The sequence below is a fragment of the Podarcis bocagei genome (assembly GCF_964188305.1).
Source record: "Podarcis bocagei genome assembly, chromosome: 12".
NCBI lineage: Eukaryota > Metazoa > Chordata > Lepidosauria > Squamata > Lacertidae > Podarcis > Podarcis bocagei.
Genome location: NC_138137.1, coordinates 40925259 through 41148142, shown reverse-complemented (window position 1 = coordinate 41148142; position 222884 = coordinate 40925259). Strand labels below are relative to the sequence as shown.

At 42.4% G+C, this 222884-nt stretch overlaps 2 protein-coding genes and 1 long non-coding RNA gene across 9 annotated transcripts; all 3 read left to right on the top strand.

Moving 5' to 3' along the window:
- Nucleotides 1-3893: 3893 nt before the first annotated feature.
- On the top strand, nt 3894-177738 carry LOC308569894. Its single transcript, XR_014000913.1, has 2 exons — nt 3894-3989; nt 176887-177738. It is a non-coding gene; the product is annotated as an uncharacterized lncRNA (long non-coding RNA).
- ODAD2 (outer dynein arm docking complex subunit 2) lies at nt 4859-99655 on the top strand. 6 transcript variants are annotated; one of them, XM_081164098.1, is made up of 20 exons: nt 4859-4964; nt 21220-21471; nt 22578-22735; nt 23052-23247; nt 24070-24176; nt 24486-24622; nt 25937-26053; nt 39317-39531; nt 40769-40870; nt 42510-42654; nt 55610-55756; nt 56454-56663; nt 57495-57731; nt 59585-59695; nt 60995-61149; nt 62997-63239; nt 71693-71807; nt 80611-80799; nt 82471-82692; nt 99366-99655. In XM_081164098.1, the coding sequence occupies exons 2-20, from the start codon at nt 21248-21250 to the stop codon at nt 99477-99479; spliced, it is 3144 nt and encodes a 1047-aa protein (XP_081020224.1). In that variant the 5' UTR covers nt 4859-4964; nt 21220-21247; the 3' UTR covers nt 99480-99655. The 6 variants fall into 6 exon arrangements, with proteins under 6 accessions (XP_081020224.1, XP_081020225.1, XP_081020221.1 ...); XM_081164099.1 differs by lacking the exon at nt 4859-4964 and adding an exon at nt 19444-19605; XM_081164095.1 differs by lacking the exon at nt 4859-4964 and adding an exon at nt 19444-19806.
- On the top strand, nt 122019-175365 carry MKX (mohawk homeobox). Of its 2 annotated transcripts, none has more exons than XM_081164131.1 (6): nt 122019-122252; nt 127538-127697; nt 136517-136670; nt 137691-138026; nt 172964-172997; nt 174253-174421. In XM_081164131.1, the coding sequence occupies exons 1-6, from the start codon at nt 122068-122070 to the stop codon at nt 174254-174256; spliced, it is 873 nt and encodes a 290-aa protein (XP_081020257.1). In that variant the 5' UTR covers nt 122019-122067; the 3' UTR covers nt 174257-174421. The 2 variants fall into 2 exon arrangements, with proteins under 2 accessions (XP_081020257.1, XP_081020256.1); XM_081164130.1 differs by having other exon boundaries at nt 122025-122252; nt 174248-175365.
- Nucleotides 177739-222884: the final 45146 nt, after the last annotated feature.

Below are 222884 nucleotides of genomic sequence, written 5' to 3'. Positions count from 1 at the left end.
CAAGTGGAACATTCACACATCTCAGGAAGCTTAGAACTGTGTATTTCCAAACACTGCCTTTCCTTATGTTGCTGGAGCTGGGAGTCTGACGGAACCCAGGTTGCAAAACATCTTTACAAACTCAGGTTAAGATTTTACCCCCCACCCCCACCCCAAGAGATTAATGCAATTGTTCAACTAAAAAGGTTTCTTTGCCCACTTGGTAATACTTTATGTAGGCCAGATACAAAGGAATGTGAACCTGCCAAGAATTGAAATTCTTTTGCCTGTGTGACAGCCAAACTACCAGCATGCTCATTTTTACTCACACAAAAGGGATAAAGGACTCCAAGAGGCACCAAATTATCTTTTATTTTCCTGCCCAGGTTGAGCTGGTCTGACGTGACTAAGAAATAGATGATAGTGTTAACACCATATTCATGAGAACTAGTATCTTCAGAGATGCCCTGGAATCTTCGGATGAATATATAAATTTAATAAATAATAACAACAATAATGTTATTAGTATGAGACTACTCATATCATGAAACTCACTGGGTGACCTTTAGCCATTATTAGGTAAGGTTAAAAAAAAAAAAAGGTAAAGGACCCCTGTACGGTTAAGTCCAGTCAAAGGAGACTGGACCCCAGAGTCGTCCATGACTAGACCTAACGGTCAGAGGTTCCTTTACTTTTAAGGGGAGTGAAAGGTGGGATATCAAGTTCAAACTCCTCCTCTTTTTCTTCTACAATATGAGGAAGAGCCTTATATACTGCCACGAGGGACTTGGAGAAGGGCCAAGGCATAAATCTTATAAGCAAATGACTTTCAGATCCACTTCTGACATCTAACTCAGAGAGATGGTTGGTCCTGGATGCTTTGGAAGACCTTGAAAGTGCAGATAAACCATTCTGCCAGCCAAATCAAATTCTGTGTGTGTTGATATTTAACTGCTTTATAGGTATCTCTAACACCCACATGGCTTAGTGTGGTGTGTGTGGTACACACATATGGGGGGGGGGGAGCAAGGGAAGACAAAGCAGGCCAGGCTGATTTTACAGGCTTTCCCACCCATGCTTTCAAATAAAACATATAATTTTTCTTCCTATTTTTTTTAAAATATTACTTCTCCTACTATATCTCTCAATTTGTTTGCTTAGTACTTACACTTCTCTAAACCCAGCCCTTTATTGTATTCTAGTTTAAAAACCACCTGGATATTCTTTTTCTTTGTTTAATTCCCCCCTAAGCCTCTTTTATATGCTTGTCTGATGTATAAGACAGGCTCCTGCGACATGAAAGCTTCAGAACTCTTGTGCAGCTGGCAAGTTTCTCATTCTTTTTTTTTTTAAAGTGCAGTTCTTCTATATAAGTGTAGATATTAACTCTGAGTAAAATGGCCGTTGTCCTAAATGTTAGCAATCTGCTTTTTTCAAATGTGGCATTAACAGTTTCAGTGGCATGCTTACACCTGTAAGCTTGTTATATCACACCTTGTTATATTGAAGAACAGCAGAGTGTAGCAGACACATGTAGGCATAAGACAGGAGAAGGAACATGAAGGTGGCCTTGTAAATCTTTGGTATTGGAGTGTGGTGTGATAGCTTCAAAGAACAGCAGATGAAAAGATCATCAGGTGTTCTTTAGATATTTATGTCAAAATTTTATACTGGATTCTTTAAAATGTGAAACCCTTAAAACACACAGTTATGGCTAGCAAATGTTAAGAAAGGAAAACTCTTCTTTAAGATATCAAACTTCAGCTGAGACCAATATTTTTTCCTTCTTGAACACTGGTGGCTTTTCCCACTCTTGGCGTTGCAAATGACGAGAAGGCTTTAATCTGGGAAACCGGTAACTGCTGAAAACTGACATCTCCTTCAGGCTGGTGCTTTTATTGCAGTGGTTTATTCTGCAACATGTTCTTAACACAATAATCTGCTTCAGTTTGGGCTCACCCACACTTCCACTTGCCCTGTGATTTCTAGGCGCAGGTCTGAAACGTTTTTCTTTTGTCCCATTACTTTCCTTGAGAAAACCCACTGTTTACTGCTGAATTGGAGCAAATGTCAATCTGCAGAAAACCCAATTGACATTTGTTCCAACTCAGCAGTATACAAGACAGAGAAAGCAGCAAGACAAAAGAGAAGGGGGAAAGCACTCTTGAACCCGTGCCTAGAAATCGCAGGACAAGTGTGGATGAGCCCTTTGTTTTGTGATGTTTCCCCAATGCTACCGCATTATTGCTCTCTTGAAGGGCTATAGTTCAAAGAAAGCAGGGCAAAACTAAATGAGAGCATTTGTGGTGTTAAAAAGCGATGGGCTTTCAGCAGGAAGTTCTGGGATATGCACTGGTTGGAAGGGAAGCAATGTACCTGCCCCAAAACTTGCAGACATAAACAGAATTGAAAGCAGGGTCTACCTGTGACCATCCCAATAGCCTCAAATCATCATGAATCTGCAATAAACAAGATGGCCAACAGTCTCCTTTAAATGCAGGATTTCTTACCAATGGTCCCTTCCTATAGTATTCCCCCTAAGAGGGAGAGAGGGAGGGGGTGCATCCCCCCTTATATTTTCTTCCTTCTCCTGAGGTAGCTTTCCGCTTTAAAAAGGAACACTGGCTTGATGTTACCTGTAGAAGAAGTTTGTGGCATCTAGTTTAGTCTTAAGGCTTTGTACCATACAAGTGTCTGCCAAAGTCCAAAGAGAATAAACCAACTGTCCTTCCTAGGGAGCAGTTGCCTCTGACGGAGTTAAAGGACAGTGAGAAGAACCATTTCCTATCCCACATCTTGGTCCTAATGCAAGATGGCATCTCTGGCCCAGCAGTTTTGTAATGTTCCCGTAAAAAGTGAGAGGGGGGGAGCATTTTCACAAATCTAAGAGACCACAACAAGACCATCTGACAATACTCCCAAAATAACATAGCACATGCTTTCTGAATATCCACAGCAAGGCTGACATAATTCTGGCCCAAGGCAGGCTTCTCCTCGCTGTATCGGTGTCACTGTTTAAAAATAGGTCTCTTTTGTCATCTGTGGCACTGGTGGCCAGGTTGAGTCATGATTGATGTCACCAGAAAGAACACTCTGAGCCTGCAAAACTGACAGCAGGCTCCTCTGAACGCGGTAAGATTTACACAGCTCTTAGAAGTTGTGTCTGGATCTGCGTCTTGTTGTAAATCCTAAAAGCTACTTTGTGGACGAGGGACAATATGCTGTCAGAACAGGAAGGCACGCTTCATCCAGAGTAGAATTGCAAATGTCCAGGCTCCTTTTGAACAAAGCATTAAAATAGATATTTCCTCCGTATTCGCAGACATTTTCTCTTTTGAAGGTAAGGCTGGCTACTTATGTGTGACCAAAAAAGTAGAAGGAAAACATCTCTGCATAAAAATGCCCATGGATGTGTGTAATTGCAGATTTAGAAAGAATTGGTAGAATTTACACACCATTTTCTATACCATACATCTCGCCATAGTGAGGAAGACGGGGGCCAGTTGGCCTTGTGTGCCTACTCAGTCTGGCACCTCAAGGCCCCGCTCTCTCTTCTTAAGAGTTATTTATCTTCAAAGTGGTCATAGACTGGGAATCCCTGCAAACGGTGGGTTCCTTCAAACAGCAGAATGTCCTCTGATAGCCCTTCAAACAGAGGAATGCCCTTTGTAAAATAGGAGGCATGGTCATCCTATTCAAAGGTAGAATTACATACAGTGGTACCTCGCAAGACGAATGCCTCACAAGACGAAAAACGCACAAGACGAAAGAGTTTTCCGTTTTTTGAGTCGTTCCGCAAGACGAATTTCCCTACGGGCTGGCTTCGCAAGACGAAACGTCTTGCGAGTTCTTGCGAGTTTGTTTCCTTTTTCTTAAAGCCACTAAGCTGTTAATAGCCGCTAAGCTGTTAATAGCCGCTAAGCCGCTAATAGCTGTGCTTCGCAAGACGAAAAAACCTCAAGACAAAGAGACTCGCGGAACGGATTAATTTCGTCTTGCGAGGCACCACTGTATTAGCTGACTAAAAGGGTATCCCTTGAGCTTTTTGATGCTGCTCATTCCCTCAATTCCTATCCTCCTTACCCTTGACATAAAGTAAATCAAATGACTGTATTCTCAGGCAAATGATTATGCACAAGATCATTTAACTGCTGGATGAATATTTCTCATAATGCAACCTTTTCTCCATAGCTCCTTAATGGAAGCATCAACATCATCGTTGGGAAATTTGACCGGCACTGAATCCATGTATTATTACTTTTTAAAACGATTGAGAGCATTTTTAAAAAAACATTTCACATGAGCATACAACACAGAATAAAGTGTAGAATGTGTAGAATAGACTTGCCCCACTTCAGCCAAAAGTTAGGAAATATATACAGTGGTACATCGGTTTTCGAACGTAATCCATTCCGGAAGACCGTTTGACTTCCGAAACATTCGAAAACTCAGGCACAATGGGCAGTTGGCAGATTCAATTAGAAAAGAGAGAAATGCGCCTTGGAAATTGAACGGTTTCCAAGGCGCATTCAAAAACGGAAGCATTTACTTTCAGGTTTTCAGCGTTCGGAAACTGAGACGTTCGGCAATGGAGACATCCGAAAACATATATATATACAGTATATACACATATATACAGTATTATCTAACACTGTATATAATATATTTAATTTCAAATATTTCCCAGGTGGCAGGCTGAGCTATAATCTTTCTCCCTGAAGGGTGAGCTGTTTCACTTGCAGGAACATTTTGTGGAGAAATATTCAAAATGCCTCCCCTCTCCTGCCCTGCCCACCACAAAATGCTGCCAGTAGTGTCACAGTCCACTCAGACTCCCTCATTCTGCTGCAGGCCTAAGCCAGCACCTCATTTTCAGAACCACCTCAGTAAGAGCGGCAGGGGGAGGAGAGACCAGGTGCTGTGGAAAAGATGGCTTTATGTAGTAGGAGCAAGAGAAGTGAGACTGAGAGAATGGAAAATCCCAGGTGAGGAGTGGGTAAGGGTGGGATTACGCGATGGCTGCCTAAAGTCCTAGACTTCCCAGTTCCTGAAGATGTGTCTGACTGTTCTGCCATATGTTGTTATTAGTGCTACAGTCAGATGACAAAGGGCAGGTTGTGACTGAAAGTGTATTCAGAGGCACACACAGAAAGAAGAAGCCAAAAAACAGCTAATCATAAAAATGGTAAATATGTGGAACAGTTTGCCATGCACAGCTGTAATACCGCAAGCTCTCTGAGTGATGCCAAGCTTTTGAAATTAGCAAGATCCCCAACCTTCATTTGATTTGAAGATGGAAAATATTAACAAATTTATTACATTTGTTTAGCATTCATGTTGCCTTTATTGCATGCTGAAGGTATTGCCAAGCCATTATTTATTTGATGCAGAAATAGCTTCCCATAAAGCACAAATAAACAATAAAAACCGAATAAAAAAGCAACAACAAGTACAGCGCAAATACAGACTGGGATAAAAATCTACACTTACTTAACTAAGCAGTTAACTTCCTCCTGTACCACCTTCACAAACAGATCTCTCTGTCTTTATCTGATGCAATAGGCATCAGATGTCAGGCATCAGGTGTCACGGTTTTAGGTTGTGTTACTGTCCTCAAAACAAGAATACATTTATGATCATGTATGAACAGGATGAACAGTTCCTTCAGATACTTGAAAAATCAGCAGGGGATGCAGGGAAATAAGAAGTAACAGCAAGAATGTTTGTGTATATCCAAAGTGTGTGTGTGTGTGTGTGTGTGTGTGTGTGTGAGAGAGAGAGAGAGAGAGAGAGAGAGAGAGAGAGAGAGAGAGAGAGAGAGAGTTCTGTTGAGCACACAAGGAGGTGGAATTAAGCCCATAACCACTTAGACTGAAGATATTGAGGGGAAACCATGGCTTGTTATCATACACTGTATTTCATTCTTTAAAATGTACTGCAAAGGCACCTGGGAATGCACTGCCAAAGCTTGTGGGATTGCTAGCCACTGTTTTTGCACATTTATTTTTGCCAATTCTGCACTCTTTTCGCCCCTTTTTGGGTTTGTGGCAATGCGCACATGCACATGCCTTGAACTCACATAAATGGGGAGTTGCCTGCAATGTATTTGGTTAACTATGCAATAAATAAAATAATCCAAATAATGCATTTGGAAGCTGAACTTTCATCCATGGTACAAACCCAGCAAAAGCACACTCATAATTCTTTTTAGTAGCCAACGCCAGCGGTGGGAGCTGGTGGGGCACCAATTGCCAAGCCTGTTGGGCTTGTACAGACAGGAAAGAAGGTGAGAAAAGGCCTGTTTCCTTTCATTTGGCCTTAAAAAGAGATATTTTGTTTCCCATTGGTCCCAGTATGCCAGGAAGATCAGTCTGTCAGCCTCTGTGTACTGTTTCCTCTTGTCTGAGGCATGTCAGGGAGACGGAAGATCTTTGCTATTGGATCTGTGATGGCTCATTCAACTCCAGTAACTGCCTGATGTGGTAACATTCAGTAAACTCCGTCACAATGCGCACCATAATGGGAAATTAGCCTGGAGCAACTATATATTTATTTTACTACACATTGCATAAGGTCCTTGTACTTTTTCAGTACCAACAATGGGAATCAAACCTGATGTTACGCATATAAAAAGAATACTGTTACTATCTGGCAAAAACATATGTAATCCAGTTTTACTATTAAGCTTCTAATGCCACCATTTCAAACAAATCAGAGTAAATAACTTTCTGGAACTGATCACGTGACTTTTTGGAAAAGCAGCATGCAGAAATAAAGAACTTTAAAATAAATGCATCTCCAATTCTTCAATACATTACTGGGCGTCCAATGAAAGAGTCTGGGAGTAAATCTCTAGTGCTACATAAAGTCCTAATTGAAGAAAAAGGAAACCATTCGATATGTTTCTTCCAACAATAAAATATGTAATTACCAAACCTGGAAGGCATTGGTTCCTTCAGCATGGCTAGAATGGCTCCAGTTTTTTCAACGAAAAAGCTTGATTTAGAATAGTTATTACCAGAAAAGGAAATGGGAAAAAAATGAAGAGTAAATGTACCCATATGGACGATTGGAATATCCATGGCAGAGACTTTGAGAAAAATACCAGAAAATTGGCTGAATGAAGAGTATCAGAATGTACACTATGCAGGAAGACACGTATTGTAACACATACTTCTGCTCTGGTTAAACAATATAAACCGCGTTGATAAAAGGGCATCTTTTGTTCTGCAATTTGGCCACCTAATTGAGATGGATGTAGAATGAAACCTGTAACCCCATTTTAACTTCCTTCATCAACAGCATCCATATGTCATCCAAGAGAGAGGGTTAGTATTGGGGGAAGTATTCCTTGGCTTTAACATAATATTTCTTTATATTTCACTTGACTGCTGACATAATATGATCAGTATGGTGACGGAAACCAGATACAACTGCAAAGGATCCCCCACCCCTTAGCAGCTCTTATTTAACCAAGCTGCAACCAGTCCAGTTTATTTTAGAACCTGCTTTCTTAGTGGAAATAAAGATTGATTTTTGTCACCACCAAAATCTTGCAGTCTGCTTTGCTATTGTACATTTGCCTCTAGCTCCTTGAAGGAAAACTGGGAAGACAACATTGCAGCTACACATTTTTATTGTGCCTGAGAAGATTAGTGCATATTTATTTCTGCTTAACGGGTCAGCCTTCCCTAACCTGGTGCCTTCCAGATGGTTTAAACTACAACTCCCATCAGCCTGAGGTTTTGTACACACTACACATTTCAAAGCATGTTTGAAGCACATTCTTTCCGTCAAAGGAATTATGGGAATTGTAGTTTACTCGGCACAGAGCTACAATTCCCAGCCACCCTTAGCAAATGACAGTGCCCAGAATTTTTTAAGGGGAATAATATGCTTTGAATGTGCTTTGAACATGTAATGAGCATGCAGCCCAGTCAGCATGGCTGTGCTGATATAGGGTGATAGATATCTGTTGAGAGTCAACATTTTGCAGAGCAAGCTGCTGTCCCAGGGCCTCCTCAGAAACTCAGAGCATAACTGCAGCTTCCCAGTGGTAAGGGAGACATGCTCTGCAGTTGTTGAGAGGCACTTCCATGCTATCATTTTCTCTTCTTTCAGGCTGAGCCCCAGTCCAAAATAAATCTGTTTGATGCACCTATCTCTACCTCTGCCGTGTTGTGGGGATGGGAAGACGCTGGACCAGAGCCTGCAATTTGACTATATTTTGAATAATTGACATTGCATGTTAACAAGATACCCCAAGAGATCATATGAAAAACAGGTTTTGCATGTCAATTATGTTGGTTTTAGCTCATATGCTTAACCAAAGGTCTCTGGGAGCTCCTGATTTTCTCCTTGTTTAATCCCTTGTTTCATTCCACTCCAAGAGAAGCAATGTAACTCTTAAGAACAGCCACAAACCAGAATACTGAAAGGGGAGATTCACAGATTGTTTATATTGAGATGATCACATAGGTTCCAATAAGACCATAAAAGGGTATGTTTCTGCTAATCACTCCATTAAGAATGAAAACTAATCCCATTTTGGTCATTTTTTCCCCACCTGATCTCTCTAGCCACTCTCCTTTTTTGAAATATGTACCGAAGCAGTAGATTGCATAATGCCAAAGCAAATAAAGCCACAGAACGAGGAAGGTAGAAAACAAGAGCACAATATTATTCTGATTTTGAAACGTGCATCATCCCTCCTTTTTTTATTGGTTAAGCTCTCCCTAAATCACATTAAGTCTTGGATAGTGTGCCCTGCATTCCCATCTGGAAGCCATTTCAAGAAATGTCCTGCAAAATCTCATTCCCTGTCATTGTGAAGAAAAGCAACTGCCTGAATATTATTAATCCTCAATTTATTATTCCAAATATCTTGTCTCACTTTAGGCAGCCTTTATTCTTCTTGAAGATTGCTGAAAGCATCATCTCTTGGCCAGACAGCCTCTTCTGAAAATCACATACTTTCCCCCCATCATGTTGAATCCCATCGGAAAAGACTTCATTCCCCCCCCCCTCCCTTGAATTCACAACTGATACCTTGAGCTGTCTGTTGTTCAGCCCTTAAACCATGTTCCAGTCCAGGTCATCTGACCTGTAGCATGTGTTCACCTAATCAAAAAGTAAACAGGGATTTACTTATTTCTTCCAAATGCCATAATGGTCAAGGATGCAGTTGCTAAAGACTGCTTGGATAGTTCTGAAAGATGCTGGTTTTGGAAGTAATCTTGACTGTTCCTAATAAATAACTTACAATGTCAAAAACTGGAAATAAGTCAATTTTCAAGGAACAGAAAATACTGTCTCTATCTGGAAAATATCAGCTGAAGCTTGTAAATACATGCTTTCCCAGTCTCATAGTCAATCTCATGACATGTGCTCAGTTGACACTTTTTTCTTGTTATGAGGAATGTCCCATGCCTGATTACATTTTTAAATAGCTGTTCCACCTTTCTTCATCAGCTTTGCAAAATGACAGCACTACCTTGGTATCTTCATACAGAAAAAAGGCAAATCAGAGTTTGTCTAATGACTGTGGTGAAACTTACCGAAAGAATCAGAAATCAAGAGAACAAACTTTTTAGAAAGGAATAGAAATGTTTTCTTGAGTGTTTACAAACAAATTGTAAACAGATCAAGACATTGGCAGGATTATTGTAAAAATCTGCAGTTTCAGAAAAAATGTATATGAGATGTACATGAGAATAGATGAAGAAAAGAATAAGTTAAGATAATTTGGAGTATGCAGGAAATGATGAAAGTAAATGTAAAGAACTGCAGAAAGAGGAGGGAGTCAAAATTTGAAATGTTAGAATGTTTGTTGAATAATTGTTGTAAATGAAAATTATAAATATAATTATATTTTTAAAAATGTCTGTGGCTACTAAGGTGGTATCCCATTGATTATTTCTGTTGCCTAGATGAGTGGCCATTATAGTAACACCCAAAACTTCAGAGTGTTGCAGCACTTCAGAGACTTTCTAGTCTATTGTGGCATGAGTTTTCAGAGACATTTGCTTTCGCAAAGTAGACATTATGAATGCATGCATAAATTGCCAATTAAGCGTGTGTGTAAATAGAAGTCAAGTGAGACCTACAACAAAGTCTTGCACTGTGGGGCGAGTGATCCTGTTCAGCATTCCTGACAGCCATTTCAGCCCCCCCACGTTTCCCCCTCCCCACCCAGCACTCAGCATTCTATGACCACTTAGCATGCTGAGTTTTCTGTGGGCATTTCCCCCCTAAATATTTTTATGTAGCTCTGCAAACCTTGAGCTTCCCCTAAGCCTGCTGGTAACCTGCTTCTTCTTATGTGTGGATGTTGCTGCTTTGGCTACACAAGGACCCATACATGGAGAATGAGTTTGCTATTAGTATACAGGAAAGCTTTCCATGCCAGTCTCTGTCTGCCTCGCATTTAATGAAAAAGACAGTTGATTGACCAATTTATTGTGGTGTGAACTTCCAATAGTCTCTGAGGTGCATCCAGATGTTGAAACTTGTTTTCAGGTTCTGGAAATACTATATCTAAATACATAATGTCAGGGACTCAGGAACAGAGGCACAGGGGAGAGAGGAGATGGAGAGCGAAGGGGAAGAATCGGAGGGGAGCGTAGGGGAGTATGGAAGTGACCCGAGAGATGCCATGAGCTTCTCCAGCGAATCAGAAGATTCCCAGAAGGAGGCGCCCAGGGTCAGGGCAAGGGGGGTCCCGGGGGGGACACACCAGAATCAAGGGGCCAGCGGGGACTCCCAAAGCGGCAGCTGGAAATCAGGACCAGCTTCCCCACCAGAGCGTAGTGGGGGGGAGGAGTCCCATGTGGCAGGGCCAGCGTCTCCTCCAGCAGGGAGAGAAGATGAGTCAGGGCTGACCACGCCTCCATCGGAGAGTGAGGGAACGGAAGGGAGGTCGGGTCCAGCTAGCCCCCCCGAAGGGGGAAGCAGTGACAGGAGCAGTGTAACGGTCAGGAGGAGAGTTGCCGGCTGGGCGCGCGCGCCAAGGTCAAATGTACAGGCGCGCAGGACAGCAGAAAACCCGGATTGGGAACCAGGTCCTAAAGCCCGCCGGAAGCAAGGAGAGGAATCAGGGGATTCAGCGTCAGAAGAGTCTAGGAAGGGCGAGACCCCAGCTGACAGGCGGGGCCAGAGGAGGAAAGAGCAAAGGAAGAGGTGGAGCAAGGCTAGAGTCTTAAACTGGTGTACGGGGGGAGGAGATTCAGACGGAGCTTCGGCGGTCTAGAGTTTCAGACGTAGAGTTGCACGCTGCTGATGTGAAAGACAAACTGAACTTCAATAAAGACTTTTGGATATAACGAAGTGGCGTTGGTCCTTTGTGAGCTGGGACCTAGGGCAGCTCTGACACATAAGAAATACTTTTATACTTTCCCTCTCTTATACTATTGAAGCAGGATCTTGGATTCTTCTTTTTTTGTAGCGTTTTAATGTTTACCTGCTAAATTTGGCACAACTGGCAAAGAAGACTTTGTTTTTCATAATACTCGATATTGTGGTGTAAGATCCTGGTGGTTCTTGGAACACAAGACCTAATGGCTAAAGTGTTTGTGGCTTTTAAGAAAAGGATGACTAAGGGGGAAAACATGAATAAGGTTTATGAAAGTATGTACGGTGTAGAGAAAGTGGAGAGAGAGAGAATTTTAATTTCTTTCTTGCAATATTAAAATCCGAGGTTCACCGAATGAAGCTGATTGCTGTAGATTCAGGACAGATAAGAGACAATCCAACTGATGTATAGAATTCACTGCCACAGGATATGGTGCTGACTCATTTGAAGGAGTTTAAAGGAGATTTAAGCAAGCCCGTGGATAACAAGTCTATTTGTTATTTAGTAATGAAAACAAAATGGAGCCTTCATATTCAGAGACAGTGCAAAGCTTGCTAGAAAGCCACATCAAAGGAGAGCATCCAACCTTATGCCCTGCTTGGTGGGTTTCCAGAACCATACAACTACCTACTTTGGAAAACAAAATACCTGGACCTTTGGTCTGATCCAGCATTACTCTATTTCTGTTCTTATGTTATAGCTGGGATGTTTAGAGCCTCCTCAGCAGCCCCATCTCCCAGTCTTGCTTCCTTCCCCATTCTTCTCTCAAGCAATGTTTTTAAAGCACTACAGTTATTTGCATATTGGCAAGGAAAGCGGTGGAAGTTGTGTAATTAACTACATCACCTAGTCTCTCCCTAAAATCTATGTGCACAGTTGCTCTGATTTGTGCATAACACTGCTACCTATATGCCATGTTAATGATGAAAAATGAGCTCAAAAATCCCTGTTCAATCCAATCTGGCTTCCATGATGATTTATTGGTGTAGCTCACTTTATTAAAGAAACAATCTATTTATACACACACACCAACACACACATGCACCAGTGGCTATGCTTCATCACTGACTGATAAAGGTGACTGAGAAAAAATGAATGAGTAGTGTTGCCAGTGTGAAAAGAATGTGTATGTGTGTGTTTTAAAAAGACTGATTCTAATAATGTCGGTAGAAACATCTCAGGTGCTTAAAATCAACAGACCGTATTTATATGACAGTTACATCAAGGATAGATATTACCTGTTTTATTGCAGTGAACAAGGAATTTATAGGCATAATGTTCCAGATTTGAGGCTCTCTCTATTTCATAGTGGTAAGTTGTTGACACTGGCTGAACGTTTGATTTGAAATAGTGTTTTAACATCTACTCCCCATTCACTGATATGTGCAAACTCAACCAGCTTTTCCATTCAGCCACCCTATTTATGTGTCCCTCCCTCTCCCCATTCATGTACTAATCTCTTCCAAGCAACGTAACCCATTTATAGTTAGTCACATAACCCAGTCATACACTGTACAGTCATGCATCTATTCACCTTAGCCAATCTAACACTGCCCTGTCTACTGTCCTGGGGGAAAGATCCTGTGTTATATATTTGTATTGTTGGCCCATGGATTTTAAAATGCTGTGGGGTTTTTTGTAATTTGTAAGCTGCCTTGAAAGAACTGGTACCCTGAAAGGTGGGATATATCAGGGTTGCTTTTTTTAAATCAGTGGTTGTTGTTTTTAGGTGGGCTGTAGTGTAATTGCCATAAATAAGTAAGAAGTACCTACCAATTTGCTGCCATCCTTTGGTGGTGATGAAATTATCGTATTTTTCCTATGTATAACACCCCCCCCCCCATGTATAAGATGCCCCCTTTGGGGGTGGGACTCCAAATTAAGAAAATGCCTGACCTACACTGTCACTAGCGTTGCAAAAGCCATCTATTGACTGTCCCCTCACCAGCAGAAGTTGCCGATCGCCTGCCCAATTGCTGCAGCAATGGCCAATCAAGCCCAGCCCTTGCCACAACCACCAATAACACACCCAGTAGACACTGACAATCTCCGGCTCCCGGCAGCAACCAATAACACGTCCCCACTATGCACTATCCGTGTATAAGACGACCCACATATTTTAGCATGAAATTCTAATATAAAAAACTTGTCTTATACATGAAAAAATACGGTACTTGAAAATTACTTTAAAATGTGACTGGATAAATTCCTTGAGGACAGAATGACTAGCAGTCAGGATGTGTATAAGGAACATTCAAGTTCAAATGTAGCATGCCAATGGATTCCTGTTAGTGGATGAGGGCTACTGTCTTCCTGCCCAGCTTGTTGGCTTTCTAGGGGTAGGTGGTTCAGAGAACAAAAATGCTGGGCTAGATGGAGATTTGATCCAGCTAGGCTCTTTCGTATGTTAATTCTCACCACCAACAGCCCCATCTGGCTCAAGGTCTTCAACAAGGGCGATTATTTTTTAAACTCAGCATCCAGAATGGCCACAAACCATTCCACAGCATGTAAGCAGTTAGGGCAAAAGGGACGAGTTCAGTGTTCAACAATCTAAAAGTTTCAAACAATGTAGTTTGCATCTACTCCATTTTTTTGTCATATTTATCTGATTGGGGCAAATTGGCAAGCCACTATCTTCTGTCTGTGCTCTTTAATTTGATATGGTTTCCGTACAACCATAGCCTCGACCTAGCCAATTATACAAAGTTGGCTTTGATTTCAAAAACAGATAACTATTTTCACTGCTGGCTTCTTGAAGGTCAACAATATAGAATATTTCTTGGCATTATAGTGCTTTCAGTACATGCAATATACAGACTGGGGGCGGGGGAAGTATGTCTAGCAAAAAGACATATTGCTGGTTCTCTGACAGACAGTAATTTACCACTGATTAACTCGGTGTAACAGTTTGGCTTCAAGATGAGCTCTTGAGAATCGGTGAGAGTGTGGGGCCCTCCATGAGGTCAGTAATCAACTTTTCTAATTGACCACAGCTGGAGCAAAACATAGGGGGAGATGAGACACAAGGCCCACGCTGTTATATGGGGGGAAACCCACGAGGATTTTAGGGATAAAGAAGGGGAATCTCTTCCTGGAGAATATGCTCCTTGCCAACTCAAAGGCCAAAATTAGGGCCGGAGGTGAATGATGCTGTAAGGAATGAACATTTGGAAGCCTGAAATATCCCATGAGGATTTTATTTCCATGCAATACGCTGGAGTTTTAAGTTGCTTTGAGAGGCAATGCTTAATCACTTATTTCCTGCATTTGTGTAATGATGAATGTTGAGATGTTAATATTTCTTAGAAATATTACCCAACTATTTCCTAGTCAAGAGGCCGTGTTTCCGTAGAGGAAAATATGGGTGTTCTTGTTTCTCTATAAATGGCAGTGGGTACCAAAAATGGGCACCTTGAATGGTCAGCTCCTGCAACCAATGGTCTTTATTCCTCTGGGAAAAAGCAGAGGTATGATAGGCTCAGGTGGTGGGGTCATGTGGCTGCTGCTATTGGTGTTATGTACTGAAGTTCTCACCCTGGGCCAGCAGGGGTATACTGTAGATAGTCATGCAAATAAGGGATCGAAAGTGACATTCAGTGATTGGATAGTTTTAGAAAATTGTTACGGTTATGTTGTACTGGAGCTCTATATAAGCAGGCTGGCTGAACCCTTTAGTTCAGTTCTGTTCTGGCCTGTGAATAAACAAGAGCTGTTTGAAGAATCGCTGTGTCGTCTGATATGTTCACCCACAACTTAACACTTTGTGTGATCATGTCAGGTGCCAGTTCACACAATCAGTGCTTCCGCATGACCCCAAAATCCACAAAACCCATTCCTCTGGTGGAATATCCTCAAAACATTGTGGCTGTCTCTGAAAATAATTGACCTCAACTAAGCATAAGCTTGAATAAAATATGTCATATTACATCCATGCAGCATTTGAATTGTTAATGTGTTCTAAGAATGTTTCCTTTTTGGTTTAGGAAACCCTTTTAAAAGTTTTCATTTGCATTTGCCAGGTGTGGGGAATTTTGACTGAAAGAGCATGACTTGTGCAGTGACTGTAGGGCTGTGAAGATCTGCACAGACTGAAGTCAGTGGACCACACCAGTTGACCTACAACATCTGAGGTTTATGGCTCCATGCTAGCTGTTTTAAAAACAGGTTATAACTTGTGGTGTTCCACTGCTTGGATGCCTCAAAGAAAAATATACAAACTTGCCTCTGGTTCTAAGTTAAGAGCCTCCAAGCACAACTTGACTCATAAACAGATTATGAGCCAGCAAGAAGTTGTTTACTTAAGCCCCATGATGCTAATTGATATTTTTTAACCTAGTAGGGAAAAGAGCTGCCTTCTCTTCACTTTTTAATAATGTTAAGTCTAACATTCCTGTGAATTCAGCCATGCCCTATATACTGGTAAATTAAATGCCAATAACCGTGTCATCTTCAGAGCATAGTGAGTAGTATAACAGATTTCATTAGAAAAAGCACTGTGGCACTTTAGAGGCTGACTGATTTATTGTCGTATTAAGGCATATTTGGTTAAAAAGCACATAAACTACTCCCGGAAAACCAAAGAATTCTAATTTTACCTTCTGAAAATGTCAGATAATACTAAATAATACTAATAATAATCAATAATATAGAATGTTTCAACTTTAAAAAATGAAGGGTGCTAAAAAGTTGTAACATGACTTAGGAATTCAAAAGATATTTGGGTTAAATTAATATAATTTTGTTTTGCTTGGTAAGTAAATGCGTGTAAAATTGCTTGGAAACCATCAAAAATGATTGCCAAGTACTTGAAATTTTGTTGTTGTTGTTTAGTGTTATTTAGTATTACCTGATATGTTCAGAAGCTAAAATTAAAATTCTTTGGTTTTCCGAGAGTAGTTAATGTGCTTTTTAACCAAACGTAGATTTACCAAGCTAAATGTTGTCCAATCACAAAAATAATAGCAGTTGGGAATTCCTCACACCCAAAACATATTTTTAAGACTCCTCCCTGAAGAAATTTGCAAAAATTAAATTTCACCTCCTGAAATGATATACCCTATTTTGCCAATGGTCTTTCATAGCATATTTCTCCATGGATAATGAAAGGTGACCAGCTGAGGCAGTGAACAGAAAAGAACTGACAACTTGGCTACAGAACAAAATGAATGTGCTGCAGTGATTATTGTATACTTATCTCCGGCTATTTTTAAATCTGGACAACAGACATAAATCAGGGGACAGGGTTACCACACCCGATGGAAATGGCGGAACTGGCAAGCCAATTATTCATCCGACTATATCAAGGCAAATTTTGTCTGGGTGAACACTCATACTGACAAGCACTGAAGGGATTTTGAGGGAAATAAAGAACAACTCTCGCTATGTTTGCTCGTATAGAGAAAAGATACAAGCTTATATCATCAGCTTGTGGATATAAGCAAAATATGCATAGGGGGCAAATCTATGTAGGTGTCCAGAATTTCTCAAGAAAGAATTTTTGTAACAGATGTGGGTTAGATACATTTTGATATATTATCAATCAATTTAGAATATATGAGAAATAATCATGTATGGTAAAACATATCAAGCTTCATTTTCCCAGTGCCTGCCAGTGAAGAAGCACTTTGTAAAAATGAAGTCAAGTAGATATTTGACTAGGTCTGAGCACTTGTTGGGGGCTGCTAAGTAGATTTGAAGGGTTTGGTTTCAGAATTGAACAAGTGTTTTTTTGCAAAGCACTTTAAAAAAGAAAAGAAAACAACATATGTTAAGCTTGGAGAAGGATTTGGAGATGGAAATAACTGAGGAGGATTGGGCAGATATATGGTACAAAAACAAACCCATTTAAGTGCTTCTCTGAGGGAAGTTAATTTATAAGATTTTGAGCAGGTGGTATGTAACATCTGTGCGCATTCAATACATATGTAAAAAGAGTAATAGGGTCTGTTGGAAATAATGTGGGAAGGGAGGCTCCTTTAAGCATATATGGTGGTCTTTTAAATAAATTCAAGGATTTTGGCAAAAAAAAAGTATAGGAGTGGATTAAAAATATCAAAGGCCATGATATTCACCTAGGCCCCACATCTTTTAGAAAAATACTGAATGTTTTACTTTTAAAGAACTTTTACTTTTGTTAATAGCAACAAAGTATCATATAGTCCAAATTGGAAAATTACTCAGGCATCTACATTTATACACCTGGTATACAACTATTGGGATATTTCAGTCATTCATTAGGTAATGGATCTTATGCAGACAGTACAAGCTCTTCAGATGGAAAGTGCATTTCTTGAAAATTGGAAACCCTTTTCCTGAGGCTTGCAGATATTGACAAATTGCTTAGCCATTAGAACATAGCCTCCATGACGCTACAAAGAATGTAGTAAAAGGTAAGATAAGAAATCGTTTCATGCCTGGCGGGAGTATCCAGTGGCATAAGGTAATATAAATTTAATTTCATATAAATGTAGTGAAAAGGTCCTGCACTGGTCTTATTACACTAAATTGGTCAAAACAATCCCTTGGTCTCCTACAATGTCTGTATCTTCCATTTGCATCTCACAGCAAACATTACATGGGCAAAAATTATGCAAACAGCTCAGAGACTGGATGGGTATGATTCTGCAGCAGCTTTCCTGCCAAGTCTGAGCAACTCAAAGTGAAGAGAAGCAATTTTCTATTATTACCACTTGGTTTCCATTCCTTCTCTATGCTGTATAGAGAGATCATGCACAATACAATATAAATTAGTCTTTTTTATTAAGTTTTGTGTTTTATTAATGGCTACTTTTTGTTTTTGTGTGCTCACACAGGTAATTAGTCTAACAATATGTAAACAGATTTCTTCTCTTACACTATCATGTGTTTGTTTCGTTGTGTCTTTCCCTCCTTGTTACACACTCTTGAGCAGTGTGAAGTTTCAGTGATCCCAGCACATACCGGTACCTTGGGGTTGGTTCTCTTGGAATGAAGATAAATGAGACTGGTAGTATTTTTATGACATAATGTTTATTTACACACATACACAGGCTGAGCACATTAGCTTACTAGGAGAACCACCCCTCCCATGCGCTAGCATTGGATTTTTATGCAGAGCAAGTCAGGTCTCTGTGCCGTTTCAAGACAGCCTGGCTGACACATTGATCACATCACATCCAGACAAGGGAAGGAAAAAGAAACCTCATCCAGAAAGGTCTCTGTCCATTTGCTTCTGCATCAACAAATCATTTGCACACTATCAACTCTTTACTTATGCAAAGGCCCATTTTCCCAACAAAACAGAGTATATCAGGCTAAGCTTCTTCACTTAGCTTGACTTGTTTAAACATCCCTCCTTCTGCGAAACTGAACCTCACACCTCTATAACAGTATTGGAGAGGATCCCCAAAATCCATTTTGTCTAATCCCAATTTCACTGTCGCTTTTGTATACCTGAAAAATATATATGCACTGATGTTTTCCCCATCCAAATATGAATAGCCCGAATTCGAATAGTAAAAAAGCATTTAAATGTTATAAAGGGGAAATATTCTTATTGGGACAATGCATGGTGAAATATATCCCTGCTGTTGTACTTCAATCTTTGAAACACTGGGACTTGGGAGTTAATTCTATGGTTGCTGTTGCTGTAACTTTTATAGTTCCATTTCGGTTTGTAATTATGTTCACCTTTTTTGGCACGGGGTGCGGGAGAGAATAAAATTATGAATTCAAAAACGCACCACGAAGTGATGATTGACTTTTTAAGCAAGCATTTTAGGTGTTACCCAAGTGTTCATCCTTACACAGTTATTTAGGCAAAAGAAAGATCAAGCATGCCCTGGCAGATATTGGAGGACCTGCGGCAAGGGCTTCTGAATGATCCCCAGTCATTTAACAACAGCAGCAAGAAAAAAGGCCGCCACCCTCTCAAAACAAAAATAAAACACGGCCTTGAGATTCCCTGCAGTACAGCGGGTGAGCGCGCGCGGCCGCGTGGTTGGCGGGGAGGGTGCTGGGCGAGACGATTGACGTCTCGGGCAGCCAGTCGAGGAAAGGGACCCCCACGTTGCCACAGATGCGTCCCTCCCCTTCGGAAGGGCGGTGCTTTTAGGAGCAACCCCCCGCCGAGGAATGGCAGTGAAGCAGGCGCCTGCCTTTGTTGACGGGAGTCTCCTAGCAACAGGAGGCCTCTGGTTCCTCCGGTCTCCATGGCAACCACGCCGCGCTTGTTCTCCGGAGGCGGCGGCACCTGCGAGGGTCGCCGAGGAAGAATCCGGAAACGGCTCGGTCCGGTCAGTCGGTCGGGGAACGAGGGGCAGCGAGGGAACCTCGGGCTTGGTGCCCCCGCCTTGTTTCTGGTCCAGGTCGCCGGGCTGCTGTCTCCGAAGGGCCTCCGCGGATCCAGCTCAGCCCGGGATAAGGAGAACCGGGATTGTGTGGCCATAGATACTTGTGTGTGTGCATTTATATAGCTGTTCCTCATCTTCCTGAAGGTATCCAAGCGGGGGCCTCCTCAGCACCCCCTTTTCCTCTGCCAGTGACGGGTGGGTGTTTGGGTGGGGGGGATGCTTAGGGGGCGCCCGTCTGGCAACTGGGCTCTTGCACCCACCATCACCCCCTGTCCTTTTAGCTAAACCAGAAAACCATAGCCATAAAATTGCCAGCAACTTCATCGTGCTATGACGCAACAGGTGTAGAGAATGAAATTCTAGGTTACTGCTAGTGATTTTATTGTTACTAGTCCTCTCGTCTTGCTCATTATGGTTTTATATATATCATTACAAAGTTTCTTTTCTGAATGCTGATCCTTGGCTGTCCTAAAGAGATTGGCTGGTATTTAGAGCAGTGGTCGTCTTCAGCCTTTTCAGACCCAGGAGAGAGCTTTTGCCCCAAGGCAACATGTGTTTGGGGATCCAGTTCTTAATTACACTTGAGTTGCTATTTATTCTGGAGGGGTGGTGTTCTTGTTATAAGCCAGCCTTCGGCCAGTTGTGACCCAGCAGTTGGTCCTGACTCACCAGTTGAAGATTAAGTTTTTGGATAAATTGGAGAAGGAATCCCCTACAAATGGTTTTCTTGCATGGTGGTGACTTACGTTTTGCCCACTTTCATTATCAGTTCCCAAGTCCATGGCTGAATTTAATGCTTGATTGTACTTTGCTATAACAAGTGCTGGGTTTTCTTACCTTTTTAAAAAAAGCTTTAGAATGGGAAAACTCACGTTCAGTTCCCAGCTCAACCTGAAGTTCAGTAACTTGGGTTGCCATATTTCAAAAAGTAAAATTCCCAACACCCGCAAAGTTGCTCCCCCCAAAATAGGGGAGGTTTTGGAGCTGTTTCCACTGCTTTTTCCATTGCATTGACATACATCCAGGGCTTCCCCTGACGTTTTGCTGATTTGGCAATATTCCCGCCTGATGCCATTTTTACCCCCGAAAGCTGGGACACGTCAGGAATTTTCCTCACATATGGCAAGCCTATCAGTAACCAACCTCACTGCTTTTGTGTGGTAATGGCATCCTGTGCATTGGGTGCAAAAGAGAGTAGACCTGTGTGTTTAAAAACTGCGGAGAAGAGGAAATTGAGCCAGGTAAAATGTGTACAAGTGCAGCTGAGAAAAGCTGTACGGGCTAAAATTCTCTCGTACAGCTATCAATACCCTTTACAGAGTGTGCTGGGATTTTGCAGGACTAGGGATTACTGCATTTATAAAATCTAGTAGTAAGCAGTTTTGAGAGGATTGCATGACAGGAGATGTGCATGGCTTTGTCCCCCCTGCCTTTAGACGTGCCACCTCACCTTGCATTTTTGCTGCAACACCAAAATCTGTCTTCATTGGACCCTGGTGCAGTTCTATATACAAAATATATTGCTAAGTTTTTGTTTTCTATATTCCTTTCGTGAAGGGAAAGGACACTGGGATGAGCCTACGCCATGGGAGTAGCATTGACAAGAGCAGCTCAGTGGACTGCTGCCGGTTCTGGAAAAGGAACATTGGAAATCACACCACTGAATGAATCACTTTTGAATGAAATCATTAAGTTTACGGAAAGCTTTAGCAACAAACATCCTCAAGAAGCTGCCTTTGTCTTTAAGGAACCACTTGAATGGCAGACAAAATTAGAGCCTTCAATGTTTGAGTCAGGCTATGAAGTCAGGTAAGACCAAGGTCAATGACCATTTCTGAAATAATGTAAGTGTAAAAAGTGAAGCCCGCCTATTATTGTTCTTTATCACTCCTTTATCACATATCAACATTTCTTGCTTTCTATGTATAGATGCTGTAGGCAGAATGGAAAGCATTATGTTGTGATTTGTAACTTCCCATTCCACCCCTTTGGGGCCTCCTTCTATTACTTTGCACTTACATTTTCACACCATATGGAATTCAATAGATTTCACAAGCCTGTGCATAGATTCATGGTGACGAAAGCTCATCAATTCTTGTAGTGATAGTAAAGGGGATATTCCAACCCAAGTTAAGCACTTTGTCATTGATGCAATGGAACATAAATCTTATCTTTGGCTCTGTTGTACCCATAGGTATCTGTGTTTACTGATGCTCTGACCAGGCATGCATATTAAAGAGGTCCTGAAGAAGAATGACTGTTGAAGGGTAGAAAGCCTTGTGAGATAGGTTAGTTAGGCCAAGAGGCAGTGACTGGCCCCAGGTCACCCAGTGGCCAAGTGGGGATTTGAAACCTGGTCTCACTCCCATGGGAAAAGTGAAGTGTTGTGCATTTGAGACACTGCTGAGATGAGGACAGAGCATGTCCCTGGGAGGCCTCCATATAACCCTCTTCAGATAATATGCCAGACACGGATACATTGTGCTTCCAAGTGTCAATACATGAGTCCTCTCTTATGTTCCCCCTTCCCCGCAATTATAATGGTGAGTATTTTACTAGCAATTGCTGTATTACAACTGCTAAGTGATAACCTAACATCTCAGCGATTTACAAACATATGATTAAAGCTGACGTTGTCTCTGGAAATATTCTCATAGACTGGAAGGAGAAGAGCATGTGCTATCATATAGGAAGCCCACCTTCAACCTACATGAACTGGGGTGGACATAAGTTTAAATTTTTTCAATGTCACTTTTCCCTGTTGTTCATATTACAACTTTAGGTCTCTCTTGCAATTTTTCCCAATGCTATGTATGCTTTATTATAAAATTGTTTTCATAGGTGTGGTCTGTTAAAAAAAATAAATCCAGTTGTTGTGAATTCTTGCATATTAAGTTGTTGTTTTATTCTACCAGTGAAAAAACAGCTAAGTCTCAAGAATTAGACAAAGATGGGCAGCCACTGCTCCTGCTCAAAGGATCAACTATCAGCGTTCGCAGTTTTGCGCAACTGTCTCGTTTGCTACATGTCGCTGGAGAAAAACGCCTAAAAGAAACTCGTGCATGCCTTGAAGGTATTCAAAACTTATTTGCCCACACAATTGGAAGCTTCTCAACCATACAGGGATGCAGCTTTTTTGACCCCATCCATGTTTTGCCTTTTTCCTGCCTTAAAAAGAATATAAAGTATGACAAGGACTAACTGTGAGGGGAATCCCATAGTTATCTTTGTGTAAAGTCAGAAACTATGTTAAAATTGAGTAACCTTTAGGCCTATTTAAAACATTACCCTGTGCTATTCATGCAAAGTTATTTCATGTGAACTTTGCCTGTTAACTTCCTGGTGTGATGTTTATCTGAATTTCTTACACTACTATGAATTCTTTACAGCCAATAGAGATCCCATTGTGAAAATTCTTGGCCCCGGTTATGGGACAATTGAAGGAGAGGATATGTCCATGCTTCGTTTACTAGACAAAATGAAAAAAGAAGAGGCTTCTGATAATGAAATGAAAATGAAGATTTCCTTACTTCTCCAGCAACTGGACATGCAACTACTTAATAGCTCTTTAAAACAGATTTCACAGTGAGTGTATTTCAGATAGTATTTGTTACCATATATATATATATATTCCACTTTATCATGCCTAAACCTCTCATGCAGACCTCCTTTATGTAAGATGTTATAGTAAGTGTCACACTTTTAACATGGGGGGAGGTGCCAGTACTGCGTTCCCTTGCGTACCCTCAGAAAAAAACACTAATTTTAGGAAAGAAGGTTTTACACTTAACTTTATTAATTTGAAACACAAGTAATTTGAAAGGGATTTTTTCAGGTTTGCAAAAATAAAAGGTATGAAAATATCTTTAATGTTTTCTATAATCTTGCAGTATAAATATGTGCAATATGATATTAAGATAAGTTCAGGACAGACAAAATGAATTATTTCTAAACAACTGAATCCACTCCCACATGATATAGTAGTGGCTTTGTACAGCTTTAGAAAGGGATCTGACAAATTCATGTATGATTAGGTTATCAATGGCTACTAATGCTGGTTATATATTACCTATAGTTTGAAGAACAATATGACTCTGAATGCCAGCTGTAGAGATCCACAGAACTGAGAGAACAGTATATAGTGCCCAAGGCCGCACAGAACCTATACGATTTTAAACTTTCTATTAAATCCAGATTTTCCCTTTCCGAGAAAAATGTGATTAAATTTAAGAACAACAACACTGTCGCTAGTGACCTGGTTGCAACAGCTGAATGGCCTTGTTTGGTATATTAAGGGTCCATTTGGAAGCCTTGGTTTAAGAAAAAACCAACATTTCCTTTCTTCCCCATTAATACTATAAATATTTGCTTGACTATTAGAATATAACTCATTTATTCTAATTACAGAGAAGTGAGGTTAACTCCAGCTGTTGTGAAAAATGAAATAGAACTCCTTAAACATTTCTCGGGAGCGAAAGAAGATGCAGTCCTTGAATCACTGGAATATACTTCAGGTCCAAACTCTACTTTTTATCCATATCATCTTTTTGTAATTGCCTAGTCATTGAAAATATAGGCTAGTATATTAGCGCCTACATTGTCAGATGGCTTATCAGCATCCATGCAGCAGGAATTTCACTCTGCCTTTGCCCTCATGTCCTTCTTTAAGAGCTCCAAAGTGACTGATGAAATATTTCAGGATTTCACTCTTCATGTGTATTAATGCTAACAATATTTACTATTTTAATAAAATGATTTCATGCCTCTATGCTAGTCATATACATCACAGATATGGGCCAAAGATTGCTGTTGTTTGATTACAGACTATGAATTTTCAAATGGATGCCGTGCCCCACCTTGGAGACAAGTCCATGGTGAAATTTGCTATTTGGCCATTAAACCAGTTGACACAGATCTGATGTACGTTACTTGCAGCACGGCAGGAGTATTTTTAAATGGAGTAAGTAATACTTATATTCAAGACTAAACCTTGATGACATTTAAAGTTAAGAACATGCCAAAACTTCAGATAAGTTGCATTTGTCTATGAGCAGCCGGTTCTGAACCAAACATGGGAACAGGTCAATTAACCTAGATCAGTGTTTCTCAACCAGGGGACATTTGACAAACTTGGGAGAGGTGGAATATTTCCAAAGAATATGTATATGAATATAAGTTTTTTAAAAAGTCACAAAATTTCAATAAAATAATTAGGGACCCATGTTTGAAGGCGTGAGGCTTGGGATTTTTACATTAGCTAAAGTGGGGGACATAGATTTTAAAAAGATTGAGAAACCCTGATTTAGATGCTATTCTTCTGCTTAGCGGGTGGCGCTGTGGGTTAAACCACAGAGCCTAGGACTTGCCGATCACAAGGTCAGCGGTTCGAATCCGCGCGACGGGGTGAGCTCCCGTTGCTCGGTCCCTGCTCCTGCCAACCTAGCACTTTGAAAGCATGTCAAAGTGCAAGCAGAAAAATAGGTACCGCTCTGGGGGGAAGGTAAACGGCATTTCCGTGCGCTGCTCTGGTTCGCCAGAAGCGGCTTAGTCATGCTGGCCACATGACCCGGAAGATGTACGCCAGCTCCCTGGGCCAATAAAGCGAGATGAGGGCCGCAAATCCAGAGTCGGTCACGACTGGACCTAATGGTCAGGGGTCCCTTTACCTTTACCTTTACTTCTGCTTAACCCTTTACACCGGTTGAAAAGGGACTGTACCAAAGAAAGTGCTCAGTGACTCATCTATTTAGCCTTATATTTCCAAACAGTTGAGAATGTGTATGTCAAACTAATGCTTCCCTGTGTTTAAAGGTCCACGTCATGCTATCCAACATGAGTAATTTCCACCTTTTTTAAAATTAGGGAGGCTTTCAAATACCAAATTAACTCAGCACACAGATGTTTTAATGCTTATACAAATCGTTGTATAAATAAATAAATAAATTCAATAAATGATACTGCTGAGAGAAGCTGTGACAAAAGGAGAGAAAAGAGTGGACTAATGTTGCACTGAGTGTTGTGTTGAGCAACTTGCACTCACCTTCAGCCTCATGAGCAATTTCAAGGCAGAGTGGACTGAACCACACTGAATTATTTCAAGACAAGGACTAGAATCCTGAACACCTATATTAGGGAGTCCTGTTGAACTCAACAGAGCTTACGTCTCAGATATACATAGGATTTCACTGTAAGTCTATGATTCTGATGACTGAAACATTTTGGCTGTGAGATTATGCAAGACTGGGAAGTAAGTAAACTACTCCTTTTTTTATAGGGAAGGGAAAAAGAGAAGAATGAAATCAATTACGAGAGAATGAGTGACATATACAAAGATCTTGTCACGTTTTTAAGGGAAAGATCAGCAACATTTGTAGAAAACATGGCTAAACAGGTATGCATTTCAGACTTACTCCCCAATAACCTGTCATAACAGTTTGCAGAGATACACAGCTGAATTGTTTTTATGTTTAGGATGGTATTTGTTATGTAGTGTAGTTTCACCCTGGGCCAACAGGGGGATACTGTATATAGTTTTCACTCAGGTCTGTAGATAGTTTTCACTCAGGTCCGCGGCAGTTAGTTTAGGCGGGAACTCTGAGCTGTTGTGGTTACAATGTTGATAGCCGGCTGCCTATAAATACAGGCCGGCTGAGCTGTTCGCAGTCAGTTCTATTCCAGCTTGTCTTAATAAAGAGCTACTTGAAGAAATCGCTGTGCCGGCTGCTATGTCAACCCACTACTTAATACTGGCGACGAGGATGGGATTGGATGGACATCAGAGCACAGCCAGATGCAGCCAGCCTCTGAACTGAGCTAAATCACTGAGCGAAATCACTGAGCGAAATCACTGGGCAGAACCAATTAAGAGCTGACTGTTCTGGCTAGAGCACTGTGTTCCATCCATCGCCCTTCACACCGGCATCGGAATCATGGCTTCATTTGTGCCTCTACCGCCGTTTGCGCCAGCCTCTGAGTCCTGGGACTCCTACCTCGCTCGGTTCGACTGCTACCTCCAAGCCAACGAGCTGACAGCAGTATCAGTGGAGCGGAAGCAGGGCCTATTCCTCAGCCTCTGTGGGCCTGAGGTGTTTGAGACGGCCCGAGCATTGGTTGCGCCTGAAGCAGTCCAGGCAACACCATGGGACACGATCCAAGAGAAGCTCCGCAACCACTACGCACCAAAGCCGTCCAAGATTGCTGCCCGCCATGCGTTCTACCACCGGAACCAGGCAGAGGGGGAGTCAATCAACAACTACGCCACCGCCCTGCGACAGGCTGCAATGCACTGTGAGTTCCGAGACTTAGACGATGCCCTGATGGAGCGAATCGTCTGCGGGGTCCGGGACATCCATCTGCAACGGCGTCTCCTAGCCAAGCCAGACCTCACGCTACAGAAAGCCATTGAGGAGGCTGTGGCCTCAGAAGCTGCTGAACGCTCCGCCCAGGAGATCCGCAAGTCCAGCAGCCCGCGTCTTGCTAGGGGGCCAGTTCCGGTGCATCATGAAGAGGCCAGCAGTGATGAGGCATCCTCCAGTGAAGACGATGACGTGCACCAGACAAAGCGGGAGCGCAGGAAGCTCCAACAGAAGTCCAAGGGCCAACCGGAATGTGCTGGCTGCGGAGGCGACCATTCCCGTGCCAAGTGTCGATTCAGAGACGCCATCTGTAGGAGGTGTTCCAGAAAGGGCCACATCGCTAAGGTCTGCCGATCGGCTCCGTCTGACACCCCCCCTTCATCGACTCGCAAGTTCAAGTCTTCACTCCAGTCTGCCAAGGAAAGTTGTTTCGCTCTCACCAACTGCCGCTGCCCGTCTGGAACCACGATTGGCCAAACCGACTCGTCTACGCGACGCAAGCTGAACGTCACGGTGCTCATTGAAGGAGCTCCATGTGACATGGAGATCGACACCGGGTCTGCCCTGTCCGTCGTGTCATGGAGCACCATCAAAAGACTGGTACCCAGAGTATCCAAAAGGCAACTCGACTCTCACCGCGTACACCTGAGAGACTATCAGGGAAACGACATTCCCGTGGTAGGCGTTGGCCGGTTCCGGATCGCCTTCAAGGATTTTTCGGGCCTGCTCCGGTTGGTGGTGGTCGAAGGTCAGCGGCCAAGCCTCCTAGGGCTAGACTGGTTTGATGCCCTCGGCCTGGAAGTCACCGGCATCAACTGCATCTCTAACGCAGAGACTGAGGGTCTGGTCAAAGACTTTGCCGAGGTTTTTGACGGCACCTTGGGACAATATACTGGTACGCCCATCTCCTTTAGCCTTGATCCACAAGTCGCCCCCATCAAGCTTAAGCCACACCGGGTTCCCTTTGCTCTCAAGGCTAAGGTGGACGAACAACTGGACAAACTGATCGCCCAAGGAGTTTTGGAGCCCGTTGACCACGCAAAGTGGGAAACCCCCATCGTCACGCCTGTCAAGCCAGATGGGTCGGTGAGAATCTGCGCTGACTACAAGTGCACAATCAACAAGGCACTTCAGCAGCACGCTTATCCGGTTCCTGTTGTCCAACACCTGCTGCATTCCCTGGGTGAGGGTAAGGTCTTCGCTAAGCTGGACCTTGCCCAAGCCTATCAACAACTGCCAGTTGATGATGCCACTGCTGAAGCCCAGACGATCGTCACCCACCGGGGGGCATTCCGCTGCCGCCGGTTGCAGTTCGGGGTGAGTGTGGCTCCTGGCATCTTCCAAAGCCTTATGGAGCGTCTCCTGCAAGGGCTTCCGGGCGTGGTACCATATTTTGATGACATCTTGGTGTCTGCAGAATCACACCAGCAGCTGTTCGAGCGCCTCCGTGCCGTGCTGACCAGGTTCCAGGAGGCCGGGCTCAAGGTAAAGAGGGAGAAGTGCCTGATTGCCGTTCCACAGGTAGAGTTCCTGGGCTATCTTATCGATGCCTCCGGCCTTCATCCAACCACATCCAAGATCCGCGCTATCCAGCAGGCCCCCACCCCAAAGGACAAAACGGAGTTGCAGGCATTCCTGGGGCTGCTGAACTTTTATAACATGTTCCTGCCCCACAAAGCCATTGTGGCTGAGCCTCTTCACCGACTCCTTAGCACTAAGATGCCTTGGGCCTGGGGTCATCGAGAGACGGCGGCCTTCAACGCGGTCAAGGCTCTCCTTTCTTCAGACAGTGTGCTGGTACAGTACAGTGAATCCAGGCCGCTGGTCCTTGCCTGCGACGCCTCACCTTTTGGCATCGGTGCTGTCCTTAGTCACCATTTCCCAGATGGAAGAGAAGCACCGCTCGCCTACTTTTCCAGGACACTATCTCCGACGGAACGGAATTACAGCCAGCTCGACAAGGAGGCATTGGCACTTGTGGCTGGAGTGAAGAGGTTCCATGAATACCTCTATGGCAGGACTTTTGACCTCATCACTGACCACAAGCCACTCCTGGGCCTCCTCGCCGGTGATCGTCCAACTCCACCGGTCCTCTCACCACGCATGCTGCGATGGACTGTTTTCCTGGCTGCCTACCACTACCGGCTCATCCATCGCCCGGGAAAATCGATGGGCCATGCCGACGCCCTCAGCCGTTGCCCTCTTCCAGCATTTGTGGAAGACCCGGCTCCAGCTTCATCGCTCCTTCTGATTGAGGATTTTCCGGCAACGCCTGTATCAGCTGCCACTGTGGCCTCCGCGTCTGCCCAGGATTGCACCATCAGCCGGGTGCTCAACTGGGTGTGGAGGGGGTGGCCACAAGGGCCTTTTGCATCGGAGTTCCAGCCCTTCGCAACCAGACAACATGAACTCTCAGCTCATCGCGGCTGTCTGCTGTGGGGAGACCGCGTCGTGATTCCCCAGGGACTCCGTCAGCGCGTCCTGGAGGCTCTGCACGTTGGCCACCCGGGAATTGTCAAAATGAAGGCGTTGGCTCGGTGTTACGTCTGGTGGCCTAATATGGACGATGCCATCACTGCCTGGGTATCCGCCTGTCAAGCGTGCCAAGAGTCGAGGCCTGCACCACCGGCAGCTAAGGGACACACCTGGGAGACGCCAAAGACACCCTGGTCGAGGGTGCACATCGATCTGGCTGGCCCCTTTCACGGCCGGACCTTTATGGTAGTGGTGGACGCCTATTCCAAATGGCTGGAGGTCGCCCTGATGCCCTCCACCACTACCGAAGCTGTCATCCGGGTGCTGCGAGGCCTGTTTGCAACGCATGGGTGTCCTGATGTCCTTGTCTCTGACAACGGACCGCAGTTCACGTCAGGCACGTTTGAGCGGTATCTTTTGGGACTGGGCATCCGCCATGCCCTAACGGCACATTTTCATCCATCCAGCAACGGGCAAGCGGAAAGAATGGTGCGCTCGACAAAAGAGGCACTGGCGCACCTGGACCGGGGAGACTGGCATGAGCGGGTCGCCGAATACTTGTTCGTGCAGCACATCACTCCTCATGCGGCCACAGGGAGGAGTCCTGCTGAACTGCTTATGGGCCGCCGCCTCAGGTCACCGCTCGACCGGCTACACCCAGACTTTGCCGTGGCTGAACCCCCAGGCTGTGCCAACGCACCACGGTCATTTGTTCCAGGAAACCAGGTCTTTGCCCGGAACTATGTGGGGGACATTCCTTGGGTGCCAGCCACAGTAGTGGGAGTCACTGGACCTCGTTCGTACCAGGTGGCACTCGAAGACGGACGTTTGTGGCGGCGGCACATAGACCAGCTTAGGCGCAGGGTTGGCGACTTAGACACTACCGAGGTGCCTCCAACTGCGCTTGCGGCTCCAGAAGAGACAAGTACAGATGGCGAGGCCCCACCTACACCTCCCTCGCAAACTGCCAGCGTGGAGCCGAACCAAGCCGTCTCAGAATAGACTCAGACCACTCCACTTGCGGAGGCTCCACCCACAGCAGCGGATCCAGGGGAGTTGGTTCCAACGTCACCTAGGGTCGCACCACAGCCTCAGCGAGAACTGTGTGGCCCTCCGGACTTGGCTACCAGTCCCCGGCGGTCTGGCAGAGTTTCCAAGCGCCCAACTCATTTAAAGGACTACGTTGTTGGACAGGTATCACTGTTGGTCTAAGTATGGGAAATGTAACCGATATGCTTTTGTGCCTAATTGAACCATTACGCGTAGTGCTGTATATAAGGAAACCATTACGATTGTAACTAACGCCTTATCTCGGTGGGGAGGGGTGTTATGTAGTGTAGTTTCACCCTGGGCCAACAGGGGGATACTGTATATAGTTTTCACTCAGGTCTGTAGATAGTTTTCACTCAGGTCCGCGGCAGTTAGTTTAGGCGGGAACTCTGAGCTGTTGTGGTTACAATGTTGACAGCCGGCTGCCTATAAATACAGGCCGGCTGAGCTGTTCGCAGTCAGTTCTATTCCAGCTTGTCTTAATAAAGAGCTACTTGAAGAAATCGCTGTGCCGGCTGCTATGTCAACCCACTACTTAATAGTATTTATTTATTTTCCCCCCAAAATTATGCACTGATTGTAAAACAACAGGAGCAGCAACAACAACCCGAGGTGGTAGCAGCACATACACAGAAACACAAAGTATTAGAAATGACTGACTTACAGGGATATGGAAATAAGTTTTACCATACAATCATATATTTCATAGTTGTTCATTGGGGTTTGCTTCATGGGTATAGGATCGAAGTCTTAGTGACTTATCTGTTTCTATATACCTTTTTGCAGAATTGAGCTGGTTTTATTTTGCATTATGAATGAAATCTGAGTTTCCAAAAGCGTAGGATAAAAGCACAGTGTTCAAAATAGTAGAACTGCAAGTTATGCAAACAATTCTAAAAAGTAATTGTTACCTAAGTGTGTAATATAGTCCCTTGACGTCCAACTAAAGAAGGTGGGAGCAGGAAAAGAGCTCTTTAGATTGAATATACTTAGCCTTAGTCAAAGGCATGGGTAGGCAAATTAACGCCTGGACGCTGGATCTGGCCCAATCACCTTCTAAATCCGGCCTGCGGACGGTCCAGGAATCAGCGTGTTTTTACATGAGTAGAATGTGTGCTTTTATTTAAAATGCATCTCTGGGTTATTTGTGGGGCATAGGAATTCATTCATCCCCCCCAAAAAAAATATAGTTTGGCCCCCCACAAGGTCTGAGGGACAGTGAACCCAGCCCACTGCTGAAAAGGTTTGCTGATCCCTGGTCAAAGGCTTATTGTGGCTTATTGGAAAAAATTGCTGGGATTTTGTGCACTGAAAAATGTTTGATTATCCTTATTACAATTATTTACATCCCATATTTCAGAAGACAAGTCTTTCTGAGGCAGCCTACAAGTAACATTTAATTCCTTTTTTAAAAAAACAAATAAAGCAAAATAAAGACTATCGAGAAAAAGACTCTTCTCACAAGGCAGTTTTTGGCAGAAACTTTGCCTGCCTCTCACTGTAAGTCTTCCTAAAGATGTTGCCAGGTCTACAGTTTTTGCCTTTGAGTCTGCACTGCCACTCCCCTCTCCCTGACTTCCACACCTTGGGGGGGGGGGTCTCTCACCTTTGGGGGCCACTCCAGCCCAGGAAGCAAGAAGTGGCAAATGAGGTTTCTGGCTCCAAGCATTAGGGGCCTTTGCTGCTCATGGAAGGAAGGGGGCCGGGGTGAGTGGGGAGCGGTTGCTCCAGGAGAGGCCAAGCAGCTTTTCACCAGCTTGGTTTGTGCCAGATGGGACACGTAACTCACAGGCACACACAAGGCTGGCTGGGGAGAGGCTCCACCAGAGCTCCAGATAGAGCGAGACAGGGACAGGTGTCAGCAGGGTCACCCGGCCGGCATGTCTCAGTCTCCAGTGACGGTGGTGTCTCTTCCATCAGTTTCCCCTAAATCGTCACAGACAGTTTGTGCATGTGTAGGTCAGATAAACAAGTTGTTGAAGGGGATCTCTCTTTTGTAAGGCTGGACTTCTGCCAAGATACATTGCATTGATTCTGGACTTTTCACCCAGATCCTAAGCACATTTCTTTGGAAGCTATATCAACTTATTTCCATGGATTGCCTAGGATTGCAGCAATTGGCAAATAGCTGCTGCTCTTCCTTTAGAGTCCTACACCTGGTTTCTCTTTGAGCAGACATCCAGTTCTTAAAGCAGGAAAATATCGTATTTTAATGAAAAAGGTCAACTGTCGTTGACAGTGCATTCAATGATCAAAACCATTCCTCTTTTTAGCTTTGCCCCTTATGATTTGAATAAAAGGAATATTTCTCTTTTTACAAGAATTGTCTTTGGTTTAAACGTCAGACACAGTTGGGGTGTTTCCAGCTCACACAGCATGTGTTGCCACCGTGCTAAGTAGTTCTAAAATCTAAGTATTGCTGGCTACTCTGGATAAGAAACACATTTTATTCCTTAGAGTAAAATTCACACAGTGGTTATAATTAACAGTGTCACATAATTCTTATAGCAGACTACTGTCTTCAGGTTTTCAGTGATTGCGGTTTGGCGGGGGGTGGGGAGAACCATTGTAAGGTTTTTGTTTTTTTTTAATGGCCAGGTTAAACAGGGTGTTATGCTCATGAACACCAGGCTGCTAGCTGTCATTCCCTCCATAGTTCCACCCCCTAAAAGCTGCTGTTGTATTTGGGGACATCATTCAGTGCAGCGCAAGGCTGCAGTAAACAGATACATATTAAAGAATCCTGAAACATTGTACTCAGTGGTTTATGGCAGGATATGAAAACCGCAAATTTGCTTTAAAGATAGAGCCTATTTAAATTGACACTTCGTTCCTGAAAACTGTATTTTTCGATATTCAGTCAGAGGAGAAATTTAAGATTTGGACTCTCCGTTTTACCAGAGACAATATTGTTTCCTTATTAAACTGGGAGCTCCCAAATATAATCCAGGGGCATTTTTAAGTAAATAAAATGCAAGCTACAAGTTGTTGCCTAGATAATTCATTCAGAATTGCCTTGGCTTTCCAGTAGCACTTGACAGTTTTTGTAAGATAAGGAATATTCTGCTAAATACTATGCCAAATCTAGCGTACGCTGAATGTTTGGTAAGCAGCTGGCAATTCTGTTTGCTTTCATTAGAGCTATATATTTTAAAAACTCAAAACTAGAGTCCCATCGTCTCTTTTTCCTGAACAGAGACCCAGGTTCACAGTATATCCACAGTGCCAACTTAAAAGTAATTCAATAGTTATGCTTTCTCTTCAGGAAGCTGTAGGTGTTTGAGGAGATGCTGGGGATTCTCATCAGTATCGCAAAATTAGAATTCAGTCTCGGGATTCTTTGCAGACAGTTAACCTGGTATAAATGGAATATATGTGTGTGCTATAGATATATCCAGAAACACTAGCCTTTATACTTTCAGGCACTGGGAGGCTGGTGCTTGGATTACTGGTGAGAAAAGACAGAGAAGCTAATGCTTCTGCTAGGTCTGCTTTAAATTCCTATCAAACATTAAAAAAAAAAAAAGATTAAGAAGAAGATAGTATTACAGTGGGAAAGAGCTGTTTATTGTTGAAGCCCAACACATTTAAGAGTTATATATGGTGTCGACCAGAAATACAGAGAGTCACTCCACCATGTGAGGTCTGGAATAATTTTGCTTTACAGCATATGGTAAGAAAACTGCCTCCTGTTTGCACATTTCATGCAATTTAAGAGGAACAGGAAGAAGAGAGACCTTTTGGAGTCTTAAAAATCTCATCTTCTGTGCTGTAGATTCTCTTAGTCTGAAATTTTCCATGCTCTGGATAATATCTATTACCTTTCTAAGTGTTGGGAGGACTCCGTTTCAAGATTTATTGATCCTGATGTTAAAAACTGCAGCTGTTTGCCCAGTTACATATGCATCAGACTAATCCGAGTTGATCCAGTGAGTGTGATTTGTTCATGCATTCAGATTGCCTCTCCTATGTTGTGCCTTATGTGTACAAGAGTACTGTAAGGAACAAACTGGTATACTGCACTGTGCAGTCTTGGGAGGACGGGGAAAACTAAATTTTGGTGCCTCCTTTGCCCTCTACAAGAAATAGGAACTGTAATAAGGGGGCATGACTGAAAAGGATGACTGCAGAACCTTAGAGTACTGAGGTTCTCTCTCTGTCGCTGCCCCCAGCCGCATCATTCAGTTTTGAAATGCATGAAACCGAAGGGCTCCCATACTTAACCAAAGATTTGATTGGAATAAATCTTGCAAGACATGTATTTGGCCCTGCTTGCAGAGGAACAACCAGGTGCCCACTAGAATGCTTCTGATAGCTCCTTTGCAGCCCTGATATCATTTGTGAGGCAGGTGGGTGTGGCTTAGAGAAAACAGTCTTGTGGGCCAAACTGGGACCCCTAAAGGTAAGGTACCCCTGACCATTAGGTCTAGTCGCAGACGACTCTGGGGTTGCCGCGCCCATCTCGCTTTATTGGCCAAGGGAGCCGGCGTTTGTCCACAGACAGCTTCTGGATCACGTGGCCAGCATGACTAAGCCGCTTCTGGCGAACCAGAGCAGCACACGAAAACGCCATTTACCTTCCTGGTAAATGCACTTTGCACTTTGATGTGCTTTCGAACTGCTAGGTTGGCAGGAGCAGGGACCGAACAATGGGAGCTCACCCCGTCGCGGGGATTTGAATCGCTGACCTTCTGATCGGCAAGCCCTGGGCTCTGTGGTTTAGACCACAGCACCACCTGTGTCCCATTGGGACCCCTAGGAAAAGGTTAAAATAGGTCTTCCATGAGCACAGTATGCCTGTCACTTACGGGTGTAAGGACACCTTTGACTTCAACCCTTCACAAACTTGAAAAAAGAAAGTGCAGGGTTATCATCAGGCTACACCTCCCCTGGCTGACCAAATAAAACTTGAAGAAACTAGAGCAAAAATATAATGTAACCATTCAGTAGTTCTCTTGCTTTATTTCCTATGGGAAAAGATGAAAAGGGATCTGACTGGAAATGAAATTAATTACTGTAATTGAACACATTAATTGCAAACAAGAGCAGCTCAAAAATGGCTGGATATTTCCAAAATAATCCTACTTGCTGATAAGGATGTACGAGCATGCCTCAGTCCACTCTGACATAAATTTTCTCATTCATCCGGTATTTTCCATTTTGCTGCAGTTGCTTTATTTTGCACAAGTATTTATTCTGTTTTGTCATCCACCGATGTAGAAATATGTGTAGCGTATCTCGGACATCAACAGTTATTTACAAATTAAACACTTGCCCTGTGTGTTCCTTTTCAAAGTTAATGAATTTCCAGAGGCGCAGTAGCCCTGTTAGTATTTTGCAGCAAAGCCGACAAAGACTCTTGCGGCAACTTTGAGACAAAGTTAATGAAGTAGCTAACGGTCAATTGCAAAGCCATCTGTGCCTGGGATCCCAAATATGTATACTAAATAATATGCCCCATTGAATTCAGTTGGGCTTTATCCTGGATAAGTGAGATTAGGATTGCAGCCTCACTATCTTGATTTTACAGTACATGATAAACTTAATTCTGTCTCATTTTTGTACACTCCAGTCTTAGGAAAGGATAGTTTGCCACCCTGCTATGCTGCCACTTATGTCCTGGGTTGTATGGTTTCCTATGGGCATATTAAACATTTCACAGGAACTCTTAATACCTTTTATACAAGTACTTTTTGTAGTGCAACATTTTATTTCTTAAATCTGTATTTTGTACAGCAAGTAGCCATGTGTGTGCATCTGCTGAAAAAGTGCTTTAAATGTTTTCAGTAAACATGTTTTACTGTTGGACACCTTGATATCCTCAGGCTTTAATGAAAGAGCACAGATAAAGTCAATGGATAACAAGAGATCACTTCTTTCTATGTGAGAAGAACAATAATGAATAATGTGAACAGTCTAAATTCTCTTGATGGTGTGTTGTCTATGGCTTCTTCCAACTTGCCTGCTTATTGAGTTCCTTTTGAAACAGTATGTTTCAGTCCTCACAGGTTAAATGGAATATAGTACTAATATATAAAACAAAGTGAAAAAGATGAGATGTTATTAACAAAATAAAAGTGTTGTGCGTTAAACATAAATGAAATTGCAGTGAGAAAACTTTAGATTACCTCCATGTAAAAAAGGGGAAATTAGACCTAACTGAAATTAACAAATCCCCAGAAAGCATAAGGCTACCATAAGCAAGGCACAAGAGCCATCCATCGTTTCCCACTAGTCCTCCTTTGAGGAAGCATCCAGAAGACATAATTATCAGCTGATGTATTTCTGTGTTTTGTATTTTGTCATCCCACATTTATTCATATCTGATTTATGGCTTTTGGGAACAATGAAAGATGTGGATGGGTGGATGTGCTTTTGTGGTTTATAAATGTGCCTTTACCTAAGAACTTCCTGTGTTAAGGTTCCACCTATATTGTATTCTGATGAATGTGGATGGAATATCAGGAATTAATAGCATGTTTATTGACCCTAGAATAGGTTCTCTTAATTGTCTCAGTGTTGGTTTCTATACTGGCAGAGGTGGGAGGTGCTTTAATTTTTTTCCTGAAAAGAACCCCCTCACACACAAACTTTTATTGTAAAATAGCACTTCTGCACACAAAAAGAGAAGAAAAATATAATGACAGGAAGCCAGTAATTAAAGCCTGTTCCCTCCTTTACTTTATTGACAGATCTTTTCTTGTTTTTTTTCTCTAGCTGTCACTGCAAGAGATGGATAATATACATGGTTTATTTTCCTCCATTTTTTTCTTTGTATTCTCTTTTTTCTTTTATGTCGCATGTTATAATCTAAATTTCTCTATGTCTACATATTTTCTTTTTCGGTTTTAATTTTTAAAAATAGAGACTACAGTAGTGCCTGTCTGCTCAGTAGTCAAAATCCATGCAAAAGATTGTTATTGTAAATTCATGTTTTTTACTTAGACTCTGAGGGAAAGATTGTGGATTCAATTCCCAGACAAGGTCATTTTCCAGGAAGGCAGGTCCATGCAGCCCAGTAACTCAACATTGGGAAATATTTAAGCATCTCCTTACAGATGTATAATGGCATATTAGATGGGATAGGAAATCCAATAAAACACAATAAATAGTATAATGTAGTATGGGTGGGGAAGGTTTGAAAGCTAAATACAGGCAGAGTATTTTATAGATTTTCAGAATTATTATTATTATTTAATTAGTTTTCCAGTGCCAGGAAATATGGTTCCTTTTGCCAATATCGGAAGACTCCCCAGAAGTAGTCAACATGGAGAGGAAACAATTTGGCTGCTGGTAGATATGGTAGCACATGTGTCTCACATCACATTTTACTTAGTCCTCAGTCACTGCATTTTACAGAGTTCCCACGACCTCGTTTGTGAAGATGCTGCATCTTTCTTGCTGTGCCGAAGTTAAACCAGGAAGCCTTCAGTTACACTTAGTTTCCCATTACATCCAAGCTGGGAGAATATCATCACCAAGTTTGGAACAAGCCAAGTCCCTAAACCAACTTCAAAATATGGTTTAAAATCCTGGCTTTCTCCCCTGAACTTGGTTTCTGATGTGATGGGAGATTATGACTAATTGAAGACATCCTAGCATAAGTGAAGCATGCTGAGAAGTGAGGAGGGAAAGGGCTGTGAGCACAAGCATAACACTTGTTTATATACATTAAATATATTATTAATGCTTATTGTGGGTATTTTTTTTTAAAGTAGTTTAATGCTACTTGCAAATGGTCTTGGGAAGATTTGTATCCTGAAAGGCGTGCTGTGAAAAGGCTGCTGTTGCTGCTATTGTTGTGGTTTATTGTGATTTTTTGACTTATTAAGCCAATGTATGATCATCCAAGTGCAACTATTGTGTAGGCCAGGCACAGGCAAACCCGGCCCTCCAGATGCTTTGGGACTACAACTCCCATCACCCCTGACCACTGGTCCTGTTAGCTAGGGATGATGGGAGTTGTAGCCCCAAAACATCTGGGGGGCTGAGTTTGCCTATGCCTGGTGATCTTCCAGATGTTGAACTACAGCTACCATCAAACCTGACCATTGGCCATGCTGCCTGAGGCTGATGGGGGCTGACCAACATCTGGAAGGCCAAACACTTACCAAATCTAGTATAGGCTAGAGAGGGGGGTGTTGTAATCAAATAATGTTTCAGTAATGTTTCTTCCGAGTTGCATTGGGTAAATTTCCCATGACTCCTAGGCTTGTTCACTAGGAAGAAAAATTGTCAGTGTTCTCAAGGCCCCTGCAAGGCAGTTCTCTGACACCAGCTGCATGAGGCTTCTACTTCTGCTCCAGCTGAATCCTCTGCTGTTTTTGTTTCCTCTGTTTCAAGTGTATTGTTTTGAATGTATTCCTTATATTTTCCTCACGTGAGCCACTTTGCATTGTAAAACTGGATATTAATCTATGTAAATTAATTCTTAATAACTTCTGATATTTGTATCACAAGCTTATTTAGTAAGTCAATATTATATCCATTTTGGGATGTTGCCATTTTGAGATTTTGCCAGTCATAATCTTTTCTTTTTAAAAATGTTAAATTTTTAATTTTTAATTTTGCGTTGATTAGTAGGGAGGTTGTATTTTTCCCCCCTTTTGTAAACCAGGAGGAATGCTGGAATTTTTCATATGCCAGCAGAAAAAAACCCCTATAAAACCAATCTTCCTAGATTTCCTTTAGCTTGCAAATTTTTCAGCATGTTTTATTCATGTGGAAATGTGATGTTCTCCCCCCTCCCCTCAAATATTTTCATCTCTTATTAGAAATATACTTTTTTTGATGAACCAAAGTATGAAAAACATTATCAACATATGGAAGTGGTTGAGGCAGATGATTATGGCCAAGCCCAAAAGTTTTACGACTATGCAGAAAAGAATGTATATGAGAAGCCTAAGAGTCCTCATGTAAAAACCAAGCCTACTGAGAGCAAGAAATTAGAACCATCTCTTAAGTGGAAGAGCATGCCTGGCTCCCGAGAGTATGTAACTCTTTTGACAGATATTGCCAATTAAAATTAATGGTTTAAAAGAAATAATTAGCACTATGTGATTTTAACCCCCTCCCCCCCAAAAAAAGTTCAAGTACTGTATTATTTTTTAAAGATCTGGGCAACACCCATATATATATATAAGGATCTAAATATATAGTAGTATTTTAAGGAAATACTACCGGTACTCCCTAGTAATGCAGTATCTATGGTCCTTTTCTCAGAATTTTATTGTTCTCTTTCCAAATGGTTCAGTACAGCCAGCTTGCATCTGTGGTCAGTAGTACTGGCACAGGGAGACTTCTCTCACTTGCCCAGCTAGAAGGAAAATGCTGTACGTAGTATTAAATAGTCCTACATTTTTTGTTTGTTTTATTCCAGGAGGTTTACTGTGATTGCCCATGTGTGTGATTTTCAACCCTGCTGTGATAGTGTGTGTGTACACACACACACACACACACACACACACACAAATGGCCCAGCTACCAAGGCCAAACCAAGTCATGGTCAGAACAGAACGTCTTAGGCTCATTGCTAGATGCTGTTATTATCCGTATCTGCAGTTTGTGGACTGCACTCTCTCCTTGATGCCCAAATCTTTATTTAAGTTCTTGCCCCACCCTCACACTGCATTTGTATTATGAGGGGGCTTTAAAGAATTTTGATGTTTTAAGAACTAATTAGTTTTTCTAATTGGGCAATGTTTTGTATTTTTCTTAACAAGTATAATACAAGAGCAGATCATTGGTTAAAAAAAATCCAAGAGAAGACAATATATATATATATATATATATATATATATATATATATATATATATATATATATATATATATATATAATATTGTTGTGAAAACTGCTGGGGAAAAAGAAGAAAAAGTGCAACTGAGTGTTTTCATACTAAATATCATGACCATGGGCCAATAAAGAATTAAGTGTGATCAGGTCCATTGAAATCATTAGGCTCAGTGCACATTTAAATGTGCATTAAATTGTGGGCAACATTTTAAAATTCAGCAGCCCTTCTTGCTAATTTGTAAAGACATCCTGAGGCAGGGAGCGTTATATCCTTAAAAACAGGTTATCTTTTGGCCTTTTTGGTGGCATTAAGCAAATTAAATCTATCGGATTGATCAAGTAACTTTTCCAGATATAAATGTACACACACATTTATGGTGTATTCACAATAATGTTGAATGTCATATTAACAAACAAAAACTAAATATTTAGGGACAAAGCAAGGAAAGAAAGCAAGGATGAAAAGGAAATGAAACTGACCCCTCCAGAAGGCAAGAAAAGAACGGGAGCAACATCCGCCGGTTCTGGTAAAGGGTATGTAATCTCTATGTATAATAATAATAATAATAATAATAATAATAATAATAATAATAATAATAATTTATTATTTTTACCCCGCTCATCTGGCTGTGTTTCCCCAGCCACTCTGGGAGGCTCCCAATCAAATGTTATAAGCCTCTTCCTTGAATGGAAAAAACCCCCAGGAAGCTAACTATGTGATATCAGCACCTCAAATTAGCAAAAAATCTAATCAAATAGTCTAAACCAGACTGTGCTATCATCAACTGAGACTCTTCAGTTGTTTCTGAAATGGAAAGTTCTTTGGTTATTCCCACTCCTGTGCATGACCGAAGAGGGAACTCCCAAGCTGAAAATATAAACCTGTTGGTTCTGGCAGGATTGTCTCATACTTGCATCTGCTACCATTTTTCCAATCATGGTCAGAGAGGAGATGATTGCTTGGCTTACTGTACCAGTAACTTGGCTCTTAACAGACAGTTTCTTAGCTCACATTTTTTAACCAGGGTACAGGGACAGATTGATTTTTTTAAAAAGCCTTTGCTCTTGGAATTGAAGTATCCCTTCCAGGCGAGTTTTTATTTTTATTTTTTTGTAATCTGTTCCCCGTGTCTCTATTTAACGTTGTGGGACTGATCTGGTATCAAAATCTGAAAAGCAAATGAATGCCTCTCTTCCAAGAGTTGTCATGGTCAGTCACATTCTTTCTCTGATTTCAGAGAGTTCATCAACATGAAATAATAATATGGGTCAAAACAAATAATTTTGATGTTAAATAAATAGATATCCCCTACCCTGTGTGGGACACAACAGTGGATTGTGTAAACGTAACATAACAAAGTTAGTTATTGAAACTAGCCAGCTTGATTATAAAACAGCTATAACATAATATTAGTGGAGCAGATGGGTTGGGGGGTGGGGAAGAGTGTACTCAACATTTTCGCTTGCAGACTGTTTTCCCAGGAAAGATTCTGCCCACCTCAGTGTGCTGTTCTAAATGCACACAAATAAACGATACTGTGTCCATGTATTTCCCTCCCCCCCCCCCATGTAAGAGAAAAACTGCTTGGGTAGGGAAAGTTGACTAGAAAAAAACAAAAATTGTGAGGAGACACTCCATGTGTCCCCAACCTACGTCTAGTTTCTCCTTCAGTGCATGAGCTCAGATGCTAAGCCAGTCTGTCTTGGCTTCAGCTTGGTATATGGAGTATACCTTACTGTTAAGTGTTGCAGAGATGATGCATGTTTAAGTGTTTTGGTTATGTGGTACTTATGTCCTCAGAATGAAATGTGTGTGGCGGTGTGTGATACTGGTGTGATACTAGGTATTTTGTGTTTTATTAGCTTGCATTTTTTATGTCGTGAACCGCTCTGAGATTTATGGATGGAGGCGGTATACAAATTTAATAAATCATAATAATAACAAGTGTTCCAACAGCTACACTAGTTTTACGATGATAATAAACAGTGCCTGTATGACTACATGAAAGGTTGCTAATATGCATTATATGCAGATTACCATTTCAGTGTGGCATGCATAAGGGCTCTCTGTAAACCACATTAGAATGAAGTTGCACACCAGAACTGTCTGATAGATTTCATCTTTCTGTCCATAATATCTAATGTAAGTGGTTTTATTTATTTTTTTGTTTAGTAAGCTTCCAGCAAAGAGTGAAGATGTTAGTGAAAGTTCCTCAGAGAGTGAAGAGGAAGATGAACAACCTGAACGCCACCAGGAGATTAACACTGATTTGCCATCGGAATATTGGCAAATTCAAAAATTAGTGAAATATATAAAGGTAAACAAACTTTAACTTTTATTTAAAAGGCTGCAAATAATAAAATTATGTTTGTGTTCTAACTGAATACAAAACTTCATTCCAGTTTGTTTCTTTTCTCCCATGTTGCTATTCAAATTGCACCATTTTTCTCTTTTGGAAGCTTTAACGTATTTATTTTTTAGGAGTACCTGCAATTCCATTTTTACTCCAAACAAATGCCTATGATCGCAGCATCAGTCATGCTCCGCTGGTATGCATGTTGAATCTGAGTGGAATAGCAAGGCTGTCTCAGTCCAGCAGACTGAGGATTGTGCCCACAGTTTGCTAATCCAGAGAGAGAGAAAATGCATTGACTTTGACATCAAAATATATCAGTGGGATCAGCAACAAATTTCTAGTCAGAATGCCAGCCAGCCAGCCATGCCGTCTCCCAGGATACTCAATTACCCTCTCACCTCCCAGTTTTCTTACTTCTGCCCAGCTGTCTGTTAGCATTCCATGGCCACTGAGCATGCTCAGTGTTTATTGGGCTGTTTGGGGTTTCCCCCACTAAGTATTTTTTCCCAGGTCTGCTGGTAACATCTCTGTTGTGCACGGATGGTGCTGTTTTGTCTACATAAGTAACTACATTTGGAGAAGGAGTGATAAATAGGACTGTATGCAGCTTTGTATAAGATTCACTCAGATTGAAGCTCTTTATCCTCATGGGTTTGCTTTCTTACATGACAGTTATACAAACTTGAGATTCAGGTTTCTGATTGGCTGCAACGGGCAAAAAAAAGACTGTCATGTGGAGCTGTATTTATTTTTGCCTCTGAAAATGAAAGAAAATGCAGAGATACAGGAGCAGACATGCAATCTTTGTACAAGCAAGGATCTAAACAAGAGCAAAACAACAACAGCATGAATCTCTTTTCTGTAAAAGCAAATCAGTGACCCACAGTATCAGTTTTGTTGCTATAATGAAAAACAAAACTATTTCTTGGGCTTTGTTTTAAAATGGAAGACCCTCAATTTATTTTCACTTTCCTATGTTATCTATGACATACATATGAAAACGCCATGTAAGAATTTCTATTAAATTTAAAGAGCACGGCCTTTTATCTCCCATTTCTTGTCTCGAAGACTAGGAAGAACAGCAGACTTGGTCTATACAGATAAAGCATATATAATTAATTCCAGAACACTTCTCCTTGACTATGACAGAAGTATGAAGAAACATAAACTAGCATTAGATGAATATTGCAAATTTGTGTTCTTAAACTATCAAGTAACACACAGGAGTACTATTATTGTGCCACACACACACTTGCTAGTTGCAGGAAACATGATACAAGCATGCCATGAGGCGTTCATAGGCTCATGATGGGAGGATGATGGGAGACCAAGGGTTCTCCGGAGGCCTCGGACACCAGCTATGGGGATATCATTATGCTTCCACTTGCTTGAAAGGTAGAAAAGTGCCATCACTCTCCGAGGCTTCTGAGTTGCCTCTTGTCTTCAGTGACAGTTCATTTTTCCCGCCCTTTCTTGAAGAAGAGCTTTTAATCACTTGGTTATTTCTGGCCTTATTTTACTGTTTTTTTATGTGACGTTCCAGGGTTGTTGTTGTTGTGGTGGTGGTGTGTCTTTTACTCAATAGTTTTCATTGCCATTTGTAGTTCAGAATATGTTGTTGTGTTAATTCCACTCCTTCCACCTCAGACTCCTTGTCTGCTTTCTTCCCTTACTTTCCCTGCGGCGTTTAAACACCTGCTCCCTCTGGAATTAATTCTTCTTTGCTAATTGATTTCATAATTGATTAGTTATTTCTTCCAGCGATGCTTACTCTAATTAACTGCTGTGATGGATTACTCTACACTTCTGTTTGATTTCCCCTCTCGCTATTGCGTGTGTGTTAAAAAACAACAACCATGCATACACCTGTTGGCAGGCAGATGTATTAATTTTTAGCTGATCTTTCCTCTAATTTCTATTTCATTTGGTGAACATACCTTGAGCATGGCCATTCATAGGGCTCATGGCATGAGGATGGTGAGAGACAATGGGATCTCCAAAACCCTGGCACACCAGATGAATCTCTGCCTGCCTAAAATGACATATTGGGCTCCACTACCCGCTTCCCTGTTTCCTGGCCACTGCCATTGCTGACAAATGAGACACCTGAGCCAGGGCCTTGAACTGAGTGTTGAGAAATCTCATAGAATCAATGAATTATCAAATTGTAGAGTTGGAAGGGACCTTGAAGATCATCTTGTCCAAACCTCTGTATGCAGATGTCCCATATGGGAATTGAACCCTCAACCTTGGTGTTATCAGTGCCACGCTCTAACCAACTGAGCTACCCAGGCTGGTCCAATCTGTTCTTTTAGGCAAGAGGTAAAAAATTAGCTAGTCATTCCAATTAGACCTATCTCTTTGTTCCTCCAGCTCCCCCGCCAGATCTGCTAACGTACGTTTCATGTACAAATGTATTTTTTGCTCCATAAGATGCACCTGACCATAAGACGCACCTAGTTTTTAGAGGAGGAAAGGGGGAAAGCCCTGGTTTTTTGGGGGGATCAGCTCAAAGTTCTGCAGCTTCTTTTGCAAAGGGGAAAAGCCCCTTTTTTTGAGGATCAGCTCAAAGTTGTTGAGCTTACTTTGCAAAGGGAAAAAATCCTGTTTTTATGGGGTTCAACTCACAGTTCTGCAGCTTCTTTAGGAAAGGAAAGGGAGCCATTTCTACAGTTTCCAGACAGATAATCTAATCAGCCAGTCACATGTTGCTGGGGAAACAAACAGCCTCCATCTGCAGAACATTCAACAATGGAGGGCTGGGCAAGGGGGCGAGGCTGGAAAGGGAGCCAGTGATCGACCACACATTCGCTCCAAAAGACGCACAGACATTTCCCCTTACTTTTTAGGGGGGAAAAAGTGTGTCTTATGGAGCAAAAAATACAGTACTTTTCATGTATAGTTTTGCACAGGCCATGTTTCATAGGCAACACTATCAATTCCATAAATAATAGAACATTTCTATTTAATGTCTTCATTACTAAAGGCTGGGGGAAGACAACTAAAGGCTGGGGGAAGTCAACAGTCGAGCCAATTCACGATATACATATAAATAAAGACTATCAACAGTTCCAAATCAATTTTCAGTTACAAAAAAAGGCTTCAAACCTTGTGACAAATTAATGTTCTGCAGATGACAGAGGGGGAAATAGCTGCTAAAAGACCATTGTAGATTGCAAAAGAGAAGGGTGAGTGATAAACAGTGACTCGCAGGCTCTCCCTACATGAAAGGGAAGTGTGGTGACAGTCCTGTTGCATTGTCCTTTGCTGTGCTTCTAATTAGGCCATATATCCATCATAGTAGCTTTCCAAAATAAATGTTTATTTGCCTCTTGTTATCTACTTGGATTTAGATGCTCATAATCATAGAGTGGAAAGTTGAATTGCTTAAGATTGGCTTAGGAAAAAAATCGAGAGACTGCTTTTCTCTAGACCCTTCCATAAATGTCAAAAGTTATACAAGCCTTTTAATTTGTTTCATTCTTTTTTGCTGGATGGATTGTTTTAAGCACTGTATGATGTTGCTGGATCAAATTAGCTGCACAGATAGCAGCTGGAAAATGAGTTATGAACGAGTTATACTAGATTTTTTTTATTCACGATCCATTAAGTATAGATGGTAATGTAATTGCTCATGCAAATAGCACTCGAAAGGAAAGAAGGGAACTCTCCAAGAAGAAGAAAAGGCCGAAAGGGGAGGAAGGAAAGAAAAGAAAAGATAATGCTGGCTCTTCAAAACTCTGTTGGTTGATAAAGGAAAATTTATGACTGTAGTAGTCACAAAAGTTAAAGATTCAAGCATGTGGAGTCAACCTTTTTTCAGGAAAAACCCCAGATAAATAATGTAATCAATAATTGGCCAGTAAAATTGAATGCCTAAAGAAGGGCATTCATAAATGTAGAGGTTCAAAATTACTTTACTTTTAAGTACTGTGTTGTATACTTTCTTAGTTCTACTCTTACACATTACTATATTCTAGCAGATTTTGGAAACAAGCATTCACTGCAGTTTAAGTGGTCAAGGACCACCACTGGATTCCTGTAGGACACAGTGTAATTCATGTTATGTACATAAGGCAACAGTGTGTCACCACTCCTGCCGATGCCTGTTTCTGCTATGATAAAGAAAAAGAGCCATGGTGCCTAGTGACATAACAGCTTGTTGCTGAGGGACACCTGCAGTTGTTTTACCTGATCTAATGTCTCATGTGATACACCACTTGTGTTTGACTTGGAAACCCAAAATATTCTGCCACCTGGATTGTATCACAAATTATATTGGCCTGAAATGATGGACAATGAAAGCATTGTTCCCCTTGTAGTTAAATACTCTGTACATATGGTTTGTGCCACAGTTGTGCCACAATTGGCATCCATTCCTTGCACCACCTCTTAAAACCACAAGGGCTTTTAAGCAGAGCAGCTAAATAGAAATCTCATTTCGAGAGGCTATATGGATATGCTACTGAATTCATGGTTCGGGGGGGGGGGAGGAAATGGGGAGGACTTATTAGGGGCTTCCAGGAATTACCTGGTCAGCCATTATGTGAAGCATGATGCTGGATTAGACTGATTTTTGGACCAATCCAACAAGGCTCAAGGTACGCAGATGTTCTACGTTCAGAGGCTGAAATGGGTGTCCACCTGGCAACTGAAAATTCAGGGTTTTTTTTGCAGGGTGGGATGTTGCGGGTGGAATTGTCCTTAAATTGTTTTCTTTTCTTATTCTTTATATTGCTTTTTAAAAAACAAAACAAAATTCTTTAAACTGATCAAAACTAGGTAATATTCCAGATGCTATCATATGGCATGCAGGCCCATGTATGTTTGAATCAGATGCCACAATCTGAGAGATGTAATTTTTCAGACTTGCCCCGAGATCTCAGTAGTCTTCTTCAGTGAGTTTAAGACGTATGCTTGCTGAGCCAGTGAATTGTTTATTCCCTGAAAGCATTGTTCCCCTTGTAGTTAAATACTCTGTTCATATGGTTTAGTTTTCCCTTGGAAAATCCATTGGCTCCATTGCAACTAAATTGCCCAACTTTTTATTCAGGCTCAGCTGCTTGTTGTTTCCTTGACAGCCTGAAGAAGCAATGGTTCTTCCCAGATTAGTCTTGTTAAATTTCTTTCGCAGACACTGTTGCAGGCCCAGCCATGACCCCACACCCACTTGTGGCAGCTGCAACTCTTGCCAGATGCTGAGAGCAGCTCGTCCCCAGCTCTCTCCCCTATTATCAGCCCCACTTTGAGAAGTGTGCAGTGCTTTCTCTGGCATTTGACATCAGACAGAAGCACCAGTTTCCGAAGTGATGTCCTTGCCATGTGCCCTCTGATTGGTCTATGGGAGCATCGTAGAAGCTTGGTGATGAAACAGGAGTGAAAGTTGATCAGCATCTGTTGCTTTATCTCTGAGTAATTTGCATTAGGCCAGCAGAATTTTCACCTCCCATTGATTTAATGATAGTGACAACAACAACCACCACAATTTCTCTCTCTCCTAAATTAGGCTGCAGATATCAAGAAAGTTTGGGTTCCCAAGCTTAGTGTGTGCTCAGAGTTCCTTGTTGCACCTTTCTGAGCCACTATTTTGTACCTGGCTCCACTTGGTGGACCTCAGGGTTGAAGTGAAAAACGGAGTATACTTGCACAAACCTTAGGAGTCCCTACCTTTCGTTTAAAAGGCTTTTGTGCACTGCAGCACCAGCAGTGACACCCAATGCCCATGTGAGCTGGCAAAAAAAAGCATACAAAAAAAGTACACTCTCATAACCTGCAAGTGTCCCAGAAAAACTGGGACATCTCATTTCCCCCCCCCCCCACGAGAGCATGGTTGCCATTTTGGTCACTGTGATCTTGTGCAATTTTACACCAAGATCTTGCCCTAAAAAGCAATGCCCCAAAGCATACGTGTTTGTGTGCCATTAGACCATGGCCCGGGGACGCAGGTGGCACTGTGGGTTAAACCACAGAGCCTAGGACTTGCCGATCAGAAGGTTGGTGGTTCGAATCCCCGCAACGGGGTGAGCTCCTGTTGCTCAGTCCCTGCTCCTGCCAACCTAGCAGTTCAAAAGCACGTCAAGTGCAAGTAGATAAATAGGTACCGCTCCAGCAGGAAGGTAAACGGCGTTTCCGTGCGCTGCTCTGGTTCGCCAGAAGAGGCTTAGTCATGCTGGCCACATGACCCGGAAGCTGTACGCCGGCTCCCTCGGCCAATAAAGCGAGATGAGCGCTGCAACCCCAGAGTCAGTCACGACTGGACCTATTGGTCTGGGGTCCCTTTACCTTAGACCATGGCCCTGAAAAAAGTGGCTCTGTGATCTCGTGCGGGTCACATGACTCACGCAGGAGCACGGACAGGAGATGTGCATCCTGGTTTTGGGACTCAACGTGTTGGATGGTATGCACTCTTCTATAGACTTTCAAAAAGTGCACTTAACAATATTGCTGTAAAACACTGAGCCAGTCTAGGCACCCACCCCTTTTCCCAATGCCCTGATTCTCATTGCTGAAACAAAAGGGAAAGCATATCGTTTAATTTTTCTCCAAATTTGTTTCCTATGCATGTTGACTGCATAAACCAGCTTATGGAGAGGTTTTAGATGCGCGTGTGCAAGCCCCGGTGGTGGTGGTTCATCTCCTGCTGTGTGTCTGCGAGTTGAGGTTGGAGAAGGGGTTCAGTGATGCCTTGTACCTCCTGCTCCTTCTCTAGTCCCAGTTTCCACCCACAGAAGGGACTTTTTAATCACTTAGGTGCCATCAGGCTGCAGTTAAAATATGCAGTGTGCAATTTAGGCCTCAGAAAGATGAACTTAAAATATCAGTGTTGCTATTTCTTACAGGTGCGAAATCCAGTATGTGTTTGCTAGCCGCTGGTGCTTACCGTATTTTTCGCTCTATAAGACACACTTTTTCCCCTCCAAAAATTAAGGGGAAATGTGTGTGCATCTTATGGAGCGAATGCAGGCTCCATGGCTTCAGCAATAGCAATGTGAAGCCTCCGAAGCGCAGTGGGAGCGCTCCGGTAGGCTTTAGGGATAGCTACGCTGCGCTCCAGAGGCTTCGCTTTGCTTTCGCTGAAGCATGGAGAGTGAGAGGGGTCGGTGTGCACCGATCCCTCTTGCTCTCCTGGCTTTGCTTCGCTGGAGAGGCGCTACGCAGCTTTCCCTCTCTGCGCAGCGCCCCTTCAGTGAAGCGGGAGGAGAAATGGAAGGGGCTCTGTTTCTCCTGCCGCTTTGCTGAAGGGGCGCTGCGCAGAGAGGGAGAGAATATTTTTTTTCTTGCTCTCCCCCTCTAAAACAAGGTGCGTCCTATGGTCAGGTGCGTCCTATAGAGCGAAAAATACGGTACATCACATAATGGTCAAGTTCCTCACCATATCAGAACAAAATGAACGATGAAGTGTCCCAATTTACTGCTGTTTGCGGAGCGTTTAGGAGGAACTCGCCACACTCTAGAGCAGCCTTCCAGACCTTTTGGACTACGCATCGCACGTTGATTGGGAGTGATGAGAGTTGTAGTGCAAAATGTCTGGAAGGCCGCAGTTTGGGCGAGACTGCTCTACAGTCTTCACTGGGAACCAGTGATATGAATGACAGGCCCAGTGCCTCTGCCAGTCTGCTTCATCTTTCTGCCCTTCTCCTTTTGCCAAGTGCAAATCTTGGCTACCAGCAGTGAGAGACAAGTCACAGTCCAGATTATGTTTAGTCTCCCTCAGTGTACGTTTTGTACGCTTTGCAAGATGAAGAGGTCAGGGAGTCATGTAGCTGAGAGGTATAAGCAATGGCCCAGTACCACCCTTTGATTCCAATATGGAAAGAATGGTTCTTTCTGTGTCTTGTGATTATTATTTTTTATTCTGTTTTGTTAGCAGAAAACCTGGTAATAGTTTTAATCTGAATTTCACTGCATGCACTCCCTTGTTATTGAGACATACCAGGCCCGACGGTGTCAGTCCTTAATTAGCTCTTAAACAATAGTCATTTTCCACGCGCTACAGACATGTAATGTGAACATTATGGAATCTGTGATTTTTATCATGGTTATGATTTTCCACTGGCCCTGGTTATTTTAATCTGTATGTTTTATTCACTGCCAGGCTATAGCCCAAGAACTCCAGAGGATTCAGGAAATGGGGCAAGGAATTATTCCATAACTCAGTTATACTTGTCCATAACTCATCTCTAACAAGTTGCAGCTTGACCTGTGTTCTGTAAAATAGAATGAAAAGTTGGAGCAGAAAAATGAACATTTAGAAACACGCTTGTGTTTTTCTTTGAAACGAAAAACAAAAACCCTGTGCTAAGACGGTACTGGGATACTTACACCTTCATTCCAACAAGCAGTGCAACCACATAATACCTTAGGTTTTCATTTTGTATTGTTTCTCTCTCTCTCATATATATATATATATATATATATATAAGCTTTTTTAGTTCTTTTTATGGTATGTTTGTAAATCACCTTCAGCCCATAATAGGATATTTCTAAATAAATAGTAGCATTAGTAATACACCTGCTTAAGTAAAAGTTGTGCATAAACTAAATAACTTTTCAAATTAAAAAGCTGAACTTTGCATCACAGTTTCATTTAATTAGCAATATACTTTGCTGTGATGCAGTAAGCTTAGCCCTCATGGAACCTGAGATGTAATCAGAGCATAGCCTTTTAAGAGTCAAACTTCCCAGCTCCTTCGTTAGTTAATTAAGATAATGGCTAAATCTATACTGCTCAATTCACCTCTCCCCCCCCCAAAGAATCCGACAATACTGCTCTAGTTCACTCACATTTAAAGTCTTGTAAGCCTAGCTTTTAAAATTGTGCTTACAAACTTTTAACACGTTTTAAAGCATGTTCAATAACAATGGTGCTTTGGAGGATATAATATTAATGGGTGCATATAGAGGAACAGGTATAGTTAAGCAGATACGACAGCAGTTTGTAATACAGTGGTGCCCCGCAAGACGAATGCCTCGCAAGACGGAAAACCCGCTAGACGAAAGGGTTTTCCGTTTTGGAGGTGCTTCGCAAAACGAATTTCCTATGGGCTTGCTTTGCAAGACGAAAATGTCTTGCGAGTTCCTGCAGGGTTTTTTCCTCCCCCCCCCCTTTCCCCAAGCCGCTAAGCCGCTTATCAGCTGATCCTAAGCTGCCAAACCGCTTAACAGCTGATCCGCTAAGCCGCTTATCAGCTGATCCTAAGCCGCTAAGCCACTTATCAGCTGATCCTAAGCCGCTAAGCCACTTATCAGCTGATCCGCTAAGCCCGCTAAGCCGCTAATAGCGCTAATCCGCTAATGGGCTTGCTTCGCAAGACGAAAAAACCGCAAGACGAAGAGACTCGCGGAACAGATTCTTTTCGTCTTGCGAGGCACCACTGTATATTCCCGTATCCATCCATGTGTGCCGGAGTCCTTTTTATAATCTATCTGTCAAAAGGTCTCCTTTGGTTGACAACAGAGCTCCTTTTGTCCCACAGAGGAGTCAGAATAGGAATATATGCAGGGAAATGAGACATTTGCTTCTCTTTTGGATGTGATCTGTGTAGAAGAGAATGCTCAGAATCGAATTCTACAAGAGCCATATGGACTCCAAGGAGCCTGTGGAGTTTGTGAACCAGACCCATTGTGCTAACCAAGTGAGAAATTTCTATAAGGAGTAACAGAGACATCTTTTCCATTATTTCCCCTTACTTTGGCTTACTCACAAGAAAAGTCATTAGGCAGACAAAGTTTCATATTTGTAATTGTTTTGTATTAACTAATGTATGCGGTTTGGTATTCACCTCTCTACATTTTTTTGCATTGTGTAATACTGTAATTGTTATTGTTCCTTTAAACCCACTGAGTTAAATGGGCTATATCTTATATTTTCAGAAAGATGGCTTTCTTTATTTACAGCTGTCATTTGCCTTGATGCTGAAATTCAGCTGCCGCCCAGAGATTGGTTAGAAAACGTTTTCTCTGTGAGCATGGTACACATTCTTTTTAGAATTCATATTATATTTTCATTTAAATTTGTGGATATTTATGCTGAACCATCCTATAAGAAGGGCTAGACTTTCTGAAATGAAACCTGCCTTTAATTTAAAGCTTTAAAAGTGATTGTTGCAATGCCAGTAGAATTTATTTTGCATCCAACATACTGTATCCGATTTCAATGGCTGTAACAACATGATGCAGCTTTTGTGTACACTTAATAGAAAACTAACCATTTCCATGTTTGTTAAGACTTGCCCTTGAAAGCGTTCTGTAAGAACTACTAGACAGAAAAAAATAATTGTTGTGGCAACCAGTAGTAATGGTTATGCTATAGAACTAATGTGTCAGAGCATATGAAAATTATTTTATTGTGGTTTTGCTTTAAAAAATCTATATTAAACTGTGTAAGCAATCCTGAAAAGCAGAGAAAAAAAGATATTTTTTACTTGAGATTTATTGTGAGTGAATAAATACTTGCTTGAGCATTTTTGCAAAGAATGGAGTGACAGATCTGCCACCCAATCGAATGCCAGGGCAAAAAAGAGGGGGGAGGTTTTTTGCTGCAACAGCTCCAGGCTACTTCTTCCTGAGAGCTCCTAGAGTCAAAACTTTCTTGGGATTGTTGGGGCTCTAAAGTGCCCAATGTCACACTGAAACACCTCATTTCTAGGCTTTCTGCTGATGGTACTCTCCACTAGCAGAGGCCAGCTTAGAGATGTCTGCATGTTATTTTACCTGCCACTCCACCGTCAAGATGGGGTGGGATTAGAATTGCATCCTTATTGAATCATCGCCACTCATCATCACTTTTAATTTGTATACAGTGGTAGCTTGGGTTAAGTACTTAATTCGTTCCAGAGGTCCGTACTTAACCTGAAACGGTTCTTAACCTGAAGCACCACTTTAGCTAATGGGGCCTCCTGCTGCTGCTGTGCCGCCGGAGCAGGATTTCTGTTCTCATCCTGAAGCAAAGTTCTTAACCTAAAGCACTATTTCTGGGTCAGTGGAGTCCGTAACCTGAAGCATCTGTAACCCAAGGTACCACTATACTGTCTTTATCTTATAATACCCAAGGCGGTTTACAAGCTGAAGAAACAAAGAATGTACATCTTATAACAATCTAATGCAATGCAAAAATGTGATAATAAAACATAACTTTAAAATAAGCAACATACATGAAATAAAGTATCATTCAACAATCATTAGAATAGTACAGAATAATATTAAGTATCAGCATATAAAAAATTAAACAGAAATCCACTTTTAACGATTGCAATAAATAATTTCTAAACTACAATCAGTAAAACAACGGCAAGCCACAGTGCATAAAATAATACAATACAAATTGAGAAGCAGAGACTGGAGGGTGGAGCAAGGCAGGTGGAAGAAGGCTATTGAATGTCATTGTTGTATGTCAGCCACGATATAATAGATAAATATATACGGTACCCAGTGCTAGGAAGAGTTTAGTTCAGATTTAGATATACCTTTGATTGAACAGACTTGGAAATATTTATAGTTCACTGGTGCTGTCCAAATAAAGGAATAAAGAAATAAAATGACGATCTTTTTGGTGCCAGTCTCACAGAACTTTTAATTTCAAATGTTTTAATGCTTTTAGGTTGGACAAATTGGTTTCTTCTTGCTGGTTTTAGGCTGGTCTTCATTTAATTTTATGCTGATTTGTTTTTATGGTAGTTTTTGGTAAAATGTTTTGATCTTTACGTTGCTTTCATGGGGATTGTTATAAGGTTTTGTAGGATAGTGTATGTATGATATTGACTTTTGTAAACCACCCAGAGGGCTTTCTTCAGTGGGTGCTGTAGTAATAAAATAAATAATAAAAAGTAATCAGAAATGAATAAACAAATAGACTCTAACAAAAAGGATACAATATGGCTATTGTCCTGTTTCATTTTGTTTGTGTTTATTACTCTGTCCTCTTTCTAGTTATGCATTTTCTGTGTCAGAATATTTCTTAGAATCATAGAGTTGGAAGGGACCCCGTGGGTCATCTAGTCCAGGCATAGGCAAATTTGGCCCTCCAGATGTTTTGGGACTACAACTCCCATCACCCCTGACCACTTGTCCTGTTAGCTAGGGATTATGGGAATTGTAGTCCCAAAATAACTGGAGGGCCGAGTTTGCCCTGATCTAGTCCAACCAGTGTTATAAACTGAGATATGAAAACTAGGAGCTAAATGGCACCTTAAACCTAGCTTGTTGGCGCAACAACGGAATGTCTAGGTGTGCTTTTTTATAACAAGAATACAAAGCTGAAAATGAATGAACTTCAGCTAAAATATTATGTTCATTTTTCACATGGTCTAGTAGTCCTTCCCCTGCCCACCCCCCTAATATTCTTAAGAGGGTCTCTTAACCAGTCTTAAGAGAGTAGCTGGAAGTGGGGAGGCAGAAAAAGGTCCTCCTTTCCTTCCATTCTGCAGTTTTAATCTGAAATCTTAGGTGCACTACTGCACCCAGAGCTCAGAAACAGCTCGCACTAATGAAATTCCCTGTTGCAAAATGCACCTAGAACAATGGGAGTTTTGAACAGTGAGTCCAACCCCCTGCAGTCAGGAATCTCAACTATAGCATCCGTTACAGATGGCCATTGAACCTCTGCTTAAAAACCTCCAAGGAAGGAGAGTCCACCACCTTCCGAAGGAGTTCATTCCACCGTCAAACAGCTCTAGCCATCAAAAAGTTCTTTCTCATGTTTAGTCAAAATCTCCTTTCTTGTAACTTGAATCCATTGGTTTGAGTCCTACTCTACAAGCTTGCACCATCTTCCATGTGACAGCCCTTGAGATAGATGAAGATGGCTGTCATATTGTCTCTCAATCTCCTCTTTTCCAGGCTAAACATATCCAACTCCCTCAACTGTATAGTACAAAGTTGTATTTTATTGTACATTTCAAATTTCTCTGTTTTGTAGGCTGGCAACCAGACAGCTACTGTAATTGCATTGTGTTCAATGAGAGATTTCAACTTGTCTCAAGAAACTTGTCAGTTGGCAATCAGAGATGTTGGTGGCCTTGAAGTGCTGATTAATTTGCTTTATACCGAAGAAATCAAATGTAAGGTGAGTTCAATTGTCAGACTGAATTGTGCTTTATATGGATTCTAGAAGCTGTTGTCCAGCAATTGTATATTTACTTCCAGGACAGATACTTCCCAATTAGCACTGGGTCTCTTACTCCTTAATGCAACTACAGCTTAGTATTGTCCGTAATATAACACGAAAATAAAACGACTCTGAACTTCAGAGCCATTCTCAGTCTCCCTCAAAATTCTTTCTAGCGTTTATGAAGTTGCTCTCCTTTCAGAATGAAAAGTAAGAAACTGGGATGTTAACCACAGTTAACCGTAGCTTAGCTCAGCTGAAACTCAAAAAAAGATGGTGGAATGGTAGATTTCTGTTGTGTAGACATCTTCCTTTCAGCAACACAAGGCTGCTAAGGCACTTGTTTTAGTGAGTGTTCATTCTGGTTTTGTTTGCAGGAAGGTTAGATGACATTGTGTCAAAGGAAGTGTTATCCCACACTTTCTAGTGCCTTTTTCCTGCTACTTATCACGAGTCAGAAGGCAGTTGCTGCTTAGCCCTGCTTTCCCCATCCATTCTGGGGACAATCTCATAAGAAAGCAGTCTCACTATCCCACATGATTTTACCTTCTTTGCATTCAGCTGTCTACCCGTACAATATTTTAGCGTATGTTACTTGAATAATCAAACTCTATATCCACATTAAACAATCTTGTGTAATTTCTTCTCTGATTAGATTGGCTCATTAAAAATCCTGAAGGAAATTAGCCAAAATCCACAAATCAGACGTACAATTGCTGATCTTGGAGGATTACAGATCATGGTTAACATACTTGATTCTCTAGACCAAGATCTGAAATGTTTGGCAGCTGAAACCATAGCTAATGTGGCCAGATTCAAGAGGGCCCGAAGAACAGTCCGGCAGCATGGTGGAATCAAGAGACTAGTAAGTAGACCTGATTAACAACAATCAATCTTGGCATCACAGTTTTCATCTTCACTTTATCTTCTTTTGTTATTTTGCTAAAAGGTAGGCATTTCTGCAACACCATCTTTGCTTCAGTTGCTTCAATCCAGAAATCAATGTTGTGGTAGCTTCTATTCCTTTGCACATGCCTATCCTTTCATTGGAAAGTTTATAGTATAACTTATAATCTGCCTTATTTAAATAAATAAATAAAAATACTCAAGGCAGTGTCTTCAGTAAACACTCTGAAACAACACACTAAAATTATAATCACAGCGTGATTTTAAAATTCTAAAATAAAAAAACCAATTTAAACTAACAGGAAAGGGTGGTCAGAATTTATATACGTAAGCCAAATGTACCAATGAATGTCAAATGTCTTACAAGCTAAAGTTATCATTATTTGCGCCACAAAGCTAAGATATGGGCGAAGTTTCTTAGGGAAGGAATTCCAGAGGCTTGGACTAAACATTGTAAAGGCCATGCTGCCCACAGGCAGTCATGAAACACACCTCTCAGAAGATGCATGGAAAAAAAGCCTTTGCCACAAAATCTCAGTAGGCATTCATGGTAGTGGAAGTATGGCAGCCTTCAGATGCTTTGATGTTTTAGACAATTTCTTGAATTGGGCCCAGAAACTAACATCAGTGTGAGAACAGGTGTGATCTCTTTCCTTCACTCACCTTCAGTACATCAGTTACAGGCAGATGCGTCTTAGGCACAGTGCTGCTCTCTGGTATGGGCATACTACATTTGCCTTTATTGCTGACATTCACTAAAGACAATAAGTGATCTGTCTTTTTCTATCAGGTTGGGCTATTGGACTGCTCATCCATGGGATCGTCAAGTCTCACTCCACTCCAGGGAAAAGAGATTGAAGTGGCACGATGTGGAGCTTTGGCACTCTGGAGCTGTAGCAAAAGTTCCAGGAATAAAGAAGCAATACGTAAAGCCGGAGGCATCCCCCTGCTGGCTCAGTTACTGAAGTCCCCCCATTCAAATATGTTAATACCCGTAGTAGGAACTTTGCAAGAGTGTGCATCTGAGGTAAGCATCTGAGCTTTTCTGCAGGTGGAAATAAGAGCAGAATCTGAGATCCAGCAAAAAGTGTACAAATGCTTTCAACTGTGGTTTTTAAAAAGCACTACAAATGATATTTAACAAATATCCCGCAAAATATTGAATGAATTCAGTTAATAAAATAGCTCTTATCTCAGGTTCATTCAGTAATATTTTTTAACATCTTAATGAATAGAAATGTGACTCCATCGATGGCTACAATTAAACATTACACAATACAAAATGAAAATAGCATCTTCTGTCAATAGCCAAAGGGACACCTTATCTTATATCCTATACTGAGTTGGACATTTGGTCCACCTAGCTCAGTAGTATCTACATTAATGACAGCACGTCTCTGGGATTTCAGACAAGACTCTTCTAGCTTTACCTAGAGACTGAGCATAGGACCTTTGGCATGTAAAACATGTGCTCCAACACTGTTTATTTATTTATTTATTTTAAATATTTTATTCAATTTTCAAACATAAAATAGAAAATCACATAACAAACATACCAACAAACAATATAGAAAAGAGAAGAAAAGAAAGGGAAAAAAAGAAAAACACAACTGTTCATAACATTTTTGTATAACTAACTGGACTTCCTCGCATCTCCCTACCCTGCATTCTCTATAATAAAAATACCAGCAAATTATTACCTTGTTTCAATTCTTATTTTATACCTCTCAAATGTTATACTTCTAGTCTTAAAATAATTTTTATCAATTAGTTGTAACTTAAATTAAACATAATATTATTTTAAGTTTCGACCTTTTCTTACATATCACTTAATTTTCAAATCTTTCAGTCGAGTTACTGGAACCATATTTTTCTAGATCGTGCAATTTCTTAACATTCATACAATTTATACTGTTTTTGTAGGTAGTCTTTAAACTTTTTCCAATCCTCTTCCATTGTTTCTTCTCCCAAATCTCGGATTCTGCCAGTCATTTCGGCCAGTTCCATATAGTCCATCAGTTGCGTCTGCCACTCTTCCAGTGTGGGCAAATCTTGTGTCTTCCAGTGCTTTGCGATGAGTATTCTTGCTGCTGTAGTTGCATACATAAAAAAAGTTCTGTCCTTCTTTAACACTTTCTGGCCGACAATGCCCAAGAGGAAGGCCTCTGGTTTCTTAGTAAAGGTATATTTAAATACCTTTTTTAGCTCATTGTAGATCATTTCCCAGAAGGCCTTCACTCTTGGACAGGTCCACCAGAGGTGAAAGAATGTCCCTTCAGCCACCTTACATTTCCAACATTTGTTATCAGCTAGGTGATACATTTTTGCAAGTTTGACTGGGGTCATGTACCACCTATATATCATTTTCATAATATTTTCCTTCAAGGCATTACATGCCGTGAATTTCATACCGGTGGTCCATAACCTTTCCCAGTCTTCAAACATAATGTTGTACCCAATATCCTGAGCCCATTTTATCATGGCTGATTTAACACGTCTCTGGGATTTCAGACAAGATTCTTCTAGCTTTACCTAGAGACTGAGCATAGGACCTTTGGCATGTAAAACATGTGCTCCAACACTGTTTAAACACATCTGTTTATGAAGCTTAGGGTCTTTGCTATAGAACTATGTGGTGGATTGTTCTAATCGGAGTCTCAGGACCACTTAGTATCTTGATATATTTATGCCCATGGTGTGTGCTGCCATTGTTGAAACAACCATTTTATTGTAAACAAGCTAGAGAGCATTCCCTGTAAAGGTTCTGCATAAATATGGTTTGGATCATCAAGGTTCTACTATCGTGTTTTGCGTTTTGAATAATAGCAATTTATCTGTTAATACATCTCTTAACTTAATACATAAAACTTGCCTTTGTAGCCAAGCTACAGACTCGCAATTAAAAATGAGAAGATGATAGAGAATCTTGTGAAAAATCTGAACAGTGACAATGAAGAGCTTCAAATGCATTGTGCCAGTGCTATTTTTAAGGTAAGGGATGCTTCCAGGCCAGCTGAGGTTTCCTGCATATTATTTCATCTAGTAATATTGCACAGGTTGGGCAATATTGGAAAGCGAGTTGTATCCTCCTACCCTACCAAGAGGACTGAAAAACTCCATAGTTAACATGAGTTTATAAGCATGATAGTGGTGAAGTAGGCAGACGAGTACTTCAACTAGAGCAAAAAGTTCCATAAGGAATAGTAAGCAACCCAGTTCGCGACATGCCCATGCCTTGCTTTGTAAGATGCTGCCAACTGTATTGGATGCCCTAGTCAAAATGGCTACAAAGCATATAAAATAAGTACAGCCTTGCAATTTCAACGGTACAGCTAGGAAGGTTACAAAGTCATCCAAACCCCCTTTGTGCCGGGCTGGGGCAGGGTTGGCTGGTGTGGAGCTTCCCTTTCTGTCTACCTGACCTGCAGGCTGGCGGAGGTACCCAAACATGTCAAACATGTCAGCAGAAGTGCTGAAATGGGACTTTTGGGGAAGGAAAGAGGGGCAGGACTGAGCTGTTGGTTGCTGTGGTAGCCCTGCTGCTGTCACATGATGCCATCGGGTTCTATTCAGCCCCAGCTGCTGCACAAGTTCCAGATGGGCACAACAACCAGCCAGCCTTCCATCCTGTCCTCTGCGTGCAGCAGGACTGGGACTGCTGTAGTGGTTCCACTGCTATGTAAAAACCCTCTGGGGCAGCCTTTCTCAACCTGTGGGAAATGTTGTTGAACTACAACTCCCATCACCCCTAGCTAGCAAGGCCAGAGCTCAGGGATGATGGGAGTTGTAGTCCAACAACATCTGGGGACCCACAGGTGGAGAACTGTTGCTCTCGAGGGTGGGTGGGTGGGTGGGTGTTGTTCCCTAATCTGGGACCCTGACATTTAATGTGTTCAAAATGATTGAAGATCCTGAAATCCTGCTCCATAAAGTGTCTGCTTCGAAGGGGATTCCTCATTGACTTTGTTATCGGAGACAGATCCATCATGGATGCAGGAGCAACCTTTAATAATGAAGTTAGTGGAGAAGTCTTCTGGCATAGGAGCAGCATATTCACACTGGATTGCAAATGAAGCTTTTGACTGGAAAAGGCTTTTTGCGGTGCTTGTGAAGCTGTTGATTACATACTAGAGACAAGGCTAAATGGGCCCAAGTTCCATTTAACTTATTATGACTTGAGCACGCAGCATTGCTCTGGATTGTTCTCATTACTTTCATTGTGGAAGCCTGTTTTATAGGCCTCAGCTATGTATGCTCGTACTTTTTCTGGCTTTCCCCCCTTTTACATAGTGTGCTGAAGACCAGGAAACACGTGAGCTCGTTAGGCAGCATGGAGGCCTCAAACCTCTTGCTACATTGCTTGGTAATTCTGGAAACAAAGAACTTCTGGCAGCAGTGACCGGAGCAATCTGGAAATGTGCAATCAGCAAAGAAAACGTGACAAAGTATGGATAACATTTTCACATTGTCAGCTATATATATTTAGCATCTTTTCATGTAGAGACAAAGCAAACATCCAAGGAAGAGAGATTTAACAGCTCTGTGCATGATTAAAAGTCACCTTTTAGATGTTGGAAATGTGCATTTGTGTTCAGAGGTGGACCCTACTGTCTTGCGCCCTTGGCAAGAGGCTGTATTGGCACCCCCCCCCAAAAAAAAAAAAACCTTGCACCCTTGGCAAGGTGTAGCAGCACCTCCAAAGCTGGGAGAGACCATAGACAAGAAACTCAAAAATATTGCTTTTAGTTGCCTTTCATGCTCTGCCAGTGACTTCCTCTGCTCTGCTCCACCTGCTCCACCTTTGGTCTTTCATTGGTCTGCCTGCCTGCCTTTCTGCTTGCTTCTTTTCCTTCTGTCTCCTTCCTCCATCCCTTCCTTCATTCTCCCCCTGCCAGCCAGTGTGGTGTAGTGGTTAACAGCAGTAGATTTGTAATCTGGGGAACTGGGTTGCTGCTGGGTGACCTTGGGCTACTCACACTTCTCTGAAGTCTCTCAGCCCCACTCACCTCACAGAGTGTTTGTTGTGGGGGAGGAAGGGAAAGGAGAATGTTAGCTGCTTTGAGACTCCTTCGGGTAGTGGGACTCCTTCGGGTAGTGATAAAGCGGGATATCAAATCCAAACTCTTCTTCTCTGCCTTTCTTCCCTCCGAACCCCTCTGCGTGCTCCACTCACCACCAGCCAACTAGGGAGGGTTATTTCAGTGACCAAATGCCTCCACCAAGGTGCCCAGGGGAGCCTGCATGCCTTGCCTGGCTGCCCAGAGCAGCAGAGGAGCTGTCCTATTATGTTAAGAGGTGCTGCTAGCTCTCATGAATATAGACATGTATTTTAAAGAATTGTGACAGTGATCTTTGTATTTTATTTAAGGATATTTTTAGCATCCTCTTTTGGTCCCATGGCAGGGTACAAGAGCAAGTAAAAAAAAAAAAAGCCAACCCATCCTGAAAATTGCCATCCTAGAGAGGCCACCCATGGAGCCACACAGCCACTCATTACTATTTTTTAAATTTGTATATTGCCCTGTACCCACAGGTCCTTAATTGCAGCAGCGCACTAATAATGCTCACTAAAATGACAGTTGCCAGTTCTAGAGAAAGAGAGGTTTCCATATTTGTCGTGCCACCATACAGCATACCCTATCCCATGTACCTCCCCTGGAGATGGGAAAACCTTCTACTATATCTGTATTATATATAATTCAACTTCAAATTTCTTTAAGAACTAATTAAAGGATTGTGAGAACTGTAGAAAAGGCTAAGGAATTTCTACTGGAGTTTTCAACACCTTCCTCAAACTCAATAGTTCCCTGTGGTTTTAAAGTTAACAATTACAGCTAAACTGATTTCGAATTACCGTACTGACCTGAATATAAGCCTCACTTTCCTCCCCAAATTCCAACTGTGAAAAGTTAAAGTGCGGCTTAAATTCGTGACCTTACAAAAATAGGCTTTTACGATCCTGCTGCTGAAACAGACATACGGTAAAACAGAACAGGTGTGAGTTCCTGCGGAATTTTAAGGAAGCAGCTTATATTTGGGTATTGTCTTTTTTTTCCCTTGCCCCCCCCTGAATTTTAAAGGTGTGGCTTATATTCAGACCAATACGGTACTTTAAACGTGTAGTGCAGATATGCCCTTAAAGCCTAATACATGCACAATGTAACACCAATGCTTTTTAAAGAGTTCCTGAAATATTGTGCCCAGTTTGTGATTTTGGAAGGATTAGCTCCATAAATGTTTTCAGGATATATCGTTCTGGTGAAGTTAACGCTGATTCTTTATTTTGTTTTAGATTCCGGGAGTACAAAGCTATAGAAACTTTGGTTGGCCTACTAACAGATCAGCCAGAAGAAGTCCTTGTGAATGTTGTTGGAGCACTGGGTGAATGTTGCCAAGAACAAGCAAATCGGAGCATTATCCGCAGATGTGGTGGAATCCCATCCCTTGTCGCTTTACTCACTGGAACCAACCAGGCTCTCCTCGTAAATGTCAACAAAGCAGTGGGATCCTGTGCAACAGAACCTGAAAATATGATGTAAGTAATAGTAGTGGTGGTAGTTGTAGTGGTAGTAGTAGTAGTTGTTGTTCATTAAATTTATATACCACCATTCATCTGAAGATCTCAGGGCAGTTCCCAAGATAAGAACACAAAAGCACAAAATAAAAGCACAAAAATAAATGGTTAAAACAAAATGAAGCAATAACTCCCCTCATCCACAAACACATCTAAAAGACAGTAGAATATTAATCATCCAAAAGCCTGGTTGAAGAGGATTGTTTTTGCCTGGAGCCTAAAGATGTACAGTGGTACCTTGGGTACTTAATTCGTTCCGGAGGTCCATACTTAACCTGAAACTGTTCTTCACCTGAAGCACCACTTTAGCTAATGGGGCCTCCTGCTGCTGCCGCGCCGCCGGAGCACAATGTCTGTTCTCATCCTGAAGCAAAGTTCTTAACCTGAAGCACTATATCTGGGTTAGCGGAGTCTGTAACCTGAAGCGTATGTAACCAGAAGCGTATGTAACCCGAGGTACCACTGTATAATGAAGGCACCAAACAAGGAAAGGTTCCTCGGTTTTTTTATAAACAAAATGTTGCTCATACTTTGGAACAGAGGCACCGAGTTGTGCCCAACATTGGGCGGGGGGCGTGTGTGTGTGTGTGTGTGTGTGAGAGAGAGATATGCCACATGCATCACAACATCATGTGACTGTCACAGATGCTATGCAGCATCTCCCAAGGCGGCTGAGCACAGCGGACAAAAAGGGAGGAGAGAGATGGGCGGGCAAGGAAGGACTCAGCCTCTTCTGCCCCCTCTAGATTGGAGGGCCTCAGCCCCAGCCCAGCAGACTTAGGGGGACTGAAGATGCCTCAGCCCTATAGAGCTGTCATCTATGCAATGGAATATCCTGGTTTATCATATTTATTACAGAATTAAAATATTTGGCTGTGAATGAGGCTCCAGTGGTTCAACAATATAGATTCTTTTTTTGTGAAGTCAGTGATGGACATGAAATATACTTACAAATATTACAAGCATAGAAGATGTAATGTAGTATTTGTAATATTTGGCCCAAATCCAAACAACTTCTTTAGCTTAACCCAGTGGAATAAAAAAAAGTTGTTGTTTAAATGGAACTCCTAGGTGTCATATTACAAACTGCTTTGTAAACTCCCAGTGGAAGAAAGGAGACAGCAGCTGTTCAGAGCTGTGAGCCACATTTGATGAATCTTTGGGTCTTTGGCCCCTGTGTCCAAACATACAGTAATGTAACATGGAAGCCAGATTATGTAGAGAGAGGTTCTTTTATTGGGAAAGTAATTTTGCTGAGCTTCGATAGTCCACTTTGTAAATCAGAAGAATTCACTTGCATTCTAATAATATTTTATATATACACCTACATACACCCACATTGTACAAAGATATGCAGGAGAACTAAATAATAATAGTATCTAATATTAAGATAAATATCAGTACCTTCCAAGGTTTGGAAAATTCAAGCCCGATAAGCCTACAAAGCTACCTTATAGTGACTTAGACCACTGGTCCATTTAGTGTAGTACAGTCTTCTTCAGAAAGCAGCAGCTTTCCAAAGTCCATTTCACCTGAAGATGCCAGAATTTACTGCCTCCAGGCCATATGCTCTACCACCAAGCTGTGGCCTCTGCCCAGGTAATATCTGAATCCTAGCCACCTAAAACTGGACTATAAATTTCTGTTTTGAGGTGCTTTTGGGTGAAGTATGTTTGCCAACTTTTCTGCACATCTAGGCTTGAAAAAATAATTTGCATACTTGGAGCTCTAAGAGTGCTTTCCTGAAGTGCTATTTAAACTGAATATTTCAGTAGCTGTACATGGAAACTAAACAAATACCAAACTAATTTTTCTTCCCCCACCCCCCTGCATTGCACACTGTGATCGTGAACTGAAGAGGGCTGGTATTTTATAAAGAGAACTGTTGATATTTGCCTTGCATAATGTAAAGCTTGTACAGTTTGAGGCTCCAGCATTAAAATTTCATGAGAAATGTTCCAGTAAAATGTTCAGGTCGGCCTTTGCTTTGACTCTATATGAGGAAAGTCACAGTTCTCTGCTTATATATCAACAAGGTTGCAAGGAGATAGCTATCTTCTGCTCCTCCTGTTCTGTTTTGCCTAAATCACTTGATATTCACGGAGCGGTGCAGTGATTCTGATTGCCTGAAAGGGGCATTTGTTTCCATGCTTTGGCTGTCACCCAGTGGCAAGATAGTGCAGGAGTGTAAACATGCCATATGTACATGAACAGGGCTAGTCAAGTGGTAGAAAGGGGTGCATAGATTAAATCGCTTGCGCATCGTGTCTCACAAAGAATCGTAGATGGTCATAGATGATTATTTTTTTTAAATTAACCTAATAGAGGCAGTGCCATAAATCAGCAAATAAATCCAAACAACCAATCGGCAGAAGCAAAACCCCAGGACTGCTCCGCTGCTCAGAGCCTGTTGCTCTTCTAGTATGGACAGCTTCATGCTGAAATGTAGTCAACAAAAGAACCCAAATCAACCCAAATTGATGCCTAAAATTGTGGTCTTTCAAAGCTCGGTCTGTTTAAGAGAGAGGAAATCTGCTGATAGTTTAGGCAAAAATAAAACTTGGGCCATTTTCCTCTACCTGAATTATGGTTCTGATCTCTCTTCTTTTCACTACAGGAAGCATTCACTGTATTAGCTTGCAGTCCAGAGCCAGAATTTTCTCTTTTCAATAAAATGCAGGTGCTATGTATTAGAAGATTTGGTTTATGATCAAGAAAATGAATTTCTGAGGAAGAAAAATCAGAAGATTCTACCCCTTGTTTCAGTGCCTTAAAAGGTGTCCCATTTTTAACGTAAACAGGAAGAAAAGTTGCTCAGCCCCAGTATTAACTATGATGCATTAGAAAACGTTAAGGATTTTCAAAAGGTGTTAACATGAGCACTAATGTTTATCTCGTTATCTACAGATGTCTTATTTGTAGATACTTGTAACTATAAAACTGAGGGCAATAAAGTCATGTTTCACATTTCAAACTTCAAATTGGTTTTGCCTCCAAACCTTGCTGTATATTCCCTCCCCAATAACACACAAGTGGAAAGGGTGAATTAATAAGAAAAAACAGTGCAGACAATACAGGGAAGATAAAACAGGCTCAGTGAGCAGACAGTCTGCAGCATTCTGTAAGGATTTACCCAGCTTTTGGAATGCAGCAAACTGCAGTGGAGTAAATTTTCTCTTGTGTCAGTTGACTCAATCATGTGTTTTCAGTATAGTAACAGCCTGTGTCCTCTGATGCCCAAAGTTTCAGTGCAAACAGCATAGGTGAAATGTGTCACACAGATCACTCCGATTTTACTAAATCATGCTATATAGGCCATCCACAGGGCAAAGAAACTAGTCCTGTCATAAATAGTTCTTTGTAGATTAATTTGAATCTGTTCTTGGAAAATTGTTTCCAACTGTAGTTGTGTTAGTGATGTTAGTGATCTTGTACAGCCGTCTTTAATTCTATCATCCATTTACATTTTTTGTTAGGTTTTATATTGCATTTTATCCAACATCAAACCTAACTATTGGTGTTAGGATTTTGAATCTTATGCACTAAAATGAAAGACCTTTTCTAACCAGCTTGAGACCCTGATTTACCATACTATTTATCAAAGCCATTTGTAACCATTTTTTTGTTTTGTTTTATGTTTAAAAGAGTTGCATTGTGGTTTTCAAAAAGATGAGATTGTGCTTTGTAAGACTTGGAACCTGTAATCTTACCAAGGAGCACTATATACCATATATATATATATATAGTCAGTATAACACTGTTTACATTTGTGTATGTGGTCTCAGTTGGCAGGAGATGCAGTCAGACTTCTCAAGAGCCCTGGCATAGAATGGCGTAACAAAAAAGAATGATAGATATAAGAAACAGATGTTGAGGGTGTGTGCATGTGTCTTTGAGTAAGTCTGGGGCTTGTTTATCCTGGAAATATTCAATATCAAATTATTAGAGCACAGAAATGGCTTGCTGTAGAGTAAGATTGTTAACATGTAGAAAGAGAGACTTCATTTAGAACTGCTCTCTTGGCAGTAAAACTGATTTAACCCTGGCAATTCAGGAGATCTTCAAATGGCTTTTTGGTTAAACAAGCAACTGCCCAAACAATAATCAAGGTCTAGCCAATATGTTCCAATATAAATTACACAAGCAATCAATTCTGCTGTGTAGCCAAGATTGGCTTATATACAGCAGTATTTTAAGAAACCATTAGACGTGCTGTGTTGAATCATATCCTGTCAGGGGCGTTTGGATGAGCCTCAGCCACAGCTAGTCTGCAAAACACAGCAGAAGGCAAAGTCAAATGGAATAATGTCCCCAGGACCTCTAGGTAAACATGTGGTGCCGGAAGACTCCTGAGGAGAATTGTGATCAGAATAGATCCAGCTCTTAAGAAGTACAAATGGCAGGTAAGGAGGTCAGATGATTCAGATAGACAAATAGATCAGAAGCAGACAAACAGCTTGAACGGGATTCCAGGAAGCAGGCAGGCAGGTGGAGAAACTTACACCCCCCAAAAAAACCCCCCACCCCATCCCTATTAAATATATTACATCAAATATTTGTTTGTTCAAGATGTTAACTCCTGCCTAACCAGGTGGACATGATATATGTTCCAAAACAGGGAAAATCTTGTAGACTCAAACCAACAGCTCCACAGCTTGGACATGCGATGCAAACTCTTCCTAGGTTTCCCAAGAGTCTTGCTAAGTAGTCCAAGTTATCAGCTATAGTAACAACAGCCAGTCAAGCTGATCAGTAGGAAGCAAATCCTTGCTCATAAGCTTGGCTGCCAACACCCAGCCACCCCTAAGGCTTCTCAGAGCCTAGTGAGAGAAGCTTTCATGAGACCCACCTTCATGTGGACCCAGTGAGTTGGTTGCCCTTTCCTACTATCCCCTGTGAAGCACAGACTCAAGCGAGTTCATTTAATTACAGCCTTCTTAACAGACAGTTCTCCAGATGCCATAGAAGTGGAAGCCTCCTGCCACTGGAGAGAAGATGTCTAGGCTGAAGCAATTTCACCAGAAGCTGTGGAGAGAGCCTCTCAGTCTGTATTGGTCAAAACTTGTTCCTGCCAAGGATGAAGGCAAGAAGCATTCTCCCTCAAAACAATTCCTCCCATCTCTCTTTTCCTATGTTTACTATAGCAGGAGAAGTAAAACTGGCATTCTTCCAAGGTTGAAGAGCAGTTCCAGAATTCAGCAGCTCTCTTGGAAGAAGCTTTCTTCCTTCTCTCAACGCCCTCCCCCCCCAATACCAGCAAAAGAAACCTTTCAGAGTTTGCAGAGATCTGGAGCAAAAGAGACATGGACATAATTGAGCAATGATTACTGAATGGTGGCATAACAAAGCACGTTTTTCACATGATCCAAAATACTAATTTGAAATTATGTAAAATATGCCAAATTATGAATGTTACGCTTTCAATTTATCCTTTTTTTGTTAATTTGCTTTGCAAATATATGTGATTTTTGTTAAATTGAATAAAAATTTTAAAATAAACAAAGCGAGAATGAGAGATAGAGGTGCACGCATGAGCTCTGCAAATGATGACAGAATGCTAATCCCCAGAATTATCTTGTATCTCCTTGGATTGGCTTCTCTTCTGTCAAGCAAACCAAAGAAACATGCAAGAATTAAAAAGGCTAACCCAGGGACGCGGACTTATAAAAAATATTGGGTGGGGGCCGGGAAAGCACATGAATAATAAATAAGCTCATGAATATGCAAATAAAGTGGCGCCGCCTCCTCGTGAGCGAATAGGGGAGAGCGTGCTGCGCCTATTAATCAGCTCCGGAGCGGAAATTGGGTGGAGCTTTTGCTCGGGAGGGAGGGCAGGAGGCATGCAGCCCGATCTGTGCATTTTGGGCTGGGGGAGGGGCGGCGATGGCGCTCTGCTGGAGGGGCGCCGGAGATTATTGGGGGGCCTGAGCCCCCCCAAACGAATTTTTGAGGGGGCTCGGACCCCCTCAAGCCCCATGGAGTCGGCGCCTATGGTCTAACCAATATCTCATTCGTGTTAAGGCCACAGAACCAATTCCAAGTTGGAAGCTCTTCCTAGGAGTGTGTTTTGTTTTTGTGCATTTACTTTTATAAAGCTTCTTTTTTTCATTTTACGGCTAATTGACATAGCCCTGGAGACAAGAGGGCACAGAGGAGGAGGAGGAGGAGGAGGAGGAGGAGGAGGAGGAGGAAGAAGAAGAAGAAGAAGAAGAAGAAGAAGAAGAAGAAGAAGAAGAGTAGTTTGGATTTGATATCCCGCTTTATCACTACCCTAAGGAGTCTCAAAGCGGCTTACAATATCCTTTTTCCCTTCCTCCCCCACAACAAACACTCTGTGAGTTGAGTGAGGCTGAGAGACTTCCGAGAAGCGTGACTGGCCCAAGGTCACCCAGCAGCTGCATGTGGAGGAGCGGGGACGCGAACCTGGTTCATCTTTCATCACCATTGCAAGGGAATGCTTTGTCCCCTGATGCTTGTACTGCTATGAGTTAGTGTGACAATGTTGTTGCAGGATCAAGCAGTCTAGTGCACGGGGGTATGGAGCTATCAAGGCTGACCAAGTATAGATAGAGTAGTTCAGATAATGGAGGCAGAAAATGGGTGCAGGAAGGAAGACAAGTTCAAGGCAGTATAACGTTACAGCAGCCATAGCAATGGTGTTAACTGGTATTTTGAAGGCAAGCAGAGTGCCCCAGATGGTGTTTCAAAAGATAATGCTCTTGACTCCACAGTAAAGCATGGATTCATTGGGTGGTCTTGATCCTTTTACTATTATGGTTTGTCAAGCTAAGTTTTCTAACTGTTAATCTGTGATTTCTAATGGCCAGCCTCTTGGGGATTGATATGAGAAGCAGTGAGAGGCACTCTGGATAGTTTTTAAGCATAGTTTTTTTTACTCTGGGCGGCTTCCATAGAACTTTAGGCTCTCAAATTTCAGTAGCGCCCTGTATAATGCTGAAATTTAGCACTCCTCTCACAATCTGTTCTACAGCATTGTTGTGGTGCAACTGCACTGGTTGTGCTGCCCTAAAACCGCCTCTGCAGAGAAGGATTTGCATAACCCTTTTATATGTTTTTGTGTGTACTGTATCATCATTTTATCACTGCTTTGTGGTCTAAACTTGGATTTCCTCTGTGTTTTTTGAAGTTGCTGTTCTTTGTACTGGCCATGTAAATCGGCCTGCCTTGTTTTAACATTTCACATTGTCCTTGCTCCGCTCCCAAATACCTGGATGCTGGAAGCAAAATTATATAACCAGGTTGCATCAATTTAAATAAAGCTGTACTTACTTTAGACAGAGAGTTCGTGTCCTAAATCATTCTGTCTGAATCAAAATAATTGTATGATTACGTACTGGCCTGATTTTTTACTTACTTTTCATTCCTGGCAAACTCATTTTACATAATGAACAGAAATTAGATGTTCTTGCTTGATTTTTTTTACATGGGTAAAAATCTGTGTTTTATTTTATTTCCAAAATAATGTATTCACAATTAAAGATGTGGACAAACTGCGTAGAATTAAACATTTGAGGTTATAAATCAAAGTATGCCTGATTGTCTTTATCTTCACTTCATCTGCTTTGAGTTTTACATATCTTCCTGAACAAAGCCATGTTTGTAAAGGATATTAAGTTTTGTTTGGTCTTCCTCTTCGTTTTAAAGTACTCGGTGGACTTTAATATGAAGTTATGATCCCCTAGACTGATTGATATATAAACATAAGACAGATGGTTTAAAGATGACTCTGATGATAATTCATTTTTCAGCTAGACATGAAGATACTTTGATTACAGTATGTTTAAGCAATTATAACACGGTATTCAGTGTTAGTCTCGTCAGTAGGGAGCACATAGGAAACAAGTTGCACGTTATTCATGCCCAACAAAGGGTGCACTGTGGTGTGACCCATTTTAATTCCAAATGTTAGGTTAGCAACATAGAAATTTAAAATATGTCATACAGCAAGGTAAATAAATTAAACATAGACTCAATATAGAGTTAAGTACATAGTTTTTTGGCATAAATATTTGTTTTGGAAAGTATTTGTTGCTATATGAAAGAAACTAGTATGTTTGAATTTTGGTTCGACTTTGCATGCAGCTTGTTAAAAAAGTCACGTGGCTCATTTTTAAAGTTTACAAGGGTTCTAGCTATATAATGCCGTTTCCTTTATTTTATACTTTTTAGAAAAGAATTTTAAGGTAAAGTGCTGGGGGCAGGGCGGGGGAATGTAGAGGATTCATTGAAAAAGTGTATCTCGTTCAAAACCACATTTCTACAGATACGCTTTATAAACGATGTTGGGATGTTTCAATGATAAAAGTTACACATGGGTCTTGCGCAATAACCATCTAGTAAATAGAATGTTAAGTATTATTTCAGTTGATATCTTCAATGCCTCTCTTTACTAGGATAATTGATCGTTTGGATGGTGTTCGTTTGTTATGGTCTTTACTGAAAAACCCTCATCCAGATGTTCAGGCGAGTGCAGCCTGGGCTATTTGTCCTTGCATTGAAAATGCAAAGGTGAGAAAATATTTTCTAAGTATTTTACTAAGTTGATTGTTAGTAGGAATTGGTGGGATGGCTGCTGATGGTACCAAGCCACTGACAGTTCCCTCAAATAAGGGAAAGCAATGATCTTTCCCTATGCATTTTACAGGGGGGAAGGGGATCTAGCAGGGTACAATTGGATCCTGAACGCCTTGAGAATTGAACATTTTGGCTCCCAAACGCTACAAACCCAGAAGTGAGTGTTCCAGTTTGTGAACATTCTTTGGAACCCAAATGTCTGACAGGGCTTCTGATTGGCTACAGGAGCTTCCTGCAGCCAATCAGAAGCCACGCTTTGATTTCTGAATGTTTTGGAAGTTGAACAGACTTCCGGAACAGATTCCGTTCAACTTCTGAGGTATCACTGTATCTAGAAACAAGCCCTGAAAAGAACAAGACCTGGAAAGTTTATGTGTACACCACCAGCGGCTGAAACTAAGATCAAAGAGAGTTTCCTAAATAAGTAAATAACAAACAGTTGTTCCTCAAATTAACAAGTTAATATATTTGTTCATCAGTTACAGAAACTTTTATGGATATCTTTGCATGAGCAAATCCTATATCTAAATGGAACATTATTATGTTATGGATTTTGTTTTTTCCCCCCAAGTGAATTTTTATTGTTTTCCTTACATATTCTTTTCCAACAAATTGTAATAGCACCATACATTCCCTTTGACTCTGCCGAGTCACGACCCCCCTCCCTCCCCACAACTGGTATATTTATCCTCTTTCCATCACACACATCATTCTCAAATTAGTACTATTATACATTGGAGGTATTACATCAATCCTGCTAGTGTCTTGACCTCTTTACAATTCTTCTTTAAATATTCAATAAATTTACTCCAGTTATTTTGGTATCTTTGATCTCCCTGGTCCTGGATCCTCCCTGACAGTTTGGCAAGTTCTGCATATTCTGTCAACTTCGCCTGCCACTCCTGTATAGTTGGTATATCTTGTACTTTCCATCTTTGGGCTAGAAGGGTCCTCGCGGCAGCTGTAGCATGCATGAACAAATTTTGATCTTCTATTTTAATTTCTGTTCCTATTAAGCCTTATAGACACGCTTCCGGTCTTTGGGGGAAAGTATATCTAAATATTTTTTTGAGTTCATTATAAATTGATTCCCTTTTTTTTTTTTTTTCCTTATCGCAGGTCCACCACATATGGAAATGGTATTGCAGCCACCCTGTTAACATCTTTTCAATTTGGTCATATGGTTTGAGCTTTATCCCTTGGGCTGTTTTCCTAGTAATATCCTCATATGTTACTCTTTCCCCTTCCATGTTTACTTTTTTTGTTGTCAGCACCTCAATTGGTGATATCCACCACGGTGTCTTTCTTTCCAGGAGGTTTTTATTCTGATCCCATACTTCATATAAAGATTTCCTAATCGCATGGTTTAGAAAACCTTTATGTACCTTTACTTTGTTGTACCATAGGTACGAATGCCAACCATATCTATTATCGTGGCCCTCTAGATCTAATAGGTCAGTGTTTTCTAAGGTCAGCCAGTCTTTTAACCATACCAAGCACAAAGCTTCATAATATAAAGTCAGGTCTGGTAAATCAAAACCTCCTCTCTCTTTCTTATCTACTAGTATCTTCATTTTTATCCTTGGCCTTTTCCCCTGCCAGACAAACTTCGGTAAGTTTTTTTGCCAATCCTTAAATTGTCTTATCCCTTTTACCACTGGTATTGCTTGAAATAAAAATAACAGTCTAGGTAGTATATTCATTTTTATCACAGAGATTCTGCCTAATAATGACAATTTTAGTCTACTCCATATATCCATATCCTTCTTAATTTCTTTCCATACCACCTCATAGTTGTCCTTGTACAGGTTTATATTTTTTGTTGTCATCCAAATTCCTAAATATTTTATTTTTTTAGCTATTGCGATTCCTGAGTCTACTTGTAATTCTTCCATCTCTTCTTTCTTCAAATTTTTTGCTAGCATTTTCGTCTTGTTTTTGTTAAGTTTAAACCCTGATACCTTCCCAAACTCTTCCATTCTTTTTATTGCCTCTTTCACACTTTGTCTTGGTTCTTCCAACGTTAAGACTAGATCATCTGCGAAGGCTCTTAACTTAAATTCTTTTCGTCCCACCTTAATGCCTCTGACTTCTGATGATTCTCTTAGCTTCTTATTCAAGACCTCTAGGACTGTAATAAATAGCAAGGGAGACAAAGGGCATCCCTGCCTAGTACCTTTAGTTATCTCAAAGGTATCTGATATGTTGTTATTAATTATTAACTTTGCTTTTTGGTCCGAATAAATCGTGTCAATACCTCTCAAAAAAATTTCACCAATTCCTAGTACTTATAAGTTTTCTTTCATGAAATGCCAAGAAACATTATCGAACGCTTTTTCCGCGTCTATGAACAATAGTACTGCCTGTTTCTCATTTCTGACTTCAAGATATTCAATTATATTTATCAGGTTTCTTACGTTGTCCCTTAGTTGCCTCCCCGGCAGAAAGCCTGTTTGGTCCTTGTGTATCACCTTATTTAACACCATTTTTAGTCTATTCGCTAGTATATCCACAAATAGCTTATAGTCGTTATTCAATAACGAAATTGGTCTGAAATTTTGTACATCTAATATAGCCCCCTCTTTCTTCGGGATCAGTGTAATATAAGCTTCTTTCCAGGTGTTTGTATTATGTTATGGATTTTGTGCTTTTATGTTGTAAACCTCCCTGCGATCTTTGGATGATGGCCAGTATATAAATTCAACAAATAACAACAACAACATCCATATAGGCTGCATAGTCGCCTGGAACTAAGTTCCAGTGCTCTTAATAGGACAAACATCTGCAAAGGATTGTACTGATAATTGCTATTAAGACTTGCAGAGAGCGTCTCTTTTAACCTACCCAGTAGGATACTTCTTCTGTTAAGTTGTCATCTTTTTGAAATACCATCTCTTAGCTCCTGTAAGAGCCCCCGTTATTTTAAAAGCCGCTGCTTTCTGAAACTCTGGAATCCTTCCATTGCCTATCAAAATTTTAGCCATGGTAAACAAGGCAGCCCAAAGTTTACGCTGCTAAAATGGAGGTTTCTCAAAACATATATTAAAGCTACAGATTATTACCATATTGATCTTAATTCCACGATGTTACTAAATTGCTTTGATAGCAAACTTCCAACAACATTGGATTACATTACATACACTATCGTAAATTGCAGCATATCAAGACTTGCCTACAGCCCTTCCCACATTTTGCATCAGAGATGTTATTCAATTTGTATAACCTAGCTAGCATTATATGCCAGCAACTCAAAACTTTGCATTAAGCTTCTCTCATACCAGGAGAAGCGATAACCACCCAATGCCCAAATATGCCATTACCTCTCCTCCAAGAGACAAGTGTATCATCCCCAAGCAAGAGCAATATTTTAAAAATTCACACCAAACATATAGTTCAGTAAAAAGGGTGGTAGTATTGAACTATAGATGCAAAAAGCTGTGATTATCAATTGCAAAATAGGCTCTCAGACTATGAAATGCGGGATTTAGATGTACCGATAACGAAAGGGGGAAACTGAAGCTCTTCTTTACACTTCATAATTTAACTGGGATTGAAACAAAACATGATTTTGCGGTTTTGTAGGACACTTTTGAATGGATAACACTGGTCAACAACAAATTTGTTGTCTGTTGATTTAGGACGAATCTGATGCGCTGAATCCAAAAATCACATTGGTTTTGCTCAATCAGGTCAAGTTTTTGAGCTATGGCCACATGTCTTTTTTCTACGTTTTTGTTCACATGTATGCTTGTGTGGAGCATTTTAGAAGAAGTTGGTGGGGGTAAAATGCCATGTCGAATAATTGTTTTGATTGGAAATGATTATTTTAATGACAAGAAGTATTCAGGTCCGATAGTTCTGGGTGATTATGTCGAAAAGGGATCAGTTTGAAGTCATAAAACCTCAAAATCTTCCATAAATTAGGGCGGCAAAGCATAAAGTTGGGGGATCAAAACTAAGTTAATCCTGATCTTCAATCAGCACGTCGTCCTGTAGCTCATTGTGATGAAATTCCAGTGCCTATCTTCGGAGAACTTCCTGACATTAGTGACGAAGATGCCTCCAGTGTTGAAGGACATGAAGAAGAAGAAGTGGTTCTTGAAGATGATGCTCCACATCCATTTTCCCAAAAGGAGTTGAATGATCTAGTTCGCGACCTCAGCTTGTCAAAGGACTCTGCCGAACTGTTGGCATCCAGATTGAAGGAAAAAAACCTCCTCTCTGACAGTGCTCGCATCTGCTTCTTCCGCAGCAGGCATCAAGAGTACCTCTGTTTTTTCTCGGAAGAGAAGGACTTGGTGTACTGTGCCGATATTGCGCAGCTTCTGCTCAAGCTTGGAGTGCCACAGTACGAACCCAAAGATTGGAGACTGTTCATTGACAGCAGCAAGCGATCACTGAAATGTGTTCTGCTACACAACGGCAACCCCTGGCTCACTCGAGTACACTGAAGGAGAACTATGAAGCGGTGAAGTATGTGCTGGAGAAAATTGGTTATGATCAGCATAAGTGGTTTATTTGTGTTGACCTGAAGATGGTGAACTTTTTGTTGGGACAACAGTCTGGCTTCACCAAGCACCCATGTTTTCTGTGCATGTGGGATAGTAGGGACTGTGCTCAGCATTACACAAAGAAGGACTGGCCTGTGCGGGAGGAATTGGTGCCTTGCAAAGAAAGGAACGTCATCAACAACCCTCTGGTGGACAGAGACAGAATACTCTTCCCACCGCTGCACATCAAGCTCGGCTTAATCAAGCAGTTCATCAAGGCTCTGAACAAGGATGGTGACTGCTTCACTTACTTGTGCCAGGCTTTTCCAGGATGGACCATGGAGAAGTTGAAAGCTGGCATCTTTGACGGTCCTCAGATCTGTCAGCTCATCAGAGATCCAGAGTTCGGAAAGTCAATGAACGAAGTGGAACTGGAAGCGTGGAAGGCATTTGTTCTGGTAGTGAAGAACTTTATTGGCAACAGTAAGGCCAGAAACTATGCAGAACTTGTCAACAACATGCTGACTGCTTTCAGAAACCTGGGCTGCAACATGAGCGTCAAGATGCACTACCTATTTTCACATATGGACCGGTTTCCTAAGAACCTGGGTTCAATGAGTGACGAGCAGGGGGAGAGATTCCATCAGGACATGAAAGAGATGGAGACCAGGTATCAGGGTCGCTGGGACGCAGTCATGATGGCCGACTACTGCTGGACTCTGAAGAGAGACCTCCCTGCTGCTGAGCATTCCAGGAGTTCCAAGAAATGGAAGTTCAAGCCCTGAAGTTTGTAAAATGGTGAAGCAACATGCAATTTACGTGTACTTACCTTTATCAATGCCCACCATTCAGTTTACAGTAAACCTGACCTGATGGAGAGAAACGGATGCCATTTCCTGATTCAGCAGTGCAAAAATACCCTAAATCAGTTGTAGAAATCTAGACAACATTCAAAAAGTAAAAAATTGTTGCCCAGTGTAATCCCCAAAGCCTTGAACGTACAGGGCTGCAGGATTAAACAGAAAGCAAGGATGTTGCAGGAAGGAGTTGAAAATTACTGAATACTAAAGCTAAGGCAGATGATTTAGTTTTATGCTATGGTACAGGTCACAAAAATGGTTCCCTGTATGGGAAAGTCTTCCCTCCCTCCCTCCATTACAAGCAGAAGTCCTGATATACCTGAACTGCTTATATTGGTGCATAGAGGGAGGGAGGGTTGTGTTAGCCCAGCAGTGCATTTCTGTGTATTATGGCAAGCAGTGTTACTTTGCTTGGTGGTGACTAATGTTATTTTGTAGTGGTAGGGTATATATATAAAATTGAAACATTTATTTTAATATGTTTTATTAAAGAGAGAGGGAAGAGCGGCCAAGCAGGCAACAGAATCACCATAACAGAAGTAGATTTAGATTAATTAGCTGGTTAATTCAATAGCTACAAACCATAACGGTAGAAGTAATTGCTGTGACAGAGTGGAAGTGCATTAGCCAGTCAAAGCAAATAATTATGAAGAATTGCAGTGAAAAGTGTTCTGAGCTCTGTTGATATTGGAAAGTCATTTTGTAGTCAAGATACTCCTTTATTCCCTATGCTGAATAATGTAAACATAAGAAACATTCAGAAATTACAAAGTTTTCCTTGTTTCAAGCATGGTTGCTCTGTTGATCCTAAACAAAGACAGATAGGATCAAAAAATGATTTAGACACTTTTAATTGTGGGTAAGGGTCTCTTGAGCCGACCTCAACTTCTACATGCAAAAACTTTTCTTCCTATTACCATTATTATTTTCCGTATTTCAGTGAGAAAGTTAGTTTGATTTTTCCCCTTAATTTTGAGTACTTTTCTTACAAAAGAATGGAAAAAAATGTTTCTGAGGCTATGCTTGTTTATTGCTATGTTTCTCCCAGTCCATTCATATTTCAGCACATAAAACTGTGAATAAAATAGGAATGGGAAGAGAAGTTCTGTACTGTGCTCTGATCACACATAGGAGACAGACAATGTTCTACCTTCTCCATATTACTTGAAGGCATTTAACCATGCAGCATCTCTATATAGCATGAATGATGCCATTGGCCTTGCCGGGGAGGGGGCAGTTTTGCCAGAGTGCCAGCCAATCAGGAGTGCCTGTTTTCCCTAGTGTGCGTCTCTGAGTGACACCCTGCTCAGTTCCCCAGTAGTCTGCAGCATGGGATTAGCCCAGGGGTCAGCAAACTTTTTCAGCAGGGGGCCGGTCCACTGTCCCTCAGACCTTGTGGGGTGGGTGGACTATATTTGGGAGGGGATTAACAAATTCCTAGGCCCCACAATTAACCCAGAGATGCATTTTAAATAAAAGCACACATTCTACTCATGTAAAAACACACTGGTTCCTGGACCATCTGCGGACCGGATTTAGAAGGCGACTGGGCTGGATCCGGCCCCCGGACCTTAGTTTGCCTACCCATGGATTATCCAGTTACCTTTGCAAAGCCATTTAGGGTGTTTCAGTGTGTTCCCATAGCCAGCAAAGCCAAGAGGGCACGCTTTCCTTTTTCATGTTGCAAAACCTCAGGGACCAGTAGGTTAATTTGGCTGATTGAGATAGCAGTACTGATTTGATAAATTTGGAAGGTGCATTGAGTTGGTTTAGCAATCTGAGGCATCTTTATGGCAAGAGGATCTTTACAGATAGGGGCCACTAAACTTCATTATGGAGCTTGACCACTCATGAAGGAATCGCCTAATATGGCAGAAAACACTTCTGGGCCCCCAGGCTCCTGTCTATAGAACTGTGTGCCCCGCTCCCCGCAGCAATCAAAGTTGGCCATCCTTATATAGTTATTTGCCAAGACGTTTGCCTCATGTGTTTATCTCTTACGTTATGCCGTTAGTTTTCCTTTCTCATATAATGATACTTTATGAAATGCAAAAGAGGCAAACTGAACCTTCTCCTCCTTCCTGCCCTCCGGTAAAGTTGGGTGTGCTGCAAAATGGCAAACCACGGAACGGGACAGGGACAGGTCTCCAGAAGGAAATGGAGTCCACAGAGGACTCTTGGTAACTCAAGTTTATTTGCTCAACCACACCATCACATTTTTGGGCAAAAGTAGCCAGAGTTGATAAATTGGCTTTGACATCTTAAGCTTTCTAAGATATTCTAAAAGGAAAATACTACTGTGTTTTTTTTTATTGGGAAGCTTTTATCTATGAGGGTAGAATATTTATAAACACGGTGCCTTTTCAAAGCAGCATTTAGTTTACAGTACTTCAAACTCAGAAGAGAGTCTCGTTCCGAGAACTGAAAGAGGTCTCAAACTTCAGTATTTTGGCAGACCAGTATATATGTCAAGGAATGTTGATATTAAAATCAACAAGCGATGATGATCTGGTCCTGCAAATCACATGGTCCAGAGCACCCCAAAGATTCCAGTGGATAGGGCTCTAGTATCTCTGGGACTCACTCAAAAACTGACTTTTGATGTGACCTTGGGGAAGTTTGTTTATTTTTCACTGTTGCTCTTGTACACATCTATAATGAGGGGTCTTTCCCCCAGCCTAGACTGTGAAGGGGTGCGGGCAGAAACCTGATTTAGGCTTATTATGAGAATAGTTCTGAGAAATGAAGAAATGTAATATGTAACTGAGGGACCTCTCCACAAATATACTCTGCAGTTATTCATGAGGTTACAGTGACTAGAGAAATTGCTGCCATGATCATGGGATAAGAATAGATGCTAAATATATTTATTCTCCTCTAGTACATTCACATTTTACATTTCTCTGTAGGAGGGCATGTCTCAAGTAGGCTGCTCAATATTCACATAATTCCTGACACAACACAGACAACATCTCAGGATTCACTTTACTTTACAATGCATTTCATATTGATTAGTTGTGGTTTGGATTTGTACAGTGAAAGGTGCATAGGAACACATTTGATATTCAACCAACCATCAGGTTTGGACCACTGCAGGCTGTGCTTGGATTAAGTCCTTAATCATGGTAACAACAGGTCCACTGAAATCAACGTGATTTAGCTTTAAATCCTAGCTTTAATTTCCGTTGTCTACTCTCAGCATGACTAAGCCTGGATCCAACCCATAATGGACAATCACATTTGGAAACTGAGAGAAAAACGGGCAGTGAAATTAGCTCTAAAATGGAAAAACGAGCAAAAGCAACTTGCGTTTTCATAGAACCATTGTTTACATTAAATGGAGATTTAGCCAATTAAGTAAATTGTTTTGTTTTGTTTTTCACTCAGGATGCTGGTGAAATGGTTCGTTCCTTTGTTGGTGGCTTAGAGCTGATAGTCAATTTATTAAAATCAGAGAATAAAGAAGTTCTGGCAAGTGTGTGTGCTGCTATAACCAACATAGCAAAAGATCAAGAGAATTTAGCTGTTATAACAGATCATGGTGTTGTCCCTTTGTTGTCCAAACTAGCAAATACAGTAAGTAAAGCATTTTTTGTAATATGTTTTAACAATTGCTAGCTTACTGAAACCTGCTGCATGATGGCATCCTAAGTGTGGATGCTGAAAGTACTCACTTTATCACAGAATGGGGGGAAAAGGGAAACAAAGTGCATTGGGATTCTGTTAAAAGTGAAAACTTTGAGAGGGCCAGAATTTAAGCCTTTGGTATGGGCTTTACTGTGAAGCAGCTGAGAAGACCAGGACCTTACGTCTTTAAACTACAAAGAAACATAGGATGACCTAGAGACTAGGCAGAGAAATGCAATTTCTTTATGTGCTGCATTTTGTTCTTGAAATGATGTATTTACCTAGCCTTCATTTTATTTTTTTAAATGATACTTCCTTGTTTACTCACTTTAATACATGGTTTAAAAATCAGTTTATAAGGCTCATGTGCACAGAACACTTAACCACAGTTTAGCACTATGTGGATAAGCCTCAGTGAGCCTTAGGTAAGCATTTGGCTCACACACTGCCCCTTTCACTCTCATCCTCCTGCAAAACCAAGAGGAGGGCTTTTGCCAAGTTTACTTCCATTTTCAAAAAAAAATATTGGTTTAGCATTATTTGTGAACCAGGATTAAAACAAACTATGGGTAGTGAAGTTGAGCAACTAACCGTTCTCGAATTTATACAAGAATTCCTGGTTTACATGTAGTATAAAGCATATATGATTTGAAACTAGAAGTAAACTTGACTAAAGTCCTGACTGTGTGGGAGGAGGAGAAAGGGTCTGACTGAGTCTGATGCTTTGCTTGGATTTGCTGGGGCTTGTCTATTAAGCTCTTAACAATGGGTGGCCAATATGGTGATTTCTGCCATGTTGGCTATGCCTACGCTAATTCATGGTTTGTAGCTTATGTATAAGTAGCCCATAGTTACACACCAGCCTGCATGTGTGTGTATTGATACTGATTTGAAACTGAAAGAGTGCATATTCTATTAACATAGCAGATCCACTATTTACCATGTTACAAGTCAGTTTAAGGAAGCTATTGCTTTAAGATAAGAAAATAGACACCTCAACAGAGCGGCCGTATGGCTTTGCAAGGGAGCATGGCTTGTATTTCTTGTAAATAATATTTTCCTGGGAGCAGAAGTTCCCATGATTGGCCCTGCCTAATCTGGTTCCACCTTGCAGATAGCTACCACCCAGTGGCAAAGTTGAATGCTCCAGCACCGGGGGTGGAGAGTAGGCAGGGGCGTGGCTGGTGCGCATCCCAGGTGTGCATCCCAGGGGGTGTGGCAGGCATCCTGTGGGCGTGGCACATCACCTGCAGGATGTGTGGTGTGTGTCTTGAGGGTGTGGCATGCCGCCCGTGGGGGCATGGTATGCGTCCTGGGGGTGCAGTGGGGTGCGTGGCGCATGTCTGGGGGCGGCCATGGTGGTACCCCCCTCCCCAATGGTACTGGGGGCGATGTGCTCCCCCCGCCCCCCATTCCTCCGCCACATCAGATTTCATCATACAAAGTAGCTCCCATGTCGCTGTGACAACATCTAATGGGGCCTAGCTTAAAGGGATGGAAATGTCCATTGCATTTTTATCCGTTCCTAACGCTGTCATATGACGGTAAGCTTGATTCAAAAGTCTAGGAGTACATTTCCAGGCTAACTAAATAACGGACCTATTTTTCCTCCTTTCTTAGAACAATGACAAACTACGACGTCATTTAGCGGAGGCCATTTCTCGCTGCTGTATGTGGGGAAATAACAGGGTTGCCTTTGGGGACACCAAAGCCGTTGCCCCTTTAGTGCGTTACCTGAAATCAAGTGACCCAGAAGTTCATCGAGCTACCGCACAAGCCCTCTATCAGCTATCAGAGGATCCCAACAATTGTATCACAATGCATGAAAACGGGGTGGTAAAGGTAAGTGTTTAGATAAGAATCTATTCCTCACCACCACCACCCCTCCTCTCCATAGCATGAAGATTAAGCCTCATGACCTAATGCCACCCTGCTATGGGTTTCTCCATCCTTGCTTCACACATCATTGTAAGTAAGTAAGTAAATTTTTATTTATACCCCACCCTCCCCGGCCAAGACTGGGCTCAGGGTGGCTAACATCAAATATCAAATACATTAAAATACAATCAAACAATTGATTAAAATACAGCTTAAAAATTAGAATCAGGATAAAATTAAATGATTGCCCATGAATTACAACCATAGGGGCCGGGAACCTCAAGTATTTGGCTGCTGCTGCTTAAGGGGGTGGGGAAATGTGGAGGAAATGTGGAGCACAGTAGCATCCTGTCACGTGCTTTTTTTCTCTCTGTGTGTTACGGGCAAGAGACAAGAAAAAGAGGTGGGTTTGCCATGCATCCCTCATATTATCTATTCCCATTCTAAGTTTTCTTTAACTATACAGTAGTTTTCATCCACAGGGATATTTTTTTCTGCCCCTCTTGAGTGTCTGAATAGCTCTAAATACCATTGGACAAATGAGAAATGTAACATTTTCTTATCTGAAAAGTTTAAAACCAAATCTTATTGCCACCCAACATTTTTTATTGGACGGGGGTGATGAGTAAGGTTGCAATCCTAACTTCACCTTTTTTGGGGGGGGGAGTAAAACCCATTGAATTTAAAAGGACATATGTCTGTGTAGACATGGTTAGGATTGGGCTGTAAGCATCTTTATCTTTCTTCAGGTAAGCAAAATAAATTTTTTTAGATAATACATGTATTGGTAAGTCTTTGTAGTAACAAATAGATGTTTGACTAAATAGGTAACTGCCAAAAAAATGACTAATTTATTTTAATTGCCCAATTTACTTTTAAAGCTCGCATAAAATTTGCGTTTTCCATCTTTAAAATGCTCATTTTCATTTACAATCTATGGAGTCATTATAGTACTTAATTACAAATTATTATTCTGGGAACGTAAGAAACGTATATGCAGTTCAAACACACTTCACAAATAATTATTTTGGGACTTTTATTGTTCAGAAAAATTTAAACTCTGTAAAAATATTATTGCTTTGAGCTGATTTATTGCCAAAGCTTTTTGCTCTGTAGTCCTCGTTTCAAAAATTCAATGGTGGATCAGGAAAGCAGTGTTTAACAAAACTTAGAAACAAGGAAACTGCACCTAAATATATATATGTTTGAAATGGAGGTAGTATCACCAACATTGATACAGTGGTGCCTCGCAAGACGAAAATAATCCGTTCCGCGAGTCTCTTCATCTAGCGGTTTTTTCGTCTTGCGAAGCAACCCTATTAGCGGCTTAGCGCTATTAGCGGTTTAGCGGCTATTAAAGGCTTAGCGGCTTAGCGGCTAAAAGGCTATTAGCGGCTTAGCGGCTTAGAAAAAGGGCGGGAGCGAAAAAAATCGCAAGACTCGCAAGACGTTTTCGTCTTGCGAAGCAAGCCCATAGGGAAATTCGTCTTGCGAAGCGCATCGAAAAACGGAAAACCCTTTCGTCTAGCGGGTTTTTCGTCTTGCGAGGCATTCGTCTTGCGGGGCACCACTGTATTCCCGATCCTATTGAAAACTATCTCCAGGATATTCTGCATACTTTTCTTTCCAGTTTTCAGTAAATTTGTTGTCTTCCCCAGATTTCAGTCTCTTCATAAAATACCTGATCTTTTTTGCCATCACAAGCAGAGGTAGACACGTACAACCTAGATACCTTCACTTCACTTTTTTGAAAAGGTTGGGATACCATGCAAAGGTTGTGATATAGATGGTTGCTTCACCCTGGCATGTTCATCACCTGATTGTTTGCATGTGTGAATGGGCCATCACAAATATACCGTACTTTTCCATGTATAAGACTAGGTTTTTTCCTTTAAAAATTATGCTGAAAAGTGGGGGTTGTCTCATACATGGATAGTGCATAGGGTGGACGTTTGATTGGTTGCTGCCATGGCTGTTAGCGGCTATTGGACGTGTTATTGGTGGCTGCGTCAAGGGCTGGTGTTGATTGGCTGATACTGCGGCAATTGGGCGGGCAATTGGCAGCTTCTGCTGGTGACTGGACAGATGAGAAGTGGATTTTGTGATGCGTGTGGGTGAGCGATATTCGGCAACCCCTCCCAAAATTTGAGTCCCCAAAAATATGAAAAATACACAGAAAAATGCAGTAATTCCATTTTTATATTAGCTTGTGTCACCTCTGAAATCCTGCCTTTCAGTGGTGAAGTCAGTTCACACATTAAGCTGCTAATCATCAAGTGTTCGGCAACCACAGCAACTCAGGCGAAGACCCATTGTCAGTCTAATCCCAGGCAAGAGACGGTAACAGCCCCTGAGATGAGCTTATCATTACCTTCTTTAGTCTCTGCTTTGGTACGTTTCTAATTTAGGAACATTTGGACAACAAATTTGGAAATTGGCACCCTTATCTTGGCATGTTCTGAATATCTTTTAGTCTTATAAAAAGAAGCCTGTCCCACCAAGCTGTAGGTTTATTGGAGCAGTTCAACAGAAGCAGAGCCCTGCAGCCCTTTTGGTGATAAATGAGCCATTTCAAATAAATGGAGCTGCAGCCAATTTGTGCAGAAGGAATCATTAAAACGTTTTTAAATAAGACAGTTTTGAAGGTTCGGAATATATAAACAAGGTATGCTAAACCCAAATATATACTGCTCATTTTAATGGAAAAGGTTGCTGCTCTCGGCGAGTCTTCCAACTTTAAGAGGATTTGCCAAAAAGCCAAAGAATCTGGCACGGGCCGTAGATAACAGTTCCATCTTTCATCTAGGTTTCTCTTCTGTATTTATCTTGCTTGAGAGAATGCAGGGAATGTCCTTTCCTTCCGACTTGGCATCCTTTCTAAACCACAGAAATACACTGAGCAGCTTCTTGCAATTGTCTTAAGGCAAATTTCAGTTTAGGAGACTTTGTTGAAAAGTCAGGCTGGGCTCCAAAGGGCCCTTTGCATGAGTGGAAAGCATTCTTCATGCGTGCACAGAGGGGTCACTGATTTTCCGTCCTATGGATCTCCTTGTGTTGCCTCTCATGCAACTCTGGAAAGTTCCCTGTTCTACATAAGTGGCATTTAGTGAAGGCGGACGACAGAACCCCTGATTTGTACTTGAAATAGCTTTGAATCCTGGCTAGGGTTCCTTTAATTTGAAAAAGCTAGAAGAAGACCTCCTGGGGGAACACTGTTTGTAAATAGTACTATCATATATATATATATATTTAAAAAGTTATATGTACAGTTAATAAAATGAGTTTCTTATAACTGGCAGATACTGGGCTTAGCACACGGAGGCAGGGTGCCAGGTTATTACTTTTGGCATTGAGCGAAGCGAAAATAGTTTCCTTGCAAAAGAAACTATTCACAGAAGCTGAACATAAGAAATAACAATAAAAATGGTATTTCAGACTTCTTGACTAGCCTTTTTGGCATTCATTGAAAATACGATACATTTCTGCTTGAAAACAGCAAGTTTAATTTTACTAACTAGATAAAATTTGTAACTATTGAACTCGCACTCCGGGGTCACCACATTTGTATGCATTTATTGATACCCTTTTCTAGAACTTGAGGGTCTTTTCAGTTCTTGGGAGCATTTTTGCAGAGTCTAGTAGATAACGGCCACCTCAGTGATGCCATAGCAATGTATTTTTGTGTAACATACCAGGGATTGGTTATTTGTGAGCATTAATATGGAAGCAGCAGCTGTTATACCTATTTATTTTTATGGAAGTAAAACAGGTACAGGAGGGGAGTCTCATTTTTACAGCAAGGTCTCCATTCATGTCTTTGTAGCTACAGAGGAGAGGAATGTTCTTCATTCTTTGTTCTTTCTTTCTTTGTTGGCTGGTTGCTTGGCCGGCTCCAAGCAAGTGGTGAAGCTTATATATCTATTTGTAGTCTCTAGGTCATGCAGCACCTTTAAAAAATCTTCGGTCTTGTAAAAGTTCTGAAGTCCAGCAGCTGGTGGGACAATTTAGGACTGGATAGGGCCCTAAGGGTGGAAACTGGAAAGCTTCTACTCAGATCTACTCTACAGGTGTGCAAAAATATCAAATCATGTTTTTAATCCTCTTAGGCCTGCAGAAATGTATAGAATATATTAATTTGACATTTACTTCACCCCACTTATTATGCTTCACCTGCAATTCCTTATGGAATTGCAGTTTTGCATTGATAAATGGCCAGGCATTGAAACTTCCTGATTGAGTCCTGCTTCCCTCTTCCTGCTTGCCTCTTCCTCCATTCAGGGCTGTCTGCTGTTTTGGGTTTTATTTGCAAACTTATTATTATTATTATTATCGTCATCATCATCATCATCAGCAGCAGCAGTCACATTAACAGAAATAGCAACAGCAGCAGCAGCAGCAACAGCAGCGATGGTGATGATAGAGCAAGATAAATATGTATTTTTTATAATAATTTTTAAAGCCCCACAATTTTCTAATCACTGTCCAGAGATTTTTTGGGGGGTGGGGTGGGCAACAGTCATTGCCCACAGGTTCACAATCCAAAAGAAATGAAACAACAGGGAAAAGGGATGGTGAGGGGAGAAAACTCTAGCACCAATTCCGAAAGGTACACAATTGTTACGTTTAAAAAATGGTGCTTGGTTTTTGAAGGTCTCCCCACCACTGCCCTTTTTATACTTTGAATGAGCTTTGACAAGTAGGGGGCAGTGGCTTTGTGAATAAGAAAGCCGATCAATGATGTGCACAGTTCTGCTTCTTGACTGACACCAGAGCCCGCGAACTTATGCCATGCAAATTCTGCTTCTTCTCAAACCACAAGAATGAGTTCTCCTGTGTGTGGTCTTGGTGAGAAGGTTGTCCGTGCAGCAGAACTTCAGCCACAACATTTTCATAATAGACTCATTACTTACATGTTCTTGCCCTGTACACATCCTCAATTTCAGTCAATATGGAGACCCACATTGAGCTTGAGCACCTGTGAGGAGCACCTGTGAGGAGCTCACGGCCATGGGGACTGTCACATTCCTTTCACATGGATATGTTTCTTCTTTCATTGAAAGAAATGTGCTCAGCTTTTAGAGCAGGAAAGCTCCTATTTGGATCTCCCACACTTTAAAAACCAACAATTGCTGGATTGAGGGAAATATAAATAAACTTCTGGATTGAGACAAGTACAAGTTTAGAGACTGAAAAGCAGTTAAGAAAATGTAATGTTTAGAGACAAAATGTCTGAAAGAGCTCCAGCTCTAGCAGAACTGTAGCTGCAGATCAGATGAACTAAGCTGATTTCCCCTGGGGCTGAGACTTAGTTATTGGTAAACATTCTTGGGCTTCTGACAATTGCACTTTTATGCCCCAGTACAGAGGTTTTGAAAATCATTTTGGTTTAATACACTAGACCTCCTCCCATCCTCTTACTACGCTTATCCATTTTAGAGGGATGCATTCTGTTGGGGCACTATAAGCTCCTTATGGTTGAGCGATTCTGCCGTGGTCAGAGCTACCCAGTGAACCCAAGGCTGAGCCGAGATTTGAACTTTGGTCTTCCATCTCCAAATGCAGTACTTCATTTGTTCGGACCTGTTGAAACCCTATCCATAGGGGTCAGAATGCTTGACGCACATTTAGCAGTGCGCTGGTATAAAAAGACAGTTACACCATGGCATGTAAATTGCAGAGGATAGAAAGAAAATATTGTAGCATCCTAGCTGCTACGAGGAACATAACTTTTTGTAAACACACACCCCACAGAAAAGTAAACTATTGTCAGAAAGTGGATCTGCCTAGATCCTGTGTGTAAAGGGGCGTGGGGGACCAAATAACCCTGTTTATTCTTTGAATGTGTATTAGAGCAAATGAATCTGAACAAGCCTTCTAAACTCAACAGAGAACCAGCAGGATGGGTGTATTTGGGGAAGACATTCCACAGCTGCGTTATCACCACTCCACATTCCCATAGAACAAACTTCTTCAGAGTGGCACATTGGATAAAGCTTCCCCAAGTTTAGCTTAACTGGTGATGCTGGAGAGGAAATATCATATAAAGTAGGGGTTTGCAGCAGATTTGAATGAAGCCTGAACTAAACCAGAGTGAAGCAGCATCTCTTTGAAGTGCCTTTAACTGAAGTTGGGGACCTTGGAAGCAATTTAAGGGTGATTTGGCTATTTGAACAATGTCTGCAAAACTTGGTTTTTGAAATCAGGATTCAGATTCTGACCCAGGCTGAATTTGGCAACGTCTGAAACACTTCAGATCAAATCAGACTGTTTTCTAGAGTGCTGAATAGGAGTCCATACTGAATCATGCAGTCATTGCATACCCCTAATATATAACTATGTCAAGTTTTGGTTAACTGAGCTATCCATTGGGCCACCTTGCCAGGATGTTAGTGAACAACACATATCCATCTGCTTACACTTCTGTTTTTGATTTAAACCCATTGAGAAAGAGTCTTTGTGGTGTTATTGAATATTTTAGCTCTGTACTCTGAACTTTATGCAGTCTTTAGATAGCTCTTTTAAATACAGACTGGAAAAGTAGTCAAGGTAATAAAATGCTAGCAGAAAGCTAGGACTTGGAAAAGAAGAACTCTGCTTACCTTACATTAATATATAGGAAAAGGGAAATTCAGGCTGCTAACAATATAAAGCAATTGAAATAAATATAGAAAAGAGAATCTAAGGCAGATAAAAGATAAGCAAAGGGGGATATGGCAATGGTTGAAGAGAGTGAGTCCCATGGGTGAGACTTGTGCAGATGTACACAGCGAGGAGAAAAGCAACAAGCCTGGCAAAATCCATTCCCCCTAATGTCTATTACACATGGTGAGTCACCTGGCTCCTCTTTTAATCTTAGTAAAATGAGTTTCCATTGAATGGAAGCAAGTGTGTGTGTAATATATCTATCACAAAGAACTTTGTCCTGTCTGTCAGTTCAAGTGCCTTCTTTGTATGTTAATCGTCTTTCAAAATACAATAGCATAAACATAAAATTGAAAAAACATTTCAGGTGAAAGTATGCTATAAGACCTTTGGCTTCATATTTTCTGGATTATCAAAACTCCTATTGCTTTTCAAGGGATGAATTTTATATCCCATAAGACTTTCTGTACTCTCTGAATGTTTACGGTGATTTGGTTTTTCTAAATGTTGAGCCAAAACTCTTAGAGTTGTATATAGACTCCAACATTCTAATTTTAATGATGTAGACTAAAGGTTCTCAAAATGGACTTCCGTTGAATACTTAGCCAGGTAACATCTCCCCCCCCCCTCCAGTCAATGGGTCTCCAGCCTGACCTTTCCCCTTCTCAATCTAACTTAATAGTGCAGTATTGAAGAAAGGGATAGGCTCTGCAATCCTAGAATCATAGAACTGTAGAGCTGGAAGGGACTCCAAGGGCCATCTAGTCCAACCCCCTGCAATACAGGAGTCTCCAGTGAAGCATGCATGACAGATGGCCATCCAACCACTACCTTCAAACCTCTGAGGAAGAGAGTCCACTCCCTCTCATGGGAGCCTGTTCCACTGTTGAACAGCTCCTACTGTCAGGAAGTTACTCCTGATGTTTAGTTGGAATCTCCTTTCTTTTGACTTGAAGCCATTCAGGTCCTACCTTCCAGGGCAGGAGAAAACAAGCTTGCTCCATCTTCCACGTGACAGCCCTCTAGGTATTTGAAGAAGGCTATCATATCTCCTCTTAGTCTCCTCTATAACCAACTCCCTCAACTGTTCCGCACAAGGCTTCCAGACGCCTGATAATCTTGGTTACCTTTCTCTGCGCGCATTCCAGCTTGTCAATACCCTTATTAAATTGTGGCACCCAGAACTGGACACAGTACTCCAGGTGTGATCTGACCAAGGCAGAATAGAGTGACAATGTTACTTCCCTTGATCAGGACACTATACTTCTGATGATGCAGCCTAGAATAGCATGAGCTCTCTCCCCCCCCCCCTGCTGCATCACACTGTTGACTCATGTTAAGCTTGTGGTCTACTGAGACCTCTAGATCCTCTCTTCAGCAACATTGGCTACCCCTTCCGGTTTGATGTCATCTGCAAATTTGATGAGCACTCTCTAAATATCTTCATCCAAGTCATTTATAAAGATGTTGAACAACAAAGGGCCCAGGAAAGAACTCTCTGACACCCCACTTGTCCCTTTTTTCCAGGATGATGAGGAAACATTAGTGAGTACTCTTTGTGTTTGGTCATTCAACCACCTAACTGTTACCTTGTCTAGCCCACATTTTACCAGCTTCTCTGCAAGAATATCATGGGGAACTTTGTCAAGTGTTGATGGGTAATGTAGCCCCACCCCACACTTTACTGTTTGAGTCCAAATATGGTTCCTTATTAATGTACTACTTATTCATAAGCCTGTCCCTGTTCTCCATAAAAGCTAGTGGAGCAATTGGAGCTCTGTTGACATAAGAGGAAAGGTCTACATTTGGGAAGATCATGTTTGCCTGTTGCATTAGATCCTCTTGCTCCCTGGTCAGAGAGCAGGTATTCCCCCATCCAGGCCCTTTTCTGATTGTAGATTCTTACCCTTCCTTTTTCTCCAAGACTATTCACTTAACCTGTGGAGAAAGAGGAAGGATGTGCAATCATGGAAACCAGTGAACAGGATAAACTCACTGCACACCAAACCCTGTTGTCTTCCACCAACGATTCTGCATCTCCTGCTCTTTCTTGCTTCTCCTGTCCTCTGCTCCTTTTGTTCTTTTCCTACATTTTCTATTCTTCCTTTATTTTTCTCTACCTCCAACCTTGTCCTTCTGTGTGTTGGTGGCCACATCAAAGACTCAAAAATTATTTATACAGCTTACATATGCTTGAATACAGCTGAACTAAGATCATGGCCTGGATTCAAAGAGCCAGAAGCACATGCCCAAATGCTTTGTCATGCACACTAGGACTTCCCTCAAATACCTTGCATGACCACAAGTTATGCTATTTGGAAGCCCATTCTTAGGACACCCTGATTTTCAATAGCAGTTTTCCAAGGGTGGGGGCAAATTGCAATCAGGAACTCCCTCCCTCTCTCTCCCCCTCCCCCCCTCTCTCTCTCACACACACACACCACTTTGGATTCCAGCCCATATCCATATGTCAGATTATTATAGCATTTGCCACAGGATTAGATCCCCCTGCTAATTGCAGTTATCTACAGTTAATTCTTGCCCAGTGGTGTGTTCACAGTTTTGGATAATACCTCATTGTAACCAGTTTGGACTGATCCAAATCCTTTAACTTCTTTCAAAAATAGGTTTCAAAGCCCGCATATCCACTAACTATTGCCTATTTCCATAGGGACCACCCACCGTTGCTCTGTCGTTGTTTCTGCCATGTTCCTCATGCAAACACCATTGTAAAACATCAGCTGAAATTCCAGTCAATGCATAAACATTTATTAATCTTGCATTAAGCTGACAGTTACTGTGTTCACATAGTGATAACAGATGATGTGCTAACAATGGTTTCGTGGAGCCAAGCCGACGCATTGTAATTATCAATGTGGGTCACCCGTAAGAGTAACTTTCAGTTAACTAGCTTTCTTGTTTTCTAGGTTTATACTCTCAGGAACTTTAAAGCATGCTAGACAACATTTATAAGCTTCCCCCACCATCTTGTAATTTTAATCCCTCTGGTCCTATGCTAAGGATGAAAAAGGAGTAATGGTTATTCTTTCCTAAGGACAGCACATATTTCTGCTTTTTTAAATTAAAGTGGCTCCCCTCACTTAAAAGAAGTTCACTAAATACAAATGATATTTTTACCTATGAAGGTTAAAATGATTCTGGTTTTAAATCTGTAGTACACATCTAAAACCTACCTATATGAGAAAGAGGCTTGCACAAGTTCCAAGAGTCACCTTGTAATTGTATGTTTTTACAGATTCTGATACTGTGTGTTTCTGGGTCACTCTGTGCTCTTTCCACTTCAGTCTGTGTTTTGGGTTCTGAACAACTCTGTATAAAAGTTCACTGTAATGGATAATTTAGAATCTGATGTTACTTTCCCCTCTTTTGCCAAAGTGGGTGAAATTTACAGGTATAGGAGCCCCTTCAGATTGGATTAAGCCTGCCAAATTGCAGGCAGATAGAATCCAACAAAAATAGAGTCCAATAAAAAGAGGGCATAGAGTCCAACAAACTCAAAATAATAAAAGGGGCCGACTCCACCACACATCATGCATAGTGAAACAGTGGCATTCACTCCCACAAGGGTCAGTGATAGCCACCAACCTAGATGGCTTTAAGAGAGGATTAGACAATCTTGGAGGAAAAGGCCACCGATGACTATTAGCTGCAAGGGTTATGTTCTGCCTACCAACTGTCAGAGTTGGTATGCTTCTTGAATACGAATTGCTAGAAACCAAAAGAGAGGGAGAGTGGTGTCATGCTCAAGTCCTCCTTTTGGGCTTCCCATAGACATCTGGTTGGCCACTGTCAGAACAGGATGCTGGACTAGATGGGCCATTGGTACACCAGGAGACGCCTTACCATAAGTGTTCCTAAGAAAGACCTGAAAAGAAGGCAGTCAGCCCCCTGGATCCACCTTCTGACATCTCCTGTTTGTTCTGGGGTAAGGTCTTAGTGAGCATCTTGGCTTAATGCATCCTCTGATGGCATTCCAATAGTTAGGTTTCATTCCAAAAGGGAATTTCCCAGTGTCCATTTTCAGCTGGAATCTGTTCACTTTCGGCCACAGTATCAGAGGCCAAGTTCTCTTTCAGCAGTGTGTGCGTTCCAAATATTGTGTTACCCTTTCGTTCATCTGGAAGCAGAAAGAAGCTCTGGATTTAAGTAGCAATGAAATGGCAACTGAGTTTTCACCCTAATTATTTTTGGATTGTACCACATGTTGTATTATTTATCATTTAATCAAACAGGAAGCCTTTTTTTCACAGAGGCAAATTACTTGTGTAAAACAACACACAAACCTGGGTGCCTCAAATGTTTCCAGTCTCTGATTCAGTGTTGAAAGCAAAACGTTGGCTGCATCTAGACTGATACTTTTTTGGATGTGTTTCCACCATATGTTTTAGTTCAAGACAATATTTTCTTTTTATGTTGTATTATAAAAATCATGTAAAATGTTCTTTTGGAGAATGGCTACTATTCCTCTCCTTTTGCTAATTAGAAGATCACAGTACAAGGAATCTGACATCGTTTCATAAAATAGTATGTGGAAAAAGCAAAACACTAAACTGGAATAGAAAAGTGTCACCAGTAATTTCTAGCATCACTCAGAAACAATAGCCTGCCATTGTGATAGTGAAATGAAGCAGCCATGATGACATTAAGTTAAATAAATATATTGCAAGCTAAGATCAGTATTTATGTTGTTCTCTATTACTAGGTATGATTGCAGTTTATTTCCAAGAAGGGTAAAACACATTTCCCCAAAAACATTAGAAGTTTTATTTTGAAAGCTTCTTTGGCAATGGACCTCTTGAGAAAGTTGGGCCCACATAGACACCTCCCCACATGTGGTTCAGCTACTGCCTTTGCACTTCTGATGTAGGAATGGATCAGTCTTTTTTCAGTGTGTATTTGTAAGTCTGTTCTGCCCTGTCTCAGCCCCAATCTGTTTTACACACACACACACACACACACACACACACACACACACACTACAATTTACAGTATTTTGGTATACATTTTCCCCAAAGCACATGGGGTTTGTATGCATTTAAACAAAAATACGCATTCTTGTATGCATGTGTGTTGAGCGTGTTTGTAGAATCTAAATGAATCAGCCCAAGATTTATTTATTTTTAATGAAACCCTTGTTTGTTTATTTTGCCAGACTTACAAAAAATGGCAGAGTTGCTCTCCTGTTTGCATGGTATTGCCCGTGGCCATACTGTCCCAAACAAGCCGAATGCCATCTTGCGGTTTATGTTTTCAGTGAGACTTTTTATGAAATTTCTTTTTAAAACTAGCAATTATACGCTAGTATAATGGAACTGATCGTGTGATGACTTTGCTAGTGGGAATTGTGACTCACATCCTCATTAGAACAGGAGGCTTGCCAAGTGTAAGGATACACAAATTTGTCATGCCCATGTTTTATATTTTTAGGTGCAGACTTAAAACATCTTTAAAAACACACACACACACAAAGATGTGAAGTGGCTCCAGAAGGGTAAAGAATAATGAAAGAAACAAAGGATAAAGCAATAGTTTTAGAGGGACTTCCCTGGGAAGAGGCACTCACAAATGCTGTTTTAGTCATAGGAATCTGGTTTAATGAATTGGTTACCAAGTCAATATCATCCAAAGGACTTCTACTGTGAAAATTATTTTGGGGTTCATCACTGAGGAAGGCAGAAGATCTGCTGTGAACATGCAGGATATAATTGTAAATAGCCTATTTTTTAAAATGCCATACTTAAGGCTTTATTGAAACCACCCTATGTACACTATGTGCATGCATATTTTTGGTTTTGAATCTGGCACATGGAATACTTATGCCTTTAGCTCATCTGCAAGGTTTGCAGGAAAATTGCTGCATGCCTGAGGGAACATGTTGCAATTAGAGTTGATCAGAATTGCAGTTCGTGGAAAGAAACATAAATAGGGGGTGACATTTTAGAAGTTTTGTGGCGGAAAGCATGTCAGTAAACACAAAGGATATAGAGAAGCAGAGCTGAGCAATGCAGTCATTTCCTAGGCAAGCGCTATGCCTTTGCTATTAATTGATAAAGCACAGAAACATCTGAGTCTTCTCCCCTGTTCACTGATGTCAGTGACTAAAGTTCCAGTTCTCTCCTTGTCATCTAGGTTGGGCCCTAACTTTGGGACTACAGTGGTACCTCAAGTTACAAACGTCTCAGGTTACAAACACTTCAGGTTACAAACTCCGCTAACCTGGAAGAGTTACTTGAGTTGAGAACTTTGCCCCAGGATGAGAACGGCGCAGCGGCAGCAAGAGCACACCTCTAGTTAAGAAAGCACACCTCTAGTTAAGAACAGTCTCAATTTAAGAACAGACCTCCGGAACGAATTACCGTATTTTTCGCCCTATAGGACGCACTTTTTCCCCTCCAAAAATGTGCGTCCTATGGGGCGAATGCGCACCGACCCCTCTCGCTCTCCAGGCTTCAGGAAGCTATCCACAAGCCTTGGGAGCCCGCAGGAGTTCCAGCCGGGCTCCCTAGGCTTGCGGATAGCAGCCTGCATCCCGAAGCCTGGGGCGCGCTGGGGCGGGTTCTCCCAAGGCTTGCGGATAGCAGCCTGTTCTGGGGGCTGGGGGGAAAATAATATTTTTTTCTTTATTCCCCCCCCCAAAAAAAAACCACTAGGTGCGCCCTATGGGCCGGTGCGCCCTATAGGGCGAAAAATACGGTAAGTTCGTAACTAGAGGTACCACTGTACGTTAATTTTATTTTTTATAACTGTTACAGAAATTAGCGGCCTTTGAGTGGTCCACAGAAGCATGATTTGCAGACTAATTCTCACACCATAGTGTTCATTCATAATGTATGCCAACAGTTGGCATACTGTGCAGACATGTCACAGATCACTTTTCAGTCACAGCACTCCATTGTATTTAAGAAGTGCATTTCCCTCTAATGCTAGCCATGCCCATCAACAGATAATGAAACCTGGCATGTGTTAAATGTATCACTTGGTAATTACCAGGTAAACTGATTGTCTGAAGATGGCCTCCTCTCTGAAAATCAGACACTAGGTATTCTTGCTTTCAGCAAGATATTATTAGCATGTTGTGGATCGGGAAGGAATTCTTGCGTAAACAGATTTCCTGGTGATTATGGGGTTTTTTGTCTTAAGGAAAGATAAAAGCTCCAGAACCTCCAGGCATCTGCTTATATAAAAATTCCTTCCCAAGCCACAATGTGGCAATATTTCCCTTGAGGCTTGAGAGCAAGAACGTTCAGTTGGTGTATAAACCAAGTGCACTGGAATAGACAGGCCGTTTGTCTATAGAGCAAGTGGAATATTTGATTGAACTCTCAGCCTGTGGCAGAACTGTGTGATCATTTGCTGGTGCCCCATGCTCTATAACACTATCCCGAAATGCTGCTCTTTTAGCAATATACAATGACTTCTCTGCTGAGTGTGTTGGCCTTGTCTGTGAACTCAGCCAGGTGTGGCAATTTAGGTGCTACACCCTGGCAACAGACTCTAATTTTATTTTATTTTATTTATTAAATTTATATAAATGCACCGTGTCTTTTAATTACCGTATTTTTTGCTCTATAAGACACACTTTTTCCCTCCTAAAAAGTAAGGGGAAATGTGTGTGCGTCTTATGGAGCGAATGCAGGCTGCGCAGCTATCCCAGAAGCCAGAACAACAAGAGGGGTCGCTGCTTTCGCTGTGCAGCAATCCTTCTGGCTGTTCTGGCTTCTGGGATAGCAACGCAAAGCCTCTTCAGGGCAGCGGGAAGAACGATCCCTCTTGCTGTTCTGGCTTCTGGGATTCAGAATATTTTTTTTCTTGTTTTCCTCCTCCAAAAACTATGTGCGCCTTATGGTCTGGTGCGTCTTATAGAGCGAAAAATACGGTATATGGGCAAGTCTGCAAATGGTGCTTTGGATTAAGGCAAAATCCTGCTCTTGCCCTTCTGAGTTGGTGTAGTCGCTGACCATGTTGCAAAATCCTACCTTGGGAGTTATGTGATTCTGTGGATTTTGTGCTTTATATGTAGAAACCTAGTATTTTTATTATTATTTTTAAATGGAATTCAAGCAAGAAAATGAAATGTTTTTACAAGTTACATTGAGAGGTCAGAGGGTGAGGGGTGACTGGCAAGATGCTTATTCAGTGCATTAGTCTAACACAAATACTTCCTGAAGTATGAAATGCTTTGATCTGCATTAGCATGTACCATATGTGTGCAGCTGTGATCCGTGTTTCCCAACCACTGGAAGGTTAGTGAAAGGTAGAATATAGGTCTTAAGTCTGTGTTCAATTTCTGCTTTTATATTCAGCAGTTCATAATTTTATGTAATACTGGAGCTGTATGAAAAATATGCACAAGGGCTGAGTGATAACAGATTTTTTTGTGGTTTGATTCAATGTTGTTTGGGTGGATTCAAAATACTCAGGGCTGCAGGCTGAGAAGAAAAGGGGTTTTAATTAAGGCTATGTGACTTCAAAATACCCGAGGCTACATTAAAAGTTTGGGAAGCTTTTCAAAATGTGAGGTTCTGTGTAGCTCCTTTAAGATAAATGTTTAAGCAGTTGTGTCACAGGCTAGCTGCCGCAAAATTGCAACAGAGACCGGGAACAACCTTTTATTGGTGGAGAGCATAGATTTTAAGTAGGCATACTGCCATGTGGTTGATTCTGTACTAAGAGTATTTCCATGGGCAGCGGGGAGCAGGGAGCTGGATTTGGCTGATCACACCATAAAAGAAAAATTGGGCTGTTGGTTGTCAGAAAATTGATGACAGGCCACAGTTTTTAAAAGAATTTATCTGAAATCACAACCCTGAATGTTTGCACCTGCAAAACCGGGTAATATTTTTTTCCATTGACTGTATAACATCAAGTTTTAGGGAAATTCACCAATGCAGTGGTTGGCATTTACTATCCTAAGCATCTATGAGCTTAAAGGTTTTAGGTTTCTGCTAAAAAGAACAATCCCATCTTGAATTCCCACCCCCACCATCTAACATTTAACATAATGTAACATAATGCGTTATAAGTCACTTGGAGACATTGGGTAGCAAGCACCTAACAAGTCTAATACAATAGTAATAATAATCAAATAATAATTAATAGCAGACTTACTCTTCCTGTTTCCTCATATTTCTCCATCACCACCATCAGCAGCCAGTGATGTGGAGCTGGGGCAGAGCAGCATTTTACTGTCAGCCTTTTGTTGAGCCTCACATCTCATTTCTGCCCTTATGGGCACTCCACATGCTGCTGAGCTTTTGCCTACACGGCAATTAATGCCCATGTGGATGTGAGTTGTTCTCTGATATGGCTACACAAAATTTGACAGCCCCTTTCTGTACTGGCTACCCCATCTGTGTGCCTTCAGCAGAAAATAACATGTCACGATACATGCATAACAAAATAGTTTTCCTAAGTGGAAATTTATCTCCACTTAGGAAAAAGTGATACATGGCATGGCAATAAAATTCAGCTGTTGGAAGACTCTTACCCTGGAATCAGTTTTATCTTTGTGAATAATTTTGTGGAACAAACATAAGAGCAGTCACACTGGGTCATGCTAATGGATTATCTCACCCCAAATCCATTCATCGACCAGTGACCATATCTGGATGTTTCAATCATGACATTTAATGAGGGTGGTCACTCTTTGCTTCAAACAACCTTTCTGAGAAATAGCCTGTGTTTTCTGCCTAACAACCATTGATATGCTTATCTTAAATACATCTGTTTAGCCCTTTTTGGAACCCTGTTATCCTTTTGGCCCCTTTTTGTTATGTGGATGGATTCTTTTGAGAATCCAGCCTTGAAAACTCCGTTCCAGAGCTGCAGAACATATGGCTATTTTCATTCATTACTGGATATGTTTCTCTAGGCATGTTATTTTAAAATAATTTATTTTCGGTATAATGGTTTTGGTTTGGAGCTCCTTCTCATTTCATTTTTCTTTCTCTTGCATGTTGTTATTTTTTAACAAGCTTCTGCTGGGTATGGCAGGCTCCACGGACGAAACGCTTCAGGAAGCAGCAGCTGGTTGCATAGCAAACATCCGAAGGCTGGCTCTAGCTACAGAGAAAGCAAAGTACGGCTGAAACTCCAAACACAGTTTTCACCACGTCCTCTGAACTTTCCTTTTTAGTGCTGCAGCCTGCAAGCTCAGAGTGGGCAGACAATGGATTAGAATGCCTCAGAAATGTGCATTTGGGTTATTTTTACGGCTGATTTACATCTGATCAGAATTAACACAAGAAGTAGATAGGGAACAAAATTTGGGAAAATCCCTTAATTTAATTTACCATACTATTTTTTCAGTCCCTCTTTTAGTCCTTTTTTTTTTTTACTTTATCTAAAGTTGCACCAAAAAATGTAAGTTTAAGAACATTGTCTCTCCACATCTCTGTGTGTGTGTGTGCGTGTGCGCGTGTGTGTGATGGGCATATAATAAAGATGTTTTCCCTTACTGTGTGTGGTTGTAGCCTCATTCCTGGGCGTCTCGAGCAATTCTTTTCTTGCTAAACCTGTCTAATCATTCTGTCATTATGGCTTTGCTTGTTTGAGTGCTTACAAATCTCCAGAGAGGACGGCATACACCACATGCCCCAGCTTCACATCTGGAAATGCACAAGTACTTCAAACAGACGGAATTGTCCACATGCTTCCAAGACTTCCCCAAATATCACTTTAGTTCTAGCAGCGCAAAAGAAATCACTTAATTGGATTAGAGTCACGTTATGAACATGATTAGAAGATCAAGTGTTAAAACTCCCAACTAGATTCACTAAATGAGAAGAATACAACAAACAAGTATTTTAGGCTTTCCCGTTGGAACTCTCTCGTTGTCATTTCCCTCTTCTGACTTAAAGCACATCTACAGTACAAATGCACCCTGTGTTATTTTACCATTCTATCATGGCTTCCCCCCAAAGTACCATGGGAAGCAGAGAGAATCTTTAGAATTCTTTCTTGAAAATCCCTAGTTCTCCCCCCAGTTTCCAGAATTGCTTCAGGTGAGTGGTTGTTAGACACATTAAGTCTGTGTTGTAGATATGCCCAAAGTGTTGTGTTCCTGGTATGGCACCTGTTGATGTAGGACAGGGACTGTCCTATTTTTATTCATTTGTAAGCCTTTCTGGGAGCAATCTGCATCACCGTGGACACTGAGAGCCCCAGTAGGCAGTAGCTTTATCCTACATATTGCATGGGATAATAAACCAAAAATAACCTTATAAAGCAATCTCTGCTGCTTCCATTTTTATTTTTTTCATAAACTAAAACATTATTTTTGGATTGTTATCAGAATGCTTACAGGATTCTGCACTCCTATCCAGGGCCGGCCCTACCATTTCACAGGGTGAGGCAGCCCACCTCAGACTGCAGATCTTTGGAGTACCTTTAAGGGGACAGAGTTCATTACTCAGTTTATTATTTGACTATCATCAGTGGTGACACCATTTTTATTTTCTATCTATAGCATCAAAATGTCTTGGAGCAGTTCTGTCCTCTGATTTTTCTTTAAGTTTATTTTTCAAATCTAAATTCTAGTTGGCAGGTGGTTGGCAACATTCATTTTATTCTCAAGAGTTGAGGCTTTCAGAATGCGTTTGGTATCTTTTCCAATTTGCTTGGGTCAGTTTCTTGGTGAGTGTAAATCAACAAAACCCCAGTAGATGTCAAAACCACTAAGCCTTCTTTCATTAAGAAGCTGGGGGTGGGGGGTGGGGGATATCTTTACCATTCACAAAACCATTCTCCTAGGGAAATACTATAGCACTTTAGGAAGAGAGTTAACAGAGAGGACTTTCCCTCCTTTGAACTGAAGAGAAATACTTGAGCTTTCACCACAAATGTCTGTCAGCAGACAAGAAAGTCTTTCTTTTATCACTTCCTGCTTGTATGATTTATTACTTGATGACAGACACTCATTATCAACTAATCAATTGTCCCAGGATGCTCAAATAGGCACTGAAATGTGAGCTTTATATTCATTTCCCCTTAAAGTTCAAGCGTATGAAAATATGTTATGACCCACTTACACACTGTTTTATCTTTCTCTTGTTAAGGAAATATCAGATGTGTATGTATACTAACCATTTTAACATTTCATCTTTCTTTATCTCAGGAAATAGGGTCCTTGAATAGAAATTCAGACATCCTCACGGGCATGTGGTAGGTTTAAAAGCACTAGTATGTGTAGGTGATCTTTTAAAAAAATAAAAAATAGAAGCAGCAGTAAAGAAACTGGTTTCCTCTTTTTTTATGACTGCACAATTATCAAAATGATAGGCATCTGCCAATGGGTATCACAACAATGATGGCTGATTCTCACATGCCTGCACATCACACCTCATTGCTTCATTACTGTATCATGGCTGAACACGTGAACAGGAGCAGACTTTGGTTTTTCAGATTTCAGTGGCGCCCTGTGCGAGGCCAAAATTCCCCAATCCACCTCTTGATTTCTATTTTGTTCAGTTCACTACGTCATAGTTGCAGTGCCCTGATCCAGTGCAGCAGAGCTGGATGGGCTGCCCTAAATTCGCCTCTGATGTGAACTGTGTCCATTGATCCTGTGTTTTGGGTGAGGTGAGAGGAAATGAATTAAAAGCTCTGCCTGTGGTACTTTATATGTGATGCACAAATCAATCTGTGTAATGAGGTCATTTGTGGAGGTTTGCCTTAGGGTAGCCCCCATAATCTGATAAGGTGTGAGAAGACGAGAGAGAGAGAGAGAGAGAGAGAGAGAGAGAGAGAGAGAAGGCCTCCTTCGTTATCCCACCTTTAATATTCCTCTCTCCTGAAGGCCTATTATGTTATTTTTCCTGTTCCAACTAAGACACTTTTTGTTTCACAATGCCTTTTAAAAAGCTGCTACTCAAATGCTGCTCTTAAATTGATGATTCATTATTATTTTTGCAACTAATGCTTTTTTTAAAAAATGACATTATGTTTTGTAAACTGCCCTGAGAACTTTATGTTGAAAGTGTGGCATAGATGAGGCAATTCTTGATATTATAATCATTAATCAATCAAGACCACTAGACTACCCCTCAGCATTTCAGTAAGCCAGAGAGAGAGAGAGAGAGAGAGAGAGAGAGAGAGAGAGAGAGAGAGAGTCTCTATATGTATTTTTCTATTCCTTGCTTATTCCGCCCTTCCTCTGCCTACACCTTCTGTTCTGTCTGCCTCACTGGCTATTTCTGCTGCTCTTTCTTTCTGGTTCGAAGGTGCTTTCCTACTGCCTTCACTGTCTGCAGGCATTTAAACTCCCTTGGTTTTCCCACTTCTACCAATATAATCTCCTGGAAAGTGCTCGGCTGGCGCAAACCCTTTTTTCACTTCAATTAAGCTCTTTGTCTTTCAAATAACAGAAATAGTAGTTAGGGTGACATCATGTCACATCTCTTGCCAACCGTGGTGGCAATCCTGAAGCCGCTTGCCCCAGCCCAGCTCAATATTTCTGCATTGGCTGTTTTCATAGTTGACTTCCAAGATTTGGAAAGCAAACTGCTCCCCAGCCGAAAAGCTGCGGTCTCCTTGTCTGTCATCTCTTAAGCTTTTCTGCACACTCCCCTGGATTCGGGAATAGCAGAGCGGGAGAGAGATTGTGTGGCTCAGCCACACTTATGGCTCAGACAGCCCAACCCCACTCTAGGGCTTTGGTGACCTGCCTTTTACCTTTCAAGGGCCAAACCCTAGGTTAGCCTCATTACACACATACACACACTTTAAAAAATAACCCCCCCCCCCAAACCCCTTGTGGAATTAGGCCAGGAGAATTTTTTGGCCCAAACCTAGCAGACTAACGGGAATCATTTCTGTTGTCATTCCTCCGGCACTGTATAGAATTTCTCACCAAGAAGAAAGATAAAGACTCACCAATTATATTTTACAGCTCTGGCTAGGCTATAATGTTCTACACCACTCAGCACTGTGCCGTTCTTATCAAGATGCTGAAGGCAGCATACTAGCACTTCTCCTGGAAGGAATCTGTCTGTCCCATTTTAATAGGCTACTCTTAACAAGCTGATTCCGCCCCCGCCCCCCCGGTCACCTTCACTTTTTAATCAAACCCTATCTTAAAGCTTGATGGGTCAGAACAGATGCCTATTTTATGTAAGCGAGGGAGCCTTGTGGGTTACGCTCTGTGTTAGTATTTGTTCTAGTTTTACTTCTTTGTTCTGTGCCAGACACCCTTTTGCTAGACAGTTCCTTGCCAGCTCCTGCTGTTATTTTTGGCAACGCAGATGTTTTATCCAAATTTACATGAAATACAAGTAACTTGTGTGTTTCATCTTTTCTGTGTGTTTTTTTAAAAACAAAAACAAGAGAAAACAAAGACTGTAGTCAATTGTACAAATCTCCTTCTCCAAAGGTCCCAGGAATCCCGCACATGAGAGTTCTGCATCAGGTAACAGATTTCTTAATCTTAGGTTGTTCCTAGAAGAGCATTATGAAGAAAGCTTCGCACTCAAAGGAAGGATAATGGATGCACGGCGAGAGGGGCAGTTAGTCCACGTGACCTTTTTTGAGATGGAAAAGTCATCACAAGGTGACCCAATATCTGTATTCAAAAGTGGATTTGTGAAAGCACCTTATTTTATTAAGCAGGTTTAGTAAGCAAACACTTTCTGCATTGGATCTGCATGGGGGGTGGGTCACCCAGTGTGGAAAAAGCTTTGGCCTTCTCAGGCAAGGTCTGCTTGGCACACCAGCTCTGGCAGTGCTATGTTAAGTATAATTGCTTAATTGGCAGTGAAATGGAGAATGCATATGTGTATTGCTGAAAGGGTTTAACTGGGAGATGTCATTGAAGCTAAAGAGGAGTTTGGATTTGATATCCCGCTTTATCACTACCCGAAGGAGTCTCAAAGCGGCTAACATTCTCCTTTCCCTTCCTCCCCCACAACAAACACTCTGTGAGGTGAGTGGGGCTGAGAGACTTCAGAAAAGTGTGACTAGCCCAAGGTCACCCAGCAGCTGCATGTGGAGGAGCGGAGATGCGAACCCGGTTCCCCAGATTACGAGACTAGCCCAAGGTCTTAACCACTACACCACACTGGCTCTCACCAGTGAGAAAAACAATAGGAGCTCTCTAAACTCCTAGGCAGGTTGATAATCAACTGTTATTGTTCTCTGGTATCTCTGATGAGGTATTTAACTTTAGATCACATGGGAGGCTATTAAATTGCAAGTTCGCCATCTTGGAAGGGTAGTGGGTTGGAGTCTTTGTTCCCAGGCTCCGTGGAAGTAGGATGTAAATAATGAAGTTCTTCAGGAGCACACGGCCTCCAGGCTGTGGAGGAGTCTGGGACAGGGGAGAGATAGAGTTTTGATCTCAATCCTGTTTAAAGTTCTTTTCAAGAATTTGTTGGATGCATCTTTGATGTTATTGTTCTGTTTTGAAGAAAGTTCTGCCAATAAAGTTGTGAATAAACTGCAGTCATTAAGATTTGAATTTGGCCACCGCTGCAATCAGGTAACTCGTGCAAAGGGGGATCCAAGATATAGATATGATGGTTGAATCTGCACAGAGTTCTCTGGTAGCTGGCTTCTACTAATGTGGTCACTGGCCCATGTGAACCACTAAAGGCATCTTTGCAGGCACCTCATGGCTCCCCTTCAATGGCATAAATTGAGCTCTCATTGCTATGGTGCTGCCCAGTGGTAGTGGCAACCAAGGATCAAAGCATAGGCCATACTACAGGGTAGCCAGTCCCAGTCTGCTGAGGCCACGAGAGTAAATTCAGCAGTACCTTTCCGACAATGTGTCTTAATTCAGTTTTCTAGAGGAGAAAGTCTGAAAATTCATGGCAGCAGCAGTAGTGTGGTCCAGATCCTAGTTGCATGTGCATGTGAGCATTTTTAATTTCCCATCTAGTTTTCCAACCCTTAAAATGTGGAGTCTGGGTCTTGCCTCCTACCAGCTACCTGCCCACCCCCATTTTAGAGCAAAAGTCATTTTAATGTTAGAAGTCCCCAGATGGGATGCAAACAACTAGCTCTAAAGTATCGTTCAGCTGGCGTGAAAACGATTCAACTGCAGAAGTGTTACATATATAATGAATGGACCCTCAGGCTGCCACTGCTCCTTCTGCATCTAATAGAAAAATAGTGTACGGCAGAGAATGCGTTCATTGTCCATTTCAATCAGTCCAATATCCTCTTACTTATGAGTTTCCTAAGTTGCTGTTATGGTACTGTTTCCATTTTAATTCCTCAAAGGACAATTCACTTTTGTGTTATCCTCACCCTGTTGGGGAACACAAACATGAGAGGGGAGGGAAATGATGTTTGTAGATATTCTTTCCTAGTATTTACACAGGAACCTGGCCTCAAACACTTGGGCAGCTTTGAATCACAGAATTAAAGAATTGTAGAGTTGGAAGGGACCCTGAGAGCCATCTAGTCCAACCCCCTGCAATGCAGGAATCCCTAGTAAAAGCATCCGTGACAGATGGCCATCCAACCACTGTTTTAAAAGCTCCAAGGAAGTTTGTTAGGGGTAAACTCCAGATCCCAAGATTCTATGGGAGGGTGCTTTAAAGGTGTGCTGTATACACAGCCTAGTTGAGGGAACTGGGTACAGTATGTTTAGCCTGGTAAAGAAGAGGCTGAGAGGAGATATGATAGCCATCTTCAAATATCTAAAGGCCTGTCATGTGGAGGATGGAGTAAGCTTGTTTCCTTCTGCTCTGTAGATTAGGACCAGTACCAACAGCTTCAAATCACAAGAAAGGAGATTCCAACTAAACATCAGGAAGAACTTTCTGACAGTAAGAGCTGTTTGACAGTGGAATGGACTCCCTTGGAAGGTGGTAGACTCTCCTTCCTTGGAGCTTTTTTGGGAGATGCCAGGGATTGAACCCGGAACGTGGGCAAAGCAGATGTTCGCAACTGAGCTATGGCTCTTTCCCACTGATGGTGGGCCAATGTTGTCCACCAAACCCGAGGACAGCAGGCTAGCTTAAAGTAGGGTTGCCATATTTCAGAAAGTGAAAATCTGGACAGAAAGGTTGGCAGAATTGTTGAGATATTTTTCAGTTCTGCCCAAAGTTGCTGAGTTTTTTTTTTGTTTGTTTGTTTGTTTGCAAAATCACAAAAAATGAATGTTTTGGAGCTATTTCTGAGGAAACGCCATACAGGACATTTCCTTCTGCCGATTTCTGCCAGGACACTGCTTGTAGCTGCAGTATTCCAGATATGGCAACTCTAGCCTGAAGGTCACAAGGCTACCTGCTCCCGAGGAGAGCTGTAGCCACTCACTGTCTCTCTGCACCGTCCACCGCTTGCTGCCCCTGTGTCAGCCACCTCACTCTAGGCTGTTCTGTTTGTTAGGGGTAAGCTACAGTTCCATACCCATGGTATGAATGCAAGCTATGTGTAGGTATGGTACTCTTATTTATGGAGTGTCATTGTGTTGAAATATCACATACTCATAGTTCTGTTTCATTTCAAAGCATGTTTTGAAATGGAAAAAAGAAGTGTTTTGAAATGGGGTGGGGGGACCTGACCTGAAACTTCTAGGACTGCATAAGGAGCAGGTTAGTTGCCTGTTTCTTGAGTTGACTTCAAGGCTCTCTTAGCTCCATTTGCAATTCCCCAGCATTACCAATAGGTGGCACTCTCAGTTTCGGTTACCAGGACTGACAAAATATTGCGTTTAAATGAAATGCTATGCAGTTCAGCTCAATAACTGTAGCAGATTTTGAGTACTATTTGAAGAACCACATACTTAAAGTTTGGCATTTTACCTCTTAAGGTTGGTGTTTATGTGCTTTCTACTAGCAAACTGTGTTAGCAGAACACTTCATCAGGTAAGGAGATGGGTCTATCAAATCAGCCAGATTTGACAATTTGCTAATTTGGGGGCGGGGGGCGGGGAGGCCACTGGCTTTCATAAAACAATCTCTTTCACACAACTTTTAAAAGTGCACTTTCTACACTTTCACCCTTTAATTGCATAGATAATTTTCTTGCAGTTCCATGATCCCAGAACCTGTCTCATCCCTCTTTCGCACACCTGTTCTTCCTTTCACTTCAACCAGATGAACTATCAGGCAGAGTGAGGTGGCTGACACAGGGGCAGCAAGCGGTGGATGGTGCAGAGAGAGAGTGGCTACAGCTCTCCTCAGGAGAAGGTAGCCCTGTGACCTTCAGGCTAGAGTTGGCATACGTCTGGACATATCCGGAATACTGCAGCTACAAGCAGTGTCCTTATGAATCTCTGAAAGTCACAAAATATGCACTCTTAATGGATTCTCTTGAAAACCTAAAACCAAATAAACATAAGTCTTATAAGTCTCTTTATTTGGTTTTATGTTTTCAAGAGAATCCATTACGAGTGCATATTTTGTGACTTTCAGAGATTCACAAGTTTTCTGTTTATGTGATTTCATATATTATAGAAAGAGTGTATATTGATACTGTATCATTGTATTTCGTCATCATGTTGCCTTGGATATTACTGACTTTTGTTTGCAACACAGGGGTTAAATTGTTTGGTTACAAGTAGTGTCCTGGCAGAAATCGGCAGAAGGAAATGTCCTGGAAAATCCAGACATATGGCGTTTCCTCATAAATAGCTCCAAAATATTCATTTTTTGCGATTTTGCAAAAGAAAAGGCTCAGCAACTTTGGGCAGAACTAAAAAATATCTCAACAACTTTGCCAACTTTTCTGTCCGGATTTTCACTTTCTGAACTATGGCAACCCTACTTTAAGCTAGCCTGCTGTCCTCGGGTTTGGTGGACAACATTGCCCCACCATCAGTGGGGAAAAGCCATAGCTCAGTTGCGAACATTCGCTTTGCCCATGTTCCGGGTTCAATCCCTGGTTCTCCCAAGCAGGGTTGGGAGGGTCCTCTGCGTGAAACCCTGGAGTGCTGCTACCAGTCAGTGTAGACAATACCGAACTATATGGACCAATGGTCTTACTAAATCAGCTCCTTGTTTTCAGCATTGAAGTAAGATTAGCTGTCATTCTGGTCAGCTTCCGTGTGTGGAATGAGGAAAGGGACGCCATCTTGTTCTTTGCCTCAAGCAGCCAAACATCAGCCTGCACGCCCTGAGGGAATATTTTTTCCTGAGTTACTGTAAACCCCTCAGTACAAGTAGAGTTGGGTGTGTGTGAAAGTTATCTCTCATTGGAACAAGTAGACCTTGGCAACTTTTGAATCCAAGTGGTTCTTCTTTAGGCATTGATCTACCAAACATGGGGGTTACATAGGTACATCCTTGCACACTAGACCGGCGCAACCTCATACTTTGGCCTTGATCTGTGTGGTACACTTGCCAAGTGGACTTGCCACCGCTAGGCCACATAATGCCCAATTCATCAGGTGAAAGAGTTCATTAAATATCACCAGTGCTTTATATGGGAAGAGAAGTATGAATGAAAACCAAAGCAAAGAGGAAAGCCAAACAAACCGCAGGAAATGAGGGAAAGATGGCAAGCAGAAGGCAGTATGTCAAAGAGATGGAATACCATGCAACACCAGGAAACTAGTGCCATACATCAATGACATCAGCCGGCAACTGTCTCCAGCGCAGCAGCCCTCAACCGAGCCCTTAACAGACTCCTCTCTTCTTTACTGGGATCAGAGCGTTCGCTCGCAAAGCCCTCTCAGAACAAAGTTGAAATATCAAGAAGGAAGTATTGATTTCAGAGTCTCGGCAATTTGGACTTTGTGAGGCATGAAGGAGAAAGATGCCTAGTTCCTTTCCCCAAAGGGCACTTGAGTGGCTGGTGGAGAGGCAGCATGGTCTAGTCAATGAGAGTCCTGATGGCGGTAGAGAGAGGCCTAGAGATTTCGGCCCCGCGAACTGAGGTTCTTCACACCTGCCATACGGGATTTATTTTATTTTTACTTTTAATATCGCTTTCTCACATAAATGTGCCGAAAACATTCCACAACAGCAAAAAAAGCGTATTGACGCATCATAACAGGAAAGATTCTTGGTCTGAAATTCTGAAGAAACTGTGTATTAAAAATAAAGCTAAAGAATGCAGCTTTTTTTGTTAGCTAGATGTTATCTTCAAACTAAGCCGTTCTCACCATTCTGTTAGCATTGTTCTGTTAAATCTAATTATGGTCCTCCAGTCTATCTTTAAAAATTATTTGTTGATGTGATGAGGAAAGTATTTACTCCTTTGAGACTTCAGGCTATCCCCACAGTATATTTAGAGGGGAGATACTCTGGAATACCTGCAAGTTATAACTCTGGACAGAGAAATGTGGGAGATATTGTTCACTATGCAGTGTATTGTTTCATGCCTATGTCCTCTGGGGATAGGTTTCTGGAAGAGATTCTTGAGACGGTTTCATTTTTAAAAAAATAGTGAGAAGATTTTGTTACTTACTGGATGATGGTTGGTACATCTGTATGTTTGTGGTGACCAATGGCTTGTAGCAAATTAATCTGACTGAATCTGCTGTGAGGCTAATAGCATTATCTCTGTAATAACCAATCTGGCTAGCAACAAGAGGGAAATAAGTACATATTTAAGGGTTGCATCACTAATGACAGAATGCTTATAAAACTGATTCATTGCTCTTTTCAGTCAGTAATAGCATTACACGGTTTACAATGCCCCCCTAACCCCAATATTTGGAAGCATTTACAGATCTTGTCTCTGTTTTAAAGTTTTCCTTAACAGCGAATCCCAAGGAAACACGATCTCGTTTTGAAATATGCTCTATCTGACATCTGAATCCACTCAGATAATAATGTTTCTTGGTAATTCGTTATCTCATCTGATTACAAAATCTCCATCTTCTTTTAGTCTTTAACTCCTTGTTGCACTCGTCTTTTTTTCTCTCCTATAATTTTACATTATCTTTCTGTACTCCCTTCATTCATCCCAACAGGGGTTGTGCAGGTGGATTCATCATGAACTTTGATTTTGGGTCTATTGCAATAGGTTTGACCTCCCTTCCGAAACTTCAGCTTCAACCCTTTCCATTTATACATGACCTCAGCACACACAGCTGATATTTGAGTATGGATTGCTTTCTGCTAACCTCTTGTAGATTCTGAAGAAGCAGCTGCTTGTTGTCATATCCCCCCCCCCCCGCCTGGAGAGAGGATGAAGCATGGCTGGACCAGAGTTAGGAGCCAGCTCTCTAGCTAAGAGCAGCTGATTTACGTTTCAGAAGTTTGGGGTAAGGAGCCTTAATTAAAAACACAAAGTCTTGCATTCTGTATCCCATGCTGAATGTTAAACAAGCTCTGAAAATAGAAACAGGAGTTAACCTTGTTTTCATTAACAACTTTTTTTCCTCCAGATTCTGATCTAAGGAATGGAATATGGAAACTGTGTGTGTGTGTGTGTGTGTGTGTGTGTGTGTAAGAAAGAATGAGATATTTTACATGTGATTCTTTGGTAGACCTCACTACATTAAAGGCATGGATGGTGCTGCCTTGGTGCCAAGATCTCCTGCTCTTCTGTCGGTGTCTTTGGCAGGGCTTCCCCCACAGAGTACATCCCCACCCCACCCCAAACAGCCTTGCTTTCCAGAAGTTGGACTTTTCTTTTCATTTCTTAGTTTTTCCAGCCAGGCAGTGAGATGGTTCAATTTAATTTGTTCCCCGTCTGTACAGCTTGTCTACCAAGTGTGGCAGCAGGGTTGTATTTCCCAATTCAGTCTCAGAGATGCAATCTAGGTGGCAGGATTTATTTCTTTTGAAACCATGAATAGAGAGACAAAGGCTGCCAGTACATAGAGCTCTGTCTTGGCTTTCATAACGGGGAGACAGTATAGTTTAAGAAGGTAACAATTGCCCAATTGGCTCAGTCCAAAGATTGTTCCAGCACAGCACCCTTGCTTTGGCAGAAGCAAGCGACCAAGATACCCCACAGATGCTCACAATTTGTGCAAGATGCTGATAGCCATTCCTTGTTCCTTGTCTCCAGCATTTGGTAATCAGAGATACTGCACCTGCTTCTGGAGGTTCCATTCTTGCCTGTTACGTTTCATAGTTATTGATATATTCACTATGAATCTGTCTGATCACAACAAAATTTCACATGAGACGGGATGATCAACTGTGCATCACACAAGGAAGTACTACAGACATAAACCAGCTCTTTGGCCGAGTTCATTCTAGTACTATTCCTGTGGTTTCAGCAGAAGCGATCGGTTTTAACCAACAAGGTAGGGAGGTGCAGGTCTCAGGTTTAAAAATAAACCCACTGTTGTTTTTAAATGAAGGGCACTTTGTGGTGCCTGAGACCACATTTTTGTCCCTGAGAAACCACCCAGTTCATTGACTAAAAAATATGGCAGAACAAAAGAGAACATTTTTTTGTGGTGGCCTTAAGCAACTTGCGTGCATCCTCAGGGTAAGGTAAACCCACTGTTCAGAGTTGGATGCTGTTGCAACAAATATGGCTGGCCGTTTGGTGCCTTGGTGGTCAAGGAGGCAACTGTCCATACAGTGTTGTTGTGGATCGCACCCTAGATGAAATACAGTATAGAAATGGAGAGCAGAATAACGTAACTCCTTTTACGACGGAGTATCAATGGCTACTGGCTGTGATGGTTGTGTTCCATCTCCGCTGCCAGAGGCATTATGCTAGTTGCTGGGAATCCCAGGTGGGCAGAGTGCTGCTGTTCTCAGGACCTGCTGACAAGTGTCCCACAGACATCTGCTTGGCCTCTGTGAGAACAGAAGTGCTGGACTTGATGGGTCACTGGCTTGATTCAGGATGTCCTCATGTTCTTCGGAAAACAGTCGTCACACGAAAAGGCAATAAACTTTGGCATTTGGAAAAGAAATCCATCATTTCCCGCAAGGGAAATGGATCTGTGTGGCTAATGTGTTGACTCATATCCTATCCCTTGCCCTCTTGTACCGATAGATGGGTCTGGTGCACATGGGGATGTGCACCCCCAGCCACGGCCACTGCCGCATGCAACAAAGTGCAACTAGATTGAACTGGAACTGGTGTCTGCTGAGAAAGTATTCAAGGAGAGTGTTCCCAAGATGTCTAACACCAGGCTTTCAAAGCGGCTGCTAACAAACTGCATAAGTCAGCGTTAGCGTGTTCTGTAGCATCTATCAGTGGCAAGTTAGACACCTTGTTTAGCTAATGCCACATTCCGATCGTGCTTCTATCTGTATGTGTTATTTGCCCTTCACTTTGAGCCATGGCCTCAAGCTATAGCCTGTATTTGGCACTCTTGTATCTGACAAGAGTCCTATGATCTTCTGTCCTGGACCTCACTTTCCTAACTTCTGCTTACTTCAGCACATTTGTAAGGTTATAGAACATAGCGTTGAAATGCCTGACTACTGCCAACAAGCCCTAAGGTATTAATTAGGATTGAAAGTAATAATAGACCAATAACTGAGATATTGGCAGAGGAGAGACTGTGTGGGAAGAAGAGGCAAATGTACATTATGTACCTTGTTAAATATATTACAGTCAACTTGTGCATGGTGGGGTTTTTTTTGAATGCGGCATTTGTCCTAAATAAGCCCTTAAAAAGCCAGTTATTGTTTAATGTAATATTTCTCTCTTCGCAACATTTATAGAGTCAGACTTAAAGAGTTTCCTCTCATTTAAGAAAAAAATCAGGCTTAAAAAGTCCAGACTGTGGGCTGGACCTTGATGAAGTTAGGTGCACTTAATTTCCATTCAGATGGATGGGACATTTTGGTCATGATTAAGTTCCATCGATTTCAATGGGTACTAAATACAACCAACTTAGTTCAGCCTTATATGGTTTGGCATGGGAAATGTTAAACATTTACTAAGTCGCTGGGCACTGTCCAGAGGAGGTTCTCTTCTGTTGACAGAGAATAAATCTGCAATTCTAAATTTAGGCCATATGTAAGTTCCATTGAATTCAATAGCGCATACTCCCCGGTAAGTGGCATTAGGATTGCGGTGCAATGCCATGAATCAGTGTATTCAGAAGTGAAACCCCATTGCGTCCAGTATATAGGGTTGAAACCTAAATCTCACTGAACTCAGCAGCACGTATTTCTGAACATGCATGCTTTAAGATAGTGCTATAAGTTCTGCAACTGGGAAAACTCAGCTTTAAGCCAAAGGAGCAATTCTATACACATACTCTCTCTCTCTCTATATATATATATATATGGTTGCACAATTTATCAGAAGCACCTATTGGCATGTGTTGATGCCATCACTAGCAAAGAACACACACAATTCCGTTTCCCACTTCCCAGCCTGGCACTACTTTGTGCCATTTTTAGAAGAATTTTTTAAATTCTTTTTATTTTTAGAAGATTTTTTTAAAATTCTTTTATCTTTAATCAAAATGTACACTAACAATACTATGTAAATATAAATGGTACTGAATAAATATTTGAGATCATGTTGTTCTCCACTGAGTATACATTCTATATCACACTGAAACATTTCCCTCTTTTTTCAGGACAGAGCAAAGATGGCATAGATGGCTTGGTTAACCTGCTCCAGCCATGTGTTTATTTTACATTTAAACACCAACAACCACCTGCTTTTCAATATTAACTTGCAATCTTATTTACAATACTTAAAACATAAAACAACACCAAATCCAGTAAAACAACAGAATAAATGAGGCAAAACCAGTCAGCAACAATTTATCAAATCATGTCTTCCAAAGCATAGCAACACAATCCTATCCTATATTTACTCAGATGTAAACCACAAAGAATTCTGTGGTGCTTATTCTTGGTTAAGCTGAGTATACAACTGCAGTTTCAATTAATCATATAAGTGATCCCCCCCCCCCCTAAGTTTCTGCAAAACTGCTACTGCTGCTGGTGTTGGGGCCATTTTCCAAGATTGCAGACTACTAAGAAAGCTGCATGTGTTAATTAGCTTACTAGGGTTTTCTGGGCTGTCAATGACTTTTTTTTTTTTTTGGTAAATGGTCACAGATAATAATGTAATTATCACTATCTGTACTTTTCTGCATTTCATCTTCTTTTGACTCCACTGTTTATGACACCCAAACATAGATGCCCAGCTTCTGCTACTCAGCACAACGCTTCATCTTTTGTTGTTAAAGCATCCAGGCACAGGCTTCAGCAAAATTAGTGCATCTGTGTGGCCTCAGCACAGACCATACCCTGGGGCAATATTTCTTATATTGATGAGGGCAGGAACATATGTGTGCAGTGCTCCTTTGGAGCAGCACTGAATTGTACGTAAGCTTAGAATTTAAAGTGGGCAGGGGCGCCGACTTATAAAAAATATTGGGGGGGCCCATACCGGGGTCCATACTGGCGGTAGGATGGCAGTGGTGCTTTTGCATGCAAGAACCGGCCTGCCCTCCCCAGGCTTCACGCCGGGAGGCGGCCACCCCCTCCTACCAACGTCACCTTAGCCGAACCCAGAAAAAAAGCCCCGCTCCGGCGGCGGGAACTCCCGTCCCCTCCATTCTCCCCTCACCCCGGTCCCTCGCCGGCGACAAATACGCCGTTCCTCGGCCCCACGGCTCCATTCCTTTCTAAAGTCCTGCCGCTGGGGGTCTTCCTCTGACCGACCGACCTGCCCGCCCCTTCTCAGGACCTCCCGGTCACTTTGGGAGGCGCGCGCCGGAGTCCCCTGCGCGGTTTTTGGCAAGGTGCCTAATAATTTTCTTAAATTATTGGGGGGGGCTCTGCCCCCCCAAACGAATTTTTGAGGGGGCTCGGGCCCCCTCAGGCCCCATGGAGTCGGCGCCTATGAAAGTGGGTGTGAGGCAGTAACTGTGCCTTTGAAATCCACTTGCTGCCCGATCCTGTGGAGCACACGCAAGTCTACACAGAACTGCAACCTGTTCTCTACCTTGCTTTGTTAGGTGGTATGAAGCATGGTGAAATTGTTCTTCATGTGATAAATGGTTTATTAGCATTTAATTTAGTGTTGATGCAGAGAATGGTCATCCATTGCTTGGGACTAACAAATACTTCTAATAAACAGAAACTTACTCTTACCAGTAATTCCTGGTAAGAGGAAGAAACTGCTATATATTGCACATGGATAATAGGCTATGTTGCTGCCTAAAACAATCGTAGCTCAAAATACACATGGACTTGCTGGATTCATTTAGAAGTCTGCCCTTCCCTGGGTGTTCTCTGGGCAGGTTACAAATCATAAAAACGAAATAAAACAGTAGAGCGTAACAGCAGCATCTAAAACCCTTTAAAATACAAGCCAGCATTGACTTAACAAAACATTCCTGCTTCAGGCACAAACACAACAGCAGCAATACAGGATATGACTGACATATCGCTTACAAGAGATTAAATCCCTTCCAAGGACTTGTCAAAAAGTCTTCAGCTGCCAATGGAAAAGCATCAGTTTCAGGCACACCTGCGGGGATGTAGATTGATCTTTGTAGCACAAATAGATACAATTCATTATGGTTTACAAAAAAAGTTGTGCATCGAGTTATGTATCAAGAAGTGATTGGCTAATGGGAAAGCAAAAGAGCAAAAGAGGAAGAAAAGTGCAGAATCGTGTTTATTCTTTTAAGACTTGGGAGTCACCTGCACAGAAGCAGCCATAATTTTCTGAAGCATCTAGAAGTGATTTTCTCTTTCTCCAGCTTCTTCCAAGGAAGCGACAAGACCACGCAGGCTGTGGACCCTATGCAAACATTTAACCAGGAGCAAGTCTCATTGAGCATCCTGGCACTCACTTCTGAACATGTTTAGGATGGTGCTGTTGGTGACAAGGGCTTCTCTCCTGCAACCCCATCCCCATCCAGATACTGCATGTGTTTATTCAGAGCTTAGTCCCAGCATATCCAATGGGGCTTCTTACACAAATGTGGAGACCTGGGATAGTCACTTTACAAACCAAAGCATGTTTACTCAGAAATAAATCCGGGTGAGCACAATGGATTTAGACTGCAATTCTATACATGGGGCATTTAACTTACTTCTCACTGGATCTGCAACCTCTGAGATGTCTCCAGGCTACTTCCAGCCCTCTGGTTTTCCTAGAAGACAATGCTGACCTTAGCTTGCTTCTTACGCCCCGGGTTCTTCTTAGGGCCTTCAGGTGCATCTTGCCCTCCACTAAGCAGGAGCAGACGAAGGCAGGCCGAGCCTGGGCCCGCTCCTCCCCCCCCCCCCCCTCGTCGTCCCCTTGACAGACACCGCCGCGGGCTTTCCAAGCCGGAGCTGCCCGGGAAGCTGGATACGGCAGGGGGAGGATGTTCGAGGGCTGAGCTGGCCAGAGGGGAAACATGAGAAGGCGCGGCTATTCACGTTCCGGGGCCCGGCAGCTCCTGCCTGGGCAATAAAGGCGAGCGGCGGCCGCGGTCAGAGCTTGTGGTTCAGGAGCTCTCAGGGGCTGCTGCGCGCGCTGACAACGGGCGGCGGGAGCGGGGATGGGAGAAGGAGAGGCCGGGCAAGCGAGGAAGCGAGGAAAGCGGCAGCCCGCACCCACCTCACCACCACCAGCAGCAGCAGCGACCCTCAGCCGCAGGCGCCAGGTACGGCCACGGGACCCTGGCTTGGGGGAAAGGTGCGCGCGCGTCATTTGTCTGACTGAACCCGACCAAACCAAAGGACGCCGGAGGCCGGGGGGGGGGGGTTGACCTCTCCACCTTCCCACACTCGCTCGCGCAAGGCCAACCACCACCGCCACTGCCCCGGATACAGAGTCGTGCCCTCCTGCCCCCGCTCCTTGGTCGCGCTCCCTTCTACTCCCCTGCGTTTTGGGTCCTTAGTAGTTTTGCCCCTTTGTAAAAAGCGCCGCCGCGAGAGGGCAGCGTGCAGTTGCCCCGCGCAGGGGGGGGGGGGCGGGAGCGGGCAAAGCGCTGTCGGCGCTGAGGAGCCCAGAGGGAACGCGCGCCCGCGTAACTGCGGCTCGCGACGCCTATGCTGGGCACGCGCGAAGGTAACTAGGGTGTTTTAAACTGGGTTGAAATGGCATAATTCGGCGGGAAGGAGGAGGTGCGGCCACTGAAAGCGATTTGAAAAGAGAGAGGGACCCTCTCCGTGGTGTGTTTTAAGCGGCCCCGGAATGGTTTTGGTTTTCGTGTGGAGCCCGTTCGAGCGCGCTGGCGTTCCCAGACGCGCATCCTTCTCATTGGATACCTGCGCGGTGTCTTGTGAAAAGCGATCCATGTCATTCGGGGCGAGTCCGCTTTGCGCCGCCCTGGGTTTCCGGGGCCTCTGCGACCCAAGAGAGGCGCTCGCTTGTTTGTCCCCCTTCGTGGCGCGGGCGGCGCTGCGTGGTCGGTCGCCTGCTGTCCTGCGGCGCCGGAGGAGCGGATGTGACCGGCCTGCCGATGGCGCCCCAGAGGCTTCTGCGGAGCGACGACCTTTGCGGGAAGCAGGTCTCTCTGCAGGCATCCCGGGGTCGTGGCGCTCTGCTCCTTTCCGAGTCCCCGGGAATCTGGGGCATTGGAGTTCGAGTTGTGCGCGCGCGTGTGTTTGCAAACCCCATAAATTAGGATACGCGTTGTAGGCACCGACGTGCTGTGTGTTAACGAGGAATTAGAGACGTCTGGCTGCTGCTGCTGACGCTGGTTCAAGGACCTGCTCCGCTCCCCCTTCCCGCCGTTTTTGGTTCCTATGTTTTTGTAAGAGCTCATTGAGACGCAGTGTAGTGACTGCTTTCCATCACTCTCCTTTCCTATTATCAGCGTGGTTGAAATAGATTTCTTCCAACATCTGTCCAAAGAGTGGGGATTCTCCCTTTTGACAACTGTGGTCCTTGCCTCGGATTCATACGTGGTCTCTGTCTACACGGCTTGTAACGTGGGAGCCCCCCCCCGCCCCCCTCCTGAGCTAAACCTAAGCGACGGTGGTGTTGGACGGGGAGGGGCAGGGCGAGGCTTTTTCCTCGCAAAACAAGGAGGGGAAAAGGGACCACCTGCCTACAAACGTTAGCAAGGAGCCATCCTAAAGGGACAATTTCTGCGGTTGGGTGGGATCCAAAAAGGCGGGCAGAAAACCCAGCGGAGCAGGATAAAGAGGCGCTTGTAGTGTGCACGCATTCCTGTACACAAAGTCACACGCTCATAGACACGCGTGTCCAGGGGGAGAGTTGGTCCTCAATACGCGCGGACTTGGACTGGAGCCCTGGCGAATCCGGCGGCGCGCGCGTGTGTTCTTAGGATCTCGGCCCTGCTCGTTTTTCATGCGCACTAGTCAAACAAGAGTCTGAACGACATCCTTGCAAATATTGACAGTGGCCCGTCGAGTTAATTTCTCTGGTTACTCGGACGTTTTCGGCCGAGGAAAAGCGGCCGCGCGCTGGCTGCTTGGCGGAGAAAGTGGTACTTTCTCTCTCGGGGGATGGGGGGGGGGCGGGAGCAGCCCGAGGAAGAAAAGAGCCCCGATCTTGTTTTTAAAACCACGCGGAAGGCGGACCCCTCTCCCGGATGAGGAGCCGTTGCTCGTGCTGCAGCGGATGGCTCGGATCCCGCCGGGCTGCGAGGTGGGAAGAAAATCCTCGGCCTAGAGGGAAAGGGAGACGCCGGGGCCAGAGCTGGGCGGCGGGCGGCCGCATCCTGCGCAAGAATCAGACAGCCTGCGGCGTGGATTGTGCCTGGACACAATGGTCGAGGTGTGTCAGGGTGCTATGGACGCCGGCTTGAGACGGGAAGGGAGAGGCGGACGGTCCCTTCTCCAAGTGTAAGCCAGTAGAGGAGATCTGGGAGCCACCCAAATACACCGCCGCGAGAAGGGATGCTTTGGCCCCGGGGGGACGGACTGAGGAGCGAAGCAAAGAGACGCCCCTTCGGGTGGCTGCCGGTCCGGTTCTCAGGAAGATGCCCGCCAACCATCATCTTCAACTCCTGGTCACTGCGCTCTCTCCCGTTTCGGTCTCCACAGCCACCGCAGGCGCTGTAACTCTCCAAGGGTTTGACACCCCCCCCCCAAGGCGCACTGCAGACAGACGGATGCCAACAGCTACAATTGTGTGTACACTATATGGTTATTACACTGTTTTATCCCCCTCCTTTACGCCCCAAGAGCGGGTATCTGTTGGCCCATTTTGACAGGTCCAGTATCTTCCTCGTCTGCACTTGAGAGGGTTGTGCGCACGCCTCCATTCCTATATTTCCTTTCACTTTTGTGCGCTATCAGTTTGATGGCCTTCCATCAAACGGGTCCCTGAAATCTAGAGGATGCTCATTTAAAGCACAAGTTGAACTGGGAGCCCGCTGTTTAAGATGTGGGAGGTGTTTTTTAAGCGTTGGCTCTGTGCGCGCACACGCGTGAAGGGTCTCAATGCATTGCAGCCTGGGTCATATGATGGAGGTTTTCGGGTCGTCCGCTGGTCTAAAGCTCCGGCACCTCGCAGTTCCTCTAAACCAGGCATAGACAAACTCAGCCCTCCATATGTTTTTTGGGACTACAACTCCCATGATCCCTAGCTAACAGGACCAGTGGTCAGGGATGATGGGAATTGTAGTCCCAAAACATCTGGAGGGCCGAGTTTGCCTGTGCCTGCTCTATGCGCCTAACGTGTTTTTCACGAGAACGCCTTTTCACACGTTAGGCTGAAATTCTCCCTTGAGCTTCCCCTGTCAAGACGCCTGGCCCAGAGGACCTTCAGAGAGAGACAACGTTGGAGACACGTCTCGCTATCCCAGACACACAATGCCCCTTACCAACACGTGGCGCAAACAGCAGCAGCGAGGCGCATTTGACACCGCAGATAGAAAATGCCCTCTCGATCTTTACGCATCTGCGGTTTAACAACCCGCTTTCAGACCTCTGGGCTGCTGCTTGTGGCACCTGCTCCTTAATAAGGGATTGGATGGGAAAGAAAAGGGATAAAGCAGAGCCTTTTTACACCTCAGTTTTGGAAAAGTCTGAGCGCCCTCACACCTTTCCAAATGTTAAGCGTTTCCATCCTTCACCTGGAACGCCTATTATAAGATACATTCATTTGATTCCTGGTTTTCCACCCCGCTTTTTGCCCCGTTTCAACAACCCCGTTTCAATGGGTCCAGCGGTTCTGTCTGACTTTCTTCGCCCGAGAATGGCCAGAGGGGAAACGGACCGTGGCCTCTCCTCGTTTCCACCCCCCACCCTTGAGTTCGCGCAAGGAGAAAGATTGGAAGCCTATGGACGCCTCAAGATCCGCGGGGAGGAAATGTTCTGCCTATGTCCTTTTTGTCGACTTTGACGTGTACGCTTGAGGCTTTGTTACAGCGGATGCTGGTTCCCCGGGGGAAACGGGACACTCCGCCTGCCCTCGCCTCCACCTGCCTCTCTTCCTCCTTAAAACCAGTCTAGAGGGTGACCGGGCTGCCAGCTTCCTCCTCTGTCGTCTCAGTGTTGCCCTTCAGTAGGGAAGAGAGAAGATGGAGTCAAAGTCACTGCCTGTCATTGGCTCCGCCTCTGGGTACCAGCCATCACTGGGCTTTAAACCTCAAGCGATGCTTTTTGAAAACAAGATCCCGCCCACCCCTTCTGCATTAAAGGCAAGTGAGTGTAGTTCAGTCGTAGAGCATCTGCTTCCCATGCAAAATATCCCAGCTTCAGTTTCACGCAGGACTGGAACCCTGGACACGGTCTGTGTGGGACCATGCAGAACGAGAGGGGCCCAAAGGTCTGACTCGATATAAGGCAGCTTTCTAGGCTGAGAGAGGAGACAACCACGCCAACCCCAAGATCCAGGAACGCTGGAGGGTTGCAGTAAGAGACGCTCACTCCACACCTGCTAGACCAGGGCCATCACTTAAGAACGAAGTTTAAATGGCACTTTGGACTGACTTGGAATGGAAATGGAGGCTTGGCTTCCCACCTACCTCGCATTGCGTGTGAACTTGGATACGACTTAAATTTTGTGGGCTAAAGCTCCATTCAAGAAACGGCCAAGTTCCTTTATTTTTTTAAAGAAAGATGTCATGTGTGTGTGGGCAACCTTTGAGTGTGGGTCCTGACACCCCAAGCCACCCACCTGTGGCTTCCCAGATGTTGCCGGACTCCAGCTCCCATCTGCCGCAGGCTGCACGGTCCATGGTCAGGCATGATGGGGACTGGAGTCCAGCAAACATCTGGAGGGCCGCAGGATCCCACCCCACCCCCCACCCCTTGATCTGCGGGGACCGAAATGGCTTGGGCTGTCAACTCTTCCCTTTTCTTGCGAGCAATCCTATTCGGGAATATGGGAATTTCCCTTTAAAAAAGGGAAACGTTGACAGCTATGCTCGGGACCCATCGGGCTCTTAAAAGGCCTTCGTGTAAACGCATCCTCTAAGACCGAGTTCTAACAGCAGCTCTTTGGATGGTGGGTCAAAAAGCGGCGCGCTTGGAGTCCTGCTCTGGTGGGGGAGTCAGATAGGGATGCGCCTTACTTCCCTGAGTAGGGACGAAGGGCGCCCTTGCTCCTTCTGTTGCATGGGACTCTGGGCATCTACCCCAAAGCGCCCCCCCCCCGTGCCTGCTGCCCCCAAACCGTGCGCCCTGGCTCTGGCGCACTGAGAAGGGAAGCGCGCTCGTTTCCGCGCCGCCCCGGCGGGCCGCTCCCCCTTCCCTTGCCAAACCCGCCGGCCTCGATCTCCTCGGCTTTGGCGTCTCCGGCGACTTCAGCTGCTTCCCCCACCCCTTCCAGTAACCCGATGCTTCTCCTCCTCCTTTTGCAGCGCCCGTCGAGTCCTCGGCGCCCCTGAAGCGCAAGAGCGCGCGCCTCCTTCGCCCCGGCTGACCAGACTCTCCTCAGCCCCGGCCGCCGGGCTGCCCGCGCGCCCTCCCCGCCACCATGAACACGATCGTCTTCAATAAGCTCAGCAGCCAAGTGCTCTTCGAAGACGCCGCCAAGGAAAGGGAGAGGAGCAGCAGCCGGCCTTACGCCGGGGTCTTGGACGTGTCCGCCCACCCGGAGGTCCTCATGCCTGACAGCCCGTCCATGAAAGACAACCTCAGCCTTCGACATAGGAGAACAGGGTAGGAGCCCCCAGGCCGATGGTTTGGAAGGCGAGGGGTGGGAGAGACGCAGCTCTGATCATGTGGGAAGCTTTGCATTGTTGGATTAATCCTAATTATGTTCCGCTTTTCAGCCGGACCTGAAAACAGTTCAGTTTCTCAAGGCAGCTCACAAATAACAATAAGCATAGGCTCTTTTTTGTTTTTTTAACAATAACCAAAAAAATGTTGCCTTGTAGGAATTCAATCCCTTACTTGCCTTTGTAAAACTTTGCCCCACAAACATTCCCTTTCTGAACAGCTAGGGCACTTTAAATAGCTTTAGAGAACCCACCCTTCTTATGAGGACTTGTAAACAAATTCCCATGATTTGCATTTGCCTCCATTGATGTTTGTAAGATCCTAGTCCAAAGGTTTATGTAAAATCCCGCTGTGGTGTTCAGTGAAGCTGTCTCGCAGAAAGAAAAAAAACGTTTATGGTATTGCAGATAGTGGTGTAAAAATATTGGAGTGATTACAGACAAGTGTATCAAATTTAGGGCTTCATTTAGAAACCGGTTGCTCCCTGCATATGGTGTGAGTGTGAAAGAGAGGATTAGAGAGGGTGCTGTCTGAAAGTTAAGTAATTTAAGGGTAGATTTAAATCCAAAACATGAAATCTGGAAGTAAGTAAACTCTAGTGATAAATTTAGAATTTATAGCAAAATACTAAGAGACAGGCCATGTGGTTCAGCAGCAAACCACCAATGGACAGTGTAATAGACAGTAACTGAACCAACTAACAAAAGAGTTCATTGGATTGAGGACATACCAACAGTGACTGACAAGATTATTGCTGTCTATAGTTCTTGCCGGGGGGTTTTAAATATAGAAAATGTATTTTGCAATAGGATCCAACTCTTAGGAGCCGAGGTCCCTTTGCTCCCCCAATAAAATATTGGGGGGCACTCCACCCCCCAATTGATGGACATTACCATTCAAATGGTGTGTATGTGCCATGTCTTGTGATTGATGATGCAAGGGGGGGCTCAGCTGGGACCCCACCCCCAATTATTTATTCAAGTTGGCAACCCTGTATTTTGCAAAAGCATTGCTTACAGTGTATTACAAAAGTTTATTAAAAGTTGCCTTCTTCCAAAGAATGGAACACAGGAGTAAGATTGTTTTGTATTAATTGCTACAACACCTATTGCATCCTTCAATGTGGTGACCTCGTGTTTTGGATTACAGTTCCCTTCAGTCCCAGCCAGCAAAGACTGACACGTTGGGATAAACAATGTGCTTTTACCCAATAATTCATCTGCTACACACTAAGGCTGAAATCCCAACTCCATTTACCTGGGAGTAAGCCACACTGAATTCAGCAGATACAGTTAGGATAGCATTGAAAATCACATGCCCCAAATAACCCAGTTTTACTCTGCTTGCTCAGGGACAGGCAGAAGGGAGAGAGGCGCCCCCATTTCATCTTTCAGCAGCATAATTCTAGACACTCTTGTTTTTGCATGCAAGTTCCACTGAACAAAAGGTGAGAAGCCTGAGGATAAACATGTGTAAGCTCAGGCTGCGCATCTGTAGTCAAGCGATAACTCGATAAATTTAATACGGTGCTTAAGAGATGTCCAGAATGCTAAAGACTGAAACAATATATTTTATAGCTGAGTTACCAATTTTAAAAGATTGCATCAGCTCATACTTCTAATAGCATTTCAGGTTGGCAAGAGGGTGATTGTGTTTCATCAAGATTTTATTTCCAGCTGATTCAGGCAGAATTAGATTTCAAATAAAGTGTTAGAAGGCAAAAAGCCCAAGAGGCTAAAAAAGAAAAGAAAAGGTGAGAACTGGGAATTGGGGGGGGGGGCAGATATGGAACAAGCCGCAGATGTAGCCTGAGAGCAGCACCTTCTGGAAGTGATTTGGTATTACAATCTCAAGCCACAAGTCATTAGGGTAGCAGAATGGGAGAAGGACAGATCTGACCCGTGGAAGCTATCCTGCTCAGGTCCTAGTGAAATGAATCAGAGCCATGCTGTTGAGCAGCTTGAAGATATTAAAACAGGGTTTGTGTGCAGCAGAACATCCAGGTGGATTATTCCTCAGCCTAAAGTGTGTGTGTGTGTGTGTGTGTGTGTGTGTGTGTGTGTGTGTGTGTGTGGTTTTTCTACTTTGGCCATCAAAATATCCTTGGCTGGTTCTCTGTCAGGAACAAACTTCCCTTTGTCTCTAATCAGGTTGTGATTAGATATGAACTTGTGCATGCGGTTGTTTAGGGCACTATGGCTGAAATCCTATGCAAACTCACGTGGGTATAAGTCCCATTGAACAATGCTCAAGACCGGGCTTGGCATTTGTTGAAATGTGCCAGAAAAACCAGCAGATGTCTAAAAAGGTTGTTAATACCTGTCACTGGATGGACTTCTGTTGGTGTAGGAATGTGCATTCATTCCATCAAGCAAAACCTTCTCCTTCACCCAGTGAAAAGTTCCAGGTACAGCTCATTATCTGGTAACAGATATCACGTCTTCCATTATGAGTGTTTTATTATCTGGAGCAGAGCTAAAATATTAATGGCCTATCATCACTGGATTGTGAGTGAAGGCCAAATTAATTCCACTTAAGATTGGCTTGATCTTGATGTGCAAATTCCTGACATGTGAGGAAGGGTGGTGCTCTCATGGCAACTAGACCATAAACAGATGTGTGCTTGGGAGCATTGGAGAGGAGCATGGGAAACGGACTGCTGCAACATGTTGAGTAATCCGATGTTCAGACGGCTTTAATACCAAAACAAGCTGGACTTGGATCTTCCTTTCCTGTTTTTAAAAAGTCTTGTTCTAACAGTCTGTGCTGATATTAATTGTAGATAACTGGGGGGACTTGAAAGGGACAGTGGCAGAGCTTCTGTCTGGAATTTAGCTTTTATTTTTTATTTTTTGGTAATTCATAAGCACCCAGCAATTTTTGCAATAAGTAATCTTCTACAGGAGGAAGGCTATGGTCAGGCTGGCCCTATTTTGGCTCCTTGAAGTTTTGCAGGACCCCTGCATTAGTTACAGTTACCCCTTCTACTCCTCTGACGAGGAGTGAACAAGCCCGCATCTTGGGAATGATCAAAACTGATTCTGCAGCCCTCACTGCAGGTTTGCTTGCCCAGTCTGATGCCTTCCTGGTGGTGTAGACTGCAACTCCCATCGTGGGACCCCATCACGGTCCCAACCCTGCTGGCGAGGACTGATGGGAGTCATAGTTCAAAACATCTGGTTGGGGAACGCTGCTTTATATATCGCTCTGGAATGCATGTCTTGCTGCACATAGAACCCACCCAAGAACTTGAGCCCCAAGTGGGATGGTTTGAGGAGAATGCAAAGGACTGAATGCATCCCTGTGCTTCCACCTCTGGATTGGCACTTAACCATAACCAGTAAGCTGACTTTGCTCCCATTGCTCTACCAGAGTAGTTTGTGTGCAGCAGCCCAGTGCTAGGTTCTTCCCATGCCTCTGTTGGTACATGCTTTCTTGTGCACCACTGATGGAGAGCCTTGGTGAGTGGGAGCAGCCACCGAGACCACATAACACCAGTCTTGAAAGACTTACATTGGCTCCCAGTATGTTTCCGAGCATGATTCAAAGTCGTTCAGCCCGGACACTGAGATCCAGAGCTGAGGGCTTTCTGGCAATTCCCTCACTGCAAGAAGTAAGGTTGCAGGGAACCAGGCAGAGGGTCTTCTCAGTAGTGGCGTGTGCCCTGTGGAACGCCCTCCCACCAGATGTCAAGGATATAAACAACTATCTGACGTATGGAAGACCTCTGAAGGCAGCCCTGTTTAGGGAAGTTTTTAATGATTGATGTTTTAATGTGTTTTTAATATTCTGTTGGGAGCTGCGCAGAGTGGCTGGGGAAACCCAGCCAGATGGGAAGGGTATAAATAATAATAAATAATAAGTTGTTGTTGTTGTTCTTGTTGTTGTTATATAAGGCAGAGTTGAAGGAATGGCCTGTGTGTGAGAGAGAGCGTTCATCAGCTGTGCTGTACTCGCTTGCTCTGACTCCTGACTTACCTTCAGCTCTCTCCCCTCCCAAGGCTCACTAGGGGAATCCCCCTCAAAGTCTGCAGGCTCGCCCAACATAAAAGAAGAGGCGAAAGAGTTATTTATGTCAAATACCAAGTGTTTTCTGTTAGCAAATACTGTTTTGTCTACCTCTTTAAGAATTATTATTTTAAATCGCTCTTCCAAGGTCAGGCAGCGTTTCAGCAGCTTCCTTACTCGGGGAAGGCTTGTTGTTTTCATAAGATGCTCAGAGACCATAGGCCGGCTCCAGAGCTGCAGTAGCAGAACAGTTCAAGTTACTGAAGCCTTCAGCTTGGCAGGTCCTCTGCCTCTGGCCCCTGAGCGACGGCCTTGAATCTCGCTTGCTTATTGCAAACAAATGCAATGCGTACGTAAATATTCCTTAATGTCATTATGGTGTTCCATGCAGGCTAGGAAAAAGAAATAGAGATGTGGCAAGTCCTTCTCCACTTATTTGTGACTAGTGAGCTCCTTTGGTGGAAAAACCTGAAAAATGCATACTTATGTATAATTTGCACATCCAGATTCTCACCTATTCCTTTAATGCATGAAGCAATTTAAAAGTGGGGTGGGTTTCTTTAGACCCTTGTAGAAAGGATTATTGTCTGCTTGTGGGCTTCTCAGAGATGTTTGGAAACATCTGGACCAGATGGAATTTTGGTCTGATCAGCCAGGTTCTTTATGTTGCTTCCAAGGGTTGCTGGAAATAGTGTATAGTGGTAAGGATATCTGGGAGCTGCAAGTACTAACAGACACTAACTAAAAGGCACTGAAATCCTGGGAGCAAGTCCTATTGAACACAGTGGGATTCACTTCTGAATCAACAGGGAGATTCATTTAGCTAAAGTCAGATGTGCTCCACTGAGAGCTATGGAACTGAAGTGGTCCATAACTAAGGACCCATCTGCCCTATACATTTAAAGCAGTATCATGCCGCTTCAAATAGGCCTTCAGGTGCCCTCTACCAGAGTTAAGTAAGCACAGGACTCGTACAGCATTTATCTCTTTTTCTCCAGCATCTTTTTCCATTTGGCATGGAGGATACCCCCGCCCCAAGACATTCCCCTTCACAAATCCCCAGTTTCCCCACCCTACATCTGGTTTGGAGTTTGACTGCCTAGTGATTTTGTGCTATGGTGCTGAGAGTAAGGAATATAGGAGACAACAGAGCATGCTGACAGGCCCACCTGGCTATAATCCTCTCAAACCTACCTCTTTCTCCTTGCACTGTACAGCACCCGACAGAACAGTGGGAAAGTGAGGCACAAGCGCCAAGCATTGCAGGACATGGCACGGCCACTAAAACAGTGGTTGTACAAGCACCGAGACAACCCATACCCCACTAAGACCGAGAAGATCTTGCTGGCTCTTGGCTCCCAGATGACTTTGGTGCAGGTAAGAATGAGCTATGCCCTGTTACCTGTGTGACCCACACCATCTCTGAAGATGGGCTGGCCTGGTTGCCCCACTTGTACTGAGCATCTTCGGGCTAAACTAGGTGTGATTGCAGCAGATCTGCGTGTTTTTAAACCAAGGTGGGACATAATCGCATTGGAGGCATCTCCCTATATCCCACTGCCCAAACTACATCCTCCTCAGCCAGGCTCAGATTTTGGAAGGGAGCTCAGGTGGGAGAAACAGATATTGGGTGGAGGATCAGGAAAGGTGAGTCACAGCAGCTTTCGGCTCCCTTTGCAGGATTTCGGTTTGCCAGAACAAAGGGATTTCTTGGGAAAGGAGCAGGCTCCTTCCTCCAGTGGTTTGCCTCTTCGTCCAGGCCCTTTTCTCCCAACCGAGCTCACTTCTCGTTTCAGATAAGAGAGACTGCAAGAAGGCCAGTTATATGAAGGGAAAGGCTTGTTACCGAGAGACAGCCCTACCTTTAAGCAGAGTGAGGTGACCAACTTAGATGGCAGCAAGGCCTTGGGAGGAGAAATTGGTTTGTGTGTATCACGTGGCCTCTCTTGCCTAGGCTAACCTGCTGCCTTCAGGTGCAATGGAGGCTGCTCCCTCATCACCAACATTGAAGGAAGATTCAAGAGAGAGGCTGTAGCTCAGTGGTGGAGCACCTGCTTTGCATGCAGAAGGTCCCAGGCTCAGTCCCCAACATCTCCAGGTCGGGCTGGGAGAGACCCCTGCCTGAAATCCTGGAGAGCTGCTGCCAGTCAGTGTTGACATTACTAGACTAGATGGGACAATGTTTTTACTGTGTATAAGACAGCTTCTTATATCACCCATGCAAACCCATGCAACTGCTCCAGTCTGCAGACCTGGCATTGTTACAGGTTCCACCTAAAAACTGCTCTGCATTTGTGAGAAATCAATGTTTCGGTCCTACAGTACCCATACTTTGTGACTCCCTGCTTATTGACATCAGGCCGGCAGCTTTCTCCACTCTTTTCAATGCCTGCTAAAAACATTTTTGTTTTGGCAAGCCTATCCAGACATGTAAAAGGTTGGCATATGTTTTAATCTGGGTTTTAGCCTATTGTTTGACTGTTTTTTAATGTTTCAAATAGTTATTTTAATCCAAATTTTATGGGTTTCTTCTTTGTGTAAACCACTTTGAGGTTTTATTACAATCAGGCTTCTGTACATGAAATGGGGAGCACCATCTTATCCTTTGCTTCAGGCAGCAAAATTTCTTGGGTCAGTCCTGACAGTGCCTGGTACCCCCACACCCCTTTTAAAGGCAAAGATCGAGGGGTTACTGGAGGACAAAGTTGCCTTCCGCAACTAGGTAATGATAGCACAAAGTTCATGGCGGCCTTTCTGGAACACCCTTCGCAAAACACTGTCCAGCCTCCATTCATTTTAGGAGAACTTGGGTTAGAGAGCACTTAAGGGCCAAGGTTTTTTGAACCGTGCCTTCTTGACTTCTCAGGGATTATGTTCTTCAGAAATGAAATGGCATGTTTGGTAAAAGAACACTTCCTTTGTTGTCTGCAGATCTGTCTTGGTTGACATGTAGTCCAAAAGCAAAAAAAAATAATATCAAAAAAATAATAATCCAGATGCTCCTTCCACACTTTGCCCAGAAATGCTCTCACATCTGCATGAAAGCACATCATTCAAGGGAAAGGAAAGAATGAAGTTGTGGTCCAGAGCAGATTGCTGCTTACAAAGAACTGATCCTCCGAGACACACAGGCAGAGGCACTATCACAAATCACACCGGAGTGATTGCAGAACAGCCCCACTGCAGTCAAACTGACTCAAATTGACAGTGATGTATCTGTGAGAACTGGGTCATGTTTTCACATCTACTTGGAAAAATTCGTTTCTTGTTCCCAAAAGCTGCACACTCCAGATTATCAAATATTGCTGCATAACTGGCTTTAATCTAGCACTGTAAAGTGCCAGAACATTTCTGGAGGAGACCAAAATAAAATGTGTTTTCCTGATTTGTATTTCCTAGGCTTACATTCCTGAAGCTTAGATTGGCCTCCTCCTTTTCACATCAATCTGTCCAATTCCTTAACACTTGCTGTGTTCCTTTTATTCAGTCCTGCTGTCCTTTGTGTTTGAGCCACAGCTTTATGTTAAGTTGTTCTGTCAAGCCTTCCCTTCATCACAGTATCTTTGTTTGTTCCATGCATACCACTTCAAGAAGTGTTTGCTAACAAGTAAAAGCTGGGCAGCCAACTAGTTACAAAAAATTGATTTGATGAATCATGTTAGTTTTTAGCTAATTAACTGGTTATTTGCATATAAAGAAAAATATAGTTTTAATATTTAGAGACTGTGAGTGTGGTCTTCGGGGACATTTCCACTTCTGCCTTGCGCAGGACAAAATTACTCAGATAATAGGGTGGCTGCTTAGACACTGATAATTGGCACAACAAAAAATTGCAAGAGGATGCAGATTATGTAACATCTGTATATGGTAATTTATATGGGTGGTGTGCAAATAAATAAATCTACTACTGCAAGGACCTTCGGCTGTGCAAAGGAAATTCCTCTCGTTGTGTCTGGTGACACCTAAATTTGTTACAGGGTTTCCACCAGTCCTCTGAGGCACGTTTGGGGAGGGCATCTGGAAAGGGAGAAGTTAGGATGTACACGCAGAAAGCCTTGGGCTAGCGGATCTATTTAGATACTGCCCTGCGCATAGATCCAAATTTAGAAATAATGACTGTAAATTAAATAGATATACATCTTCCCATAGTGGAGAATCATAGAAATGTAGAATTGGAAGGAACCCCAGAGGTCATCTAATCCAACACCCTGCAGTGCAGGAATCATAGCTAAACTGCATGTGCATGTGTTTGTTTCATGTAATACATGCATGCAGAAAATGAGATTCCCGGTGCGTACTACTGTTGTTCCAGATACAACATTGTGACCAGGTGACCTGTGTGCCTACTCAGTCTGCCGTCCAGGTGTTAACCGTTGATGGTCAACTTCAAGGCCTTTCCTGCTCTCCCATCTAGTGGCACTTTATCATTAAAGCAGACATGGACTGCACAGGCCTTCAAAGTGAGCAAGGTCTTCAAACAGCGAACATTATCTGACAGCCCTTCAAACGGAGGACTTGTCATCTATCAGCTAGGATGCAAGGCCACCCTTTCTTTACAATGTAGCTTGTCTTGTTATTGCATTATGGTGGCTTTTAAAAACTACTCAACTGGGGAAATGTTTCTAGTCAAATCAAGATGTGTTGAATCAATTAAATGTAGTAAGCCTACTTAAAAGATGCGCTCTCCTCTCACCCTGCCTGTGGCCTCTCTTCTCTTCTGTGCTGAGTACTTTTGGCTGTTTCCTCTGTCCGTATCGTCCCTGCATCCCCAAGGTTTTTATTTTTTGCCTTCTGCTTTCTTAACGCTTGCTTCAGTTCTATCTACATTAACACACATACATACCAAACCAGTTCTCATGCACCAAGGAAAATCCTGCAGAAAGTTAAAATAGTGTTTCACACTTCCCTGAGTGGAGGAAGTTTTACAGTTAGGGAGGTGTGTGTGTGTGTTTATGAGGAATCATAGAGTCTTACAGTTGGGAGGGACCCTGAGGATCATCTAGCACAGCCTTTCTCAACCTGTGGGTCTCCAGTTGTTGTTGAACTACAACTCCCATGACCCCTAGCTAGCAAGGCCAGAGTTCAGGGATGATGGGAGTTGTAGTCCAACAACATCTGGGGACCCACAGGTTGAGAACTGCTGATCTAGCACAACCCTCTGCAATGCAGGTGTTCTGTGTGGGGATCGATCCTGCAATCTTGACATTATCAGCACCACACTCCAACCAACTGAGCTATCCAGGCCCCCGAGGAAGTACTGTACTAGAGACGTATGTTTGCATGGCATGTTTGCAGTATTGATTTCTTTTAACTGTACAAGCCCAGAAAGGGGGACTAGGCAAGCACGCAGACAAGTGCTTAGCTGTAAAAATGCCATTAGTTCTCCCCAAACCAACAGTGTGCCTTTTGGAAGACCCCCTGGTTCCTTTTCACCAGCCAAATGTAATTTTTTTTTGGCTCCTGTTGGCTCTCAAATTGTTTCCCTTAGCCCCAGCCAAGTAGATGGAAGGTGTCCAGTGACCACTAGCCACCAACCGCATGACTTGGTCCACTTAGCGGGGTGTGGAAGCCTGGCCAGTGGGCGAAGGGAGAGGTGTGGGGTGGTGATGTGTCCTATTTTATATAGGGCAGTCCTCTGCTGTGCAGTCCAAGTCTGGTTTAAAGATGAAGTACTATAAGAAGCTCCTGCCAACCTAGCAGTTCGAAAGCACATCAAAGTGCAAGTAGATAAATAGGTACCGCTCCGGCAGGAAGGTAAACGGCGTTTCCGTGCGCTGTCTGGTTCGCCAGAAGCGCTTAGTCATGCTGGAGACATGACCCGGAAGCTGTATGCCGGCTCCCTCAGGCAATAAAGCGAGATGAGCACCGCAACCCCAGAGTCATCCGCGACTGGACCTAATGGTCAGGGGTCCCTTTACCTTTACTATAAGAAGAGAGCAAGAGGGCCCTTGAAGTTGCCAATCAGTAGTTAGCACCACCTGGGCAGCAGACGGAGCAGTCGCCTGGTCAGTTTTCTCAACTATAGGGAGGTGTACTGTATTTCTATTTAAATTATAGGAATTTGCACCAACTCAATTGGCGTATGCACACAGACATCATCAATTTTGGTGATGCTCTCATTTATTTATTTTTAGGCAATGTGTTAAGTGGACACTGTAGGTGCAGACGATATGGTGGAGGACAAAACAAAAGGCAAAGGCATTCTGCAGCTTCCTAATTTGTCTTCAGTGCTACAAACCTGGCTGAGAGTAGGAAAAAAACTTTCAAGAGGGGCAAATGGCCTGTACAGAAGAGTTTGGTAGGTCCCAGGGTAGGTGGCCAATAGCACGCAGGCTGATGGGATGCCCGATGTATGTTGTCTATTCCTGTGGAAGCTGATTCTTTGGTGGAAAGGAAATTTGTAAGGGCCCCAGGCCTCTAGAGAAGACTTGGGAAAAAGAACCACTCAGCCTAAACGTAGTAGGCTGAATGCTGATTATATTCATGCAACCCTAGCAAAGCCAATGGAGCAGTATGTAGTACAAGTTATTAGCCGCCAGCCCTCCCGTTTTGCTTTAGAGTTCGAAACCTTATACTCCTGAAACTAGCAGAACTGGAACAGGAAGCCATATCCGTCTAAAAGCCACAGCCTATATTTATCTCGCCAATTAGCCTCCAATTTGGAGGCTAGCAATTTGTCCTGCTAATTTGCAATGAATATGTCATGTTTTCATTTGCCCTATTCCCGTAGGGGTGGATTTATTTTATTTTAAATTTGGGTTTAGCCATTCCTATGAATTTAAGGAGGGGGGGGGGGATGAAGGAACATTCTTTCCAGAAGGGGAAATATGAATGGCTTTATTGTTGAATTTGAAGTTATTTGCCACAGTATGACTAATGGACTGGTTCTGGCTTGCTAAGGATCATGCAATATTCAGGTTTTCACATTCATATATAGGATGCAACTTACTCTGAAAGGGGGAGTATTTTAAGTTACAGCCCCCTTCGTGATTATTAACAATGTGTAGTATGGGATGTGGTATGATGATAATAATAATTCAACCAAAGAAGATAAAGATGGGCACATTATATTTGCTGTTTTGGAAAATGGGGCGGCCACTTTTAAATGAAACCAAGCCCAGGAAACATATCTGCTGAGTGGAAACACTTTATAGTAGTAAGTAGCAGGAACTAAGGAGTTGTAAGTAATTTCTTTTATTTCTTTTTTTACATTTTTTATTAGTTTTTACAATTTACATTTATATTCAAATAGTATTCGTAATAATCACACGCATAAAAGATTCCCTGAATCCTTGAACTTCCCTCTAGCCCTCCATGGGTTCCATTTACAGTCCCTTTTTCTTTTACTGCATCTTATAAGTTCTCCATTTTCTTGAAATTCCCTATTTTCCCACAGTTCTTGTTACAAGTGTTGTTACAATCCTGCCAAAATTTTTAGTTGTTTACAGTGTTCTCCAAGATAAATTATATATTAAAAAAATTCCCATTCCTTAGTAAAGTTTCTATCTTCTTGATTTCTGATCTTCCCGGTCAGGAGTTGTCGGTAATTTCTATTCCCTTAGTTTAGTCATGTCTCCCTAACCTGAAAAGCACAACACACATTTCTGTGCGTGCACACATTTATTTATATCCTGCCATTCTTCCATGATGAAACTCAAGTTGGTATTACATTGGATTCTTGGGCGGAGATCTCCCATACAGGCACTAATCAAACCCGAGGCTGCTCAGCTTCAGCAAAGTGGCTGCATCACATGCCTTTAGGCTGGGGGTAGCCAATATGGCGCCAGACCATATTGTCCACCAACTTTGACCATTAGCCATTCTGGCTGCCGCTGATGGGCATTTTAGTCCAACAAACATCTGGAGGGCACCATGTTCGCTACCCCTGCATCTTGGACATATGCCTTGCTGTTTAAGAAACCGTGTGTGAAAATGGCTACTGAGTGTTTGCTTCCCAGGCCTAGAAAGCCTCATTCTGGGAGTTAGGGCTGCATGCCCAATTATTTGTATGAGAAGAGAGCAGGCAGCTGAATCCATCCCTTTCCTCCCCTTTCCCAACTAGATGATTGGTGCTATAGCCAGCAATCTGACTGTGCTGCTGTGGGTCTGGAACTATATACAACAACCCACTGCTGATTTTGCATGATGCTGGGTTATGGCCAACTAATATGAGACATATTAGTCTGTCACATTATATAATAGGGATATATTTCATGCTTCAGCTGTCCTTGTTGGCCAGGGGGCTGTTGCTTTTTTCTTTGGGGGGTTGTCAAAACTTGGCTGTTTACTAACAGTTGCTACTCTTCAGGAGATAGGTCCCTCGGGGGCTCTGGAACCTATAGAAAAGTTTGATCCCCCAACCTAAAATGATTTTTTTTTCTTTTTCCTGTGGGGGCAAGGGAGAATCCAAAATACAAATCTTTGGGGATTCTTGTTTTTAACAGCTATCTTATTTTATTTGTGAGATTTTTCAGTCTCTTGGAATGCTTCAAAGAGGAGTTGTTCATATTCGCATGAATAATGCTTGCGGTTGACATGGAAATGGTGAGAGTGCGGTGTTTGCTGCTGGCCTTTTCAACCAAATAGTAGCACACGCACATAAATCACACTCGTTTTTATTGCTTGTTGTAAAGAGCTCTGTGGATAATACCCTACTTTCTGTTGTTGCACGTGGCAGTCTGATAAGGCCAAGGTATGCTTCCGTGCTGCTCTTTGGCAAGCGAATACATTGCCTTTGACAACTGCTGCAGACATTAAAAGTATCCCGCTGGGATGCTGAGCATATGAATGGTCTTAGACAGAGTCGGAAAGCTGGTCAGTCTGCCTAGTGTCAGACTGTGCTTGTGACTTCCAGATTACAGGGTCTTGTGCTAGCCTCACAATCCTCTCTGTCAGACGTATGAATTGCATACCCTATGATATTCCTCATATGAAAATAGGGACATTTCTCACTCGCCCCCCCATCCCTCCCTCACACAGAGTATTTCCTATCAGAATAAGGGCGAGTTCCACCACTGCTACATCATCATCATCATCATCATGTTTTATTTGTATGCTGCCTTTCCACAGTTAAAAAAACAACGCTCAAGGCGGCTTACAGCATAACAAGATTTACATAATTACAAAAGTCATAAACAATAAATCACATCAAAAAAATACACAACCAAATGGGAAACAATTTCCACATAAATCAAAATCTAAAACTAAGAATACATCATTAGTATCACAGTTTAAAATGACATAGGTAAAAAATGGCAGCAATTTAAACAAAAACCAAACAATGAAGCACATCCTCCATTGAACTGAGTAAACCCCTTAATTCCAATCTTATTCTATTCTTTGGTGGATGTACAAAAAGAAAAACACACGCCAATAAACACATTTTAGAAAGGGGCAAGATCAGAATGGATGCACAAAGTATTCTTATTTTTATATCAAGACTCTTTGCGCTCCGCTCCTCCTTGCTTGGTCTCCAGCAGCCACTATAAGCTGCCCAGGGGAGGAGCCCAGCAGCAGTGGCCAAGGAGAGGTAACAGGATGCTCCTTCCCCATCACTCAGGACAAGCGCTGGCTCATCTTCCTTCTTGAGCTTGGCGTCGGCAGCAGCACTGGCAGGCGAAATAGGGACATTCCAGGATCAAATCAGAAGCTGGGGTGACTTTCATAATCCTAGGACTGTCCCTGGAAAATCAGGACGCTTGGACGGTATGGAATTGATCAATAACCACTGCCAGCGGAAGGTCACGACTGCATGGCTGGGCTGCAGAAATTGGAAGTGTCGAACCACCACTCAGAACCCCTGAAATTGCGGCTGTGCTTCATGTTTGTATTGTCACAGGAAGTGCAACCTGTTGCATCCTCCTTGCTGAAAGAGGGATAATGCATTATTTTGTTCTTCCTTGTTCCTCTGAAACAACAGAAGTGCAAGATGATATAGACATGGTCTTGGGATGAAGGTTTAGGCATATATTTAAGCTGCTTATCTTAAAACCGTAAAGGTGGCTTCTAATAAAGTTAGATTAAGTACTAAATATTTTCAGTGTTCGTACTGCTTTCACTTCGGCTTCTGCTGAAATAAAAATGCGAACAGTCTACTTGTTTCTCTTTCACGTGTCATAAAACACACGCCAGTGAGAAAACTCTTCAGTTCTCTCTTGAAGGAGGGAGAAAACTAATGCATTTTGTCTTTTATTTAGGTGTCAAACTGGTTTGCCAATGCAAGACGTCGCCTTAAAAATACTGTCCGGCAACCAGACCTCAGCTGGGCTTTGCGAATCAAGCTGTACAACAAGTATGTTCAAGGAAATGCTGAAAGACTTAGTGTAAGCAGCGATGATTCATGTTCAGAAGGTTTGTTTTCAATATATATTTTTGTAGATGTCCAAGCAAAGCCAGTAAAATTGAAAGTGGCCGGCAATTCTCAAGGAGCTGGTGCTCTTGCAAGCTGCAACACATGTGCATGCTAAAATTTAAGAAGCATCCATTCTGGCTTTGAGGAAGATGAAATCCTGGAAGCCATGGGGCTTAGGTGATCCCTACTTTCTGTACTTTTTATTTCATTTTACAATGTTTTTATGACTGGCTATCCAGGCAGCTGATGGCTGTAGGACTTCGGTGGAAGCACCTGCTAGGCATCAGAGCCTTGGTCCATTTTGTCTCCATTTTGGCCAAATGATGGCAGTTCAAGGAATTCTTTTGCCATCTGCTTCCACCCCTTCAGAATGAATTTTAGGTAGCCACTGTGTTTTCTCTTTTGCAAGGTGGAAATTATCCCTTGGCAGATTGGGCTGCAGTTTCTAGGGCTATCTTTGCTGCCACAGACACCCCAAAAAGTCAGGTCCATCTAGGCCAGGCATAGGCAAATTCGGTCCTCCAGTTGTTTTGGGACTACAACTCCCATCATCCCTAGCTAACAGGACCAGTGTTCAGGGATGATGGGAATTGTAGTCTCAAAACATCTGGAGGGCGAGTTTGCCTATGCCTGATCTAGGCTCTTGTGCTACATCACTCCCTAAAATAATGGTGGTGATCACTCTGACAAAACACCAGCAACACTCCTGCATGTCATCAATAGATGTCCTTCAGTATATAAAACATATGCTGATCATAAATCACTCCATGTAATTCTTATTGAAGATCAAAAGAGTGCTCAGGAAATACCCTACCCCTTCTTCTAGTTTGAAGAAATAATCTGAAACTGGTTTTAGATGAGGCAGGGGAAGTGACTGGTGGCATCTTAATGGATTTTCAAAATGGCCCTTCTGATCTAGTCTGATCTCACTTATCCTCTAAAAGATGAATTATGAATAAAAAAATTTTTTTTAAAGAGACATAGGTAATGGTGTTCTCTGATGGGTCTTCTCTCTTCAGATGGCGAAAACCCTCCCAGAAGCCATATGAATGAAGGGGGATACAGCACGCCCGTTCATCACACCGTGATTAAGACTGAAAGCTCAGTAATTAAATCTGGAGTTAGACCAGAAGGAAGTGCCAATGAGGATTATGTATCGCCCCCCAAATACAAAAACAGCTTGTTGAACCGCTACCTGAATGACTCGTTGAGGCATGTCATGGCCACAAATGCAGCCATGATGGAAAAAACAAGGCAAAGGAATCATTCAGGTTCGTTTAGCTCCAACGAATTTGAAGAGGAACTGGTGTCTCCGTCATCCTCCGAAACTGAAGGCAACTTTGTTTATCGGACAGGTAGGGTATAATTTCCAAATCTGTCGTGTTTTGTTCATTCATTCAACCTGGAAACAAATGTTATGGCTCCTGGTGGTGCTAATTGGTCTTCTCAGAGTGTTTATAATTCATGGCACTTTTAATATGGCAAGTACCATGAAAATGCAGCCATCTCATCAGCAACCTAGTGAGATAGGTCATTGTGGGGTTTTTTGCAGATGGATGTTTTCGGATGAGAGTGAATGACTTGGTTAGCCTCCCAAGTGTTCCTATGATAAACTGTGAAAACCAGTCAAAATTTCCAACATGAGGACACAGCTCATTGGTCTACTTTGGCTCAGTTAAAATACAGTGGCTTTATGGGTGACCAAGACTCATCCAGAACCTCTTGGATAGCCATGATCGGTACTAGATTATGAAATACAGTCTTATTAATTTGTGTATCCAAGCATGTGTATATACACTCTCTGTACTGCTTGTTTTTTCCTTCAAGAAAGGCACAAAAGAGTTTGTGTGACCGAAAGTAGGTGCTGGTGGAAGATATCTGAGTTTAGGCCACCAGTACTGAAATGGGTACTTGAAATATTCCTGCACACCTTTCTTCAGATAAATCCGTATACAGATTGACAGCAATTACCAGTTAGGAACTTAGCTGGGGTATTCATCATTCCAGCCATGGAAGATAGAAGTGCCTCATTCTTGAAGACCTGTAGGGAAGGGGTTGGTAAACTACAGATAACTGGAACTTTCTAAAACTGGATCAGTTCAGGGCATCCTTTGTTTGATCTTATCACATATATGGTATGCTTGGATTAATACAGTCATAACGTGGTTCTCGAACGGAATCCATTCTGGAATTCCGTTCGACTTCCAAAAATGTTTGAAAACCAAGGCACAGCTTCCGATTGGCTGCAGGAGCTTCCTGCACTCAGTCGGAAGCCAGGTTTGTGGCGTTCAGGAGCCAAAACGTTTGAGTTGCAAGGTGTTCGACAACCAAGGTACGACAGTATAGTCATCATCCCTGACCACTGGCCATGATGGTTGGAGCCAATGTCCCACAACATTTGGAGAGCAACAGTTTGGGGAAGGCTGTTCAAGGCTTTTTGTGGGGATTCTGAAGATTGCTTGGCTGGATTTCAGACATGCACGTTCTGTTTGGGTTAATCCTCAAGATTTCCAGAACTTCAGCAGGTCTTCCACTTGAAGACTAAATGATCACACCTTGAGTTGAGGGGGTTGGCTGGGTGCAGTATAACATAGTGCTCTAAAACATTTTGCGTAGAGTAGGAGCTGTGGTTGCATAGTTAGTGTTTTCCAAGTGAAATCTCTTGGTTTTTCGAAAGCTATTTTTCAACATTCCAAGTGCATTTGGTCTACATTATGTGATAATCGCCTGCCAAATTTTAGTTTTAAAATGAGTGTTGTTCAAATGAGCACACGGTAACTTAAGACAAGTAAACTTCTGGTTTTCTATACTTACACAACTGGAATTTTAAAAACGGGCATAATCTTGAGTAATCAAATTGTTACTGGACTCTGTCTCTTGCCTGCCAGCATTTTAGCTTTGAGTGAGGAAAAAAGGCTCTTTTAATAGGCTGCGGCAGCTGTACGATAACTGCTGCAGCATTAACGGGCTGAGCATTTGGAAAAACAAGCTACAAATTGTTACACGATCGCTCTAATCTCCCTGTTTTTATGTGTGCAGAACCTCTCCTATTTAGCATGCAGTCACACTTACCTTTCACTGCAACACTTTTTTTATTCAAAGCGCAAAGCAACAAAGAGGTAGATTCATAGCATGTTCATAGCTGCAAACAATTCTAATGGGTTCCCCCCCACCCCGCGCATACTAAAACTGAAAGAACAAAATTTATTTTATAAATGGCTTGGTGTTCTATTGAGCCCTTGCATCTACTTCTAAAATATATTATATTCCAGAATTTATTTTACTACTATCTTTTATAAACATCTTAGCCATCTTAGACCAGTCTGTTCCATAAATGCCATGAAGATAACTTGCATCTTCCCCCCCCCTCTTTTTTTTAAATCCTCAGCAACATATTATCATTTTCTGAGGTCTTCCGAAACGTCTGTATATAAAAACCCTAGTGGAACTTAACAGCGTGTGGCTATTTTGACCTCTTTCCATGCATACAGTTTGGATTACAGAACCGAAAACATTTTCCAGAGGGGGAGTCATATAAGCCTGTTGCAGCAAAAAAAGGTCTTGTGGCACCTTTTTAAAGCCTGACACATTTATTATGGCATAAGCTTGAGTGGCCTGAAGCCCACTTCATCAGATGTATGAAATGCAATCCTAAACTGGCAGGCATTTAACGGGAAGGGCGGGGGAGTGAGGTCAGAAGGAAATGAAATGCAAAAAGAACAGACAGTGGCAATTATGTAAAAAGCAAAATAGTTAGCGGCCATTAACAAAGCCTATTTTCCAGAGGGCATTTGGAGGAGGAGAGACCTAATTGCCACTTAGTGGCTCCTTGTTGTAAGTTCTAAATGGATTCTGTGTGTTTTTCTGGGTTTTGTTGTCTGTTTGTTTCTGTTGTAAACCTCTCCTGTGGCCTGTGCAAAATGGTTCAATAGAAACCATAGAAAGAAAGAAAGAAAGAAAGAAAGAAAGAAAGAAAGAAAGAAAGAAAGAAAGAGGGAGGTGTTGGCGATAACGTAAACTGTCTGGTATTCCAAGTCAGTTTCTGCCACGTTAATTACATCCTGCAGTGTTAGTTTGGAATGTTGGTTTGTGCAAGCTATCTTAAATCACAATTATTAGCATCCATACCATATATATATATATATATATATATATATATATATATATATACACACACACACACACACACACACACACACACACACATATATATATACACATATATTTATTTGTTATACTTTGCTGTTACATGAGACTCCCCACTGTTCTCCTACCATGACCCAAGTATAACATAATTGTTGCGTTCAGACTGTATTGTTCGGAGTGATTGCCACTGGGGCCAGCCAATCAACATTCTGCACAGCCAGCTTCTGAACTCAGTTCTCTTAAGAGGGTTATGCCATCTCCATCTGACAACTCACCAAACAGTGTGAATATAGCACGCTCTCTACTCATCCTAATGTCTGTGTGCAAATCAAAGTGGCAAAATTCTGTTCATCAGCACTTCTTGCTAAGAGCCAGATGATTAAAGCTTCTGAACCAACCACACTACCACCCAGCATCTCGATTTAGTGTAGTTGTCAGCATGTAACGTGGCACCCTAGGGCTATGCTGCCCATGAGGCAGAGCAAACCAGCCACCGCTGGCAGTGGAATCCTGTGGGGCAGTGCCCCTGCGGGCATCCCCTCTGCCCCTGCCGCCACTGCAGTCGCATGATGTCCCACTGGAAGCTGCCATTGGAGCCACACAACCCCAGTGAGCAAGGCTTCAGTGGGCAAGGAGTGGGGCTGGGCAGCCAGCACTGTTTGGCCTCTTTGCTATGCTGCTTATCCCAAATACAGTGGTACCTCAGGTTACAGATGCATCAGGTTAGAGACGCTTCAGGTTACAGACTCCACTAACCCAGAAATAGTACCTCGGGTTAAGAACGTTACCTCAGGATGAGAACAGAAATCACATGGCGGCAGTGGGAGGCCCCATTAGCTAAAGTGGTACCTCAGGTTAAGAACAGTTTCAGGTTAAGAATGGACCTCCAGAATGAATTAAGTTCTTAACCCGAGGTACCACTGTAGTCTTTTGCTGGCCTGTAAGCGATAAAAATTGTGTTTGATTGCAATTTAGTGGAGGATCTGTGATTATAACAACCAAGATGGATTGTTTGCTTAACAGCCGATTGGTACATGGAAAGGATATACTCAGAAGTTTCAAGTAGTGTTGAGTGGGAAGATTGTGGCTTTTGCCTCACTGGAATACAGAAACCAATTTTTAAGTATGAGTTGCGTTACCCAGATTGTGGTAACTATGGAAAATGCATTGTATTTGGGTTTGATTTGTGTTGGATCTCAGGGCCAGCACTTGGTTTTGATATCAGAGGTTATTCCTGGAACATAGCAAGTAAGAATAGTTGTGAACGCCTCTGTGAAAGCACAGAGTGCATTGCCACAGAGTAGCCACAGCATGTCTGAGCTGAATTGAGCTCCTGACGGTATACATTGCCTCCTTAAAGCTCATTATTTCCTTCAAAGAATTTTGGGCACTGTAGTTTGTTAACGGTTGCTGCGAATTATTCTGTCAGGAGTGTACACTACAGTGCCATGAATTCTTTGAGGGAAATAATGTGCTTCAAAGATGTAGTGTATACACAGGCTTCGTCTTAACAGAAATTAAACTCTTAAGAATTTCAGTCCAGAGCTTATTTGAAAGCAGCAGCTCCAGATTGTATTGAGAAATTAAGAGCAGTGGACAACAGAACAAAGGAGAACTGAAAAGATGGGGCTGTCGTTGATTTTATTTGCATTTGTGTTGGTAGGGAAGCCAGAGCAATTAAAAATGAAGCAATTTAGATGGGGAGATCTTGAAAAGGCTGTTTTTGAAGACTCTGGCTTATTTTAGGTGTTTACATTGAGGGGAATTTGTGGGTTTTGGATCTCTCCTCACTTTCTTATTGACTTCCCTTTTTGCCCCTCTATTTATGGCGCTTGACCTTTAATATGTTCTGTAGCAATAGATGCAGCACCACAATTCCCAGTGGTTCTTCTGAAAAGTCAGAGTGCTCTACGTCTTAACTGAAAGACTGTTCAGAAGAGGCCAGATTCATAGGTATACTGTCTTGTCTGCCTTGCCAAATTTTGTTGTTGTTTCCAGTTAACTTTTACAAAACTTAACATGTATTTTATTTTTTTTAATTTTGTTTTTTAAAAGGGCAATAAGTGCTACTCTTTTTTCCAGGACCATTCAGGGGCTTGCAAAAAAACAAAAAACAAACCCAAAACCCTCCTTTGAGCCACTCCTGAACATCTGAACTGCATTTTTGTGAAATGTGTTGTAGATTTCTCTAAAGGAAAGGGGTATTGTTGTCAAATGCCCACCCCTACAAAGTGCAAAACCAGACTCATGCAGCAGGAAAATGAGAATATCAAATAAAGCATGAATTCACATTACTGATATGTAAAGGACGTGTAATACTTATGGGATATTTGTAAAAAAAAGAAAGAAAGAAGAAGTTGGCTAAAAGGCGTTTTAAAGCATTCTTGTTTTTTAAGCTCTTAGCTTTAACTGCCACTGTAAGATGAATATTACAGGTCCTGAAAACAGGTTGTATTTTGATACTACTTAATGAGACTGATGGTGGCTTCTAGGGCAAGTGACAACCAAGTAGTTTCTACTGATTTTTTATTTTTATTTTTTAAAATGCATCTATAGAGTCAGCTAAACCATTTATGACGTCAGTCAGATTTATCCATTTTGGAATGGATAGGAATCTACTATCCTTGGTAATATAACCTGCTCCTTGGCAATATAAAAGATGATACATGCACGTGTGACTCCTCCCTTTATAAAAAAGTATTCTGACCATGCATCCAAGATAGTGCTGAAATGCACTTGTCTTATTTGCATTTCTCTCTTGCCCTGTCGCTGATGCCTGGGTTCGGACATAATAGATAGCATTGGTTTTGTGCTACGTGAATACATGCTCCTCTCTCCTTTTCCTTCCCTTCGAATCATCTGCTTCTGGTTTTAAACTAACCACAGTTCCCTGTGATGCTGGAGCTTGGAATTGTGGATTGTTTAAACAATTATTACAGAATCAAACTGAGGTGTCTTTTTTTTTTTTGGTGAAATTTATCATTTAAAGTAAAGGGTTTCAACATCACAGGGAAGTGTGGTTGGTTTGAAACAAGAAGCAGATGCTTTTAATCTCTTCCTCCTGGTGTGTGGATGGGGGAAAGCAGCAGCCAGAGGCTTGCAGCTGCTTATTAGTCATCTTATTTATTTTATTTTTATCTTGCACTTATAATCCTGCCTTTCTTCCACCGTGCAATCCAAGGAGATGTACATGTGGCTCTTAGGCAGCCTGCCACCCAGGCACTGGACCCAATGGGGGCCTCATCTGCCTTCAGACAACACTCTAGGATCATTTTCAGATCCATCCTAAATTATGCCTTGAAGAGTTCACAAGAAATAATAAACACATAGGTTCAATGGACACAATGATATATCTATGCTGTAATACTTCATAATATAGTGTATATATCTACATTAACATGATAACAAGCACTACAATTTTTCCCCAAGTGTTGTTAGACTTCAACAACCACAGCCTCAGCCAGCAAAGAATTGTATTCCACAACATCTGGAAGGCTAGATTATCCCCATCCCTGTTTTAGCAGGAAACCATGGTTTCCTGTTACCCCAGAACTGGGATTAAGTCTCAAGGTGAGCAGCTACCACAATATATTGTTTTCATATTATTCACTTCCTTTTCTGTTTCTTCTCCAAATCTTTTGGACCAAAAAGGTAGCACTTAAAATAATTGTTGGGGTGCCTCTAAGCGCAAGTCGGCATTGTCACCTGGAGTTAAGCTAGAACAGGTTGTACAATTTTACCCCATCGCGCCTGCTCCTTGGTCTAGTGATACATTATTTCTTCCTGCTTAACGTAAGACCCGCTGGAAGATAATTTTGCTAGTTTTTAGCTGCTGAATTGCTTCTCACAACCCCACATACATGCTCAGACTTGGCAATGGTAAGTATTTTTTCAGAAAAGCCCCCTCAATTTTTATAATCCTGTGACGTTAAACTTTTGCAGCCTGTCACTGAACACACACACCACTGTCTTCCTTACTCACCCCAGGGACAGAAAATATCAGAGGATTTCATCTCCCAACTTTCAGGAAGCTCTTGAGCATAGGGAAATAGATAGCTATGGCGCCTCCAGTCCAACCGCTGTTGGTTGTGCTTTGGCGAAACAGAACAGGTGAGACACAGCAGAGATCCATGACTTTGAGGGGACCCTCTACAGCAAAGCAGCACTGTGGGAGGTTTTATATATATAATTTTTATTTGTTTTTGCACACGTATTCCAAACATAACATCCCATCTTATACAATATAACAAACCTTTGGCTATCACAGCCTAGGACTTCCGTCAACCTCGACTAATGGTTTTCTAACTTTCTTTCTGATTTTGCATTTTATTTTAATAGTTATTGCTATAAAATCCAAACACTAAATAAACTCCTTCTTAGTCCTTTTTTGCAATAATTCATATAGTTCTCCTTACAAAACTTCTTGCAACCCTACAAGCGACATCAGTTGATTACAATTGTCTTTCAAATATATCATAAATTTCTTCCAATCTTTCAGGAAAGTCTGGTCTTGCTGGTTCCGAATTTTCCCAGTTAATTTTGCCAACTTGGCGTAGTCCATCAGTTTCATCTGCCAGTCTTCGTTTGTTGGTAGTTCTTCTTGCTTCCATCGTTGGGCTAATAGTATTCTTGCTGCAGTTGTCGCACTGTGGGAGGTTTTGTACAGGATGATGATGCAGCAGAGAAGTGGCAAGCAAAACCCCAAAGCCATTTTTCCTCCCCCTGATGGCAACACCTTGTTAAAAATCCAGGTTCACCTGTCTGCAGAAGTGCCTTCCTTTTAGTTGAGCACACTTCTGGCACCAACATTTGGCTAAGGATAAATAGCCTAGATGACTATAACGGAGACGTGAAGCTACTGGGCGGGGAAGGGTTTGACATTCCTTGCTGTGTGACTGGGGTGAGTCCACAAATCTGTCTCCATCCCCTTCTAGTTGGCCCAACACACTTGCTCCAATGGGGCTCAGTCATGACTTCACTCTTCCTGTACTGGGGCCAAGAAGCTTTCTAATCTCCATCCAGTTAAGGTGTGTAAGGATCTGGGCGATATTAAAAAAGAAGACTTCTGTAGTCCTATGGAGCTATTCTGGCCTCCGTGAAACTCTTCCAGCACCTGGTCCCCATTTAGGATTGTGGCCAACCAAATTTTGTAAGAAAGCCACCATTTTAAAGATAGCATATTTAAAGAGTGTGAAACCTGGAAAAGAAAACGAGACCCCAAAGAAACAATAAATTGCTAGTTTAATTTTAAATCTTCTTTAAGGCCAGGTGGGTTAAAATAGTTAATTCATGTCCCACTGGATATATATGGGTCGCATATCGTATTTCTTACTGAAATTACACTCACACTCACCTAGCTTGCAAAATTTTGAAAAGTTTCCTCTTAGCTTAGTGGCTTTGGTGCAATCCAGTTCAGTTTTGTTACAAGCAGATGCCACTAATTTCATAGTCCCATGGGGAGGACAATTTAAAGGCCCGGTGGGCAGCTACTTGGCTACCTCCCTATGAAAGTAAATTGGAACTGAGTGATTCAGGGGGCAGTATATGCAACCTGCTTGCTCAGTGGAAGTGGCTGCCTCTTGAAGATGCTCAGCAGAGAGGCTTTCTGACCTTGCCGTGAGTTGACGCTGCAATTTATTCCAACAATTTGCATACCACTTAATCACAGTTGTCATTAAGCGGTGACCCAATAAGGCTAAAAATGAGTTTAAACTGTAAAATCAGAGTTCAATCAAAACACCTGCTGGAATAAAATAATAAGTTCCATTGTGAGGGGCCCAGTTTGACCTCAACTGGAAGGGAGCGCCATAAAATTGGGCCCACAGTACCGAACGAATGGCTCCTGCATCCAAGTCATGGGGCAGTGCTCCCCTGAAGATGGTAGTGATAGAGCAGGAATATAAGGGATTGGGCAGTCCTCAAGGTATCCTGGACCCAAGTTGTTAAAGGCTTTATAAATGAAGAAGAAAGGCTTGAACTTGGCCTGGTAATGTATGGGCAGTCAATGCTTGCTTATGAGCACTGGAGTAATTATGTACAGCATCATTCACCCTGGCTGTGCATGGATGTGTAGGAAAACGTATGTGTGCAGAGAAAGCGCCATGATTCTAATTGAAGTGAAAATACAGAAGATGGAGAAAGCCACATTCTGTGGAATCTTTGCACGTGAGGTGTGAAGGGGAGATGTGCAAGCCGCCATTGGCTGGGCTTCCTAAGTATATGGCTATTGAGTGCATGGGGAATCCGCTTCATTTTGCATTGTATTTACTATGGTGAATACTGTTTTGTTTTGGCTGCTGTGTAAAGTGTCTAGCAGCAGCATGATGGGCAAACGACATGTGATGCTAAGTGCACCACTAGAAACCACATTGGTTTTAAGAAATCTTTAATAGCTTGTGCGCCTCCCAGATTTTCATTGGAGCTGACTGCAGCGTGTGGTCCTCTCCCTGTCTGCTGAAGTTCCCCCCAAAATGGAGGCCCCTACACCTGCAGTGAAAGTTTTTAAAAATACTGGTGTAGTTGACATGTTCAGGGTCATGCACAGTTTGACCCTAAAGTATATGCAGGAAGGGGTCATGCCTTCACTTTGAAGAACTGCCCTTGAAATTGCACACATTAAACCCTTCCTGAAAGACTCTTTGGTTTCTAATATTGCATGCCCAAAGCTTAATGTTGAAAACGATTAAGCTATTTTTCAATTAGTGCTTTGTGTTGATCATCTACCTTCTGCCATGCTTGGTTTGAGTGTTCCAGTTCCTCCTTGTGACCTCTGGACAGGCATTTGTGTGTGTGTACATTTTAGTACACTAAAGCCTGTGCATATGGATAAAATACAATTTTCAGGAGTAGAGCTCTCTCTTTTAACAGGATTTTTTTTCTTGCAGGAGAATGTTGTCACCCGACCATTTGCCACCCACCCTGCATGAGCACATGTTTGAAGTAAAGCTTTAGTGCTCAGTTGAATGGAAGTGACACGCATACATACTCATGAGGAAGCAAGAGTATGAGTAACGGAAAGCCCAAAATGTTAATTCTACAGTAGCATGGAGGGAGAGTTAGATTTGGGGAGACTGTAGTTCTTGGCAGTAATATGAAGGGAAAGGAGAGCCCGTAAAGACTTCATTTCTTTCTGGAAAAATGTCTGACTTGAAACCTTATACCTGGGAGGTATTTTTGTAGGTTCCAATCTATTGCCACTGCTTGATGTAAATAAGGCAATGGCGACTAACAATTTGTTAAATTCTGCCTGTGCCTCTGTCTGATCGGCCCATGCCCCTTGTGTAAAATTAGACTCTCGTGGTGCTGTTCGTACCACTGCGTTTAAAGGTTGTATCAGTATTTCCACAAAATCCTTTTTTTAAATATACATAGCCAAGCTTTTATAATCCAGCTGTAAAAATTCAGTCTGGGTTGAAACTTGGCAAAGCACTGGGCTTATTCTCCCATCTGTGCTGAATGGATTTAAGCAGGTACCTCTCAATGATATCTGTCTGTGCATTAATGCACTTGCAAATCTCTTGCTCTTTGAAGGGGGAAATAAAACTGGAGGCAATTTGCAAAGAGTAGACATACCTGAAAAAGAAATAATAGCTTCCCCGGCAGACCTGGTATAAAATGGGGCGTTTTAAAAGCTTTTTACTTTCTAAAAGTGCAGCGTTTTTCAGCCAGTTACATTTCCCCTTATTCTGGTTTTAGTCGGATTGTAGCTGTTGTCTACGTGGGCCATTTCCCATTTCATCGCAGTCCCTCACCTTTAGTTGTGATTTCTGCTACCAAATTATCAGATTACCAGATTTGCTCTTTAAAAATACTAGACAGTGCCTGTGTGTCCCCTCCTTTCTAATAAAGCTCTCACCTGTGTTCCAGTGTCCTACCTGGATATGATGCCAGGGATTGGACATAAGACTTTCTTCGTGCAAATAGATGCACTGTGGCTCTTCCCACTGTTCAACCAAACAGTGGTCGCACATTGATGCAGGATTTGTACTCCTGGAACAGGAGCACCCAGCCTCTCCTGGGAAGAGTAAGAGGGCACTGGGATTGAGTCCAGATACCTCACCTCTTCCCCAGTGGCAACAAGGGCCAGTACTGATCAGCTGCTGGAAGTGAGGCTACATGACTGTTGGCTTTGTCCCTTCACAGGCAGAGAAGCTGTTTGGGTTTCCAGGCTACTGGTGGTATCATTTGTTAAAATAAATTGAATCGGGTGCATTTGGAAATAAACAGCATTTTGTTTTGCAAACGTTTTGGTATCTCTGGACTTCTGCAGTTTCTTTCTAATAACCATTGTGTCTCATTCCATTTTAAATGATTGTGACTGATGGTTAAAGTGAATTACAAGAGGGCTTTCCCTAAGAGTACCTTTTCCAAGTGGATTTTGAAAAGGGTCAAAAATGTTCTTATAAGCTAATACTCTTCACTCCTAATAACAGTTTCCTAACTTACCTGTCTGAGTTAGGTTCTTTGTGACTTCATAGACTGTTTCATGCAATGCCAGAGTTGATGGACCAGTATATCCTCATATTTGAGCAAATCCTGTGTCCCTTTATAGATCTGAGGTTTTGTGTTTTACCTACCATGATTTTAAGAACTGATTTACGTATTCTGCTGAAACTGGCCATTTGGCCATAATTGCAACAGCAGAGAGACTCCATGATGGAAGTGCTTGGCTGAGCGAAACCAGAATTTCTTTAGTATGTATCAGTGGATCTTCTGAGGAGCGCGTAGGGTAGGATCTGCATTCCAGTGAAGCAAAAAGAAAAGAAAATCTCCCTGATTTTAACACACCATAAAGCTGCGGGTCTTTTTATCCCAGTCATCTTCAGTTTTATGTTCTAATTGGCAATACTTCACCAGTTCTGTGAAACCTTTCAACAGATTTGTCTTGAAAGGAGATGAGTAAAACAGAGTTACCACCACCAACCCCTTGTGCTCCAAAAGGGTATGTTCAGACTCCCAAACAAGTGTGCATAATATTGCAGGCTTTGGGTGGAAGGAGTCCAGCGGGTATTCTTGCACTCATGGAAGAATTATTGATTCAGCATAGGTGTCAGCTAACAAAAGCGGGAAGCTGTTTTATTCCCTCTACAATTCCCCCCCCCCCAATTCTACCTTCCACTTTGTTTCAGAGGGTCCCCCAGCTCCATAGGACTTATTTTTGGGGTGGCAGAAATAGCAAAGTCACTTTCCCTCCTCATCTGTTAATGGACACCTCCACGGGGGTCAACAGCTCTTCCATAAGTGCAAGCACACCAGCTGGGTTCCAGTGAGGTCTGAGAAAGTGGATAAAGTGCTAATAATAATAATAATAATAATAATAATAATAATAATAATAATAATAATAATAATAATAATAATAATTTATTTATACCCTGCCCATCTGGCTGAGTTTCCCCATCCACTCTGGTTGGCTCCCAATCAAGTGTTAAAAACAATACAGCATTAAATATTAAAAACTTCCCTAAACAGGGCTGCCTTCAGATGTCTTTTAAAAATAAGACTTATTTCCTTGACATCTGATGGGAGGACGTTCCACAGGGTGGGCGCCACTACCGAGAAGGCCCTCTGTCTGGTTCCCTGTAGCCTCACTTCTCACAATGAGGGAACCACCAGAAGGCCCTTGGCGCTGGATCTCAGTCTCCAGGTTGAATGATGGGGGTGGAGATGCTCCTTCAGGTATTCAGGACCGAGGCCGTTTAGGGCTTTAAAGGTCAGCACCAACACTTTGAATTGTGCTCGGAAACATACACCAGTATGTGGTTTCAGCACAATATGTTCTGTTGCTTCTTGACCACCGTGGGTGGTGTAGCTAGCTTGGTGAAGCCAGATGGTTCAGGGAGTGGTTGACATGTATCTGCATGAGGTGTTGGTGCCTGATGGTTTATAGCAGGCGGTAATGTCCCTGATCACAAATACCCATTTTTTGATAAAGTGTTTAAAAGGGTATCCCTGGTACATCTGCAAACAGTTGAAGGAATTTGATGATACTGATCTTGGTGTAGGCCTGGGCTTGGGGCAGAATCTGTCTTGGTTGCCCAGGTGAATTACCTTTTTCGGGAGAAAGGAGGAGTTTGATCCTATTGGTCTCACTTGATCTCTCAGTCATTTTACTGTTGACCACACTACCATCTCAGACCAGCTCTGTGAGTTGGGAGATGGTGGCACCTGCTTACAAAGTTGGGCACAGACAGAGTGCTGTTTGGTCTCCAGTGCTCTTCAATGTCACTAGGAGATTTGGGGCATGTTATAATCAGTATTCTGATGACACTGAATGGTATTTCTTACATCTGAATCTGGAGATCTGTGATTGTACTTAATCAGCACCTGGGTTCATTGTTGGGCTGCAGGAGAGCCAACAGACAAAGACAGAATCCTGGTAAGACAAAGACTCTGTGGCTGAGCAGCTCCCAGCTCTGGTCAACTTGGATTGGTGTCACACAGTTACACAATTTGGGTGGGGGGCTGCTCCTAGATGTATCTGTGTCACTGGCAGGCCAGGTAACCTCCTTGACTTAGGTTGATATGCCAAGTAGACTCTTTCCTGAACAGGGATAACTTGGCCACCATGATTCTTGACATGAGCCAACAGTGTGACGCGGCAGCTAAAAAAGCCAATGCAATTCTGGGCTGCGTCAATAGGAGTATAGCATCTAGATCAAGGGAAGTAATAGTGCCACTGTATTCTGCTCTGGTCAGACCTCACCTGGAGTACTGTGTCCAGTTCTGGGCACCACAGTTCAAGAAGGACACTGACAAACTGGAACGTGTCCAGAGGAGGGCAACCAAAATGGTCAAAGGCCTGGAAACGACGATGCCTTATGAGGAACGGCTAAGGGAGCTGGGCATGTTTAGCCTGGAGAAGAGGAGGTTAAGGGGTGATATGATAGCCATGTTCAAATATATAAAAGGATGTCACAGGTTGTTTTCTGCTGCTCCAGAGAAGCGGACACGGAGCAATGGATCCAAACTACAAGAAAGAAGATTCCACCTAAACTTAGGAAGAACTTCCTGACAGTAAGAGCTGTTCGACAGTGGAATTTGCTGCCAAGGAGTCTCCTACTTTGGAGGTCTTTAAGCAGAGGCTTGACAACCATATGTCAGGAGGGCTCTGATGGTGTTTCCTGCTTGGCAGGGGGTTGGACTCGATGGCCCTTGTGGTCTCTTCCAACTCTATGATTCTATTCTATTCTATTCTATTCTATTCTATTCTATTCTATTCTAATGATTCATCCATTGGTAAACTCATGATTAGATAACAGTGGTCCCTCGGGTTACAGACGCTTCAGGTTACATACACTTCAGACTCTGCTAACCCAGAAATATTACCTCGGGTTAAGAACTTTGCTTCAGGATGAGAACAAAAATCGTGCAGCGACGGCACAGCGGCAGCAGGAGGCCCCATTAGCTAAAGTGGTGCTTCAGGTTAAGAACAGTTTCAGGTTAAGAACAGACCTCCAGAACAAATTAAGTTCTTAACCTGAGGTACCACTGTACTGTAATGTCCTCTGTGTGGGGCTCCTTTGAGAGTGGTGTGGAAGCTGGTGGTGGTGCAGAGTGCTACTTCTAGGTTGTGGAGCGGAAGTGCAGCAGCTGCCACTGGGCCATGTTCAAGGTTTTGTTACTAGCATTTAATGCCCTGAACAACTTGGAACTAACCCTGTAAGATCACTTAGATCATCAGGAGAGAAAATTAGTTGTGGCACCTGACACTACAGAATGTCACAGCCTGGTGATCCCCTCATGGGTATTTTCTGCTATTGCCCTCACTATGGAACACCATCTAAAGCATCATCCATCAGTTGCTTCAGACATCTTAGGTCTTTTTGTTCAGGTTTTTCCTGACCTGTAAGATTGGACACCGTTGTTGCTTCTTCTCTCTTTATTTTCTCTGTATTTACTTATTTACTTACTTACTTAATTAATTAAATGCATATCTCACCCTTCCTTCCAAAGGCGTCCATGAAGCTATTTTGCTTGTGGGATTTTGGACGGGGGTTGTTTTTGGATTGTTTTCATTTTGTAAATGCTAAGAGATTTTAAATATTAAGCATTTTGGAAATTCTTTTAAATAAATATATAAACTCCTTGCATAGATGTACTTTTTGAGGTCTTTTCATATAAACTTATACCCCACTTTTCTTTATAAATACATAAAGCTGTTGACAGTGAAAACAAGAAGATGAAGATTATAATAGTGAAACACAATAAACAGAACATAATGACAACTGACATCAATCCGCAACGGAGAACCTCATTTCCAGCAGTGATAAAATGAATAGCAGCATTTTGAAAACAGAGTTGGCCTGAGTCAGAGCAGCCAAAAGAAATCTAACAACCTCGCCCAAAAGCTTTCCCCCCCAAAATAGGTGGTAAAAATAACCATTTGATGTCAGTTATTTGTTGTGATAATTTTTGCAGCAGTCAATTAATCTGTTATTAAAAGGTAGCACAGGTTTTATGAAGAGTTACTCAGTTTATTCTCCAAGAGTTACAGTTATTCTCCAAATAATGAAGAAACAGGACAAACCCTCCATATAACTAGGAAGCTAGCTGACTGGTAACCATTTTGGATATCCACATTATATATTCAACTTTCTAGGGGGAAGTGCCAAATGCCTGCAATAAATTTTTTTTTAATGCTTTCCCTCTAAATTCAATACAATAATTTTTTTCCCCTAGTCCTTAATTGACGAGGCTCTCATATTTCCCAGCAAAGTGTAAAAGAATTCTTTCTTTCAAATCTTTCATTGTAATGGTAATATTTTTAGGAGCAGGACTTTTGATCCTTAGTAGTCCTCATTGTTTAGATATGGATGAAGACATTCACTAACCATTTCTAATTAAAAAGCAATGCTCCATTATTGATCTTCTCACCGGACAGCCAAAGTTTTCCAGGAAGGAATACAGTTTAGATGTTGCTGTTTTGGTGGATTACGTTATTTCACTCACTGTAAGACACTGGCACCTGGGCCAACTGGTAGGTTATAAGAAAAGTGAGACTGGTACTTCATCATTTGTCTCTGGAGAAGCAAATTGTCTTGTTTGTGGTGACCATAGGTCACATCCACACCATACATTTAAAGTGCATGACTTCTCCCAAGGAATCTCGGGAGCTGTAGTTTGCTAAGGTCCTGGGAATTGTAGCTCTATGAGGGAGAAAACTACAGTTCCCAAGATTCTTTGGGGAAAGCAGTGTGCTTTAAATTTATGGTGTGGAGGTGACTTATATTGCACTAGCAGTAGTATTCTATATTCTGTACATTCCCTATGCTCCTGTGACCCCACATTAAAATCTGTGCTCAGATGCTGCTATGTTTAGAGGACGAGCTCACTTGTGGTTAAGGGGAATTGACAATAATTTGGTGGTTCAGATGTTCTCTGTGTGCTTTTTAACACCACTGTTCTCTTTCCGATTGTCCAGGGATCTAGGTTCTGTTGTAGCAGATTGCAGTAATATTTTGGGTTGATATCAGGAGGTGCCAGGCAATATAGAAAATGTGATGGTCTCTATAGTATAAAGGGCTGTGCTCTAGTATTAAGTGGAAAGGTATGGTAACTTCATATCACATAACTAGATGTTATGCGATGTGACTCATAGATTTATACAACTTGGAAGGCTTGGAGTTTGAAGTGTGGAAAATTCATTTGTGTAAATTATGTGCAAAATTAGACATTCTATAAAAATGTGAGCTTTATCCAAGTCTTGGGGTGAACATCCTTGCTTGCTTAGACATAATGGGAGGGTTTTTAATCTGTCTTGCTTCTACAAATTCAAAAGAGCACAGTCTGTTCTGTGATCTTGTTGTGCTACAATATGCACATGTCAAACTTTTTAGGAATCGTTCCATTTTTCTTTCAGTGACATCACTTCAGTGTAAAAATATGAACTGCAGGTTTTTACGGAAACCAAGAAAAAAGAAAACACAATATCAGAGTCCTCTGATAAACAAAATGTCATAAATCTTAGAATTGTAGAGTTGGAAGGGAACCCAAGGATCCTATAGTCCGATCCTATGCCATGCAGTTATAGTTAGAAGCACAAGAATTGAATTTGTGAAAATATGTATTTGTTATTTATAACAACATCAGTAATGACAATAACAGTATGATTGGCATCACTGACATTAATCCCATGCTTCTGAAATATGTCTGGAGTGTAAATGTATACTGCTTTTATGTTTTATTTCAGAATGGTAGATACACATTTTCTGTTTTGCCTTTCCAATAGAAACAAAATGTTTTTAGTTTAACTCATTTTAAAAATATTTTCCTTTGAATAAATACAAATAACCCTACACATTTCTGACAATTTATTTACCTTCCTTGAGCCCAAGTAATGCAAACTTGCGCAGCAAATTCCATACATGTGTTATCTTTCTCCCTTTTGAACCTAATTTTCTGTCACTCCAACAGTTTCTTTTTTAAAGAGCTGTATCAAAAACAGAGACAAGAGATTGTATGCAGGGAGAAAGAGTAATTTTTTTCTAAGTCCTTTGGCATTATGAAAATAGATGTCTTTACTGTGAGAAGTAATGAAAGACAAGAGTTCTATATTTACTTCTCTCTTCGGCATTAAAGAAAACCCCTCCTATTTGCCATTCCAGCCTTCCTCACAGACCTCATTCCTTTCTCTTCTCCATTAGTTTTCTCTGTTCCCTTCACCCTATAGTTTTGCCAGCAGCATAGCCCAAAGATCGTTTGGCCCATATTTTTGTCTGGCTCTAGCTAAACAGTGATCTGACATTAGAGTACTTTTCTCTGGGTTTTCCTTCTCCCCCCAGGGAACAATACTTCAAGGGCAACCTGCTTGTCCAGCATATGAACATGTGGAAAAATCCACTGCTGTGCAGTAATGATTTTCAGATGGCCCATTGTTGCTGAAAATCTTCTCGAGAGCAGCCGCTTCTCCTACTGTCGCACCTCACCGCCTTGCCAAAGTGGGGCTCTGGAGAAAGCCCCATATTTTCATTTTGCTCAGTGGTGAAATGTGCTACGTTGCACATACCTGACGGAGAATCATTCGATTCCAGCAAAACAGAGTAAATTTTCCGGCGAGGGGCTTGCGTTTAGCGGAGCGTAATGTGTATTTCTGCCCCACCTTCTTATTCCAGCCTCGCTGCTAAAATTCTGGAAAAAGTCTGGTTGTGCCAAATATCCACAACGGCAATGGCAAAAGCATCCGAAATATTGTTCCACAAATGAATGATTTTCACATATTTTTGCTTTAAAGCATTCAGAGAGAGGGAGGGCCGGAGAGAGAGAGAGAGGGTAGCCTTTCTGTGGAGATTTTAAAATCCAGCTACTTTCTTCTCACTGTTCTACTTTGTGAGAAAAGCGCGTTCCTTTAAAAAGAACTTTCACTGCTTCATCTTTAATTAAAGGCAACATTTTCTTTTAATTTTAAAAGGCTTGCCTTGGACTAAAATAACATGGAACATTTTTAAAACTCGGATCCAAGCTGCTGTAGATACATTTTCTTTAAACCACGGAGACTGCAGTGAGATTCCTCGCTCTGCCAAACAGACTACAAATTGTTACTGTGGGCAATAGGGACTGACTTTCTGAATGCCAGTCAACCGGACAAGAACGCTTGTTTTTCTAGAGTTGTTCCTCCCCTTGGATCCTGTTCTTGAATGACTTAAACCCTGTATATAACAAAGTGTGGTCACCTCCATAAGAGAATTATGTAGATAGTCTCTCCTCTGTGTTCCTTTCATGTTTCCTTGTCTGAGGTACTGAATAGCAATCGATATGCAAAATACGGAAGCAAAATGGAGTTAAATAAAAAGCAAGAGGGAAAAAATAGAGGAAAGAGACACACAATTCCGAGGAGACCCTGGACAGATTTCACTTGCTTAAGCAATCTTGATTTAAGCTGAGAGGGAGTGAAATATGTGGTAGTAATTCTTAAATGTTTGCCCTATTAAGTTTCCAGTGTTGCATTTGTTCAGTGTGTGGGGTTTATCCTCCCCCACTTTATGTCTGAACCACAGTGGCCTCCATAAGATTAAGCAGATAATTTTTTCTGTTCTAAATATTTTAGTGGAGATTTCATCCTTGTTGTAAAAAGAATTCCCCAGCTCAGTTGTCATCTTAGATTTTATTTGGAAATATAAAGAAAAGTGGAAGTCTGAGTGTTTATGGTCAAAGTCTGGCTGGGAGTAGCTGCTTCTTCATTGTATTTTTTAATTTTATTTTATTTTTGAAATTTAAGGATCAGGTGTGCAAAAGAATTTTTTTACTAATTACTTCCAAAAGTGAATGGCGTTTTGGGCTAGACTGCATATTAGGTCTGATAAAATGCTGAAGGAATATTTTACTCTGTCTATTTCTATCTAGCCCATGTTGCTTGTGTGTTTGCTGTCCTGTTTCCATCCTATTTTCACATGAACCTACAAAAACTTTTTTAAAACCGGCATAAAAAAATGTATTTAAATATGTATTTTTAAACGTATTTTCTTTCATCATCCACATTGCTAAGCATGCCCCCCTCCTCAAAACATGAATTTTTAAATTTTGTCTTGGTACAGTTTTTGTGCCAAGAAGTATGTCCAAACATTTGGGAAATATAATTATCTCTAAATTACTTCAGATCCACAGATTAGTTTGAGAGGTGTGGATCAGGGCAGCACATAAATGAATTCACAAAGATCAAATCCCTCAAGCACTCTTAATTTTAAATTTTCCTGTGCTTTTAATTTCTTGTTTATTATTGTCAGTACAAAAATTCCTGTGACACCCAAAGGCCTGAATTCCTGCCACAAACCTAGTTTACAGTTTGGATGCCTTGCAATACCTTGACTGGGGCTGTACATGTTTAGGGGGTGGTGGTGTTATATTCCACTTTTCCAAAACTGGGCAGCTGAATTTGCATATTATGCAAAACATTTGCTGATTGTGCAAAACTCTTGTTTTGCTTGAATAATTTTGCATGTTTTTGAAAAATCTGAAAATGCAACTTGTCTGCAAGTCAGTCCAGTTAGTTGCATACGACTGAACACTGGATTTGTCCTGGAAGGACGTTGGACCTAGACTGACCCTTTGCTGCAACTTGTGCAAGTATGGGAGAAGTTTAGCTGGAAAAACCAAAGCAGTCTTGGCTTAGAATTTGCGGTGATTTTATATCTGTGGGGGCTCTTCCTGTGCTCTTTTCATTTAAATGGGTGGGGCTTGTGCTAGACTCTGTAAAGGAGGCCCAGGGGAGAGACTGAGAGGGGAAATTTTCAGCACTTACTCATCTCTGTGATGCTTATATATTGAAAGTATTGGTCTCCGTCTCTTGTAAAGTGAAAGAATGAATGATCACAACTGGAGGTCAGTAGCTACAAACATGCTAAGCAGTTGGTGAGCAGCCTATGGGTGTGGATTTTCAGCGACAGGTGAGAATGGTAAAGGTGTTGGCAGAGTGAGTGTTCAATGATGGTTTCCTGCATATGCAAAAAGGTTTGGACTGACCCTCCATATAAAACCTCAGCATGCCGCATGCCTGTAGTTATACTTATGTTAATTAGTGCCTATATTATTTAAATCTGTTTAAACAAGGTAGCCAATCAATAGGTGTATTTATAGTATATAAACCTCTTTCTCCATTAATTTCATTTCAAACTTAAGCCATTCCTCAGGGACTGCTTTAGAGAACAGAATGTTGAAAATTGGTGTTTATTTGTTTAATAAATTCCTAGCCTGTGTTGCCACTGTGAAAGTGATATCGAGTCAGCTTACAAACAGTACAGTAAATACTAATTTAGCTGCTAGCAGAGGGGTCCACCAGTGTTTCTTGAGTTAGACTGGGATGCAGTTGACTTTAGGGGCCTCTCCTGAATTAAACTGTTGGATAAGTTCCACTGCTTTGCTAGCTGAAACTGGTGCCCAGGTTGGCAATGGAGAAAGTTCTCCCGTTGGAAAGATCCATTGGGATTAGACCTCTGATTCTGGAGTCATCTAGAGGACATCCTTTGCTCTTCGTGGAAGTGACAAAGGAGTGGAACATCTTCCATATGATGAAAAGGCTTGAGGTGTTTGATAGTTTTAGAAAAGGGGGGTGGGAGGGTGGGAGAAGAATGCATGTTTTAAAAGTTATGAATATTGTGGAGAATTGATTCCGATACAGCAAGGTGCTGTACATTCTCAAGCAAGAGTGCATATGCTCAAGATCACTTAACACCAATGAATTAACAGTTACAAGATCCTAATATTTGCCCTTGGTTTAGAAATTTAAAACACATATGAGGACCACAGGGATCTTAGTATTACACACAGAGAAAGAGAAATAGAGAGCACACAAGATTGACATCAACCCACCCTTTCCTTAAATGTGCAAATTGTGATTTGTGAGACTCTTCAGGTTCATCGTGCTTGGTGACTCCAGTAGCAGTCAGACTGTCGCCATGCTGACATTGCACCGCCATTTCCAGCTTCTTGTGTGTATTGATTGCCAATCCTGAGGTCTCCAGGGAGATTAGGCAAAACTTGCTTTACCTTCCTGGAAGTATATGCCATTTGTGAACCAATGTATACAAATTAACACTGGCCGGCTTCCAATTATGAGGCAGCTGGCAACTGCCTGTGCCAGTGTGCTTCAAAACAACATTTGCCTAGTGTGAGGAGAAACCTTAGTTTAGATTATATCATCCAATAGTGCAAGAAATATGTGCTATTTTTTTCTCACTGTATAAATATCTGCCAGCAGAGTAAATAAGTTTCTGCTTAAAATACATAGATTTTGTAATTAAAGCACAGCAAGGTGCATTTGCTTGGGTTTTGATCATTAACATAGGCTTCAGTCTGGGCTCCATTCTCGGGAGATAGCTGAGTAATTTATAGTTACATGAGGGTTGTTATGATACAGAGAGTTTCCTTCTGAAAGGAGTGAAAGCCATCACTCTTGTGACATTCTGTTCTGTTTGCTTTGCAGTTTTTTGGGCGGGAGCCCATGAAAGCCAGTGGGAGACACACTATTGATATTTGCTAGGCTGAAGCCCAAATCCTCCAGCCACCATCTTTCACCAATGTACTGCGATGCCCCTAAACAAAGAATTATTCTTCGTGAGTCTCGCACGTAGTGTAAACCCCATGGAGGTCAGGGAGGCCAATCCCTTTGTTCAGTAAAAATATTTATGCTCAGATCCCCAAAACGTTATGAATCATTTTTGGTGTTTTAAGGTCAGGATGTGGAGTAAATTATTCCAAAAGTTATAGTAGCCAAATATTATTCCCTCCAAAGGTTTGTGTAATATCTGTTTATCTGTGGTCAGATGACTGCCATGTATAATTAGAGGCAGACTTTGTTAAGTTACAGCTACGTCAACACAGCTGAATATAAGTTGAAGTTGTTGGTGTACTTCTTTTTTTATTAGCTACCAGAGGACCAAAAGTTTTCAAGAAGCTTCATTTAAATGGATCCAGACCAACAGACTAACAAGCCCCAGGGCTTCTAGGTCCTCTGTGGAGGCCCAAGCAATTAGCAATGGGTGACTCTTCCAAGCTCACCTCAGATTAACTTGGAAATGATGTGAGATCTTTCCTCAAAATGTTGAAGATCTCAGATCATTTCCCCAAGCCAAGGCACAGAAAAATGGCCCGGCTCTGAGATTCTTATATACCCCCATTCCGTATAATGGAGCAATGTTGAACTATTAGGGAGAACATTAAAAACTGCAAGGGCTAAAGCTGCAGAGGGCAGGAAGCTCCCAGCCACCCCACTGGTCCTCTGCAGACTGAGGAGAACTTCACTGGCATCTCTACAAGCAATTACAAAAAGAGCCACAAGCTCCTTATTGATCATAGTTCTGCCCGCCCCCCTTGCACTGTGGCTCCCCACTTAAAATCTTAGCACAAGCGACACAGTTCATGTTTAGCGCTGCAATTCATAGGATTGGGTGCTACTCATAGCTCTAATGCCAGAATTTGTGCACTTTTCAAGAATCCAAGGACTTGGATGAAGGACACCTCGCCAGACCAACCCAGAGGGCAGTGCTGGTTTTGAATGAGAACCAAGCTTAGCTTTCATTGCCAGCCACCATTTTAAATTTCCCAAGATGCAATCCCTTGGTTTGTGGATCTATGAAATGTATTTCTATAGTTTGGGTAGAACATGCATGACTTGGCCATGCCTTGGTTGGCGTGGTGGGGGATCACTAAGTCCAGGACACACACACACACACACACACACACACACACACACACACAGTCTGACACCAGCACTGGCTGCTCAGCTGCTTTTTACATGTATTTGATTAGATGTGATAATTCACCTAAATTCTAACCATATTTCAGGCAGATTAGGAAGACAGAACTTGCATGTTTATATTAGCCAACAAGTGCTAATGGAAAACTTTTGAAGCCCCTGTATTTTCAGTAGAAGCAACCTGTTTTTGCAACAATGTTCTTCCTCAACAATTCATTGCTTGGCTTTCGGAGTGGTATTATTCAGTACTGCTAAATATATAAGTTTCGATTCTGAAAAACAAAACAGCTGCTTCTTTTCACTCTCGAAAATATTTTCTTCGAAGGACATCAAAATATGTAACCCACAAAAACTCGATTAGGCGTGTACATAGATTTTGTGTATATCTGAGTTGTGTTTCCTATCCTTTCACATTTACTGGTATTTTGCTCTTCCCCATCAGTACCTTATTTCAAACTAGCAGAATATAACCCCATTTAACACAGTAGGCTTTAAAGATTTATAGACTGCTGCCAGCATTGTTAAAAACTTATTTAGTAGCCAGCTACCTTCTGCAAAATCTGTACACGTGTGAGAAAGGCTAACATCCATTTTCAAATCCTCACTTTTGATGAGGAATTCAGTGCAAAAATTTGCCCAGTCAGCTTCAATGGTTCAGGACTACAATACCTCAAGGGCCACCTCTCTCTGTAGAGTGAGATCATTCTCTGAATACCTTCTTTGTGTGCCTCCTCCACAGGAGGTCCAGAGGGTGGCAATACAAGAACAGGGACTTTTCTGCAGTGGCACCCTGTTTGCTGGCCTTCATTATAAATCTTTAGGCACCAGACAAAACATTCCTCTTCAACCAGGTCTTTGGCTGATTGACATCTGATGCCCTTTTAAATGGGGGGGGGCGTTATTGGTTTGTTGTTTTTCTTATTTTTACTATGTATTTTGTGGGTTTCATATTTTAATTTTATGTTGTGAACTGCCCTGAGATCTATGGATGAAGGGCGGTATACAAATTAAATAGATGGTGGTAATAATAATAATAATAGGCATTACATCCACCACCACATTCACATGTTTTGCCAAAGGAGAAAAGCCTTTGTTATATGCTTTGCCTGACTTACCACTGTCTCAAGTCCTCGCATCAATGATCAGTATTTTGTCCTTTTCGGCCAGAAACAGATTTAAAGACAGCACAACTTCCCATTCTTTAGCATTTACAATGTATGGGGGAGGGGGAAATAAGCAACATGTATATTCTCTCAGCCATTTGATAGGTCTAATTAGTCAGTGTCAGAGAAGCAAATCATTCAAGAAATTTACAACCAGTGCACTAGAACTCTGACACATGGCTGCAAAGGGGACTGTCTAGACAGCGCAATTTGGCATGAATAAAAATGGTGTAAGGAAGATGATTGGGAGCAACCAGGCCCCTTAAGCGACATTTTGGCCCCATGGAAGAAAATATGTCATGGGGTCTCTCTTTCCCCTCCTGCTCATCACTGACCTTGACTCCACTCCAGAAGGACCTCATCTGCAATGATCATTATGGTTTGAGTTTTTTTTTATTTAATGCAGCACTCTTAACTACACACAGCCCCAGACCCAGCAATTTTGCATCTGGGATGCAATCCAGCAGAGTTGAGCATGCATGAGCTGATTCATTTCAGTGGGCCTAATTACCAGTAGAATTATGGCATTAATCTTTAAATGGAGCAAGCGATCAGTTTTGAATAATCTGTTTCTTTTTATTGGAGTACATTGGTAAGAGACAAGCAGAGAATTAGAGCAATTCCCCTTACTTTGCAGCTCTTTTATGTGTGAAGAAATCTTAAAATCACCTGGTTGTGTGCATTATAGAGAATACCTGCTTCCATATCCAGCTAATATAACTAAATCATATTTTACTGCTACAATGTCAGCATTAAGGATGAAATATGGCTTTGAAATTTATCCTTTCCCCCTGCGATTTAAAGAAAAAAGCAACAGGTGTGTATATAGTAGTGCCTATCCTGGCTGTATTTTAGAATTTTAACTTCTTAACTCTTCTTAGTTCTCTTTTGCACTTTATAAGTTTTCCGCTCCAGTTTTCTAAAACAATACAGGAGGAGAGAATGTGACTCTTGGCTCGACCACCAGGAGCTGGAGTTAAGAAATTGGCTGCTGTATTCCTTGAATTTCTTTGTTTTCGGGATGTTTTTATTGGTTTTACCATAAGCAGACTGAAGAATAGACAGGATATATAAATGTACAACCAGTCAGTGAAAAAAGAGTTTTTGACACCTTGTGTGCAATCGTATTTCTTCATGATATGTATTCTCACACAGGGCAAGTTGCAAATTGGGTTTCCCCTAGCAAAATAAAAATAAAGAAGAATCCCATTGAAGGGATTGGAATATATGATCCATATCAAGGATGGGAAACCTGTGGTCCTGCAGGTGTTGCTGGACAGCTTCTCCCATCACCCCTGACCATTGGCCAGGCTGTCAGGGGCTAGAGGCAGCCAGAGTCCAACAGTGTCTGGAATGCCACAGGTCAGCCATCCCTGTTCTGATGCACATGATCAAGAGGGCTTAATGCTTCCTGCCACCTTTGTGCCAGATGTGCTGCCATTACACTTGTGTGCCTCTATCACAACCAGGTACTATGCAAATCCCTAGAAAAGTTTTAAGTGCTTGGCTGAGATGGAGTGAATGTACCGGCTTGGCTTCTAATGGAGATCCACTCTGCAACTTGCTCACACTCTTAAAACAGTGTCTGCACCAATAACAACAACAACAATTGTACCCCACTCTGGGTCACTTCCAGCATATAAAAAATAATTTAAAAACATTTAAAACTTCCCTATACAGGGTTACCTTGAGATATCTTCTAAAAGTCAGATACAGTGGACGCTTGAGTTGCGAATGTGATCTGTGTGGGAGGCACGTTCGCAACCCGCAGCGCTGTGTCTGCACACGCGTGGGTCGCGATTCAGTGCTTCTGTGCATGCGCAAGCACCAAAACCCAGAAGCAACCCGTTCCATTAATTCTGGGTTCGGCACAGTGCGCAACCCGAAAACACGCAACCTGAAGCATCTGTAAGCCAAGGTATGACTGTAGCTGTTTGTTTCCTTGACATCTGATGGGAGGGCGTTCCACAGGGTGGGCACCACTACCGAGAAGGCCCTCTGCCTGGTTCCCTGCAACCTCACCTCTTGCAATGAGATAACTGCCAGAAGGCCTTCGGAGTTGGACATCAGTGTCTGGGCTGAACGATGGGGGTGGAGATGCTCCTTCAGGAACACTATTTGTCTCAGCTTTACCTAGGTGGGAGGCAGCAATGCTGCTGAATGCCAGTTGCTAGAAATGAAATGGGGTGTGTGCTTAAGGGTTTCCCACAGGCATCTGGCTGCCCGCTGTGAGAACAGGATGCTGGACTAGACGAGCCATTAGCCTGAAGCAGCCAGCTCATCTTATGCTCTCACAATTCTTCTTGTGGGTTTGTCAGTGGCCTACAAGTCATAGATAATAAATCCTGGTGTACTTTTCCCAGGCCTACAAACTGGCCCATAATGCCAGACGTTGCATCAGGACCAGTCCTCACAAACTTGGTTTCATTTGCTCTCGAATTGTAGCAAGACCCAAGAAAACATCTATTTTGATATGTTCCTATCTGTAATGGACTTAAAAGCACTAAATAACTTGGCTCCATCTAGTAGCGAAGCCCCTATTTATAAGTATCTGGCTTGTATATTAGCTTCTTTAGCATATAACCTTTGACCACATTGTGAATAAGTGCAGTATCCCCATTAAAATTTGCCCAGGCTGGAAAATAATCTGAGCATGTACTTCCTGGTACCTTGAATATTGTAATGGTGCCAGGGACTGAGGGAAATGTAGTTTTTTCCTGGAGCGCCTGAGTTCTTAGCAAGCACATCAGGAACCCTCTTAATACCTGGGGTGCTGCTGAGTGCCTGGCATCTACACTAAGGACTCAAATGTCCTGGGAAATGACATATGAATGATTCACAGTGTCAAGGAGTGAGGAAGACCCCACTTTATTACCAGGTAATTGGGGAGGCAGAGCAAGTTGCAGGGGCCCTGTGCTGGAGGAGGCTTCAGGTATCCATTGTGGCCCCAATGATGTCTGCAAGAACACGCCAGTGTCTGAAGTTTAGAATCAGGCTGGGGGGGGTTCTGACATTTCCTTATATAGCTCAGTTGATTACAGCATGGTGCTGATAACACCGAGGTCATGGGTTTGATTCCCGCAAGGGACAGCTGCATTTTCCTTTATTGCAGGGGATTGAACTAGAAGGTCCTTAAAGTCCCTTCCAACTCTGCAATTCTATAATACTTTAAGAAATAAAAGGTAAAGGGACCCCTGACCATCAGGTCCAGTCGTGGCCGACTCTGGGGTTGCGGCACTCATCTCGCTTTATTGGCTGAGGGAGCCAGTGTACAGCTTCCAGGTCATGTGGCCAGCATGACTAAGCCGCTTCTGGTGAACCAGAGCAGCGCACGGAAACACCGTTTACCTTCCCGCCGGAGCGGTACCTATTTATCTACTTGCACTTTGACGTGCTTTCGAACTGCTAGGTTGGCAGGAGCAGGGACCGAGCAACGGGAGCTCACCCCGTCGCGGGGATTCGAACCACCGACCTTCTGATCGTCAAGTCCTAGGCTCTGTCGTTTAACCCACAGCACCACCCATGCCCCTACTTTGAGAAATAGCCAAGTCCAATTTCAAATCGGGCAAGGTGAGTGGCCATCACTACCTCCATCATACCTGAACATCAGACTGTCCCATTACAATCCCAAATCAGGATAGATAATGTCTTTCATTATCATTCAGTATCAATTTAGGATCAAAAGGGAACCTGGGATGCCTTCTCCATGGCATGCCCTCCCCCTGTTAGTTACCAGGTTGCAAGTCCAATCGATACAAGAAAATATCACCAATGCAACTATCTGTAAACAAACAATAAACACCCATAAAAATAGCAAAAGTACTGTAGTTTCTTTCCAAAATAGGTTTTATCTTGTTTAGTCGTGTCCGACTTTTCATGACCCCATGGACCAGAGCACACCAGGCACTCCTGTCTTCCACTGCCTCCCACAGTTTGGTCAAACTCATGCTGGTAGCTTCGCGAACACTGTCCAACCATCTCACCCTCTGCCGTCCCCTTCTCCTTGTGCCCTAGGTTTTATCTTAAATAATTGCGAATGCAGTAAATAACGAACTGAAGGTCTTTGTTCTCTTTCTATGTTCCTCCCAATGGAAACATGCTGATGGGGACAGATACACCCCTGCTTTAAGCCGTTTATATATGTATATGATTTACTACAAAGCTTGATAACTAAGCCCTTTGGGGATGAAACGCCTGATTAGCGGAGTGACGTCTGAGCACGGAACAAATGATACGTCACAAGTGGACTCTTTATTTACTGCATTTGCAATTATTTAAGATAAAATCTATTTTGGAAACAAACTATCTGTTTGTTTGCAAATAGTTGCCTTGGTGATATTATCTTGTGCCTATTGCAGTAGCCATTGTATCACCAGCCTGTTTATTGTTTTATTGTAGATTCCAAGTCCAAGCATTCCCCCAAAACAGGGTGGCCTAAAACTTGAATATAACAAAAGAACGTTATTCATTCAGATGTTATTAATCTTAAACCATATTTTAGTTTTGGTAAAATTCCATGTGGACTTTGGTTTTGGAATCCATATGAGCATTTGTGACATTTCTTCTGAAACAACATGATTTTATGAACTCTGGTTCACCCAGCTTTGCCCTTTGCTGTTAACACTGTGAAACTTTATGATGCATGCAAACCTCATTTGTGCCTCTAAACTGTGGTTTGGGAGAACTGCGCATAACCTAGAAAACTACACTAAATCATAGCTGTGTGTGCTGTTGAGCCTTGCCTTGCTATTTTCTTCCTCCCACTCTTTCCTCCTTCAGGTTATCTGGAAAATCTGGGTCAACACAGTCATCTCCAAAAGTAACAAAAACCAGTTCACACGAGATTTGAAGAGAAATAGTTGAACGTGCTCATGCCAGATTTGATATGAAAATCAGAATTGCTCAGTACACTGCCAAACATACACTCTGTACTTTACTTTGTCTTTACTTCTGAGCTAATGTTCTCCTTCCAGTTTTTAGAAGAAACTAATGTAGGGTTGTAGAAGGCACTGCTGTTCCAAATTTGCCCTGCCACCTTCCCATCCATGGTGGTGTGGAGCCTTTGGTCCAACACAGCCCCGTTGATACTGTGTGCAAGGACAAGGCCCACATTTTGGCTCTTCTTCAGCCTTTGGCCTAATTGTAGTCATTCCAGCAAAGGAGGGCTAGGTTGGAGTGCAATTACTTGTTGAATGTTTTGAATAAAGTATAGCAGAGCGAACAATGAACGTGCACAGTCGCATGGCAGTAATTCTCCAAGGTGCAACTTGGGGGAGGCTGAGGAATATTGGAGTATCTGAGTGCTAGGAGAAGGCAGGTGACATGCCCTAAGACAAGGGGTGGTTAACCTGCGGTCCCCTCCAGCTGCGGTTGGGCTCCCAATTCCCTCCAGCCCCAGCCAGCATAGCCAGTGATCTGGCATGATGAAGGGCATGGTGGAAGGCCACCAATTAGCCACCCCTGCACATGAGCTGCTCTAGCCTGGTGTTGCTGATTTGGGGAAGATACCAAAGGGCTTGGGGGAGACCTGCCAGAGGAAACAGGCTGAGAAGTCTGTCCTTTGAGTCTGGAGAGGAGCAGTTCTTGGACCAGGGAACTGAAAGGTGTGGCTCCTCTCTGAAGTGTGTGTGTGTGTGTGTGTGTGTGTGTGTGTGTGTGTGTGTGTGTGTGTTTGTTTGAGAGGGAGAGAGTGTGTCATTGAAAACTGCCTTCTGACAATCACTAAATACATGGGACCTTTTCATTTGTGATGGTGAACATGCTCAGCTTTTTGTCCTCATATAAAGTGTGCGTCTATTGTGGTTTTAACTTTCTGCATGTTTTAAATTATGCTTGTGATTTTTTTTTAGTGAAGGTTTTATTGTTTATCTTTTTGTAAACTGTTTCCTACAACCAAGTGGTATATAATTTTTTTTAAAAAATAAATAACTATAGTATTTTTATCATGTTCCAAATACTGGAGCAAGAGGTGTTATGTCCCCTGTATCCCGATCCCAGTATTGTCCTAAAGAGGTTTCTGATTCAGAGGACTCACACTTGGGGATGGGCAGCTCTCAGACCCTCTTCTATACTGTCTTGCAGTCCCATGCAGAGCTTGTCTGAGGCCCAGGGCAGGAGTTTTATTAGAATAAAGTTATAAACTCCCACTAAAAAAAGCAGCCAATCCCTGGTGGGCCCCCCAACCCCCTGCCAGCTTAGACCTCCAAGGCCTGGGGCAACTGTACCCAGCTACTCCCACCCATCACAGGCCTGATGTCCTGTCTTGGGGGCATGGCTCTCCCATGATCCTCAGAGTGTAAAGATGACTCCCTTATAGCTTCTCCTGCTCCACAGCCATGCAGGAGCATGGGAATGCAAAACTGGCTGTGGGCCCTTTGAGAATTGTGGAGAGATCTCCAAGGGGCATAGAGCTGTTTGAAGAGCCTTCATAAGCCTTTGGATTCCTTTGAGCCACTGAGAGAAAATCTTCCATAGGGCACCTAGGAGAGCCTGGAGCTGCCCAAGGTCCTGAACTGCCAGGCTTGTAGCAGAAGGAGCTCTGGCCACTGCTTCCTGTTCACCTGTGAGCCCCAGCAGAGCAGGACAGTAGGGTTAGATTCCATATATTATACATAGCTTTAGGTGGAGCATTAGATCTGTAAGGACAGAATGGCAGACAGCAGGAAACATTGAAGGGAGTAGCAATGGAAAGCTTTGCCTGAAAACTTGGACCCTGGTGCAGCTAAAATTAGCCACAACCATTAGAAATTAAACAAGATGTTAGTCTCAGTTCAAACAAGTGCTATTGTTTTTAAAGGTACATAGTCATGGCCAACTAACTCAACTGGAGCCTTTTGATTTTCTGATGTCATTACTGACAGAAACATCAAAATAGACATATACTTGGGTCTTGCAACAACCATCTTCATATTTTTACAGTGTCCCCCATTTCAAAGGAGTTAATGTTGTTATTTCAATTAAGCAAATCCTTATTGCGCTAAAACCTGTTCCTGTTGCAGATGTGGAGGTGGATGAGCTAAAACGGTAAAAGAACAGAAATGGGAGCCATTTTAGTGAGGAGAATCACTTCCTCCAACAGCAAACTTGGAGCGTTTTCAATAACCCAATAAAAATATCAAAATTTTCAAGCAAAAGCAATACATTAAGTTAATAAAACAAATTTCCAACAATAAAAACCATAGCCATAAAATGCAGTGACAGCAGTCAAGACAGAACAATGTATCATAAAGTAGAAAGCCAAAAAAAGTAAACTGCCCTGAGGTGGTCAACAAGGATCGCACAATGCACATGTCTCAGAGTGGGGAAGTCCTCCACAAATGTGGGGCACTGCCACAGAAAAGCACCACCCTCTGGTGCCCCCAGATATTTTGGGCCACAACTCTCTTCCGCCCCACCCCAACCAGCCTGGAGGACACCAAGTTGGCAAAGTCTGGTTTGAAGAGTAGGGCCTTAGTGCATGAATTGTGCAGTTGCATACAGGAGCAGCTTCCTCTCTGGGCAGCAAGATGCCAAGCTGAATAGCATGCTATACATCACTTTGATTTGTGCCTGCAAAAAATTGGAATTGTGTGTGTGTGTGCGCATAATAATATGTATGTATGAATAATATTTTATTTGATGTTCTTTTCAAAAAGGGATCACAAATACAGAAATATTATTTAGCAACATAGTGTGTAAGATTACCTATTCTTTAATAAGTTTATATTTCGCAAAAAGAGGAGCTGGAACAGAGGCAACCCAGCAAGCGATATCCTGCTTTGTTAAAAGGATGGTCCTTTTCAGAGAGAAAAAAACAAGCCAAGGCACATCTGGCAAGCCTAACGTACACCAAGAAATGTATAATTTTGTGGATGAGTGACTTATTTAACACTTGCATTATTTAACTCAGCTGTGGTATAATTCAAGACAGCATTATTCCATTGTTTAAATTTTTGCAAAATTCCACTGTTTCTTTGTACACCATTAGTGTTCTTTGGAGTAGTGAGCAATGCATAAAACTCTCAAAATAAGCACTGTGCTGTGTTCCCAGGAGGCAACGTGAGTGATAAGTCTTGGATTTTGGTATTTACTGATGGAAATATATTGGAAAGTTATCCCAAAAAAAGGAACTTGCTTGCTTTCCCCTTCCCTTTCTGCTGTGCTTTGTACGCATAAGAGCCTCTTTGTGTACAGAGTCGCTTCCCAATCCTCTTGTGCAGCTCTCTTTGGGAGGGTCTTACACACAATATCTCAGAATAGGAGTATGTATTAAAATGGGAACTGATACATGAAGTGTTGTAGATTTTTAGCTGGGTGCCATATAAATGAGGATGCTAACAAAATTTGGAATATCCTAGATTTCAGTGGCAGATTCTGGAATCCCTCTCAGGATATTTGGACAGTCTCCAGGGCTTACTGGACTCTGAGGAGACACAGAAAAATATTATTCCCTCCATCAGGGACTTGCCGACAATAACCGAAGCAGGTTATTGCCATGATAAACCCTTGCCAAAGTTCAGTGTCTCAGCCTTGGCCTAATAAAGCTCTGCTTTTTTAGATGATTTGCAGACACCTTGGAAAACAACAAAAAGCTTTAATTTTCCAAACCCGATAGGAATAGGAAAGGACTATCTTTAAAAATTGGGGAAGGGGGTACAAAAGAGGACACAGATTTGCATGGAATTTCAATGTGCTGGTTTGTACAAAAGGATGCAAATTTAGGAACAGTTGCTATAATGTAAATAGAAATACATTTCTCCATTGTGTGTATACATCTCCAGCATGCAGGTTGCTAGATGACTTGTGTGCCTATTCAGGGCTTGTCCGACCTAGAGCAAAATGTGGATCGTCACTGGCCTGTCTCCCCGTTACTTTAAGGGTGTCCACATGGCAACCTTCCCACTCTAGTATTGTCCTAGGGCTTTGCCCCTTTTCAATCATTGTAAAGTCCAAAGTGGCCAGGGTTTTGGGGGGGGGGGCACATTTAATGAGGTAAAGGTCTGGGACAGCACTGGGATGAGGTCCACATTTTGCTCTGGTGTGGATAAGCCCTCTATTTGCTGTCCAGACGCTAACTGCAGGGGGTTGCCATGTGTGGAGTAAGATAAATGCCCCCTTAGTTGGCACCAGAGATGGTTTGCCTATCTTTATAAAGTACCTCTTCCCAATAGCTGGCTGTAATAGTAGTATTGTACCTTAGTATGCATCTGCAGCACTGAGAGTGAATTTTAGCATAATAAATATATGGTACTGAAAAACAGCATGTTGCAACACAGAGCTAGTATTGACCAATGACTAATTTCTGGGCACTGAACGCTACAGAGTTAGTATTGTCACATGCTGAAAAGGTCTATTAATAGGGTGAAGAACTCGGAATGGTAGGAGATTTATAATCCTCTTGGAAGCAATAGACAGGAGGCAAATTATGGAAACAGGATGAGGCCTTCCTAACCAACCAGAAAAATAGCACTCCCCTGGTGTTAATGAAATAATGAAGTCTTGGAGACAAGCAGGAGGGGAAAACAGCCAGCAACCAGTTACTGCATAACTACATACTTTCATCCTCAAGGACTCTAGGAAGTGATCACTTCCTCCATCAATGATGAATGGTGCCACCTTTGAAAATGACCTTTCTGTCTTCCGAAGAGACTGCACTCTGAAACATGTTGGATAGTCAGAACTACAGTGCAATGAAGTCAATGAGACATGAAGGTGACAAATTCTTAGAAGCATCAGTTCATCAACTTTGTTCATAATTTGGTCTACAGCAGGCATAGGCAAATTCAGCCCTCCAAATGTTTTGGGACTACAACTCCCATCATCCCTAGCTAACAGGACCAGTGGTCAGGGATGATGGGAGTTGTAGTCCCAAAACATCTGGAGGGCCGAGTTTGCCTGTGCCTGGTCTACAGAGTGGACGGTGTCCACTGTCCTCACTGTTAGATTTCATAGCTTTTTTTGTAATGCCTAATAAAGGTTTGGCGAAGTGAAGTCATAGCTTTCATGGTGCATACTGAATAATGATTAGAGTTTTGCAACCACAAATGCACCCTCCAGTGGCCTTACAAAACATTTCCTGTGTTGCAATATTTAGTCTGGTCTTGCTTTTTCAACTCATTTTTATTTTATAGTTCTTTCCCCCATTGAAATGAAATAGCATGCAGCTCTTATGAATTAAAAACTGCACTTACCTTGCTTTAAAAACAGATTAACAGCCCGTTCACACAGCAGATGCTAAACACATCTAGATGACCACCTTCATTGCTGAGGTTATAAGACACAAAGAGAAACGCAACCCTTGAATAAGGCTGGTACCAATTAAAAAGATAAGTTTGCAAAGTGTACAAACCAATTTGACCTCAGGCCAGCTCTAGTGGTGTATGACTAGTTGTGCAAGAATTTGGATGCAAATTCTATTGCATCCTATTTATGCCCAAAGTTCCTGATCTAGATAATGACTCTAGATGCAGTGTGACTTACCTGGATCAAGGCAAATGTGTTTCAGCAAGAATCTTCTAATGAAAGCGAATCCCAGTGGTGGCGTTTTTTCTTCCTTCTTCTGGAGGTCCAGCATAAGAACATTAATTCTCAGCAGGGATGTAGTCTTGGGGGGGGGGGATATTCCCTTGCTCTAGACTCAATATGAATGTTCTCCATTAAGCCATGCATTTTCAGTGTTGTGCAATTCAGAGAGTTGATGGGATACCTTGGGAGCAAAAATGTGTCTGAAACTATGGCTGCCATCCATATGCTATCCAGTGCTGCTTTAAAAATGAATGAATGAAAATGGTGGATTGACCAGATTATTATCTCCTTTCAGAAACTCTGGAAAATGGACCTAGCAAGTGTGAAAGGTGAGTAAAAGTTACCTTTGCCAGTTGCCTATTTCAGAAGTGTACGTAAGGTGCAAGGAGTGGGGATGGGCAAACATTGCCCTGTTCACCTCAGGTATTTGGCAAGCAAGTCTGGAGGGGCTTTGCAAAACCCACATCTTATGTGCATTTGACTTACACGATTTCGACCATACCTGGCTGAAGGTGGGCTGGTGAGGGGAAGGACCAGAGGTTCCAGGCAAGGCCTGCTTGGCACACCTGGAAGTAGGGTGACTTTTGCCAGTGGCACCATGGCTCTGGGACTGGTGGGGATTTGCCATGAGATCATGCAAGAGCCAAAGGCAGCTCACTCACAGGGCACTTCCAGCAGGCCTTGCCCAGGAACAAAGGTCAAGGCCTGCCACGGAAAGAGATTTTCAGCTCTCGGCCTTTTTTCCCAGGCAAGGTCTGCTCAGTTCATGGGAGCATCCCCACAACTCCCAGAGCCACTGTGCTGCTGGCCAAAGATGCGCCACTAGCAGGGTGCGCCAAGCAGGATTTTCCCCCTCACTAGCCAGCCTGTAGAAGGCAGGGTGGCTCAAAGGGGTAGTTTGGGCTAGGTGCGATTTTCGCTTGATCCTCAAAACCTGGCCCTCACATAAGAAGTGACTGCTCTGTAATAAAAGAGAACGTCTGCAGAAACCGATTCTTCCCCATTTGCAAGCTGAGGCATGGGAAAGGAGGGGAGTGGAAATCCCTTAACTTTGGGGGAATAAGTATCTTATTTCTCTCTCTCTCTCTCTCTCTCTCTCTCTCTCTCACACACACACACACACCCTTATCTTAGACAGTTCATTCATCCCTGTGCATCCTGCCCTCATTGTGTGCAAAAAAGGTGCAGGAAATGAATTTGCAACTGCTGCATGAACAGGTGGTGAAGGACAGTAAGATGGGAATTTGGGGAAACTTATTGTCTGCTCCAAGGTTCGCTTTCAAGTTGTTTTTTTATGTGGGATGTTCTTCTCAGGAGTACTGGAAATATTAATAAAATGAATCTAAGTATTGTTTAATTAATATAATATAATATTTATATAATTTTAGTGGGCTGTGTCACTGTAGTTCAGTTTCTCCGTCTCTCTCTCTCTCTTTGCCTTCTGCTGTTTTATCTTGGTAAAAAAAAGAAGACGACTTATTTAAAAATGAAAATGCTGTAAAATGCATTGCCTCGCTTTCTAAGTACTTGACAAGAATCATCATCAGACACGGAAACATTTTTTGTTGCTTGATTCTAGTGCAGCTAACAGAAAGAGATCAAACAAAGATGAGACCTATTGGAAGGAGATCAACGCAGCGATGGCCTTAACAAACCTTGCACAAGGAAAGGACAAACTCCAGGGGACAACCAGCTGCATCATTCAGAAATCGTCACACATATCAGAAGTAAAGACTGTCAAAGTGCCACTAGTTCCACCGTTTTAAAGAGAGTTGTTGCTTTTCTTTCCAACACATGTGGACATGTATTTTTCATGCCATTGGTTTCCCCCCCGTAAGATCAGAATGAGAGGTCTGAAGCAAGAATTGAGAACCAGGTTCCTTTTGTAGCACGGTCAGTAAAAATAAGAATGGGAAGTTCTCGCCATGCAGGCATGCTTGAAATCAATGGCAATCTCTCAAGAGCCTGGGCGTGTTCTCGTACGATTCCCATTCGTTTCAGTGTTGCTTGTGCAAGAGACATTCCCAATGAATTATGCACAAAGATGGCAATAAACAAGTGCTCCCTCAGGCTAAAATATTTTGATTTCTGGAATAAAATATAATAAAAGCAGTTCTATAAAGGGCATGTAAATTATGGGTGGCGAAGCCTCCCAAGTTTGTTTGTTTTTTAAGTCAAAACTATTAACTTATTTTATTGTATTAATCAAACTGCACATTAAGCGCTGCATTGCTATAACAATAAGTGCCTTGCTTTCGTACAATAAGCTAGAACGTGGGCATAGCTCAATACAACTGTGCCTCAAAAGTGTGCCAACGCCACAACGCTTAACCTTTGCATGTAATTTCTAAATGCATCCTGACCAGTTCAAAGCTGACCTCAGAAAAAGGGTAGACGTTTCTCAAAAGCCCTGGAGCATTTGCCTTGTATGGATTAAATAAATCTCTTCGGTGAAATTGCTACATTTTACAACGGAAAAGTCCGCTAGGTTAACAAGTTATGTGGGGTTTTTCTTATTCAAATGGGGGAAACGTTGCTATGCCTCTATGGGTCCGTCCCCCCCCTCCTGACTGCATTTGCCATATGTTACAAAATACAAAGAATAATTCCTTTCATAAGTGCAATACTGTATGTGGGGGAAGAGTCTCATCTTTTTTCAATGAGAATCCTGATTACGTACATTAAAGCCGTTGCTTCAGTTACAGTGGTGCCTTGCAAGACGAAAATAATCCGTTCCGCGAGTTTTTTCGTCTTGCGAAGCAACCCTATCAGCGGATTAGCGCTATTAGCGGTTTAGCGGCTATTAAAGGCTTAGCGGCTTAGCAGCTAAAAGGCTATTAGCGGCTTAGCGGCTTAGAAAAAGGGGGGGAAAGCAAAAAAAATCGCAAGACTCGTAAGACGTTTTCATCTTGCGAAGCAAGCCCATAGGGAAATTCGTCTTGCGAAGCGCATCGGAAAACAGAAAACCCTTTCGTCTAGCGGGTTTTTCGTCTTGCGAGGCATTCGTCTTGCAGGGCACCACTGTACTTTGCAATGTGAATGTAAAAAGGAAAAAAAACCTCCAATAGCCACAGGTGGACAAAACCATTATAATGGAATTGCCCAGTCCTAGAGCTTTTTCTTTCACATGGACTAAAAGGGCTGCCTTTGAGTGTGTGTTTTATGTGAAGAAAAATGTACGTTGACCAGAATGGTCATTCACATTACTTATAATGCCTCTTCTCAGATTGCCTAGTCAGTACATTGACAGAGATTGGAGGTTAACAATAATAGAGAGTTCAAAGGGGATTTAAGCCTTACATAAGAACAAGCTCTGATTCTTTTATGTAGTTCAAATGTTTAACTATAAAAAGACTCATTGTGATAGTTTAAGTCGTCGTCCCAATGATGAAACCATCAGTAAATCCAGTTGGGATTCCTTCCTTTTAAGCTCTCCTTCTGACTTATTGAAACTGTTATGTAAGTAAACAAAGCAGATCACTTTTCTGGTACCAAATCAACCTATGCTTCAGTTTGTTATTTATACTGGAGCTCAATAACTTTCCACGACGGAAACTGTTATTGCCTTAATGCGTCCAAAATGTTTTTATTTTGGTACGGAATGTATCAAATGAAGAAAATCCCCATTTCAATGAAGGGGGGGAAAGAAGGCATAATGAAATCTATATATTATATAAAGCAAATCATTGGAATTAAAAACATATGGGGCACACACAACACACCAAACAATTGTGGCACTGAAGCAATTTAAAGTCAAAGTAGATGCTAAATTGGGCATTAGAAACACCATTTTAAACTCCTAAATTTGACTAAAGCAAGTATACTTTGCTCCAACCATACGAAAATATTCTAATCAGGTTTACACTCTTGAATAAGCAACAGTAAAGCCAAATATAGCTTATACTCGGGTCAGTAAAATAAAACTGGGAAAAGAGCTGATTGTCCAGAGTCCAGTTCAGGGGAAATGGAAACCTAGCTTATTTTCCTTAAACCAGTTTTAATGTAACATCTGAATAACAGTATATTTGTAAATCTAGTTAGAGATCCTAGTTTGGAAATGAGTTCTCAGTCCAGGAAAGCTGCTAATCCTGTTTTTATACTCAACCCAGTTTGGTACATTTAAAAAAATTGACCAAACCCTGTCTGAGGTGGGCAGAGTCACAGCAAAGATCATTAAGCAAAATGCCTAGAACCTGATCCACTTCATCTTCTATGCAGGTATTGGGTGAGTTCAATTTTTCCGGTGGAAAAGGCTATCCAGATGCAGAAAGAGGGATAGTTTCAGGACCTTACATGCATGGATCAGCGCAAAACACAGTGTGGAACTGGATGTCCTTGTAGATTTGCTAGTTTGCAATACAATAATGAGGGTCAGGCAATGCAGCCAGAGCAAAATAAACTACATTTAGATTTAAAATCTGAACTGAGTCTTTTTGTTTGGGTGTAACCTATTGGAATTTTACTCCGATCCCTTCTGCTTCTAATAAGACCCAGTGAACTTCTAATAAGGCCCATTCCTTCTTTACTTGACATATATGGCAAACTCCCGTATAGTGAGGAAGATCAAAACCCTTGGTGAAGCTGACTTTCAGGTATGCAACGCGTTGCTCAAGCATAGCCAGTTCCAATTGCACTAATATAATCTAGATAGCAGATATCAAACCTCGATGTAACATGTAGAACGCATCTTGATGTAACATAGCATTTTGTGGTTGTTGTTGTTTTAAAGTGTACAATTAAAATGATTTGATATGAAAAAATATTTTGTACATAAATATATATATTTTTACTTTTTTAAAATTGCTATTTTGCATTGACATAAAAAGCAGGAAATATATGTTACGACTGTATGAACAGTTGAAGAATACTTTTGGTTGACTTGCATCTTCGTGCAAAAGAGGTCTCCCCCCACAACAGTGACTTTCAGACCTGATCAACTAGACTTTGTCATAACAATGTGAGTTTTTAAAGAAAACAGAGTAAACACTTCACTCTAGTTCATACTATTATAAGTTATTCTGTTATTAACTATTTTGTGACAATAAACTGTCTTGCCAAACTTTTCTGTAAGACATATTCTCTCTGCTTTTTATTTGGGTGATTGGCCACAAAACGGAAGTACTAACAGCACAAAACTAACCATGCTTACTCAGAACGACATCGGACTGAAAAGAACGAAAGCCACAGGACTTGCTAGTATTAAAGATTCTGTGTGCAAGTGTGTATAAGTTGTTTTTTAAGGGGCACCTATGAAAAATCAGGTACTCTGAGAGGTGCAATGTTTCTCCAGAGTGCATGGAGCATCTTGGATTGTGTAGTGCAGCCACTTGGGGGTAGCAAATATTTTTGGTCCATCCTTTTGGTGTCAGGACCAGGCTGGAACTGTGAGCAGACCTGGAAAGCGTGATTTTCAGCCATGAGTCCCTGAGTTCAGGGATCTAACCTGTTGGCGCTGACCTTTGAGATGGGTTCTAGAGCCCAAACACCACAGACAGAAGGAGTGTTGTGGGACAGCCTGCAAATGCAGGTTTCTAACCACAGATTTTGTTCCCCAGGCCTATTTAGTATCAAGCCTAGATCCCACCAGAGCCCAAATCAAAAATGTGCCTGTTTCAGGGCAATGTCCTCCATGGAGCCCTCCTCAATGCCAGTTTCCTTTTGCAACTGTACCTCAGAGAGGGGATCACAGGGTGAGGTTGCTGCAGGCACCATGATGGGGCTTCTTTTAGGCTATGAATGTTATTGTAAGCATGCATAGCAGTATCTAGGGCTGCCAGAAAATATGGAAAATGTGACTCCCAAGGTACTTTGATATTACTGCAAGTCATCCATTATGGTTCAACCTGGCATGGGGAGGGGGCAGTGCACATGGATTCTGGGAACAATGAATACTGCATTTCACATAATATATTGTGGCCCCAAATGATATGTCTAAAGGGGGTCCACTGCAACATCCACCAGGAGCTGTCTTTGTCACATTGTCTAGGTTTGGGAAATGGAAGAAACCAACAGGGGCAGAGTGAGGTTGATCAGTGCTGACTGAATCTAATTTTGGGCCTAGGTAATGTTGCCCAATATTTAGAGCGTTCTTCAACATGGGTTTGTAGAAGTTGGACTCCCAGCTCCTATTTTCTACAACCAGCTTAGCCAATGGTCAGGGATTATGGGAGCTGTAGCTTAACATTGGAGCCCAAGACTGAAGAACCTTGATCTAGAGCAGGGTCCCCCAAACTTGGGTCTCCAGCTGTTTTTGGACTACATCATCCCTAGCTAGCAGGACCAGTGGTCAGGGATGGTGGGGGTTTTAGTTGAAAAACAGCTGGAGACCCAAATTTGGGAAACACTGATCTAGAGGAAGTTCAGCAACAAAATTAGGACCTCCCAAATTATTTATGGTGTAGAATTGGGGGATCCACACATTACTCATCAGAAGGAACTGCTCTTTGTCAAAGTAAGGGCAGGAGATCAGGTGCCTAGCATTTATATGAAGCCTGGACAATCTAGTGGATTCATAATACACTGCAAATGGACAGGCTGATGTTATTCACACGAATTCCCTTCTGTGCCAAGAGTATGCAACCCCACACTCCTGAAGCCCATTAGCTGTAAACACTTGCGACTGCCAGTTGATTTCCACACATAACAAACATTCAATTAGACCCTCGAGTTTCAAACTTAAGAGACACTTGTCCTTGTTTTTTGTTACATTTTTACTTTAATTTAGTCTTCTTGTTGCTGCATAGTTTCTTGAAACACAGATTTAAAAGTTTTCTTAAAAACGCAAGAAGCATGCTCAGTGGTGAGCCAACAACTAACAGAGTTTCAGTTATTTATGATGTAGAAAACCAAGCATCATTAAAATTGCTGGTCTTTGTTTCAACATATGTAACCGTTTTAATAAAATAAGTAACTTGGTTTTATTTATAATAAAAATAAAAAACAAGCTTGCCATTTTGGAAATAAATGATCATTCCTTGGGCCATAGATTTCATATGCATGTTCTGTTCGCATTAAGTTGTTGCTCAATATCTCAGGGCTACAATCCAAAAGAGTGTTAAGCACGCTTGAACCCATTGATGTCAATAGGTTTAACTTGGTACTGGACTCTTGCCCAGGAGTTTATGTGGAATGTGATACAGAAATTGTTCTAGGAGTAGGAGGCAGCGGCTCGCTGCAGAGATCTGGCACATGGTAGCTGATTGTATCGTCGTGATAACAGATGCACAGCAAGATCACATCTAATTTGTGCTCAAGTATTTAAAAGACAGGGAATAGTCTGTATTATGATATAGCAATTCTGTGCCAGGTCCTTTGGCTGCTTAAAAGGATCATAAGCACATATGCTTTGTATTCCGACCTTCGAGTTTAATGTCTTTGGTTCTGGCTCGATAACGCACTGTTTGCCTTCAGAAGTTCACTGTCAGTTCAGTTTCATCACCGGGTGTTTTAAAAAGCTGCCAACGAACAGTGCTGATCAGCCCCAGAGCTACCACCGCACCTGCTACACCAAACATACCCTAAAGGGGAAACATTTTCCAGAAGCCTTTTGTTGCAGGAAACGAAATGCAGTTTTGAAACATGGGCCTACAATGCGTTCCTGACCTTTCCTGGCTCTCACAGAGGGAATCAGAAAATTGCAGAGTTGGAAGGGATCTTGAGTCACCTAGTCCAACGTCCTGCAATTCAGGAATCTGACCTAAAGCATCCATGACAGATGGCCATCCAACCTCTGCTTAAAAACCTCCAGGGCAGAAGAGTCCACCACCATCTGAGGGAGTCCATTCTACTGTCAGACAGCTCTTAGTGTTGGACATTGCTGGGTTTGGGGGGCAGTTTTGATAGGTAGGGGTATGTGGAGGTGTGAGTTGAAATATTCAGATACTATGGAGTGCCTTGCCAGTCTGTGATGCTTCAGGTTTGAGTCAGCCCTCCATAAATCAACGTCTGCAATTTAAGGGTGAGCATCATTGACGGTCACCTAGAAAAACTAAATGTAAACTGAATATTTGGCTTTCCCCAGACATCAGTGATTGTGAGACCGACCCTAAAATAAATAATAAAAACCAACCCTTGGGCACATTGCTAAACGCTTCCTGTTCCAGAAGAGAGCAGAAAGAGGACCACGATGAAAATACGCATTAAGAGGAAAAATTGACTAAAAGAGAAAAGAGGCCATGGACACGTAAAGCTGTAGATTCGCCGCCGCCCCCCTCCCCTTCCCCACCCTCAGTCTCCCCCTCCCCAAACTCTCTTAAAGCAACTGTTATGTCAGCTTGGCTTATTGGCAGTGGATGTGGTTGTTGGCAGTGGATGTTAGGTCTGGCTCAAGACAACTATAACTCACGCACCTGACTTTTTAAGCAGCTGAGGTCTGGTTTCTTAATGGATGTTCTCTTTTATTTGTCTTGTTGGTTCCTTCTTCAGATATTTTTACTTTCCTGTTCAGACTTTTTCTGGACATGATCCCTCCACCCCACTTTATTCCTCCCCCTCCCTTTCCTGGAGAGAATATTACAATACGCTGGTTCTTTACACCAGATGATATTCTGCTCACTTTTATCACAGAACGATTAAAAGTGTTTCTTGCTGGCTGATTGTCTTTTGCCCTCTCGGAGCAAAGGTAGGCACCATGTTTTAACAGATGTTCAAGATAAAACATCCTCCTTTTGCCCCAGCACACACTCTGAATTATCAGGTCTGCAAGTTTTCAGTGTGTGGATAAACTGACCCAAACTGGCTACAGACAGTGGTTTGAGCTGAAGTTGCTTCCCTCCATGTTAACCATGGCAGGTTACAGCTATTTTTTAAAAAAAGAATAAGCTGAAGGAGAAAATATACACATCTAACTGTGTCTATATTTTTAAAAAGCTACACAGCCCATATGTCAGTGCAGAAGCAAAACTAAACACTGAAGCAGAAGATGAACTGCTGATATGCTTGTCTATAAAGCAAACTGCAAATACAGAATCACACTACTGTGACTACTATTAAAATGTGCATCTGTCTTCACTCTCATTGTGATATACTGCCCTGTTACTTCTCTGGGAGTGCAGGGTTTTGTTTTATTTTTTTTACCTCAGTAAAGGCCACTTCCTTTTTCACTGTCATTACCTCACAGGAACAGAGACGGATGTAGCAGGTGACAGTGTTTATTTCTCCCACCTCCCACGTCAAGTTCTACATTGCTGGACTTAACAAACACAGAACAATTTGGGAGGTGCTAAGACTTCAAGAGTGTGCTGCAAAATTGCCTCGGCCGGCAGACTCCCTCATCTATCGCTCTGTACTTAACTACTACTGCTTTTGGCTATCTTAAGTCCCTAAAGGACTGTCATTCTAACCATAACTACCTAAGACCTGCCAAGACTCATTTTATGAGCTGCTGCTAAGAGTTTAGCTATTTAAGGCTGATTTTTAAACAATTTTCATTGGCACTTGACGCTACATACTTGATTTACAGTGCCATAAATAACCACAAATAAGGGGCATCTCTTTCTTTTATGATATCACAACGTTACATTATTTTGAGGGGGAGGAATGACAGGTTTCTCAACAAGCTCTGGAATTTATTTCCGGTTCTGTGATTGACTTCTGAGGTGGCTGTGCAAAGTGCTTTCTCTTTCAAACAAATATAAATATGACTTTGTGATATGCAGTAGAGACTAGACTCTTCAGATGTTGAGGTTCCTAAATATAGGAAGGCTGTGAAACGCTGTGGGGTTAGTGAACCAGAGGTTCTGAAAATTTGGCCTCTTGCTATGGCTTCTTTAGCTGCCTGAGTGCTGTGAAGTTGGCCAAACAGCAAGGAATTTCCCATTCACCCATCCAGCAAACGTTCCATATTGCTGGGCCACATACATTACTATATGTAAGGAGTCATTGTCTCTCTGCAGACTTTTCAGAACTTTTCTGGTGACTAGTACCTAAAATAAAGTAAATGAAAACCAGAAAATTTCAGGACCCAGTGGATGCTAGTCGGTGCAGGACCTCTTTGGCAGCATGCAAAATGACTGAGTATCAATTAAGAGAGAACCATGCTGTGTATTCTTATCCACAGCAAATGAATTTTAAATAGACAGTTTTGGTTACAGATAATAAAATGCACCAAGTAAAAGAAGCCTTGATGCAACAAGATGCTTACAAGTGTGCAGTGGTCCCTCGCAGCAATTTAGCATCTAGCTATTTTGTCTATGATTGTCAACAACAATGCTATCTGAATCTTACTAGACTGCACTGGGGCCTAGGAAGCAGATGATCTCAACTGTGTGCACATCTGCCGCCCAACTTCTCTCTCATTTGCAGTGCTCATAAACATGCTTGAGGGAAGTAACATACAAGGGTGGAGCAACCCTGGCACATTTTCAAATGTTCAGTAGAGGCTGCCAGTAGGATGATGAAGAGAGTTGAATGATCAGGCTTAGAACTGCTAGGAGGTTCCTAAATTTCAAAGGTCCTGCTATGGACACAGCCCAGAATAACTAAGGAGATAGTACAAGAATACTTGGCTAGTTTAGATGTATTCAAGTCTCCAGGGCCAGATGAACTGCATCCAAGAGTATTAAAAGAACTGGCAGATGTGATCTCAGAACCACTGGCAGTCATCTTTGAGAATTCCTGGAGAACAGGCGAAGTCCCGGCAGACTGGAGGAGGGCAAATGTTGTCCCTATTTTCAAAAAGGGGGAAAGAGAGGACCCAAATAATTACCGCCCAGTCAGTCTGACATCAATACCAGGGAAGATTCTGGAGCAGATCATTAAGCAAACAGTCTGTGAGCACCTAGAAAGGAATGCTGTGATCACCAATAGTCAGCATGGATTTCTGAAAAATAAGTCATGTCAGACTAACCTGATCTCGTTTTTTGACAGAATTACAAGCCTGGTAGATGAAGGGAACGCAGTGGGTGTAGCCTACCTTGATTTCAGAAAGGCATTTGACAAGGTGCCCCATGATATTCTTGTAAAGAAGCTGGTAAAATGCGGTCTTGACTATGCTACCACTCAGTGGATTTGTAACTGGCTGACTGACCGAACCCAAAGGGTGCTCATCAATGGTTCCTCTTCATCCTGGAGAAGAGTGACTAGTGGGGTGCCACAGGGTTCTGTCTTGGGCCCGGTCTTATTCAACATCTTTATCAATGACTTGGATGATGGACTCAAGGGCATCCTGATCAAATTTGCAGATGACACCAAACTGGGAGGGGTGGCTAACACCCCAGAGGACAGGATCACACTTCAAAATGACCTTGACAGATTAGAGAACTGGGCCAAAACAAACAAGATGAACTTTAACAGGGAGAAATGTAAAGTATTGCACTTGGGCAAAAAAAATGAGAGGCACAAATACAAGATGGGTGACACCTGGCTTGAGAGCAGTACATGTGAAAAGGATCTAGGAGTCTTGGTTGACCACAAACTTGGCATGAGCCAACAGTGTGACGCGGCAGCTAAAAAAGCCAATGCAATTCTGGGCTGCATCAATAGGAGTATAGCATCTAGATCAAGGAAAGTAATAGTGCCACTGTATTCTGCTCTGGTCAGACCTCACCTGGAGTACTGTGTCCAGTTCTGGGCACCACAGTTCAAGAAGGACACTGACAAACTGGAACGTGTCCAGAGGAGGGCAACCAAAATGGTCAAAGGCCTGGAAACGATGCCTTATGAGGAACGGCTAAGGGAGCTGGGCATGTTTAGCCTGGAGAAGAGGAGGTTAAGGGGTGATATGATAGCCATGTTCAAATATATAAAAGGATGTCATATAGAGGAGGGAGAAAGGTTGTTTTCTGCTGCTCTAGAGAAGCGGACACAGAGCAATGGATCCAAACTACAAGAAAGAAGATTCCACCTAAACATTAGGAAGAACTTCCTGACAGTAAGAGCTGTCCTGACAGTAAGAGCTGTTGCTGCCAAGGAGTGTGGTGGAGTCTCCTACTTTGGAGGTCTTTAAGCAGAGGCTTGACAACCATATGTCAGGAGGGCTCTGATGGTGTTTCCTGCTTGGCAGGGGGTTGGACTCGATGGCCCTTGTGGTCTCTTCCAACTCTATGATTATATGATTCTATGATTTGAGAAATCCATAGAATCATAGAATTCTATGATTCTATGGATTTCTCAAATTCCTGCATTGCAGGAGGTTGGACTAGATGACCCTTGGTGTCCTTTTCCAATGGTACAATTCTATGTTTCTAGTGTGATCCTTCAAAAGAGGATCATACACATGGGGAAGGTTTGCTCATGTAGTGAACTGAACTATCTCTTGCGCTAGTGTAACTGCCCAAGTCTAAGTATGCAGACTTCACAAGCAGTTCATCTTGTCCCGTCACCTATGCCATTCTGAATGAGATGATTCTATATACTAAAATTAGACAAATTATCCATCTAGTTCAATATTAACTACATTGACTGGCAGCAGCTCTCCAGAGTTTCAGAAGGAAGGCTTTCTTGGCCCTGCCTGAAGGTGTCTGCCTCTGAGGCAGGACCCTTCCCCAAACCTAAATATTTGCGCTACAACAGAGAGAACTGAGGAGGAAGAAGCAGTACTGTTTTAATCAACTGGCAAGGAGAGGATTTATGAAGCTACAAGAAAGCATTGTTATTCTCCTTGCTGTTGTGACCTGAAGGAAATTCCTCCTTCCCTCCTCAGGTTTGCATTCTATGAGGCCTGGATAATTTGCAAATCTTCCTTGGATTATGCTGAAATGAAGATGGTTTAGGTGTAAATTCCATGTCTGCTCCAGGGATGGAAATTCAGTGTCCATGTTCTTGGGGATAAGTTACCCTATTGTGTTTGCTACATGGCAAACAGCTCCATGGGAGACTGAAATATTTGTGGGAGGGTCTCCAAAAGCAGCAATGCCTGGCACGTGCTTTGATTAAGCATTGTTGCTTATTGGTGCTGTTGTTCCAAGGAAAAGGTTTAATTCCTCAGGGGCTATTACTGCACTGGCCTGGAGGGGGAAAAATTAGTGCAAGGAAACGCAAGTTAGCCAAATCAGCATTGTCACTTGCACTGTTCTTCATTAAGAATCCATAGTGGAAAAATGAACTGACATAGGTAACAGGAAAGGAAAAAAGGAAGTGTACTGTTACAATATCATTACCTCCAGTAGAACCTAATCATCTGCATGTTTATGCAGAAGTAAGTTGAGAAGGAAATTAAGCTTTTAGGGAGGAGAGGGCCATTAGTCATGAGGGCCACATTGCAAATTAAAGCAGGGAGGACTCTCAAAAGTCATTTGTAATGTGGCATTGGCAATGTGTTTGCCGTTTTAAAATCAAACATCACAGACAAAAATCCTATTGGGCACAGAAATCCCTTCACTCCTGTGGGTCCTCTGCTGTGATATTGCCATGCCAAACTTGTGTGTGTGTGTGTGTGTGTGTGTGTGTGTGAGAGAGAGAGAGAGAGAGAGAGAGAGAGAGAGAGAGAGAGACCCTATGACACCCCTTAATGTGTCCATTAAAAATATGCATTTTACTGACTGCTCCTGCAGGTCCCTTGTTGTTGTGATGCCAAAAAGCAAGACCTGCCCCACTCCAAATTTGTCCATGTCTATAATACAGAATTTAATAATGAATGATAAAAACATAAATTAAAACAGCAGCACCTTCTGGAAGGCAGCCTTGAGAGCTTTTACATGTTGCATCCAGAAACTTAGCCATAATGAAGCTCTCAGCCCCAAGAAGGTTAGCTACCTCTGTTCTGTCTGACAGTCCTTCAGATGTCTGAAGATGGCTGCCATATCACTTCTTCATCATCTCTTTTCCAGGCTAAACAAACCCAGCTCCTTCTACGTTTCCTCACTGGACTGAGTCTCCAGGCCCTTTGCCATCTTTGTTGCCCTCATCTGCTCATGTTTCAGAGCCAGGTAGAAACATACTTGTTCCATTTCTTCTTAGCAGGAAAGCCAATAAGTCCTGGAGTTTCCAAAGACATGTTTTAAACCGTTTAAACCCCGTTTCCAAGCAGTGAGAGACTCAGGGGTTCCAGCACTTACCCAGGCTTTGGTTACCCTGGAATGAAGGTCAACAGACTATGGTGACTTTACAATATAGGGTTTTAGTTACCCATCTGTACAACCAGATCATAGGATGGAAGGGCTCATAGCATCACAACTCCAACAGATCTTACTGCCCACTAGGTTTCCCAAGGACAGCCCCAAGCCACAGCCTTGGGTCCAAGACAGAGTAAGACAAGCCACTCTGTCTCCTTTCAGCTCCCAGCATCAACCAAATACACACAGCCCTGGCTTCTTGTTCTCCCTTCCTAGGATTACCTAGGTGAGCAAGGTGGAGAGATGCCTCCTGGAAGAACCTTCATTTGCCACTGTGGCTGGATCTCAACACATCAAAAAAGTATTTCAGGAAAACATGTTGTAAACCTCAAAGTGGGAAATCGCATTGGCAAAAGATAGAACTTCACAGCACCACCTGGTGTCAGAGCGTTATAAAGCATATAAAACGCTTTTTCTTTACTAATGTAGCTGAGTCCCATGGCAACACGTTTCTTAGCTAACCCTTTAAGATGCTTATGTGGTCAACCAAGGCCATTATCTCAGCAAAAGAACTGGCTTGACCAGTTCACCAGGCTTTATACAAACAGCCCCCAAAAGACTTCCTTTTATAGGAAGGCACACATGTGACCATTTTGGAATTTTCTGTTCCGCAGAAATTGTTCCGAGTTCTCATCATTTCATTGAAAGGTATAACATAGTAAGCTGTTAGATGCCGATTGCTTACGCGCCATGGATTGCCTTTTAAACAAAACTTTCCATTATGTTCTCAGTTTCCTAGAAAAAGCAGTTTTTCTCCACTAATGCTATCTTAACCACAACAGCTTAGAGTAAAGCATTTACCACATCATCAGTCATAAATAAAACACAACATTAGATGTACTCTTAAGCAGCATTATGCAGGGGCCCTTCAGAAACAAAAATATAGGCAGCAGTCTTCGTTTTACAGTTTCCTCGCAGGCGACAGAGGTGGGAATTTAATCTACAGCTTATATTATAAAATATACCTCAGTATCTGTTTCACCGTGACATGTACCAGCATGAAAATGGCATTTAGTGGAGCAGGGATTTACAACTGGACATTAAACATGGGCATGTGGAAACATTATTAGGTGAATTTATACTTAGCTACCCTTTGCTGCCTTCCCATTACAGCAACAAAATGGTAGTGCAGAAGAATTGTGCCAAGTACAGCATTTTAGGCCCTTTTTATGGAATAGCAAAGAAAGCAGCCTAGTGAGGAAGCTGGCTGACTAATTGCCATATATCTTAATAAGAAACATCCAAGTGGTTTACTTACTTTATAGGTTAACATTCAGCTATGCTGTAATGAGTGTCAGGTAGTACAGCAGCTCTGAAGTAAGAAAGTCAGAGTAATAAATAACGTTTTGTGCTTCAAGATCCTCAGTTTGTGTTCTGGTCCTGTTCTCCTCAAATTCACTTGGTGGAAGCTTCACTGAAGATTTCCACATAACCAAGAAGAAGCCCTGTGAAATTTTACAGGTCACTGGAGGTTCATAAAACACTAATGAACTTCCTGGGTTCTTTATTTCTGCAGTTCATTTAGATTATCCAGCCATTATTTGTGAAAGAGTGTGCCAATCCTCTCATACTCTATATCCCCAAAATGCAAAACAGTGACCAGGCCTCTAATCTATACAACCTCTATACAATTTTTTCAAAATTCAAAGAATGATGGGATGGGTTAGGAATATGAACTTGAATCCCTCTTACAAAATACTGACAGTCTGGAAGCCACCTTGAACTCTTTTAGAGAAGAATTTCCACATTGATTTTGAACTTTGCTTTCAGGTAACTGTTTTGGCAGTTTTGCTATCTGCATCCAAAGCTGAAAGAAAATGCTACAGAAGCATCTTGTTGGTTGTGCTGATATAGCTATCTCATCCCTGAACCCAATACTTCTTATGTTGGTTCATGTAGGTCAGGTTGAAAATTGTTGACTTTTAATTAAAACATGGGTATGGCTTCCTGGTTATTTTTAAATGTTTCCCTTTTGGGAAGATGGGACAAAGAACCCATGTTACAAATGGCATACAAAATAGGTATTAACACTTTCCCAAGTATTTTTGTTTAATGAAAAGATTTAAACGCAAAGAACAAAAAATAAATAAAGAAGGGGAAGAACAAAATAAAAGTAGCACACAACCTCAAAGCCAAGAGACGTAAGATCCCAGCAGAATGAAATGATTCACAACATTACTGGCAAATTCATTTTAAGTTCATATTCTGGATCCAGTAATTAAAAAAATATCGCCACTTTTGTATCAACAGAGAGAAACTCATAATTAGGACTATATCTGTCAGGGGTTCAGGAGCAGAGGCAAGGGCAAGGGAGGAAACAGAGAGCGAAGGGGAGGAGGCAGAAGAAAAGATGAGCGATGACGACGACCCGAGATCTCCGAGTCTTTCCAGTGAATCAGAAGATTCACAGGAAGGGGCGCCAGTGGCCAGAGCAAGGGGGGAGCCTAGGGAGACACCCCAGGAAGAAGGGTCCAGAGGGGGCTCAGAGAGCAGCAGTTGGAAATCGGGACCAGCATCACCAACAGAACGCAGTGGAGAGGAAGGGCGCCAGGTATCGAGCTCTGGCAGCTCGCAGCAGGAGGGAGGGCAGGAGTCAGGAGTGGCCACACCTCCATCGGGGAGCGAAGAAACGGTTAGGCGGAAAGTGGAAGGTTGGGCGCGCGCGCCAAGTTCAAATGCACAGGAAGGTGGCGCAGTAAGCAGCCCGGAAAGGGAGCCAGGTCCTAAAGCCCGATGCAAGGAGACAGAAGGGTCCGGGGGGTCAGCGTCAGAAGCGTCCCGGAAGGAAGAGACCACGGGGGGCAGAGGGACCCAGAGAAGAACGGTCAGGCGGAAAAGGTGGAGTAAGGCTAGGGTACTTAGCTGGTGTACAGGGGGCGGAGACTCAGACGGAGCTTCGCCGGTCTAACCCATAAGACGTAGAGTTGCACGCAGCAGCTTGAGAATGGAAACTGTAACTCAATAAAAGACTTTTATAAGTGACCGCTGGCTAGCGTGATCCTCTGTGAGCTAGGATCTGGAAGCAGCTCTGACAATATCTTATTTGATTCTTTTAAAATATTTTAGTTAGCCATTGGCTATTTAAACAATCTATGGCCTTCTAAACTGTGTGTAGGTGGCTTATTGTTCTTGTTTGTTACCATGTTATGTATTTAAATGTGTAGAATGAATGAATTAGTGGAAAGGTTTGTAAACACCCCACAAGCAAATCAAGATGAACACTCATTGGCATATAACTAATCAGAATGAATGCTTGATCAAAAAGGCACACAATCTAACTACCGTCTAAGCTTTGTGCAAGCAAATTAGGATGTAATCTGAATAAACAGGCTGTCTGGAGGAGCTCTAAGCCATGTTGAAATGTCTCGGGCAATTTTTGTCCACTCCTAGTAGTTACATTGGCACAAACATTTAGCAATAAGTTTACATCAACATTCATATTTGGTTAATATGGTCATTCTCCCATGTCATCCATACCAAAGGGACCCTAGAATCACCTATTAGTACGTAAATATTGGCATTCTCTGCCCCCCGCAAGTCTCTCTCTACCCGCCACCCCACCCCCATTGGAACTTAGTGGGCAAACAGCCTAAAAAGGCATACATATCTGCCAGAGTGTGAATTTCTGACCAGCATTGCATATCCAACTCCAGCCTCAAATCATAAGTCTGGAATGCTCTCCTACTGCACCTTTCCAGCTCTCGCTCTCTCTCGTTTGCTATAATGACCATGACAGAGAAGCATGTTTCAAAAGTGCAAAAGTTAGCCTGGTGGGAAATGTACCAGAACTACTCTCTTTCCACTTACACATTTTCAGTGGTCCAAGAAACACAATTAATTAGTGTTATTGAGCCGCTTTGCTCCCTAATAAAATTATTTCAGAGTGGTTATATAACGAGCCGGGAGTGCCATAGTCTGCACGCTGAAGTAATTAGCAGGACCTTTGATTATATTACGACAAGTTGAAACACGTTGTTTGGAACACTACACACATGGAAAACACATGTTGCCTGGAATCCTGTACATAGTCGTTTAGATTAAAGGTGTTGATGAATTGTGTGGAAATTATTACACCGTCTGGTGGCATATTATGGGCAACACATCTATGCACTTCCCAGACACATCATTTGAAAAAAGCAGACCTTCCTTTTGTTTTTAAAATAGAAGGAATACAAAGAAGTGCCAGGATCTGTGCTGCTGTTGTTGTTGTTGTTTTAAAAAATCACATTTCTCCATAGTCCTTTCAAACAGACAAATGAAGAATTGCAGAGAGTGCTGCAGAGACAAATTTTAACACAAATACAAGGGATTTCTGAAGAAGAATATCCACAACATGAGTTACATCATAGTTGAAAGAGTGTGTTATTAACTTGGTGTTCTTACTGCTAAAAGACTGTTTTGTCTTATACTGCTGGAGGGTCAGCCATAGGGTCTGGGTCACAGCCAATGCACCATGGTCAGTCTGGACTCTGGAGAGCTGTTCCAGAAAACAGTAGATCATATTTTCCTATTTCAGTTGAGGTATTTCTACGCTACGAATGGGAACACAGTAGAGCTCATGCACATTGCATTCTACTGCAGGCATGAAAAGGAGGCACACACCTGAATTTGCTTGTATGCAATTGAATTCCAGCTGAAAAGAGTGATGGCCTGGAAGTGTCCCTTGACAAACTTTAATATTCGAATTTTAATATTTTGATCATTCCAACCAAGACTGATTATAGCTATTTTATATTTTCTGTGCCTCCGTGGCCTGCATAGTGTGTGCATGTGCATTGTAATCTTACAGTAATACAAAGTGGTTGAGGACTTTAAAACTATTTTCATCTTTATCTAGTTTCCCTAAAGATAAGAGGCTTTCCAAAAGGCTAGGAAGCATGAATCCTCCTGCCAGAAACAGGCGTAGCACTACATTATCCCACAGCATTGCTTCCAGGTGCTGGGTGCAGAAGGGATGGCTGCCCCTGTGTATTGATGTAGTGACAGTCATATTTCCCCCCCCACACACACACACAGTCCTTGGAAACGACATTGTGTGAGCGCATGGTGCCCATTTCCAGCTGCATTTGAAAGTGTGCAGCAAGAGTCAAGTTTATTGGCCTCTTAGAGAGGCTTTTATCTTTAAGGAAGCTTAAGAAAATGATTTAAGAGCTCTTGGCCTACTCTGTGTTACTATAATTTTAAATCTGAAGATACTTTGAAATCTTGTAATAACAGGGAACTTTGGTCTGAGATTATATAGCAGAACAAATTCATACAGACCAAGCGGGCTTTCTCTCGGGCAGACATTTGTCTAACAATACGAGGAATATAATTAATATTCTAGAAAAACTACAAGTGAATATCAATACTAAAGCAGTCTTGATATTCGTGGATGCAGAGAAAGCCTTTGACAATATTTCTTGGAGTTTTATGAAGAAGAATCTACAGGGGGTGGGGGTAGGACAAGGTTCTGAAAATGGTATAGGTGCCATTTATTCAGAACAAAAGGCAAAATTAATTGTGAACAATGTGATGACAGAAGAGTTTAAGATTGAAAAGGGGACACGACAAGGTTGCCCAATTTCTCCATTGCTTTTTATATCGGTCCTTGAGGTTTTGTTAAACATGATTAGAAAGGATCAAGAGGTTAAAGGTATACAAGTGGGAGCTAAACAGTACAAACTGAAAGCATTTGCTGATGATTTAGTATTGACTCTACAGGAGCCAGAACCTAGTACTAAAAGGGTATTGGAACTGATTCAAGAATTTGGACAGGTTGCAGGTTTCAAGTTGAATAAGATGAAAACCAAGGTTTTAGAGAAAAATTTAACTATGAATGAGAGAGAGAAGTTTCAGGAGGAGACAGGACTAACATTGGTTAAAAAAGTGAAATACTTAGGGATTAACATGACTGCTAAAAATGTGAATTTATTTAAGGATAATTATGAAAAATGTTGGATTGAAGTGAAAAAGGATTTAGAAGTATGGACAAATTTGAAGTTATCATTGTTAGGCCGAATTGCTGTGATAAAAATGAATGTGCTGCCAAGGATGTTATTTTTGTTCCAAACATTGCAAATTTTGGATAAGATGGATTGTTTCAAGAAGTGGCAGAAGGCTATTTCTAGATTTGTTTGGCAGGGCAAGAAGCCTCGAATAAAATTTAAGATACTAACTGATGCTAAAGAAAGAGGTGGATTTGCCCTGCCAGACCTTAAACTTTACTATGAATCAGCTGCTTTTTGCTGGCTGAGAGAATGGCTGCTTCTTGAAAACACTGAAGTGTTGGATTTAGAAGGTTTTAACAATGTATTTGGTTGGCATGCATATTTGTGGTACGATAAGGTAAAAGTACATAAAGCATTTAAAAATCATATTGTTAGAAAAGCATTGTTTAATGTTTGGATAAGATATAAGGATTTGTTAGAAAAGAAAACCCCAAGATGGTTGTCACCAATGGAAGCGAAGGCACAGAAAAAACTCAATATGGAGGCCAAATGGCCGAAATATTGGGAAATTCTGGTGCAAGATGGAGATAGAATAAAATTGCAGAGCTTTGAAAAATTGAAAAACAAAGTGTGAGATTGGCTCCATTATTATCAAATAATGGAGGCATACAAACTGGACAAAAAAGTTGGTTTCCAGGTGGAAAAATCAAAATTGGAAACAGAATTGTTAGATCCAAAAACCAAGAATTTGTCAAAGATGTATAACTTGCTGTTGAAATGGAACACTCAGGATGAGACGGTGAAATCAGCTATGATTAAATGGGCACAAGATGTTGGACATAACATAATGATGGCTGACTGGGAATGGTTATGGACCACAGGTATGAAATTTACGGCATGTAATGCCCTAAGAGAAAATTTAATGAAAATGATTTATAGCTGGTACATGACACCAGTTAAGCTTGAAAAAAATTACCATTTGCCCGATAATAAATGTTGGAAATGTAATGAGACTGAAGGTACATTCTTTCACCTTTGGTGGACATGCCCAAGGATTAAGACATTCTGGGAGATGATTTATAATGAAATGAAAAAGGTATTTAAATATACCTTCCTTAAGAAACCAGAGGCCTTTCTCCTGGGCATGGTCGGCCAATTGGTGCTAAAGAAGGATAGAACTTTTTTTATGTATGCAACAACAGCAGCAAGAATACTCATTGCGAAGTATTGGAAGACACAAGATTTACCCACCAGGGAAGAATGGCAGATGAAGCTGATGGACTACATGGAATTGGCGGAAATGACTGGCAGAATCCGAGACCAGGGAGAAGAGTCGGTGGAAGAAGACTGGAAAAAGTTTAAAGACTATTTACAGAAATATTGTAAAATTAAGGAATGCTAGAAGAATGTTGGAATGAAGTGATATGGCTTTAGTAGAAAGGTTATAAGGAATTAAGTACAAATAGATTAATAGAGTATTAAAAGAAAAATAAGGTTGAAATGTGTTAAGATAATTATAGGATAGGAAACGGGAAGATGGAAAGGAATTGCTGAAATAATTAATAGAAGTGGAATACAAAAAGGGAGGTGTGAGGAGGTCGTGGAAATATGTGAAAGAAAGATAAGACATTGAAATTTATTTTCTTTTTTCTCTTTTCTTTTCTTTGTTGACGTGTTTTTAAATTGTTTTTGCTTTGTCTTGTTAGTTTAATGTTTTAGTGTAAGGCAGTGTCTTTGTATTGTAAAAATAAAAAAATTCCTTCCAGTAGCACCTTAAAGACCAACTAAGTAGTTAGTTGGTCTTTAAGGTGCTACTGGAAGGAATTTTTTTATTTTGACTATGGCAGACCAACACGGCTACCTATTTGTATTGTAATGTATTGTTTTTTCTTTGTTTTGTTTTTTGTAGTGTTTAAATTGTTGTAAAAGCAATAAATATTATTTTTTAAAAAAAGAGATTATAACATTGGCTCTCGGTGAGCAAATGATAAATTATGGTAAGATCCATTCAACCTTCACTACCAGCCACATGCTGTGCCCCAACAATGTGGACAGAGAAGGGTGTGTGACCAACCAAAGTGAGTGTGACAACCATTATATTCCGGGTAAGGTGTAAACTGAGCCTGAGGGTATGCTCTCGTCTGTTTATTTTATTTCTTATGTTTAAATCACTTCTCTGTACAAAGCATCAAAAGCAGCTTATAAAAAAGTTAAAGCACGTCACAAAAATAAATGCAAGGTTAAAACAAGGCAAATCAAAATGCAAATTACAAGCGGGTATTAAAAGCAGGCACTGCCCAAATGAAAATGGGTATCAAACTCTAAAAGCTAACCAGAACAAGACAAAACAAAAGTGTTAATCAAATGTCTAAAACGCACAGAGAGGGAATTATGCAGAAATGGTAAGAAATTCCACAATCTTAGTTTGGCTGCAGAAATAATTCCATCTCTTGTAGTCATCCACCTAATTTCATAAATGAGCTGGACAACGAGCAGAGCCTCTGTCGCTGATGTTAAGGACTGGAACTATTTTAAAGAGCAGACAGATATTTCATTCAGTCTTAATTGGCCAATCCCACCAACTGACCGCAGTGAACAGATGAATATTGCAACGACATTCCCCTCCCCCTGTTTGCAAACTCGAACATCTCAACAGAAAGTTTAGAAGCATCTTCGACTGTCACAGTATCTATAAACTCCAGAAATATAATGTGCCTTCATCCACCCCACCTTCTTCTCCTTTTGGAAAGGCTACCTGCAGAACATTGGTTCTTGCATCATTCAACACTATGAATGACTGATGAGGCTTTTTCTATGGCAAGAAGAGCAGACCGTCCAGCTGGCAGAAACCTGCACAGCAAATCACCCAAGGCAGTGGAGAATTCCAAGAGTTTGATCAAAATCCCACCCTGGCTAAAAGCAGAAAGTATTCCCCTTCTAGAAACTGGCTCAGGAGATCCCTTGCCTAATTAACTTGCTGCAGGTGGAGGAATGTTCATCTCCCTAGGTTTGTTTTCACAGCTATCACACATGGTTGGGCTGAAAGTTTGCTCTCCTCCATTAATTTGACACCTCTGACACGAAATATTTTGGGTGATAACTATTGTTCCCTATAACCACACACAAGAAACTCATTTTTTAAAAACTAATCTCTATCCAGTTATGAGGGAAAGAATTAGAAAGAATATTAAAGCATAAGGTGTTACCTGGGCTTGTTCCATTTTAATTTAAAAGCAATGGTTCAAAGCAAAGCTTTATTTTCCCAGATTTCACACTTTTTAATAGGTTCATAAAGATCACCCAGTCCATGCTCTCTCAAAGGGTTCATTCTGACTCTGGATAGCTTGGGAATGATAGGGAATGGTGTGGCAGTTATTAGCTGACTATTTCTATCATTCATTAAGCAGAACTAATGCATTTATTTTAATTTAAAGTTGCCTTGTCCAATTTCCCAAAGGTACGCAAATCAGATAGCAACTTTTACTAAATCCAAGCATTATGAGTGCCTTGCACTCACACATAACTGGCGCCCCAACACATAGCAGTATTATCCCATGATCTGCATAACCAGAATAGTCTACATCAGGCTTTCTCAACCTTGGCCCTCCAGATGTTTTTGGCCTACAACTCCCATGATCCCTAGCTAGCGGGACCAGTGGTCCGGGATTATGGGAATTGTAGTCTCAAAACATCTGGAGGGCCGAGGTGGAGGAAGCCTGGTCTACATAGCTGGCTCTTCACTAACAAAGCAGAGAAAGCATGGCATTCTTTCTGTCCTTTTGCACCATGGACCTAAACTGATATAACATAAGTTGGCCTGTTACTGTGGACGTACCTCAAATTGCCAAAGAGGCACAATGTTGGGCAGCTTCAGCAGTTCTTCCCCATTGCTGCCTTGCGGGGCTACCAATTTCTTGGCTCCAATTTCTTGCCAACACCACCAGTTTCCTAGCAGTCTGGGACCAAGACCACGACTTCATTTCCCATCAGCCCCTGCAAATGCCAACAAGATGGTAGCAACATCTCTGTTCAACTCTGAGACAAACCAGTCCCCTTGCCTTGAATGTTTCTACAGCCGTTAGCAACCCATAAACCATAAGCTCCTTGATCTTTAGAAATATGTTGTACAGAAGCCAAACCCACTTGCCTTTCTATAACCACCCAAGCGTTCTCCTGCTTCTCTACTGGCAATTGACCTTCCCCGTGTTGTAAATAACCCCCTGCCCAAGTAAAGATGTTTTATAAATTAAGCATCTCCTCATTTGATAGGTTACAGCCAAAGCCTTTTACGAAGCTTGTGGATTTCATTCACACTTCTTACATGGACTTTCCATTAGTCTTTCCCACTGGGAAATTCCATCGACTGCCTTTACAACAGATTCTTCATGCTCCACCACATGATAGGGTTTCTGGCTAACATAATCTAAGTGTAAGACCTGGGGTCCCACTGCTCTGCATCTTGTGCCATAATTTGCACCTGTGCGAAGGGGAGTGGGGTAAACTCATTTTATGTTCATCTGACACAAGTGCTCATGAGAAGTCTCTCACAAAACCATAGCAACTCTCTAATACCCAAAGCATTTAAGCCCAAACAGCTGAAAACCAGTAAAGGCATTTGGGATGTACTTCTGCTGACCAAGGTCCCGTCTGCACTATACATTTAAAGCAGTATTGTACCACTTTAGACAGTCATGGCTTTCCCCAAATGATCCCAGACCCTCCAAGTGTCCCTATTTTCCAGGGACAGCCCTGGATTCACAAAAACAGTCTCAGTTTCTGATTTAATCCAGGAATGTCCCACTTTTCCTTAGGACATACCTGCTTTCACCAGAGGAATGTGGGAGGGTGTGTCATCCTGGGAACTGCAGTTTGTTAAGGATGCTTTGAGTTTTTAGGAGACTCCTATTCTTCTCACACAGCTGCAGTTCCCACTGTGATTTAACAGTCAGTCCCTCTTCCCAGGGAACTCTGGGAATTGTAGATTTGTGAAGGGAATATGGGTCTCCTGACAACTCTCAGCACCGTGAATAAACTACATTTCCCATGACTCTTTGGGGGAAACCATGACTATCTGAAGTGATATGGCATTGCTTTAAATGCACAGTGCAGATAGGGCCTAAGTAGAAAATGGAGAGAGAAGTTTATCAGAATTTATTATCCTCTTTGGGCCTAGATGTGATCTCCATTGCTGGATAATGGAGCCCAACAACATGTAGAAACACAAACAAACAAACAAAAAGTGATGAGTGCTGTGGTATCATGAGACAAGGAGGCTTGTATGTCTGAAAGCTACCCAATTTGAAAAACGCCCTGCTTATAGAAAGCTTGCATGTCTGAGGGCAGGCTGGACTAGAATGTTTGTCATAAACGCACTAACTTTCCCATTTGTTTTTTGAAATTGTATAATCCTGAGCATATCATAGTATGTGAGTCTTTTAAACGTGTAAATCAGGGATACTGCGTTGTTGTTTTTTAAGCATCCACTGGTTCCCAGAGTTCGCTATACTTTCCGTCCATTCCCATTGGACTGGAACAATTTACTTCTTCCAAAGAGAAGTGAGATTTAACAAATGGAGCAGCCTGGGTAGCACTGGGCCAGGGTGCAGCTGCTTCGAAGGTGAGGTTGAAATACAACAGCAACAATATGCTAAAGTAGGGACTCACCTCTGGCACAGGAACCTCTAGTTACAGCTCTGAAAATGCCTTTCTAATATCTAGGCAAAGAACAGAGGGTTGGCTTACCTCAGCCAATAAATGCATTACCACAGAATTCAGCCCTGCTCATTGCTGAAGCACAACAGGTGCTCCCATTTGTTTACATTGCATTAGCATTATATTACTTTAAGAAATCACTTGGAAGCTAGGTCATACCAACTTTGCTTTTATGAACTCTTGAATCTCTGCAGAATTGCTTACTCTCCAAAAACATAAATCTGTTGGCCTTTGTCAAGCCTCTAAAAAAAACAGGTTAAGGGCAATAATCACCACAGAGTCCCTGTTGAAAAATAGGGAGGTGTGGATCTTGTAAAGCAGGTAGATTTATTTCACTTCAGAGCTGTGTTTTCAATAGCCCTTTAAAAAAGGGGGGGTAGTCTGCTTAAACTCATTCATCTTATTTCTACACCTGGCACCACCCCTAGTTACCCCCTTATTTGACCCTAATTACAGAAACCAGTAATAACAGGAAATACATCCAGGTAAAAATTGTTTTCCTAAGCTACTGGAGTTTCTCTGTAGTGAAGCGTGAATTTACTGCTCTTGATAATATAACCTGTGTTTTGCTTCTGTTAGAAAAGGAGCCTTGGTAAGCAGGGCTGGCCCTGTCATTACGCACAGTGTGGCAACTGCCTCAGGTGGCAGAAGCTGGGGGCCAGGGAATTGTGTTGAGGCGCTGGAGGGCAGAACTGGGTGGCCCCTTCAAGGCCTGTCCAGCACCATCCAAGCTAGCTTGCAGTCCTTAGATGAGGCAGAGGACACTGTTCTGGTGCCTGTGTGGAAACAAGATTCGAGCATCTAGTCTGGTTAGCTTCAGGAAGCAAAAATACCTTTGGCTGGCCTGTTCACTCAGTATCTATCTATCTATCTATCTATCTATCTATCTATCATCTATCTATCATCTATCTATCTATCTATCTATCTGGGACTGCTGCTGCTGCTACCACCCAGGAGAACTCCCCTGCTCAGCGCCTGAGGGTCCCAGTCCTGCCACTCACCACCTGGCCCAGGGCGGGGCCTGATGGGCTCTATAAAGGACTGCTGCTGCTGCTGGGCATAGAGGGCTCCATTTTGTTTGGTTTTTTGTTTAAATTGCTGTTATTTTTTACCTATGTCATTTTAAAATCTAAAACTAAGAATACAGCATTAATATCACAGTTTATTTATGTGGAAATTGTTTTCCATTTGGTTGTGTATTTTTTTATATGGTTTATTTATTGTTTATGACTTTTGTAATTATGTAAATCTTGTCATGTTGTAAGCCGCCTTGAGCATTGTTTTTAACTGTGGAAAGGCGGCATACAAATAAAAAATGACGATGATGATGATCTATCTATCATCTATTTATTTGGATTTATATCCTACTTTTTCAACTAGAGTTTCCCCTGTTCAGCTTCCATTTTGTTTTCTCAGACCTCAGAAAATCAAACTTTTGTTAATTCAACGCAACAGCTGTACAATTTCCCCCTGTGTAGATGGCCTATCAGGCTGCCAGGTTAGAATGATCAAGCCAATCTAGCTACTTTCTAGATTGTTCTCTACTCTAGCCTTTCCCACAGCTTAGTGGTAACTTGGGGCTAATTTTTTTTTTCTCCTCTTTTGCATAAACTGTCAATTAACAAAAAAAATAGCCCACAGCCTCCCCATGTTGCACTCACTCCTGGGCTGCAGCAGCAGTTCTATAAGATCAATCTATTATTTGTATAAATACAGCACACAGTGCTATAAGAATGGGGAAAACTTGAGAAGTACTGTATTTCTTGTGTGTATAACATGCCCCCATTTATAAGATGCCCCCTATTTTTGGGGACTCCAAATTGAGAAAATGGGGGGAGATTGTATCCATGTCTAAGACGACCCACAATTTTGAACAGTTTTTTAATAAAAAAAACCAGTCTTATACACGGAAAAGTACGGTATTTCATGAAACTAATACAGGTAGAAAGAACGTCTGGAAACTAATGCCCAAAGAAACAGATTATTATTGTTGTTATCATAATCATCATCTAATATATTACCTTTCTTCTATTTCATCTGACATGTGTCAGATCACCATTAGTAGCACATAAGAGAAAACTTTACATTGGCTCACTCACTTCATTAAAGCATGCTGGATGAGGCCCAAGGTATATGATTACCAAAGTGGTGGAGATTGAGGAAAGTTTGTTCTACATTTCAGGCTGCTTTGTTTGGCTAACAGAGTTCCTTGTCTTGGCATTTCAAATACAGCCCCCCCCCCCGACAGGTGGCTGATCTGATCTGTGTGTGTGTGTGTGTGTGTGTGTGTGTGTGTGTGTGTACCCTAATATAAGCTGCATTCTACCCTTTAAGCCCTAAAAGGAGAAAATAAACCCCAGTAAACTTAACCGATGGCTTAAATGCATGTCTGAATCAACAAGAAATGCACCTGATAAGTTTTCACTCCTTTCTGTTTTCAATGACTGTGTGAAAATTTATGGGTGGGTGAATTTTCCCCTTGTTTGAAAGAAATTCACACATCTGGTTCTCCACTCGTCTGTCTGGCCACATCTGTTTGCACTTGTGCTTCCCATCCATATGTCTGCACAAGATATAGCAGATTTAAAATATATAGCCTTTTATAGATGTCACGGGGAGAGGGGGAGAGAATAATAGCCATGGCAGCTACTGAACCCTTGAGGCTGCTGAAGGCAAGCCAATAAGAAAGGTTTGTTTCTTTTGCTTGTATATGATTGGTGAGCTTTAATTCTTCCTGTGTATCAGCCTGGCTGACACTTATTCAGTAGGTAGGCACTCACTTAGGTGTGCCACTTTAAGGCAAAAACCTGTCCCTGCACCTGTGCTGTTAACAAATGAAGCAGGTGAAGCTTTTTCCAAGCATGAATATCTGGTGGACAGTGCTCTAGCGGCTCAAGCCATGCATGCCAGGGTGTTGCTAAATGAACTGGGGCAGAATCTGTAAAAGACACTCCTCCTGTCTGCTGTCGTGCTCCCACTCCTCCATCTACTTGCCACCTCTCCCCCTCCCCATGTCATGCTGTACCCACTTTGGTTTTTTCTAGAAATACAGTGGACGCTCGTGTTGCGAACATGATCTGTGCGGGATGCAAATTCACAACCCGCAGCATTTGCAACCCGCATCTGCACATGCGCAGGTTGTGATTGAGCGCTTCTGCGCATGTGCGACTGCAGAAACCCGGAAGTAACCCGTTCCGGTGCTTCCGGGTTTTGGCGGTCCATAACCCGAAAAAGTGCAAGAAGTGCAAGCTGGATTTAGAAGAGGCAGAGGAACCAGAGACCAAATTGCAAACATGTGCTGGATTATGGAGAGAGCTAGAGAGTTTCAGAAAGACATCTACTTCTGCTTCATTGACTATGCAAAAGCCTTTGACTGTGTCGACCACAGCAAACTATGGCAAGTTCTTAAAGAAATGGGAGTGCCTGATCACCTCATCTGTCTCCTGAGAAATCTCTATGTGGGACAAGAAGCTACAGTTAGAACTGGATATGGAACAACTGATTGGTTCAAAATTGGGAAAGGAGTACGGCAAGGCTGTATATTGTCCCCCTGCTTATTTAACTTATATGCAGAATTCATCATGCGAAAGGCTGGGCTGGATGAATCCCAAGCCGGAATTAAGATTGCCAGAAGAAATATCAACAAACTCAGATATGCAGATGACACAACCTTGATGGCAGAAAGTGAGGAGGAATTAAAGAACCTTTTAATGAGGGTGAAAGAGGAGAGCGCAAAATATGGTCTGAAGCTCAACATCAAAAAAACGAAGATCATGGCCATTGGGCCCATCACCTCCTGGCAAATAGAAGGGGAAGAAATGGAGGCAGTGAGAGATTTTACTTTCTTGGGCTCCATGATCACTGCAGATGGTGACAGCAGTCACGAAATTAAAAGACGCCTGCTCCTTGGGAGAAAGGCGATGGCAAACCTAGACAGGATCATTAAAAGCCGAGACATCACCTTACCAACAAAGGTCCGTGTAGTTAAAGCCATGATTTTCCCAGTAGTGATGTATGGAAGTGAGAGCTGGACCATAAAGAAGGCTGATCGCCAAAGAATTGATGCTTTTGAATTATGGTGCTGGAGGAGACTCTTGAGAGTCCCATGGACTGCAAGAAGATCAAACGTATCCATTCTGAAGGAAATCAACCCTGAGTGCTCACTGGAAGGACAGATCGTGAAGCTGAGGCTCCAATACTTTGGCCACCTCATGAAAAGAGAAGACTCCCTGGAAAAGACCCTGATGCTGGGAAAGATGGAGGGCACAAGGAGAAGGGGACGACAGAGGATGAGATGGTTGGATAGTGTTGTGGTTTGAGGACCCGACCCCCGCGATGTGAAATAAATACGCAAGGACACGTGATATAAGGTTAATGGGCAAGAAAAGGCCACAACTTTATTGATGACAGCAGTGAAAAGGTATTGGCTTAGGCATTGGATGTCTAAAACAAGGGGGTTTATTCACCAGTAGGTGGAGCCTGTTGATGCTAATCCAACTATAGGCTCTCCCCTGATGTCACCGGGGGTCGTGCCATGGCCTCCCGCCAAGCAGGCATTGGACTCGCGACGAGACGACGGAGAAGAATGAGGCTGAGGAGAGGCCGGTGCCTAGGGGGCGTGGGCGCTGGCCAGGTGAGAGGAGGAGGCAGGGGGCTAACGCCCCCTGCTAGGGGCGGTGCTCGGGCTCCTGCCCACAACCACTCCCCTCTCTTCCAGGGAGGAGAGTCTTTCTTGAAGCTACAAACATGAGTCTGACCAAACTTCAGGAGGTAGTGGAAGATAGGAGTGCCTGGCGTGCTCTGGTCCATGGGGTCACGAAGAGTCGGACACGACTAAACGACTAAACAACAACAACCTGAAAAAACGCAACCTGAAGCAGCTGTAACCTGAGGTATGACTGTAGTTACTAGAAATACTTTATTGTCACTGTACCACTTGTTTACAGTGAGATTAAACGAGTCCCCCCTCCCTCCCTCCCTCCCTCCCTCCCTCCGTCTCTCAGTCCTTGTTACACTCTGTGTGCTGTCATACAACTACCAACCCCGAACGTCAGCTGCAATGTTGCTGTATTCCATTCAGCAGCCTCACGGCCTACGGGTAGAAACTGTTCTTTAACCTTTTGGTGCAGCTTATCATGCTTCTATATCTCCCAAGGGCAGAAGATTTAAAAGGTGCTGGCCAGGGTGTGAGTCATCCCTGAGAATGTTCCTCACTCTTCTGAGGCAACGGTCTCCTTGAGGCCACGGTCTCCTGCGATGACATCTAGCAGACTCAAGGGACAGCCCATGATATCATGTGCTGTTTTCACTGTTAGGATATTGTTCCGTTCCACGTTAAAAGGAACAGGCATGACTGTTGTGTGTCACATGCCTGTTCACTTCCAGCACAGGCTTGCTGGGAACTTCCGTTTGTATATTGCTTTTGCTTTGCTGTTTGCTTGGACACGAAGGGAAGCAGACATGTTTTTTCCTTTGTTCCTGAACTATGCTGAATAAACGCCTGTAAATAATGCTTACACATGTCTCCGTCTGCCACTTCCGTTCTGAGACGTTACTCACTCTGCTGACTAGTGTGTGCCAAGTCTCTAAAGGTATCTGAGGCTTGTGTCGCTGTCTGATGCTGTTCCGAGGACTGGAGATCGCCCGGCTGCCGGCCAATGGCTGGAGCCAGCTGGGGCCTGCCAAATGCCCCTGTCTCCCCAGCAGTATCCCAACATTCACCACCCTCTATAGGGACTTTCTGTCCATGGTTGTCAAACCAGCATACCATAGCAATTTCATAGCAATTTTTCTGACTTGTGAAATGTCACTGTGAGCATTCTCACTCTCTCCTCTTCCTGCTATCCTGCCGCTGGTCCTTAGGGACATAAGAAGCTCATTTATATACACACACATATATTGGCTTATGTGGGGCGGAGGAGTAGTACCTCTGGTGGGGGGACATTTGGTCCCCATTCTGCACTCAACTCTCACCTGTGGCTTCTAGAAGCTGTCAGCAGACACACCCTGGGAAGAGCTGTGACTAACCTGCTAAACCAGGTGAGGGTAGCCAATGGGTCTCAAACCCTTGGTGAGTTGAGATGAGACCAATAGTGGGTTCGATGGTCAAGAAGGGAGTCTTTGTATATGCTATAGAGGGGAGTGAGGGGCAGATGGAGCTCATCAACCTGGGAATGTAGCCCATCTGGGGGAAAGGAAAACTCTTATCCTAAACCTCTGTTGCCTTGCAGGATATCTTTGGGAAAAGAAAAGGCTAAGGAATAAACCCTGCACATATATGGAGTAGGCATGATGACTGCCCACAAACAGTACATCTTGTCAGGATTCAGCTTCAATTTATTGTTCTTCGTCCAGCCCATTACTGCCTCCAGACAGTGGTCTAGCGGTACCAACCTGATGGTACAAGAGGGCGGAGTTGGATATCATCATTGTACTTATTAAACTTCTCCTGGCCTAACTCTCCTACCAGTTCCATGTAGATGGAAAACAGCATGGAGGACTTTTGGACCACTATCAAAAAGTCAAGGGGTCTGAGCAGAAGTCCCTTAAAGCCACTTTCTGATAACAGTATTAAACAGTATTAAAAGTGGAACCATCGCACCCAAAATCCTCCCCACCAGGCTGCTCTTTCTATGGGTATCCAACCATCCATTCTTGCTGTGACATTTCAGAGCATAACTGTTGCCTCTTAGTGGAAATGACAGCACACCAGGACGTGTTTAAAAAGGTGAAATATCTGCAATTTGCTCATAGGATGACACAAGCGTCTGCACAGCGTGGATTAATAAAGTTTTGCCCTGCGAATTACTGGGGAGAAAGCCAGAGTATCTTTTCTGTTAGTGAAATAAAACAGCCTACTTTTAAGACAGTCGCAAATGTAATTTGTTCATTTCTCAAGTATAGCAACACATGCAATCTTTTTGTAAAGTAGTCTGATGTTGGGGGTTGGGGGGAACAAACGTAAATCTTGGCTCTAAAAACTGCATATTTATCCAGTGGAATGAAGGCCAGGAACCCAAACTCCACGGCAGTAGCAGAGCGCACTTCTTTTAGAACACAGACATAATTTAAACATTGTTTACTTACCGTTCAAAAGCAAAAAGTAAAAGAATATCTCCCCACATTTACCATCAAAATATGCTCCCTAAGTTATTCCCTGCTTTATAGTCCAGGCAGACTCTGTTCAGTGTAATTTACAAGTACGTTTCATAAAATAAATTACAATCATTTCAAACACAACAGCCGACACAGAACAGAAAACACACACAGCAACAGCAGAAAAGGGAGCCCAATAATAAATTTACTCCGCCATATTAGCTTGTTACCATAAAGGCCTTCCAAACTAATTTATAAAAGTATTTGACAGCTTTGTGAAACTCGAAAGAAATCAAGCCTTGTGACCATCCCAGGAGGAATTCCATAGTTAAAAGGGCACCACAATAAACAAGGCCCTGTTCCTTGTGGTCTGAAGTCTAAATTCAGAACGCAAAGTTACCTAGAACAGGGTCCCATCAGATGACTGGAATACATGGGACAGTTCACATGGAAGAAGCAAATCCATGAAAAGTCTGTGCTGCAATTTCACTATATGGTTAAGACATTCAGGAGAAGATGTTCAGTTGCTTAGCCTGAAGGCCAGATGAGGCCATAGGAAAGAGAGCACCTGCATTGTTCACTGAGCCCTACAGAGGAACTTTTGTGTGCTTCTTTTTCTGATTACATAAAATGTAACTGGTTTCTCAGGGGGCCCACTAGGGGGCGCATCAGAAGATGGCTGACAATAACATCTCTCCGACCCACACGAGGCAATTTGGAGGCTATGATGGGGGTAATTAGCCTCCTTACACACACCCCAGGATGGTGGGGGGGGACTGCCCTTGCCTGCTGTGCCCTACACCACCCCCAAATTTGTGGGGGTGGGGGCACTAGGCACAAAGCCCTCCTGTGGGATTCCGGCACTCCTGGATGCCGTCCCTGATCCGTGCCACTAGCTGCAAGAACTTCAAAAGAAACAATTTGGATGAAGCTAATTGCACATGTTTCAACAAAGAAGGGGGAGTAAAGACTGCTGACAGAAGAGATTTCTGATAAAACAAGACAAGAATAAATCATGAGAAGATACGCCAAGATACGGTATGGCAAATGACTGATGGGGGAGGGGGGAACTTTCCTTTCTTTCCTTATGTGATTAAACAAGAATCCCCTCCCCTCACGAGTCATAAATGTCGTTTTAAGGACTTAAGCTGTGGATTTAAGACTGTGTGGAGATAAACTTTCGAACCAAAGCATGTTTTAAGAAGAGCGTGGAATGTACAAGAGCTCTGGAATGACGCAGTTAAAATTGCCGTCGCCATATTGGGAAGTTCTGTCGGAGGTCTCAAGTCTGGGAGGAGAAATAGAGAAATAGAGCTGCTTTTATACTGTGGGTGAAACTCCTCAGAGGGACTTAAGAGCGACAGTTTTGTGAGATAATGATGGAAAGAGCGATGTTATCTATGAAGGTGATGATATATGAAAACCATCTCGATTTGAGGATTGGAAGAACGGAAAAGTTCACACAGGATTAATACTAGTGTTTATTGGCTTAAGGAGACTATCAGAAGAGATCATAAAGAAAAAAGAGAAAATATATGTACAAGATGTGATGTGGAAACAGCAAGATAAGACTGGATAGAATTATGAACTCTGTTTGGACTGATTTGGTCTGATTTGGACATTAATGCAGTAGCAAGAAGATGATCAGAATCCCCCTTCGGATCTTGAAATATGGGTCCCCCCAACAAAATTTAAAATTCGGCTTTGTAATTCGGAACTTATGTGATGTGATTTAATTGGCCGGTTAATAAAAAAAAATTTAAAAAAATAAATAAAATAAAATGTAACTGGTTTCTCATTCTCCCGCACCCAATTGCTGCTGCACATGAGGCTAGGTGTGTCGGTATTCTAACCTCTCTTGCCATAGTGCTCTGTGCCAGTCGCTAACAAGGCCTTGCGGAGCATTTGATTTCATCATTTGTAGAGCGGTTGGAAAAGCAAAAGGCAGATTTATAACAACAGTTGCTCACTCTAGTCCAACTAGCTTGGCACAAGAAAAGAGCTCAGCTTTTCAGAACAGCTTTTTGGCATTCCATTGTGAGCTAAAGTGTTTGCAAATTACAGTTTTGAAATGACCAGATGTTCCTGTTGAAAAAGAAATAGATGGCCTAAAAAAGGAAAGATGAGGCCTGCTCTCAGGTATGTTGCAAACTGTCAACTCTGCAGCTAATGGATGGCATTCTATCATCTTAAAACTACTAAATTTGGGTGATTAATGCATTGATATTACAGTTGTAGTATATTTATAACTTCATCCATCAGTGTGATGCCATTTGCAAAGCATCAATGTGAAAGGTGAAAAAGGAGGAAAGGAGATTAATCTGTCATCCTTGTACAGAACAGCAGCAGTGGAAAGGTTCTCTTCAGACAAGAGTTTTTCACATGAAGCAGACTATTGGTTTCATGTGTTTCGTTCACAGCTTGACCCTTTGTATTAAAAACAAAAAGAAGCGGCTTATTTCTGTTGTATCTGTTTCTGTTTTCAGAGAGAACCGAAGCTCAGCGAGAGCCTGTATGATTTTGAGTTTCAAAATGTCTGAGCAGGGCAAGATAAGAAAGATAAATAAGACTGAAGACCAATGAAAAGAAAGACAAATAGACTGGAGACCAATGAAAAGCAACAAGTGAAATCTCATCGTGACCACCCATGGTGACTTAATTGGAATAGCCTGTCTAGGAAACAGTGGTGCCTAAATAAAATGTAATACTTCTCTATTGCTCAGAAATGGAGCTGGCTTTCCGTCTCTCGGTCATTAAAGAGGGGATAATGGTACTAATTAAATGGGCAATCAGCATAGCAGATCACATGAGCCTGTTTGGATGGTTAGCTACCAAGAATATGCCTAGAGGTTCATCCATCTGTAGAATCACATAGCTGAAGCCAGTTTTTCACTGCAGAAACTGGAAGGTTGGCTGCACGGATCACCTGGACCACTTGCCAGCCTGGCTGCTGTGTTTTGAAATCTCAGTGGGCTCCAGATCTTTATTTCCTAGAGAGAGAGAGAGAGAGAGAGAGAGAGAGAGAGAGAGAGAAAATGACATGTAGACCAGCTTTCTGTCAAGATGTCTGACGGATGGGAGGCCCCCTGCCCATCTCTTGTTTTTCCACAGGCAAATAGGCAGCTAACCAAATTGCACAGAAAGGATGTTCCTGGCACCACATGGCAAGTAAGGCCCATAGCAGCACCAGAGGAAGTGGGAAGCCTCACTGCACAACTGAGCCTCTTCATTTAAAAAACACGACTGTTTTGGACATTTCTCTTAAGGTTATCAGATGGGCACTCCACCTATTTATTATTCTAATCATTTATTTCCTGCTTATCACCATAGCTTCTATCACTTCAGATATCTTCACACACAGTACAAGGAGGGCACTGGCCAGACCCTCCAAGTCCCTATTTTCAAGGGACAGTCCCAGATTTACAGAAGACATCCCGGTTTCTGATTTGATTCCAGAAATGTCCTGCTTTTCCTTAGGATGTCCTTATTTTCACTGAAGAAATGTTGGAGGGAAGCTACATTTTTGGCTTGGGTCTTGGGGAGATGGCCAAGACCATGGACAAGCATTTGAATGAAGGTCCCTGTTTCCTTACATTGCAAAATCTAAAACAGGATAGGCATTGGCCTTCCAGAATCATTTGTCTTAAAAAAACAACAAACCTATTTCTGGGTCAGTAGTATCAAACACTGGGTCTTTTACATATCAGGGCGTGGTCATAATGACATCCCCACAACATTCGTAGAATCACCGCACCATTGGTAGGGCTGGTAAGCTGATACCTTCAATAGACCAAAGAGTTAAGAAAAATATTGTGCACATGTACTTCCGGGGGCGGCGCGAAACTGCAATGGCGGTCCTCTTCGTTTTCTGAAGAGGGGCTCCGCGGAAAAGGGCCGTTCGCTGCGGCATAGCGACGACCCATCAAGATAAACCACGGGTAGAGTGAGCCCGTGGCCGTGGGACTCGGCGGGCACCAGAAGCTGCTCTGAAAACACAGAAGGGACCCCATAAGGAGACCCGGAGTGAAGGAGGGGTAGCGGTGCTGTGAGTTCATCGCTCTTTCCGCGGAAGTGAAGCCGCGCGGCTGTTGCAGATGAGCGCTGATCCTTCTTCCTAAAATCAACACCAAACTGCAAGTAACACACCCGTGAGTAAAGGGGTTTAAAATTTGGCAAAGAATTTCGTAAATTTGGCTGAAAGCGGGAGACGAGAAAAGGGAAGTCCGTCTTCCGACATTGCTGACAAGATCAAAGCAAAGCTTTAAAAAGCGGAAAGCGCTTGAAACGGGACTGTGGGAAGCTTTAACTTCTTCGTGCTATCAGACCTGCTTGTTTTTTTTTTTTTAAACTGAAGGTGGAAATGGACATTGACTAAAAGAAGTAGTAAATGGGGACTTTCCTCCTATCTTTTTTCTCCTTTGGGCTGTATTTTTAAGGAGCCAGATCGTCGGGCTGCCAGAGAGGGAGATTGTGTCAAACTGCGGAAATAGTTGTAAAAACTTTGCTGGAACGTAACTGCTACATTTGAGCAGAAAAGATTGGATGGGATACTGTTGCAAGCACCTCTTGTGAAACTTTGTTGAACTATAAAAGGTGCTTTGGGAAACTTTGAGTTTCTGAAGGGACTGTTGGACTATTGGATTTACTGTCTTGAAATAATTTGGAACTTTAATGGCGGATTACTTCCTTCTTTGTCTTTGAAGCCTGGTGGCACTCCCCCTACAGGGCTTTCGGATTATAAAATCCTGGGAACTGACTTTTGTTTTGAATTCCACTTTACTGGTTGTTTACTTCTGAATTTGTCTCTCCCATGGAACAACAGACAATCTGACCTTGAACACTGACAGATGTGTAATGAGTGGTGCAGGGAGAACAAGAGCATCCAAAGCTAAGGAATCTAAAGAGGCCAAGGAAAAAGAAAAAGAAAGAAAACCAACACAATTTGTACAAACAACACTGACCCAAGGACGCCGATCGTCGGTTCCAGCTGTACTGGTGTCTCAGAGGGAAGGGGAAATAACCGAGAAGTCCACTGAAGAAGATATGGCAGCAGGTGGGTCAGATACATTATTAAAACAAATATTGGAGCAACTATCAAGTTTAAACCAGAAAGTGGATGATCAGTCTTTGAAAATAGATAAAGCGACCTCGTCGATTCAAAAATTGACTGAACAAGTTTCCCAGCACACGCAAGCTATAGAGAATTTGCAAGGAGCAACAGCGGAAAACCGGGAATTAGCTGGAGAAGCAATTCAGAAAGTGGGAGCTTTACAAAAAGAAGTTGAAGAAATTAAAGGAGAAGTCAAGCCCCTGCACAAACAGGTGGGTGAACAACAAACTTATCTGTCAATGGTGGAACTGAAAAATCGCGAGAGCAACATCAAATTGAGAGGCATCCCGGAACTCGAGCAAGGTGACCTGATTGGATACTTGACGCAGGAATTCACGAAGTTCTGGGGTTTAAAGGAGGATACAGATTTCAGGATTGTCTCGGCATATAGACTGGGAAGATTGGTAAGGAAAGACAGATCCAGGGACTGCTTGATAATTTTAAGATCAAAGGGAGAGAGAGATAAGATCCTAGGTCTTCACTTCAAAAAAGCAATTGAAATTCAAGATAAAAGGGTGGAAATTTACAGAGATATTCCGAGACAGTTGTTGGACCTCAGAGCCACCTATACAGAACTAGCAAAATTGCTGAGATACAACGCAATTCCCTATAGGTGGGAGTTCCCACAAGGATTATCCTTCACCTACAAAGAAAGGAAGGTCAAAATCAGAACACCTGAAGATAACCAAAAGTTCCTTCACGACCACGGAGAAGATCTCCAAAAAGGAACAGATTGGCTTCCAACCCTACCAACACCAATACTGCCTGGAGGCGGGCCAACGCCTGCACCCTCGGGATCTGAGCAAAAGGAAGGCACCTCACCCTAAGAACATCTTAATTAAAACAGGATGTCTCTGCAGCTACTTAGTTGGAATATAAATGGCGGGAATTCTCCGGAAAAAAGAAGGAGGATATTTCATATCCTAAAAAAAAGAACAATTGGATGTAATATGCCTCCAAGAAACACATGTGACTAGGCTCCATAGGAAAGTATTAATTAATAAAAGACTTGGCCAAGAATTTATCTCATCTGATAAAGTTAAAAAAAGAGGCGTTGTAATTTATGCAAAGGAGAACCTGTCACCAAAATTTCTATTTAAAGATGATCATGGAAGAACTCTCGCAATTGAAATTCAAACACAAGGAGAGAAGATTTTGATATTAGGAATTTATGCGCCAAATGATGGAAAATCAGAATTCTACAAGAAGCTGCATGAGACAATGATGGACTATCTGGATTATTCTAACATTATTGTGATGGGAGATATGAATGGGGTGGTGTCAACAAATATGGACAAATCCCAAAATCAAAACTTAACAACAGACGGCAGACTTCCTAAAACTTTTTTTGAAATGACAGACAATATGGACTTGATTGACATTTGGAGGACAAGGAACCCCTTGGGTAAAGAAGGAACCTTCTTTTCTGAGGCCCACCTGTCATGGACACGAATCGACCAAATTTGGATATCTAGAGGGATGGCACCGAAAACAAGAAAAGTGGAAATCTGCCCAAAAACCTGCTCCGACCATAACGCCTTGAAAATGGAATTGAGACTTATCCCAACCGGATCCTTCAGATGGAGAATGAATGACACCTTGTTGAGAGATCAAGAGATTGTTAAGAAGGCCCAAAAAACCCTAAAGGACTATTTTGAAATAAATTTGAACACCACGGTGGAGAAAAGAATAATCTGGGACGCAAGTAAAGCTGTAATGAGAGGGTTTCTGATACAACAGAATACAATAAAGAGAAAATTTTGGAATGGAAAAAAGGAAAAAATTCTAGAGAAAATAAGTGAAGGAGAGAAAAAGCTGAGAACCAAACCAAAGTCAAAAGAGGTGCTAAGAGAGATCAAATTCCATCAAGCACAATATTCGAAATTGATCAATCAAGAGATTGAATGGAAAATTAAACAAATGAAGCAAAGATCGTTTGAATCAGCAAACAAATGTGGAAAGTTGTTAGCTTGGCAGTTGAAAAAAAGACAAAAGTTAAACACGGTTACAAATTTGGAGATTCAAGGGAAAATAGTTCAGAAACCAGAAGAAATAAGAAAGTGCTTCCACAGATATTTCAAAGAGCTTTACGCACAGGGGCCTCAGAAAGAATCGGAAATAGATCAATTTTTGAGGACAAATGGATTATCTAAAATAAGTCAAGATAAAAGATCAATCCTTAACAGCAAAATAACTCAACAGGAAATTGAAGGTGCCATCCAAAATATGCAGCTGGGCAAATCTCCAGGCCCGGATGGACTCACCTCCAAATATTATAAGACTTTGAAGGAGTTCTTGATACAACCGTTGTTGGAGGTTTGTAACCAGATCATGGAGGGGAGGAAGGCACCGGAAACGTGGAAAGAAGCATTCATCACATTGATTCCCAAGTCAGAAAGGGAAAAGACCCAGCTTAAGAACTACCGTCCCATCTCACTCCTGAACGTGGATTACAAAATATTTGCAGACATTTTAGCAAATAGACTTAAAAATGTACTAAATGAAGTAATTCACAAGGACCAAGCAGGCTTTCTCCCTGGTAGACACATGTCTGACAACACCAGGAACATTATTGATATTTTGGAGCTGTTGCGAATTAGAAACACAAGGGCTGCTTTAATCTTTATTGATGCGGAGAAAGCATTTGACAACATTTCTTGGATGTTTATGAAGAAAAACTTGAAAGGGATGGGAGTGGGACGGGGGTTTGAAAATGGACTAGAAGCAATCTATTCAGAACAAAAAGCTAAACTGATAGTGAACAATGTGGTATCGGAGGAACTCCAAATTGAAAAAGGGACACGACAGGGGTGCCCTCTATCCCCTCTGTTATTCATTTCTGTTCTGGAGGTATTGCTGAATATGATCAGGGAGGACCAGTTGGTGCAGGGTATAGTGGTCGGAGCGAAACAATACAAACTGAAAGCTTTTGCAGATGACCTAGTCTTGACAGTACAGGAGCCAGAATCTAGTACAAAAAGAGTTCTGGAACTTATCTTGGAGTTTGGTCGGGTGGCGGGATTTAAGCTAAACAAACAAAAAACAAAGGTTTTGGTCAAAAATCTGACACCTACAGAGATAGAGGGGTACCAGAAAGAGACAGAGCTAAGTGTGGTTAAAAAAGTGAAATACCTGGGGGTATCCTTGTCCACTAAAAACTTAAATCTTTTTAAAGATAATTATGAAAAATGTTGGTTGGAAATTAAAAAAGACTTGGATATTTGGTCAAGATTGAAACTTACCTTGTCAGGCCGAATCGCAGCTATAAAGATGTGTGTTTTGCCAAAAATGTTATTCTTGTTTCAAACCCTTCAGGTCGTGGACAGAATGGAATGTTTTGGAAAATGGCAGAAGGATATTTCTAAGTTTGTCTGGCAGGGCAAAAAGCCCCGAATAAAATTTAAAATATTAACTGACTCAAAAGAAAGAGGGGGGTTTGCCCTGCCGGATTTAAGGTTGTACTACGAAGCTGCAGCCTTCTGCTGGTTGAAGGATTGGTTTCTGTTGGAAAACACCGATGTCCTAGATCTGGAAGGGTTTGATAATGTGTACGGTTGGCATGCATACCTGTGGTATGACAAGGCGAAGGTTCACAAACTGTTTAAAAACCATATTGTCAGAAAATCAATTTTTGCCGTCTGGATGAAGTACAAGGACTTATTAGAAAGTAAGACCCCGAGGTGGCTATCACCAGTGGAAGCCAAGATTTCTAAAAAAAGGCCCAATATGGAGGCCTACTGGCCAAAATATTGGGAATTGATCGAAAGAGTTGGAGATAATTGGAAGCTCCAAAGCCAGGACAAACTTAAAAGTAAGGTGCGAGATTGGTTACATTATGCTCAAATTCAAGAGGTATTTAAAATGGATAAAAAAGTGGGTTTTCAGTTGGAGAAATCGAAACTGGAGACGGAGTTACTAGAACCAAAGACTAAGGTACTTTCGAGGATGTATGACTTGCTGCTTAAATGGAATACACAGGATGAGACAGTCAAATCTGCTATGATAAAATGGGCACAGGATGTAGGACACAACATTATGTCTGAGGACTGGGAAAGGTTATGGAACACCGGTATGAAATTCACGGCATGTAGTGCCTTGAAAGAGAACATTATGAAAATGGTATACCGGTGGTACATGACCCCAGTCAAGTTGGCTAAAATATATCATCTTTCTGATAATAAGTGTTGGAAATGCAAAGAGGCAGAAGGGACATTCTTTCACCTATGGTGGACCTGCCCGAAAGTAAAGGCCTTTTGGGAAATGATACATAATGAGCTGAAAAAGGTATTTAAATATACCTTTTCTAAGAAACCAGAGGCCTTTCTTCTGGGCATGGTGGACCGGAAGGTGCCAAAGAAGGATAGAACCTTGTTTATGTATGCAACCACAGCAGCAAGGATCCTTATTGCAAAGTTCTGGAAGACACCAGATTTACCCACACTGGAGGACTGGCAGACGCAGCTGATGGACTACATGGAGTTGGCAGAAATGACTGGCAGAATCCGAGATCTGAGCGAAGAAACAATGGAGGAAGACTGGAAAAAATTTAAGGACTATTTGCAAAAATACTATAAGTTGTTTGAATGTTAAGATTGTGCACGATTAAGAAACGTCACGCCTCTGCAATTTATCTAAGTAAATGGTAAAGTAAGTAATGATGAAAAAACGAGACAAATTAGAAACAAAATATTATGTTTATTAAAAGTTTTGAAAATAAGCTACAAACTTTTGAAATTGGTAACATAATAAACTCAAAGGCATTATAAGATGTGAAACAAGATAATAAATTGCTGAACTGGTTAGAATAATGAAAGCAATGTTGAGAGGATGTGAGGAGGTCCAAAAGAAAGTGAATTTGATGATATCTAACTTCTGTCTTCTTTTTTCTACTTTTCTTCATATTTATAAAAAAAAATGTTTCTTGTATGTTGCTATGTAAATTAATCTGTTAACCTATGGAAAGAAACGCAATAAAAAATTTTTTTAAAAAAAAAGAAAAATATTGTGCACATGTTGCTGTGAGACTTAGGCTGTTTCACATAATACATTTAAAGCACATATTCCCCTGCCGCCGCCGCCGCCGAATCCTGAGAACTGTAATCTACATCTTGCAGAGCTACAATGCCAAGTGCCCTTAGAAGAGTTTGGATTTGATATCCCGCTTTATCACTACCAGAAGGAGTCTCAAAGTGGCTAACATTCTCCTTTCCCTTCCTCCCCCACAACAAACACTCTGTGAGGTGAGTGGGGCTGAGAGACTTCAGAGAAGTGTGACTGGCCCAAGGTCACCCAGCAGCTGCATGTGGAGGAGCGGGGACGCGAACCCGGTTCACCAGATTACGAGACTACCGCTCTTAACCACTACACCACACTGGCTCCTTAATTAAACCTCAGTTCCCAGGATTATTTGGAAGTGATGGGAAATGTTCTTTTATGGTGTATACACACATAGAGCAGCAGCAAAGTGGGTCAGGATGAAAATGGGAATCAAAATGTGGCTCAGGCCCCTGGGTTTCTTTTATACATTTTTAGGAGGTGGAAAAAAAGTAAAATGCACCGCATGGAATAACCACACATTTATTTATTTAAAATTATCATAGACTAAAATTATTTGAATTAGTTGTGCAAAAATACTATTAACATATAACAACATCAGCTGTGCCTGTGTGCTTTTACAAAGAAAAGGTAGTCCAAATAAGGTATCCAAAAAAATCTGTATTGGATATGAAGGAAAATAAATCCAAAATGAATGGAAAAAGAAACAATTGCTATCAATGATGTTGCATAATCCACCAAAGCTGAAGGCAAAATAATAGTCTGATTCTCCATGCAACCCTGGACAATGAGGGGTTGCAATGCCAATGTGATCAGGTTTAGTTTCACTTGGAGGAGAAAGTGGACTAGAGACTCAGGGTGCTTCTAAATGACCCATATTTGGACCTGATTTTTCTGTGTATGTGTTTGGGACGTTGGTGTTCTCCCATTCCCATTTTTTCTCCAGCCTAGGATAGTCATTGCTATTCACATGTCATCCACACCAGTAGGGGGCACCAGACAGGATTGCATATGGAGGAAGGAGTTGTTCCTTCCCTCAGTCACTTTTGCCCTCTCTCCACTTCCTTTTTCTGTTCTAGGCACATGTGCAAGTATTTCTGTGCAACAGGTCCCCTATTCCTAAAGTGACCTTTGCTTGATCCAATCAAATGTTTGACTAACTATTGTCAGATTCTGGCAACTGCAGATAGCATCCAAACAGGTGTTCCCAAGGCAGTTTTCATCTTTCTTCTTGAAAATTATTGGTTGTGCAGAGACAGTCGAGTTCTTCAGAGATCAGATCAGTAGTTTATTAAGATTTTTCAGTACCTGTAACAGCAATGAATGAGAAAATTATACAACTATAATTGATTAAATTAATTGTATATTGCCTTTCTTTTCAAAAAAATGTCTTTTCCCCCTTTAAAATCAAACAAAAGCTAGTGGATCTGAAAAGCAAATGCCATTCCTTTGGGTGGTACAAAAGTACTGGGAAGAAACGAAGCTTAGAATAATTAAATTATGTCCTTGTTGATGCAGCGCTCGGCCTCTATAGAATTATTGGAAATACGGTCTTATGTTTTGAATCAGATATGTAGGAAGATAAAGATGGATAAAAGGGAGGGAAGAAGTGGGAAGGATAATTCTTCAAAGATGACTGCAACTAACTTGCTCACATGAAAAGTGTCTCTTTCTACACCATGTAAGCTTTTTCTCTCAATATTCAGGGATCATGTACCGTATATTTTTAAAAAAAACCCTTTTCACACACTCATTCTGAGATATTGATTAGCATCTTCTCCATCCTTTCCTCATTCAACACCTTTCTCACCTGTGGTTTTGCAAACTTATGACTGAAAAGCTTCATCACAGCTTCCACAGTCAGGTTTGTTAATTAAGGAGATGACTGCTACAATTTCTCATGGGGTAAGTTCCTTGGAGAATTTGATGGCGAGAGTTACCTCCATAGCTGGGGAGCGAGGCACTTTAAGTGAAGGCGAATAAAGGGGAACTTGGTGGAGGCATTACTGAAATCAAGAGTTATTGCTGGGCTGCATATTATCCAGTAATAAAAAGCAGAACTTGGTGCTGCTACAAAGTCCAGCTCTCTGTCTCCATGTCTGAGTACCAAGAGTTCCATTCATTGCCACCCAAATCCAGACCATTACGCTATATCTAAAGGCTAACAGCACACATGCGGTTTGTTAACTTTACTCCTCTTGGATGCAGTTGCGCATGGCGTGGACTTGCCTATAGCTTTAATGGGAATCAATTGCTCTTGGGGCCTTGTTGCAGCAGACCCATAAAGCCGCTGCTTTTGCTTCTGAAGAAAATGTCTGGTCCAGCTTGACTGGCTCTTCTTCCAAGAAAGCAGGCAAAAATGCTCTTTAAAATCTGGTTGAGATTATGCATTTTCTGCTTTAGGGGTTTGCTAAGCTCATTATAGAAGCAGAATGAAATTCCACAGCACATTTAACATTTTTATTGTTATGATTTTCTGTGCTTTGCTGAGCTAATAGAAAGTGACTTAGGCTGCAGCTGATCCAAGAGGGGAAGAAGCACAAGAATTCTGCAAGCCTGAATGGCATCACAATACGGTGACTACCAGTTTGGCTACTTGGTTGCTTGGGCTATTCCAAGGAAGGATTAAGAGGATTTCGGGGTCCAAGTTATTTAAAACACACAGACTGAAGTGAGATCATTTTGCTACATATTTAAGGTGGAATATTTGAAAAGCTGTCAAAGTGGATTGGACAAATAGCCGATTGTGTTTTATAAGGTGTCTGCCCCTAGATACTTGCTTGAAGAAGCCATTCAACTTTTCTTCTTCTTCAGTCATCCACTTATCACTAATGATCTCCCAAATGTTTTCATTCCCTTCTCTGTTCTCCTGAGCTGAAGGTAGTATTGGAATTTCAGATTATAAAACCACCTTGAAATGTGTAAGAAGCTGAGAACCAATTCAAATGAAACCAATTATTACTTTGCATCCCAAACCCACCAATAATAGAATGGTCCTGCTAACCACAAAATGGGGGAAAGAAAAAGGAGTGTGTGGTGCCAGTTATGTAGAAGATTCCATGGATACAGTAGTACCTCGGGTTACATACGCTTCAGGTTACATATGCTTCAGGTTACAGACTCCGCTAACCCAGAAATATTACCTCGGGTTAAGAACTTTGCTTCAGGATGAGAACAGAAATCGTGCTCCAGCGGCGCGGCGGCAACGGGAGACCCCATTAGCTAAAGTGGTGCTTCAGGTTAAGAACAGTTTCAGGTTAAGTATGAACCTCTGGAACGAATTAAGTACTTAACCCGAGGTATCACTGTATAGATAGCCCATTCGGTCCACACACCAACTTGGTAAATGATAAATGATGTCAGGTGTGGAGCCTGTAATGATATAACTGAGCTGAAATCAAGGTCTAGCAGAAGCACCACCAAATATCTGAATGGTGATGCCTGCAAAGCTTTGTGTCTTTTTATGTGCTGCTGTGGTTATTGGAGCTTGCATATGTACAGGGCTTTGCAAGCATGGAGAATCAGCTGTTTGCTGGTGCCTATAAAGCTGGACCTTGGCCTGTGCAATTTGATAGCAAAGCATGCGGGCAAAATAAAATGGGTCACCTGACTTCATTAAGATATCAGTTGGTTGACAGGCGGGAGACTGCACCTACTTGCAAAACTTGGCCTGTGGAGGGTGAGGGACAGGGACATGGAAGTATACAGCTCCAGTTCCCTACAGATCTGCTGCATCCAATTCCCCTCGGATTTAAATATGTCTTTGTTAAAAGATTTTAATGAGTAACAAAAGTACATTTGGTGTCTCTGTTTTCAAATCGTAGAGTATTTCATACAGGACGACGACATTCAGTTTGAGACATTATTGTTATAGACAACATGGGGTTGTGGGGGAAAGAGAAGTGGGGAGAGAGAGAAGAGGGGGGGGGGAAAGTAAGTGGGCAATTCCCTCAGATTTACACCATCTGCCTGACCCACAGTTTCTTTGGATCACCTTCCTACTTTACTCTAGCTCAGAGATTCGTATCAGGTGCAGTTTATAGTTGTTTCTTTTAATCCACAAACCTATGTGCCACTATGTGTCTAGGCCTGAATATGTAGAAGCCACTATACTGTATATTGTGGGGGATGCCCTAATTTCAGTTCCAACCTGATTGGCACTCAACCACCTTAGTTCACTGTTGGAGGAAATAATGATCTGGGCATTGTTCTACAGTAATTCTTTGCAGAACTCTCAATAATTTCCATCACGGGGCTTGGTACAACACTGTCTACACAACAATGTCCAGATTGTTTTAATAAGGTATACAAACTGCCACAGATTTCTTAGATGGCACTATTCAAACTTTGCCCTGGTTGAGTATGAATGAAGGCCATACTGTCTTCTATTTCATATCATATATACTCATCCCATGTGCAGGATATTAGTCAGGATGGTAATAGGATGGCAGAGGAGTCTGGGCAATCGCTTTACAAAAATCGGAACATGATGTGTGTGTCTCCTGATCGCCATTTTGACATGTAATTTCCACATGGCACAAATCTGTCTTTAAAGTGATTCTGCACTCAGCCAATCTGGTGCTGATTTTGACCTTGTGAAAGTAATTTTTGTCTGTAATGTAATAACTAAGGCTGTATTGTTTAAAGCAAGAGGACCGTATTGCTTAAACTGCTTATTTCAAAGTACGAAACCTGATTATTTCTTTGCACATTCTCCAAGTAGAATATTTGCTATTGTACATAAGCTATCTATTAATACTGGAAAATAGTTTTCTGGCTTTGGATAAATTTCACAAAAAAATATAGAATGACCATGGAAAAACAAATATAACACTGTGGATTGAAAACTGCATCTACTTTGTAGCTGTTGATTCGTGGAATCCTAATAATTGAGTAAAAGTCAAATATCACCAACTGATATGGTGCCTTGAGAGCACTCAGTGCTGTCAGGAGAAGACCAGAAATAAACCACATAAATGAAGTTGACTCTTTATTAGAAGAACCAAGGTCTGCTCAGGAGGGCCAGGCCCAATGAGCAGAGCAACTCTTATTGGTAGGTCTTGCCCGTTTCAGACAGTTTTGGAGACTAACGGTCCCCACCTTCCCACAACTGCCGAAGTCTTCCTCCCCTCCCAGGTCATTCCAAAGCAATCTGAGACTACACCAACATGCCTGTCTTTGCTCCTCCCACTTCATACCTCTCCTGCTCCTGGGAGACCAGGGGGGAGATGAGCTTGTCACAGCAGGAGGGGGAGACAGCCTGGCTTCTTCACCAGCCTGATTCAACTCTGCCTCTCGGCCTCCCTCCTCTCCTCCTTCTGATTCTAGACTTCTCTCTGCCGCAGACTCTCCCTGCTCACTAAGCCCTATATCTCTTTAGCTTCCAACACCACTTCCTCCCAGTCTTCTCCATCTTCTCTCTCTGACCACCCATTGTCATCCCACCACCACTCTCAGGCTCTGAGCTTTCTTCCTTCGGGGGATCCCCAGCTGGTTCCTCCCACTATGCCTCTATATCCAGCCAGTCCATGACACCTACCTAGGGCCAATCCAAATCATATATTTGGTTCATGGCAGCCAATAGAACTGTGCCATGCAAATTTCCTTCAGGGGAGAGCGTAGATTCCAGACTCAAGATCAAAATGAAGTTTGGGGACACCCAAGCCTGTCTTTGCTATGCTATTTTGATCCTGAGCCCATCCCAGAATCCGTGGATGTATCGGTTGATAGAATTGCTACTTATGTCCAAGATAGTTAAAAGCGCACAGCTTCTCTGCTTGTGGTTAACATCCATTCTGCTGTTTTTGATCAGTGGGGCATCTGGTGAACTTTCCATTTGCAGAAGCTGCGACTTCTGCAGCCCACTTCCCACATTGAGGAGGATCTGCCAAGTGGTTGCCTGCTCACAAAGAACACCCTCATTGGGTAAGAGCAAGGGGTAGCTACCCCAGGGGCACACATAGAAAAAAACTGCAGCATCCACAAACAGGGTGACTGTTTGCACCAGTTTTCAGCGTTAAATAACACGCTCAGGAGAAAATTCCTGGATGTCTTTTGGAATACAGAGATGAGTGGCAGCTCATGATTTAGAAAAGAGGAGGCTGAGCTGTTGTGGTTGGCAGTGGCTGTGACTTGAGTAATCTGAGGTTAGGTGGGATATAAACATTGCTCCATGAGCCAGTTACTTCTAATTCGGAGAATATCCATGCTTAGCCTGGCATAAAGGATTGACCTTCTGGCCTTTTAGCCTATCACCATGTATGGAATTTTGCTCCGATTCCACATCAACCACTCAATGAAGAAAACATTTGATAGAGCTATATTCTGTTTATTTGCTTATTTTAATTTCGAGCCTGCCCCACGCACGAGGCTGAGTGAAGTAATAGTTTAACCGTTTTATATAAACTGTCAGTTAAAAACCATATTTAAACTGAGAATATTTAGTTAACATAATCCTAAAAGGATTCTCATGGACATTTTGGTCACTGTGAAAAGGGCTCTCTCCCAAAAGGGGTATAATTATTCACCTAGGCTGCAAGCACACTATACTTTTAAAACACATTCAAAGCACATTCTTTCCCTCAAAGGATTCTGGGCCCTGTAGTTTACTCCTCACAGAGTCACAATTCCCAGCAACCTTTAATGAACTACAATGCCCGGAATTCTTTGAGGGAGAAAATGTGCTTCAAATGTGCTGTAAAAGTATAGGTTTGTGGGGTCGATCTACATGATGCTCTGAGTCCCTTTCCAATTCTTGGTGACCTGTACCCAGTTAAGGTAAAAACGGGTGGAGGATTCTATTGCTAACTCAGCACTTGTAAGATAATGGCCTTAGCTTGCCACTTAAGTACCGTATTTTTCGCCCCATAGGACACACCGGCCCATAGGACGCATCAAGATTTTTTTTGGGGGGGGGAATAAAGAAAAAAAAATTTATCCCCCCCCCCAGGCGCCTTGAGATCAGGTCCGGGGACAGCGGGGAGACGCAGCGCGTCTCCCAGCTATCCCTGGAGCTTGTGGGGCAGGCAGTGGGGAGAAGCGCTCTTCTCCCCACCGCCCGCCTTGAGATCAGGTCCGGGGACAGAAGGAAGACGCGCTGCGTCTCCCAGCTGTCCCTGGAGCTTGTGGGGCAGGCAGCGGGGAGAAGCGCTCTTCTCCCTGCCGCCCGCCTTGAGATCAGGTCCGGGGACAGTGGGGAGATGTGCTGCGTTCCGCCTCCCTCTGTCCCCCGACCTTGTGGGGCTGGCGCTGGGGCTCTCCTGA

What these genes read in the sequence shown, in the direction of transcription:
- MKX (XM_081164130.1), top strand. Translation starts at nt 122,068, where the DNA reads ATGAACACGATCGTCTTCAATAAGCTCAGCAGCCAAGTGCTCTTCGAA. An exon ending in CGATGATTCATGTTCAGAAG is followed by an intron (nt 136,671 to 137,690) that starts GTTTGTTTTCAA and finishes TTCTCTCTTCAG; the next exon opens with ATGGCGAAAACCCTCCCAGA. An exon ending in GGACCTAGCAAGTGTGAAAG is followed by an intron (nt 172,998 to 174,247) that starts GTGAGTAAAAGT and finishes GCTTGATTCTAG; the next exon opens with TGCAGCTAACAGAAAGAGAT.
- ODAD2 (XM_081164098.1), top strand. Translation starts at nt 21,248, where the DNA reads ATGGGAGTAGCATTGACAAGAGCAGCTCAGTGGACTGCTGCCGGTTCT. An exon ending in AACTCGTGCATGCCTTGAAG is followed by an intron (nt 22,736 to 23,051) that starts GTATTCAAAACT and finishes AATTCTTTACAG; the next exon opens with CCAATAGAGATCCCATTGTG. An exon ending in ATGAAAACGGGGTGGTAAAG is followed by an intron (nt 82,693 to 99,365) that starts GTAAGTGTTTAG and finishes TTTTTTAACAAG; the next exon opens with CTTCTGCTGGGTATGGCAGG.